This window comes from Amblyomma americanum, chromosome 3 (genome assembly GCF_052857255.1).
Source record: "Amblyomma americanum isolate KBUSLIRL-KWMA chromosome 3, ASM5285725v1, whole genome shotgun sequence".
NCBI classification, from domain to species: domain Eukaryota; kingdom Metazoa; phylum Arthropoda; class Arachnida; order Ixodida; family Ixodidae; genus Amblyomma; species Amblyomma americanum.
This window is the reverse complement of record NC_135499.1, coordinates 192,934,092-193,170,216: the sequence shown is the minus strand read 5'-3', so window position 1 is coordinate 193,170,216 and position 236,125 is coordinate 192,934,092. Positions and strand designations below refer to the sequence as shown.

The 236,125-nt window shown below is 44.0% G+C and overlaps 11 protein-coding genes across 19 annotated transcripts in view; 4 read left to right on the top strand and 7 right to left on the bottom strand.

Annotated features, from left to right (window-relative positions):
- LOC144124326 (BOS complex subunit ncln-like) overlaps nucleotides 1-1,444 on the bottom strand; it is a 13,513-nt gene extending 12,069 nt beyond the window's left edge. Inside the window, exon 1 of the mRNA XM_077656960.1 lies at nucleotides 1,422-1,444. Within this exon, the coding sequence (XP_077513086.1) occupies nucleotides 1,422-1,444 (23 nt within the window). The remainder of the gene's footprint in view (nucleotides 1-1,421) is intronic.
- Nucleotides 1,445-7,453: 6,009 nt separating this feature from the next.
- LOC144125748 (BOS complex subunit ncln-like) lies at nucleotides 7,454-30,302 on the bottom strand. Its single transcript, XM_077659417.1, has 14 exons — nucleotides 29,980-30,302; nucleotides 28,837-29,027; nucleotides 28,464-28,608; nucleotides 27,372-27,466; nucleotides 26,660-26,743; nucleotides 26,447-26,550; nucleotides 24,357-24,445; nucleotides 21,325-21,449; nucleotides 19,472-19,662; nucleotides 15,453-15,573; nucleotides 11,687-11,853; nucleotides 10,530-10,583; nucleotides 10,328-10,406; nucleotides 7,454-8,225 (listed from the first exon to the last, which is right to left on the bottom strand). The coding sequence occupies exons 1-14, from the start codon at nucleotides 30,152-30,154 to the stop codon at nucleotides 8,163-8,165; spliced, it is 1,683 nt and encodes a 560-aa protein (XP_077515543.1). The 5' UTR covers nucleotides 30,155-30,302; the 3' UTR covers nucleotides 7,454-8,162.
- A 1,225-nt stretch (nucleotides 30,303-31,527) lies between these two features.
- On the bottom strand, nucleotides 31,528-47,057 carry Edc3 (Enhancer of mRNA-decapping protein 3). The gene is made up of 6 exons (XM_077659415.1): nucleotides 46,333-47,057; nucleotides 45,519-45,616; nucleotides 43,805-44,176; nucleotides 43,198-43,351; nucleotides 38,615-38,847; nucleotides 31,528-35,552 (listed from the first exon to the last, which is right to left on the bottom strand). Exons 1-6 carry the CDS (start codon nucleotides 46,494-46,496, stop codon nucleotides 35,203-35,205), a joined length of 1,371 nt encoding a protein of 456 aa, XP_077515541.1. The 5' UTR covers nucleotides 46,497-47,057; the 3' UTR covers nucleotides 31,528-35,202.
- Nucleotides 47,058-47,129: 72 nt separating this feature from the next.
- Nucleotides 47,130-54,009, top strand: Cks30A (Cyclin-dependent kinase subunit 30A). The gene is made up of 3 exons (XM_077659416.1): nucleotides 47,130-47,312; nucleotides 47,570-47,697; nucleotides 53,432-54,009. Exons 1-3 carry the CDS (start codon nucleotides 47,254-47,256, stop codon nucleotides 53,512-53,514), a joined length of 270 nt encoding a protein of 89 aa, XP_077515542.1. The 5' UTR covers nucleotides 47,130-47,253; the 3' UTR covers nucleotides 53,515-54,009.
- A 679-nt stretch (nucleotides 54,010-54,688) lies between these two features.
- Nucleotides 54,689-61,020, top strand: LOC144124325 (sucrase-isomaltase, intestinal-like). Its single transcript, XM_077656959.1, has 4 exons — nucleotides 54,689-54,795; nucleotides 54,837-54,950; nucleotides 55,926-56,529; nucleotides 60,862-61,020. The coding sequence occupies exons 1-4, from the start codon at nucleotides 54,689-54,691 to the stop codon at nucleotides 61,018-61,020; spliced, it is 984 nt and encodes a 327-aa protein (XP_077513085.1).
- LOC144125740 (centrosomal protein of 120 kDa-like) lies at nucleotides 60,779-102,602 on the bottom strand. 4 transcript variants are annotated; one of them, XM_077659405.1, is made up of 20 exons: nucleotides 102,435-102,602; nucleotides 102,013-102,284; nucleotides 101,259-101,567; nucleotides 96,864-97,067; nucleotides 95,542-95,649; nucleotides 94,944-95,039; nucleotides 89,753-90,077; nucleotides 83,841-84,009; nucleotides 82,146-82,295; nucleotides 78,194-78,305; nucleotides 76,672-76,739; nucleotides 76,379-76,451; nucleotides 76,002-76,139; nucleotides 74,444-74,533; nucleotides 72,975-73,067; nucleotides 70,434-70,546; nucleotides 68,606-68,654; nucleotides 67,354-67,482; nucleotides 66,045-66,277; nucleotides 60,779-63,630 (listed from the first exon to the last, which is right to left on the bottom strand). In XM_077659405.1, the coding sequence occupies exons 1-20, from the start codon at nucleotides 102,472-102,474 to the stop codon at nucleotides 63,300-63,302; spliced, it is 3,102 nt and encodes a 1,033-aa protein (XP_077515531.1). In that variant the 5' UTR covers nucleotides 102,475-102,602; the 3' UTR covers nucleotides 60,779-63,299. The 4 variants fall into 4 exon arrangements, with proteins under 4 accessions (XP_077515531.1, XP_077515528.1, XP_077515530.1 ...); XM_077659402.1 differs by having other exon boundaries at nucleotides 60,783-63,630; nucleotides 76,002-76,142; nucleotides 89,753-90,080; XM_077659404.1 differs by having other exon boundaries at nucleotides 60,783-63,630; nucleotides 89,753-90,080.
- A 5-nt stretch (nucleotides 102,603-102,607) lies between these two features.
- Nucleotides 102,608-150,438, top strand: gish (casein kinase I gish). 5 transcript variants are annotated; one of them, XM_077659408.1, is made up of 11 exons: nucleotides 102,608-102,711; nucleotides 103,359-103,553; nucleotides 118,900-118,940; nucleotides 124,968-125,037; nucleotides 128,827-128,975; nucleotides 130,728-130,962; nucleotides 133,447-133,617; nucleotides 133,981-134,126; nucleotides 142,389-142,472; nucleotides 144,549-144,787; nucleotides 146,680-150,438. In XM_077659408.1, the coding sequence occupies exons 2-11, from the start codon at nucleotides 103,361-103,363 to the stop codon at nucleotides 146,726-146,728; spliced, it is 1,377 nt and encodes a 458-aa protein (XP_077515534.1). In that variant the 5' UTR covers nucleotides 102,608-102,711; nucleotides 103,359-103,360; the 3' UTR covers nucleotides 146,729-150,438. The 5 variants fall into 5 exon arrangements, with proteins under 5 accessions (XP_077515534.1, XP_077515537.1, XP_077515535.1 ...); XM_077659409.1 differs by lacking the exon at nucleotides 102,608-102,711 and adding an exon at nucleotides 102,839-103,060; XM_077659411.1 differs by lacking the exon at nucleotides 142,389-142,472.
- A 2-nt stretch (nucleotides 150,439-150,440) lies between these two features.
- Nucleotides 150,441-156,577, bottom strand: LOC144125745 (PCNA-associated factor-like). The gene is made up of 3 exons (XM_077659414.1): nucleotides 156,400-156,577; nucleotides 156,222-156,314; nucleotides 150,441-150,737 (listed from the first exon to the last, which is right to left on the bottom strand). The coding sequence occupies exons 1-3, from the start codon at nucleotides 156,431-156,433 to the stop codon at nucleotides 150,565-150,567; spliced, it is 300 nt and encodes a 99-aa protein (XP_077515540.1). The 5' UTR covers nucleotides 156,434-156,577; the 3' UTR covers nucleotides 150,441-150,564.
- Nucleotides 156,578-156,757: 180 nt separating this feature from the next.
- On the top strand, nucleotides 156,758-184,683 carry LOC144125741 (activating signal cointegrator 1). The gene is made up of 11 exons (XM_077659406.1): nucleotides 156,758-157,050; nucleotides 157,496-157,611; nucleotides 157,976-158,278; nucleotides 168,033-168,181; nucleotides 170,435-170,579; nucleotides 171,981-172,160; nucleotides 173,929-174,125; nucleotides 180,340-180,461; nucleotides 182,693-182,796; nucleotides 183,214-183,310; nucleotides 184,541-184,683. Exons 1-11 carry the CDS (start codon nucleotides 157,041-157,043, stop codon nucleotides 184,609-184,611), a joined length of 1,494 nt encoding a protein of 497 aa, XP_077515532.1. The 5' UTR covers nucleotides 156,758-157,040; the 3' UTR covers nucleotides 184,612-184,683.
- A 23-nt stretch (nucleotides 184,684-184,706) lies between these two features.
- Nucleotides 184,707-198,016, bottom strand: Use1 (Vesicle transport protein Use1). Of its 2 annotated transcripts, none has more exons than XM_077659413.1 (6): nucleotides 197,963-198,016; nucleotides 195,962-196,014; nucleotides 195,821-195,899; nucleotides 195,563-195,722; nucleotides 190,642-190,820; nucleotides 184,707-184,886 (listed from the first exon to the last, which is right to left on the bottom strand). In XM_077659413.1, the coding sequence occupies exons 2-6, from the start codon at nucleotides 195,991-195,993 to the stop codon at nucleotides 184,707-184,709; spliced, it is 630 nt and encodes a 209-aa protein (XP_077515539.1). In that variant the 5' UTR covers nucleotides 195,994-196,014; nucleotides 197,963-198,016. The 2 variants fall into 2 exon arrangements, with proteins under 2 accessions (XP_077515539.1, XP_077515538.1); XM_077659412.1 differs by lacking the exon at nucleotides 197,963-198,016 and adding an exon at nucleotides 197,081-197,222.
- A 2,903-nt stretch (nucleotides 198,017-200,919) lies between these two features.
- LOC144125739 (U3 small nucleolar ribonucleoprotein MPP10) lies at nucleotides 200,920-219,065 on the bottom strand. Its single transcript, XM_077659401.1, has 10 exons — nucleotides 218,898-219,065; nucleotides 218,139-218,754; nucleotides 215,846-215,940; nucleotides 212,573-212,657; nucleotides 212,012-212,153; nucleotides 210,900-211,072; nucleotides 207,054-207,206; nucleotides 202,514-202,621; nucleotides 202,040-202,264; nucleotides 200,920-201,096 (listed from the first exon to the last, which is right to left on the bottom strand). The coding sequence occupies exons 1-10, from the start codon at nucleotides 219,017-219,019 to the stop codon at nucleotides 200,944-200,946; spliced, it is 1,872 nt and encodes a 623-aa protein (XP_077515527.1). The 5' UTR covers nucleotides 219,020-219,065; the 3' UTR covers nucleotides 200,920-200,943.
- Nucleotides 219,066-236,125: the final 17,060 nt, after the last annotated feature.

Genomic DNA, 236,125 nt, shown 5'->3' with positions numbered 1-236,125 from the left:
TATCCCGATTAAGACCAATCGTCTATATATTGAGACCTCTTTAACAGGTCCCATTTACTTGCTTGCTCGCAACATTTTATCTTCATCAGCCTTGGATATATATATATATATATATATATATATATATATATATATATATATATATATATATATATATATATATATATATATATATATATATATATATATATATATATATATATCTATATATATATATCCTATATATACTATCTATATATATACTCTATATATCATCTATTTATCTCATCATCTTATATATATATATATATATATATATATATATATATATATATATATATATATATATATATATATATATATATATATATATATATATATATATATATATATATATATATATATATATATCAGCAGACAAGTTAAAGGAAATGAGGGGCCCGTTTGACAAATTTATGAAGGGAGCCAACAGTCACCGAAACCAAGGTGCATAGGGAAACGTTAGTTTTTTTTTTTTTTAATGTGTTATGCTTATCAGTAGGATAATAATTCTTAGAAATATATATATATATATATATATATATATATATATATATATATATATATATATATATATATATATATATATATATATATATATATATATATATTCATTCACAGAATATTTTTAGAAGCCTTGCTCAAAGTAAAGCTGTGGAATCGCTATTGGACATTACCAGTTCGATCTCGCTGGCCAGTTTAGGTACAAAATGCATGCACAATGCATTTTTGAACACTGCTCTCAACAAAAAGGCGGGCCTGAATGGGGTTTTTCGATAAGCAGTGTGCAGTCTTCCCCTTCCGCCTCTTAAATCTGCCTATTTTTGGCGCTCATTACAAGCAAGGGTATGACGCGAAAACGTAATGGGTTAATTCCCATTTTGCAGGTCATTGTTTACTTTTTTTTATTCTGGTACCTACAACGCTCGAAGCGTCCATTAATGTGTGCGTGCGTGCGTGCGTGCGTGCGTGCGTGCGAACCAGCGAATTTAAGGGCAGGCCTTTAGGGCGGGGGAAGGTACGTCACGTGATCAGATGATTTCATAACTGTCTCAACCAATCAGTGAATTTTATGACAGACCACCGGGTATTTCCCGTGATGAGGTTTCCGTTTGCTGCCGAGCAGGGGGAAATAGGGGGTGGGGAGAGGTGACATGTCACGTGACGTAACGTCGTAACTGTCTGAACTAGTCGACGAATTTTATGACTGAGAACAATGCTGTTTTTTTTTCCCCGCATTCTGTAACAGACCACAGCACCGGGTTTCTTCTGGCTGTTACGACTGGCCGGTGGTTTGGTTTATGGGGTTTGACGTTGCAAAGCGACTCGCGCTATGAAGGACGTCGTATTGCAGGGCTGCGCTAACATCGCGCAGTAAACGGGCCTAGCATTTCGCACCTCACAGACTGAATCCCTCATGGTCCATGTCTGCTCTCCGGTTAGGCATTCCTCCGCACTCGAGAAACGCGACTCCTTCCACGGTAACCACCCTCCGATTACGCGTTCCTCCGCTCGTCATACCTTCCTCCTTCTGCGGTAACCACCCTCCGAGGGGTTTCCATGGCTACGCACCCACCGGTTTCGCCGATTACTACTGTTACTAAAGCGAACGCAAAGCCCTAGTAAAATGACGCGGTTGGCAATGCGAAAGCATTGCTTGGCTAGGTTGGCGAGGTCGTGTCCGCAAAATGTGTCGGCAGCCGTTGTGTCATTCTCAGAACAGTTAGGATCAAACGAATGATTGCAATCCATAGAGTATGATGTGAGGGTGACGTGCGACAAAATTTGGTGTCAAAAGGATGATCAGTTAATTAGAACCAAAAAAGTCGAAAAACCGCCGAAATAGCGCAGACGTCGATAAAGCGAGCGGACGGGAAAACAACCATGGACGGCTGCAACGGATTGAAATGTGTTTCATGAGTGATAATTAATCGAACAAAAAGTTCGATTTACATACAGCAATTAGCCAATTAATTGGAAGCAAAAGTCGTTGGACGGCCGCAATGGGCGCCAAATTTAAAAAACAAAAAACAAAATGTGTGATTGAGCTGAAAGGGGGATTTATATACAGTAGCTATGCAAACCTACTTCTGAAATTCTCCTTGGAGGAAAAAAAGAGGAGAAAACTGAGGCGACGGGTTATCCTCAAAACACATGCTTTTGCATTCCTCCACGTAAGCAGACCTAAGTGCCCTCAGAATTTTTTAAAAGCGTGCCTACTTACCGTCAAGAGGGTACTTATGATTTATATAAACGTCGCAAATTCATGTTACGCAAGTGTTACATGGGCGGCGCCTCCAGAGCTCTTCGTGCGCTGTTCCGGAATCGAGCAGAGAAAGGCCTTTCCCTCTCCCTGTCCACTTATTCCCGCTAGCCGCAGCTCAGGTTTCGATGGCACATGCCGTGGCTAGCAACGTCTATTCGTTCTATTATTTTATTTATAAATAGCCACTAACAACAACAAAGGCCGGGTGTCAGTCAGCATATCAAGAACGAGTGGCTCCTTCAATATTTGCATTTGTGTTATTCTGGTATCTAGACGCCCCTCAACACTGCGATCACAAACACAGGCCTTATTAAAGCTAGCGACAAAGAACTCAAAGGCATCATTTGCCACTGTGAACAAATAAAGAATATATGTCGACGGTAACCAAGGAAGAGCCGTGTACCTACCGGTTTTCTAATGGGTGCAAGATTTCCCCTGCCCTGGTGGTCGGGATTTTCTGGGGTAAAATGCTTAGGAAAAGGGTCTTAGACCAAACCGTTGCGTTGACGAGCCCGTGATTCGTACTGCCGTGAAATAATTATAATCCGCCTCGCGCGCTAAAGGCCACTTGTGGCCCTTTTTTCGGCGAGCCTGTTTAAGCCCACAGTAACGGGATGGGATTTGAAGGCGCAGGCTTTTTTCCCAAGCCATGCGCCCTGAAAAGCCAAGCACTAGGCCGGGCGATGGCTTGTACCTGTATGAGCAAATTGGTTTTGAGGCAAGCCAATGGTGGAGTAACTGCCTCACTTCCTGGGGGACACCTCAACAATAGTGTTTAGAATATACCTCAACCGGGAAGGGATCGAGGAGGGAGTGAAGGAATTGGGAGAGAGGTGACCTAATAGAGGGCTCCGAATGATGTCGACCACCTGGGATCTTTAAAGTGCACTGACATCCCATAGCACACGGGCGCCTTTTGCGTGAGTGACAACTTTATACCAAAAGGGGGCAGCGGTGGAGAGAGAGAGGTAAATAAATGGCACCCAGACACCTACGATTCGTCCTGTCGCTTCTGTGGAGCAGTTGGCACACACTACTTTCACGCGGTTTGGGAATGTCAGGAAAACCCAGACTTGGACAGCAATCCCGATCCGACTTACGAGCGCTGGGAGGCAACCCTTCATAGCCACAGCCCCCTCGACCAGAAATCGCTGGTTGAGAGGGGCCGGATTATGATGGCGACCAATAAGTCCGCCTACTGAACCCACCCAGTTTTTATGCTCTGAATAAATGTTTTTCCTCCTCCTCCTAGGCTAGGCAGGCCTCCGCTCTCCTCCGAGCCCAATCCAAGATCTTGTCCTGGAGACCAGGCGCTGGGCTGCGCTGGGCTGCACAGGGCAGCCTTCCACTGCTCCTTTGAATTAACATTTTTGAGTTTCGCCTCCATCCATAGTGATCTGTAGATTTGATAGCACCGTCAGGTTATTAGATGTACCTGGGATTTTAACCCTTAGTCTGCTAAAAACAAATTTGAAGACTTTTGCTTTGATCTGGGCTCCACAAGACGAGAAACGCATGTTTAATAGAGCGTCGGTGATAGAATTACGAGCGCCGCGTCAGGTCTGGAAAAACGAACCACAAACCATTTTCGAAACGGCCGCGCGCGACGCGGGTTAGGCTTAACGTGACGTGCGGGTCCTCGCTGCGAAAATCGTTCTTCGCTCTTTCTAATACACGTTTTCTTTTCGCAAGTGCGCGGCTATGTGCAGACAGATGCCAGCCCTAACTTCCGGAACCGGTTGCGCATGGCAGCTTCCAGCGGGCTTCTAATCGGAGCATGTTCCGTGTTTCGCTTTTCCATCAAGATTGGGTCACCCTGATGCAGATTTGGTCACCCTGATGCAGATTTGGTCGCCCTGGCACGGATTCAGCAGTGGCAATCACCGGCTAGAAAAACAAGGCTCAAGCCATGGGATTTTGCTTTAATGCCCACATATATATACTTGTGACCAGTCAGTTTTTGTCCCCATCACCACGTTTGTTCATTGCCCTCGGATAGGTATTTGATAGCCTTATTGATGCTTCAGCTATGTATGTTTTCATCCTGAAAATGCTGTCAACGAACAAGGTGGACAAGGCAGTTGTCGGGGCCTTCCATGAACAGGAAGCGGTATGGATTCTCTAAACCCATATGACGGCACATTGCTGCTTCTATTTATTTACAGCACTTCCCAAGGTGGATGTCCACCGTTTGAAACCAAAGTGAGTGATTTTATGAGTCATGAGCCAAGTACGCCGCAAGATATCGACCAGCAGAAGAAATGCAAAACAGATGCTGCTTCGTCACGCAGTTAACCTCACAAAAAATTCTGTGGTTTAGCTCTGATTAACCTATGCAATTCGAATTGCGAAAGCTTCGTTTCCTCGGCACGTCGTCTACGCAGCGTCTCATTCCAACGCTCTCGGTCTCTTCCGCAGTTGAAGAGTCACTAAGGGAGGTGTCACTTCTAGCCGCATCTGCGTTACGACGCTTCTCGAGTCTTGCGGCGCGTTCTTCTGGCGTCTCTTGAGCGCGTTCTCTCTTGCTCGCTTCGTTCTGTCGTTGTTGCGTCTCTTTCGCGCTCTCCATAACGACTACAATATGCACGCCGTTTAGCTAAACGTTGTTCCCGCTCTTCATCCGTTTCTTCCGCACGCCGCCCCTTAGCTGCAGCTTCACCTTATACACATCATCCGACATACCGTGGAGGATTCGCTGGGACGACTGCGACGAGCCGAGTTGGGGGGCCGATTTTCCACAGCTGACATGACGTCACGTAGAGCGAGCGCCTCGCCCACGGCAGCGGCGCGTGGATTCGCTGGGACGATCGCGACGAGCCGAGTTGGAGGGGGGGGGGGGGGGTGGGGGGGGGGCTTTTTCACAGCTGGTATGACGTCACACATAGGTCACGCTAAAGGTCAATGGTGGATTCTCCGGGACGACGGCCAAGAGCGGAAACCTCGAGCAGTATTGCTTTCGCAATAAAACTAACTGATTCAGTTAGGCGTCCTGCCCAGACGCACAGGACGACCACCTCCACACGGAGATACCGGCGCTAGTGCAAAGTTTTGCTTCTTGAAGTCGGACTCGTGCAACGCGGGAAGAGTTGAAGCAGCGGCAGCCCTTGCTGTTCTATAAATGACCTCGGCCGAAAAGGCATAACTAAAGTGCCAGAAAAGCTGGGCAGTGCTCCTGGCTCGCACACAACCAGGAGCATGGAGGAAACCGGGAAGCCATGACCGTCCTGAGCACGAGCACTTGAGTGGTCACAAGCAGCCAAGAAACGGAAGCTTGACTCCACAGCTGCTGCTGCTGAACAGTGCCGCATGAACGAGGTAGGGCTTCTCTGAAGCCGTGCTAACAAACTGGGGCCTTTCAAAAACAATGTAGTTTACCCCCCCCCCCCTTTTTTTCTACAAAGATGCAGTCTTACGAAAACCACCGTTTTCATATCAAGCCATAAATGAACCTTCATTGGATCTCTAGTGGTGCGAAAATTTATGGCAGCTTCATTTTCTGGCAATTATAAATCTTCTAAATGAAGAATTCAAACTTTGAATGGAGCAAGGAAAGCATGGAACACATCATACAATGCTCTTTTCACAGAAAAAGCCGGAGTAGAAAAGCAACTGAATAGCCCCCTGCTGTAAGCATTTCTAACACCTTATAACACAAAAGAAATAGAGATTTGCCATTTATTAAGAAATGATAACTTTCCTATAGTAACCTCAAATCCACTTTTTTTGAAGGTGCATAACTTCGAACAGAATACAGTTACAAAATTTTGGCACGTGGTGCCTCGGAAATAAATTAACCACACACTCAGTTTTACTAAAATTGAGCAAGCAGCTCATAAGGTGGTTTTGTTTGGTTGTTTCTCCTTGAACAGTATCTGTGGCAATGCATACCACTGAACAGATGCACTGTGTTGCAGGTATTTTTTTTTTTTCCATTTGCCATTTTCGTTACAACTGCATTTCTTCCACCTTAAAAATGCTTCTGGAATGTGCCAAGGCATTGCAGAAGAACAATGAGATGCGAGATTACCCTTCTGAACAATTTTTTGCGATAGCAGGCTGTGTGCCACAAACATACGGCAAGATTTACATGACCGTGTAGTACATTAGCCACTGGCTTTTGTTTACTCACCTCACTCTGAAATGGTTTAAGAGCCACTTTTCGGTAGGAGGTCAAAATGCCACCTCATTAGCCAGCCCACAAGCTCAAACGTACTAGCTACCAACAGAATCGCATGCCACATTCAGCTTTCAGTGGGGCAAGTGAAACTCGGTAAAGCATGGGCCCAGGCTAGCTGGTAACTCAACATAAAGCATGCAAAAAGACAAAAACTCAAGACAAAACATGAAGTACATTTCTTCTGAAGCAAAGTCTGCGTCGTGTGTTGTCTTGATCACCAAAAAGGCCTCTCCCATATCCCTCCAGTTAACCGTGTCTTTTGCCAGCAGCAGCCACCCTATCCATGCAAACTTCTTAATCTCATCCGCCCACCTGACTCACTTTCCTTCTCATGGAATCCATTCCATTACCCTCAAGGACCATTGGTTGCCTTGCTTTCACATTACATGCTATGTCCATGCCCATTTCTTCTTAATTTTAAACTAGGATATCCTTAATTTGAGTCTGTTCCCCGACACATTCTGCTCTCTTCCTGTTACACCTACCATCTTCCTCTCCATAGCTAACTGAGCTGTCCTTAGTTTATGTTCATCCCTTTTCGTTAGCCTCCGTGTTTCTCCAAGGCAAGTGAAACTTCTGGTGGCCTGTGGCAGTATACACAGTCTTGATTTTGACTTCACAACTACATACAATTGAAAGCACTCGGCAAGACAGCAAAGGCAAGCATGCCAAAAGACTGCACAGTGGATGAGAGTGTAATCTGAGAGCAGCAACATTGCAAGAGGAGACCTTATACGACCTTATCTTGATGCACATCATGTGTAGTTTCACCATGGTTATAACAGTTGCACCACAAGCACCTATCAAATATGCAATGATAGGCTTATCCTAAATAAACTAATGACTGCAGACCATGCAGAGATGACTGTTTTGTGTCACTGTCAGGCCTAGGAGCCATTCGCTTCATGTTTTTGTAGCCTGTGGTCACAATAACATAAAAAAAGACTCAAATTCTATTTTGTTTGAGCTGGCAAGAAAAGACATGCACACAGTAACATTCAGACTAATTTAATAAATGGTATGTATAAGGGCCACACACAAAAAAGTCAACAATGCCAGTTGTTTTCAGAACTCTTCAGCCAACAAATGAGTAGGCCCAGCATCCAGTTAAGTCCAAAGTGCACAATATCTGTGAGTTGCTTCAATAACTTTGGGTCCCACTGTATCATTGGTTACTACTAGGTACCCCCTATATGTGCAAAAATGTGTATATTACAGTACTATATACAAATTGACAGCACTTACAGAACAGATAACAGCACAAACTACACCTATCACATTGAAAAAGGCATGATGGGTCGCAAGAAAGGCAATGCTGCACTGACACTCCCAAATCCACTCACAATCATCAATGCCCTCAAGTGTGGCACAATGCAAGCTGGCACATTTCAGTACTGCTGTCCAAGAAAGACAAAATTCTCACCCACTACTCCACCGGACCAAACAGCAGCTATAAAGACATATGCAAAGAGAATCGAAAGACAGTGAAAGGCAATGACCATGTGACAGTGCTAAAGACAGGCGCTTTAAACAGGTGCACTATGATGAACACTTAGACATGTTCTCAAGCATGAAAAGATTTCTGGTCCGACCGATGCTGCCTGTGCCGACACCGGCCCTCTTCAAAGCAGGTGATGTGATGATTGTGGCAGGCAACAATGGAAGAGCAACACTGACACAACGCAGGCTTGTGTTTGACGTTCAGTTCACCTTGGCCTTGGGCTGGGAGAACAGGCCCACCACCCTCTGCACATGGTGGAAGTTCTGTGGGGGTAATAAATCAATCAATCAACCTCTATTTACAGAAAATGCACGCACGCATGCACACATTATTATAGTACACAGGTCGGAGGTTCCCAGAACTCTGGTACGAGTTGTGAGAGAGGTCCTTAGAGTACACACGTCTACAGATGCCCAGCAAGTGGTGCTACCAGTCTGCAATCATCTGGCATGCTAGTGGGCAGCATGCTGCTTCAAGAAGTTTGCTGCTATCATGCGTGCTCCCCATTCTGGCTCTTGCACAGCAAGTAGGCACTGGGATAGCATTTGCATTGTCCTGTCTGGTGTAAACACCAGCATACACAGTCTGAGGCACTGCTGCATAGTGTTGGAGTGTGAGCAGAATGACTAATCACCAACATGATTGCACTGTCTCAAAATATCCTCAATGAATTGACATAGCATTTAATCTCTTTCAAGCATCAAATGATTTTGATGTATGTGTGCACCTTGTCAATGCTGAGATGGTAGCAGTGCGGTATTCACCAAACAACAGCATAATGAAGTGCATTTATTAGATAACGAGGAAAAGGAAATTACATATACTATGGCAGGCAAACTAGCAGGTGCAAGCAAAATGAGGTGTCAAACCATTCAGTTGCGTTCCAAAGCTTCTGACAGTTTATAAAGCACAGCACTGGAGAAACACTGGCAGCACGACCACCACCAGCACAATCTGTTTGCATAATGTAATAACAGACCACATTCTATCACATTCATACAGGATTGGACATGATGGCTCAACTGGCTGCCTGTCCATTAACTATGTAAACATGACCAAGTAAAAAACAAATCGAAGGGAAACTTAAGCCCCGCCTTTAAGGTATGACACAACAGGGGTTCTTCTTGCCCACACAGACACAAGCACTGTTTCCTTTTTCACAATCACAATCATTATGTGAAAGACTTCATAACATACACATAAAGCCCCACTTTAAACAAGCTGTACAAACGTGCCTGCCAGGCCCTGCAGTAGCGTGTCTGACTCGCAACCCAAGGGTCATGGGATATAGCAATGAGTCTGCTGTGTAGCAGCTTGAGAAGTTGCTAGTAAAGTGAGTTGTCATCAGCTGCATGTTTATATGAGGATGAGGAGGAAGACTGCTGCTGTAAAGACTGGCCACGTACTTCGTGCATTACTCGCGGTTGCTCCGATCGCTGAAGATTTGATGCCTTGCTGGTGTGGCTGGCGCCATTTATGGGAGCCTCTTGTAGCAGCCAGTTTTTCGACCAATCCAGATTTTTGGTAACAAGAATGTCGACACCGGCTTTACTGCAGAACAGGGGCCTTATGCTATCGCGTAAAACAGACTGTTTCCATTACAACAAGTACCATTAAAGCTTGCCCATCAATGTTTACACGTCACAGATAATGTCTTGAGGCATGTTCAAGCATACGCTATGCTAATGACCCCACTGAAAGCACTCTTGTGACAATATTTTCTGCACATTTAATGGTGCAGAAAAGGCGGTGAGGACAGTCTGGAAACCCTTATGTTATGAAAACAAGGACAATATATGAAATTATTCATTACTGAAAACACCGCAAAGGACGAGAGAAAAGATGACCAACATAAACACTGGCTATTTCATTTCAGAAGGCACAAAAATACACACTTCGAACGAATGGAAGTACACAACTAAGCATTACTGATAAAAGGGGTCACGTGCCCAGCCTTGGTGCTGACAACAGCAAAAGGTGAGTGAAGACAAAAATGTACTAAACATAAACAACAATAATAAAGAGATGTGCACTTGCATTAGCCTTTTTGTTTGAAGCCGTTCAAAGCCTATACTTTCATGCCTTCTGAAATAAAATCACCAGTTGAAAGTCAGCGCTCGGATTGTCTATATTCTATTTTCCTTGTGCTTCGCGTTGCTTTTAAGAATGGACCTACACCAACAAGACCAACTTCCTACGCTCATATACAATTGTCTTTCATGTCCCTTTAACATGACAATCAGCATTCACCATCCGTATGAAAATAGAATCCATTGGGGACTCAACCGCTATCCGGCCACCATACTATAGCATGTTTTCCTTTTGACACATTGTTAGAAATTTGTCTTAAGGCTGCAGAACTTACCACAATAATGAGGTACACAGTTCCCAGGTAGGCACCGATAAACGCTGCCAGGAACAAGTCAAACACAGCAGGCTTGACACTGCATAACAGTGAGAAAAAGAAAAAGCATCGCTCTTTACACCAGATGTATGTTACATGGCACTCATTGCTAGAGGGTAGCACAAACATGCACCACTGACTGATAAAGGAAAAGTGCACAAACCTGTAGGCATTCATGACGGCAACTGGAGTGTCATAGAAGACAATTTCTGGATCCCTAAAGGAAACCATAAAATAGATAAGTTTCAAGTGCAAGATGCCAGTTAACTGTACTTATACAGGAGAGAAGGAAAATGGCTCAATTTTAAAGTAATTGCTTGCAATCTAGCTATAGTTCAAAGAAAAAAAAACGATTGCCTTCACATTAAAGCCACTCTATGCTGCTTCACCCAAGAAAGCAACTGACAATTTAACATGCATGTGCCATCTCTCCTTTCATGTACACAAGGATATTGCCACAAATGCTTAGCGAAAGAAAGGAGCAGCACCCACTACTTCACTGGCCATCTTTTTCAATGGGAATGGTGCTCTGTCCGAATTTAAACCAGATTATTCTCAGGTATACAATGCAGCTTTGTGTGCTCAAGTTCAGATACAGTCACTCCCACTTATAACAGCTGCAGATATAATGAACGCTCGCTTATACGAACGAGGGTGGCGCCACTGTCAAACTGTGCATTAGGCAATGGCACTGCATCTCAGATACAACGTACAACTGCAGCTTTACTGCTCTGTTAGAGTGAATGAAGAGGTGCTGAAAACTCTGCACCACACTGGTGGTGCTCCCCGAAAGCACAAAAACCGAAAAGCAACTCCAAGCCTCTGTGAGAATGTGGCGACAAAAAATTAAAAAAAAAAAAGATGAGAAAGGTGTCACTGAAACTACAGATAAACTTTGGAAAGAATACTGGTGGCGTAGAAGGTCAATCAGTGAGTTAGAGAATGTGTGCGTGCGTGTGTGCATGTGCATGCGTGCACAGGAGGAGAGGGGGGGGGGGGGGGTGAAGAGCGCATGCCCGACTGCAGTGTTGGAAACAGATGCGCATAACGCCACTTTTTAATGAAATAAACACTTACAACGAACTTTGGATACAACGAATGAAATCTGCACGACCATCAGGTTCGTTATGAGCGGGCTCGACTATAGTAACACTGGCAGCCTAGAAGCATGCAGATGTGCTCTAGTGGGCTGTGCATTATGCACACACTGTTATCTCATGTCCAGCAAAATATTCATGGCTACATAGCAAGGGCAATGCCTTCCATTCTAACTGGCACATACAAGAAGAGCACAGAAACACAAAAGGAGACAAGGACCACCTCTTGTCTGGCCGGAAGGAAGACAACCGCACTTCCTTGAGGTGACGTGCAAGCACCTGCTCCAACATAGAGACCACCGGTGCTTTGCCCTTGGCCATCAGCTGAGCTCCTCGTGGCTGACTTGACAGCATGTCCAGCCAGGCCCCTAGGTAGTCCTCCTGAAGCCCCTGTTTGTGGTCAGAAGAGAGAGATAAAAATAAGAAGATGGTCGGCTATATGCACTTACAATTGGCACGTCTAAGGACCCTGACTTTCTGGGGCGGAAAATTTTAAAATTCCGCGGATTGAGAACAAAGAATCTGCGAAACTCCATGGGAGACATCAAATGCTAATGCTTCAAAACGCGCCTCACTTTACGTTCTGAACCAAGGTACAAATGTAGTGCCATTTTTTATTTTTGCAAACTTTTCAAGGCAGCTAAAGCAACCTTTGCCGCCAGGCTTTGAAAGCCGTTAGAGGAAGCCAGATTTTTTCAATACCTTGGGACAAAGCGCTCAGTGAGAAAGTGCAAAGGAGAAAGTGGCTATGGATATGGAAAGAAGTCTGTGTGGGTAGTTGAGAGAGAGAAGGCACAAGAAAACAAAAGCAATGAAGGGCAAACGGACGCAGGACTGGGCAGCTCGAAACACTGAGTAACGGGGGCACGGCGGTGATAGCGGCTGCTGTTGCGTGGAAAGCTGCTTGCATTAAAGTATTAGACTTTGGTTAGCTCTATTGCGGCACAAGCATCTGAAGCACTGCCTCATAAATAACATCACCATATCTGCCGCTTCTGTATATTAGTGTGCTGTCTGCATTTTTTTTGGAGGACCCTAAGTTAATGGTTGGCGTGAATAGTTTGAGGTTGCATTATAACTGTAATAATATTTATTTAAAAATTCTCTAGAGTTTACAAACTTCCATCTCGTGTTATATTCACATAAATAAGGTAAAATATTTCCATCATACTACCGTTCCTACTGATGTCCATAGCAGCAATGGCACAAAAAAATGAAGATGTGACTGCTAACACAAAAATTCCAAGAAAATTGCTTAAATCTGCTATTTTTTGCAGACTCACAGGAAACTTGGGCCTCAGTCATGTCTGATAGCCCCCACTTTTTACATGTTACAAACACTCCATGAGTATCTGAATAATGCTACAGACCTGGCTCTTCCATCACCACTAAGCACTGGGCCTGCATCACTTGCTACACCTCAGCGCTCAGAACTGCACATAGTGCACAAGAAGGGTTCTTAATTTACCAGAATATAGCTATGATTGCTTTCTGCCATTTGATACAAAAAATAAGGCGATAAGTAAATCAGCCACTTATATGTAGTTCCTGTATTAAACACTGAAGGAGAGAAAGAAGCGGCATTCAAAGCTGGCAACTCAACAAAACCAAGCCAGTAACAGATATTACTGTGAGAGGACGAGTGATGTAGTGTACTGGTAATAGCACCAGTCAGCTGGTCAGAAGATGTAGGTAAACGGTGCGCCGAAGTAAATAAAGTTCTGTCAAGAACTAGGCTAATCAGCTACTGGAAGGTCAAAGATCATTCCGCAGGTTCAATTTTGTGCCTTACATTGCATGAGCAGGTAGAGATTCTGCAAAAGGCAACTAGCATGCCGGCAGGCTTGCACGCATGCAGTACTTCGCCAGCTCACACAAAAGTAACCTGTCTGCTTGTCCTTACCTGCTGCAAGCAAACCAAGTACCCCATCCGACAACCAGACGAGTCCCAGTACTGATACATTTGACATTATACACAGCAGCTCTGCACTGTGGCCGCTTTTTAAACTTTTCTGCCCTGCAATAGTGTACGCAACCAAAATCTGGTTGCTCATGTACCATAAGCTACGAACATTAAGGAACTGAATTTCACCTAGTTAGCTGGTTTTACAGTACAAGCAAAGCACTAGTGATCATAATAGATGCAAATTATCCATTAGTTCAGTGATGTGTACACACGAGGGGTGTTCAATAAAGATCTTCCCTGACCCATTTCCTTTGGACTGAGAGCAACAAAACTTGGCACATTTATTAGTCTTTCCTCTAAATAGGTTCCGCCCAGGGACACACACATCTCCCATCTCTTTGTGCCACTGTAAACACCTCACTTGTAGAAGTTGACAGGTTGCTCCAAAAGCCAAATTGTGGCTTCGGAAATTAGTCTCATAATCTGGAAAATGCTTTGACCTCTTTGTAGGAAAGAGGTAGAAGTCTGATGGCATGAGATCCAATGAATAAGAGGGATGAGGTAGAATTTGAAACCGACAACAGGGCGCTTCCATCTCGGCAACATGTGAGTTGTGAAATGGGGCACTGTCTTGCAGAAGGCCTTTGGTAAACAAGCCTGTTGTTTACCTTTGGTAAACAAGCCGCCGCGATGGCGCAGTGGTTATGGTGCTTGGCTACTGACCCAGAAGATGCGAGTTCGATCCCGGCCGCGACGGACGAATTTCTATGGAGGCGAAATGCTAGAGGCCCGTGTACTCTGCGATGTCAGTGCACGTTCAAGAACCCCAAGTGGTTGAAACTTCCGGAGCCCTTCACTACGGCGTCCCTAATAGGCTGAGTCGCTTTGGGGCGTTAAACCCCCATAAAGCATAAAGCAACCTTTGGTAAATGTGACACATCTCTTGGTTTTGATGGCCGCTCCCAATTTCCACAGCAGTGACGCGTAGTATACCCCCGTAATTGTGGTAACCTTTGCTAAGAAATCCATCAAGACTACTTTGTCCTAGTCCCAAAAGACTGCGAGCATGACCTCGCCAGCGGATGGTTGAGCATGTGCCTTCTTTGGAGGCAGTTAGTCCAGAGGATTCCATTGCATCGACAGCATTTCAGTTCCTGGATTACAGTGATGGACCCAGCTTTCATCCTGTGTGATCAGTCTGCTGAAAAAATCCTACTGGCTTCCATGGCACATCATCAAAAGAGCCTGGAAAAATTCAGCTCGTTCCTGCTTCCGGAAAAGTGTGCGCAGCTGAGGAACCATGTGAGCTGATACCTTACAGATACGAAGATGGTCTTGAATGATATTTTACGCAGACCCCAAACTACTCGTGACATACTGGGCTAGGTCTCGTATGGTTATGTGGCGAAAGTCTAAAATGGCGGCCTCCATTTGCTGGATGTATGTTCATCGATAGTGGAGTGGGGTCGCTCTGACATCGGAGCAGTTTCCACAAAACTCAGACATCTGAATTGATGATGGCAATTCTTGACTGCATCATACGATGAGGAACCTTCCCCACAAACCTCTTTCATCTCATCGAACATCTGCCTTGAATGCGACCTGTCAAGTAAAGGAACTTGACGACTGCTCTGTACTCCACTGGGCCCATTATCCCACCTCGCCCTGCTTCAGCACCTCTAGAAAAAGACTGTAATTGGTTCATACCTGAAAATTGGCACCTAACCTACAGAGACATAAATCATTACATGTCAGCATTTCAGCATCCTGCAATAAATAGAAGTAGGTCAGGGGAGACCTTTAATGAACACCCTCGTATCAAAGCACAAAAACATTTGGTTACTTCTCTAGCAGTCATCAGAATTTGACACATCCCAATCGACCTATCTTTTTCACACTTCATTAGCATACTTGTAGTGTATCCTGGTTTCCTTCAGCACAGCTCATTATGAAGTTTCCCCAGCCAGCCCCATTGACTACAATATAATGAAAAGAATTTTGCCACTTAGTCCATGGAAAAGGACTCAACACTTGTGCACGCTTGCAAGGCTCTACGGCTACCAGATGATAGGGAAAAACACACCAGACTATCACGGAAGACTTCCAAGCTGGTTTCACTGTCTGTCATATTGTAGAGGATGCGAGCCACGGCTTCAGCCACCACCTTCACGTTCCGAGCTAACTTGGCTTTCTCAACCTTGTCACTGCAGAAAGTTGGAATCGTCAGTTACTGCAATTATCCACGCAAACAAGGATAAATGAAACCAAATAAGTCATTCTCACTGACAAATGCAAACAGGGGATAAATGCTGTATGCCAGACAGGAAGTGACTTCTGCTCTTAATTTACTTTTCATTATGGTAGTGGTATGATATAGTGGCATGGTATATGGGGTTTAATGTCCTGAAGAGACTCAGGCGATTAGGGAAGCCATAGTGGGGGGCTCTGAATTAATTTAGACTACTTGAGGATCTTTAACATGCACTGACATTGCACAGCGCACAAACGGAAAAGGTTTGGTTTTATAGAGTTTAACGTCCCAAAGCAACTCAGGCTATGAAGTACAGGAAAGGTGCGTACATGCTGTGCGATTTCAGTGCATGCTAATATAAATATCCCAAGGTGGTCTAAATTTAATCCGGAGCCCTCCACTTGGTGTCCCTCACAACCAGAGTCGCATAAGGACCTTAAACCCCATGCACCATGCCACTACAGCTATGAAAAGTAAATTAACACCAAAACTCACTGCCTGTCTCTCATACAGCAGACATACTAAGTATTCGCAACTAGAAAAGGAAGGTAGCATTTCTTTAAAAATGAAGTCACAGTTTTGAACACCATATCTACAGTTTCAAATATACATGCAGGCAGCACCATGTCTATGTCTACTTTGCTTTCATGACTAAAAACAGACATATAATGAAATGGCTCTGTTCTTTTCAGTGTTGAGTGATGTCAAAGCTAGTATGGTCTCAAAGTTCAAAACTCCAAACCCATAACGATGCAGTTTTCTTTTCCAACGGACAGATTCTGTTTTGCACCAGTCTCTCAATTACTAAACATAAAACTTTCAATCATCAATCTTCTGTTATGATGCAGGCTAACATTAATACATGATATGCAACAGAGATCTCTGGGGCAAAAAAAAAATCATTAAAAATTCATTATATTTTAGAAAAAGTATGTTCAAATCCACAGCCCATCTTCTACCGACTATATAAGAAGTTTTTCATTTGTTAACTGAAAAGCATTATATACAGCTCGCGAGGCGGAAAATCCAGTGTTGTATTTGTTCGCACCAGACAGTCCGAAAACCCCCTATGACCTCACGACGTCATCGGCAGTACCTCCCTACATCATCAGGAAAGAAAGAAAACTTTCTTAAATAAAATTTCACTTGAAGTGGGTTTTGAACCCAGGACGGCGTGAACAGATCAGCTTCACTGGCCACTGCATTAGAGTAGTACACCTTCGCAGCAGCCAAAAGACCCACATGCATGCTTTTGCATCCACAGCATGTAAATAGTCCTAAGTGCCCTCCATAACTTTTGGATCAAATTTTAGCTGTAATTCAAATTATAAGTCCAATCTATACCTCATCTCAGTTTGTTTTCTCTCATTTTCACAAAACAAATTTTTTCACTGTTAGCAAGTTTATGAGGAGGACATCTCGGCATCTAAGCAGATAGAGCAAAAATTTTTGTTGTAGCATGCTGCATGCGATGTTGGGAGCAGATTCCTCGATTTATGCTAACAAAGTATTTTATAATTTAGACAGGTGCTATGGGACACAAGCACACCCCACTCGTCCCCCAAGCCAGTGGAGAGTGCGCGCTCACCACGGGGAGTGGCGAGAGAAGGCATTCCTGCTTCTCACCCTGCTCCCATCAATGAAGTGATGTCATGACAGCTCACTGGCCACTTAGGGAAGGGTAAATTCCTAAGCTTGCAAGTAATTCCGGAGCCCTCCAGTACGGCACCTCTCTCTTCCTTTCTTCTTTCACTCCCTCCTTCCCTTAGGGCCCCTTTCAGGTGTCCAACGATATATGAGACAGATACTGCTCCATTTCCTTTCCCCAAAAACCAATTATCATTAACCGATTGTTCCTAATTAGGCAATACCCGAGGGATTAAAAAGAGGAGCTCGCGGCGGAAACAGCCTCTTGCTTGCCTGTGATCTCAACATAGTAGTGACATAATGAAAACGTACTTACATATTTCAGATCAGCATAAAAATCTGAACAAGACTGAACAGTTTCAATACGAATGACCCAAAACTTATGAGCTGTGCTGTATAAAAATTTCCTGCTGCCTAAGTGCACCTGCTTCCCCTAGATATAAGTGGAGTTGGCCGGAGTTACATTCCATTCAGCAATGCTCGTGGGAGCTAGTTATGGGCCATAACTAGTAAAAAACACTACGCCCAAGTACATAACATCAAAAGAAATGATGTATGAACAATAAGTGCTAGCAAATGTTTACTCTAACAGCTCAACTCATAGTAAGGAAAGAAGTAATTGGCAGCTACCTTAGCCCTTTTTGGAAAGGACCCAAGCAGCTTCACTTTGCCCTTTCCAACCTTACACTCTGTCGTGGCTGTGCAGTTCATGGGTTGCCATGCCATTGGAGCTTGCTACATTTTACTGCAGAAGCAGTCCTACTGAACCCCCCCTGGAAAACTGGTGTTTGTTGAAGTGAAGCCTCCAGACCACCCGCCAGCCACCCTCGATCTACTCCTCACCGCACCTGCGCCCACCTTCGCTGTCCAGAAGCGCCATTGACCACCCACCCATCCACCTTCCCCCCCCCCACCCCCTCCCACCCCTCCCCCCAAGGCATCCACCCACTGGAAGTCCACAAAGCAGCAAAAAATCGAATTCAAAGGCTCAGTTGGAAAGCCAGCTGCACTTGAGAAGTGCCAACCTCCAGCCACCTCATGACTGCACCCCATGCCACCCGTATAGCTAGGGGGCTGCCCGCCTACCCATTGCCACCCTCAACCACTTCCACCCAACATCACCCTCCAGAAAAAATCAGTGTAGGGCGCGTGTGAAGCTTTGGCTTAAGAGTGAAAACATTCAGTAGAGTAAAAGCAACAAAGTAATAATCAAGGTTAAATCCAACTGCTTTCACAGAATGTGCCTTTTCCACAAGATACGGTGCCCACTAAAGACGGCAAAAATTCGCCTGCTACTGGCTGAAAACAAACACCCGTGGGAGATGCAAGCGCATCTCCCACGGTGCTGGTGAATTGTGCTGAATTGCGGTGAATTGTGCTGGTGAAGTGGCAAGTGTGTGTTTGGCAGCAGCTGCCATCTGTCACATGCACCTGTCACTATCATGAACTGCGCAAGATGAGCAGTAGGAGCCGGTGCTTTGTTTACTACCAATGAAACTGAAGAAGGAGGCGTGTGCATGCCCAGAGTGGGCACGTAAAAAAGGCGGATTGTCACATCAGACGTCCGATCATCCCATAACTTTTTCCTCTGCTTTCCCCACCTCTCACAATCTTCCGCAGATGCTAGCAGAAGGTTTTGCGGTTGCATTCAGACATTAGTCAATATGAGTAAAAGAGGAATTACAACCAAGAAGTTCCCACACACAACAGGCAGCTGTACTGCAATACAATCAGCGCCTTCCTGGCTTTTGCGTGTAGTTCTCCTGTCAATATAGTATTGCTTTCGTTATCCTTACACCGTAGCCTTATCAAAAATTTCTTCCAAGCACAAAGTTAAGCCACTAAAATAAATGGTTGCTAGCAGTGTTCACTGTATGGGCGAATTGTTTCTTTTTCTGTTCAGCCTTCAGCACAGCACTTCTCACTACCAATGATTCCCATGCTTGCATCGTTCTTTCCATCCTGCAACACATCGCGAGAAGCATGAACGAATGGCTGCTGCTGTTGCTCTTGCAAGCACTGGCCAGCATCACTACTTGCTGATTGTAAATAAAGCACTAGCAATAAACTTTTTTTTTTTTTTAAGACAAACTGCTTGTGATCATCTGCAGCAGCAGCAGCAACAGCCTAACTGTGTCCATAGCAGGACAAGGTCCTCTCCCATATCGCTCTAAATAATCCAGCCCTGTGCCAACGGCTCTTACCGTGTGTCAAAAATAGAACTGCGGCTGGGTGATCGATGGCTAGGCAGGTGCGAGATGGTGAACGCTGGCAAGCGACGCATGCTGAAACGCTCATGCTCCCAAGCCAATGTCTCATCTGCCAAGTTGATTTTCTTGTGCACCATCGATACTCGCATTGCAGGTGCAAGAAGTGAGGCTACCTTCTGTAGCTCCTGCATAAAATCCCATCAACATCGAGATTGCACCTTCTGCACTGCTCAAATGTTGATTTACAGCAGGGTCAGGGTCAGCCTGCAGCTACGCATCCAGGCAACTAAGAGCTTAGGAGAAGAAATACACTGGCCCGGGCTAGCTAGTAGTGATGTGTTATGAAAGCAGTAGCACAAAGACCATGTGAAGAAAAGAAACAAGTGAGGGTGCACGAATAATACTTTGCAAAAACTGGATAAAATACAAATTGCGTAGCTTCACTCACCAATCAAATACAAATAGTCTAGCTAAAAGCCAAATCGAATAAAAATTGAATAGCAACAGAACCCAATCAAATATTTTTACGTATATTTGCCATTATTGCAAATATTTGTACAAAACAAATCATGCGAAACGGCAAAGCACTAGCGGCAGCGTTGTGTTATGCTGCTATAACATACGGAGTTATAACTATAGCTGTCAAATTACAACACTGGTCTCCGCTAGGGGTACGCAACATTAATAAACTCGATGACTTATATCATCGATAAATGACCATTTGCTAATGATGACGACAGAAAATGAACTTGTGCCACATCTCGGTAGATGAGATGGGCGAGAGCTACGTGTGAGTCATGGCCTTCAATACCATGCATCAAATATCTGCCTCAGCAGTTCTGTATCACCCAATCTCGAATGCCATGCATGAACGTTATCAGCGGAGCTAAACTCTGCATCCCATGCAAATGAATCGCTGTAGCATGCTGTGCGGCTTGGAATGGACCCAGTTTTTTAAACAGTCGTCAAAAAAAAAACTACGGTGTGCTTTACTCAATCTACCATGCTAATTATTCGAAAACGATTTGAGAACATCAGAGCAAATTAAATTCGTGCCAAATAATTTTGAACCTACACTATTTGATTCATTCACAGAATTAAGTATTTGCGCACCCCTACTAGTGCAAAAAGCATCAACTTGCAACTGATTATATTTATGCATTTTGAACAGAGGGGAAAAAAAAACAATGTAGTAAGGTCCTCTACAATGCTTGCATATGTCCCTTGCTGCTTCTTCATCTTTTTTTGAACTGTTCAAAACGCATAGCCTTCACTATTCTGATGACGATTGTATTTGCCTAACAAAATATGTTACAACTTAGCGCTTGTCCCATGTTTCTTCTCTCTTGTTGTTCGCAGCAGTGTGTTCACAAGCCTAACAGAAATACATTAAAACTATATTGATGCAATGTTTAATTCAGGCAGAATAATCAGAATAATAATTTCACTGTCACAGGGTCAAGACAGCAAAATAGCAGCACCTCAAAACAAAAAGTGAGCTTTGTTCTGATACACTTTTCATTGGACGGTACCAAATAAAAGCTGAAAGTTGGCGTGGGAAAGCACCATATTGATACCCCATACTACATGCTGTAATGACAGCGATGCTTAGTTTGAGCTTGCACACAAATGTTTGTGACAAGGGAGCAGGCAGCATAAAATGCACAGAATGTGACGCTTTCTTTCCTTTGTATATTAAAAAGCAATGGTCCACATATTTTTAGGATACCATAGAGCATATTCCAAAATAGATGGCCATACCATCATTTATGCCAATGTGCATCAAAAAGAAAGGCTAACATGGCACTAAATGCACATTCTAATGAAACAGCAAGTAGCATGCTCACATTGAATAACTTGGCTGTTGTGCTGCCTTCCTTTGGAGGCTTTGACACATGAACGTACAGGTCATCTCCACTTCCTATGGAGTCTATGCACATAGTGAAGAGCGAGTCAGCCAGCAGGCTTCCCTCTGTACAAAGAAAAGGTTAAACAAATTAAAATCCGATTCCTAGACGAAAGGACACATGCTTCTGAGATTAAAACAGTTTCATCAATTAAACTCATAGCAGTACAAGGCAAAATGACAATGAGTAATATGGCACACTGACTTCGCCCACATATAGTGGTCAAGCTAAATTACTTTTATTAACTTAAGATATTAGACTTTTGGACTGCTACAGCCCCACACAGATCTACTAACACTCATAAACAGCGCTTCTTCGATGCTGAGACTTTCAAAGCAAGGATACATTGGCACTTTCTGTACTTTGCATTTTCTTTTGGGGTAAGCTTGAAACTCAAGTGATATTGAGATCGCCAAGCTTCATTTTCAATAACTGCACTTAAGGGGAAAAGCACTAAACATTGAGCTCCTTCAATGATTATGAACTCATAAGTGCAATTCATCCTTTCACAATCCCCTGGTCAACCCACTCCAGACAATGCAACTCACCATGCTCCCATGCGGTGGAAACGCACCGCATGGCACGTGATCTTCATTGCGAATGTACATGAGCATCAAAAATTTTCGGCGCTCAACATGAAAATGATGGGTGCTACACGAGTATGAAAGAAAGCAGGAAAAAAAAATCCTCCACACGAGCCCAGATATTCCCAGTCCCACAAGCACTTAAAGTTTACTGCAACACTATTCGAGTTACGTGTGAATCTCGCGGGACTGATGCGGAGTGGAACGACACCAATGCACTGCCAATGCTTCTTGTCCTTCTCTATCCCCTCGGCCTCAAAGGGAAGCTGAAATGTTTTTTTTTTTTTTGAGAATTCGAGGTTACTCAAGAATTAGAATCTATGAAGCTTCTAGGTAAAGGATGCAATATATTTTTGCACTAGTATTTAAGTGGTGAAGTAATCGTCGATCAAAACCACGACAATGTTCAGACTTCTCCTCACTGCATTAGAGAAGTGCGGGGAAACTCTTAGTGATGTCATTATTGACAAAGTTACGGATGTCAGCTGCCTTCGCCTGCATGCTGCTATGCGTTGTCCAACGACGGCAAACAATGCTTCATGAGCATCACCTTCGATGGCAACGGTTTTCTTCCATGAAACAACCGTTTCTTCGCTGCAAACCTAGCACTGTCATTTGAGACGTCATTGTCGAGGCCTATGCCTGTCGCTGGGCACTGCAGAGAAGCTTGAATTTCGACGCCGCTTTATTCGGTAATTACGCCACCATTTCAAATGCTAGCACAAAATGATTTCACTGTCTTTACCTGCATGTTTCACACATTCAGCCCTTTCAAACTCATCAAATTCTTCAACTTCTTCAGTTGCCCTACAAAACACAAAAATATGCATTCTATTTCGTGGCAGGTAATAAAAAGATGTGATCGCTCCTCAATTGAACCACAGGAAGCAATGTTATCATTCTGCACATTCATCAGTACCACTAGATATTGCCCGAATTGCACGCACCAATCATGAATTTCTTCAAAAGCAGACGAGTTATATAGCTGAAATAGTCTGCCGCCAAACCTGCACAACTGCAAGGTTCCTAAATTGGACAGACAGATTGCGCCTAAGAGCCATTTTCACTAGTCGCCCGCGCTGCATGTGAGATTTTCACAAACTGACTTTACAACTGCACTAACTGCCATTTACTCCATCCAAAGATTTGACTGCTTAACACGGAACGCTGCCTACGTGTCGCCACCATACTCGCGCCAACCACGTGCAGCACCACAGCCACTGGTGGCGAATGCAGCCACCTGTGGGGCCTGGGACCCAGGCTGCTCTTCCTGGGCTCACGTAAGGCATATTTCTGCAGATAGTTCTTTGGGAGGCTATCTCTCAACCAATGAGCTAATGTGCAGTGCCACGGTGGGCAAGTGGCAGTTGCACTGAACTTATTTGAATGAATTTCACTGTCACCTGCCATGGTTCGCATTTCTTCTATGCTGGTCATCGCAGTAATCTCAAAGTTTTTAATGCGAGAGCACTAGTGGTCACATTTGTGAGAAAAATTGCCGTATGTCTGTCCACGTTGCAAAAACCTGGTGACTCATCTGGTGGGTTGTGGGCAACCTGCCATGGTCGCTGTGGCGACCTGCATTGGAGAAATGCGAAAGCATTGCGTTGCTTCTATGTATAGACATGCAGAGATGTCAGTGGATGTGACGTCATGGAACTTTCCAGAACGCAGGTTTTTTCCACGATGCCAGTACGCGTTCTATGACATCATCAGGTGACGTCCGGATGTTATGTCGACATCAGTGGCTATTGTGACGTCTAAGCATAATTTTCACGTTTCTAATTACAACTCATCAACCAAATTTTTCCCACAGCAAGATCTCATCACGAACTATCTAACACAATCAAACTTTTGCACATTTATCTTCAAAGAACAACATAATCGTGCGAACAAGTTTTTGCGGACACAAAACACGGGACATAGCCTAGTAATGCTATCGCATTAATAAAGATTGCAGACCAGGACTGCAATTCATTGAAGAAAGTGTCATCCACACAGCCCGGCTTGAGTAATTTTTTCTTTTTGCTGCTAGGTCCCCTGCCACAGAGGAGAGAATAGAAAGGGGACACACGACTCCATCTGCTTTGTTTATCAACATCGTTGCAAATTTTGGAGAGCCAATGACAGCCCCTTACTGTTGCCGGCACACGCGCCTTATGATCTTGAAAGGCAGGATTGATGCAAAAGACTGGCACAGGAAGTCACCGCAAGGCACAGGAATGGGAATTTAAAAAAGTTATTTGTAAATTATCGGATTCCTTTTAAGTACTTGTATGGGGCATGAACAAAAATGCATAATGCAAGCATTTTATAGCCACACCTTCAAAACAGTTTCACAGGACCTTTAAATCTCTGCTGTGTTCTGTGTGGCAATAGCATATTTACCTGTGCTGTCAATGTTGTCCTCAATCCATTTCTTTGTTCCATGATAGTTGAACTTGCCTCCAGCAGATATCAGGAAGACGAGATTAAATCTGAAAAATTACACCACAAAAAAATATACAAGAATGCTGCATTCCCAGCTTTCTGCGAGCACTGGCAAAAAGGGCATTAAACCAAATAAAAAAACATGTTTAAGATATAACACAAATATCCCACTGTATGCTCCAAGCGTACTAATTCTTGCTAAGGGAATGAATGTAATTTAGTTTTTTTCCTTCAGAAATCGTCACATTTGTTAGCAGTAAAAGTTGGCAAAGACAATTAAGATTGCTTGCTTATATATGAGAAGGCGAAAGCCTGCCTGTCACATTGTGAATGCAGTAGCCGTGCGGCGTATGTAACCTAATGCCACACAGCTGTCACTTCTACCTCTCCACCCACACTCCTCCACCTTAAGGGTATGGCACAATAGCTAATGGGTTAATGCCCACATATACAAAATTGGTTATTCTCTACTTAACATTCATAGATCCCTGGGAGTCCTCATACCACCCTTGGCGCAGTGGTGCAGCAGCTAAGTGGTGTGCCACTGCCCTGGGATGGCAGGTGCTGCCACCAATGGAACTTGTACGTGATACAGGTTGCTCTTTCCGAGCAACCTGGATGGACACCATCTTTTATGGGTACCATCAAGTGTTATCTCTCTGGCATGCTTCTCTTTCCTTTTCCTTGAACTAAAGACATTCTAACCCTCTTACTCCAGTGCCAACATTTCCACAAGTGACTAATTTTCAAAGACGAATGGTGATATGGACCTTTGCTTATATGCATCACAAACTATTTTGTAAACCTTGCACTGGCCTTCCTGCACAAAACCAGATATTTTGTCGTTTAACAAAGGTCTGTTATGTTGTTCATCAAAACCGTGCTTGTGTTTCACATATATCGTAAACAAAACACAAAAATCATAGGTGAGACTCTATAATCCAGCTTCCTCAATAATAATGAGAAACAGAACTTGTGTTAACAGCACTGACAGCCACCCTGAGCACTGAGACCCCATACTGCCACTAAGGAACTAAGAAAGGAAGGGTGGCAAAACCCTTCACACAGTCACCTTGCTTTGACTTGAAGCTTAATGTTGGCTGTCTGAAATGCATAACTTCTGATTTGTTAGCAAGCCCATCTGTGGAATCCCAAGTAAATTTTACTTCAAAGGAAATCACATTAAAGGGACCCTGAAATAACATTTAAAAATTACTGCTCGCAATGGATTAGGCTGACACCACACTGCAAACTCTTAGCCCCCTCTACCCCAATGACTTCCAGTGGGAAATCTGGGCCAGCCTTCCAACTGGGCGAGCCCAAGTGACACGGGTGGGATGGGAAGAGTTGGCATGCAGTCCCGACCTTTTTTTTTTCTTACCGGTGCGTCAGTGTGTATGAGTTGAGCGGGGACAGAAGGAGCATAATTTTTAATTGTCGATAACTTCAGTGCTAATGAAGCTAAATAAAAAATATTTTCGATGCGGTGATGAGTGATGGAGTACTAATCACCCATGCACTCTTACTAACCTCAGTAGATATCATTTCATGGTCCCTTTAATAACAGATGGAAGAAATGCTTGTATCATGCAGCAGCTTATTTATTTATTAATTTAAATAACTTATAACATACTGCAGGCTGCAAAGCCTAAGCAGGAATGGGATACAAAGACAAAATATTACAACGTTAACCTGCAAATCAAAAATGAAAGAGAAACAAAATGCGAGCAGCAGGAAATGACTGGTAACACAACACACAAAACTATGCATTGTCACTTATAAGGGCAAGAGATTGTGCGCAATAAGCTGGCTAACTGTTCCACTCAGGGACTGTGTGCAGAAAAAAAATAGCGCTGAAATAAACTGGTCTTAGCAAAGCACAGGGCAAGAGAAAGAGAGCAAGAATGTTGGGTTTGTCTGGTTCTTGATAATGTTAGGTATGGTGAAGAATTTATCCCATGTTTTCAAACATACTAAGTACTCATATGAACAGGAAACCAGCCTTGATAACCACAATTCTCCTTCATGAATATGCTTTCAGTACTTACTGGGGATGTGTCCTTGAGTTTGTGTACAGTTTTGAGAACAAGCGTGCCAGCTCCAACAGGGCAGCAACACCGCTACCATTGGAGTCAGCGCCAAAAGAGAGAGCCTGCAAAGCACAGGCACACAGGTGCTCAAGCCAAAAAAACTGGGCTACCACCACAAGGCAAATGCATCAGCAGGTTATCGCTGTTACAAGCTGTGCTCATGAAACTCACCGGGGTTACTCCGAAGGCATCATAGTGAGCAACAATCACACCTGTTGGCAGCTGCTCCTCAACGCCAAAACCAGAGAGCTTTCCCTGAGAGAAGAAAGAGACAATAAGCCCATGCATTGATCGTTCATCACCTAGAGGACTGCGACACTAATAGACAAAATCGTGCAAAGCTGCAAGGTATTTCGATTTGTTCCTTCAGACACCTTGCAGAAAATGACACACTCACTGTATGCAGCATAAATGAGGTACACTCAGTTTGAGCACAGGATGGCCTATACAGGGTAATTTGCAGAAAGATGTCTAATCCTAAAATTGGGAAGCTGGTCGAATGCTCTCATAACAGAATCAGATCACTTCACATCAAAACTAATGAAACCTCTCACTATTCTCTTCATAGCTCAAACTCCCTTAAATATTGCAACAGAGGGAAGCTGAAAATAGGTGAGTTACAAAACATCTTTCCTTAACCTGCGACGTTGTTCCATGGTATAGTGCAAGAATAGGGTCTGAATCACTGCATAAGTCAAGCGCAAGTATGATGATGCTAGTCTCTAAGCTGGTATCTAAGTCAGTACACTGGAGCCATTAACAAGATATATTAAAAAACGAAGGATGGAGGGGGGGGGGGGATGCAGAACTTAGCTGCAGAAAACCCTCAATGCCAAACGTTTTAAGCATGTGATCAAGCACCACTCATCTCCGACCCACTTACTTGAATGCTCGAAAGTTGAACATCAGGGATCATTTTAGCTTGACTTCCTGACAAGACCAGCTGAAATCCACTTGCTTTTAGCATGCCCCAGAGTTCTGCGTAGATTGACAGCAATGCAAAAGCAATGGCTTTTATTGACTGTTACATGTGCTAAAGCTGAAGTGCAACCCTGCACTTAGTCTTGAGCAAGCCTTAATTATGAATGATACATCCTATTGCAGGCTGGTATTGAAATGGCTCCTGAACTGCTTACTTGAATATTTATGAAGCTTTTTTCTAGGATCTCCACAGAGAGAGTAACACAACTTCAGAAACATAATGAATAAAAAAATATTGCTCTTTATTTTTCCATGGCAAAGAAAAAAGGTTACTGCTTACTTCGCTAGGCATTACAAATGTTGGCATGGTTTCCAGGCCATAACCTATTGCATTCTTTAACGACATGAAAAATGTGAGAATATTTGGGCCTTGTTACTCAGAAGGGGGTAACCAATATCAAATTCACCTTCAGGTGACATTATCCCTTTATACCCAGTGCACCAAATTTGAGCCCAGGCTAACACTGCAAGTGGCAGTTAAGAACAATAACGTAACAAAAAAATGAACAATTTCGCGTGGTTAGGCCAAATGCGAATTAAGTGCACTACTACTTCGGTTTCAGTTTCAGTTCGAGGATCCGTTTTCAAGGTCAGGCAGGCTTCAGGCAGAGATCAGAGAAAGCGGTCAGTGCAGGCTTTAGTGTTCAGGCACTAAAACTGGGGGCACACTTAAGCTCTGCCTTAAGGGTATGACACGATAGCGTTAGCGGGTTAATGCCCATTCATGCTGAGCTGGTCATTCTCTACTTTACATTCATACATCGCAGGGTGTCCCCACACCTTTCTTAGCACAGTAGTGTAGCAGTTCAGCGATGGGCGACTGCCTTGCAATGGTAGGCACTATATCACCAGTGGGGCTTGAGACCCACATTGCTCTTCAACAGTGGCGAAACAGAGTGTCGAAATCTTTGAGTGGGTGTCTTAATGCCAGTGCACTAAAAGGCGCCATGTTTAGCAGTAGTACTACAACAGTGAAATGCCACAATTTCTTCACCTTGTGCAACACTAGTTGTCCTGCCGTTGTCAGATGTCCTCTGAACACTTCTGTACATATCTTTCAGCTCCTCTGTCTCATAGGCAAAGTAGACTGGCACAGGCACGGCATCCTCTAGTAGTGCATGCTCTAACTCCATTAAAACCTGGAAAAGAAACAAGAACATAAGCTTCCAAATGCTTCCACTGGCAAACAACAGATAGTCAGCTTGATGGAATTCATTCATGTAGGTCTCAATGTGCTTTCAGCAAGACATGCATGCTTTCAGTGGCCTGCAGCCTCTGCCACCTTCAACCCCCTTAACCGTATTGCCATGCCCCATTCCTCCCAAATGAAACATAAAAACATGTGCATGTCACGAAAAGAATATTACCTTTAGCTTTTCAGGAGGTATAGCACTGATGTTTTGTGGCAGGAATATAAGAACTCCTGCTGCACCTTGCTGGATCACTTCATTGAACTGTCCATGAGTGAGGTCAGTGAACCGTGCTATGACAACCTTTCTATGGTATGATGATGAATGTAACGTTCTGGCTTCTGTGTTCACAACAGAACTCCTGGATCCTGTGTAAAAATAAAACATGCATAAACACTAAGATGATAGCAGAGAATGTATTCAAATGCTGCTTTGAAGCAAATGCTTGATTCCTTGCATACAGCTGTTAAACCAAGAGGAAGGATAGTGCTATGGCTAAAATGGAAGACTCGAGACACGAAACAAGAGCTTAAAGCCGTCAATTTAACGTTACTGCTCGCTATGACACGGGCACTTGTAGACTCAAAATACTTTTCAGGGCATACATCTGCAGAAAATTTTCTCTTCAAACAGCTATGAGGCAGTTGCACTGATTTAGATTTTAGGAAATTTTTCAGGCTTGTATATACACACACACTTTATTTCAATATTACATAATTTATCGATGCTTCCCAGGCCTTGCACTTCCTAAAAATGAGCAGAGTATTAGTACATGAGACATCTTCAAGTAGTTGTCCAGCCAACCTCTATCCAGAGCTTATCTTACACTACAGCAAAGATAAAAGCCAAACGCTTTTCGACAGCACGTTACCAGATTTGCCATCATAGCATATCTTACCTACCTTCGCCACGCCAAATCGAGTGCCAAGGCAAGATAACAGAACCCTGTTCAGCTTATATCCACAGCTTTTTCTGTCGCGTTGAAGCAACGCGTTTTGTGCGCTTAAAGCTATGCGTAGCGAGTTCACAGCTCACGAGTAATATCACGACCGTATACCATATCGGCACGTTACTCCCAATATTTACAGAAAATAACGGCAGTTAAATGCCAGAAGTGTCGAAGTCGACCGTAGCATGTGTATTAAGCCACGATTATGAGCTCACTGCATATCAGTGAAAAAAGGTAGTTACTCTCTGAACTCATGCGCCAACATTTCTGAGCACTGCGAACTTTCACACACCTCACAATCAGCTAGACTTTTGCCAAACGACACCACTCACAATGATCACCCAGCTGAGAGTCCGCAGCTTGCGCCTTACCATGCACAGACCCCTGCAGGTCGTAGTGCTGCATGCGGTAAACGGTGAACTCGTGGGAACCCAGCACGGGAGTGACCGGCGAAATGACGATGAGAAGCGGCACAAAAACAATCACATAAAAAGGCAGGTTGCCTCGCAAGAATTCGAAGACTCCCTCAGCTCCATCCAAAAACATCTCGGAGAAGTGCGATGGTACTTTCAAGATGAATAAGGAAATTGGAAACAGAAAACGCGCACGCTTCTCACGACAGGATAGGCACGCTAACTTGACCTCCCTCACAAGTCCAATAAATTTCAGCAGCCGCAGCGAGCACCGCAGCACTCCAAGCGGAGCATGGCGAAATTTTTTAGTTAGCTTAATTACTGCAGGTTGCGCAATAATAGAATGAAAGCCACATTTTTTGCGGAACGCCTTGCACAAGTAAGCTGTGCCTATCTTACTCGAATCTGATTAACGAAAATGACGAAAACGCCCTGATGGTCCGGCTGCTCTAGGCGCTTTAGGCCTTTGAGCTCTGTAGTAGCTCTGCGAGTAGCTCTATGCTTTGGGTAGAGAGGGGGGCGTGGAAGCAGTGAAAGCCACCACCGGCTTTATTAGTAATAAAGCCAATAAAGCCGGTCGTGGTGAAAGCTAGGGTGCCGCGATGATGTGCGCATCGAAGCCTGGAAGCCGCCCACTTTCAGGGCCGTTGAGGACCGCCACACACAATTCCTCTAAAACAACAACAAATAGTAGTCTGTTGTTAATGTGTTTCTTTTTACCTAAAAAGAATATCTACGGGACGAAATTATACCCAGGTGTAAATTTCGAACTGGGAATCTGCTGGTTGCAGCAGTGTTGGTTTCAACAGTGCTGAGTTATTAGCACATTCCCAAACAGCTGCTGGAACGTAGGTACATACGCTAAAATAAGTCACCTTGCAAGACCACGCAGACCACACGTACAGCTTCAAACCTCACTCGGCAAGCAGCAACAAGAGCAACAGCAAACTAATACATTTACGACTTACATGTAGATAATGAGCAGAGTTTTCTCATCAAATATAGGCACTCTTTATGCAATTTATAGCGGACTCAATCCAAAAGATTTAGCTTGAAATTTCTTTTAGCTAAAGAACTTCATTACCATCCAAACAATGGAAAAAGTTCTCCAAAGTGAACAGCAAAAAGTTCAGCTGGAACCAGCAAATCCCAGTTCAAAATCAGCAGGCTTTATAGTTAGGACTAGAGTCACTAAATATTTAGTGACTCTAGTTGGGACCAGCAGGTTTATGCTGTTGGTCCTGTTGAAAACCAGCAAGGTTCTTGCTGGGTGCAGTTTGACCAGTTTAAAACCAGCAAGCTCCATTGCTGGAACCAGTTGGCACAGTCAAAACCAGCAAGGTTCTTGTTTGGACCAACTGAAACCAACAAATATCAGCACAAACCAGCAGATTCCCAGTTGTAAATTTTCACCTTATAATATAAGCTCAAGAATTTCGAGGCTTCTGGCTTCCTTAATGCAGACAGACATTAAAAAACTGATTAAAGTTGCACTGCAACAGAAATTGATTGTGCGGGGTAAACACCCAATTTTCGTTTATTGACCAACCAATCTACAGTATGAAGTACCACAGTCGAGATTCATTTGAAGCTTCCATCACATGAAGTCAGCATGTTGGCCACTATATTTAAAGAAAAATAACCACTGAGTTTTATTCCACTGCCGAGCAAACAGCACACCAAACAAGCTCCAAGAGGTCAGCAGTGTAGACACCCTACACATCTTCTCGCCCTACCTGCATGTACCTTTAACTAAGAGACACGAAGGAAAAAAAAATTAAGTTAATTTTTTCTCTTCCTTTCAATGCCCGAAGGCACCCCAAGGGTATTACGAACCTTTGTGTCTATGCCACCAGCCACCATAATTGCAGCCGAGTACTATGCACTGGCTGCACAGACCATTTGATATCTCTCCTTTTTGAGCCAACTTCTGTACCAATGAAAATGGTGCTTCAAACAGTGAAGTGAAATTCAGTGTTGGCAACTAACACCTTGTTACACAAGTAAGATAGTAACTTCTGTCATAACTGCATACAAGGAACAAAAAAAAGCAAAAGATGTTTGTCCTGTCCTGAGCTGATAGAGCTAAAAATCTAGCATACCTGTTGAAAGTACAGGCATGCTCTCAAGGCAACAATATAACATGATATATCTATAATTTGTATCCTGTCATGCACAGTTCTTTCCCTACCAAGGTCCCGAAAGACAGCACAGCTACATTTATAGCTCTTACACAAATAAAAGTCAAGTTCTGCAGATAACCTGTTTATTTGCAACCAAATCATCATTGCTGCACCTTAATGCGAGCATCAGGTTGAAAGAAAAAAAAACCTGAAAAACAAGAGCGCAACCACAGCACCAGTTTTCCCAGACGCAATGAAGATGTCACGAAGTAGTGCATGTGAAGCAACAGTGAGTGATAATTTGAAACAAAAGCATGACTCGATATGCATTATGCATTTTAAACAAGACGTCGCAATGCAACCTAAGTGCTGCTTGAGCACATAAATTTAAACTTAGTGGCAACCGATTTGCTACTGATAGAAAACGAAGCATGATGACTCTGATCTCAGATTTCACCAGGAACTGGGGTGTTGCACTTCCTGTCCCCTCACCTCTTTCATTTTATTTCTCCATTCTGCCTGCTATCCTTTATTTCCTCTGCCCCAGCTCAGGTGCTTCTGTATCAATGGCAGATGCCAGGGCTAGCAAAAATCTTATCCTTCCTTTTTATTATTTTTTTTAATAAACCACTGCTGCTGCAAAGCATTACTTCATGCTCCTGCTGTCAACCACCACGCTTTCCATATTAGCACCAATAAATGCCGCAAAGTTGTTCAAAGTACTAGAAAAATGAACACACATGATCAAAGCTATACAAGAAATTACACAGAAACAAAGGTTAATGAGATCAATTACATGAAGTGGACGGTTAAACGTTTTTGGAAACAAAACTTCATATGGAAAAGGTAGACATAAGTAATGAATGACAATGTGGGGATGTATAGTAACAATTGAAAGATCCCAGTGTTTTTCACGGCATCCAAGAAGTGTGATTTAGAGTGGTACCTTCAATGAACAAAAGTATTTTTCTCCCTCAAATGTTTATTGAAAAGTCCAACAAATAATTAATGCCAATATGGATCCGCCATCAAGTGTGTGCTATGGTTGTGACATTTTATCAATCCTTACAGAAACACAAATAAAGACACATATACAGTTCAGATCTGCTGTAATAGAAGGCACATGAACAGCAATAACCACCACCCAAACCCGTGACACTCGCTGCATCAACCATGCATGATACGAGATGTCCACTTAGTATTATGATGCTTCACAGCAAGTGGCATGACACATGCCAGAGCACTTTGATAAATAATGATGATCTGGTAAGCGCAGGTGACTGTTTCTAGACTGCAGCCAGATGGCATGACTTATAACGGATTACATACTCCAATGGTCCAGGTATTAAATCTGTGTTCTGTACATAGGTCCCACTTGGGTTTCATCCACAAACTGCCTGCAAATTTGTAGTTCAATACATTCGAGTGCATACCCTGCTCTTTTACCTAGGCACCAATAAATAAAAATACAACGCACTTTTTTTTTGCTGCATCAAATGCCAACACACACACAATGCCAGCGACACGGCAACATCAACGCTGTATGGCCTGGTAATAGAATGAGCATAGCTGCTCAGAGAATGTATCACACACATAAGAAACTAAGTGCTGTCTTAGCCAGCAATACATACAGAACAGGAATAACTGAAAAACAAAGCACAGCACTGACTGCGAAATGACTCACATTGAAAATGGTCGAACGTTACACTTACAACTCTATTTAAGTGAGCAGAAAATGAACATACACAGTGGCATAACTTCCAATACACCGAGAACTCTGAGTTCACTAGTCTACAGGAACAAAGGACTTCACTGACAATGCAAGAAAGTAGCGAAAGAGCATGCACTGGACAAGAAAACAAATGGGGCTGCTGTGGAGTGACAGTAAGTTCTGGTGACACAGCACAGGCTTGTAATGCCCACAGCTGAAGCACCCCCATCACTCCGAGCATTAGGGATGCTGTCATAGGAGAGCGAGTAAAGCAGACTTCTCTTATTTGTGGACCCAACAGTAACCCATAATCTAACTCCAAAATGAGTCCAAACCATTGGGCAATGCAGATATGATTTCAGAGTTTTATACAAAAGTACCAGACTTAAGAACTTGCACAAGGCCAAAAAATGTGGAACAATGTGGCTAGGTCCTCCCGCACCGACAACTGTGTGACGTTGTCTTATGGTCAGTGTGCAAGGCCACAGCAAGTTTAGCTTTTAAAACCACTGCAGCACACCAACAAGAGCATGCACGCCAATGCAGATGGAGGTCCGCCACACCCCTGCACCTCAGCTATTGCACAATTAAATGTGCATTTTATTTGCTTTTTGCCTTCTAAGTGAAATGCTACCATGGTAGTTTAACCCCCAAACTCAAGATATGAGGCTAAGAAAAACGAAAGTTGGGACACAACGGAAACTGCACAGCATGTGGCCCATCAAAAACTGCACACCAGTGGCCATTCACGAGTGAAGTTAAAAAAACCTAAGGAGCTGTCTAGCGTGTGGAGGACTCAATGCTACGTTCCAAGCACAAGCTTAGTATAATTTTACACCACGAAAGTGTCCACAAGGAAGGAATTCACTTCAAGGCTTCCACATTTTTCACACAGGCTATTTACAAAGGCTGTCGTCTTCTTTCAAGTTATTCCATATGAGAATCTTCCAATTTTGTGTACATCTTTAAAACACTTCATTCTCCACGCACGATAGCTCCAGTTTTCCTACATGCAATGCATTCATATGAGCTGTACAAGAGCCTTGCAGTGACAGTGACAACAACATGCAGTGGCACTTTCAACATAGCCCACACTGAGCCTATGGGAGCACAACGGTTTGACAAAGGTTGAGATGCTTATATATATACACAAACAGCTTATCACATGGCTAAGAGGCCCTCCACATCCCACCAAATTTTATTGGCTTTCACTTCTTTAGTTCTTCCTACTTTGCCTGTCTTTCTTCAACATTAGCACTCGCTTCAAAAGAGACACATCAGCCAAGCAGTTCCTTTTGAGTACAGTGACATGTCAGAGCAGCATTCACCATGCACAACAGCGGACCATCATGGCTTTTTTGCATGAAGCACGACCACAAACTTCGACCCAAAGGGGGAGGTGTACTCAATACCCAAGTCGCGGAAGACACGACGTGGCACACCAATGTCGCACAAGTATAGTCCCGCTGAGGCAACGATGCTGGCATCCATAGCCAGGGGCAAGACAGGCATGAGCACCCATCGGGGAGGCGGAGCCACAGTGCTGCCTAAAGGCGGTGGGTCTACCCAGAGCACTGGAGCTTTGCTCTGCTGCACCCAGTTGGCCATGGTGGCAATGGCCATGGGGTCAGCTTGGCTCATGCCATCCAACGAGTCCAAACCTGCCAGCACCAGGTCCACTTTGCTGTTTGCAAGCTCTACACAGGGAGGGAGGGCAAGGTAAAAAAGAAAGGAGGCAGATTGCAGTGGCACAAAATTATCGGTTTATGGGACAGCATCCAACTTGACTTCACTTTTTTAAAGAGCACCTTACAGTGTCAGAGAATACATGTGTTTCCCAGTGCAGTTTTCTTTTGAGTCACAATTCAAAATTCACTGCAGTCACTGAGCATCAGCTCAATGGAGGTTTGTAAATGACCATTAGAATCTCAAAGCCCATTGCACTCACTATACACTAATACTATGGTGTGACTAATAAAAAAAGACTGAAAAATAAAAGTATTCACTACATATACATGAAATGACATATAAAAACTGTATAAAAATGTTTTTTCTCTCATATATTCTAAATTAGAGACCAGATGAACTTGTTTGTTGATTAATTTTTATTCTCTGGCTGAAATAACAGCTCCACATAACCACTACAACTCGACAATATCAGTTATTGGCAGGACACATATGTTCAGTCGTTTATGGCACATTACCCATAAAAACTCAAATACTTCAGAAACAACCTGCACAGCATTGCCCGTCATTGGCCCACCAGCGCAGCCTGCAGATTTTGCCAAACTAAAAAGTATCTGAACAAAAATACCTACCGATTACAAACTGCCCTTACTTGAATCTGTGCCCCTGGTTGATTTGCTGCCTCCTTCCAAGTGTTTTCACTAAATGTGACTCATCTAATTTGCTGCACCTAGCATACACATTTCTCAGTGGCCACTGAGTACTGCTCATACTACAGGGATATCATATTTAAATGACAAACAGTGGCATAACATGAAATCAAGACTTACAGTAGTACCTCATTCACATGTTTTCAGTCCAGATGATTTCCTAGTTCACAGCGTCGAAACTGTACCCTCTCCCTCCTCTCACCTAAATGTGGAGAGGGGGTTTCCAGACCTCTACTTCTCCACCTGCCAGCCAAGGCAGGTGGGGGACGAAGACATGGGTGATGCGGAACAGAGAAACGAGCCAGTAAGAGTGAACACTCTAAAATGAAAGTCAAAATGAGAGAGCTAAGCTCGTGACCCACATGCCCTGGTGAGCGGGTACATTGTAATTACCGCCATGGAACCAGGATTGTATCGATACCCTGCAATGGGTTTTGACGTTGGGTTCGGTGGATTTCAAACCACCCACTTCCCGCAGCCGATGCAGATACCCAAGCTAATAGGCCACCCGGCACCTCCCACCTTCTTTCCCTCTTCCCTCCTCTACCCTAAAAGCAGAGAGGGTTTTTTTTCCTAACCCCACTAGTCACCTGCCAGCCATGGCAGGTGGTGGCTGGCAAGTGGCGCTGCAGACACCGATGACAATGGCACATAACTGAGGGATGAGCAAATAAGAGCTAACGTTCTAAAACTGTCAATGTTTATGCCACATTACGCAGCTTGAGGCACGAGTGTCCTCACTCTGCCAAAGCAACAGAGGGCGCGTCAGGGTAGGGGTCGTAAGTAGTATAAGGAAAGGTGCAGCAGCTGTCTGTACCGTACCATGAATAGATTAAAGACGGAATGAAAGGGGCAGAGACATTAAAAAAAAACTGACATTTACACTAGTTCTAGCTGAATTTTGCAATCATGCGACAAGTGTAAATGCTGTAACTTTATTTAAAATCATGGTGGCTTGCATGATATATTTTCCCAGATAATACCCATTTTTCCCATGCATTTAAAGACGTATCAGAAAGGATCTGTTGCACTCTTCTTTTATTGGCTGTGGACAGGGATGAAAAAAGTGCTCATACTGCCCGTGGCAGCTGTTCCCAACCCTTCTTAAAAAGAGGATAATTAAGTCCTGCCCAATGCGTGCGTATGCAGCATCTGCAAGTACGATGTAGTGTGCAGCTCTCACATCTGCAGCGCCAAGTTCTAGAACTACCCACAATCAGTGTTCTAATGCGACAGCGTCAAGGCTCCAGATCAGCAGAAAACTCAGCGGCATCCCGGCAGCATCTGCACAATAAGTCCACATCACGCGTGGATCTTTGGAATGAAAATAATTGAAAAGAGGACTTCTAATGTGAATTAAACGTCTGCACTTAACTTTATAAAGTAATAGATTTCACATAAAGAAAAATTACCATAAATTTTATTAGGAATTTGAACCCATGACCTTTAGGTCGCCAGCCATGCACGCTACTGACTAGGCCACATAGGCATGTGCCCTTGGCTGAGGTACAAGGGGGTTGATGTGTGTGTGTGTGGTGTTAGCCTCATTTGAAGCTCAGTAATGTGGTAATTAGTGGAATGAATTACAGATGTACTAATGAGCAACATACTAATTAGAGTAACATTCTGTTCCTAAACTGAAGTGTGGAAGACTTAAAAGAGATAAGAATGTGGAAACTATGTTGTGATGACTGTGGTCAATGTGTGAATGTGAACAAAGAACACTGACTGTGTGTGAAAAGAAACTGCTGAAGGGAGCCAGTAATGCTATCATGTTATACCCTTAAGGGTGGAGCTGAAGTGTCCCCCTAATTTTTTGCTCGCACCTTCTGCTGTCAATGTGTTCCACATTATAGCAAGTTTCAGTGCACGCTAATATCTTTTCGTGTTCATGTACAAGTGTGTGAAGAGTGACAGCAGCAAAACATTCATCTGGCACACTTAATCATTTTCTACCAAACTTGCTGTTCATTGTCAGGTGAAAGTGGCAGGCAAGACATTGTCTTTGGGTAGTCAGCACACTAGTTCAGTTTCTTTGCAGTACAGAAGAACAGAACAAAGCAAGGAAGACAAGATGGTCCACTAATGCGTAGCGTTCTTGATATTCAGGCGTAGCATCGTAGGCGACACATCTGTTCAAAGCTCATTCACCAGAACCACAGGTTCAGTGCTGTATTGCCTTCTTTTTGTCCTGCAACACCACGCCCCGTTTATTATGTTTCATCTTGTCAGAGCTGCAAAAATTCTCAAACTAACGTTGGCTCAGGTGACCAGCAAGGCAGGCCTCTTGCGCTAAAGCACTGCACACGTTTCACCTGTTTGTCCCACATAAAGTGCAGGGAGGACATCAGGTAAGCACTCACCGGCAGCAGTGTGCCGCACTTTTCCTCCACTGCTGCGGAAGAGAGCCATCTCGGCTGGAAAGAGTGGGTCCGGTAGAGTTGAGCTGGAGGCCAGCAGGGGCAGCTGCCAGAGCAGCACCTCGACACCGTGGTTAGCCAGCTGCCGGCCGCAGCACACTGCCTGGCTCCCCTGTCGGTGGGCCCCGCAAACTACCGCCACTGTGGGCCGCTGGTGGCTGTTGCCAGGATTTAGCCTGCAACAGCAGGTGCCACACTCACAAAACCCTGCCAGCGACAGTGTACATGCAAGCATCACGCACTGCCACTCTAGAATAGCTACTGTGGCTGCTGCTGGTGCTAATACTATTAACGGGCGATCCAGCTTTCAAATCACGAAAATCTCGAAAAAATCGAATTTTAGAAAACACCAGATTTCATATCTATAAAGTCTTTAATCACATCCCGAAAAAATTTCCCCAAAAACAGCCCCGAACTGACTTTAAAAAAAATATTTTGTGACTGTATAGCAAAAAACTGATTGAAATCTCCATGAAAATCTCGGCTTTTCTCAAAAGTGTTCTCTGACCTGACTGCCCTGCTTGCAGAAAGCGCAGCACAGTAAGGGCTTCATGAATTTTCATGCAGTTTGTTGCACTGTATTTACTGAAATATTCTTTATGATGAGATTTCCTATGTTTTTAATTATGTTACATCTTTTCAATCTGTCACTAATTTCCTTAACAATAATGAGTGCAGTATGCAAGGGTGGATATACCATTTTGCACAGAAAAATGTAAGACTGCTAGATATATTTGGACAATGTCACAGCATCAAACATTTTTTTGGGTAAAGCTTAAGAGTGCAGACTTCTACCGTGTATTGTTGTCATACCAGGCTTTCTGCAATTTTGGTATAGCAATGAAGTATATAAAAATATATAATGTCAAAACTACTCAAGATATTTCAATTAAATTTTGTATTTCAGCATTCAGTGAACTTTCCATTAAGAACGCTAAATTTCATTTCATTACGGGAAAAAATAAAAAAATTTCACCCCTCATAGCCATGTCCCCTCTTAACTATAACTACTGCTGCTGCTGCTTGCATGACCGCTGCTATACTATACTACTTTTAAAGTTGACGTCAATCAATTAGACAAAAACAAGGTATGTAAAAATTTAGGGGTGATAAATTAATTAAATTGATGGGGAGGAAATGCCACAGCATTTTTCTTTCACTCGCTAATCTATTCCAACTCTGACTATATTCCAACTCTGGCGTCTCCCTTCTCTCCTCTACAAGTGGACAGGCTGTAAGAAGACTGTCGACAGGTGCCAAGTGTGGCAACCTGCCAGGTGTGATGCGGGTGGTCACCAGGTTATCGCTCCACCGAGGCTTCTAAGCTATCAATTAAAACCAGCTCAAACCTTTCAGATTAATGGATGCATTTCAAAACCAGTGTGATATAATCCTTAATTTTGTGAAATTATCTTGTTGATGACAGTCCATACTGGCCTTCAGTGGTTTAAAGGATCCTGTAATATTAAAAGGCGCTCTGAAAGGGGCTCTCAATAAAGTTGCAGTATGCCTGGGATGTCAGAGAACACTGCTTCACGAATATTCACCAGCAAGAATTTTTCTAATGCTTTGGTTCAAAGCTTAGTTATCTGTAGTCAAAATTTAGATTTCACCATTTTTGCGCTTTTTCCTCTCCGCTCGTCGATTTTCGTACACTGAAAGCACTCCTCCGCCAGCCCCATCCATTCGGCCCAACCACCAGGTCCCGACATGAGCGGGAATTCTCTGAAAGGGCAGAGCTTCCTCACCCGCCAGAGCAACGCAGTTGATTGACCGTGGTCATGGTGGCTGCGTAACGTCTGAAAAGAATCTAACTAACAGACATCTGTTAATCGACACACCTAGGAGCATAAAAACGGAGGAGGGCGTGAGTTTGAAAAAGTCGCCAGAAAGGGCTTGCCAAAAATTCTGCAGGCGACTGTGGGTACTCTGCTGCAGCTCAACATGTATTATTTGGCTCAGGTGTTCATGACAGCACACTGTAATGTCAACAAGGCAAGAGCGGGGGCTAGTTGGTGCTTCATACTGAGGAAATCGTGCTATGTGGTACAGAAAAACGTGAACATGGACAGACGATGCGCATACTTTTTACTAATTTATTTCAAATGGTGTGCCGCTTTTTACAGAACACGTCTTTCTGTACCATGTAGTGTGATTTCCTCAGTATGAACACTGTAATGATTGAGCAGGTTAATGCACTCTCCTCAGAAGGTTTTTCAGAGCCCCTTTAACATGCACTGTGAAGCCCGAGTAGCATTATATTTGCGAGCAAAGGTAAGTCTTGTGAGCTTAAGTCCAGCTTCCATTCCAACAGCACCAAGCCATGGCTGTGTCAATTAGTCAGGAGCTGAGTTTGCAAAGCTGCTTACATATAATGCCGGCACACACACTGTCACTGCAATGCAACAAGCATTAGAGCCAGGGGCCTACAGGCAAAGTAACAGCTGGCCCCAAACTGTTTGTATGAGTACACAGTTTTCTGGATTCAACTCTATTAGCTGATGCTAGGAGCAGCTTCCACATCACCACACAGATATGGTAATGCCAAAAATAGTACACCTGGCACATGCCACTTGGCATGGTTGTGTGTGTGTATGTGTGAATGTTCGTTAGTGCAGCATTCAGTGATGTGACTGGCCGAAGTCACTTTGGAGCAGCTTTTGGAGCAGCCAAAAGTGCCTTTGGCAGCAGAAAAGAGAGCGTTTGGTGCAAATATATACTATATTTCCGGTGTATAAGTCACCCTTTTTTTATTTTTGTCAGTGAGAATTATGCACAGCGAAAAATGACGCACAACCACGCATCGCCTTTTGCTGTTCCTATTAACTATATTTGTAATAACTCAATTCATGCTCTCTTTTATTCATCGATTTTTTTTTTCAGTTTTAGCGCAATGCAATCTGCTGCCATGATCTGCTTCCCTGGGGACCCAACTACGCCTGCACAGTGGCAGGTGTGCAGTCCTAAGGGTCACCAGCGAAATGCGTAGATTGCTCACTGTGGGTGCGGTTCACAGTAGTAAAACAAGGATCACGCTTTGCTAAAACTATATTTTTTTTTATTTTATACTACGGCTAGAATCTCATAATCTCGCAACAACCGGACTGAATGCGACGGCGGCACGAAGTGCATGCCACATCCAGTCGATTCATACCATTGAAAGTTTCGATTTCAGGAAAGCATGTGGCACCTGAGAATTTTGTTCGTAAGGAACTATGCTTTTGGCGCAGTTTGGCACAATAAGCACGGCAATCACATCACTGAGCCTTTGACATGCTTTTAAAATGCCTTTGAAATGCACCCAAAACAAGCTGCCCATTCTTGATGGTACAAGCCCCACAACGTAAAGAATAAATTCCTCTACAGGAAAATATGCACATTTAGATAGACATAAACTTCTCAGTTAAACAAAAGTATAAATTAACAAATCAATGAAGAGAGTAAAAGAGAGAAAGAGAAGAAAGCAAGGGCATCGAACTGAACTACAGTACTACTGCTGCTACTGCTACACCTGAAGTTTTGAACCTTCCTACCAGACCATTTAATGCAGCATTAGAAGTGCCATCACTGCCCACCATGACTTTCGAGGCCCGAGCGGAATGTGGAGAGGGGAAAAATGCAGTCCCAATGTAGTAGGAGAGGAGGTGGGTAGAGAGGAAGATAGGTGGAAAGGAGGAGTGAAGAGGTGGACAAGTGGAGAAGAGGACAGGGTGTCTCGGCTCCACGAAGCATGTGTGGCCTGCACATGTGCGCCTGCACCAGCAGCAATAGTGGTGGTGGCAGACTGCTTTAAGTTACTCCCCTCTCCTTTCCTCTCCAGCAGCTGAGTGCACACCGGGAACCTCTGCACCGTCTCGCATGATCGATCACCACCGCTTTCAAGGGTAAAGTGAAAGGCAGAGTCGCGAAATTCCGAGTCTCGGTCACAATGAGCCACAAGCCAACATATACTCTGCCCCACGAGTTGCGCTGATCACCAGTAAATTTTTTCTTCATTTGAGCTGCCCTGTATTCACCTCCAGTGAACAAGCGTCACTTTTAGTTCATTTTTTCTTTCACTTTTTATTTACTGTATGAAGCAGTTGAACCTCACAGCTGTTCCTGGGCACATCAAGCAGAGCTAGTTTACTTGGCTTCCAGCAGCAGTCTCATGGCATCTTACACACCTGCCACAAGTTAGGACAGTCACTGGCTGACTCCCTTAAAGCTGAATAACACATTCTTGCATATAAGTAGCCACAAAAAAAAAAAAAGCTGTGAGAAGAGCTATCATGCTGCTCAGCTGCCACTGCATACCATATAATATGTGAATGTCATGAACACAGCACCACAGGCGGCACATCACCTTTTTTCATACTTTCTTCCAATTTATCTGCAATCTATAAATTAACAAAAATCATTCCACAACCACATTTAATAAATGGATTTCCCCTGTGCTTCCTCAGTTTCAAAGAGTGTCAGCCACACTAGTATGTTTATTGCTTTGCTACTCGGGCTCCAGTGACCAAACCAAAACCACAACATACCGACGGCAACCTCCAAGCAGCTGCAACACCATCTCAGATGCAGCACGGCCAAGCATCTCCATCTGTCGCTCAGTACTGTATCCACACTGGACTGCTCCTTCCAGGATCCGCTGGCGCAACTGCAGGCTCACGCTTGGCACTAGCAGGCCTGCATCTGCATTATGAGACCAAGAAGACAGTGCCAGCGGTCAACATGCAATAAAATCAATCATGTAATGCAAAGAAGCAATTACGTTCACTGTGCATTTTGCATGGCAAGAAATACATCACTGCAATGATCTGTCATACTTAACTGCGACCTGTTTTGAAAAATGATTATGTACTATTCGATTCTGACTTAAGCACCAGTTTTAAAATGTCATTGCAAAAACCAAATCTGCAGTGCTGCTATAGGTTCAAGCTTAAAATAATTTGCAATTCAATGATAGTTTCCGCAGAAAATGTGACACTGTTATGTGCACCGTCAATGTTCCTACTATAACAAAAAATGGGGCTGATCCTGGCCACCAAGAAAAGACATAAAATGGTCTGGTTTTGTAACCTTGAGTTAAGCATGCACAAAAGTAAAGACAGCAAGCAGTGCAGCAAAGACCGTCTGCATTCTCACCAGTGACATAGTCCACTTCCTGCCTGCCAGGTACTCGTATGCGACACATAGACTCCAGTGCACTACCACCCAAGACATTTTCATCGCAACGATAACTGGGTGGCGCAACCATCATGTGACCCCCAGCCCTGCCAGGTTGCATGGGCTGGTCGCTGAATGGTGTGTGCCGTGACAGCGCAGCGTCGATCTCATCAAACACTGCCCGTTTATCAAACAGGGCCAAGTTCTTCTCAAAGTCAAATTCCTGCTCCAGCACAGTGGCGTCAACCGGGGCACTAAAACAGGCATCATCACGGTCTCGCATGGCAGCTGTCGTTGCCCGACGTGGTCCCTCTGCTTTCTTGGGAGTGACTGAGGCCTTCTTCTTGGCATCTGTGCATGGGTGATAACGCCATCTTATAATTGATGCTTCAGAGTACTGAAGTGAATGATTTTAACCGTGTTTATCAACGCAGTTTTAGGCCATAACTATGGCCCCACTGCCTCTCACAACTTGGCTGCCTCTTGTTACACTCAAGTAAATTTCAGAACAGTCAATGCAGATGATACCAAATGAAAGTGTTTTCACAGAGCTATGTTTTGAAGTAAAAGTTAACTATCCTCATCAGTAGATTCGACATAACAGCCACACAAGCAGGCTAGCGCTGCAGCACTTCACAGAGTTTTTAGAATAGGCCAGTTGTCTTTCTGTTCTACAATTCCTGAAATTTCAGCATTGCAATCACATAAACTCACAATAGCAATATATGAGTGAAAATATTACATATGTCTGCACTTGCTATGAACGAGAAGAGGTAACCCATAAGCAGCCTCATATTAGAACAGAAGCAATGGAGTTACTAATATGGTAAGCAAAGCTACCTTCTCTTTTTGGTTTTTTGTGTCTGAGACCAAAATGTGAAATGCTGATAAATAGAAATTCTTAGTAAATGCAGCAGGTGAATGAGTCTCTGTATTCTGTAAAAAACAGCCTCGATTTTTACAGCCATTACTTTGTATTGGAACGACACGTCGCTCCAGAGCCAAACTCGGAACTGAACCCGAAATGTGTGAACACGAACTCGAATTGAACTCGAAAAAATTCCGGTTCGATACCCTGGTTTGACGTGCAGAGTTATATGTGATAACTTTGCAATAAAATTTGCAATAAATGAAAACCATAGGTGCTTAAACCTGACTTAATTACCATAAAAACCTCCTGCACTAATTCCAAGTATTAGAAAATGACCATCAAAACAATCTTGGAGTTTTAAGAAGGTAATACAAGATAGGAAGCTAGTATCAGTCCTATTACTGTACATTTTCAGTAACTAAAAGACTTTTTTTCCGAGCTAGACCATTTTTCAAATTACGATGCTTGACGCTACAGCCTGCCTAAAGACGAAGCAACAGGAAAAAATCTCCCGCCGAGCATGACTCAGTTGCACAGTTCTTCCATTGTGTAGAATGTTGTGCCAGTTCAGTTCAACTCTTTTATTTTCCTTTACTGAGGGGAGGAGGCAGAGCTAAAAGCCATGACAATGGCATGATGCGGGTCCTACCTTACAAATTGGCAATCTAACAGATATGGCTATTCAAGGGATTCTTTTCCTTATTCCCACATCTTAAATTTTTCATGCTCTTTTACCTTTTTCTGATTCTTCATCACATTGCATGGCCCACATATAATGATGGTAACAAAGTGTTAAAGAGAGCATAATTACAACTCTTTTACCTTTGCGTGCACCATTGACTTCTTGCAACACAACTGGCGATTCAGCGCGTGTACCTTCAGATGCTTTGATGATGTTCAGATCCACAATGTCCTGAGCACTGCACATGAGAAAACGAAGTTAAGTGGCGTGATTATAAGCTTCAGAGAAATTAAAATCAACTGCAGCAGTACCAAAAATAAAGCTAGCTACACACTGTCTCTTGATTTCAGCAAGGTTGTGATGCCACATCGCAACCAATAATTATCAATAATGAAATAAAAGGTTTTATTAATATTGCTGCACTACCGCATCCATTAGCATTCAATGTGATGTGCACTTAAGTATGCATGTGAAAGATACAGCTACTAAGCATGTCCATCTAGCTAACATTTCCCCTCATCAGAACATTAGTGAGGGCAAGTTGGTTCATCGCGCAACATAACAAACATTTAACATGCAACGTCTTTTTTTTTTTAATTTCCACTGAATGAATTTGTACTAGGCGCACATGCAGACGGTACAGAGAGCAGTTTTATTAGCTGACAAGCAATTTAGCAATTCAACGGCAGCGAGGCAAAGCTGTTCACCCATAAAATCATATGTTAACAGGCGGCACGTTAAAAATGCACGTGACAAGCATGACGTCCGTAATGGGACTAGGATACACTGCTCGGGGCGCTTGTCAGTAACCCAAAAAAGCACCGATTCGCCGGGCTTTTCAGTTATTACGTACAGGCAAATCTGAAACAGGCTAAAGCACACACACACAAAAAATGAGTCTCGTGTGCTGGCGAAGGCATGAGATGAATAGACTCATGGCAAAAACTTGTTTACCAGATTGTGACTTGAGGAACGAGACACTTGGTGCCATTTCGAGACGCTTGTGACAGCACAATTTGCTGTTTGGCCGCGTCGACACTCTCGATTTTGCCTCGGTACGTACCGAGTATGTCCCCACAGTCTACAACAACGATGCAACCAACCCACTGGTCACTCATGGCTCATGCCGCGTCTTTGCACGATTACGTCTCGTTTCTAAAGCAGAGTTGAAGCGGCAAGTGCGACTAAAGGACCGAGATCCACTGTGCTTCGTTTTTGGTCTCCGTTATGAAAACTTGGATCACTGAGCAGCAGTGGTGACAATCCCAGCGTAGCACGCAAGAAGCACTGAGAAAAACCGCACCGCAACTTCTTCCAACGCTTCCGCACAGATCCGACACTGTTTCTGAACGTCGACAGCACTAGCACAAGTGGCTGTTTAACCTAGGGTGGTCTTTCTGTGCTCAGACAGCTCAGCACCTCAAACGTTGTGCGTTTTGCCCGTTCTACCGCTTTATTCACTCGTCTGCTCTGTCTTATGCATTTTTTGTCGTCTTTTTAAGCTCCCGTCCGGTCAATGGCTTGGTGCTGACTAGTTCATTTTCATGGCTTTATACCATGGCTTAAACCTCGCATTCACGAATAAACATGACCGGTATCGTAGTTAAGGCTCGGATTAAATAGAGTACATGCATATTACTGCTACTAAACACATAAAGGCATAAAAATAAAAGCGAAGAGGGTTGAAAAGAAAGAAAGTGTGACGTCACACATGTTATAACGCGCGAGGTCACGAGGGCCTCGCGGGCCAATCGAAGCGGCTGAGGGATATTCAAAAGCTCTGTTCGCTCGCTGCAGCTGTCCGCGCTCAGTTGTCGTTCTTGTTACCGTGCTTTGGTTTTGAGCGTTTTTGGCGTTACATCATTGCTCCTCACGATGTCACACAAGAACATCTACTACTCCGACAAGTATTATGATGATAAGTTCGAGTACAGGTGAGGAAATCCATTTCACTGCTTTCGAATGCCAGTGGCACGGTACTGACATGGCGTCCGTTTTCGCGCTCGCACGTTTCAATTTTTCGACTCACGTTAGTGCTTACCTTGTCTGTGTTTGTCTGTGTTAAGCATAAAATCAATTTTTTTGTTCATTTTTTTTCCTTGTGAGTAGCAAAAGGTCACCGACGTGGCTAGAGACGGTGTTGGGCTCGTGGTATGTGCCATGTCTCTGTAGCGATTGATTTCCGTTGCAGGCACGTCGTCTTGCCAAAAGAAATCGCCAAGCTTGTCCCCAAGACCCATCTGATGTCCGAAACCGAATGGAGGGGAATCGGAGTGCAGCAGAGTCAGGGATGGGTGCATTACATGATCCACGAGCCTGGTGAGTTGTGACGGGGTGTTCCACAATGACTCATGGGTCATTTCAGATTAGATCTTACACAGGTTGGATATTCACCATTTTTGATCATGTCCACGTATGGGTCATTAAGTCATGGCTGCGATGAACGGATCACTCGAGGAATACTTAATGTACGAAATTTTGTAGGTAGTGAACAGGCTAATCTGCATGACGTCGGCTGTTCTTGCCTTTGATGGCGAATATCCTGGATGGACACTGCTCATAGCTGTTTCTCTGTGGAGCGCAGCTGTGCGTGCAGTAGAGCATGATGAGTTATTTTCGGTGCTGCCAGGAGCTGTTCTTCAAAAAGTGTCGAACCGGACGCAAGTCACGTTTTCCTGCCAATTTTTAGAGCCCTAAGAAACTGCAAAAATGAAAAATCTGTACAGCCGTGAGCAGGCTTGTGTAGAGACGGCACACAAGTTTCTGCAGCATTGTGAATAAAATTGAGCACAGTGGATAAGGAGTTGTGAAAAGCTCTGAACAAGAAAACAAACTACCTAGGTAGGTTAGTTCCTCTTGAAACGATGTCTGCTTATTCCACCCTGCAGTGATGTTCAGCATTGGAAACATGTTTCATCAATTTCCTTCTGTAGTAGGTGCACACTAAGAAAGGGAACCTGAAGCCACAATGTCACCGTTGGAAATGCAATGTGTACAACATGTGGGAAATATGTATTACCTAAATTTTAAATATGTTAAGGTGTGTACAGCTAGATATGTAAATTTTTCAGCAGTACAAAATTAAATGCAGTGCTAGCTGTCACATAGTATCTGTCGCACCAGCTGATGGAACAACTTGTCTTGGTAACTCTGGCACACTGAAGAACCTTAAAGCCTAGTGCTATGACATAATAAATTTTTCTCGCAGCCTGTTTCAGCATTTGCTGGTCTAGGTTCATAATTGCAACAATTTTGCTGCTGGGACATTATCCTTATCCTGCTTGCGGGTGTAGTCCTCAATAAAACTTTTGTTCAGGACTGTACATTGCATGACCGTAAATTTTGCTATAGGAAGTATGTGCGGATACCAGAACAGCCCCTTTCCTAATGTTAGATAACAAAGGGTTCACATTTTGTCATCGACATGGGTACAGTACGCTTACAAAATGAGGCCTTTGTTTGTTTTGCTGGCAAACTAGCAGCTGCTTGCAGGGGCACTAAGCTTTACTGATGGCGCAGCCTGTCGCACAGTATTAAAGCATGCTTTTTTTACTGTGTCAGCATTGCTTTTACTGTCCAAGATGAGCAGCAGTTCTGGCAGTGTTAGCAAGAGAGCTAGACGGCCGCTCACCCCTGGCAGCACTTGCTGAGTATCACAAGTGTAGGATCTGCCGCGGTGGCTCAGCAGCCGAACCCTGGCCACTGTGGCTACATTTAGATGGAGGCAAAAGATTTTTAACAGATTTAGAATGGCTACTAGCCAACCCTTCTTTGGTGCTGGTTTAGCTGATCCTCATGAGCTCGCTCCCATTATCATAATTATGCTCTATAAATCTATAGCATTACTAATTGGTGTATGTGCTGCATATTGTTCTCGGTAATGCTGGATTAGAGGAAGTGCTTAGCTCTTTTGCTGCCACGGAAAAAGTAATTGTTTTTGGTCAGAAACATAATTTTTTCCTGCAAAATATGTGAGATCAAAAGAAGCAAAATTTGCATGAAAATGATGGCAATACAATGTGCTTTGTGAAAGCAGTTATTTCAACACAAATACTTTGTGTGAATATTGCAAAAAAAGATCTTCAAACTCACAAAAAGAGTTAAAAATTTAGAAAAAATTGTATTGAGAAGACAATAATATATCTTGGAGAGAAATATTAAAAACACTGGAACGTAGAAATTGCTTCTAATTTATTTATTATCTAGGCATCAAAAGTTTGAATCTATAACTCCAAAACATTTAGAGCTAGAAATTTTTTTCTGGCACTATATGAAAAAAGGATGTTTTCAAATTGTGTTTCATCAGTCCGAGCTAAAAATATTTTTAAAGAAACAAAAAATTGCAGAAACAACAAATATATCCGCCATACCATTTGTGTTGATCTACTGGCATGAAAATTACAAAAGGTAATACAGTGGTACCTCCTTATAGTGAATAGTTAAAAAAACTAAAATGGCTTGATACAGCCAAAATTTTAATTATAAAATTTTTCCTGAAACTCGCATTCGAGGAGCAAAATTTAATCGGCGAAAGAACAGCAACTGGGAGAGACCTTTTCCATAGTTATAGCAGCATCCCGAAGCCACTTGCGGCAATTGCAGAGGCCACAAAAAGAAGCAAATGTCAGCTAGGTTGGCTTCCTCGCTTTACAGTGGTGTCGTGTAAAAACTCGGGCACTAGGACGAAAGCTATAGCCATTATCACCACCTCTGCTTTCTAACAGTCAATGTGAGCAGAGGATGGCTGCTGGAAAGCAATAACTGACCATGTCTCTTGTTCTGAGGCGCTATCTGTGGGTGTGAGATGTGCAAACTGGTTCTGACCACCTGCCTAACAGCTGCTCTCACTGCTATATCTTTTGTGATGCTTTTGATGAAAGGGAGATAAAGCGTGAACCGTGGTGCTAACGATTTCCACACCACCACTAGTCATCCGTGTACCGAGACGAAGCCTCCCACCTGCTGCCATCCGAGTGGGCACAGCTTGGCGCTCGGAAGTTTGATTTATCAGTTTTAGGGAAACCGCGTTCGATATATATATATATATATATATAGTAAGAAATTTATGTGTTTGTGGAATATATTGTCCCTGACTACAAGACGACGAACTATGTAGTGACGTGGGCGGGAGCGCTCGCGCCAGGCCGTCCTCCATTAATTCATTCCCTCACGATGTCATGTCATTCTGATTTCATCGGCTTGCCATCATGTTTGATATAGCCAATAATTCATAATATCTGTGTTTGTTGTAAGGAGGTCTGACTGTAAATTGATTCAAAATGGTCTACAATGCTTTACAAGAAACTGATTTTACAAGAAACTGGTCCAGAAGAAGCTGATATGATGTCGAGACACTACAGAAACTAGTCATATCATTCATGACATCAGTGCAGTGGGAGAACTAAGCCTATGGGCGGACAGGTGCCCACGTTTCGTGCTGAGGTTCCACAGTTTCTTCATCACAATCAAATTCTTACAATTCAACTTCATCGTTGAAATCGCTGCTGCTTCAAGCACCCTAAAAAATCTGCTGCAGATGCAGCTGAATCACGCGAAGTAAGATTTCTCCGCGCGCGGTGTCTCATCGGCTGATGCCATGCCATGAGTGCATAGCGCCGGAACCTCAACTACAAGGACATTTAAACAATTGCAGCCTTGCGGGAAAAATTCAAGCTATGCAAGAAATGAAAGTAAAGTGTGTAAACAACAAACTAGCTACTGCAACAAATCCTCAGCGACCCTGGTAGCACTGAAATTCAATGCATAGTGGCGTGGTTAAATGTGTACTAAAGAAGATTCCGAGCTTGTCTTTTTACCGCAGGAGCTCTATCTACATGCTTCAAGCATTCTTTGTTTTCCTGTGCGACTGATATCCCTATTAAATCTGGCTAACGTCCCAGCTCCCGGAGAAGTCAACCAATGCGTGGAATGGAATGCCTTTCAGCCAGTCGCGTGGCGCCTTCGCTTTTACTTTCTTTTTTAGTTTTACGTGAACAAATAGTTCCAGTCGCAGACAACATAGCTGCAAATTAGGCACATGGAAATAAAAATACGCATGGACACTGCTTTTGCAGATCGTTCTGCGTGTTACTATGTATAACTCTGCCGATGGCAGAGCGCCAAGCCACCACCACGACTAGCTGAAAGGCGCTCCTCGCTTTGGTTGACTCCTACTACTCTCTGAGCTGTTGAAAAAGTATAAGTGGGAGCCGGGACATTTAATCCAATTTAATGGGGAAATCAGCCTCACAGAAGACAGGACTCACTGAAAAACACCTGTTTCGCAAAACGAAATGAACGGCGGAAATCATCTGCTGATTTTGTTCGTAATAAAAAAACGCTGGAAAGTACACACCTTGATATGACGAATGAAATCCGCGTGACCATCAGGTTCATTGTAAGTGGGCTCAACAGTATATGCCTAGACACCAATACATTTTGTAATGGTTTTACTGACCTTTGAAAATTTATTCCCATGCACTTTTTGTTTCATGCATTTTGTTTTGATGGCATCGTGAACAGGCACATTTTTATATTACTGCTTGGAATGTAACGTGTGACCACAAGCTTGCTCAATACTGGTGCAGCTTGGTAAAAGGTAGAGGTCACAGAGTCTGTGGAAAGAAAACACTGGGAAAATTTCCATCGTTGCCACACGCCGTTAGCAGATTTCAAGCAATTTTACCTGGAAAGGCCATGCTGAACTCGATTTTGCCAACAACAAAAAAAGGTAAAGAAGATGCATGGTTCAGATGGGTTCACCCCTCCAGGAGTGACACATAAATCCGCCCCTGACTTCTGATGAGTGCAAGCTCCATGCAACACTGGACGATATTGCTTATGCAGCAAGAAATGTATAAGTGGATGCCATCACATGCTTTACGTGGCATAAACATTCCATAAGTTGTGGGAGGTATGCCAAGAGATCTGTTTAAATTTAATAACGTGAGACTATGTTGACACATTGGCATTGGTTTGGTTTATCGGGGTTTAACGTCCCAAAGCGACTCAGACTATGAGAGATGCCGTAGTAAAGGGCTCTGGAAATTTTGACCACCTGGGGTTCTTTAACGTGCTCTGACATCGCACAGCACACGGGCCTCTAGAATTTCGCCTCCATCGAAATTTGACCGCCGCGGCCAGGATTGAACCCACGTTTTTCAGGCCAGCAGCCGAGCTCCATAACCACTCAGCCACCGCGGTGGCTACATTGGCAGAACAACACAAATAAGTGGTGCTGCAGGAGAATAGACAGTATTTATAGAATAATTGAACAAAAGGGCTATTAGGCTATCAAATTAGTAGCTTGAATTTACTTGAACACAGCAGCAGAAAAAGTCAAGAAACACTGCTTTAATTGAAGAATAAGTGGCGGGTCATGTACCCACCAGAAATGAAGAATGCAATCAGATTAAGGCATTGACATAATTGGTGGCAGAAGCAACTGTGTTTCTTGGAATACCTTGCTCATGGTTTACTCATCACAGGTCATCATAGCTCGAGGGCAGTTTCTCTTTTTATATACACTTGCAAAATGAAGTCATCCTGAATGTGCCTGACCGTGATGAAACTTACTCTTGAATGTTGGGCAGAAGGCGGGACTGTGCAGAGCATTCCTGAACTTGGGGCGTACTATTAGACCAAAATCACAGCACATTTTCTGTGTGCTGTCTGCAGCCGTGTGTTCATAAACTTCTGCACAAACAAACTGTATAATGCCAAGTGCATTGCATCTAGTACATGGAAACATAGTTGCGAACTTGCTAGGTTTGATTTTTCTTCTCACAGTACAAGTAAGTGGGGTTCCTTTGCTAACAAACAGCCATGAACTGACATAACCAGTTTCAGCTGCTGCTTTTCCTCCTGCAGCGGAATTCACTACGAGAGGTGAACCTACATTGAACCTTTCTGCTTGGCGCGCTGCTGCGTCTCTTCACTGTTTTAGATCTGGAAGAGTTTGTCTATGCAAGCTGTAAAAGATATTTAATGTACCCCAAAAGCATGGATCCTTTATGTAGCATAGTGGCACGGCATTCCTTCCTCCATTTTGCAGAGCCCCATATCCTGCTGTTTAGGCGGCCACTGCAAGATTCAAGTGCTCCGACCCAAGCAGAGCAGATCAAGAATGACATGTGATCATCGATGGTGTCAAGTCTGGTGTCCTGGTGCTATGCAGCGGCTGCCGCCTTTGTCCCCATCATTGTAAATACTGTACAAATCCAACGCGGATGATGAAATGAGGTCTGCTGCAGCTTGTGGTCAGATGGGAAGTGAGAGAAAGCACCCTTCAATCTGGAAAGCTGCATCCCCCCCCCCCCCCCCCCCCCCCCCTTCCTTCTTTTTTTTCCCACTCTGTTGCAGGATGCCACCACACTCTAGACCTTTTGTTGTCAGTGGGCATTAGCTGTATCTTTTGCTATCAGGTTGTCAGAGGTTTCGTGTTGCTCGTCTTTTTTTTTCTTGGCCCATTACCTCTTTCGTGTTCCTACATGTCACTTTTTGCTGCACCCTGCAACATAACATATTAAACATATTTCTTTCCCACATGTCTCCTCTCCATCCTTTTGTTACTTCTGCAGGCTACTGTGCTGTGTGAACGAGTGAATAAAATTATTTTATTGATTACGAAAATTGTCTGTGACATTGCTGTAGAGTTTTTTGCCCTACAACATTCGATGGGCTAGCTAAAACGCACTCCTTGCCAAGAGTGAGGCGGAAGTGCAGGGAAACAAGCCAGTTCACTCAAAGAAGCATATTCTTGCACTTATTAGGCACACAGAATTTCATGCTCACTTAATTCAGCATGTATGGTACAGGACATCTGAATTTGGCAGATGCCAGTTTTGTAGGTGCATGTGCAAAGATGTGTGCTGGTAACGTGACCTGTAGGATTCCAGATTTAACTATGCCTGCAGGTTTAGCTTCACCTAGATAATACACTGCAGAAAAGAGTGACATCCATTTTGATGCATGGCCGTTTAAAAATGCATATTCAATTTATCGATTGAATTCCCTTCTACGGAATACTGGATTTAAGACTGGTACGGTGCACTGTAATAGAGACAGCACATTTTAAGAGAGGTTGAGAGGCCGCTACTATGCTCTCTGCAAGGCCTTTAGAGTCCTTGGGGGTGTTATCTGAACAAGTCTTTTATTGCTCTGTCTCTGTGTACCAGAATGTGCAGCTAGGGGGCTATTATCTACCCTGGCTAAGTTTGCAGATCGCTATCGGAATGAACTGCAAATGCAGTCACAAACTTTCCAGCAGTTCGTGTTGTGCAGACATGCAGACAAGAAATAAGTGAATGCGATGGCAGGAAGTCTGAGTTCAGCAGCCTCCATCAAGTACTGGGAACGAAAGTTAGTGCACAGGGAACTCTACAAGACAACTGGCTCTATAGCTGGTGTTCTCATTCTGTGCGTGTTGTGTGCACTTGCACTGCCACTTTTGCTGGAAGTATACACATTCTGTGCGTGTTGTGTGCACTTGCACTGCCACTTTTGCTGGAAGTATACATACTCCCTCGTTGGGCTGGCCTTAAGGATCCATGCAACTTGGATATCGAGCTCAGGTAATTGCTGATAACCTGCGGCTGTCACGTTCATGGCTGCTATGTAGTTACAGAATTGCAATTCAGCCCTAAACTGTTGTGCGTGTGTAAAATGTGCTCAAAGATGTTTGGAGCAGTACTTTTCAGCTCATTACAGTCCATATCTTGCATTTGTTTGCAGTCGCAAGTAGAAAAGATACCGAAAGTGCCTACCGAAGTAGCCAATATGCAGTGTGCATTTCTGTTTCACTCAAATTGAAGCAGTACAAGACTGTCTCGCTGCTTTCAGGCACTTTTTTTTTTTTTTCACAGCTTTAGCGAATGCTTTTTCCCATACTAAGTTTGTCACCACCTTAGCAGCACTGCAGACTTGCTTGTTTGAGACTTAAATCATGGCAAGGAGTGCTGCTTAGTATGCTGCACAACTCTTGTCACATATCCTTTGGCTCCTTTTTACATACTATGCAGTTGTACCTGCTTTTCTCTACTAGCACAGTTGTACAGTCATGGACATACCAACTTGAAATAACAGTGATGATCAAAAATCATCAGTGACTTCTCGCAGCCATGAGAACACAAACCAAAAAATGAGGCAAACAAGACACTTGCCTGCTCTCTTGTGTCAGTTTATATCATTATTGGTTCATGTTCTTGCGGCTGCATGGTGCCACCTGTGGTTGTTAGATTTCACTACGTTATTTCAGGTTGGGTGTTGTCCAAGACTATATACTCGCACACAAACACCTAGGGTATAGAGGGGTCTACCAAGATGCATTTTGTGTTAACATGCAGGTATAAGCTTCCACAATGCGAGCAAGATAAACTTGGCAGGAAATGAGAATCGGATAATTTGAGATTGGTAGTAAAATGCAGCTAGTGTTACAAAAGCCAATAATTTTTCACTCCTTTGCATTGTAATCAATAATTTAAAGCAATGCGTAGCTTGATGTAAATGCAGGTTGGCATTTTAGTTGCATTTAAGAATTCTTCTTACAGGGTGAACTGTGAAAGTGTGATCAATGCTAAAGACATCACCGAAGAGGTCTGCAAAGCTGCTGGCTGCTGTTGGACAGAAGAGAACAAGGGATATTGCTACCACAGATTCCCGACATGTTTCCAGTACAAAATCCAAGACAGTAATAGCACCAGTCAGGTTAATCTCGGCCTCAACTTACATGAAGATGTCAACGATACACTGCTACGTTCAATCGCTAAAAACATTGTGTTCAGAAGAACGCAGTGGTCAAGGCATCATGTCCAGCTACAAATATTTGAGAGCTCGCTCAGTGACAAAACAGACGCGGAAGAGCCACTCTTTAAGGCACCGAAGTACCAGGCAGAAGACAACATCACGAATCCGGAGTATGATGTGAAATACACAGATACAGAAGATGAACATGAAAATAAGCAGGTTTTCCACCTGAATGTAAAGCGCCGCAGTTATAGCAGTCGGAGCGTACTGAACACCAAGCTAGGTACTCTTATCATCACCGAAGATGTGCTTGAGCTCACCGTTGTACTGCCATCGCATAACCTCTATGGTCTGGGACTCAGGTCCTCAACATCTCTTCACCATGACATGCCTTCTAAGTGGACACTTGTGAGTCGCGTCTCAACCAAACCTGATGATTTCAATTGGCCTGGTGTCCATCCCTTTTATGTATGCCTTGAAAATGATGGCTTAGCACACGGTGCCCTTCTGGCAACAAGAAGCATTATCCACATTAGCACCACTAAATACCCCGCAGCCACCTTTCAAGTATTGGATGCACGGCATCTTGATATCCATATTTTTATGGGACCATTGCCCTCTGATGTCATCAGACAGATGACAGCATTTTTGGGAAGGCCTAAGTTACCGCCACTATGGGCAATGGGTTTTCATACATGCAGGCATGACAACTATGCCTCATACAGAATAATAAAGCAGCTCAGAAGTCTTAATATTCCTCATGAATCTGACTGCATTAGTTCAGAATTTGTGTCAAAAGTACCATGGGGGCAAAAGAGCATCGGATATTTCACCGAGTGGAAACGTACAAGGTCTCTTCTAAGAAAGCAAAATCAAAAATTTGTTGCTGTTCGCCCACCTCATGTTTCAAAAACACGTAAAAAAAGCAGTATTTACTCCCCTTACCACAATGCCCTAGAGCTTGATGTATTGCTCAAGAACAGCACAAAAATTATTGACTGTTTGCCACTAGATCCTGCGCCAAATATTAGTTATGCCATGCTTGACGTCTTCAGCAAGAATTATTTCATCTGGGCCGAAAAGGATCTCCTTAGCTTGCAGAAGATGAGTCAGTTCTCTGGCATAGTTCTCGACCAAAATTCTCCTGTTGACATCAGTGAATCGGAAGCAGTCAAAGCATATCCATGTTTTTCTATGTTTAAGTGCAAAAACAACAGTGTAAATTTTCCACCCGTGAACATTGAATCAGAGCCAATCTTCACAAATACAATTTGCATGGATACAATGCATAGTGGTAATGTTCTTCACATCAAAGTGCACAATGCATATGGACTTAGGAATGCACATGTAATAGCCAATGTGTTAGAGTCGAATTACTCCAATCGCTCGAGCTTTCTGATGAGTGCATCAACACACCATGGGAGCGGGAGGTACGGTGGCCACTATGGGACAAGTTATGAGGCAACATGGCCCATGCTTCGATATGCACTGGTGCACATGCTGGAAATGTCCCTCTACGGAGTGCCCATGTATGGGTCCGCAATTTGCGGCTCCCATGGAGCTGCAAGCTACGAGCTCTGCTCGAGGTGGTACCAGCTGATGGCCTTCAGCACTTTCATGTTCACTACAAGACAAGCAGGCCAGGTGCTTGTCGACCCTTATTCTCTCATTCAGGTGCGAGAAGTAGCAAGGCTAGCAATCCAGCTGCACTTCAGCATGCTCGATTACCTGTACACACAACTGAAGCTGTGCAGCATTAGTGGGCAGCCCTTCCTCAGACCATTGTTTTTAGAGTTTCCAAGTGACAGGGCTACATGGAAAATCACAAATCAGTTTTTTTTCGGGCCAGCTCTGATGGTCGCACCCTCTGTGACACAAGGGACAAGTACAGTGGGTGTGTACTTCCCGAACGAAGAGTTCTATGACTTCTTCAGACTCACCTACATTCCAAAGAAAAGTGAGAGCAGATGGAAGGACGTTGTGGCGTCTGAATACCAAACACCAATATACCTAAGGGCAGGGCATATCATGGTCATCAGGAGACCAAATATCACAGTATCACTGACACAGGAAAGCCGTTTATCCCTGATAGTAGCAGCAAAGCAACACCTCTCATTCAATGAATCAGATGGCGATGGCTTCCTTTTAGCACAAGGTGAGATTATTTCTTGGTTGTGATTTTATTAATAGTTCAGTGAGATTAACTTTACACAGGAGTTAACAAACTGAATTTTTTATGGCACATACTGATGTCGCAAAGTTAAAAATGATCACCAACTAGTTAATTTCTTCGAAATTCTGAAACAGGCTCATGGCTCAAGTTATCCAATGGCAAAGCTACCACTGAACTAAGATGATTACACAGTCAAAAGAAGTCAAAACTGTATTTTTTTGCTGCTAAGATTAGCACAACTTCTGTTTGAAAGTGACCAATGTATATGTTTGTGCCAAGCATTGGCCAAGAATATCCAGCATCAAAGTTAATAATCGGTTTGCCTGATTGCACGAGGTAGGCCACATGCCACAGCACCATCATGACGGGAATTAGTTGCTATAGTTGGCATGAAATTTCATTCAGTAAAATGAGCTTTTGGGCAAGTTGGTAACATTCTTAGGACATTACTGCAATGCAAAAATCACAAACACAGAAGGAAGAAATACCCACAGATACGGACAATTGCTGCAGACATTGACATCTGCAGTGATTCTTCCTTTTGTGTTCGTGATTTTTGCGTTGCAGTTATGTCCCAAGCAATGTCATTTTAGTCCAGAATAATGGCGTATTTTTCTGCTGCAAAGATTAGCACATCCGAAAGTGTATCCTTGAAACCTTTATTATGCAATACACTGCACCAGCCAATTTCTATAGAGCTCTAGTAAATCAATACAACATAGGGTAAAAGTTCGTTAATTTTTACCCCAAGGGATCGGGAAAAATATTCGCATTATCCAAAAGTTGTAATTTTTGAATGACCCCGAAAAAAAATTTGGGCAGGAACTCCTTGCACGACGGTAAATTTATTTGGTGAAATACTGGGCAATGGCTACACGATTCCAAGATGAGAACAGCATGGAAATGACTATTTTTCAAGCTTCTATCAACGCTTTATTGCGTGCATATTGTTCGCAGCAATATTGTAAGGGCCTCCCGCATCCTTCACGGTGGGAGTGGAGCTCCACAGCTAGCACGTCGTACGAATCGCCCCGACAAGCGGCACCGTTGCGTGCGAGACGGCTTCACCACACAAACAGTGAACGGCAAGTGACGAGCACGCAGTTTTGGTGCACTGGTAGAACAGAAATATGCGGACGGAATGCGAAGAAAACAGCTCAGCGGTGCCGAAGCGGCAAGAAAAAAAAATGGTAAGGTTTTAATTTAGTTAAATCAAGTAGGACAAGCGAAAGCACTTCAAGCAACGCCACATCAAAGGCAACCGCATGCAAGACCTTATGGTCAGCCGCTATCGGCAGCCGTATGCGGTGTGCGTGCGTTCAGTCAAAGGTTGAGGCTTTGCATGTACCTAGGGTTTTTCAGCTTTGCTAGTGAAGCAGCGCTTTCGCACTAAAATGGGGAAAGAAAATGCCAGCAATGCAGCAATCGGCGTATGAACTGGGTTACGTTGGCTGGTAGAGGCTGGAAAATTGAGCTGCCGTCGCTGACTGGCACAAAGCTAAAAAAGGTGAAGCCGAAACTAAGCAGTCGGACTGTTCTGTTGCTGGGCTGTCCATTCGCAGCCATGCCTGCCGTTGCGCACACATAAGAAGTACATGGGTGACCCTGCAGCATGGAACTCGCGTTTTAAGTAGAGCTGTTTCGACCATTCCGTGCCACGCCGGTTATACCTGGATGCGGCCTCCTTCGGGAGCCGTTCAAATTAACCGATGCGGGACCCGCAGCGTGCAAATTAGCGAGTACGATGCTATACATTCATGAGCGTTGGCCCTGACTGAGCTGGCAGTTCGAATTATCCGGATTTCCGAATTAACGAGCTTTTACTAGTAAGTCTAGTGTGGGAGCACTCTCCAACAGGAAACGAGCTACTGCAATATATAGAGGCCACCAACTGGTCACCAGACCATGACAGAGAAATGTGGTGAAGGATCAGAATGGATTAGAGTGTATTTGCCAGATACCACGAGCGACAAACAGCAGATAAGTGGTACTTTACCAGTGCTTATAATCTACGAGGCTGAAGGCTAGAGGCTAGCTAGGAAATTATTTGACTGGTACCCCCAAGTGATGAACAGCAGCAGACAGCCCCCAAGACAAAGTGTATTACCTACATGTCCAGGCAGTGTTCATCTACGAAGCTGAAGCTCATGAGAATGCTCGAAATGAAAACATTAGCAGCTTAGAGAGCGATGGGAAGAACACTGATGGGCGTAACATTAGGAGGCAGAAAATAGCAGCATGAATTATCCAAAAAGTACTGTGTATTAGTGCGTGATATTCTGGCTAAAATTAAGGTGAAGAGAGAGACTGGCAATGATAGCAGTGACGGGAAAATGGCAGAACATATAGTGCGCAGAACAGGTCCTCAAAGAGTGAGCATTCACAAGGAAAGGAACACACAGTCAAGGATAGCAGAGAACAGCCTGCTAGTATAGGGTGGTGCAAGGCATGGATAACTTCAGGGTAACCGCAGTGAATTCAGTTGACCTCTTGTTGAAATCAGTGTTTATTAACGCAACACAATTGCATTCAGCAATAACTTTTCCTTTTATGCTTTCACTTTACAGGTGAGATTTACATCCCCGCCGACTCTCCAGCCCACAGACATACTGGCACCAAAGTCCACTTCAACTTTAGAAGAAAGCGAACGCAGTCAGGCTGCATGGACCAACACTATGTTTTCAAAACAACAGTCTCCACTGATGCACATACAAACCTTGCAATAAGTACTAACACTAAAGTGAATAACTTGATCTTTCTTGGACTGCCCAGAAAACCCATGCACATCATGGCAGACGGGGCCTGCAGTGTACACCACTTCGTTTTCACATCTAGGACAAATGCATTGGTCATTCCGGATATCAGCAAGCAGTGCACTTTCAATCTTCTGAACACACATGTACTGCAGATAAAAACTCCACTAAGTCACAAGTACACAACGCAGCAGTAAAACTGGAGATGCCACTTTCAGACAAGAGCAGCTATGGTATTATAAAAACATGCAAGGGTAAGAACAGTGCTTCACAAGGAAAAGCAGCTCATTATTTACAAATCAATAACACCATTATATTAAACAAAACTATCTGCAGTTCCCTTTTCAATGAGGGCTAGCTGCAAAGAAGAATTCTCCATAGTAAAATAAGGCAGCATGATCAAATGAAGACTCAAGGACAACATTTTTTTTATACAACTTTCAGCACTGGACACCGAAAAACTTTTAAGTACGCTATACACAGTATTACGAACGATCATAGTATGTACCATTTGCATGTAATATATGCCTCAAGGTGATAAATGTGATTCTATTGCAATGTATATGATGAACATTAGTACCTTAAAGTAGGTTTTGAGCACTGTGATAAATCATTACTGCTAGAGCATTATGCACAAACACAGCTCCTTCTGAGGTGTTCAGTACCATGTTTCTGGCACTGTTCTGGACTTATCAGCAAAAGAACAATAAATATCTTTTGCATCAAATAACTAAGTCCTTTTCCTTTAGCACAAAACTAACTTGATTGTAGATACTTTTTTGGAATTTTTAAGTCTTATTGATTGCTATAAGTATCTAATCTTGCACTGCGGAAAATACATTTAAAAATTTTACAAGATACAAGAAGCTTTTGAAATGATTTACAACATGAAATAAGTTTACAGAAACACAAAAATTTGAGTTCGTTTTATTCCAAGCATCCTTATTGACCCATGACCCAAAAGAGGCAGTTCATTTGGTAAACAGCATCTAAAATGTCACATAATATCACATTTCAAGTACGGCTTGGTGTTAGTTATAAGCTTGAATTATTGCATTTATATTTTCATCAATAGGTTATCGAGAATATGTACTAAAGGTGCATAATTACTGATGATGAAGCTTGACTAACATTCATTTATATATGCTGCTTACCTTAAACCCATAAAGCACGAAATGTGGTCTTTATACACCATTGGCACTGGTATGAGGTTGATCTACACTGTAGATGAGCCAAAAGTACACCAGCCTGTTTACACAATTAGTATCCACTAGAACTCTCGGGCTGACAAAAATAATTCTGTTCAACTAAGAATCCAAGCATTTGTGAAATGTGGCTGTAGGGCCGGATTTCAAGCAGCCCAAAATGATTTTAGAAGATTGCTACTGAACATGTGTACTGAGAACAACACATAGTTGTGACTGTAAAGCCTGTCAGACTCCACGGCTCACAATGGCCTAGAGAAACTCATCCAAAGTGTCTGATTTGATCACATGTGCAGCGACAGTGGTCGCTTCCGTTGCCTCACACCAAAAGGCAAGAGTGCAATGATGACAGCCTCAATAAATGTGTCTATGCATTTTACAAGCCTTCATGGTGTCAGCTGTTGCACAAAATGTCGCTAGAATTTAAGCTCTTCAGTAGTCTCTGTATTATCAACCAAGCGCAGTGCAGTAACATTAGGCCGAGATGATTGTGGCAATTAATAGTAATACATGGCTATGCTCACGATAAACATGATATTGCAGTGCCACTCCAGTGCCATTTTATAAACCATTTCAATATAACAAGTGGCAAGAAAAAATGAGCCTAACGAGTCATACTCACCACAGCAGTGGTGCCCACTGCACTGCATTGGTATTTTTTATGTGGCTTCATCAAAGGGCAGTACATGTTCTTTAAAGGCACTGAGTGAAGGCTTGATCAGTAGCCTGCAACAAACGTTATCCAGGAACAGGCGATAATAGTCAAACGTGTCAGAATCTGACCAGCATTACTAATTTACCTGTCCATAAATTTCCGCAAACCAACGAAGCAAATAGTCATTTCTAGCTTACATTGGCAGGACCATGTTTTAAGGCATAAGGTGTGCCTGTGAACACCTTGCTGGATACGGTTTGAATGTAATTTGAACATGCACCTGCCTCCTCCTGTACCCTTTTCCTCTCGAGAATAGGAAGAGGTAGCAATCAAAAGAGCCTTTGTGACCTCCCATTCTCCATACATCCACTGCTTCGTTCCCCCTTGGAAGTTCACACGTGTTTTCTAACAGTGTCAGCAATGTGCTGGTTCAATTTAACAATAATGACATCATCCTTCCTGTAAAGTCCCGAACTCAGTAGCATGTCCCGCTCCTCAATGAGTCTCCGCATGTGCTCCATCCATGAGGAACTGGAGGCAGATGCACCAGGTGGTGAATGCTCCTCAGCTACAGATAAACTCGGGCCCTGCTTCCCAGTCGCAGATGAGAGTGCTGGAAGTGGTGAGTGTCCTGTGCTCTCACTTGTGGTTTGCATGGTGGGTGCCGAATGCTGAGGCGAAGTCTTCTCTGGTGTCTCAAATGCTGTGCCGTCATCTGATGGGCTGTGTCAGATCAGTCAATTGAAAAGTATGAGGATGCATCAAGTTTCACTGCGAAATTGGTGAATGACAAGACCACCTGAGAAACCATACCTGTAAGCCACAGACAGTTTGCTTAGCACGTGGACTTGCCAAAGTAAAAGTAAAGCTTATACAAGCACAGCAACTAAAAATAAATTGTACCTTCACATTAAAACAACCAATGAGGCACAGTTTCGAAGCTTTCACACCAATTATAACAGCTCACGCCACATTTATCAGTATTTCAAGAGGATGCCAGAGTGTTAAAGCATGCTATGTCAGCACTGGTTCCTCATGTGCGCGTCTCCCTGATGCTTAACCAAACATTTATGACATGCCTATTGTGGCCTTACACAGCATATATGGGCTGCAAGAAAGTGAGCACTGAAAGTTCTGTGAAAATAACAAACCCAACCAGCAGGTCTACAAAACTACTATGAGAAAGTAAGTTCATTCTGTAGGGCAAATGAAAAGGCACAGCACTCAAACCACATTCCTCAGAAAATCCTGTTAATAGGTAGTAACATACCAGTGCCATACTATACATAACACTAGAGGGTGATCTGGTGGTGAAATCATTTAACTACCCTATGAATGATGAATTTTAAAAGAGCCAGCTCAGAATGTCCTTTTGGCTTTGTATTTACTTTGAATCAATTTCGCTGACCTCTTTGAATGCAGCATTCATGTGTATCAAGCTCTCCAACTGTCTTATTGCAGAATTTCACTCCCACACATAAATAGCAATAAACTGTTATTTCATACATGTCACTGCACTAAGGGCAATAATTTAACATTTCTAGCAAACAAGAGTGCTGTTTCTTTGGCTTTTGAACTGGAATGTCACCTTTCAAGCTTGCAAGGGAGAAAATAATAGTATGCAGATAATAAATAAACAAATCACTGATGAACATTTATGTTCATCAATGAAGACAACTCTCAAGACTCGCACACCGCTTGCAGTAAACGTTCTCAAGCTAAAGTACTCACGACCAGAGTGAGTATGGGGTTTGGCTGCCATTCACTTGTTCTCTATTTAAAGGGGCTATGTGATGTTTATTTCTTTAGGCATTCAGACATCACAATGTCCCATATTTTGCATGCAAAGAATGAAGACCTCATGCTTGATAATGAAAATCTTAGTATTTATATTTTAATCTTCTTCAGAAATGCTCGTTTCGAGGGCAGCGGAAATGACTTAGCAGCCAGATTGGGCACTGCTTTTCCGACTGGTAGAGCATCCAGTTTGAACCTGGTTCCTTTATACTTGGGAAATCAAACGAAAGTATGATGTCTCTGAGTGCAGCAAGGTTTTCACGTGCCACAAAAACTGAAACGAAGAAGTGAAAGCGAACAAACACTAACAAGAAAAATTCACAGACTATCTCATCGTCAAGAGTAGGTAAGCACCTACGCTGAGTTTTGCCTCAGCCGGATGCCATCGTTGTCGCCTCCGCTGACCGCCACTTTGAACAAATTAGAACTGTTGCTGGAAAGACTGTTGGATGGCGCCACAGGGCCTGTGCTTTAGGGTTTGCACGCATTACGCAATGACAGCAACTCACCCAGTGCTATCACCTCTCTTATCAAGTGCCACCAGGACTGGGAGTGTGGGGTGCGGGGTGTGTGACATCATGAGACCATTTGACATGACCGAGCACTGGACAACGGTGTGTGTGTGTGTCATGAGACCATGTCACATGGCCAAGCTGGCAGGTGCACAGGTCATAAGACATGGCCAAGCGCGGTGGTGGGCTTGACGTCAGATGGGAGGTGCGATTGGATGTGTGCAGACGTGTCTAGACAGCTCCACACATCAGGTTGGAATGAAGCCAAAATGAATGCCACGTGTGTCTACCATAGTGGAAAGTCTCCGCAAATGCAGAGGATGACCATGGAAGTATGTCATTGAAGATGAAGTATCGGTAGCTGCAGAGGCATGGCGCAGGCGGCGAGCAGCAATCTCGGAGGAGGGGAAACAGGCCGAGCAGACTTCATAATTTAATGCTATCGCATTTTAACATGTAATGTGATGTGTCCCATATTTATTTATTTTTTTATATAGATGAAGCAGCAGCCCAGCTACAGGTATAAGAAATAAAGCTCCTCCTCAGACAGTGCATTGCAGTTACATCTGTGATACTGCAGCTCCATGGGAGGGGCTTGGAAGCACAGCCGCAGAGTGCAGGCAGCCGTTCATTTTAATCTGTGAGCTCAATGCAATGTACAGAGTTTTGCACTACACTTGGCCCAGATGATCATGTGCGCACACCCCATGTGCTGCACTAGTTCCCTGAAAATTTCCAAGCCTAGATAGGAGCCCTTTAAAAAATTAAATAAAATTAGCAAAGCAAGTAAATAGATCAGTTCAATCACAATAGAAAGCAAGTTTTCACCTCTTGGGATGCGATCCTGCTGTGGTTGTGATGGGGGCAGGATCGTTTTCGAAACGTGCCTTGGCCTTCTGGTAGAGGCATTCCACCTCATCACGCCGAGCCTCAAAGTCACGCTGCTGTGCTTGCCTGAGATGCTCTTTGCAGGACAAGAGTTGGCTTTCAGCAAGATCGCACCTCTCCCTGTAGAGTTCTCTCTGGCGCAGTGCTTCATGCAGCTCTTTCAACAGTGCCGCCTAATGGGATAAAATGAAAACAGACTTCAAGGTTGCACGTCAGGCAACGGCATAGCAAGGGATTAGCTTCACTGTTCATACAGTACCCTGAATAAAATTTTTTGTACTTAGTTGGAAGAAAACTCCCTAGTTATGCAACATTTTATAAGCACTGCAATAAATGAGAATGTAAAAATTTTGAAGAACTCATTCAGTAAACAGATATCTGCAGTGTGAAAGTTATAAAGCATTTTGGAGGTGCCAAATATACTCTGCAATTACAAAATATTTTCAGCACGAGCACTCGCGTTCATAAAACATGAATTTCTGCATGTCATCATCAAAATACACTAAAATTGGCAGTGATGTTGGTGACAGAAGGTGCGAGCTCACTCACATATAACTAACTGCAAATTCTCCTGAAATGGCCCTCTCTTAAAATGGCAACACACTGTTGCTAATTGAACAGCAACTTCACGAGCACAACCTGTAGATGTGCACACTGCATCATATACTGTTAAGTCTTCACACAATTGGCCACAACCACTTCCATCTACTTTCTTTTTTGCTATTTTATATGTGCAATGAATGCTGGGAGAACCTCTTAATCCAGCTCACAAAAGGACACATTTGAATGCCAATTTCCACATGCTGCACTCTCATTCATACCCTGTGAATCGCATTGAATAAACTTGTGTACACGTGCACATGCATTTGTGCAGCTGTAGTGATGTGTTTGGCCCAAGTCACTTTGAGGCACCCTTTGGAGGAGCAAAAATTGCATTTTGAAGCAGCAAAAAAGAGCATCTGGAGCAGGAGTTTGCGTGCATGCACGTGCGCATGCACGCACACACAGGCAAAATATTCCAACAAAGACCAGAGCTTGGTTGAAACGCTAAAAATCATCTCATTTGTTTTTCCACTGTGTGTCAATCCACCTGCTTTATATCGGGTGTCTTTTTTTAGAAAATCGAAAATTAAAAAAAAAAATTGAGGTTTTGAGAAGCTTTTCGCAGCATAATAATACCAGCATTGGTGGACGACAAAAAATGAGCAAATCATGTTAACTAGTATGAAAGAAATAACAGTATGTTTACCTTTTCATCAAGAACCTTCTCAAAATCCATGTGGACTTTCATTTCTTGTGAGAAGGCATCTCTTTGGCTGGTCTGCAGTGCTTCTAACAACTTCTCACGATCTTTGAGTTTGGCTTCCAGCTCAGAAACCTGCCAGCAGAGCAACAAACTCGGTGACAAAAAAGTCGTATCAGGATTATATCTTTATTGTGAGAAAATGCTGAAATAAAAAGGAACATTTACGTGTGCTATTCATGACCAATAAACCTAAAATTCTTGAATAAATAATGGCTGCACAAAAAGACAGCAGCAGCCCAGCCACAGGTGTCATTCATTGGCTTGACATATACAATCATACCTCGTTAATATGAACACTTTGGTTCCTGAGGAAAACTGTTCGTAATAACGAATTGCACCAAAAACTGAAACAAAATTCGCAAAAAAACAAAGAAACCGTGACAAATAATGTCTGCTTCTCTGCATAGTGTGGGGCAGTGAGATAGAAATTCGACAAAATCTTCATGAGTTTGAAGTGTGTTATCCTGGTTTCCGTTACCTTCAAAACAATAATGAACCTCCTATGGCCCCTGTTCACATCCCATGAACTACGTAGTAGTGCATACCTGTACTCAGTCGGCAGATGGCTGTTGAATGCGCCTTTCAACAAAGCACCAGCTACAGTGTTTTCCTCACATTCATTCATGACACAGGGCAAATGGTAAGGCCCGTCAAATAGGCACCTTGGCACCATAAAGCGCGGAACCACACACACACAAAAAAATAGCCCATCATTAATACATTTACATGTTTGCACTGCCTTTCACTAGTGTCCTATTCTGAAGTTATAGAAAAGGAAACATCCATAGTTAGGGCAATAAAGATTTTGTTATCATCACTGTCCATTTTAATGCATTAAAAAATACACATGGGCTCCAATGGGCTCTGTGCATTTTCAGACTGTCTATCATGCAGACATCAAGTTACCATATTAAAAAGGCGTAAATACATTTAAAAAAGCTCATCCTCAGAAACGCTGCCCATAATTCGAGTACTCCATATTATCAAGACGTATTAACATGCACGCCTGTATTTTGATGAACTATGCTTAAGACACACAGATGTCAGGAGAAAGCTCTCTGCTGGCAGTTCAACATGCTTTCTGTTCAATGGTCACATCATTAATAGCTTTGAAAATGCGACACCTAGCAAATGGAGCACCAGAAATTTACAGTACATGGACATGTCTCCAAACAAAATCAGAAGCACATCTTACCTGTCTCCTCAACTTTTTCAGTTCAGTTTCAAGCTCCATCACCCTTTTCCTATGAAAAACAAAACAAATACAAAGGGCGATTGTCTTGAACAATATGCAGTACTGATACCAAGCTCTGCACTTTTTCACACGCTTCACTAAGCGCAGTAAACAACTGGATAAAAATAAGGGCAGCAGCATGCTCCTATGCCCCTTATAAATGAAAAAAAAAAATGTTTCACATCATCTATGTTGCTTAGCATAGTATGCACAATGCAATTACAGTTTTACTTGAAACATACAATGTTAGTCACCTAATTCATGAAACAAAGAACAGTACAGGTGTGAATAAGCTAAGCAAACTTCAAGAATTGCCATCTCAGTAGCGACTTGATTTTCAGAAAGAGGCTTACACATGCCAAACCATTGCCCCATAATTTTTAACACACCCTTCCAAATCATCTTAGCATTAGGTACAGCTTCAAAGGAGACAAATCAGTTTAAACTGAATAGTAGTGTCTGCACATACCAGAAGTCGTTTTTCTTTTATTTACCTAGTCACTTCTGTTTAAGACAAGCATGCTGTTTCATCATACATTACATGCGCGAAAATAAAAAAAAATTAATTAATATTTATGCTGAATAGTAAAGCTGAAAAACTAAGAAAGCTCAAAAATGTAATGAGCGGCCTTTTCCTTGGACAGGTGGTGCAGTGGACATGCTTGTCTCCCTTCCTCTGAAGGCTTTCGTCCACTTATTTCCATTTCATGAACCTGACATTGTGCACTGATAATGCAGAATGTTTAGAAAACAGTGTGACACACAAGGGGCAAAAGGAGCAGGAGTAGGCACCTTGTGTGCAACAGCCCCCCCCCCCCCCCCCCCCCCCCCCCCCCCCGCCTTGGGTACACCCCTGCAAAAAGTGATACCTGCGTCAGTGCACCGTCTCTGACTATTATAAAGAATTTAAGCTACTAAAAAACAGTGCATGCGTGTAGAAATGAAAGAAACAAAATAATTTGTTTACGCATTGGCTGCCTGAAGGTTGAGTGTGTTTGAGGTCATGTTTCATGTGCGGTTCTGGGTGGCCTGATACGCATGTACTGTTTGGTTTCCTGGGTCAGCTATCTTTCAGTATAACATCGGTTGTTAATACAGAGCTGTCCTCTGCACTTCCTCTTCTCATGTTCCTGTTTCTGTTGCTGGTTTCATCACATCTGTTTCAATTCTGGATAAGCAGCAGGTAGCACATGCCCCGTGCCGGTGCCCATTCCCAGCAGAATGATGGACCTCCATGCATTAAAAAAAAAAAAAAAAATTGTATGCAGGTCAGTTCCATTAAAAAAAAAATTCAAATTGCACGCTGTTTACCCGGCTCATTCGTGCTGTCAGTCACTTCCTCAGATGAGTGCTAGGTAGTGCAAGAGCAAGCCTCTGATAATCATCAGGGAACATGTTATGCCGTTGGTCATTAGGGCCGCATGCAAGTGTGGAAGGAAGGATGGAGCTCCATTTTTTTGCTTCTGACCTCCATTTGATTCCAACTGCTGGCTTTGTAATAAAATCGTTATGCATTTATTGCCTTTAGTTAAGCACGCCATGACGCCATCCCAAGGAAAACTACAAAACAAAGTGTGGCAGCACGGCAGGGGGTCGTGGGGGTATGCGTTGGCGTATATTTGGAGTCAACATTTTTTTCGTTTGGCCCAGTGAGGGCTACAAGTTGGGAGGTAGACTTATATTTGGAGAAGCCAAGACTTGTGCAGAAAGGGAGCAATAAAAGAGGAGTTCAACAAGATGGTGCTAAGCTTTTTGCAGTAAGAGAAAGTAAGAAAGAGTCAGTACTCACTTTTCTATGTTAAGCATGTGCTCATGCTCTTCAAGTGACCGCTTGATGGTTTCTTTGGCCTCTTTTTGAAGACGAGTCTTCTGGAGCTGGAAGTCTGATTTCTGCTGTTCAAACTGACAGAGTCACATCAAGCTCGATTACTGCAACATTCCTTCATTTCCACTGCCGCACATGACACTACATTGTACTACAGTGCGAGAAAGCATATATCTATAAGTACATAGCTTTGTTTACTGCCAGTACGGTTCAGCAAGAAATATTAATACTGCTCGCCACCCTTACACAGACAGATGTACTCAAGTTGTCTTTAGTGTTTTGCTCCTTGCTACAGACAAGCAGGACTGCACTTGATAACAAAACAAAAATGGCAACTGCCAGCCGTCCTTTCCTGGCACGTCGGTAACATCAGCAACTTCAGGGTAACATGCCAGTAGGGGCATTGACCACTAAAAAGAAAAAATATCTCATTGAAAATTTACACCCAAAGAAAGGTTTATTTTTAGACCATCAGCTTTCTTACACTAATACATGACCAAGGCAGTCACAAGAAATGCTAGCACAAAGGCTTTGGAGCATGAAAGAGGGAGGCCTTCTGCATACAATCAGATCTTGTAAGAAAAATCAAACAAAGTCAACCAGGTGCTCTAGTTTTCATTAGAGCATATACAGTAGACTCCCTTCGAGACCAAATTGAAGAGACCAGAAAATTTGCTCGTTTTATCAGAAGTTCATCTTAAAAAAGCGCCCCAAGAAAGATATGTATGCATACTATGCATGTCCAAATTATGTGTTACATGAATACAATGAATAAAATGACCTTGTAGTGAGAGGATAATTGCAAATGAAATATATATGGCACTATGCATGAAGTGAGTTGAACATCGAATATGCTACTTGAACACAGCATTAGTCTAGTTTTTATTCTTTTCATTCTCTCTTTTCAGCAAAAACTGCTATTTGTTTTTGTTTGTTTCCGACTTGACTTTTGAGGCTCCGAGTGCATTGAAGATTCCCAGCAGGGTAGCTTTGTACCTCTTATCTTGTTCCTTCTGCAGTGTAGCTGTTAATAACTCCACGAGTAGGTACATCATGTGCCTTTCCGTCCGCTGCAGGCAGTGCCCATGCGCCGCCGATATCTGGCCATGTCTAGTAACGCAATAACGCGCATTGTGATGCTGTGTCAGTTAATAGTTTAGCTCCCAACTGTTTAAGCACTAAGTCAAAGAGTAGGTCTACTCTGCGCCTACACGCCTTTTAGTCCGCCGGTGGAAATACATGGCACTTGACGCATGCATTATTCCGAAATAAGGCATCTCAGCACCGCACACAGGCAGGAGCAAAAGTGCCTTGCCTTTTCTGCATCGGCAAGAAAGCTTCCCCGCAAGGAAGTGCGGCACTGCAAGACAGCTTCTCTGGACAACAGCACAAAGTTGCGCAGAAGCTATCTTGTCGGGGTGAGTTTTCTTGCACAGAAGCATTTAATATAATTTTCCTTTGCTCGACAGTGCTGTGCAGATGCCCCACGAGTGCCATTGGGCGGGGTCACTGGGGTCTGCAGGCGCTAAGAAAGTTCTATGTCTGTAGAGATTGTGGGGCCGAATCTTGGTCACATAATTTAGACCTGATAAATAATGGCTACAGAACTAAGAATATCTCCAACATCTTGAACAGCAAAAAAAAAAAATTGGCGGACCGGCAGCAGGAAACAATGCTTTCTATTGGACAGCAGTTGATGTTTTGGGCTTGTTCCTTGAGGTCTTCATTGTCAAATACATCATCCTGCGGTTCACTGCTACTACCAGCATTCAAGATATTATCTGTGGGTTCAAAAAGACAGCAACACTGAGGTGTTTGCAGGAGCGTTTGGTTACCAGGGAGTTTGTGATGCTCACTAAGAAAAATTGAGCACTGATGATGCGCGCTCAGCGAGCACGGTAAGGAAAGAGTTAAGCAGATTTTTATTACATGCGATCCTTTGGGGAATCAACCAAATGGTCTCAATTGTTTATCTTATCTGATAATTCTTCTTAACCAAGTTTATCTTAATGGGAGTCTACTGTATGTATAAATAATGGTCTATGATAATTAAACTCACATGCATTATAGTACTTTGCTATTAGTGGATGTTACACAACGTTAGCAAACTTCAAACATCAAAACGAAAGGTTTATATCTCGCATATTACTACGTTTTAGTTTGCTCAATCATCTTGATATTTTTTTGTTAGTTGATCCTAAAGTACAAATAGCGATTCAATGCTGTTCATGGTAACGTGGCACAAGATATTATGATTGCTCAATAAAGCACTAGATAAGCTTTGGTCAGTGCCGTTGCCAAATTATTTCTTGGACAGCATAAATTAAGCACCTGCTGCCATCAAATGTGCCATCAAATGAAATACACTAACTTACTGGCAATACAAGTGTCAGTGTTCTAGGCAAGTACATAAAAACTCAAAATCATGCCAACACTATTTTAGCTTCTGTTTCACACACAAGCTGACATGTAGCAGGCTGCTAAAGGTGAGAAAAGTGACTGTACCTCCGCTTCTCTCCGCGCCTGGGCCTGTTCACGTGATTCGATGTCTTTCAAGCGTGACTTGAGCTTCTCCTCCAGCTCCTTGTTCTCTTTGAGCTGTCACGTATAGGAAGAAATCATGAAAGGCGCATGGGGTAAGCCATGCTTGTTAAATGCTCATTTATACAAAAATATTCAAGCCACAAGAAATGTATCCTAATTAAAAAGCACACAATGTGGCATCCTTAAGGTATAGTCATATGAAAGGCTAATCTGGATGCAAATAGTAAACAAAAAATGTAAATTGTAGGGCTTAATGTCTAGAAGCAACACATAGACTATGACGAATGCTGTAGTGGAGGGCCCCAGATTAATTTAGACCCCGCACAGCGCTTGGGCACTTATGTTTTTCATCTCCATTGAAATGTGGCCACCATGGTCGGCATTGAACTCACAACCTTGAAAACAAAAAGCTGGCACCAAAGCCATTGAGAGACTGCAGTGAGTTCAAAAGTCGGATTAACAAGGAGATACATCCGCAAGGACATCTGGCCATTGCAACAACCACACTGCACCAAATTGAAAACTGGTTTTGAAAATTGGTCAAAACCATGTCATACACATGAAACCCACATTGCTGGCATCCCCTTTTAAGTCTTCAGGGTTTACTTCCCCCCGAATTTGTTCCTTCGCATTTATGGCGACGCAGACGCAGCCACAATGCCGATGCTTGCTATGCATTTAAGGTGAAACTTTAATAATAATAATAATAATTGGTTTTTTGGGGAAAGGAAATGGCGCAGTATCTGTCTCATATATCTTTGGACACCTGAACCACGCGGTAAGGGAAGGGATAAAGGAGGGAGTGAAAGAAGAAAGGAAGAATAGGTGCCGTAGTGGAGGGCTCCGGAATAATTTCGACCACCTGGGGATCTTTAACGTGCACTGACATCGCACAGCACACGGGCGCCTTAGCGTTTTTCCTCCATAAAAGCGCAGCCGCCGCGGTCGGGTTCGAACCCGGGAACTCCGGATCAGTAGTCGAGCGCCCTAACCACTGAGCCACCGCGGCGGGGCAAACTTTAACAAGTCACCGATTGTGGTCTTTGTTATCGCCACTAATGTGTGTCATGCACTCTCCTCTTCACAGCAATTATTAACAAACTCACTTTTAAACAGGAGTGGGCCTGTAGCCTAAGCCAATTATTGTCAGAGATGTCACAATTTTCACGTCTGCCTCTAGCACCATCTAGACCATTTATGCCTCTTCTAACGAGCACTGCCACTGCGAGCCAGTTGTTTGCCCAGCCCACCTGATGTGCTTCGATGCCAATCATGCATGACATCACTCACTCACTCGGAAAATGCTGGTAGTCGGTGAAACTGCCAGCATAATGTGCAAGCACTGATTGTAGTACATTCCAGAGACTGACTGACACTAAACTGTCTCTTCAGCACATGCACAAAGTGGGGTAATACCATGGCGCTCACACCTTTCGCCTCAAAACAGCATCTCGTTCCATGTCTTGCCGCTTCCAATCTTCTGAAAGTGCGCGAAGGTGAGCATCTTCCTTTTCTTTTAACTGCAAACAACACGGGGCATGGAACCAAGCGGTTAGCTAATATTCAGAAAGCAAGCCATATTTGCTATGAGCTATACCAGAAAGCAAGTACAAAGCTGGAAAGCCTTCATCTGTAAGCCTTCAGCACCCTCTTCTACAGCTGCTGGTTCAACTTGTTTTTCCACTTGTGCACTGATGTCATTTTTCACCAGAAGTAAATTTAATGCTTCACTTGTGTCCTACTAACATGATAAAACTGGCTTCCTATGGAAAAGGTTACAGGGCAACAATATGCGATTGCCATAAACTGTTTTGTTTGTGACCTAGTGCCGCAGTTTAAGAAGATTTGAGCTTTGCTATCGTATAGAATGTTAACCGAGGCAATTGGTGTGTTACCGCCTGCTTTGTTGCAAAGTTTTTATAGTATGTATTCTGTGCAACCATCTGTAAATCACCTCGTTTTTGCAGACTTTAAAATTTCTTTACATACTTATCAAAAGCATATATCCTATGCACTGCATTCTCGACATTGTTTCATTATGAGGACCTCCCCCAAGATTCTGCTAGCAGTAGTAACATGGCCAAAATTAAAGTGATAACAGACTAAAAAGTCACAAGTAGAGACCGGTAGCCAACAAAACCTGGGCTTTAAAAGGCATTGTATGGTTTGGTTTATGGGGGTTTAACGTCCCAAAGCGGCTCATACTATGTAGGACGCTGTAGTGAAGGTCTCCGGAAATTTTGACCACCTGGGGTTCTTTAACGTGCACTGATATCGCACAGTACACGGGCCTCCAGAATTTCGCCTCCATCCAAATTCAACCACCGCGGCCGGGATCGAACCAGAGGCTTTCGGGAGAGCAGCCTAGCGCCATAACCACTCAGCCACCGCAGTGGCTAAAAGGTACTGTATGCAGTCCCCAAGTCAGCAGGCACCCTCATATATTTAGACTATGTGAAGTTCTTTTGATATGTGATGACATACATATTAGACAAATGTACAGGTGAGGCCAAAATATTAGAGAGCCTGCTTAGGAGTTGCCAGTTGCGAGCGCAGCTCACCTGCAGCCGGGCTGCAAATGGCCAAGCACGCCGAAGCTGCAAGTGCGTTAAATTTCTTGCGCATTCAGTGGAGAAAATATGATCATTTCTTGGGTTCAAGCACAAGCGCACGAGTGGCATGTGCTAACATATCTAGAACGTACTTCCTAATTTTCGTTAGGTAAGGCGTGACAAGAGTTCGAACGCCGAAGCATGCTCCGTAATACTATGGCCAAGACTTCACTCCCTCACACATAGTCACTGAAGAAATGCAGGTGCCAAAATAATAGAGTGAACAAGTGGACCTACAACAAGCTAAGCTCAGTTGCTGCCCAACCTTTGCTTTACAATAACAAATTTGAGAAAATGTGAATGAACAGACACGTCGTTTGCTCCTAGCACACAGAACAGTGAAGTCCTTTTCACAGATGAGCAGTGACAGACACACCCGAGTTCGGAACATGATCTCCTGCTGCTCTTTCCACAGTTCCAGTTCAGTCATTATTCTGAGGATTTCCTGCTCCTGAGCCTCTGCAGCTGCCTGCACGAGGCGAGGCCTGCTGGAAGCACCACCCAGGCTGCCGGGCTGCTGTAGAGCAAGCAGAACTCATGAATGCCAAGAAATCGCAGCACCAAAGAACACACAATTTTGCACACAGCTATTCAATTTCATGTAGCTAGTTTCATAACTGAACAGCAGGCTATGAAAACAAAACCAGTGTTTTATATCCAGTCACCTCTTACAGCAGCATTTTTGCTGGCGTAGTTGCACATGTTAGGTGTTGCGCTTCACACATGTCGCAGAACACTTATAAAGAAGTTTACCGGCTCTTTGGATGGCAGAGATGTAATTCCAAGGTCATCAAGGCACACGACTGCTTGAAGCTCTCCTACTATCCTAATAAAAAAAAAAGAAAACCAAGTAAAAGCAACTTAATGTTAGCCAGCGTACACACCTTACTGTAATAAATACAATTTCACCAGTGTCTGTAAACCACCAAATATATGTCCCAAGTATCTAGCTTAGAGATGTAGCACCTCATATATGTCACCAACATTGCACGCAACAAAATATTTGGCTTCCACTAATAAATCATCATGGCAAGACAGTCACTTACCCCTTCGTGTGCATTATAGAGACTTTGCTTGTCTGCATTCTTCTCTGCCCTGTAGCTCCACTGTCCTTCTGCAGATAAAAATATATTCAGTTGTCAGCATAGCAGCATCATAATGTCGCTCCTCTTTATCACCTGCGACGACTCCTTTTCTTGACTGGCATGACAGATACCACACAAATTCCATCTGTGAAGCTGAACACTCAAAATTACTTGTCCAGGTGAGTGCTAGAAGCAAAAGGCCATAGTGACCCCCACCAAAGACTAACCAACCTTTTTTTTTAATTCTGCAACAAGCATTCAACTATAAATTACGGTAGAACCTTGCTATAGTAAACTCGGTTATAGCAAAAACTTGAATATAGTAAAGTGAAGCTGCAGTACCGCATTTCTCCTTCCATAGATGACTGCAAATTTTTTTTTCAGTTGTAGCAACGATTTTTTTCGAAAAAATGGCTGTAGTAAAGAGTGTCTGGACATGGCAATGTACTGCCCGCGGAATGATGACATCGTGGCTCGCGCGAAATTTAGGATCGCAAGGCATATAGATACCGAATACGATAAAACGGTGCTCTTTGAGGTAGCTTCACCGCCAAACTTGAAACCCACGAGGAGAAGTCACTTCTCGAAGACCTTGAGGTCACGAGGCAAAATGCGCGGTGCACACGGAAAAAGTGAAGCTGGCTTTGAACGTAGAAAGAAGGCAGTGCAAGTCGCTGAGAAAGTAAAGCCAGTAAATGTGCAGTGAGATCTAGAAAAGAAAAAAAAAAGGGCATGCATTCGTAGCACGGCAGAACGAAGCACGGGGAAGCAGCGGCAAGAAGTGGATGCGCAGCGGCACTGCCGCACTTGACTGTCGGCGCATTTAACTACTGCCTCTTAAATGACACTGAGGTCACGGAAGACGATGCTGCGATCATGCAAAGCTTTGGTTTTCACACGGAATCAAACCGCATTATATTTGTAGCCACATTGTATTCATGCAAATGCAGTACTTCCACAAGACATAAATCAAATTGAAAATGTGATGACATGCGATAACTGAAAATAAATAATTATCTCATAAAGGGACAATAAAAGCAGGAGGTAAGGTATTTCTGAGTTTTTGTTTTATAAACCACTTCGTGCTTAGTAAGCACCCAGAGAGTCTAGTCAGAGCCATGCCATCACCAACAACTGATAAAGTAAAGACCCTGATATAGTAAATATTTTGCTGGTCCAAGCTACTTTACTATAGAGGGGCTCTACTGTATTTAGTGGTCATAGGAAAAATACTATGTGGTGAACCATGTATCCTAATGTCTAACGCGTCATTTGAAAGAAAGAAACACGTAACTAAAATTAGTTGTCTATGGTTCTTTAGCACTGTACTAAACACATGCAACACTCATGAACCTAGGAAATCTCAACAATTTCTTTTCATGCCAGTAAACTATTAAAACATAACCCATCATAGGCAAGCTTAATAAAACTGAATCATTGTTCTAATAAAAGATACAGAAGAAGAAGGTGACAAGCAACATACCACAAGAGTGGAGGCAGGGCATCTCAGTACACTTCCCAAGGAAACCTCAGCAGTCCCAAAGAGCCTATCAGTTCCTTCCCCTTGGCAGAAGATCTCCACCATAAGTGGAAGCCTATGCAAAAAAAGCCACAACATTTCAGGACCAAAATAAAATATGGCTGTACCTCAAGCCAAGAACATTAGTGCAGTAAAATACACCTATATAAAAAAGTAGGTGGCAAACAAGACAGCAAACAAGCAATATTCCTACAAAGAGGAATAAATGTGACGGTCTTAGAGTACTTGCCATGTGTTGTGCATATGTCAGTCATAGATATTGCAAAATCCGGAAAGACATGACGACTTCATTACAATGCTGCCATGGAATTATTAGGCAACACAAAACAAGAAGTGGGGGAGGCACAAAGACTATCATCTGAATGAACTTCAGAATTTTCCTGCTGCATATGTACCATCGCCAGCAAAAGTTTACGTGACGTGGGTGTGCGGAAAAAATTTATTCCTGCACAGTCACACAAGCCAATTGCTTAAAATGCATGAAGATACTAGGCGCCTACATGCTCCTTCCTCTGGTAACAATACCAGGAGACTAGGTGGCAAGGCGGAGCTACAATAAATTTTTTTCCAAGAAATCGCGTCCCGCAAACTTTCGCTGGTGATTGTAGAGTAGTGAACAAAAAGATATATTTTAGTTCTTCGAATTTAACTTTTCTTTACCGCATCAAAATTTGTCAATGAGGTTGGTGGGATGACAATGTCAGACTTTTTACACAGTAGCAACTGATGTTTGTCATCATTTTAAGCAAAAATTTGTTCTCACAGCAAATTTATTGGAAAAATAGCTACTGCGCTACGTGAAGGTATCAGTGATTACCTATGTATTTTTATTACAAAATGAAGCAACAATTTCAAGAATGCTTTTTCACAATAACCTAATGCATCAGTATTTCATTTGAAGGCCTTTTCCGGTGATCACTGCCTTACTCCGCTGAAGCATGGAGTCCAGGAAGCTGTCAATGAACGTCTATTCCATGTTTCTCCGCTTTTGCAGCAGCTTCTTGACTTTCTCTTCAGTGCTGCTGGCTTTTTTGTCCCTCGAACGATGTGCGATGCTAGTCCAATTATACTCAACTGAAATAATCTCAGTAGGCTGGCTTTCCACTCAGTAAGATCCACCGCCGTTTTCTCCACCTAATTTTTCACAAGCGTAGAACAGTGGTTCGAATCGCAATTCTTTTGAAACGCATATCCAAATCCCAGATTCCTGCGTGTCTATGGAAGCAAAACCTTATCGAGAATGCCCTGATCAACCTCATAGCTCATGATACCTTGAATTCAGTCAAGAAGGCAAACTCCAGGAGCACAGAATCAGCCCCATGCCATTACGTGTCTGCCTCTGTGGTTTAACATGGGAAGTTGATAACGAGGTCCATATAAACTGCTTTTGGGTGACGTATACAATGAATCTCATCATTTCCGCGTGATAAGAACTCCAATTCGTCTCACGAAATCAATTTTTCATCCGTGACTAATCCACACCAGGTGTTTCAGATGTGCGGGGTTTGAGCTGGGCTACTGATGTTTAGTTCAGCACATTGAACGTGACGTCTCGCAGTTCATGCAGTTACTGTAGAGCCTGATAAGAAGGTCAAATCTTTGGAAATGTCGATAACAGTCAGTAGAGAGTTTTTTAGGTTTGCGTCAACATTGTCTTTCTTGACAACTTGGATGGTTGTTGTGGCGTGTCTCCTGCGTAGGCTGAAAAACCAAACCTGCTCTTCAAAAATCGGGAAGGCGTAGACTGTGCTACTCTGAAACCCAGCGAAAGCTGATGGTGTTACATCCCATAGTTGTGGCCACGGATAACTGCCATTTTAGAAGTCTTGATGACATTATGCTAGCCTCACACTCCGCCCACTGCTTATATAAATATGCAGTAATACATGTAACCATAGAACATGTCACCTAAAAATGAAAACAAGTTAATAATAACTTGAATGAGACCAACAATGAACGCAGTGGGAAGTGCCCATGAAAGGTCAAAAAATGAAAAATGTACTGAAGGCAAACAGTTACCTGCCGAGCAACTCCTGACAAAAGACAAGGAAATTATTGCATCATAATACACTCAGATGTAGCAAATAGATCTTTAATATCCCTGATATTCCTGCACAGTCACGCAAGCCAATTGCTTAAAATGCATGAAGATACTAGGCGCCTACATGCTCCTTTCTCTGGTAACGATATCAGGTGACTAGGTGGCAAGGTGGGGCTACAATAAATGTTTTTCCAAGAAATCGCGTCCCGCAAACTTTTGCTGGTGATTGTAGAGTAGTGAACAAAAAGATATATTTTAGTTCTTCGAATTTAACTTTTTTTTACCGCACCAAAATTTGTGAATGAGGTTGGCGGGACGACAATGTCAGACTTTTTACACAGTAGCAACTGATGTTTGTCATCATTTTAAGCAAAAATTTGTTCACACCGCAAATTTATTGAAAAAATGCCTACTGCACTGCGTGAAGGTATCGGTGATTACCTATGTATTTTATTACAAAATGAAGCAACAATTTCAAGAATGCTTTTTCACAATAACCTAATGCGCCAGTATTTCACTTGAAGGCCTTTTCCGGTGATCACTGCCTTACTCCACTGAAGCATGGAGTCCAGGAAGCTGTCAATGAACGTCTAATCCATGTTTCTCCGCCTTTGCAGCAACTTCTCGACTTTCTGCTCAGTGCTGCTGGCTTTGTATACATTTTTATGCTGACAGTACTTATAGCACAACCCCAAGCAAAAAATTTTCAGCTACGTTGGGGGCCAAATCCACACTCCTTGAATCAGGAGTAAATGTTTTTGATGTCCAGAAAACTGATGCAAATAACTCAGTGATTTAAACTGTGCCTTGGGTAGCATAGCAGTAACTCTCTGCCTGTTTGGGCAGAGAAAGAGAGGGAGTGGAGTGCTTTTATTGTGACGAAGAAGACGATGAACTGTGCAGTGGCGCAGGCAGGAGTGCTCGCGCTAGGCCAGCGGCCATTAAATCACCTCATTGCCATCGATCATCGCGTCTCTTTCTTCGGCTGGTTGCCACGTAACATTTGGTGGAGGTGCGGGGTGTCATTGGCATCCTGCTCCTGGAGCTTCGGCGTCCTGCATCAGCCGTGGTCGTCGGCCGTGAGTTCTTGGCCTGCGTCGCTCGGCCGTGCCCCAGCCTTTCAGACCCGAACCGACCTCGCCATAGTTCCCCCACCCCATCCCCCGCCCAGAACACTCAACATGATGAACTGAACCCGACGCAAGGACCTGACCTACAGACCCCACCGACCCGAGACGCCGCTTACATCTGAAGACACCGTTCCCGTGCCCAGGCCGTTCGGCGCGTCCTGGGGCCTCGACCGTCGGGTCCTGGCGACCTGCGGCCCGAAAGCTTCGTGGACCAGGAATCATTCAGCCATCTCATTCATTGTGGCGGCCAGCACCTCACCACTTTCTCATTCCTGTCCAACCATCCTCTGAAGCCCGTAACCATTTTGCGCGTCTTTTTGTCACCGATCCGGACGATCGCTCGGTGGCCCCGGGTAGCGCGACGAAGAAGATGATGAACTGTGCAGTGGCGCAGGCAGGAGCGCTCGTGCTAGGCCAGCCATTATATCACCTCATTGCCATCGATCATCGCGTCTCTTTCTTCGGCTGGCCGCCACGTAACATTATGAAGCAGGTGGTTAGAGAGAATAAGCAGCAACTAGCATGTGCATATGGTACCTAAAAAGACACTTGTAGCAAGCCCGCTACTTAGAACAGAGAACCTTGCACAAAAGGACATTTTTCATTATCACTTCTCAGTGTAATACCCAACAGTGCCCTTGCAATCTCATTTACTATTCCTTATTCTAGGTGCAATTTACAAATGAAACCTCAACTTGAACATGAAAAAAAAAAGGCTACTCACTCCTGAAATGCCATCTTGACCATCTTGTATGTGGCTGCAAAGTTATATGTGTTGAAGCCACCAAGAACAGTAGCAAGCCTATTGGGCACCACAGTGGTCCACTTATGCGACTGAAAGGGAGTGTTTCCGCCGAAGAAAGGGTAGTGATACCTGAAAAAGAAAAGTATTGAACTTTTTTTTTTTACAGAACACAAAAATAAAATAAAACATAAATGGCAAGTACACAGCAATAGGTTGACAACAATAATCTTATTTTGAATGATTGAAAGAGCTATGCAGAACCCTTGAAGCATCGCAGCAGGTGCACGCAGTATATGGTCGCAAGTTTCTTGGAAAAAAGTTTAAACTGATCTGGCACACATTTAAAAAAAATATTGTTATGCATTCTCCCATTTAAGTGAGTATGAGAGGTAAAACTTGCAATTTCGGACAAATAAAATGCCTCTTTTCTTAATTTTCATTACAATAATTTGCAGAGTAGAAAACAAGAAATTCAACCTTTTCAAAGTGCAAGCGGTGCGTGTGCACGTAAAAAAACTGGGCATGCAATTTCTGAAGCGTGCTTAGAAGGGCTAGAAAGGAGCAAACTGAGAAGTGAATAGAGCCATTTTTGTGGTTTATAATGCATGTGAGTACTGCTGCTTTGATCCTGTTTTTTTAATGCGTTACAATGCTTTGAACATAAAAAACTAACTTGCACAGCAGCATGCTTTACTGAACTGCTGTAGAAATGCAGACTGTTTCATTTTATTCTCTACGTATTATTTATAACAATTTAATTACACATTTAATCAGAAAAGCCAATATAATCATCAATACTCAAACATAATTGAATGAGGTATCCCCCAGGCAGGTAATCTATAACTAAATACTATCTCTGATGACTGTAATGTATAATAAAGCATGCACAAAACCACATACTGAACATAAAAAGTTTTCAAGCCTTTGAAGCAAACATATGAAGGAGAATTGGGTTTCAATGGTTTCATTTCTTTGAAGAAATCAGTTCCCAAAATAGAATTGCACCCTCCTAAATTTTTTGTCAGTTTTTGTTTTTTCACTAAACCATCCATTTGGGAAAACAATCATGGCAATAAAAGACATTAAATATGTTACTTGAGTCCACTTTCTGCAGCAATTCTGTGTGAGGGATTTGACTGTGGTATTCTTTTCCGTAATTTTGATTGTTTTCCAGATAATACAACTGTTTTTGAAGTAAAGTCACAACTTGAATGCTATGTAAGCCCTTCACGAAAATAATTTTTTATTATACAAAAATGATGAAATGGCTGGTATATTCACATTAATGGTTTTCCTAGTTGAATACACTGCCCCCCTCCCCCCCCTTCCAGTATTTCTAATTTCCTCTGAAAATGTGCCAAAATGACAAATCTTTACAGAAGTGCATAAAGCACTAATATACATCAATGCTGAAAATTTTATTGAAATTGGACACGCAGTTCGAATTTTCACCTTACAGCTCTGTATCCCTGCTTAAGCCTATCCACACTACCTACATGGGTATGTTCACACAAATGCACAACACTGCACGTCTGCTTGCATTTACGATTAGTAATCCCCTTCCTGCATGCTTATGAAAGCTGTTGCTCAGACAGTAGCTTGAAAACACCAGGGCATAAAAAGAGGAAAAGTTTGACACTCAATCAGTGATAAAGGCTCAGAAGCTGCAATTACCGTATGTAGCATTGCATTTCTTTGCCACGAGTTGACAAGACCTCCAGACTTCTGATGTCCAGCATCAACGAGAAATGGTGAAACTGGTCTTCATCCTCATCATCAGTCAAATCAATTACTTTAGGCAGCTTTCCCTTGGCTGTGGTCTCAGGTGGTCCTATACCGGAACCTGAAAAGTGGAAACACGGTGCATGACAAAGCAGTAAAATGCCCAGATGAAGGCAAGTCCTCTTGCCAAAATGTTGGGCTTTCCTCATATTTCGTGTCCAAGTCCATGCTTTCAAGAGTTCCATCTTCTGTGCCATATATCTACTGAAGCAATAAAGTGACTGTGATAACATGACATTACAAGTAGAGCTGATGTAAGCTGGCAGAGATGTGGATGAGTGCTCATTTGTGGCCAGATTTGGCAAACAAAAAAGCAGCCTTGAAAAAGTTTCCACGAGAAATAAACAAAAAATACTGAAAATAAAACGGAATTCTCTGACAAATATTCAAACGGAAAACTGGCTGGGAGAGAAATCTGCATACGCAGACCCACTTCGACCAATGCTTAGAAAAAAAAAAAAGTGTGTGTGTGTGTGTGTGTGTGTGTGTGTGGGGCGGGGGGGGGGGGGGGGGGGGGGGGGCCTTGCGAATTTGAGGAGATTCAACAACTGGAAGAAGTTTCATGCCAGTATTTTAAATGGTGACGTAATCACCGATTAAAATAGCAACAATGTTCAGGCTTCTCTTCACTGCGTCCTGTCGTCATCGTCGCCGATACTTAAAATTTCTGCAGCTTTCACCCACATGCTGCCATGAGTGATCTGATGCCACCAAACAACATTTCGTGGGCTTTACCCTTTGGTGGTGTTCATTTTCTTCCTTCAAGCTAAAGTTTTCTTCACTGTAAACGTAGCACCGCCATGCATGATGCCACCACTGCAGCCCCCTGACCGGAGCTGTGCACTGTGAAGCCTGAACAGCTATGTGGCTTCACTCAGCGTTTACATCATCATTTCAAATGCTAGCACAAAAAGACTTCGCATTCTTTGCCTGAAAGTTTAACACATTCAACCTCTTTAACCTCGTCGAAATTTAAACCTCTTCAGTTGCTCTTTAAGCAGCCTTATCCTCTAAGCGCTGGGATGAAAACAAGGACATGATCTATGTCGATGCGGCTGGACCCGTTAACGGAGTCGCGGCAATTGCAGCAGTTTCACCCCGGGGGGACATCATTGCAAGTAGCCTTATCCAAGCGGTGGATACCACATCGGCTGAAGAAGCAGCTATCGCACTAGCGATATCAAAGAACAGCGAGGCAACGGTTATGTCTGACTCACAAGCAGCGGTACGCAATTACCTCAGAGGCCGCGTTGGCGCTCCGTGTTGGGGAATTTTAGAAAGGTCTAATCCTTCCAACATCCAGACCTTCTGGACGCCAGGGCACCTCTCAACGACGGGCAATGAGGCGGCCAACACAGCTGCTCGAGCTCTCCTCCTCTGAGCATCTGGCACGCAGCCTCTCTCTGACACAGCTGACAACCCCTCACCCTTACTAAGCTACGCAGAAATTACGGAGTACTATAAGATCACAAGAAGGAAATATCCTCTTCCTCACAAAACCCTAAGTAAATATGAAGAGCACATAATCAGGCGACTACAAACTAATACTCTGCCCAATCCTTACCTAATGAGTAAATGGTACCCAGACACCTACGATTCGTCCTGCCCCTTCTGTGGAGCAGCTGGCACACTCTTTCACGCGGTTTGGGAATGTCAAGAAAACCCAGACTTGGACAGCAATCCCGATCCGACTTATGAGCGCTGGGAGGCAACCCTTCATAGCCACAGCCCCCTTGGCCAGAAATCGCTGGTTGAGAGGGGCCGGATTATGATGGCGACCAACGGGTTCTCGTACTGAACCCACCCAGTTTTTATGCTCTGAATAAATGTTTTTCCTCCTCCTCCTCACAGGTGCAACGCAGTAGCTTTGGAGCAGCCTCACAAGTGGTGGTGTTCATGTAAGGAGGCTTTACCACAGAAATAACAAGCAGTTCATACAGGACCATGTGCAAGGAAGTGAGAGAAATGCACATTTGCACAGGGACAGTGAAGCGCTTTCTAAAAAGAAAAAAGGCCAGCGACGCACCAATCAGAGTCTGAAATGACGCATAGATTAGCTTAGCTCCCTAGTGCGCAGTTAATAGCAAAGCCCGGAAAACTAAATTATGTGTGCATTCGATCACTTGGAGTGCCGATTGGACGTCGACAAGAGCCTTCTTCGGAGTGTGTCCTAGTTGGAGGGGCCAAATTGTCAGTTCACATGGCGCCACAAAACGGATGTGTTCGACCTTAAGCGAATTTAAAAGAAACCACAGGACAAATAAAACGGCTTTAAAATGAACTGAAAATTGTGGGAACTCGTCCCACTTCGTCCCCTCAGGGTTTGTTTCTCAGCAGAGTCCTCCTTTGTGCATCTGAAAACAGGCAGCAGGCGTGGAGAAAGGGCCATACGGGTGAAAAATGTCACTCAGATTACATGCCTGAGGCTTGTTAGCCTTTTCCATGTGCAAACATACCAATATTTTTTTTCATCTCCATGAAATTCAGTTTTCTTAGTTTTTTGTCATTTCCTCAAGATGTGAATTTTGGGCTCCTGTCAAGTTAGCAAATCTAATGGCTCAACGTCTACTGAGGATAGAGCAATAATTTTTTTTCAGCATGAAGCCAGATATGTGCAGCACCCAATGTTGCAAGCAGATTTCTTAAATTTTCACTTTGAAATTTTTTAGAATGGCATTTTGTACAACCACTGTGTTGTTATGCTTTGACCACGGAAATTAAATCTGCAATAAAATAAAATAATCATCCAATCAAAAAACTGCTTGCAACATTGTGTTCCTCATTCTTTCTAGTATCTAGCAGTGTATAAATAGTAAGATTTTGTTGACCGGTTATTTTCCTATTGTTTTTGCAAACTTCAGTGCATTGTTTGTAATTATCTTAATAACAAATTGGTCCACACAAAAAATAACAGTATTTCTGAAATCTGGACAAAAAACTGCATTCGCATGCAATTTTTTATTAATATTGGTTTTGAAATTAAGGAAAATGGTCTTAAGATCATTGTCCCCCTTTAACTGAGAAGGATGCCCAAGGCGCTTTACCAAGGCCGAGGCCCGTGATTACCACCAAGCGACGGCTGACCCAGTGGTGGCGTGTGGTGCGAGGAAAGCTTGAGCCGCAAAAGTAACCTCCCCTTAAGCTGCCGAGCAGCAACTGTGAGCACGCTAGGACAAACACTTTCCTTAGCTGATCATGGATGGATGGATGGATAGATAGATGGATGGGCAGTGGCTCAATCGGGCGGCGACTCACACCACCTAGCCATGACTCGTAAAATTTCATTCTTGCCTTGATTTTAGCTACCAATCAGATAATGTTCCCCTGGTTACTTCTACCCATTTAAAATCTACTTTTTCTCCACTGTCCTTAAACCCTAATATTTTAAATTAAACAGCTCTGTTGCTTTCAGCTGTAAGGTACAGCTCTTTAGATAAAAGTATCAAGTGTTCAGATGTGTCCTCCTCCTCTCCTCGACTGTAATACTACCATCCTGGCCTCGAACAACAAAGAGCTCCTCTTGAATTATCACAGAAATTTTCTTTGGCAATTTCCTGCTTAAACATTCCATATGTTTCCAATGCCGATTTCATCTAGAACCCTGTTTTCCACAGAACCATCTGTTTCTTCAACCTTTTTCTTAGTCGATAATTCCTGATCTGCTCCTCACTGCTGCCCAAATATTTGCATGTCAGTCTTCTAGATCACTTTCTCCATTTTGTATTGACATTCCTCATATACAAGTAACTGAAAACTTTCCTAGCCCATTGCTTTTCCCTAATTTTTCTCAATCGCTCCTCAAGTTCTGTCTTGTTGCTAGCATCTAAGCTCTCGAATGATGCGCATTCTGATTTGGTGCATTGCCATGTGCTCGCAAAGCAAGCCTACCTACCCCACGCTGCTTGATTTCTAACCTTGCTTGAACCTTTGGTCTCGTGCAACCCTTTCTGGATCCCTCTAATCACTAGTGAAATTACAATAGGTAAGATTTTTCACGACAACTACATTCCTGATATCATAAGTCATATGTACTTTTCATTCTCTGTTAGATACTCAGCATCATTAATTATCAACACCCCAAGATACTTGTACTTATGCCATACTTCTAGCATAACCTCCTGTATCCTATGCTTGTCGCCCTCACCATTAAAAAATCCTCACCATTAAAAAATCCTGACTGCCGATTTTTCCTTACTAAACTTCAGACCTAATCACAGTGGAAGAACAAGCTTCTTCCACAGTGGACCTATAATCTATATCCCCCTGTACAGCACTTGTGTATATACCTGTGCAAATCTTCCTTGTTGTCAGCCATTAGCACTATATCATCCGCATACATCAGTCCAGGTAACGACTGTTCAATTCATTGTCCTTGCTTGAAAAAAGAAAGGTTGAAGCCAGGTCCAATCCTCTCTAGTTTGGGCTCTTTGTAGGTACAACATGAACAACAAAGGTGATAGAGAACAGCCTTGTCTAAGCCCTTGCTGCATCTTTATAGGTTATGATACATATTTTCCCCATTTTATAAGCACTCTGTTACTCTTATAGATATATTTACTGCATCTTACGCATCTAATGTGCCCATATGTCCCAAGAATTCTCTTGAATTACACTGTCATGGGCTCCCTTGATATCCACACATGCTAGCCATAGGGGCCTGTGTTCCTTTTCAGCAATCTCGATACACTACCACAGTCTCGATAAAAGGCACTACCTGGTGCCACTTCTTGCCGAGTGGTGGACTGCAGTGTGCGAACTGTAGGGACAGCCTCTACCTAATAACTCTCCCATGTGCAGTGTTTTCCTTTTCTTTTTGTTTTTTGGCAAGTGTGGCATGGAAGGGGTGTTTTCTGTGCTGTTTTTTTTTTTGTGGCCGGGACAGATTGTGCATGTCCACCCGTTACAAAGGGACTGGCCAATAAATCATCATAATCACTTCCACCAACAGACGGCATGATTGCTGTGGGCACGGGTAGACAGTTCTCCTGTCTTTTCAGCCTCGAGAACTCGGCACATGCAGACGTTTTGGCGCAGCGCTCCGCTCTCCACCAGCACGGTGAGGCCTCATGAGAACATTCTTGCGAGCTCGTCCTGTTCGGTCTTAGAGTTTCTCCCTTGCCCTAAAGTGGGCAAATGTTCATTTGTAACTTTGCTGGTGAGTCGGACAACCTCGATTCTTTAGCGTATTTTGTTGCTATCCGGTGCTATTGCTGCTGTAGCAATAAATGCCATTTGGTTTCAGCTTTGCCCACAGTAGTCGGCGTGCACTCGGTAGTGTGCACGATCATGAGGTGGGGTCGGCGGCTTGGACTGCGAGTCGTGGTTAAGCAGGGAGAACATATTTATCCCCATTTGAACACCACAAAATATACCTGACTAACCAAAATTCTGATACTTGCTTAAATTAACCAAAAATTTTAATTATCACAGTCTGAATTATCGTGAGTTTACTGAAGTTGGGGCTATGGGTAATGAAATAAACCCACCTGAAATAAACCCACAATGAAATAGACAAGCTCTAGCAGAACTGCGCACATTTCTGCATTTTTTTCAGCATGCAAATCTTACAGAACGACAGGGCAATATGAATTTTTAGGATGCATTTATGTTTTACCATGGATGATGATGCGGGCATAGATGTTATGTCAGACCTTGTAAAGTCTTAGGTTCTCTAACACAACCAAGATGTGAAATAGAGGTTCGACATGATTTTGTATGAGATGTACACGTTGTTCCGACAAATTGCCTGCACTTTGCTTAGATTGCCCACCCACACTTCAACCCCACACTGTGAAAGAACTCACAGCTTTGCAATGTCCTTGGGTGAGCAGCCAGGCTGGATGGAACAGCAGCAGCAGTGTTGGTGGCAGGTCGCTGGTTCTCAGCACGCCCAAGCTTTTGTGGGGGTGAAAAGTCGAGCTGTTTGCGAGGCTGCCGGGCGGGGCTCCTCTCTGGCGCAAGTCGCGTTGGTGTCCGAGGCCGTACTTCTCGGCTGCGCGACCGTGGAGCTGGACGAGGGCTCTCTTCCCGTATCGGAAAAGACTGAGGAGGTGGCGGCGGTGCTGGATGATGCTCAGGTACGGATTCATTTCGTCTGCTGTCAGTTTGATCTTCAGCACCTCCTACTGCCTGCTGGGGACAAAATGCAACTCCTCAACACCATCCTGGAGCGAAGTGCCTTTTATCTCACTGAGCAAATTCATGGTACTGCTCTCAGAAGGACTCATGTCATCTGAGAAAACGCTAGCATTGTAGAGGAAAGCTGGGCGAGTTGGCAAACATTTCTTTTATAGGCAAATAAATGCAGCTGTGGCAAACGACACACACAACTGTGCAGTAACAAAACTTATTGTTGATGGTGCACACTTGTGTGACTGTACAGCAGCTACAGTGCCAGCAAAAGATGAGCATAGGGGAAAAGAGAAATCCAGGCACGAGCAAGATCTGTTTGAAGCATTTTTAATCGCAAAAAAATGAGTGGTCCTGCTCAAGCGATCTGTCTGTCCTTATCGCAGAGAATGGCGTTTTTTATAGGGGATGCAGTGACGATCCGACTTGATTTTTTAAAATTTGCACATGTGTTTGTGTGATAAAATGGCTTTAAGTACGTGGATAAGCAAGAAATAAATCAGTTGTAAGGCCGGCGCGACAGTGTATGTGTGTGCCTTCTGGTCCTGTGTCTTGGTTTTCGCTGGTTTTTTGCTAGAGCATAAATAACCAACTCGTCCAGCATTCAAGCTTCTGAAGTAGAATCTCAATGATATGATTCCAGCTGATGCGAATTTCGGGATAATACGAATTTGTAATATGTCCTGGTGAGAGTGCATTGTGTGCAATGGGCAGAAATTCGTATGTTATGAACAACTCTCCGCCCCACTGTGGATGGTACGAACGCGTAAGCCATGACCATGCCATTGAGCACCACTAAGTACTTGCTGCCTGTACATACATCACTGACGTTGTGACCACCAGTCATGCAGTGCTCACTGCAAGCAGTGAGCAGCGGCATGAGACCGGTACATCGCTAACGGCGTGATAGCCAGTTAAGTGGTGCACGCCACAAGCTACGCCTCACAACCATCCACGTGCCGACGTAAGTACCTAAAGCCTGTCAGCTGAAAACAGATTTGTGTAAATTCTTCATACGAATTTTGTTTGTTTTGGGTCATACGAATTTCGGATGATAAGAATATTTTTCGTGACCCTGTAAAATCCGTATCATCGAGATTCTACTGTACTGCAAGCTTTATTTATGTGAATGTGACAGCAGCGCATCATATCAAAGTTTTTGGTGTATCGCATCAGGGAAACAGAGAAAATGTGCCAGTAGAGTGCATTATACTAATTGGTCAGGCAGCGGTAGATTGAGAAGGGCAAGTCAACTTCCGCGGTGAAAGGAAACAAATTTGGCGGCACCCTTCCTCCCCACTGCCCTGGCTACACAACACTCCCTCAGTCGGATAACAAAGCAGACTGCACTCGAGATGCGAACTGCTGGCCCTCTCCACCGCGTGCATTGGTCGTGGCGCACCCTCCTGCCTGAATCGATGTAGTACATGTAAACAGTGGCGCATCGGCTCCGTAAGGTACGGTAGGAATTATGATGATCCATTGTAGTATTCATGTAAATGTGGCTACCACTCCTGCCTCATTCTTGTGACGCTTTATGAATAGCATGCCATCTTTACATCTAAGTGTAATGTGTTGCAGTATACAAGTACTTTAAAGCACAATTCATAATGTATTGCCACAAAAGTATACCATGCATTAAGGAAACAAGCAATTAGTAAGCTGTTTTTAGAGGTCTCAAATGCTTACTTCATGAATTTGTCTGCCGGAAGAAATTGAGGAGTAACTTTCTTTCTTGCAATGTTGAAACTCTGGTCCCTTAATTTTTTACAAGAAATACTCATCCTGTGATGGGAGAGAAGAATTCAGAAAATGCTGGTTGTTCTGTCTCATTAACATTATAACACACATTCTGAGGGCATAACATACGAGATGGACTGACTGGTGCAGTACTTTTGGCACAAGAAGGGACTACAGAGGCCTCTGTAGGACATTTAGAGGCATGGAAACTGGATGGCAGATTAAAAATCATGCCGAAAGTATCTAGCTCGCCCTACAGTTAACACCAAATGAGTTTGTACATCAGGCAGCAGTCCTTTTCTTCCCAAATCATGCGCAGTCTTTCGCCCTACCACCAATAAAGGACACTGTAAACGAGGCAGGAATAACATCTTCACATTTAACACATTGGAACTGATGGCTGCTATAGAAGAAGTAAACAAAAGAACAATGCCGAGACATGACAACATTGTATTTGAAGTCTTTAACCACTTAGAAGGAGAAGCTATTGATGCCCTTTTGGATGCGATAAATGAGGTATGGAAACAAGGGGAAATTCTACAAGACTTTAAACACTCTGTCACTGTCCCGATACCAAAAGCTCGAAGACCTGCCATTAACATACAATCATTACGGCCTATACTATTAATGGTCAAAATTTGTAAAATTTATGAGAAGATGGGTGCCACCATCCACGACAAATTGGGTTCAGTTCAAATCTCAACATGAAAACAGGATTGGCTACAGTGGCTGAAGAGGCTGTACGTATGTTGCTTCATAGCCACCTTGTACGCACAGTGGTGGCTACGGATGTGGCACAAGTATATGATAACATGTCACATGCAAAGGTCCTTGAAAACACGGAAGATTTAGGTTTTCTCTGCAGATCACAAAAAGTGTAAACAACCTGCTTAAGGACAGGCCATTCTCTATCTGGCTGAATGGATAAAAAAATCAGTAACAGCAGCTCGAACAGTGGACCTCAAACATACTATTTAATATAGCTTTCATACCACTGGCTTGGAAATTGGGAGATATGCCACATATAGAGTTCATGATTTATTCAGAAGAAGCCCTAAACACACTGGAGGTGTATGTGCGTGAAGCGGGCCTCGAACTGTTACCGCAGAAGTCCAGCTGTATTCACGTGGCTAACAACAATGGAAGAAAGAAACTAGAAGCTAAAAACTTCACGCTCAAGATTGGTAACCAGACATATCAAGATGTGAACGAGCTAAAGGGCTCTTAGGCCAGACATACGTGAGTCAGGCAACGTAACACAGTGGCTCCACGGGCATACACGACAATATTCATAAGCAAGACAACTCAAGTCGGTCGTAAAGTAGAGTCAATAACTCAAACTATGGTTTATATAAGTTCAGGAACATGTATAGCTAACATAGACGCATCGGCCTCACGGTAAAGAGCTGAACAACGATGACTACTAGCCCGACACATTCTGAGCTAATCTCGCATCAAGAGTACGTCACAAGTCACCGAGACTTGCTTGTGGTCAAGCTTTACGCTATCAATAACGTGATGGAGTCTATAAATAACATAGCGTCTATAAGAGAAGCCCTTATCTACACGGGCTCCTTAGCAGCAATTAGGCAACCTGAAAAGCACACCGTAGCGCAAAAATAAAATAACAACAGAAATAACTGAAGCTGAAAAGCATGCACATGTGTAAGACTCCATCAAAATTCCTTTGTGAAAAAGAGCTCACATAACTAGGATATTAACCCTGTCTGCACTTGTGATAACATGTCATGTTCTGGCGCATAAATGTGGTTCTTGAGATGAATAAAATTTATCAGAAGTTAGCGCTTGTGTCAGACGTCTCTGTTCTGTGCCCCCATCTTCTGCTGTGCTACAATGTGTTTATTGACTATGCACCAACAAGCCCAAAAACCTGTGCTGCTCCTCGAAAGAGTTAGAGACACTAATCACCACTCGGGCTATACATTCTCTCAATAATAAAATAAAAAAACGCATTGGGCACAAGAAGGTGCTCAGAATGTTGCCACAGGAAAGCAGACACCTGTACACATCGAGCTCCAAACACAAATGCCTCCATTTAGATCTCCGCTCCCCTCTTTCCGTCTTGTCATCCTCTTCAAGGAGTACACGTGCTCCGATTCCCCCATGCACTTGCCCTCTCCCTCGTAACTTAACGAGACTGAAGGAGGTGTCCCTTAGAAGGATAAGGGATCGGGCAGACCTTACCCCATTGCTGATGTGCCGATGGGGCTTCCAAGGAGACTTGAGAGCACATGCCCTAAATTTTCCACGCCGAGCACCAAGGAGGATCTTTGCCACTTTTAAAGCGAAAGTTTCCTTTATAGGCTCATTACTCGCCAGTGAGGACGTTCGCAGAAAAGTGTCACACTATAGCTGTCAATCAAACTGGCGACATCATCAATATAAAACAAAAAACTATTAAAAATGAATGAAAATAAAAAGACAGAAATAAAAATATAAACTAGAAACAAAAACTAAAAAATTAAATTAGAAATAGAAAATAAAAAGCTTAAAGAAAGAAATGAAAAATAAAAGGAACAAATTTTTTTTTTTTCAAATACAACACATGTTGCCGTCGTGGGAGAACCCACATTCTAGAAAGTTCCGTGCTTTTGCATTCCTGCACGTAAGCAGACTTAAGTGCCCTCACAACAACTGTGTAGTCTTTAATCAACATCTTCACTACACTTCAGCAACATAAGCACACCGTGCTAAAGGCTTTCGCCTCACCGCACTTTAGGTCAACAAAGTGACCCCCTGAATTTTTTTGTTGATGTGTTCAGGCATTCAGGCTTCGATAACGAGACAATTACAGGAAGTCGGCCTTATGGCTACAAGAGAGAAAGATCTCTCCTTCTGGCTAATGGACAATGCTAAGAGCCAGAGCCTGCTCAGGTTTCTGGAAGAGAATAGCCTCCATGACCTACTCAAGCTTATTGACAGCCTCATCTTATGCCGCATGGCAAGTGCTCGAAATAAACAATTAAAAAGCTCCTCAAATATGCAAGGCCACTGAAGAAGCAACACAGTTTTTGCACTGCAGCAACCAACAGCGCACAGCAACAATCTCTTGTCAGGTTGTCTTCAATAACAAATGCATGGTGCAGCAGCAAGTAGTCAACTTACTGGTTTTTCTGCAATTTCAACGTGAACACCAACAATTGGCCTGTACTCTGCTGCAATGCTGCTCACAAGTGCTTCGTTGTGTGGTATAGGGTGCAGCTGTGTTCGAGAGACAAAAGAAAAAGTTATATGGCCATCAGACAAGAGTTCATGTGTAAAAATCTGTTGCACCACATCTCTATGTCAAGGGTTATAGCACATCATCACTTGACAGTGGTTGCACATAGCTATCATATCAGTAATACAGACACAACAGTCTGAGTACAGAAGTTTAGTAAGCACTTCCCGTGAAAACTTGCAGTTTCAACTTCGAAAAGGCTACATCAAGACACAGCAACTTTTTCAACCAATTTTAACCAATTAATCTTTTTGTCTACATTAAAACTGCAGTACTGCAGTCTGTAGATCCTGAAGTATAAGGAAGTAGAATAAGACATTAGTTTTAGTCAAAAGTGAACAATGAACAGAATTGTGTCTTTTCTCTTGTCTTATATATGACACAAGTGTAACCGCAGGTTTTAGAGCATAAGAGAAGATACATCTTTCTTAACCTTCATAGTTTGACAGGACTAAAAAGAGTAGTGTAGGTCAAAACACTTGCCTGGAACAAGCCCTGCACAGAGACAGAGAACTTGGGGGAGCTTGCTGAAAAGTCCCCAAGAGGGATTTCTGTCGCTCCAATCACATCATTGTCGGTCGAAAGCAAGACCTGGTGACAGTCATAAAGCAGGCAGTTGTCATGGCAAGTACCACATGTGGTCACTTAGGCATTTGGGCATTTTTTTCTAGTTAGTAAACACCGCCGTCACTGTGCAGATCTTTTGGAAACTTAACGGCACAGCAAGCACACTTAATGAATCCCTTCCATACCAAAGGACTACATAAAGAGAGGTGGTGCATTTGTATATGAGGCACGACCAAAAACTCTAGAGTAACAGCAACCACAAATCACCAGCTGACCAGAAAGTCCATGCACTGCCGCACTATACTGCCATGGGGCATGGGCGCATGACGTCTGCAGTGCCAGGGTACTCAGCTGAAGGTAAGCAAGTATGTCTGCAAATTCATCGAAGAGCTCACACACTGTCATCAGAATATTACACAGGGCAAAGCCTTTTTCCACTTGTACACAAAACAACAATGAAGAGAAAGCTAGTGTGAAGCAATTTCTATGTGGTGTGGTTCTTTCTACATGCACCAAGAGAATGTTAACTTCACATGCCCTTTCTTTGGAACACATCCTTTTCTTACCCAACACTGGACTTTACAGTATATCTATGACTAGAGCAACTGGCAAGACTGCTTGCCAGCCTGCCAAACTAGACCCGGTTGCTAGAACTGCAGTGGCTATCACCACTACCCCTTCTGTTAAGTAATGTTAAAGGAGAGAAAGTGAAAAAAAAAAACAAGAACAAAGATACATACATGCAAAGCAGCAAATGAAAAATAAAGAATAGAACAAGTATGAAATCAGTGCTAGCAACACAGCAGGCTTACGAACAGTAATCACAATGTAACAATGTACAAATGTAAACGACTGCTACTAGATCCCGCAAGAAACCAAGGTACAATTAACAAACACCGTACAAGATATCAATAATGAAAGCTTATCAAGCTCCATGAAAAGCATAAGCTTGCAGTGCCATAACTGTATTACACCCAAATAATCAGTAACAAGGAAAGACTCAAATTCTTGAATCAGTTATGGATCAAATAAAAAGCTTTATTGTTATCTGCAGTCAAAACCTGGAATACTTGCAAAACATTGATAGGCTGTCATTGTATAAAACATTTCTGCAAGAGAAAAGAAGGTACCAGTGCTTGGCATCACACCAACAAGCATATCATGTAACACTGAGAATTCGTGCACAAATAGCAAAAGAAAGTATGAAGATCTGCTTATCATACAACGAAACCACGTACCTGGAGGGTTGGGTGGGCAGCAAAAAATTGACGAAGAGCAGGGCCGCAGCTTCGAATATGTAGGGATGCCCTCTCGGCTGGGAACTGTGGGTTCTCCAAGCTGGAAAATGCCTCTGTAGTAACCTCGTGCCCAAGGAGGTGGTAGACGAAATGGTATCGCCCACCTCGTCCAGCTGATGGCTTTTCACACGAGCTCCCTTGAAGCTGCGCCAGCAACCAGAAGAGCACATGCAACATCAACGCAGCTGTGTTGTACAGTCCATTTCGAAAAGGAAAGTATTGTTCCCCAGGCTGTGCCTTTGGGAGATTGGCGAATACTGTTATTTGCACTGAAAAGCACTTTAAAAGTGCTTCGAAGCGAAACAAGATCCTGAAACTCCTTCCAAGTTTTTAATCCAGTATTTTCTTTTGGTGTGAGCATTAGGGGTTATGTGTATGCGTTGAATCTGGTTTTTGTGAGTATCTTCCCGACTTCATCATTACAACTGGCAGATTCCCTTGTTAACTGTAGTCATAACTGTTCAAAATTCTGTCACGCTTTTATTGTTCCCAAACATTTCTGTGATTTTGGCTGCTGTCTTCAGTTCTTCCCTTGTTTTAATTTAATCTTGTATCATAACTGCAGCTAAGAAATGCAATCACATAGAGAAGAAACACACAACATACCGACGAATGCTGCAATGCACTAATTTTCCTGTATGCATCATAATTTGACCTTTCCTCGGCAAAAAGATAAGATGTTTCTGGCTTCACTTTGGCATGTGGTTGTAGGTTTCTTTCTGTAGCGTGCAAGCATGAGAAACCTCATATGTATTCAGCATGCCGTGCTACCAATAAAACCAGTTGTAAGTGCAGCGTTCGTCCGTGTGTTATGCTATTCTCTATGTGACCTTGTTTCTTTGCTGCAGTTATGATACAAGTATGCAACCAACTAGCCCAAGAGCTCGTTTTACTCAAGTAATTTAATCTTGTCCTTACATGCAGAATTCTTCCCTTCATCTTTAAACCTCTGCCTGCAATCATCACCTTTGGCCACATCATTAAACCCTGGTCAATCCCCTCTTGTGGGTATGTGCCATATCAGAGGAGGCCAACAACAACAACATCCATAGCCAGTGCATGCTTTCTATTCAATACCAAGGCTCACTGGTATCTTCACTAGCACCATTGATCTCATACAAAGGCCAATATTCTTGGAGTGCAAATGGAACCACCAGAAGCTGGAATTTTGGCAAACTGGGCAGTTCTTATTGCTTACATTCACACTACATGCTTATGAATGGAAATTTCTGCATTGGTTTCACAGTGCTCATAACTGCTTACTTCAAGCCGTCGCCTGCTGTACCTGGAGCTAAACTTGGCAAGTCAGCCAAGCATACCAGAGTTTGTTTAAAAATTGGAGGGGACACTAAAGATCCGCCTTAAGGATATGACGTGACAGCGTTAATGAGCTAATGCCCATATATGTGGACTTGGGTCATTCTCAGCTTTACAGTCATAGGTCCCTGGGAGTCCTCACACCACTCCTTCCGCAATGGTGCAGCGGTTAAAGCGGTTAAAGGGGCATTCACACGGGCGATGTAATCCCTCTCTAAGTGACGGCGGCTGTGTACACGTGAAGCCTTTAAGACTGCTCGCGGCGATTCAGCTTCCGGTTTTGCTCCAGCGGCTGCCGCTGAGCGAGAAGGAGACCATTTGTTCGGCCGGTACATTCAGTCCCTGTCTCTCCAGGAGATGTGGCCTTCGGTGGCATGCGTGGGGCGCAGCCCACTGCCATCTTTCTTTTTTTTGGCTGTTGCCCCCTTGGGTTTCTTTTCTCTCTTATCTCCCTTCCTTTCACACATCTATTCTGTTTCCCCCCCTTTTTTTTTGCCTCCAGTGTCTGGACACCTACACAACTCCGCGGGGTGGGGGTATTGTTTTGGCCCCTTTCTTCCTTTTCGACACCTGCCCCTCTGCCTCCAAAGCCGGGCCGCTTCGCTCGTCCCTCTGGGTGTCTCCCTGCTGCCCATGTGAATTGTGAATCCAAGAGCAGGGGCGGACGTCGGTGGATTGGTGACGTCGCTCACCTCCTCTCCACATCCACCCGCGCCGATGTCCCCCGTGTGAATACCGCTTAAAAGGGCCGTGAAACACATTTTTAGTGCATTATTTTGCCTATTGGTTGCATAGAATGAGTTGTAGTGATTCTATCAGCATCGGTCATACCATGCATATTCCCACTTTTAATATTTTAATTAGCTCGTAAAAACAAATTCATGGCGTTGATGGTGTCATCACACAGCGGTGGTTTTTAGCAGTGGATATGGCATCATCAGGTGGGAGTTTGATGATTGGACAAACAGTGAATATAATGCAAATTGTGTTAATAAATGAAGATACGTTTTGTCACGTTTCTGGGTTTTATATTAGATCAACAAAACCATCACACTTGCCTTATGTAAAAGCATTGTAAAACAAGCAAAACAAAAAAATACCACCAGAAGCTCTGGCTATTGTTTTGCATCGAATGACTTTGTACCTCTCTATACACATCTATGACCTGGCACACATCACTTATGGCTACTCTCTATGTATCTGAGAACGGCTTGGCGGAATCAATCTGATTGAGCCGTTGCATTCTATAAGCGTTTGTTTCGGTCCCAATGAAGGACACAAAGAAAAGAGCCATGTTTCACATTAACCAGTGCACATCGTCAGCGTGTGGATCACCGAACGCCAGTGTCAAATGGCGCCCCATTCCTGTTAACAGCGCGCATGGCAGGGCACGGTACGTGGTGGCGGTAGTGGTACGTGCTATACTAAAAACTGTCTCGCGCAAGTCGTCACTCCATCGTAATATCTCGCGCTTGAGTTCGGATAAGTGAGAGACGGCGATTGATCAATGTTCCCTTCTGCGCCATAGACGTGACGATGAAGCATCGGTAAACCAGGTGGGCATCCACATGGTTGCTGTAACCGTGGAAACGACACTGACAGCCTTGTCAAGAATGAGTTACAGCGAACGAGCAACCATAGTGTGCAAATTTCCATGACGTGCTCAGATGGACTGTTTTGATTGGTTCCACCCAATGTCGTCATTGGGAAAGTGGAATGGGAATGGGAAGCACCATGAAAATCGAGTTGAGGGCAGCATTTTGCTTGCTTGTATATTGAAATTGGTTCTTGGAATAACTACCGCTCCTATGTACCGTTTCTTGTAATTCTTTTGTAGTCAGCGTCTGTGTAACACAAAAAATTCACCTGAAGTATAGCCGGCACCCTTTCAAGCAGTGTTTCACAGCCCCTTCAAGGGATGCACCACTGCCCTGCGATAGCAGGCGCTGCCACTGGTGGGGCTTGTGCAACCCAAGTAGCTCTTCCTGAGCAACCTCTCGCGCTCAATCATTGATTTAACAGCCACCTGCCACAGTGGTCAGGTAGCTCACAATCTGGTGGACAGGTTGTGATGATGCCACAAGGTCATGTGACCTAGGTGGCCCACCTAGGCCACCCTATCTTTCGCTCACAACGCTGACAATGCCGACGCCAGATTTTTTGGGTAACAGGGCCTTCAACACTACCCATGTTAAAGAGCAAGACCGCAGTTTCTTTACAGCATGGTGCCTCTGCATACACTTTTCTTTAAAACAGAGGAAAGGACCCAAAAGAAAAAAGTTGGCTTCCGAGACTTTTGATTACACAGCGTTGTGCCTGCAACTTACTGAGAAAAATCAGGTGCTTGAAATTGCACTTTCAGTCCTGATCAGGTCAGCATGCATCCCTCAATGACACCAATGTGTGGATGCACCACTCATCCCACAAATAAAAAAACATCCCTAGTCTTTTATTTTTCTGCCAATACTACACAAAAGCCTTTCTAGATGAAGAAAAAAAAAACAAAAAAAACCTCGGACCTTTCTGCCCTCCCCATGGGCACAAAATGCAAGATTGCAAATTCTTTATGAGGAAAGGAAAGGCACCAGAATAGCACCTGGAAGGAAAGGACAAAGGAGAGAGTGAAAGAAGGCTGAGAGAAAGAAGCCTTGCAATGGAGGGCTCCAGAGTTATTTCATCCACTTGGTTATTCCTTAACATGCGCTGACACCACGCAGTACATGGGAGTTTTTGCATTTCTCCTCCATCAAAATGCGGCCGCCACGGCCATGATTTGATCCCATGACCTCGTGCTCAGCAGCCGTGACCACTAAAGCCACCATAGCCGATCACAAAGAAGCAACAGTGATCGGTATCAGTTCTTCTTTGAAGAAGTGGATTATGCCTGCATGGCTTAAGCCTACCCGGCTCTCATTCTTAATGATGCACCGATGAATTCAAGAGCTGGTTTCCATTTACATTATGAACCTCAATGAAAGTCTCCTATGCAGACATTTCAGCAAAAGTGCAAACACTTACATGGCTTAGATTAGCAGCAAATGAAATGGTGACAGTGAACAGGTAGAGCACCGTGGTGTCCCTGCCGATCTCATAGCATCCATCTTTCAGGTTGAGCCGAGGTGTCAAATCTTCGAGGTCTGTTTCTGTTCCTCGGTCAGCTGGTTGCTGGGCAACCACACGATGGGCCTTGAATTCTGCTCGAGCTGGCTCGGAAGATGCGCCAGCAGGTGCGTCTGGGACAGTATCTTCTTCCAGGTGTAGCCCGACATGAATCTCCGGCTTGGACCCATGATATTTGCTGTTTAGCAAGGACAGCCATTTTGCACTCTGAAATATGAACATATAGTTCTCATGACAGCCACGCAACAGTTTTTGTAACTAAAGCTCTAAAAATGTGTGTGCATGCAAAGAAACCGGAATGAGAGGTGGAAATTCAAAATTGCAAGAGGTGTCTAATAAGAATAAGAGGAGGCGAAGAATGTAATGCCGCCTTTACCTAAACAAACCACTAAAGACTCTACGTCAAGTACAATTTATGTGCAGGAATTAGCGACATCAATATGAATAAAGTGGCTACGTATTCTCTTTCTTGTTTACGCACGTAGTAAAGAAAAAGCACCGCTCAGTCCAGAGGAGACAGCGAAGAAAACTAAAAATGAAAGATCAGATGTGGACAACTGAGGCTATGTAAAGGTTGTATTTCGCAAAGGTAATTTTGGAGATCTAACTGCAATGCCCACACAACAGTAGATGCAAAAGAGGTGTATCTCACCCTGACGCCGTCCTGGATGCCGCGTATCTCGAGCACAACGTATCCTACGCGCTCCTTCTTCCTTGACGAGCGCTCAACGGCAAAACACTGCAATTTTACAGGCGTCCTGTGAAGCCGATGAACGTGAAGACCTCGACGATCAACGCCCCATGCCAACTCAGTGTTGAAGTTGGGATGACAGGTGTGCGGGACAGGGTCCGTAGTCAGAACTTCGCCGTCAAAGCTGGCTTCTACCACAATGTCACAGCCCTGCCGACTTGGGAAATGCTTTCCTGTAAACATGAGCAGATACACCGACGATACAGTAGCTCTCAAGAAAATAATGCGAGGCGGAAATTCAGATGCGATGCTGTGATAGGAAGGACGGAAGGACCGCAGCTGGCCCCGCTACACTGCTCTTCAGCGTATAAGCAGTATCTCACCTTCCAGGATCGAAGTGACGATGAGATAATTTTTGTTCATGCTGGGTCATCAATGATGAGACGAGTAGGCGATATTTACAACTTACTAAACTAGTGAGCGTCGGCAAGTACATCTAAATACCACGAACATTCAAGCGAAGCGCTACTTTAAATGTTTACAGGAAACGCTTGCCGCCGCCTAGCGCAATGCGGCAGAAGTTGGCGCTCCTAGCTACCCTTGGAAGCAGCTGCTGCAGCTTCTCCAGTGGTGTGGTAATCACCCGTGTTTAGCAAAAATGTGAGTTTGTGTACTCTGTCGAAAGCTGTATCAGTTACCTGTAATATGGTGAGCCTGGCAACTTATTTGCTCGTAATGTCTAACGTTCAGCAAAAATCTCCCTCCGGTGTACACCGGAAGTTGGTTTGTTTATGAGGTGATTTCGCAGCGGAGGTCCGAAACATCCAAAGCTAATTTTTGGAATTCGTATCGATGCGATGAATTGAAAACGCACGGCCGCGGGTCCGTTTGGTGATGAACTGACGCCCCAAAGCGAAACCAAGAAGCTTTTGTTGGCTTAATTGGTCCTCACGCTGCTAAGTGGTTGCGGAAGGTCGTGGCCAAGAGTTCCTCTGGAAATGCATTCTGGGTAGGTTGGGCCCAGTTTCATGGAGTATTCTGGCTTTGTTGTGGATAGAGGCTCAGTGCGCCGTGGTGATTTAGGAAAGAAAAGCCTTCTTGAGCGGTGTCTGTGCGTAGCTCGGTACACGGGAACAGGAGCCAAGCCTTCGCGGGGTGCTGGGAAGTGATGGAAATACGATTGAACTCGCCACCATCGTTGAACGTCCACCCATGACATCGCCAGCTAGCGCCATAGCCAGTCGCTGCCAGAGCAGTGGGCTAAGCCTAGTGCCTAAGCCTAACTTTCTCGGCGTTCCCGGCCGCAGGGATGCAAAGACGTGATTCCCGGGAGCCCCGAGACGAGACTCCCAAGCGTGCATCCAAAACGACGGCCGCCGCAAGAGCTATGCATTCACAGACAAGGCCGACGGGATCGAGCAACTCCGGTGTTTTGATGGTGGGACCCAACTTCAAAGTGGGCAAAAAAATCGGCTGCGGCAACTTTGGAGAACTGCGGCTAGGTAAGTCACTGTGTCATTCTCTTCGGTTTGCGGTTAATTCGCATTATGCTTTGTCTACATTGAAGCAAGCCAGCGCGAACAGTGAGGCCAGCGGAGATTGGGGGTAGTGCAAAACCGCCTGCGCGCAGGTTCGATGCGAAACAACCTTGTCCGGCAGCGTCTATTCGGCGGTTTCAGTATTCCGTTCCTGAACTGATGCTCGTGAATTGTGAACTCAGCGTGTTCTGTTTTTATGTTCACCTGTAGCGTGCGAGCCGCCTTAGCACCGAACGTGCCAACGGCTTGAGAACTTGAAGCGGTCTGTTGTGTGGATGCGGTTTGTGTAGAGGGGTGCCGCGGTTTTTCATTTCGTGTAGGATCTTTGCTTGCGAACATTCGCTACATGCGGGCTCCCTGTAACGTCGTTCATCTCGCTGCGTGTGCTGCCGCGTTTAGCCGGTCAAGAAGTTAATCTGCTCAAACAGCAAGCAGTTGAAAACTGCAAAGAGATCGAAAAGTTTAGGACGCCTCGGATGATCGTGTTGCGACATGTCGACGAGGCCGCCTGCCCCCGCATGAGAACGCTAACCTTTAAACTCGGGGGACGTAAGTGAAAGGGACGCAACGAGCCCCTTTTGGATGGGCTCCAGCGCGACACGGACCTTTTGTTCCACGAAGGCTACGCCACGAGCGCGCGTGGGCCCTGTGCTGCGACGCCTGCCCCGCATCCTGCGCGCTGTGCAGTGATCGATTTGTGCGTCGCGCTGGTGCCGGTGGTGCCTTATCGGGCATCTTTTATTTGCTCTCTTCGGGACCTCCGAAAAGGGACCCTATTGAGCAGCGGCATCGCTAGCTGACGTCATTAAGTTCTGTGACTTGGACGATCGCCCGAGCATTTCGATCTGTCAGGCCACGGCAGCGGCCCGCCCGTATCGGCTGCAGCCTGCCTGGTGTCGAGTAAGCTCGCGCGAAATGTGCGTCGTTGCCTGTGCGGGTGGTCTTTCGTCTCTCGGTCGTCAGCACTTTTTCCTGTGCAAATCCCGTGGCGTACGGAAGCAGCAGCGCCCGGGCGATCGTGCCCGGGAGTAACGCCCTTCTCTCCATTCCCGGCGGGGGCGCCGCTGTGTAACCGCGAGGGATGTTATGCATCATTTGGCGCGACCCCGGTCGCTGGAAAACTGGCCTGCGTGACGCACTGTGTGTGTAGTGCCGGTGTCACCACTGCGTCGGGAGCCGCGTTTACGCGGCGACGCGCTTATAGATTGGCGCCAAGCGGCGGAGCTCGCCGCGTGCTATTTGCTGCGTTCGATACGTTTGCCAGGTAACGCGCTCGCCGTTCAGTTGCCATTGTCCGGAAGGGCCACCCCATGTTGCTTCGGAGCGCTGCCCAACATTAAGCGTGCTCTAATACACTAAATTTATGCCACCAGAATATTGCACGCGACATATTGAGCCTTACATTAGCTTCGGGTTTTAGGGATTGTGAAAGCAAAATTAACGCATCAGCTGTAGAGATAAGCAAGAGAAGACTGGGGTATCGGTGGTGTAAAAGCAGAGTCCAAAGATTGCCCGGAACTTCACAGAAATACAAGTGATATAGGTTTGAACGTGAATGGCAGGGAAAGAAAGATGAGCAGAACAGGATTCAGTTTCAAAAGAAATTGAGCAATTAACCACTTTATTAACTCGGCAAGGTGGTGCCTGCCACCGCCCCGGTACAAAGGGGATGCCAATATATATCGACCTACCTCCATGCAGACAGTTTGGTTTGTTTTCGGGTAGCAACCAAGTTTTCGTTGAAAGTGCTTGCTCCAGCAGCTTGAAGCAAGGCTGACATTTAGCCAAGGTTTGTTTTCACCAGAAGTACAGATAAACATTTGCAGACAATTCTGGCTACCCACTCACCGGAGCCTGGCTTAGGTTACTGCTATGTGCTGTCGTCATAGCAAAGCTGCTTTTGCCGGAAGAACATTATTAGATAGGAAACATACAAGTAACAGGCAGGGTAACTGTTTTGTTATCTTGTGTGTCATTTTTTTTTCTCACGTTGAAAACTGTTTGCGACAGACGTCAAACTGAGATGATGAAACTCCACAGCATAGTTACTGTAAGCCAGCTTCATTTAGTACTTAATTTGGGCAACCATACTTGTCTGCATCCATAGTTGCCACTTATTTATTGCTTGCAGTCGCCTCCTTATTGGCAGTGTCGACTGCCAACAGCTCTCTCGCATCAATCTTTTGTAAGGTCGTAAAGTTCCTTGCTTGTAGAATGTTGTCAGGCGGCACCTCTTCACGTTTTTTCTCGCTGTCTCTGCTGCTGTGACAGGTTGACAGCATCACCAGTGTTTTGCACTTTTTTTTATGACCTAGTTTTCAGTTTTTCCTCCCCATCAATGACTCCATTGTCACACTTCTCTCCCTCCCCCCTCCCCTTTTTTTAGCACGTGTGAGGCTTTGCTTCCTTCATTTTTCTGGCTCATATTTTATCTTTATGTAGGCATTGTTTTGTGAAGCCACAACTGAAAGTGAAGGAAAACGAAAGGTGTGCATACAAGGTGCTCCTTGTTGCTTTCCCAGGTTTCTGCAGGGAATGCTCGAAGATGGGTGTAAAGAAGAGTGTAACACCAAATATTGTTCGGATTGTTCTGCCTATAGCATAATGGCACTATAGCAGAACATGTTGCTGTGAAACTGAGTTGCACTGATTTCTGCTTGCAACCTGTAATGAAACAAAACAAAAATCTTTCATCCCCACGGAATGAAGGGATGGTCAGATGTTTAGGGGAAGCCCCCAAGGTGGAGTAAATTTGTAATGAGGAAGTAATTACACATTGGCATCCACTTAAGCGCAGCCATATGGTGACAGAGCCATGTGGCTGCCAATGAGTAATTACTCCCTCATTATGAATGAAGGGAGCAGCAAATGCCAAAATTCTGTGAAAATATGTAGGAATGACATTATGCAGTACTATTTCAAGTTATAGCTTGTGCACTGGGGAAATGTCAACAGAATATTTGTTAGTATTTTTCTTAAAGAACAATAAATACCTAGTTTCAATTACACGAGGCATGAAAAAAGGGCCAATATTTAGCGGTTGTAGGCGAATACCAAGTGGTAAGCCATGCATTGTAATTTCTAATGCATCATTTGAAAATAGTAAACATGCAACCTAAAATTACGTCTGTGGTCATTTAATATGCTTTTATGGGAATTCCTTATACTGTTATCACTCTGTAATTTGACTCTATGCTGTGGGATTTCTTATATTTTCCATGGCGCAGTAGCATGGCAGAATGAATTAGGAGCCACTTGATTGTTGTGTGCACCCTCGTGTTTGTATATTTGTGATCAGGATCATGTTGGTTTACTGTAACCCCTGGCAACCAAGCGGCCAAGTTGTCCTTTGTTGATAGTTAGTTGGTTTCAATGAGCAGTAAACTAACTGAATTTTTTGTTCTACAAATATTGCTTTGCGCTTGTTCCTTTCTTTCATTCCTTCAGATGAGGTGAATAGTGATTTTGTTTTTCCTTTCTCGCTGTCATGGAAATCAATTGCTGAAGGTACTGAGTTGATATGGTCTGCATTTGTGTCTGTGTGTGCTTAATGTATGTTCAAGCTCTGTGGGGATTTCCACCCTAGAGTTGGGCCATATTGCTGTTATGTTGCTTTGCTATGACTTTAGCATTTCTTGTTCTGCAGATATTGTCGTGTCAGTAGCTGTTTGTTATACTATGCTTCTTGTTGACAGCACAGCGAGTTTCTGAAGCATGTCTCTTGGTACATATTCAGTGCATACACAATATATGGCAGCAAGTCGGTGTAGGTGCACGCATACCGCAATTCCTGGCAAGCTCTCCTTCCTTATGTAGTTGCTGTCGCCATTGCCAATTTCACCTCGTTGATGGCCATGTTGACTGCACCCCTATTCATGGGGGGGCCCATCAAGACAAAGGACTCGACGTACATAGCTTGCAGCACCCTAGAGAAACAAAACGTGGTGGGGAAGAAAAATCGAGCCAAGAGCATTTGCAACAGTTGTCACTGATTGGTTTGCCCTCTAGGCTTTGAGGATTCACTCTAAATCCAATTATGTGACGTCCTGAAGCCTCGAGAGACCCTACGGCAGCAGTGTTGGCGCACACATGGCATGCATGCTTGTTTGTTTTTGCTGGAATTGAGTCAGAGCTTGGTTCTGTTTTCAAGTGCAAGATTCGTAGGCCTTAGCAAAGCATCCTGGGTATGTTCACTCATGTTCTTTCTCAGCTGAAGTTTGTCAGGGGATGCCCTCTTTCTCTCATCTTTTTTTTTTTCTTCAAAGCTGCAAACTTAGGGATATTGAAGGTTGTTCATGTTTTTAAAGTTTCAGAAACCTGCCATTTTCTTTTGTTTGCCATAATGATGCAGAACACTGCACAATGAGTAATATCCATTAAGAATAGAGAGCAGGCAGTTCATAAAGACAATCCGAAGGAACCATGAAAAGTTTGGTCTCTCTTGGTACTAGAGCTAGTGCAAACCACGGTAGCTTCAGGTGCACGGGATGACTTTTACTACCACAGCCAGATTACTAGTTTTTAGCATGAAGTGACCTGTTAATCATACTTTGCGCAGTTTTGCGATATTCAAAGACAGTGTTGCTGTTCATTGTATTCATCGTTACCCACTGCCAATAAATATAGCTACTTTCTTCAAAGAGTGTTCCCTAAGCCTGACAAAGTGCCTAGAAATTTATCAGAAAATTCCTGCATTATCACTGCATGAGTTAAGCTAAGCTCATTCTAGTTTTGAGTTTGGTACCTCTCCCGGAGTTTTATGGGAATACCACCTGTACATGTTGAAATAAGGCCTGTGCAACTCAGAATTTCAGCGTAGTGTGTTTAAAACAGACAGAAGAGAAAATGTGAAAACAAATCTTTAGAAATGAGTCTCAAAAGACTAGGTTTTCATTTTTTGCACTTAACTTGCAATGTGTGCAGCACAGGACATTTATTATTCTGATGGTATGCTCTTTACTGGTATGCAAGTTATGAGATTGACATGTTTAGTTGTTTGGACCTGCATTGCTGCATGCTGTGATGTGCATAGCAGTTTTCAAGGTAGCACTGAGAGTTAAGCTTGGTGGCATAGCACTTTGAATAAAAAACAGTGCTGACGAACAATGGGTGAAGGAAGAAAGATGCCACAAGGACTGACTTGCTGCAGCCCATGGTTTAATGAGATTACACACAACTTATACCCATTGCAAAGGTGCATGCAAAAAGAAAAAAAATTCCAGCGATGCTAACCAACACATGTACTTAGACACTGCATAAAGAGAAGATTGATGGGTTACGTTATTATGCATCAGTTTGTGGTGTTGGATTGCATGAGAAAAAAAAAACTGATAAATATGGAGTCTGAAGGCAGATGTGTGGATGGGTTCCCATGTTCGAACAAGCCCACTATAGTTTCTGGAAGAGCATCTTTTAATATTATTAGCTATCCGAGGGCTGCTTGATGATAAAAATGTTTTACGTTGTTTACTTCCTTTCCTTGTCGGCTAATTAGTTCATGCAGCCCTTGTTAATAAAGCTATGTGATCAAACTAACACCTCAGAATTCAACATGGTACATGAAAATTGCTGTCATGCATGAAGTGGGCCCTTATATAGTTGGTGTTCTTCACCAGTGCCCTTTCGGCAGCTGGCAAATGTCTGCTTTGCGATGCTTTTGGCTACCCTTTTTGCTGATGTTTCAGCCACCTCGATGTTCAGTTCCCAAGTTGCCATTAACTAAATCGGAGATAGTTTCGTACGGAGTCAGGGGGAAATGCCCGAAGTCTGAAAAAAAAGCTATTATTCTACCGTTTCTTTAACCCGGGAAGCCACTAACTAGCCTTTCCTAGCAGCTATAGACCCATACGCCTTACCAGTTGCATCTCCAAATCCTTTGAAAGTGTCCTGAATATAAGATTACTTTTCTCCTTCAATTCTGTGAATTTCTTGATATCCACCAGTGTGGTTTTATACCCCTGTCACACGGGCACTTTTGATCCTCAGTGAGTCAATGCTCATCGAACTCATTGCAGATCGACGATTGTCACAAGGCCACTTTCAAGCGCAATCGAGCTCGATCCTGCTTGACTCGATGCCGATTCCTCAAGAGTGCTTGAGGTTTCAAGCACAATCGAAAACACACTCGCTCTCATGAAGCTATAAAAATAAACACAAGTTAACAAAACAAAACCACAATTGCTGTTGTAATTTATCAAAATGTAATACGAACATTTTTCAGGTACTATGCCTGCTTATATGCAAACATGTTTGAAAATAATCTCTACACCACGCTCCAAGCTTCGCCGTCAGTGTAAACAAAGGTGGCGTCCTCCTGCTCGTCGGCGCGCAAACTGCAGCGAGCGCGAGACAGCCGCTCTCATCGACTGCTGGGAAGACCGCTTAAATGACTTGCGGCGCCAGAAGCGAAACGCCGCAGTCTATGCAGAAATCGCGGAGGCGTTGCGGACGCTCGGGTTCTATCGCACAGCAGCAGAGGTGCGCCACAACATTAGAAACTTGACGCAGATACGCAGATGTACCGATTTGACTACGGATTTGGCTGCCGCTGCCCCCAACTGCACAGTGTTGCCGGACATTGCCATGTTATGACTGTCAGCGGAACATTTGGCGCCACCTAACACACATGAGGGAAACTTCTCAATGAGCATTGAAAATGCCCGTGTAGCACCGGAGATTGTTCTGAGCGTTCTCGAAAATCTCGATGCAGATCAAGCTCAATGAGGATCGAAAGTACCCGTGTGACGGGTATTAAGGGACGCTGAGGAGAAATTGAAGTTGGCTTGTATCGATAGAATACCAGCTCCTGATCACAAAAACACTGCTCTTACTGAAAACAAAGCTCTCGTAAGGTAGAAAATAGCAAGAACCAAAATACAGGTATCGCCACCACAGGCCAATCTCGCAAGTACAAGCGTGGCGACGCCATAGGGCAAGAGACGCCACCTTGGAAGAATTTTCCATCCTACATTGTGGCGCAAATCTCTGAGGCCAACAAAGGAAGGTTGCACGGTTCATTATTGAAGTAAGTTTCGTTTTAAAGCCGATTGTGCACTTTTATCACTCGAGAAAGGCAGAAAAAAGACAACCTGTATGTTAGAAGCAAAGAAAACTGATGCAAAGAAAAATTGCTGATGACCTAGCTCTGTTAGGTCAGGATATACGTTCGAAAGCGCGGAGATTTCTGCATCGAAAGAGTGCATTCACTAGATGCGCCTTTATTGATGAATTCACCCTGAGACATCATGGTGGAGTGGTAGCGTCACCGCCTTAAACAACAAAGGCCCTGGTTCGATTCCGAACCTCGGCACAGCATTTTTTTTTCATTCATTTCATACATTGGTTAGCGGTTAAGCACACGCTCTGTTAAGGTGCGTTTATGCTCCGGCGTAACACGCGCGCGCGTGCTGCACGGCGACGTCACGTCGGCCAAAGCGACACCCTCTATACTGCAAATGCGCTTGACCACCGACGCGTTCGGCGTCTTCGGTGCACTCGGACCGCACTGGCGGAGACTTAGAGCATGCCTCTATTTCGCGCTGAGTGTGCCAGCCGCCGCCGGCCCGGCCAGACTGATTCGGCTCCGCGGCGAGGTGCGCGTTGTGACGTAATTCAATAGCTTCGGCAGTTGGGCGGAGCTGTTCTTTTGGAGCTCTTGGCTAATTTAGTCATTCACAGTGCACATCTGAAGGCACATGCAAGTCGGCGAGACAGTCCGATCCAGTGGACCCATTGGATCTAGCGGAAGCCGTTGAAGCATCGTGCGCCGGCTTTAGTTTCAAGCCGCCAACTTTAAACGCGACCGCCCTTGAGCGCCCACCCGTTTTTTGTGGCAAAAAAATAAATAACTTGGCCCTTCCGCGCCGTTCAAGGAATTGCAATCCGTTGGCCCCGAAGCCCCGGCCAGCCGATGGGTGCAACGTGCCGACCTTTTCCTGGCCCCTCGCGACCCCCTGCACTGGGGTTATGATATTTAGTTTGCAACGTCTTCTCACTGAGGAAGGGGGAAACGACCCGCCGGCACCTAACCTAACCGTGCTCCCTCAAAAGCATCGCACGCTCTTTGGGGCTGAGGTCGCTGAAATGCAGGCCGTAGTTTTTGCGAGAACTACGGCGTCGTGTTCGGGAACGGGATCCATCTTAACGATGGCAAGACGCCGGTGCAAACGTAAACGAAGCGACGGCAGTGACCCCCGATAGATGCATTCAACGTGCGGCGGTGGTAGCTTTCATTTCGGCAGCTGCTAGACCACACCGCTAGCCACCAGAAATCACGGAGTCTGCGTTTACGTCACATTTCACGTCACTCCGTCCTACAACGTCATAAGAGTTCTCTAGTTTGAATCGGAGCGGCGGGAAAAACTTTTCCAACTTCAAATCCGAATTTCTTTGAAATAAATACATCTATCGCTCCCGGACAAGCGGCAACAAAGCCATGAAATGTCGAACTATGAGATTTTGCTAACGAAAAAAAATCCGATAGAGTTCTCCCCAGTGTACCTTTAAAAAAGAGATGCTCCACACAGATCACCTAGTTCGTCTTGAAAATACTGTCTGAGAAGCTTTTGTAAACAACACTGGCTTGCTTTCTTTTTCCATTTAGAGAAGGCTAATGACACAACCTGGTGGTTCAGGATTCTTCAGGACTTATACCCCTGTCACACGGGCACTTTCAATCCTCATTGAACTCGATCTGCATCGAGATTTTCGAGCACGCTCGAAACATCCGGTGCTACACGGCCATTTCCAATGCTCATTGAAAAGTTTCCCTCGTTTTTTAGGTGGCGCCAAATGTTCCGCCGACAGCCATAACATGGTGATGTCCGGCAACACTGTGCAGTCGGGGGCAGTGGCAGCCAAATCGGTACATCTGCGTATCTGCATCAAGTTTCTAATCTTGTGGCGCACCTCTGCTGCTGTGCGATGGAACCCGAGGGTCCGCAACGCCTCCACGATTTCTGCATAGACTGCGGCGTTTCTCTTCTGGCGCTGTAAATCATCTAGGCGGTCTTGGCAGCAGTCGATGAGAGCGGCTGTCTCGCGCTCGCTAAAGTTTGCGCGCCGACGAGCAGGAGGACGCCATCTTTGTTTACACTGACGGCGAAGCTTGGAGCGTGGTGCAGAGATTATTTTTAAATATGTTTGCATATAAGCAGGCATAGTACCTGAAAATGTTGTCTTGCATTTTAATCAATTAAAACAACAGCTATTGTGGTTTTGTTTTGTTAACCGGTGTTTATTTTTATAGGTTCATAAGAGCGAGAGTGCTTTCGATTGTGCTTGGAATCTCAAGCACTCATGAGGAATCGGCATCGAGTCAAGCAGGATCGAGCTCGATTGCGCTTGGAAGTGGCCGTGTGACAACCGTCGACCTGCATTGAGTTCGGAGCATTGACTCAATGAGGATCGGAAGTGCCCGTGTGACGGGGTATTAGATGAGCTTGGCATCTATAGCTGAATCTTGAACTGCCTAAAAGACTTCTTGTCTAACCGTTCATTTAATGTCTGCCAAGGCTCAACCCTTTCGAAGAATTGTATTCAGGAAAATGGAGTACCTTAGGGGTGTACTTTAAGCACAACTCTGTTGTGCTGAATTTGTGCTAGTCAAGCTGAATTTTCAGCTTTTTTTCCCGCACTCCCTCACTTCATGAGTGAAATAAAGAATTTATTTATTTATTTATTTATTTATTTATTTATAACTCTCTCAGTAAAAATAATCCCAAGGTCCATTATGTACACAGTCTACGTAGACAATCTTCAGATAGCTTGCACATCCTCCAACATGTCAACATGCGAAAGACATGCAATTAACAGTAAACAAACTGGCAACATGCGCAGATAGAAATGGTTTCCGGTTTTCTTCACAGAAAATAGTGTCCATTTTTTTCTCATTCAAACGAGGCTTACAGGCAGATCCAACCCTACACCTGAATGACCGCAGCGGTGCCTGAGCATCCGCCTCGCATTCGGGAGGTGCGGGGTCCCCCAGTGCCGCCGGATACCCACCGGTGATAGTGGGTGCAAGCTTTCCCCGGGTCTCGTGCTCGGCTTATTTAGGGCGAAATGCTTGGGAAATGGGTCTTCGACCCCACCTTGAGAAGTCGAAAATGCCTTGCATCATGGCATTCTTTGGCCATAGATGCCCTTGCGCCTTAAAAATCCATAATCATCATCAATATCCTACACCTGAACGAAACCGAGTTACCCGTAAAGAGTGAACATAAATTTCTAGGCGTAACATTTGACAGAAAACTCACTTTCCTGCCTCATGCATTGAAAAAAAGAAAGCTTCCCGATCGGTTAACATACTCAGTCCTTTCACATAAACACTGTGGTATTGACAGGGCAAGCCTTGTAGAAATTTGTCGCTCTGAGGTACAATCCTGCTTCGAGTATGGTAGCATAGTATATGGTTCAGCAAGGCCATTTTACTTGAAACGAATAGACCCAGTACACAATTTGTTTTCGTCTTCCACCCTCTGTTAATGGGAGGTGTACTAGGCAGAATCATTTTAGGCTTGTCAGCAGGTTGTGTTCACTTCTGTTGTATAGTGTCTAGACAGTGGAAGCTAGCATGTGCTTTTGTTTTTGGTTATTGTTAATTTTTGTTGCATGAGTTAGCGTGACTGCAGGGAAAATGTCTGAGTAGCGGTGAAGACGCCGCACTTAAAAAATCAGCTCTTGCATGTGGGCCTAATGGCTTTTTCTCTGGCTGACTAAGATGCTTGCTACTCAATGTTTGACTTTCCACGTTGTGTTTGCAGTTGATAGCCTTACCCTCTGTGTCAGGGATTTTCGAGATGGGTGTTGCCGCGGCTCGCTCTTATTGATCATTAGGGCCGCGCCAGTTGCCATGGGGAGTGGGTGCAAACATTGTGTCGTGTCTTGTGATCGTTGGAAGTTCGCATGGGTTGGGAAGTGTGACCGCGTTTTTGACCCTCCTTGTCTTTGCAGCTCTCATAATGGTCGTTTCCCTTTTCCCCAGGGGGTGTGGTGCTGACCTTGAACAGCCGCGCATCGCATCCCATTGTTCGACTCATTTTGCTTTAGTTGCATCTTTGAGGCATGAAAGTTAGAGGGAGGCAGCTTTTCTGCCTTTTTTTTTCTCTTTCATTTTCATTTAGCAAGGGCCCTTGTGAGGACTGGCTATGTAACCCTTGTCCTTTTTCTTTTGTTGGGCTTTTATCGTTTGGTTCACATTTTTATTTCACCTCTTGGACCTCCTTTGCAAGAGGATCCTTCCAAGGCCAGCCTGCCCAAGATGTGCTCCAAGTTCTCTTACAGTGGCAGACATTTCGTTTTCACTTTTGCAACATTGCAGGAAAGCACTTTAGTTTCCTTGTGGATATTTAAAAGAGAAATGTTTGCAGAAATTACCATGTTAGTGTTTGCTGCCTTTTGTGTCAAGAATTAGTACTTCATGATTAATATGCCTGCTTAGTTCTTGGATTACAAAATGGTTGCAGGTGACTGCCGTGTAGGTATGGTGTAGCAAGCTATACAGTGCATGCATGCTGTGTTGTAAATATACATGGCTCAAATGCTGAGATGTGAGAATGGTAGTAAGATAGTTCTTGTGTGTTTACCTGATTGTTTGAGTCTTACCACTAGTTCTAAACTGGGGCATCTTTATAAACTTCAGTCAACCTGTATAGCCAAGGCCAAGTTAAATTATTTGGTACTATAGCACAAGTTTAGATTCAGCAAAAAGTTATCACTTGTTCACTGAGTGCAGAGATCATTTCAGGCTTCAAAAATTCACTCTAAAGCAACCAGTGTGTCCCCCTTCTCTTTTTTTTTTGACATTTTTCGACATTGCGAGGGGCGGATGACTACTGCATACTCCACTAAAAATGTCTACCATCACCAAAACACCCTTGATGCACCAGTCGTCTACGATAGGGGAAATATTGTGATGGAGGCACTGTTGATGCTCAACAATGTGCTTTCCCTGCTTGCTCTGCTGACAGTCAAAACCACTGTCCTCACCCTGAGATAGCGAGCTCCATGGAGTGGACACCGACCATAGTGGGCTATGCCCTTGGGAACAAAGGAATGCACAGTTTTATTGGTTGGCTTACCGATTTCATTAAAATGGGGAAGAAACGCGCTTTTTGTCCTTCTTTGGGACAAATGCGTGGCAGCAAGACCTGTACATGTCGTTGTCATGCCAGGTAAATATTTGTCAGCAACAGTATTTTTAAATTTATTTATTGTTATTATTAGCATTTGTTGTTATTGTCATTTATTGCATTTAAAATTTCCTTGGTTCATGTTTGAACAAACACTAGGGTCTTTCTGGCGTCTGAAGTAGACAGCCATGAAGTTCTTATCATAGGTTTACCAGACAGCAGCCTACTTTGCTGGTGTTGCGTTCATATCATGATGAGGAGCACTTTTGTCAGTAGGCTCATTTGATATCTAGTCATAGAATATTGCAAGTGGATAAGCTGGGCAGAGAGCTGAGGAGCAGGATTGTAGGCAATTGGTAAGGGTTGGACTTTTCAGTTTTTAGTTTTGAAAATTATGGCCGACTGTTTTTAGTGTTTTCTTTTCTTCTGCTTTTATTCTTATTTATTTAATTTATTCTTTTGTTATTATTTCAGTGAATGCTATTTCTTGCAGAATTGCCATTTCTTCTTTTTGTGTGTGCGCCATGTGGCAGCCCTGTGCGCTCAAAACTCACACATAGTTGTTTATCTTGGCTTGTTTTGTTAGCCGGAGTAATTTGTGTACCAGTAATTAATGCATTGTGTTTGCAATATGAGATACTGTCACCATAGAAAAAACAAAGGCAACATCATGGAAGTTACGTGATTGGGCTGCTAGACATAAACGTAAATAGAAGTCATAAACAAGAAAAATAAAAGTAACAAACACTGGAGCAACACACATACACACTCCCCTCTTAGGCAAGTGAAACAAGCATCTCTATCTAGTTATCTTCATGTCAGAATATCTATATCTGATTTGGATGTACCGCAAGTGGATTTGTTCCTTGGGACACACTGTGTACTCTTTCACTCACGGAATTAACTTTGAAAGCTCCAAACGCTTCACACGAAGAAGGTTGAGGATTGGAAAGAAAGAAGGAGACCACGGCCCAAACCGAAAATTAGCCAAGTGATGATGATGGTGGCCCACAGCTGTGGAAATGTTGCGGAACTGTTGCAAAAACCAGAGCATGACACGTTTTTGTGATGTTTGTGCATGATTTAGAGTTGGCTTGTTTCAGTTTCAAACGTTCTCAGCGTCCTGCTTATCCAGCGAAAACTCCTTAACCCTTTGCGGTCCCTAATCAGGACCCCTCCCGACAATGCAACATGGCCATTGCGGTTTGCTGTCTGGCACCTTCCGACAAGCTTTTCGATGTTTGAATTGCTTGTTTTCCTCGCTGCCCATAATGTCTATATTTTAAGGGGGATGCGGGTCTTAAAACTATCTGTTTTATTTATGGCATGATCCTTATAATTACCTTGAAAGTGTGCTTTTTTTTGTAGAGTCCTTATATGCGTGTAGACTGAATAGTTAAAATAGAATGATTTATAAGCAGTTTTATGGTTTTAATTGGGCTCTTCATTATAGGCCGTTATCCAAAAATTGTTTAAAGTATTTACAGAACTGTATCACCCAAGAAGGACTTTGTGTGGTGATGCTTTTTTACACTTTCCTCAATGAAAATTTAATATTAAAAAACTACGAATGAAACCTAACAAAATGGGTTGGCTGGTAATTTAGGAAAGCAAGTAATTAAAATGTAGCTATACCGCAAAAGCCAGTAAAAATAGTATCACCGCACAGGTCTATACTTTCCGAATAAATTGATGCCTGACTTATTTCAGTTGCCCAAAGCAAACCTGAGAAGAAGCCCTAAAGACAGAGGCTGTATTTGTGAAATCACGAGCAGAGATAGTGAGAATTAGTCTGTGTGCACTTATTGTGTCATGGGAAATTGTGTTGTGGGACAATGGCTGTAGTGTTGGCTGCAATAGTGTGATGCCATCTTAGAAGGTGCCTAATGAAGGATCTTGAAACATGCTTTCATATAGAAGAAAAATGGTGACGGTTGATGAGAGGTTTCGGAGTTACGTTGCACGAAGTGGAACGTCATTTCAAAACTTGTGCTTTATTTTCTGGCCACACATTTACCAAAATATTAATTTTTTAAATATTTTGTCATCGTTTCAAGCCTGGGTAAAACTTTTTTTTTTTTTCTAAAAATAGGCTTTTTCGTGATTTCTTGCGATCTCACAACCAGCGTCCACCATTAAGCCATACGCTGCCCAAATATTGTTGAAAGACCTGGACACGTAAAGAAGCACAAAAAAAAACATTCCATGAGTTGTTGGTCTTGCTCACTTGTTTTCTTTTGCGGTGCTGAAAACTGGCGAGATTGTTTCGGACTGGAATGACTGCAAAGTGGGTAAAAGTTTCAGACCACAAAGAGTTAACCGAAATGGTTCTAATGAAGCTATCGCAGTCTCTGTGCAGAAGGCCCTATGCTAAGACAACTTGACGAGATAGTGGAATCTCATGGTTTGCATCCGGTGTTTATCTAAAGTAGCAGAGCAATGCCTCTGAACCTACAACAACATACTTATTGTCTCATTGCGCTCCTGGCCTTGGCACTTAGCTCTGTTGTGACCATTTGCAGCTCACACTCAGTGCCCTGGAAGCTATGGTGTGCATCTGAAGATGTGACCTTTGTCAATTACAGCTGAATTTTAAAAAGTTAATTCAGCATACGTTTATAGACATATATTTTTTGTTCTGTTTAAATCGTCAACTCCAACCCCTAGCCATACGTGATAGCAATGAATTGAATGTAGTTTTTATAGAAAGCTTTCTTTTGAATGGTATTGAGATGGTGGTGGGGTCAAAATATCCGAAGCCTAACTTTGGTATGTTAAACCCCCCATAAACCAATCCTATTGAATGGTTTTGTGGGATAAAGGGAGATGGGTGTGGCTTAAATTAATGCTCTGTAAACATGGCTGAGGATGTGATTGCAAGAAAATTCAAAAAGAAAGGGGAACATTGAAAACGCTTTTTCTATGCTCATAACTTGCGTGTTGTGACAACCCTTTCAAGCATGTTTTCTGAATTGTGGCTTGGGTATATAGGTATGTGGGCTTTGGTTAGTGCTGTTGCTGTTAGGTGCTTTTGGGCTTCAGTACTTCACACAGTGTACTTTATCTCTGCCTTTGTAATAATTATGAACATTTTTGGAAAATAAGTATGTTATATTGTCATTGAATGAATGCTGGTGCCTGCATGTATTGCCATTACTCATCTCTTTCTTATTTTTCAGGAAAAAACCTCTACAATAATGAACATGTTGCAATTAAGTTGGTGAGTAAGGTTCTTTTTTATGTCATCTCTGGTGCACAAGGCTTCAGTGTTTGTTGGTCTGCATTAAAGCTAGCAGAACTGCTATTGTTAATGCTTAGGTACATTGTATCAAATCTGAAACAAAGAAAAGCAAAGCAAAGAAATTAAGAGGGTGTTTAAAATCTGAAGAGTAATCAAGAAATGAAGAGTAATCAAGAAATTAAAAAAAAAACTGATGAAGTTAAGGTGTGAAGCTGGGACTCTTCAAGGCGTGAGTTAATTTGTGCTGGGCAGCCGGTTAGCTGTCTCATGCATTGAAACAGAGCCAGGGTAGAGCCTAATGCATTTGCTAAAAAATACTGGTTATAGCAGGTTCCTATAAATGGGCACTTTAGGACAAATTTTATCTTGCGTTCCATTATGCGAAACCTTCTTGCACTTGTCAGTGTCTTTCAGGGAAACATATGTCAAGAAGGCAGGCCTTAAATCAATTACGAAGCATGCAATGTGGTACAAATGAATTGTGGTCAAGAGAGTCTTGCTCTTATTAGCTGTAGTGCTAAAGTTGAGAGCTTTGTTAAAAAATATTGCATTAGCAAAAATGGTATGAAACCTTTGCGACCTTTTGGTATCTTGTTCCTTGGTGCTGTGAAAATTGGTAGTCAACCTTAGTGGAACTTGCTGTTGTTTAGTAATTTGTTTATCTAGGAGGATTTAACTTGAAAGATAGCAGAGAAACTTGAATAGACTCCTGATAAGCTGGATTTACCAGCTTTTTCTTGCATATGATTCGTAAATTGAAACAAATGAAGAAACATCTCTGTTTATTTAGGTGCTTATTATGTCTGTTCTTATGCGTCGCTGCATTTATTTTGGGTAAGGTTTTATATTAACAAAATTGAGCTGTATAAAAGTCTAGGGATTAAAAACTTACCTTAGATAAATGCCAATGCATAATGAGTTTGGCAACTGTTATTTCTTATGCCATGTGCATTTTGTTTTGTCAGCTCTTGAATCTAGTACATAATATACTAGATGCCTTGAGTGGTCCGCAGTTTGATTGCAATTTTGACATTTTTAATCTTGTCTACATTGTCAAAACCAACATGGCACTTCTGTGCTGATTAAAATGAAATGGTGATGATTCACCTCAGTCAAGATGAATGAACTCCGACCAGAATGAGATGTGCTGTGGGGCATTGGTGTTTTTCGCAATAACTATCATCATGGTGCTGTTCATCCTTCCACAGCATCACATTTACTGCCGCAGCTTGTCATAATGAAAACTGAAACTGTTCGATGTAAAATATTCGTTTGTGTATTGTCTTGGTCACATTGGGGAATCCTGTGCAGGGATTCATGGTTTGCTCTGAAATTTTTATAATTCTTTGTAAAAGTGAAATTAAGGATGGAACACCGCATTATTTATACTGATTAAAAATGACTAAAGAGTAAAAAAACATTTTGTTATTAGTGACACCACTTTTGATTGTACAGCTTTTCATTGTGCACTTTTCATTGCTGTTGTACAAGTGAGAAAAAATAGTAAGGGTACCAAACTGTGCATTCATATTTACCGCCAGATTTTGTGGTGTCTGTGTAGCTGCAGGCAAAATAATAAATCGTATAATCGGAAACAACACTATCTGTACTGATTCCCCGAGCTTACTCACAACATTACATATCAGAAATGCGGCTGAACCCTTTGTTGCACCATTCGCCACATAGAAAAAGCCGCAACACAATAATGCACAATAAGATTCTGCTGGGTCCCAAGCCATGTCGGTGATAGATGGAAACGTTGCAAAAGCTCGGAAGGAAGAAGTAAGGAAAATACAGTTCCCGTACAAAGATTGCATCAAATTAATACAATGTAAGCTGAGAGATCATCTTTGCAATGGATACACGCACATGACACACTTATTACTGACAAAACAGGACAAACCTCCATATGAGAAATGTGGAGGAGAGCTCATAGTAAACCACATTTTATTCTTTTGCACAGAGCTCGACCAGCTAAGGAAACAGATATTTACTCTCATTCTACAATGAACACATCCCTTTCTACCCCACCTTGCTCCTAGAAGACAATTCACTTGTTGAAATTTTATGTTTTTAGCTTTGTAAATGAAGCAAGAATCCTAAATAAGCTATATCATCCTAAAAGCTTTTAAACAAACTCTTTAAACCTTGTGCTTGGCAAATGATGGCTTTAGTTGCCTGTGTGCCACAAAACTTAACACAACACAAGTTTCGTAGTGCTTGACACAAGTTTCGTAGTGCTTCAACATAATAGCTGAGGCTTTTAGTGCATATAGGAGCACCGCGCAGTTTCAAGAACCTTTCTATCCCCTTTTGGTCACTTCTGAAATATTGTAATATACCACAGTGAACATGGTCCTTGAAACGATATGCATGTAGTAGGCAGAATGCAGCAGAAGTGGCAAAACCATGGCTTGACATTCATTGCCATTTTCTTCCTGCCTTTTTCTTTTCCATCTCGCTGTCTCCAGCCACATTGCTAGCCACATTTTCTGTGTGTTTTGTGGCAGTGCACTTCCTGCACAGCAGGATTCGGTTCACTTGTTCCAAACACATGAACGAGGGAGCACACACCGTGACGGTTTGTGACATTAGGCGTGCATCCATGCTACTGTATGAAAGGTTCCATGCAAGTTGTGTAGTAACTTGCATTGGTTTGTTTCTCTGCTGAACTTTTGTTGATATTTCTTTTCTTTTTTTTCCACTTTTTCTGCCTGTCGGCTGACTTTTCTTGCAGTGCCAGATGTTGGAAATAGCGCAGTGGATTTGTCTCGGGAGTGAAATCTCTATAAGCCGTTTCATGCTAGCAAGCAGGAATTTCAAACGGTGTCTGCCAGCAGTAAAATAGCCAGCAAATTTTAACTGTACTCGCTATCGGCGAGCGAAATTTTGGCTATAAACATTGAATGAAAGTATGGCTTTTTGTACATTGTCCCCATGCTCTGGTTTGATGATTCAATCGCGCATACGGTGCGAAATGTTTGCTATAATGATTCATTGTCAACACAAGTCGGTTTGGTTTCAGGGGCTGCCAGAGTAGAAAATAGGTGCACATGGGGCATTGTTGGTGCATTGGGGCTTAGCATACAATATAATCAGCTCTAATTGTACGTTTTTTAAATGAATGAATTGCTTCTGACAAGGTGAATGCTTCATGTTTATACTGCACAGTAGGCATGTGTTGTGCTGTAGTCGAGGGCTCCTGATCAATTTTGACCACTTGGGGTCTTGATAAATGACTGTTTCTTCATTTTGTCTCTGTCGGAACATGGCCCACAGAGATCGGGTTTGTACTGGCAACACCACACTCAGTAGCAGGACAGGGTAGCGACAGAGCCATTCATCAGCCCTGTTTCTAATAATTTCACCCTGCAGAAGTAAGGTTTTCAATTCCTTGGGCTGGAACTGCACTCGTTTGGACTGCAAGACAAGCCATGCTTCACTCAGGATTGCAGTTGTGTTAGGCAGCAAACAACTGACAGTGACCACAACAGCTACCACTTCACTACTTGGGCTTTTAATGTACACTTCAGTAGTTCTTCAGGTTAATTTATACCTCTTGTCACAAGGCCAGTTTCAATGCCCATCGAGTCGAGGGCCTTCGAGATTCTCAATCACCGTCAAACTCGGGAGTTGTGTCGCTGCTACACGGCAAAATCTCAATGGCCATTGAAATGGTTCTCGTGTCTCACGCCAAGCTTCTGTGGAGCCACAATCGCTATTTTGGATTTTGCGCACAAATAAAAAAAATTTTTATAAATATATACTAAATGCTGAAATACGCGCATATCGTTTAAAACCCTTTCAGTTCTACGTACGCGACAGACTAATCGATGGATGGATGGAAGATACTAGCGTCTTCTTTAAAACGGGGTGATGGCAGCTGCCACCATGCTCAGCTTTTTTTTTCTCCGTTATTTTGGTTTAACTGTGTTGTAAGTTATTAAAATTTGCCATTTTCTTTAAATACATCTTCGTACACTTTTAACCTTCTGTCACCTCTGTTTTTGAGCCACCAATTTTCAGTCGCTTTTTGCTAATTTCCACCGCAGATTTATTTACATGGCTATTATTATCTCTAAACCCTAGGGCTTCAGGAAGAGTGACTGTGCCTGCATCGACATCGGGATGGGTACCATCACATTTTAGTATGAGGTGTTCTATTGGTTCTACAAATTTACCGCACACAGCACATGTGTCATCTTCTTCGTTAAATTTATTTTTGTAGCTGCGCGTTTTAAGACTCCCTGACCTAGCTTCAAAGAGGAGGGCACTGCCTTTTCCAGTATCGATATAGTTCTACACTATGCTTCTTTTCCATTGAATCTATCCAATTTTTACCTTCCGCGTTTTTAACCTGTTGTTTAATGCTCTTTCTCCTTCCTCGTGCCTGGAAAACTTACTGGTTAGCTTTGTAGTTCTTTTCCGCCACTGTGAGGCAGCGCTCTTTCTGTATAGGTATTTAAATAGCTTAGCTGCCCACCTTTTATCGTCCAATATCCTCAGGCGTTCTTCGTATAGTATTTTACTCTGAGCTTCCCGTGCTTCGAACGATGCCCAGCCCATATCCCCGTGTACTGCCTCGTTTGTGGTTTTCCCGGGGGCACCTAGTTGTTCTAGCGCAGTCTACTGACAGATATAGACACTGCTGTGGCCACTCTAATACAAGACCAGTCAAAACCAAGCCAGTCGAACTGCGTCGAAGCGCTGCTTCGTCAGGCTTAACACCTGGGAAATTGCCTTTGTGTCTGAAAAACGAAAGCTGTTTGTCTATTGAAATTTTATGTAAGAGTAAGAATGGGCAAATCGAAGGCGAATACAACTGTTTAGAACACGATCAGCGCCAAAGCTGTTATCGCTGTGAAGCGGGCAGGTAGGGCGCCGCCATGTTGTCAATGCTACGTACGTGTGCAAGCAATGCAAAGACCGCAACAAAAATTAATACGCTTAATTTGCTTAAAACCAGACTGATACAATTTTAAAATTATTGCACAGACTGCTTGCATTAAAGTTTAGGAGAATAATGTTTGTTCATGCTTTTGTACCGTGAATGTATCATGTACGAAAGTGTGCTTGGCGCCACTCAAAGCAACGCTAGCAACTTTGGGCAGCGCTCGAAGGCCCTTGATGGCTATTGAGATTTGCTGTGTAGCAGTGACACAACTCCTTTGAGTTCGATGGCAATTGAGAATTTTGAAGGCCCTCAACTCGAGGGCCATTGAAACTGGCCGTGTGATAGGGGCATAAGATTGGAGTGTTCCTGGAAAACCTAGCAAAATCGAGGAATTTCGGGACCGACATGCTATTTACACTCGATGCAGTGGAGTAAAAATGAAGTCTTTGAGTAATTATGAGGAGTTCAGAGGAGGAATATGTACTGCTTATGAATGACAAGTAAGTTCTGCAGTTTAATAGGGTACAGGTACACACATTGTCATGGCTACATCAGCTATTGCATATGCTTTGCGTACATTCAGGCAGGTATTGGTTCCACGGAATATACTTAAGAAACACTTGCTGTTGGTCTAGTTGGTTGTTTTCCACGCATGCAGGATAGCCAATGCACAGGGAGAGATGGAGCATATGAGAACAAGGAGGTGCTTCGTCCTGTCGTCCTCCTTGTTCTTGTGCTCTATTTCTTTGCATGCCGGCTCCTGAAGGCATGGTTCCAAGAAATCGTATTGATGCGAAGTAGCTAAAAGGAATTTAATTTTTTGATATTCTCATTTTCAAATTTTCGTGCCCGAAGGGGCTGATAGTCCTGATCCTGTCAAAATCTGCAGTGCCTTTGGAATGTTGTGCTTCACAAGGTTTTATGTAAGGTGGAAAGAGACAGCATACTGCCAGCTCTTTCCTTGATCACAATGGTGGCAATGAGTGAGAGTTTTCTTCTAGCACCCTGGTAGTTGTGTTGCTAGGTGCATGAAGGCACCAGAGAGATGTGTGAGTCTTCATTCTGTAATCAATGTTTTATTCTTTCCTACCCTCTTATCCCTTCTTCATCAGGAACCTATGAAGTCAAAGGCTCCACAGTTACATTTAGAATACAGGTTTTACAAGCTTTTAGGAAACAATGGTAAGATTCTTCATTTTATTCTCTCATCCACTGTACGGTAATAGATATGCTGATTTAGTTTATTCGTAATAATGAGAAACAGTGCATGTGGTAGCTTTCACTAGATGAACTGACTTTGTAATGCACCAAAGATCTTTGTGCTCATGCCTGAACAGTGTGCTATTGGGGACAAAAGTCTTCAGGGTGCACAGAAAGTAATTTTGCTTTATAGATGTCATGTTCTTGGGCTATCGCATCATTTCAGCGCGTGAGTCTGACTTGCACCTTCATTTTTGTCGTCTCAAGCCACCAGTAGCAGCTATAAGCTGCAGTTGTAACTTGCTCATCCTGGGAATTTCTGTCCATGATGGTATGTGGAGGTTTTATTGGAGGACACAGCACATTTGCAGTAATGTGCAGCAGAGGTGCTGCATTATCTGGACACCGCTACTCGGTGCATTTGCCTGTTTTACTGGTACTCGTTGCATTTGCCTATTCTGCTTGTTTTTAAGGGAAATTTTTTCAATCATTTAATGTGGTACAGTCAAACCTCGTTAATTTGGCCCCCGTTAATTCAGAAATTCGGATAACTTGGCCTTTCTGCTTCCTCCCATCAAGAATGTACTGAAGTCAATGGCATCATACACTCTTTAATTCGGAGCAAAATCGCGTGCGCACCGGTCAATTTGGTCTGAAGACATGCCAGGAACAGCACTGAAGTTAATTTTTAAGGCACTCGTCATCATACGGAAACCTTTGCCAGGCCAGAAACCGCCCTCCATTCCGAGAGCGAAAACATACGAGGTGTAGCACTGCTAAAGTAAAAGCTCGTTTATTCCGCCCCCTTTAATTCAGAAATTCAGACTGCTACCGGAGTCCCCACAAATGCCCATGCAAGTCTACGCGTTGAAAGCTCGTTTACTAGGATGTTGCAACGCTCGCATCGGTCAATTCAGACAAACCCCAGAAGGAGAGACATGTCCAGATCTGACGTGCTCGACAGGCGATCGTCCAGATAATCGTCCACAGGCCTGAGTTGCGTATTACTTTTTCACCCGCGCCCCCCTGATCTGTGCACAAAGGCAGGCGTGTTGATAGTTGGCAGGTTCCCGTCATCGGGCCAAGCGAGGGCCCGGCCGCATAGTTTCGTTTTCGGAGCTTCGTCACCAGCCAGCGGCGCCGGCTCCCATTGGCTGTGTATATCAGCCAGCCAGCCAAGCTGCACATCGTTTGCTACGACAAATGCTCTGTTGCTGATTTTTTTTTTTTTTTTTGGTTTTCGGAGGTGTCTTGCCACTCCGATGCCAGTGCACGCCTCCCTTGCTTCCACCCGCGTGGTATGTCCATCCTTACAGCGCGCTGAAACTCCACGCTCATCACATGCTGTTTGTTGTTTGTGTACTGAAGCCTCCTCACATGCGATGTCACACACGAAGAAGCTCTAGTGCCACCGTTTTGGACACTGAAAGAAGGTGCGGCGAGCCTTACCATTGTAGGGCAGTTTGCTTCCGCCACACGAATTAAAATTTTGATTGAACTGCGAGAAATTGCTTTTGTCGAGCAGCTTTCGTCTTTAAAGAGGACAATTTTCCAGGTTCCCACAAAATAAATTTAGCTTTCACGCGAATGGTTTTTGGCATTTCTGGGGGTCCATTCAAAAATTCAGCATTCAAGTAATTCGGATGTTTTGTTTTTTTTTGAAAAATTCTCTTTCCAAATTTTAAATTAACGAGGTTTTACTGTAGGACTTAAAAGGTGTAAGGCCACTTGATTGGAGCATTTTTCCAATAGCCTGTACAAACAGAAAATTAGTGGTCTTTCTTAGGGACCCTTTTTTTAGGTTCCTGTTTTTGAAATCATGTTTTATCTTAATCAAAGTGTTAGAGCAGATGAAAGAAAAGTTCAAAGTCATTTTAAATACAAGCTATATATACATCTGACACCAGCCGTCATAACTTGAATTTGTCATTGCGAAGTAAATTGCCTTTGCACTTATATACATAAAGGTATGAGCTGTGCAGTGAACCAAAGTAATTATGGTGCCGTGACTTATCATTGTATAATAGTGGAATGACCAGGCCTTTTTTGATGCCATGACTTATTGTATAATATCGGAATGACCAGGCCCTTTTGAGAAAATTGCAGTAATAACAAAAAATGCACGATTTTACTTATTGTGGTTCATTGCACAGCTGCATAAACAAGCACCAAGTTTCAGTAAAAATCTTATACAGAAATAACGTTAGGATTTCTTATGTCAGAAGGAATGGCAAAAAAGTGAGTTTGAAATTAATGACAAAGATGATTGGGAATTACTGCAAATGCCATAAAGCAGTTTTAGGAGGGTTGAAATTCACCATAGTTTTAGCATAGCTCCTTCTCACTCTTGCTTTTCCAAGTATCCGCTAGTGTGTAAGCTCACTTTTTTTTATTCCCCCATGTTTTTTTTGGCATGAGCAGACCGATGGAAGATTTCCAGATATGCTGGTAGTAGTCACGAGTCAGGCACGCTTTCAGGGTGTGCTGACCAGGTTTGACGGCAGAATTCTGCAAAATGTCTGGTGTCTTTCTCTTGCCATTGCATTCATGACTCACTGCATCATTCAAACCTAACTTCAGTGATGGTTGGCTGTCATAACCATCCAGTGTGTTCCAGGCACCTTGAGTCTCTTGTGAGTTTTTAATACCCCTGTCACACAGCCAGTTTCAATGGCCATCGAGTCGAGAGCATTCGAGATTCTCAATTGCTATCAAACTTGTTGTGCCTCTGCTACATGGCAAATCTCGATGGCCATTGAAATGGTTCTCGTTTTTTATGCCAAGCTTGTGTGGAGCCACAGTCGCTACTTTCAATTTTGCGCAAATAACAAAAATATTTTCATAAATCTAAACTAAATATTGAAATACACATTTTTGGATTCAAAGGAGGTCTTTAGTTATTATTAAATGCCAGTTACATTGTCTTGAAAGACACAATTTCAACAATTTTTGTACTGCATAATGTTTTACTGCTTTCATGAAAGTTTAGGAGATTAATGTTCGTTCGTGCTTTTGTGCCGTGAACGTATCGTGCACGATAATGCGTACTGGCACTACCTGAAGCAACGCTAGCAACCTTGGGCAACGCTCAAAGGCCCTCAAAATCTCGATAGAGTTACGCGCTGCCCCTTTGACTCGATAGACTGTTGACTTGGTGGCCATTGAAACTGTCCATGTAGCAGCGTTTATCGACCTTTGAGTGAATAGACTATCGGCTTGAAGGCCTTCGAAATGCCCGTTATTGAATACAAAGTTAATAAATACAAACGAAAACAGACAGATGGTTAGAAACAATATATTATTAGTCCAAGCTGAAAGAGAAGAAAAACAACTAATTTTGCAAAAATGAGGTAATTATTTAGATGCAAAACTTATAGTTTCAGCGTCGCGAGGTGTGCAGGAGGTACAAGCTTGGCAATATCTTTTGAACAGTGTTAATTAGAAGCATAATTTTTGTCGCAGGTCATTCAGAAATAAATGGGTATTTGATGAAACAAAATTTTTAAAAGTGACCTTTTTTATATTGTTTTCAAAGTGGCCTCATACCTTAATAGGACATTTTCATGTGTGAAACTTGGCAGTAAACTCAGTGTGCAACACTTTTCAAGGGACAGACGTGCTACCGTTTTGTAGCTCTCAGTTTGTAGAAGAGATGCCTTTTTCACATGGTGTATACTACTGGCATGCTTTGCCATCGTCTTCCTGAAAATCTCTGGCCTGACGTTTGTTTTGCTGCCTCTCTACCCCTTCCTACACTCGTTTATCTTGTAGAAGGCATCCCCAAGGTCTACTATTTTGGCCCCTGTGGCAAGTACAATGCTCTGGTCATGGAACTGATGGGCCCCAGCCTAGAGGACCTCTTCGACCTATGTGACCGCAAGTTCTCTCTGAAGACAGTCCTACTTACCGCCATTCAGCTAGTGAGTTGATATTGCGGTCCTGTTGGCTGTGCAGTTATTTGTGAAAAAACAAAAAGTTCCTTCCAAGCATTTGTTAGTATTTTTTTTACACATCAGTGTTTTATTTTTAATGCTGGAATTCATTTAGTGTATCTATTCTTATGATTTTCTATCCAAGCACAGAAAAAAAACGTAGGCCCAGGTTGCCTTAAGTAAACAACACCTATGCCTTTCTGAGCATACATTGTACGTATGGATACAAAGATGGAAAACTAGTAGACAAAGAAGGCGAGCACCCAGAATGAATATTGTGTACATTTTTTAACCCTCCGGTCTGTTCTGCATTGAACGTATAATTGATTTCTGCGAAGCCTTCGACAGTGATGAAGCGCGGGGAAAAGCAGGCCAGGTGGCCATGGGTCACGCGCATGGCGTGCCACACCGAACCGTCAGCCAGTCGAGTGCCAGAGCTTCGGAGGATCTTGATCATAACTTAGTCAGCCACTCCGAACCTTCAGTCAATCGAGTGCCAGAGCTTCGGAGGATCTTGATTATAACTTAGTCATGTGATGTCTGCCTACAACTGATCTAGAAACCTGTTTTACTATTTGTGGTTAATTCATACCAATCATCAAGCTTGCATCCTATCATCCATACTTTCAGTGCGTTATGTATTTGATGGATTTGCTGGGACTGTGCTAATTCGTCATAAAAATGTGTGTCGCAGCACTAAAAATGGGCGCATAATCGGGGCTCCACTGTAGTCGGAAAAATTTAGCGGAAAATTTTAGTCAGAAAAATGCCAGTCCCGTGTAAGGGCCGCGCACCATCAAAACCATGCAAAAAAAGTGCGGCCCTTACACAAGTACGTACGGCACCTTCCTTCAAGTGTACATCTATGAATTACCATCTTGGACACAGTGCTCATATTTAGTGACAACAGGGTAACTTGAGATTATGTCCTACGATATTCTCGAGGGCACCTGAGACATCACCTGGGTGCTACATCGTGATATGATAGACAAGCGAATAAGTCTCAAACTGAGCCTGGTACTTGTACTAAACAGAATTTTCAGTGCATGTTGTTTCTGCCAAAGAGTTGAAGGAAACATTTTTTCATCTTAGACCTTGAATATCTCGAAATGTCATTTTTTGTTACACTTGACCGTTAATAGAAAAAACAACTTTAAAACCTGGATTTTTTAGAGCTTTATCAGCATAGAGATGCAGAGCTACTGGAATGGTGGTCATCGATGCAGTAGATCTTTTATTATTTTTTATTAGTTTTATTTTATGCAGGCAGCAAAAAAAAAAATATTGGTTTTGTAAAAAAATTTTGAAACTGTAAATATTCGCTGTAAAGCCACTATTCCAGTTCAGATAAGAGGCACAAGAATGAGGAATAAAATAAAGCTCGATTGAGCTAGGTTGTGTTACTGAAAAAATGGGTCTTAAAAATGCCTCAAAATTCACAGGCCTACGCTGTGCCCTTAAGCACGGGACATTTAAACTGTCCCATTGAAGGCACTTTTCTCTTTAAAATGTGATCACTAGTGAGGAGCAGTGGATGAGGTCTTAAGACCTTGAACTCCACTCTTTAGGTGCAAATGGAAAGCATGAAAAATCATTTTTAGTGTTTGTTGGACGAGCCGTGGTGTGGGCATGGTTAGGGCTAACTCAAAACTGCAGCTGACAAATTCGATTATGTTTTGTGGGTGAAAGAAAAGCTGTCATCAAATGTATATATATTTTTTTTATCTTGACTTCTTTCAGCTTCATCGAATCGAGTATGTGCACACAAAGCACCTTATATACCGGGATGTGAAGCCCGAAAATTTTCTCATCGGGCGGCAGTCCACCAAGAAGCACAATATCATCCACATCATTGACTTCGGGTTGGCCAAGGAGTACATTGACCCGGAAACCAACAAGCACATTCCCTACCGGGAACACAAGAGCCTGACAGGCACAGCCCGTTATATGAGCATCAACACACATCTTGGCAAAGGTGAGGCGAATGCCCAATATCATCTAGCAAAAATGGAACAGTCGGAAGGAGGTGGCTTTCTCAGGCATCCACCTGCAGGTGTGCATGAGCCTACCAGTATAGCCAGGCCAATATAGCATGAGCCTAGACACAGCAGTGCCTTGCTTACATTCCATTTGCGCTGCCGAAGTAAGCATCGTGGAACTCTGCAAGCCAGGCACCCATTTTGAGCGCCGTTAATTTTGGGAATGACGAGATGTGTGGCTCTGTCACGCGGTTAGAAAGTGAAGGGAGGATAAAAGTACCTTTGGAGAGCCTGTTGTCCGAAAATACAGTCAGTTGCCATGGCGACCAGTGAATTGTGGAAACGAACAGTCTTTGGAGCGCTCATTTCCATTTCTGACTTGCCTTACATTAGGCTATAAGATAGCTCCAGAAACCGCTGAAGCGTAATTCAAGAAATCCAACCTTAAGCTCCATCTTAAGGGTATGACGCAATAGTGTAATGGGTAAATTCCGATATATGCAGACGATCATTCTGTACTTTACATTCACAGATCCCTGGGAGTCATAGCCCGCCTGGTGCAGCGGTTATGCGATGCACCACTGCCCTGCGATGGCAGGTGCTCCCAGCGGTGGGCCTTGTGCGGCCCAGGTTGCTCTTCCCGAGCGACCAATCATGATTAACTGCGGCCTGCCACGGTGGGCAGTTTGCTCATTGTTCGCTGGGCAGTTTGATATGACGCCGCAAAGTCACATGACCTAGGTAGCCTCCTAGGTTGCTCTCTGGGGATGACCTGCCAAATCCATGCTCGTGATTTTTCACTCACGATACCGACACCGGATTTTCTGGGTAACGAGGCCTTTAACGCTACCGCATTAAAACCTGTTGGTCAGGAGCCCACCACATGCCTTCAGAAAAAGCCTACCCCAGAAAATTTTTTTGGCCGAAGTCCACTGTGGCAGTCCCTGACCAAGCCTATTACGTAGGTAATATTGAGTCCTTGCAAAATGATAATGCGCGTTATTTTTTTCGTGCTACTCATATAATTCCAGTGTCACTGGGAGACTCGGGTACATTTTTATTATTAAAGGTACCATACCGAAATTAGGTATATATATGTGCTTATTCTTCTTGTTTTCAAAAATGTAGTTAGTTTAAGTATATCTCAATTAGTTCCCATATTATTAGAAAATAACAAGCCTAATTAAATGATTAATGTCGTTGAGACACTTTTGATTTCGATTGAAATGGGGCTGCAGCTAAACACCTGCCATCTGCAGCTATGCTAATTAAATTGTTGAAGTACATCATCATATAAAAGTGATAAGTTTTGTCCAAGCACCGTAATTATGAAGTATAGTTAGGTGGCATTATGGTTCACAAAACATTAATTGAAATTGCACCATAAAAACATAATAAGTCATGTTGGCAAGAAACACGAAGCTGAGAAAATGGCATTTGAATTATGCGTGCCAGTCATTTGGAGGTCGTTGTGGAGACCTCGAAAAAAGTGGAATGCGAACCTTCTAAAAATATTTCACAGTAGTGAGTTACATCGGGCAGTGGGGGAAGGGCCCAGCTTTCAAGCAAAACCAAGATGGCGGCCATAGGGGACGTGGTCGTGGGAAGCGACAGGCACCAAGTCCTGCTGCATTTCGCTCCAAAGTCACCGTTTCTGGGCTTCGTATGCGTGAAATATACATATATTTTTAGTAGTCGGAGGTTAAATTTAGACTTGAAACTTTTTAAGCAGGAACTTTAGTGTATTGATCCCGAAATATGCCATTTTTGCAAAATTGAAATTCTCGCATCTTTTGGTCATTTCAAGACCCTCATCTCCCCTTAAAAATTGTGTTGAATTACAACCTGTATCTTACTGCTGAAAACGACTAGCGTTTTTTTCATAAAATTTTATCATCATCGCTTCACCTTGATTTTTTACTCATTGTCAGCCTTCTTTCCGCGTCTCAACCATCCATTCAAAGTTAAACACATCACATGCCGTTCATCCGCATTTGCAAAGTCTTTCATACCATGCACTATAATCGAGTGGAATAACCTGCCAGCACACATAACCATTGAACCTAACGCATCTAAATTTCATGACCTAATGCGCAGTGACATTGGGATTTAAAAACAATTTCTTTAGTTACGTTCTGTTCCGATTTTTTTCTTGCTCCTTTGTGTCATTTGCTTTCTCACTGGTTGCCATGCCCTAATAATGTATCGCCTACCTAGGATTTGTATTGTAATTTCATTAATGTTTTTCTCTCTTGTTTTGTTTGTATTCCTGTTCATAGGTACTTAATCTTTACTACCGTGTCATCAGTAGCTTATCAGTTGTGCCTTCAGCTTAGTTTCTTTTTTTTATGTTGGGCAAATCATTGGTAAAATCATAGCATTGAATTGAAAATTTGTCCATAATGTTTGCACAAGTGTGATGGCTTTGATCTTTTTGCTGTGCTGCTCTATCATTGGCCAGTGCTGTTCTCTTTGTGCAGAGCAAAGCCGGAGGGATGACTTGGAGGCATTGGGACACATGTTCATGTACTTCCTGCGGGGTAGCCTTCCATGGCAGGGCCTCAAGGCGGACACCCTCAAGGAACGCTACCAGAAAATTGGTGACACAAAGCGGGCCACCCCCATTGAGGTGCTTTGTGATGGCTATCCCGGTGAGTTCACATCTCCACCTTCGGTTCCCATTGTGCTATGGAGGCCTTAAATGTGATTGCGAATCTAAATTGACTAAAAGTGTTGTGGCTGCTCACTTTATATGTATGCCAAGTGCATTTTTCTAAAATTTGTGTAAGGATTGTTGTGAACTTGTATTCGAAGACATTCCAGGGCAGGTGCGCAGTGTCATGGCAAAAGGCATGAACTTTATTTCCTAGGTCATCTCAAAAGGCATGGCAGATGTGTGTGTGTGTGCATATGTGCTTGTCTGCTTGCAAGTTTTTGCCACTATTTTTTTTTTTCAGTCTCTTTGAAACTTGTTGATGCCTGTTAACTCACAAATTGGTTAAATTCATTTTCAGAAATGGCCACTTACTTGAGGTACGTCAGGCGGCTAGATTTTTTTGAGACACCTGACTACGACTACCTGAGAAAAATGTTCCACGACTTGTTTGAGCGCAAGGGCTATGTGGATGACGGAGAATTTGACTGGACGGGCAAACAGATGGTGAGGCGATTTCTTTTGTGAATCTTGTTGCTGACGAATTGAGCAGTGGAGTGCTATTTTTGCCCATTTAAAACTAGACGCACTTCTCTTGTGGTTCACAATCTGTTCATCACTCGCCGCTGATTGCTTTGGGCAGCTTGTGATAAGAAAAATTGTTAAGAGGGGATACTACCCTATAGAGTTAACTTTTGAACTGCTCGCTCGATTTCATTGAAACTTGGGGGAGGGTTGTTTATATCACTGCAGGGACCATCTCTGCCAAATTTTATTATTCTATTGGGGGCTTTTCTTGAACATTGTAGCGCAGCAAACAAAGTGGGGTGATTTTCAATCTTGAGTCCATTTTTCTTATCTCCTCTGTTTTCAGTAAACTGCCAACTTAGAAAACTGTCGTTTCGATGTTACTTGATGGTAGTAGTATTGTAGCAGGCTTTTTGTAGCGAAATATTGTGGGGAACTGTGCACTCAGTTTGTCTATTTTTCTCTTTTTTTTTTTCATACTGAAAAAATGGCGTAAAACAATGGTGCAAAATGAGAAACAATGTCATTCTTTATATGCTAGCATTCTTTCAAAATGTAACAAAACTAAACAAAATAATTCAAAAGTTCTGTGCTCCGGACATTCCTAAGGCCGCATAACACAAAAATTGAGAAAATTACCCTTATTTTCCTAATTATAGTTTTCCTAAGCAAGCATAGTCATCCTTGTCATAAAGGTTGCAAAATCTACTTCATACTTATCCTAGAATAATGAAATTTGGCAGGAATGGTCCCAGCAGTGCTATAAAATAGCCCCGCAAGTTTCAACAAAACCGAGCAAGCAGTTCAGAAGTTCTCTCTTTTAGGGTATTGTCCCCCCTTAACACGTGTCACTGTTGACCAACTGCATTCATACAGGCTCCATCATACCAAGGCAAGATTTCCTTATGACAAATGCCACATTTCTTTTTTTTTATTTGGAAAGAAATCTCAAATTGATTTGAAGTTTATGTTCATATGTTCAAACCCGGAAAATGGTTCGAATAATTGAGTAGTGTGAAAAATTTGTGAGGTGAACTTTTTTGCGAAAAACGTACTTTAAAAATACAGTAGCCGACGGGTAATTTGGACTCCAATAATTCGGACTTGAAGGATATTTCGGACTTCGATGAGGCACCGTCAGTCACCCCATACAAGCGCATGCATATTCAGTCACCCCATAGAAGCGCATGCATATTCGCGATGGATATTTCGGACTTCAAAGTCTGAAAGTTCGATTTTTCTGACCAATTTCAGTCGCCTGCAGGCCAAAATTGGCCATCTTATCGGCTTTTCCTCGGCACAAAAGGCACCATCTATGATTGAAGTGGATTTACTCTGCTGTTGGATTGGCTTGACATACTTTCGGTACCTCATTTTTGCCAGTAGAGGTCCCTGTGATCTCTGCCACTTCGAGGTGGCATTCAGATTGTCATCGCCATCAACTTGCTTTTGTCTCCAACGTTGTCGCGGGCAGTTATCGCTTGTCTCATACATTGAAAATTGGTAAGTCGGTCTTTGGGGGAAAAGAAATGGCGTAGTATTTGACTCGCATCTCGGCTGACACCTGAATCGTGCCGTAAAGGAAGAGATAAAGGAGGGTGTGAAGGAAGAAAGAGGTGCCGTAGTGGAGGGCTCCGTAGTAATTTAGACCACCTGATATCGCACAGCACACGGGCAGCGAAACGCAGCCGCCGCGGTCGGGTTCGAACCCGGGTACTTCGGATCAGTAGCCGAGCGCCCTAACCACTGAGCCACCGTGGGGGGTAAAGTTCGCCATTTGCCGTTTCGTCACTTGGGTTTCTCAGACCGCGTCAACCGAGTGGCGTTCCGTCTTCACAAAGTTACATCCGTTCGCCGTTTTGTCATTCCGTCTGGCGGTTCCACCGCTTCAAATGAAAAGTGCTTTGGCCTTGCGTGTATTTGAAGAGTGGTGTGGTGCACATTGTGGGCAACATGGCCCCGCCGGTGCCACCGGGTCCGTCATAGAAGCGTGGGAAGTATTCAACTGAACGCTATGACCTTGCTGTATAGAGTGTACAGTGAACACACAACTTTGGCCCAAATACAGGCGCAGATCGTCACCAGCAAGAGAAATTTTTCCGCAAGGTAAAATTAGTGCCGTTTTTAAGCCGATTTGATCTCATTAAAGTGACTTTTTTTTGTATTTCACGGATTTTTCGGACTGTTCGACTATTCGGACCATTTTTCGGGTCTCTTCGAGTCCGAAAAATCGGGCGGTGACTGTAGCGAAATTTTCCGCTCCCCATATTTCACTTGCAAGTGATATTAGGCTGAATCTGAGCTTTACTCATGATTTTGTCATGTCCGCACCACCTCGCGTCACGATTTAAATCCAAGATGGCGCTTTTCACGGCGGTGGAGAATGGATTGATTGTGATAGCGATGCCCGCTTGTGTCTATATTAGGCCGAAAAAAACAAGTTACCACTTTAATTTCCATAGGCTGCAGGTACGTTTAACAGATTATAGGACATTTCATGCATTGTTAAAACTAGTATACGTTTTTTCTCATATAGGGAGCTGATTCTGTTAGAGGGTTTGTTGGTTTAATTGAACTGCAAATTGGTGCATGTAACACTCATCAAATAAGAGAGCATTGTGGGCTGACATCATGGTTTGCTTTGTGGTGAAAAGAATGGATAAGTACTGCTGTGTCTGTACTTGGTCACTGATTGCAACTTAGCTTGAAGAACAATGTTGAAAATTATAAATGAGACTGGTGCTTTTGAGACTCGCTGCCTTATGCCTGCCAAGGTACGTCACCCGAGTGAATTGCACATCTCATGTCGGCTCTGCGTTATGCGAGAAAGCTGACTGCCACCATTGCGTGGCTGTCTCTTCCTTCTTGTTCTTTATGCCGCGATGCATGACTCAGCCGGAAAACTTTGAACAGCTGAGGGCACTGAGGAATGCTCTTCCTTCCGACGAGGAAAACTCCAGCCAGGTTTGTCACTTAGGGCTTCTGCTGGGTTAGTTCAGCTAAGCGGCTAGAGCTTGATGCAGCAGCAGAGCAGTGAATTGCTGCTGCTATTTTAGTGGCCACACATCAGACAGACCTCTGGTAGTCTTGCTGGCATATAGTATTTATGGTTGATTTTACTCGCCTCGTTTTCTTGCACAGCTCACAGGGAGTCAGTTTTAGCTGCTTTCTAGTCTCGAATCTTCATATAGCGCAAGACTAACTGGTTTCACAAAGCGTCTAACCAAATGCATTGATTGTCAATTAAATTAATCATTGCCCTCACCATTGTAAAAGTACGGGTAAAAGAGCATCCTTAGATACCGGAATCATTTGCTGTATAATGTGTTTATGTCATACAGTTGAACCTGGATGTAATGAACCTCCATATAGCGAATTCCTCGATATTACGGAGTTTCTGAATTCCCCAGCGCCACCCCCATTGAGGCACATGTATTTCAGACCTCCATGTAACGAAGGTGTTGTGGCGGTTGACCTTGATGTAGCGAACTGGCTGCGCCATCTGTCTGTTAGCTAGTGCTGAGCCACTCAAAATTTGGCAGAACTACACAAAAGTTTCATGACGATAAAGCACGAACTGACATGAGAGGAATGCTGATTGTAACGAGCGACTTTCGTTGACATAACGCGCCATGCTCCAGCGCTGTCGGTGCATCTCCGGCGCGCTCTCTTTTGGAACGTCGTACTAGGTGGCATTACAACAGTTCATGTTCAAAAGCTGCAAAAAATAAAAGGGCATAGCAAAAAACGACACGAGCTGCGCATGGCCATCGCTGCCACGGGTTGCTCGCGTGATTGCAGCGCCAATAGCTCTTGCCTGTCGGGAGTGGGACGACGGAGAGTGCCGGTCACACAAGGCAAGGAGTCCTTTCCTGGGGCAGCAGCGAGGGGAAGACCGACAGAGGGAACATGCCGGTAGAAGCACATGCCTCCGCAATCGGTCTACAGCGGCGGTGCGGCCGCACACGTTCTCCTCTAGCTCGGTCGCTGTTCTCCCGCCTCCCTCACCCTTCCTACCCACTCGTAGAGGCGTTGTAAGAGCCATGGCGGAGATGGCGCGACTGCGGCAGCACAATCGCGAAACGTTTCTCCGTGTTTGTTACTTCGAGTAACGCTTTTATTCTGTAAACATTTTCAAGGTGATTTCACCTGCATTTATTTCTTACTTTGGTTTTTGTTCTGCGGTGTCCTTTCGACTTTTCTTACGGAAACCTAGATGTGACGAAAAATCTAGACCTTTTTCAATTTCGTTATAACCAGGTTTAACTGTACATGTGTAATGAAAGAACATGCTGGTAATGGCGAGGAAACATGTCAGAGAATGCCAGTTTATAGTGGGGTCAAAATTGCCATCTCTAACTGTTGGGCGAGCATTAGTCTGATAATCTGCGTTGAGGATTCCTAGTTGTGTTTAGAGCCAAGAAGTATGTGCCACTGTGTGATTGAAGTAATCTGTATTATTTTTTTTTTTCCAAGTTTATATCAGAATAGTTTGGCCAGGTGCCTGTACTTTTTTCTTCGGGTGTAATCAGTGTCAAATGGAAGTTGCTTGCCAGGATTTTGTGAAATCATGCACTGTTTTACTGTGGAGGCAGGGCAGAGTAGCACGATTACAGCAGTTGCACACAGCTGATAGCAGCAGTTAACATCCTTGATCCCAGCACATCCATGGTCCAGATGGGCACTTGCTTGCGTGCATCATTTCTGCCCCAATAGCCAAACATGCAAGCGCTATTGGGGCAGAAATGACTTTGTTCACTGCTTAACAGCACTTTTGTCACTTTTAAGCCATCATGCTAGCGTGTCTTCAGTGTCATATATTTTGCTGGTGTGCGGTCCTTGGCCGCTCGGCCAGTGCTGGTGACATCATGTTCATGCTTTGAGTATTATAAGGATTTGGTCGCTTTATTCTTCAATTCAACTTAAGTGTGCGTAATCTTCAAGCTATTGGTGCAAATCTTTCTGGCAGAGAAGCTGGCTGAATGAACACCTCCTTAAGTTGGTTATGGTCACCTCTGCCGCTTCTTATGCATTGGTCTAGGGTGCTTTCTGTGCTTCTTTTGATCCACCGTATGCACAGACAGCAAGTGTAGCCTTACTGCCTCATTTCTGAGCTGTGAAGCAAACATTGAAAATGTGTGCTGGGCAAACTTTTGGCAGCGTCTTCCTCTTGAAAACCACATATGGTGGCAGCTTTCTGCCATCAGCAGTGATGCACAGCATCACTTGCCGTTATGCATCGATTGTATGCACAGAGATGCTTTTTGCACCTTTAAAATCAACTGTGCTATTTTCTAGTGTATCGAATGAGACAGGCGTCGGATCCGCGTTCCCTGTCTGAGGCAGATCATAGCCATGATCCCATCGAGGGCTGTTAATGAAGGTGGAACTTCAACAGTTCATCCTCATACTCATTTGGCAGCTTTTGGCACAGTGTCGTTCTGCGCCGCAATGGCCGGACTCTCCTTCTCGTCACCCATGCTAAACAACTGTGATACGGCCGCCGTGTCACCTCCACATTTTATACACGCACCTGTGCATGCGCAGTTATGCGCATAGCTAGCACGTGGCATCCACATGGACATGCGCTACGGAGATAGAAGGCTTTTAGGAGGCGCAACTCCATGCCCGCGCGGGCGACCAGAAAACCGGGCGACCAGCTATGCTGGATCATTTGTCTCTTTTTTTTTTTTGTCCAAAATATTTCATGCTTCCTTATCTTCTTCCTCCTTGCTGCCTGACTGGCTCACAGGGAAGGTTGGCCCTGTTTATAAGAATGATGATCGACTCTGTGCAAACAACTACCATCTGATATCTCTAACGACATCCTGTTGTAAGCTTATCGAACATATTATTGCCAATCATATACTTCCAGTATTAAACAGTAATAATGCCTTAAACCCTGCTCAGCACGGCTTTAGGAAGAGATTCTCTACCACTACCCAACTGATTACAGCCATTCATGATTTCCGTGCAGCTTTAGACAAGTCAAGCCAAATTGATGTTTTATTTCTAGATTTTGCCAAAGCCTTTGACAAGGTGCCGCATAACAAGCTTCTTTTAAAACTGACGATTACTTATTGGTGTACCACCTCCGCTAATTGCTTGGATTGCAGCTTATCTACAACACAGAACGTAGTTTGTGAGTAGTTTCAGCAGATTTTTTCAAAATGGTCGAAATTTCATATCTCCGTCCGTCTTTCCGTCATCAGCAAACGCGCACGGTCAGACTCATTCATTCCGCAGGTGTTTAGTATCATTCACTTTAACGCGATCCAACAGTTTGGTGGTAGCCGGCGGCGCCGGCCAATCGCGGCGATGTAATGCGAAACAGGCTGAACATTGGCCCTGAAAGCCAGGTGCTTGTTTATGTGAGGTTAGAAAAACATGCAGGATCGCTACGAATGTTTAAGCCTTGGCTTAGAGCACACAACCATGAAACCCGGCGTCGGTGTTGAACCACCAGCAGTGGTCCCAAAAATTCCAGATTACTATTCGTTTCCTACAAGCTTTTTTGTACAAAGCTAATCGCTAATAGAATTGGGGACAACCTTAGACGACTTCAGTCAGCCAAAGGACCTGTCAGGCTTTCATTAAGTACGCTCGACAATAGGCCATGTTCACACTATCAATCAAGTGATAAAGAAATGTGCAGAGTATAGCAAACGTCTTTACAGTAAAATCACAATCATGCAAATCATGGGGTGAAGAAAAATATTCGCGTCACCCGAAATATTTTTCTTCACCCCATGATTTGCATGATTGTGCCCATTGCACACAGAGCAGTCTGGCCCGGGTATTTTACGAATTTGTATCGTCCCGAAGTCTGTATAAACTGGGATCGTATCATAGAGATTCTATTGCATATAGCCTTCATAGATTACGCGAAAGCATTTGACTCAGTGAAAACCTCAGCAGCATGCTGGCATTGCGGAACCAGGGTGTAGAAGAGAGAGTCGTATGTAAAAATGCTGGAAGATATTTGTTGTGACTGCATAGCTACCATAGTCCTCCATAAAGAAAATAATAAAATTCCAATAAGGAAAGGACAAGGAGGTTAACCATGCAGGCTAGTTGGAGTAGATCAACTTCTTCTTGTGTTGCTGGTTACATTATGTTTATATAAGGAGGTATTAGAGTCCTCTATTGTGAACAGTTGGAGATAAAAGTTTGTTCACATGCAAGCGACTGAGTGATTGAGCAGCGTGGCGCAGTGACGACTCAAAAGAGGTTTTTCCGCCGCCGCGGCAGGATTCGCTAGCATTTTCGCTTCACGTTGAATACCTTAGTAATCTGAGGTTCGCTTAGAACAGTGCCTTGCTAAGCAACTTGGGGAACGAATTGAAAAGCATGATCAACGAACTAGTGAATATAAAATTAATAGGGAGAAAACTGAAGTAGGTGGGTATAAAGGTTCATAGGGAGAAAACTGAAGTAATGGTGAAAATTCTCGGAGGAGGACAACAGTTTACTATTGGTTGCGAGGAGCTGGAAGTGGTAACTTAGTCCAGGTAGTGACTGCAGATACAGACCACAAGGGTGAAATAACTAGAATAAGAATGGGGTGGAGCGCATTTGTTAGTTACTCTCAAATCATGAATGGCAGTTTATCAGTATACCTCAAGAGAAAATTATCTTACAGCTGTATCTTACCAGTTCTCACCTATGCGGCAGAAATGTGGATGTTAACAGATAGGGTCCAACTGAAATTGAGGACAACGCAGCGAGCTGTGGAATGAAAAATAACTGGTGTAACGTTAAGAGACAGGAAGAGAACAGGTTGGGTCAGGGAACAAATGCGAGGTAATAACATTCTAGTTGAAATCAACAATAAATGGGCATGGGCAGGGCATCTAATGTGAAAGCAAGATAGGCAAGACTATAGAACCTATGCTTGCCTTGTCTCCTCTTCATACCTTCTCTCCAAGAGCATGTCATCTCAGGTTGACATTTCTGTGCTGCCTGCAATTTCTGGCTTGGAAGAAAATGAGCAGGTGACTGGCTGTGGCTTCTGTTTTAGTGGGGCATTGGTATTATTGGAGAGAACTTGTTATAGTTGTTTAGGTGGCTGGCATATGTGTCTGTTATAGCAGCAGCATTTACTCTGTGGCCTGGTGCTTTTAGTGTAGTGAATATGTTGCTGCATCCTGTGTGCGGAGCAAGATTAAGACATTCCCCTCCCTTTTCCTTCCCTGTTCTTTGCCCTTCTTCTTTTTCCTGCCTCTATTGCCCCCATTTCAGTCAACCCCCGTCGGGTCCCTGCAGACGGGACAGGAGGTCATCGTTTCCCCAAACAGGGAAAGGCACATTACAACCAATGCCCGGGTAAGACAGTCGGAGAGCAAAGGAAGAACCCCTTAATCCCCCTGTGCCATCTTGTCTTCAGCCTGGCCCTGACTGCTTGCAGCTGACCAGACTCTCTAAGAATACTGCATGGCGCTACTATATTCCCTCAGCAGCACGTGCGTTTTGTTTTCTGTCCGACATTCGAGCAAGAACACTGTTAAATTTACAAACTCCTCATGCAAGCCAAATGTGCACGGTCTGGCGATCTCCACTGGTGAGGTTGTGGCAGTCATGGTGTGTGTCTCTCCTTGCTTGCTGTCTCTCGCTGTGTGGGAAACTTTTGTTTTGCTAATTAATGCTGCTGGTTTATTCAAACTCCCTGGTGTGTATTGCATGTTCTATTTTTATTTCTGGTTGAAGGACTTGAGCTGCTTTGCGATCTGTCACAGCAAATTCTTCTGACACTGTCGGTGCGCCTGGGTCGTTTTAGTAATGCTTATTTCAGTAATTTTATGTTCACTGTTTTCGTAATAGTCACACCTGTTCTGGCTGAATTGGTTCTTGTGACTTTTTCCCAGCCCTAGCTAAGTTCCCTGGCCTTCTTTCTTTCTGCTGTTTTTCACATAACATGATATAACTATAATGCTGATCTCCACAATGTGGGTCACTTCGGTCATGTTTCTTATAACAGTAGTGCATTGTGCTAGTTTGTCACTGCTGATATATACGCAGTAAAAGGCATGGTCCTCTGCTGTGTGCCTTGTGGAAGTAAGTGTGGGAGTGTAATTATGTATTACCCTATCATCATTGTATTTCACTTGCATGCTGTCTTTGAAAAAGGTACAGAAGGTCATAGATCATAACGGTAGTCATCCGAATTTACAAAGTTCACAGCAAACTTTAACTCTTTCCCTACCGTGCCCATTGAGCATGACTTCAAGTGCAATTTCGGAACTTTTTGCATTGCTTACCGGCACGCTGCGCACCTGGCTTGTAGTTCAATTCAGTTTTTTTTTTTCTACACGCAAGACGGCATTTTTTTTAATGCACTCCAAAGATGCAGTACCACGCTGATTGCCTGTTAACGACTACTTCGCCACTTATGGGCACGAGTGCCATCTGGCTTTTAGTTAGACGACTGAATTTTGTTTCAATGTGCCCAGCAACTCTGAAAACGCTGCCTTTAAGTCTAATTTCAGTTCTGACAGAGACAATGGAGGGAAACCAGCCTGGAACACAGGCGGCTGCACTCCGGTGCTCAAGTATAGGGTTTCCAGTTATTGTTCTGTAGTAAAAATACTATTCGAGATAATACTAGTTTTTTTAACGTTTCAGAAAATTTTTAGCCTATTTTTAGATACAAGCATACCTTTACAAGTTTTGTTCAATTTTTTTCAACAGTCCAGTTTTGGCAAGTAAGACTGTGTCACTGTGTGTTTCAACACAGTGCTTAAAAAGCGCACTTATTTGGCTTTGTTTTCGTATATTGCATAAAATTTTCAAGTGTAGCAGTTTTTTGCAGGAAAAAAAGCTCGCAGGACGGTTACGACTGTGTAATGCGATGTTCAGCAACTGCTGTTTTGGCGTTCAGTTGCGAGGATACATTCCTGCTAGACTAGTGTAGTGGTCAAGTGAATAACCCCTGCACTGCCAGGCGGCTGTTCCATACAGAGCTACCCCTAGGCTTATGCAACCCAGGTTGACAGTGACATATAAGGTCACTGTGGGTGCGTTAATGTCACATGACCGCGGCATTAACACACCCACCGGTTATGGCGACGGGAAAGCTAGGGACGGCACCTAACAGCTATCGCTGTAAAAAACTGAAACCTACATTCCCCATGCTAGGGAAAGAGTTAATGGATTGTCATAACTATGTTTTATGGGTGGTGTTTTTCACCATTTTTTGTTACACGTTGTCACATTGCTTCTGGAGATATTGCCCTTGCTTGAATTTTTCCTGTCTTCTCACTTGGAGGGGCAGTATCCTAGTTGGTGATTCACGTGTACCTTTATAAAACTCTGCTTTCACCACTGTAGAAGTAGCCTAATCTCCCCTAATATTGCAGTCTTGGATAAACGGTGATTCTTGGTACCTGTGCGTTGTGCCTGCAGTCAAACCCGCAGAAGAATGCCTGGTTGGACCAGGGCGGTGGCAACACGAGGCAGGCGGGCAACACGCTGCTGGCAGAGAAGCTGGTACACCAAGGGGGTGGAGCTGGCGGCGTGCCTCAGGGCTCGGTACAGGTGGTCTCATCCACCAACGGGGACTTGGCCAATGATGACCCTACCACGGGTCACTCCAACACACCCATCGCCTTGCCGGTCGAAGTAGAGGTCGTCTCAGACACCAAGTGAGAGACCCCTTAATATGCATGAAACGACACCCAGGGTCCGCCAAGCATCGATGTTGGCGAAGTGTGGCAAACCTAAATACAACATAGAAACTGGCTTGGCATACGCTACCTCCAACCCGTAAGAGTAGTGTTAGTCATGCACATGCACTGGACCAAAAGCACATTTTGGGTTTACACTCAGCCTAAACTAAATCTGGCTACTTTCAAGCTAATTGAGTTCAACGATATGGTGGAGCCTGTGGAAGCAGGAGCCGCTTACTTCACCACAAATTTATTGCTAATCATGCATTGCGCATTACATTCATGGCAAAAGAATGATGCATGTTCCAAAGCGACTCGGGCTATGCGGGACACCGTAGTGAAGGGCTCCGAAAATTTCGACCACTTGGGGTTCTTTAACATGCACTGAAATCGCACAGTACACGGGCCTCTAGAACTTTGCTTTCATCGAAATTTGACCGCCGCGGCCGCTGACCACAGCTTAATTAGGTTACATAATATGTTGCTGGGTTGTCCTGCTTTCTTTAGATTTTAGTACAATGCAGTTCAGGTATGAATACTTGAGAATTTTGCGGGCTGTGTTTGTGGAATGTTTTATTGTCCACCCTATGGTGATTGCCAGCACAGTGGAAATGCAGCAATTTCTGGAGGTCAGAAAGCTGGGCGAGTTTATTAGAATTCATACTGCTACTGTGAGAAAGACTTCAGATAAAGAACAAGGCAAGACAAACATGGCGGCTTCATTGAGCCTGCATAAAAATGAGATTGTGTTCCTGCAATCTGTGCTCTCCAGAAATGAATGACTGCGATTGTGCACTATACCATCTTCACCTTGTGTTATTGTTTGAAGGCCTGGGCAGCGTGCAAAATTGTCGCCCTGGTATCTGTTGAAATCTTTTATCATCATCTTTTTAACTTCCGTGGATGTTCATTGATTATTCGTTTTTCTGTACTGAGCCGTTTGCCTTTCCTCTTTCTTTGTCTTTCACGCTGTTGCAGTATGAAGCCATTTCTGGCCGTTTTCTATTTAAAAAAAAAATTTCTGCTAGCTTTGTGTGCATGAACATAGACCAACTGGCCTACTTGCCACTTGGGGCTGCATAGTTTTGGTCCCCCTGCACGTGCTTTAATGAGAGAAGGAAAAGGTCCAGGTCGTTCAGAAGGCCACCTAACTTTAGGTGCCTTCCTGTGAAGCAGCATAATTAAGTAAGTCTTGTTCTCTGTGTGTTTACTTTGCTTTTTACCCGGTGTAATATTGTGGCTTCAGCTTTGATAACAATGTAGAATGGGGGGGCCAGTCAGTCAGACATTAAATGGAACAAAGTATGTAGCTTTAAACACCGCGTAGAAAAAAAACGAAAGGACAAACGGTATGCTTGCAACTGAATGAAATTGGAAAACATCCAGTCGATGGGCAGAAAATTTAATGTTGACGCATGCGCGATTTTTTTGTTCGTTGATAGGTCGTTTTCTGATTTCGTTCAGGCGTAAGGGTCGTGTCCGTGCCTCTTCTATGTGCACAATACCCAACAAAGGCATGCCCGGCCTGCGGAGAGATTTCAGACATCCTCTACATGGTTTGGAACTGCCCCGAGCAACGTATAAAGCGCACAGTTTACAGGAACTCAGCCATGAGCAGTGGGAGGCGAAGCTGGCTCACACAGAGCTCCCCCTTCAGCGTCAACTGATTGATCAGGCCTGGAGGGCCTTATTCGGCAATGGTTTCCCGGACCTGGGTGAACCACCTGCGTAATTACTCTGTTAATAAAGTTCATTCTCTCTCTCGTCTATGTGGTGTTAAATTTTAAAGCTACATTCCTTGTTTCATTATATTATTTCGGCTATGCAGTACGTAAATGTGTGAAGGTAAGCCTTCCTCTTCCTTCCAGGTGCTGCTGCTTCTTCAAGAAGAAAAAGAAGATAGGACGACAGAAGTGACTGGCCCTGGCGGCTTCGGCCACCCCAGACCAGGAGGCCACCCTGCTCTGGACGTCCCCTTCGGATTCCAAGGAGAGTGTGCCCTGCGCTGCCCCACACGCCACAGCAGCCACTGCGCCGCACATCTCATCCTCGGCCTTCTGATGGGGACACTATTTATACGAGACACTACTCCACCTCCTCCTCTCAGACCACCTGAACTGCCGGAAGGGGTTCCCCTTCCTTCGAAACTCGGTCGGTCCAAAGGGGCGCACACTGCAGCTGTGTCAGACATCGTGCAATGCATCCAAGGGTGGCTGCTCCTCACTCCCCTGTGGCTTCATGTTGAGGGCGTGGTTGGAAAGCAACGAGAGGCAGGTTTCTTTTCTCTGGAGGTGATCGCGGTGGCCCAACTGTGTAAGGTCTGTAGTGCAGTGCCTGTGCTGGAAGGTGGGCATTCCCCAAGCTCTTTTCCTACATTGAGCGTTTTTTTTTTTTTTCCAGACCCTGTTATCCGAGTTATATGTCTTGTCAATTTGAATACCATGAATGAGTACTACTATTGTGAGCTGCCAGGTGTCTTGTGCATGTGTGCGTACCACCGCTCGGCGGTGTGCTCATAGGCCTCGGCACTGTTTTTGCAGCATAGCTGTTGCCACTAGGGAGAGCCCGTGGTCAAAACGCATGGTACAATGGTGGCAACTCTTAATACTTGTGTGGATGCACCTGAGGCAACCCTCTGTAAGTAGGCCTTTGCACACACAGCCTAGGTTGGGCGACAGTTTCCTGGTGAACTGTCCACCCGCCTCCTACTGATGTGGGTTTATTACAAGAAGTGCAGGCCTACACTGTGTTTTTTTTTTTTCTGACCCTTTGTTGCATTCTGTAGTTTTGACGGAAACTTTGGCTCGCTGGCGAGTTAGGTTTTTGTTGCAACACTGCTGCCCCTTCTTTCGCCACAGGTGTCACCTCACGCTAGGCCTCACATTCTCTAGTGTCACCGACAAATGCCCGATAGTGCATGCTACGCACAGCCCCTGTTGTATGGTGCCAAAGGCAGGGGTGTAGAAGTTGCTGTTTCAACCAAGTAAAACTGAGCATTGTCTCGACCTTCAGTTGTTGGCATGTGGCACCTCGGCCTTTGTGTCAAGTGAGCACGTGACTGTGGTGCAATGTGGAGAGTGTCAGACAGTCATGTGCAGACAGCTGGAAAGAGAGAGATAGAAAGAGACTGTGCTTTGGACACAAACATGGGTCGTGATGGAAAGGCAGACAAGCTGTGCATGTCTGATTGAGCTTGCTGGTCGTGCTCGCAGTGGAAGTAGGGGGTCAGTGGAGACTTGCTGACATCCCATACTTTTGTGTGTGTGTGTGTGTGGTTTCCCACAAACAGTGTACAAATTGTAAAGAATAGTTTGTTCTTTCTTCTCTGATGAAATGTCTTTCTATATATATATAAATATATATATGTATACCAGTCTTTTTTTTTCACTTTTATTGCTTTGTTTTACATAGGTTTTTTTTTTTTTTCCTGACTTGTAGCTATCGGGTAGAAGGCAAGATGATTTGGAAAATTGTTGGAGCCAATAGTGAGGTCTTAGTGACAGGAGTGATGACCTGATTATTACATTACAGCCAGCAGGGTGACCCCTGTTGTTTGGTTTTGTTTTCCCCCTTTGCTGATGCCATGCATGTGACCACTGTAATTGAGCGCGCCTTTTTCTTCCCTGTGTATAATACATTTATCTGTGCTGCCTTGTACATAAAAAACATAATAGGTGGAACAAGAGATGCTGCTGCTGCTGCTTTTTTTTTTTTTTCCCTTTACTCCTCTTGTACTTTTTCTGGGCATGTTAAGAGCACAGTTGTTAGCATCTGCTCTCTCACAGCACTCTTGGCAAAGAGACGGCGCGAGTCGTCTGCGTGCGGACCATTTGTTGCCTCTGCAGTAATGCAGAGGAAAAACATTGTTACACCCGATGGCGAGGCTAAAAAAGAACAGCAGTTTTCAAGATTGTTTCTCTCCCCTACCTTTTTTGGCATGGTGACACTGTCATTTCTGCCGTGGTACTTAGTCATTTTATCGACGCGCTGCTTACTATCGCTGGATTACTGCACGTCATTTCTGAGTTAGCCTTCCTGCTTTACTTCGCCCCCTCTTACCCCCCCCCCCCCCCTTTTTTTTTTGCTGGAATGAATGGTTTTTGATCTCATGCACACAGCTTTCTCATATGTATATTACTTGTTTACCTCTGTGAATGTGTATGTATTTTTCTCGCCTCCCTTCATTTCGCTTGAGTCTCCACCATTTCAAACTGCGCACAATCCACTCCAACAGGCGATGAGCAGTGTGTGTGTCGAGCTTGTCGTTTCTTCTGGAATGCTGCATCTAGTTGGGGCGACACAATGTCTGTTGTGCTTTTGTGTTTGTTTCCAAGACCCTTTTTTTTTCTTCCCAATTTCCTTTCTGCCCTTGGTTGCATGATATGTTTCTGAATTATCTGTCTAGCTTGGTACAATGCAATACCGGTGGATTTTGTTTTTGTCCCTTTGTGTCTGGTGTCTGCACACACACATTTCTGCTGTGCTCTTGTAGGTGCGGACTAGGTAGCACTACTAGCTGCTTGGAACACGTTTGTATGAACTCACTCTTTTTTTCTTGTTAGTTTTGGGGGGGGGGGGGGGGGGGGGGGCACAGCGCTGCCCTGTCATTACATTGTTTCATTTCCCCGTGGACATTATTAAATGGAGATGAATTGACTATTATAGGTGGATGTGATATCTCAAGCTCAGATAGCCACAATAGCCCCTCCAAAGAGAGACGGAGAGCATTCAGCAGGTCCTGGCAGAACTGGCTGTGTAGAACCTGTGTTGACAGCCACTGCAGTACGAACTACAGGTAGTGCTGATGTGGCTGTTCCAACATGTTTCATGGTGTTCATTTCAGCATTACTTGCAACAGCTGTTGGAGCTTGAAGTGCTGACCAGCCAGCAGGTTTGTTCAGAATCCATTTGCTGGGTGTTCTCTTGAGAAAGGATTGCACAAGAAAAAAAAGTGCCTGGCTTTGGTAGAATGCTTCGTGCTACCTTTAACACCCAGTTCTTTTAATCCCTCACTGTGTTAAAGGGGTTGAAAGAAGGTGTTTATTTGCCAAGGCTTCTGTGGCGCACATTTAAACCCCTCTCCTGCTGGAGTAGTGTGGTGGTTTCAATGCATTTTTCTCTTTGAAGAAGGCTGCTTTGGGTGATGTTGCTGCTGTCGTTTCCTCGCTGTAGTGCTCGTTATATAGTCTGTGTGGCAAGCCAAAGATGTATGGGAAGGGGAGTGTTAGGGGCATGAGAAGTGGTTGGGAGATGGAACCCTGATCAAAAGTTCTGGGGGGCTCATTTCCTTCCATGGTCTGAATCACTTCATGCTACATGGTTATCCTTGTACTGGAACATCTTGCTAAACTGTACACACACACACACTACATGCGCAAGCTGTTGTGATAATCAGTCTGTAGGGTGAAATTGTAGGCAGAAAGTTGGCTTTTTTCTTTCTCACTTCCCCATGCATTTTTTTTTTTTTCATGCTGAACAATATTTCTAATGCTTGAAAGTTAGGTAGAACCATCTTTCCTTCCACCTTTCCCTTGCAAGGGCAAGTTTGGTTGACTTCAGTCACTCCAGGCCGTTTCTGCTTTGTGTGAGTGGTGAGAGAATAAACTGAAAGCATGCAGAACGTTGCACATGTGTGATGCGATTGCTTTTATTCACGGCGATTCACTGGCATAAGCAAATATACAGCACCTGTCTTGATACAGCCCTAAATGTGGGCAGAGTATAATAAAAAGCACATCATGATAAAAAGCACACTATGAAGATGAACTGCCACTTGCACTACTGTCGCAAGCGTCTGAACTGGATGCTCCTTCCGAAGACTCCTGCTCGTCGTTGGAAACCTTTGGCTTTGCCAGGAAATTGGCAATTTCCTTCTGCCATGATGGGGTTGGCCTTGGACAGTATGAGTTCCCACCACTAGACTTGCCTGGAATTGGAATACAACCATAAGTGTCACCCCATGCATGTCCACCTTGCAGACATTACACAGTGCTTATTCAAAATTACTCAAAACCAGTCTAATAGAGTGTTATGTTATTGACTGATATCATGAAGTTTGAATTGGGCATGCTGTGGATTTCTTTGACAGTTTAAAAAATGACCCACACATTGTTGCACAGCACGATACTGAAATACCGTATTTACTCGCGTAATGAACCCGCCCCCCACTTTTGTTGGCCAGAATTTACTTTGTTTTCCAGCCGAGCGAGTTCCTGTTTTTGCTGCCGTCCAAGCGCAGACCTTAGCAGCGCACTGAGATGCTGCCTGCCGCTGATAACATGTTTTTTATATTTTGAAGAGAGCTCCTGCCAAAGGGGAACTTGCTGACGAAATCGGCACTGGGAACATAAAGGATGTTTAAAGGGGTTGGGACATCAAACTTTGAGGCTATAGTAAGCTTGTTATGGGCTTCCTCTGTATGTAAGGCCACCCACAGCGAAGTAGTAAACGTAACAAGCGCTTAAAATATATTTTAATTGAGCTCCGAAGAGTCCCTTAGTGCTCTTTCTCACGATGGAGGCCCATCGCTAGCGCTATAGGTGGTGACGTTGAGCCCTGGGAACTTTATCAGTGAATAGCAGTGACATCACAACACAGTAACGTGACTTAGTATTAACGGCGACACGCTGCTTTGGCGACTCTGCGGTCGGTGTGCCGATCGGCGTATATGCCATTGCTGACGCACCAGCCGACACCTTATATCGGCGGCCGAGAACCCTTCAGGTCTATGAGACGATGACCCTCTTGTTTGCACCTTCTCCGTAATGCGAATAAGCGAAACGAGCGACTGCATTTCATATGTTCACCCTTCGGCTCACCTGCGATACGAATAGTCTTAGCCAGTCCGCCGGGTTCATATGTGCTATGTCGGCGATTGTGGAGAGCGAGTTCACAAGTTTTAGCGGATACATATGGTCATCGAGCGTAGTTTCGACAACAGTGACCTTAAATCGAGGATTGTTTGCATCTTAGGACGCAAATACATCAAGCGGGAAGCGCTGCTGCTAGGCGGTGTGACCCAGTGTGTCAGCCAATGCTGTAGGCGCCCGCGGTGGCAGCTAGCAGTTGTCGGCGTGGCTTGAGGGCAACAAATTAAGCCATTTTATTTATCGCGAATGGACACCGAACATACATCTAGATAATTCAATTTAAATTCAAGTATTGCACTCATCGGAAAAAACAGTTACGAGTCGGAAACCCCGGTACTACGCGTTGTCAACAGCCTGGCTATGAAGCATTCCGCAGGCTGGCGCTCGCATTCTTCGGCGATTCTTGCGAAGTTATCGCACTGCGCAAACAAGTAAACCCGCAACCGGCGCAAAAGAGATGAGCTTGCTTAACCCAAGTAGACTGCAGCTTGCAATTCCTGCTAAACTGCATACAGATGCAGATATGTAAACAAAAGTAGCGCCGAGATGCAGTCGTCATGGGCACATTACTGGAGGAGTTACGTACCCGTGCGGTAAATGCTGAAACCTGCACAATTGTCTTGAAGCATTCATTTAGCGAATGCATGGACCGTCTGCTAAACGAGCAGCAGATATCGTAATCAGCAGCCACGGGACCCTGACCAGTCTCGCAGCGCGGCTGCGCGAAGTGAAGACAGACGGATATTGGTCGGTAGGAGAAGTGAGGCATTGTGTCGCTGTAATGTGACCAGGATCAGCTACGGGCCACCGAAACAGACGTCCGCCGAGCATCGGCGTCGACGTGGCAAAGCGAAATAGAACGCTGAAACCACGTTAGCATACGCGGTATGGCGATTGAGATTGGCCGAAGCGAGCCGCTTAGTGGCTAAAATCAAGACGAGTAAAATTTCACAAGTCATGGCTAAGTGGCTTGAACCACCGCCCGATTTAAAGGGTTCAGCCTTATCCATCCATCTAGAGCGCCAAGACGTGCGCTCTAAACCGAAGTTTAAAACATTCGCGTTAGACACTCGTGACTGTCCTGTTTTTGCCTAGCAGTAAAAAAAAGCATGCCCGACTTTCCTGGCCGGTGTTAGCACGTTCACGTTATCTCGCCGCTATTGGCCGCCACGCCCGGCTAGCACATAATTGCCGGATCGCGTCAAACTGAAGGATGCTAAACACTAGCGGCACGAACGACGAACGCGTCTGACCGCGTGCATTTGTTGATGACGGAAGAACTCTGTTGGAAACTTTTCCCCGCGTAATGAACCCTCCCCCGAAACAAGTATTAAATAATCGTACAAATATTCGATTCGGTTTCGAGAAGTACTCGGACACCCCTACCTCTGGGCCCATTTTCCCAGCTTGAGTGAAATGTCCCATTACACATCGCTGTGATGTGGTCTCGCCTACACTAAAGCCTGTTTACTCTTAATGGGGCGACACTGCTTTGAAGTAGAATTTTATGCCTTATTTTATGCTGTACGAAGTTCCGCAGCTGCAATCTACTGGTAGGTACCCTGAAAAATTTTTGTCAACCGCGGTGGCTGTGCATTGCGGAGACACTCGATGTGCATTTCTCTGGTATGGTTGCCAAGATTCTATCCTTGCTGAGCATATTTCTTCGCAACTGTTACAACTACTACCCGCGTTTGTTTTATTGCGCCAGTATGACAGTAGGCACTCTAATGTAGAACCATCCTTCTGCCACTGCAGCCTCCTCACAAGATTCAGAGAAAACTATAATTATAAAACAATTTTCTAGGAATGTAACTGAAATTTTGCAAGAGTAGTCAGTACTACTTCTAATATACTCAAAACATTTGATACCAATACATCAAGAGACTGATTTGTACATATCGGAACTGATGTTCTCTCGAGCTGTAGCACATGCAAGGCAGCTAAATAACTTCGGCATGCCATCTGCTGCCCTTTGCACCCTACATGCAGTAGGCATTTTTTACGAGATTCTTTTACACCTGTTAGCATGCAACGTGCTGTGATGATGCAGTTGCTTTGGCATTCGGCTACTGAGCCAGTGCCTCCTAAAGTCGTGGGATTGCATCCCAGCTGTGGTGGTTCGTTGGAGGTTAAATGCCCGAGGAAATTAGATGTACCAAATTACGGTCATAACGCATATCTACAAGGCATTTCACAGTTTGTGCAATAACACCTATGCAAAGTACAGTCACAACAATATGAGGGGGAACAAAGTTCAAGCACTAATTGATTACTCCATAATTACGTGCGGCAAGGAGTTTGTTTTTTAATGTTTTCCCTCGATGTACGTTATCCACACGTCATTCTTGAATCCTGCAGTGAAGTAACCAAAAAATTCGAAGTTTTCTCTACAAAATTTGTTCCATTAATATTGGTCAAGATTTTACATGTTGATATTGGCACACAGCTGCTACTTTAGAAAGTCTGCATTGGTCTGGCACATTCTTGCATTGACTATGTAGAGTAGTTCTGCACCAGCGCGAATATTGGTCCACTAACACACAGCGGCTAGGGAGTCTGCTGCTGACCACGAGTCCGCGGGCTCGATCCTGGCTAATTGGGCCGCATTTCGATAGAGGCAAAAGGCAGGAACGCACATGCATAACGATTTCGGTACGTGTTAAGAACCTGAGGACTTAACTGGCAGCCCTCCACTGTGGCGTCTCTCAGCACATTGTTTCACCACGCAAAACCTCTTGGTATTGTGAATTGATACTCTCTTATAGGAAGCCACGGACCGCTAGACAACGTTTCAACAGGAGAACTGCTCCCATGGTCTACACGAACATTATACTATAATCTTATCGAAACGCTGGCTAGTGGACTGAGGCGGGTCATTTCGTGCTGTCGAAGATTCGATCTTCCCAGCTACCTCTGCTGCGGAGAAGTGATGACGGCCGCAGGCTTAATGGCACATACGCACATGCACTGGTGTTTCAACACTAAAAAAGAAAATTTTTTAAGCATACTGAATATCCAGATAGCAGAAATGCTGGCTGAGCATGCTCGGTTTCGACGCAATCGAGCACGAAGGTGGCAATTACGATGTGACAGAGCCACGGCAAATGTACAAGTCACTGAAGAAAGCCCCGGTGTAACGGCTACCAAACAGCGACTTGACAGTGGTGGAACACAGTTAACTGTGTGCAAGGCTTGACATTAGATGACATGAAATTTTACTCTTCTCTTGATTTTAGCCACCAATCAGATAACCTTTGCTTGGTTACTTCTACCCGCTTAAAATCTACTTTCCCTTCACTCTCCTTAAACCCCAATGCCTTGGATAAATATCAGCCCCGCTGCTGTTTTCCACTGTAGGGTGAAGCCCTTTACAGAAAAGTATCAAGTGTTCAGCCGTTTCCTCCTCCTTTCTGCACGCAACGCACAACGTGTCTATCTCCTGGTACCTTGCTCTATATATGTCTTAGTCCGCAAAACTCCCGTCCTGGCCTCAAACAACAAAGAGCTTCCCCTACAATTATCATAGATGTTTTCTTTGGCAATTTCCTGCTTAAAAATCCTGTATGTTCCCAGTGCTGATTTGGTCAGCATCCTTTTTCCACAGAGCTCTCTGTTTCTTTAACCTTTTTCTTAACTGATAATTGCCGATTTTCCCCCTGCTGCTGTCCAGATATCTGCTTGTCAATTTTCTAGTTCGCTTTCTCCATTTCGTATAAACATTCCTTATATACAGGTATCCGAAAACTTTCCTAGCCCACTGCTTTCCTAGCCATCCCAAAACACAAGCAGCGCCATTTACCCCATGCGCTTTGCACTACTATTACGATTTACAACCACCATCGCTATATACTGTATATTTCCTCGTTATATCAGTTAATAAATTTATAAACGTGAGCACCACAACACGACGAATCGTTTGACACCACCCGGAACCAACCTGCGACAAACGGTTCGGCCGTAATGGCCGTCTGAAGGTCCTCGGAATGCACGGTTTGGGGGCGGAAAGGTCGTCGCTGCGAATTCCACACCTATTTTGGGCTTCATCTCAATTAGTAATTTTACCCTCAGGTACATGCCAAGTCATTTGACACCACTTCGAACATTCTGTGTCAAACGGGTGGCCCCCAATTTTCATGCAAATGGTGGTCCCGGGGGAGGGGGGGGGTCACACTTCAAAACGCGCCCACTTTTGCTATGTGAAATAGTGCGGTTACGTGGTTACTGCTTTGACTTTCATTGCAGACGCGTCCTTGACAAACGTAATAAAAAGCTAACGCTCTTTAAAAAACTACGTTTGACCGCGCCACCGCGCTCCTACGCCAACGAAAAACACTCGTTACAGTCAAATTGCCCTGCTGTCGAAAAACCGCGATACAGGCAGCACGCACTGTTTTAGACCCATAGCATAGTACGCGACCTTCAACAATTACTAAGGGGCATGCTTTGCGGATTACTCCAACGGCATTAACTTACGAGCTGCACACTGCCACAGCCGAGAACAATGCATTATGGTATTTTTTAACTTTCGATTGCCATACCTCCTTTGGTAGTCTTTCTAGAAGCCGGTGAGCTGGAACTGGAGGCACTTCGCGGTGTGCTCATTGTCTTCCTGAAGGACTTTGCACCAACAGCTGCGAGAAAAATATGCCTCAAGCTTTGTCAAGTTTTCCCCCCTTCTTTCACAGACACCACTTGTCTTAAGCAGAACAAACTTACCTCGGCTGGCGCCGTCAGCCTTTGTTCGGGCCATCGCTGTCGTGTTGCCTAGGCTTTCGAGAATGGCTGTCAACGCCCGGGAATGGCAGGACGCTTTTCTCAAACTAATTAGCGCGTGGAACCGCCTCTGGTAACACCTGACCACGCTGACTCCCGCGCTCGGGCAAAACTGGCGCGAAAGTTCGCGCGCGCTTCAGTCGTACAACTATTCTGCATAAACAAAAAGTTAACGTCATAACAAATATTTTTGACACTTAAAATAAATGCACTATCTTTTAATATTATCGCATTTGTTAGCATTATTTAATTTTATGCACAGGGTAATTTAAGTTTGCTGCAGAGCTGATAAATTATGTCTGCTACCCTTGCTATCTCGCTGGCTGTACCCATGGCTGCACCGGTTGCGTTTGTTCTCGTTCTGCAGCGTTCACGTTTTCGCATGTTTTGATGAATAGATTTTCACGCTTATCTACTTGCATGCACTGCTCTACATTCCTCGTCTACATTACCGTCCCCAGATACATCTGAACAATTCGAGTCCTGTTAGCATTGCTGCGGGTACTAGCTCCACGCAGCCGCGAACGGCGTTTGACGGTTGGATCTGGAGGCCGAAACCACCAAGCGTAGCGAGCCGTCCTGCCATGAATTACAGTAAGGAACACTACTGAGATTTGTGGAGATCAGTGTTCTGATCAGTGCATGTGTCTTTTCGCTGTTGCAAGTGTTAAGGCTTGCTACGATCCGTCTGAGCTGTGTCATGACCCGTTGGAAACAGGTGTTTATTGGTTCATGATGAAAAAAATGGCGCAAACTGGAAGGGACACACAAGAAAGGGAAGTCATTACACACGTTGTGGTGTCATGTCCTCTGCTCCTGACAAGTGTCTTTTTGTGCGCAATGGTTTTATGCCACGCGGGTGAACTTGTCTCCACGCGGTTGTGTGCACGCAGTTTCCGGCGGTTTTCTGTGAGTCGGCGCGTGTGGCGTCGTCCTTCTCTTGTGCGTCCCTTTCAGTTTGCGCTTTTTTTTTCACCATGTTTATTCATCAAAAGACCCAAAATTCTGCTCTGCTACAGTTCATTGGTTCTGTTCGCAGATGCTGACAGTGCTCCCATGAAAGTGTACAAGAAGGGAGATGAGAAAGATTATGTCCAGGCAAAGCCTCAGAAGTCCAAGTCGTCCAAAAAGAAGAACCCGAACGCAAAACATGAGGCAAGCGAGTTTTCATTAATGGGAGCCAGCTTGCTATGCTACATGTTCTAAGCTTTGAGGCACATAAGGCTTGTAGTGAGCGTGTTCATTCAACGCAACTACCCAATAGTAAATCTCATCTTTGCTGATGTGCAGTGTTTGTCAAAAGTCAGACGTATAGTAGGAATGATCAAGGCTGGTGACGGGTCATCCATTTGTTTTCTTTAACACTCACGGCACCTCAAAGATCTGGAGATCACATGGGCCACTTTTGAGAGCATTGAAGCAGTACAGCCCAGTGTCGGCCCCGGTCAGGAGCGCAGTGGGCTCTTTGATTTTTGACACACTGTATACTAGGAAGCTCACGTGGGCACGTACATTACAGCCACTTCAGGACCAGCAGGAGCAGCTGGAATCAAGTTTGGACAGCGGCCAAGGATTGGAACAGGCAGTGCCCGAGGCGGACCGGTCACACATCGCCATGACACAAAATGCATCGCGGCGAAAGCAGCGCTTCGTGAATCTCTACAGCCAGGAGGGACGCGCACGCGATGTGGTGTTGCTGCCTGGCCGGCACCCGTGCGAGTGCCAAGCCCATCGGCATGCACTTGTCAACAACTGTCTCCGGTGCGGCCGCATCGTCTGCCGTCAAGAGGGGTCGGGTCCATGCCTTACCTGTGGCAGTTTGGTGAGGGCTTCAGAAATTCACTTTTCCATAGTGCAGGCTGGATTCAGTCGTCGGTTGCTGTTCGCAATGGGTGCGTTTCAATTCTGTAGACGTCCGACAAGACGTCTAGTGTGACAACTAGGAAGCCGTCTACTTGTTCACATATTGGAACTTGTCTACTGCTCATGCTGCCTCGCGGCATAAAAATGTAACTAAAACTTATGGACAGTTATACTGCAATTTTCTTTAAACTTCGCAATGACGATCATTAAAAACGCATTTTCAAGAGATTGTGCATTTCTTGCTGCAATAATTTTACGCATAAATCAGACTGGTGGCAGCACCTATCGGTCAGTCTACTTGTAGCAGACGGTAGTGTCCGCTATCCGAAGACGACGCTGAAGACATATTCCATTATTATTTTATTATTAACGCTATTGTTGTCGTTGTCCTCAAGATGATTATGCTCCTCAAACGCACTCGTCCAGGTGACCCTGTAAACATAAAAAAGTCTACAATAGACTGTAAACACGAAATAATATACGCTAAAGGTGGTACTGCAACAGAAAAGCATTCATGCCATTAAGCCTGCTGTCTGCTGTACGTGGTGCTTGGCGGCGGCAAAAAACCTTAATACAGCAGCGAGCTTTTATCCTGCACAGACTAAAATCAATTCGCAACATGCCGGTTTGTTTGTTCTGAGACTGTAGAGATAAAAAGAAATGTGCACGAAAGAGTCGATGCAGCTAATATAGCAACAGAAAAACACATTTGTAAACGGTTACGCCAGCCGTATTAATGCCAGTGAAGAACCGAATGACAGTGACGAGTTTTAATTCATAAAATCAAGGCGCTAAGAGCCGGCATCGTCAGATTATAAACAGACCTACAACGTCCGCTGCTGTTGCAAATCTCTCAACCGCACGATTCTCTCCTGCGTTAATCACTGCTAGGAATCGCACATCCACGAAGACTGCTTAATTAGCCACTAGTTTGCGTACCAATTAACTTAAAGGAATGACTCACGCTTGAAGGACGATGCCTATCCATACTCTGGCTGCATTCAGGCACTTGCGAAGAGCACGACTCGCTCCCCGTACGTCAGCTCCACCATCTTTAGACAGGAAGTTAGCCTGCATCGTTGTTGACTTCGGCGAAGCAGTCATCTTGGACGTCTAAGTAGCAGTCTACTTGGAGGTATTGGAATGCACCCAACATACGACAAGCTGTACGCTACGCGCTGAGCAGTATCTGCAATGGAAGCACCAGCACACAATGCGGGCAGTGTGCAACTCATGTTGGCAGGCTGAGAGTATCACCACAGGCATGTGCAGAGGGAGGCATCTGGGGTGCAAATATTTGTCATACTGTTCCCTGCTATTGAGAAGACATGGTCGCTGCCATGAACTATGGCATCCCCTTCTGGAGAGACCTCTGCACACCTGTGAGTATCACAGTGCGCTGTTAATTTATGCAGTTTTCAACTGATACATTTAATGAAAGGTAACACACAGATTTTGGCACAGGTGAAGTAAATGTGGCTTTCCAGTTACTGCCAAAGTGAGCAAAAGATTGGGGATTGTCACCTATCAGCCAAACCATCCGTAACGCTCAGAATTTAGGGGCACAAAACCTCATGCTGTAGTGCTCGGTGTGCATCGCAGCAACTCCCTCAGAAGCTCTCTCAACACAACACTGCAGCTGCGTTTCTTGGCTCAGGCATGTGGCAAAACCAGCTTCCACTAACTGACATCGGATATTGCAAGCACCATTGGACTGGCAGCTACCTCTGCTTGTGTTGGCTATCTTTACCTGCTAACTTCAACAGCACCCTGAGCTCGGAGCAAAATAATTGTGCTTTCAGGCAGCAGTGCCAGCTGGGAGCCACCACAGACCTACCGGAGAGAATAGTATGTTTACAGATACGTGTCATGCTGGCATAAGCTTGGTAGCTAGTGTGAGAGGCTAGCTTTCTTGTCAACTTTCTGGCTTGTTCTGTGCTTCCTTTCCATTGCTTGTTTTCTTGTCCAAAATCTTGTTGTATAACTCTTAAACCATATATATGAGCAATTCATGTGGCTTCGTCACCTCCACCACTTTGCTACACGGTTATAAAATTGTTGTGCGAGATTGTGCCAAAAGCTGATCTCTGTGATATCTTACACCAAAATGTCATTTTGGCAAAAAACTGTGCCAAACCTACTCTGAAATAAGCATAAGAAGAATACATGGCAGTGTCAGCACAAGAAGCAGTTCTTTCCTATACCTTGCAAGGCACAAAGAAAAGATGCCACAGTCATTTACGATAGATATGCACAGCCACAATGCCTAGAGGAATGTGGTAGTAGGCTATGGGACACATTGAAGACACTGAGTGCAGCTGCTTCCATTTTTTTTTTGGGGGGGGGGGTTAAAATCTAATTCCATGCTTCTTTCTATTATGTTGATGTTTGTCCCGCAGCAAAAGGTGCATGTATTTCATGTATTGCTGAGAAAATTGCATTCAGAAATTTTCTTGCTACCCAATTCAAACTTATGACGTCTACATCGAAAAGGACTCTGTGATGTTTTGAAGTGAATGACAGTGTAATGGAGCCTGTGGTACCCACGGCCAAAAAACACTGTTGACGTTCCGCAATTTATTTATGAAATCGGCTGGTGATGGCAACACCTGTATTTAATTGATTGATTGGTTTTGGAGGAAAAGGAATGGTGCAGTATCTGTATTACATATCTCAGTGGACACCTGTATTGTGCCGCAAGGGAAGAGATATATGAGTCTGTGAAAGAAGAAAGTGCCGTATTGGAGGGCTCCGGGATAATTTCGATCACTAGGGGATCTTTAACGTGCACTGACATCGCACAGCACACTGGCGCCTTTGCGTTTCGCCTTCATCAAAACGTGGCCGCCGCAGCTGGGTTCGAATCCGGGAATTCCGGCTTAGTAGCCGAGTGCTCTAACCACTGAGCCATCGCAGCGGGTCTGTATTTAATTGTTTAGCCTTTTGTGGCTTACAAAAGAACCTTTTTTTAGTGAAAGTAACTTCTTATTCATTGGAACAGAGTAGTTATGGATACAGGGCAACTTCAGTCTGTCCTTGGTGCCCCTCTAACAAAGTGTTACAATGAGGACACAATGTATGCACGAACAAGCAGTTTGAAAATGAGTGAAGGTATGCATGTGACTGGCTTGCGCTTGTTGATTCGCTGAAAGCTTCTGGTCACTGCTCCTGTGCTTCTCATGCTTACTTTACCAGAGGATACTTATGGTATATTGCCCAGGGTGTCGAACCGGATTTTTTTCGAGTTCAGTTCCTGTTTTGGCTCCAGAGCGATATTCCGTTCCGGTTTGAACCAGTTGGGACAGGATCGAATCAGTTCAGACGGGTTCAGGAGCAAATGAAATTCTGAACGTAGATGGGTTTTAACCAACCTTGTTATGCGGTTTACTTTCCTGTGTGTCTTTGGTTTATAAAATAAAAAATTTGTTAGTGCTAATGTCCACAGCATAAAAGATGGGAATTTACAGCAAGAGCCGCAAAATCAGTTGAACTGGAAATTAATGTAGATCTGCTATGTATACGCTAGAATCCATCTGATGAGGTGTGTAACGCGAAAATCTGGTGGAATTTGCATCTACGAAATCCTCCAGCTGCAGAAATTTCAGACGCCTCATCGCGAGAGTAATAGGTCTCCCCTGAAGCTCGTGTCAGTCTGAAATTTCTATGCACAGTACACACATGGGCACCATCAGGACCACCACATACGCCCTCTATGTTACCGCGCACTGTTCAAAGAGGAAGCTGTCCTGTATCGAGAGCTATATATAGATAGACACCAGACACTTTTTCATCACCCCAAAACTGACTTGCCAGTCAACCGCACCCCCCCCCCCCCTTCCTCCCCAACCCTTTACCACATGGTATTAGAATATGCGAGAGCCCCTCAACCACCCATCCCACACCCAGCAGAACCTCGTGTGAACACTGGCTCTCCCTAACATCCAAAAGTTTACCAAACGTATTTTATTTAACTCACCCGTTCGGCATTGCCTTTGTAACCCACGTTTTATATCTCAAGCCCCTATAGCTCAGTACCTTCAAAAACACAGCTAATCATGGCCTCTTGCTAGTACAGTGTAAAATTTAGATTTTGGCCTATGCTGGAGACATCGCCCTCTTTTGTTCTGATAAAAGAGCATGCTAAATACAGCCGGCTTGGATGTGTTGGGAGCACTTCGTTTCTGCTCAGACACAAATTTTCAACATCGTTGTGACATTGCGCTGAGGCACTGCTACAAGTGCTGCATTGTGCTACTAACAAGGTACATGCACTACATAGAATATTTTTGGCGTTTCTGGGGTGCTATCAAAGTGAGCCTAGGTGCCGACACAACTTTTTGCTCCCTTGATAGAGTCTAGTAAATCTGTCGTGCACTTTTGTCCACCAACTTGTTTGAGAACTTTTAAACTTCAAAACCACTAACCTCCCCTTTCTGCCAGCTGTGCGTAATAGACGACTAAGCGCTCGTATATCTTTTCTGAACGTGGACGTGGAGAATTTTGTGCTGATAGATTCAGCTTCCTTACTCTTCGCTTTTTAAAGCGAAAGCTTTACTACGCCAGCCAGCGAGCCATTTCGGCTCGTCGCGCCGTATGCCGTATGTCTGCTGCAGCGTTGGCTAGCAACGCCGCAGCCGCGCTCCAACAGATGACGCCGCTGCCGTCACCGCTCGCTCCATCAGATGTGCTCCGCTGGGGTAGAGGGAGAGGAGGTGTTGTCTCGCGGGGGGTATATATATATATACGCTTCGTCTCAGTGTATTGTAGTCATTATGGAGAGCGCGAAAGAGACGCAACAACGACAGAACGAAGCGAGGAAGAGACAACACGCTCAAGAGACGCCAGAAGAATGCGCCGCACGACTCGAGAAGCGTAGTAACGAAGATGCGGATAGAAGTCGCGCCACGTTTCGGAGTGACTCTCCAACTGCAGAAGAGACTGGTTTGAGTTCTCGAGAGCGTCGGAATGAGACGCTGCATAGACGGCGTGCAGAGGAAACGAAGCTTTCGCAATTCAATTAGGGTTATCCAGAGCTAAACCACAGCCAAATTTTTCTTTGACTACCTGTACTACCTCTCCACAAGGCAGATGACATTGGTTCTGATCAGTCATTACTACCTTTACCCATATACCTGCAGCCCTGCATAGCCTTTCTTGACACTAGTTTATTAAAATGAGGTCAGTGGATGTAGATTCAAAACGCAGCAAAAGCTTTTTAGATTTCACACGTGAGCATTACACTTTAGGGCGCGCCTTCACGCCACGGGGATGTTTGCACCATGCTTAGTAAATTGCCTGTGTGAGCAACAAGAAGCTATTCAACAGTGCTTTGTGTTGTGTCATGATACTGCATTCTTTCGAGACATACTTCATTACACTCTTAAAAAGAACATTGAGATCACGCCTTTGATTATAAGATTTTTGCCTGTGATCAAAGCCTCCAGAATTCCACATGAACTTTTCGTGTTAACAGGGCTGTTCAGCATGTGGAAAAGCTGCACGATGGATAAACATGCAGAACCGCTGCGTTCAACACGCTCACTGTTCAGGGATGAGTGCATTTTAGTGCAGGGAGTGTGCTGCGCAAGTTCAACTCCTTGACTAGTTGCCCTTCCTTGATGTGCGCGCCTTCTGGAATTTTGATGTGGGGCCGGGGTAAGGGAGCAATAGTGGCATGAGGCCGTATGCTGAGATCTCTGAATTGGACCCAGTCAAGTAAGGCATGAGGAGGGTAAGAGAGGTTCCTGATATTTCATGCAACAACTATAAAAAGCAGCTTCAGAGATGGCTGAGTAGCTTCAGGAATCAGTGAATGAAGCTTCTCTGTTGTGTCGCCACTGAGTCGAATCCCACTCCAGGTAGAGTGGGTTATAGTGTGCTTCGATGCACACTCCGGTGGGTGCACATCTGGGCACTCACTGGTAAAAATGCGTCTTCACCTTCGTTCACCCTTACCCACGTGCAGCTGATGTAGGTGAGGCCGATTGTGGAGAATGATCTACCTATGCCATCGTATACGAAAGAACGCCAACAAGCATAAGCCTCTCAACTCGGACATCAATAACCCCAAGTGCTACAGTGAGAGGCAGATATAAGCCGCCCGACAGTGTATTCAAGATCCATCAGTCTGGAAATAGCGTGACGAAGCCGCCATCTAGTGATTGCCATCTTTTTTCTTTTCTTTTTTATAAGCAGAACAATTTCAGCCCAGTGGCTTAACACAAGATCATTTCATTGCATTTACATTACATTGCAGCAACATCTTCCTGGGTGTAATCATTAACGTGTGGTGCCAGCAGTCGCATGCATTTCAGCATTGCCCCTTTGTGTAATCACTATTAATTCTTTTTTTCTCTCAAGTATCTCTACCACTGCCAGTAGCCAGCCTTTCCTTTCTTATTTTCATTGTGTGCAACAAAGAATGTTGTTCGGATTCTGAAAAAAAAAAACTGTGCCTATGTTATATATCTTTATTTTGCAGCAGTCGAAATATCTGGTAGAAATAATAGTAGTAATATCTGGGGTTTAACGTACAGAAGCGAAGCGGAATCTATTAGGGACGCTGTAGTGGAGGACTCCAGATTAACATAGACCAGCTGGGGTTCTTCAACATGTGTTGACATCGCACAGCACAGGAACGTTTTTGCATTTCGCCACTATCGAAATGCGATCCCTGCAGCCGGGATCGAAGCCACGAAATTGGGATCAACAGCCAAGCACCATAGCTGCTTAGCCATCATGGTGGGCCCTGTTTTGTACCTGCTGTCTGAGAACAGTGAATACCTCAGAAAGTAAATGTTGCATAACGTGGTTGGGTAATTGCACCTGTGTTTCTCATATTTATGGTACATGGTGCAAAGAAAACGAAGCTATACTCACTCGGTGCTTTATGAGTTAAAGCAGTGCTGACAATTCGATTGAAACTATCTGGACATATGGAAGTGGGATACGCTAATAAAGTCAATATTTTATATCACTCTCTGGCACACATTGCTTTAGAATTGCCAAAAGCACATTACAGGCGCCAATTAGGTTTCTTTCCAGACACCATATTCCATAACCTGTCCATATTCCATTTTGTCTTCTGTCACTGGTCACTGAGATATACTGAGGTTTTCAAGCATCTGTAGGAAATGACCCGACCATTGGGTAGTTGACAATCGGACCTCACCATTGGCTGCATACTGCAGCCAACGGCAGCCAGTAGTGAGGTGCAGTCGCCTGCTGTGGAGAGAGCTCTGCGATCCACCTCACCAGTGGCTGCCATTGGCCGCGATATGCAGCCAATGGCAGCCACTCGTGAGTTGCTCCCAATGGTGGCGTCCGTTCGTCAACCACCCATTGGTCGGGTCGCTTCCCACAGACGCTTGAAAGCCACTCGTGATGTCATTATTGATTATACTAATTAGTCTTGGTGTTAGCTAATTTGCATTAATAAGATATGTTAATTAATGTTGATCACTGGTGTGACATCATCATCTTCATCACCTGGCTCATCGGCTCGTGACGTCACATGGTGCCGTTTCTTGCGGACACTTTTTTGCGGATATGACCTTGAGATTGAGCCATCTAACACTTTCGCATTAGTAAATAATGCTGGAATACTCACTTTACAAAACTATACCAGGCTTGCACTACAGAAACTACTTTATCAACTAATTCATGACTTGATAAACCTAGATAGGTCAAAGTATATTTCAAAATCAGAAACAAGAGTAACACGGCATAAACATTCACAATCACTGGAAGAATATTGATTCAGCACAGGCTGTTTTAGACATTCATTTTTTTTTTCTGTTATTCATTAGAGAATGGAATAGCCTACTACCATTATGGGCAACTAGCTCATCTTTAGAAAATTTCTCAGACATATGAAGCACACCTACTAGCTGTACAGTGTGAATTTTAAACACTATTTCAACTGCTCTAGTGCTGTATCATAACTAATTAAAATTATGCTTTCTAGTGTATAATGCATCAGGTTGTGTTTTTTTTTAACACTTTTTCTAGTTACTTCCATTTTATTCATAGCTGGTTATTATTAATTCCGTTAACTAAACGACATCCGTTCTCATACTGCTGCACTGCTGCGTAGTATGTACTTTCTTTGTTGTATTTTTATATTATCCCCTTTCTGCAGTGATCCCGATTGAGATTGGCAGTATTTGTAAATAAATAAATATATTATTGTAACAGGGGCTTAGGTTAACGCTCAGACGGCGGCGAAACCATGGCGGCGACCGAGTCTCTCGTCTGTTCAGGTCAGCAGGTGCTCGGTCTGAGCGATGGCAGTGCGGCTACTTCTCCTTCTTCTTCTTCTTTGCCTCAGTAAACATAGGATTATGCCCTTCTTCTTCACATTATATTGTATTATGTTATATTATATTATATATGCAGGCAAAGGCCACACTTGTGTAGGCACCAAGTATAGCGTCAAACTGTATGGGTCAATAAAGCAGTTTCTTCATACTTCACACTTGAAAAATGAACTGTAAAATTCCGCTTTTGAGTAAGAGCCGAAAACCACCAAAATTGCAAAAAAGTGCAGCCCTTACTCACATATATGTGGTAATCATTGCACAGAAATACATTGAAAAAAAAAAAAAAGAAAGGAAAAGCTCAGGAAAACTATTGTTTAAAGTGAAGTGTTTATTGCACTTTACTGTGTCGAATTTGGTGCATGTGTCAACATCGACGGAGCTTCAGCGGTGCTTGCGAACTAGCACTTCCATGCTTATATCGATGAACATTAAATTTGAGCCTATAGTGCAGCCAAAGTCAAGCATATAGGCTCTTATTAATATATGATAATGTCTTATGCTGCTTGTCTTGTCTAATTGCTAAATCTCCCTTGAAAGGCGCCACAACATCAAGAAGCCGTTTGCATCTAAAGACGCATGCTTTAGCAGCTGCACTGTCATCGTCTCATCTACCATGTCGTGCTGCCGCCATGCCACCTATAGGAGCTGGAATGACTGAATACAATAAGCATAAATTTCGTGAGGCTGCACAGAGAAAACTAATTAGGGCACCCTTAACTGTCGCAAGGGTATGTGGCTGTGCTTGAAATGTAGCGTAGCATAATGGCCTCATGTTAACATAACCTACATCTGCTTCCATGAAGTTTTGGATATAACGGTAATTGCATGCGACTATCACAGTAGGCATTAAATCAGAACCATGGATGGGGGAAGCCACTAGAGTTCTCAGAGAATGTGTGGGAATATTTTCGATTTTGAAATATTTAACTCGTCAAGTTAATAATGTGGCTCCACTAACTCAACTGTCAGCGTAGTTTCTCTTCAAACCATTGGTTACACGTCAACAAAATTTTACTTGCACCAAAAGCACTTACTTCTGCACTTGATTAACCTTTTGAACACCATACTTCTTATTCTGTACCCAATTTGAGCTTAAATAAAGCATGATCAACAGAGTCATGCTTTTCTACATGCAAATATCGGATGAATTTGGCAGTTTGACGCCCACTGTATTAAACTGTAACCTTGTTTCTCTGTTGTTTGCTTTGTTAGAGGTGAAATAAAAGTTTAAAAAGAAGAGACCTTCTTGAGGCATGTAAACATTCTCATTGTGGTTCTCGCAGCCTCATCGGCCTACTTCAGTTCGAACAGTAGTTTTGCACATTTTAGCTGATGACATCCAGTCGTGCTGATGAGCTCCATATCTTCTCGCCCTATCTCCCCTCTTGACAGGTGTGCACTAATGAGGAGAAAGAAATTCTCTCTCATGACTCCAAGAAGAGCCACCAGCTCCGGAATAAGCTCATGAACCAGCCTGTTGATGAGAACCTCGCCAAAGCCATTGAGCATAAAAACCGGCTCCTCGAATATGACCGCACTTCGTAAGTTAATTCTAATTGTAACTTTTTTTTGGGTTTGACATTCTGTTTCAGGTGTTCTATGTTGCCCAACCGAAGCATCACAGAGCACCTGCTGCTGCAACGTGGTGCACCAAGTGGAAAACAGTTGATATTGTGTTGTGACCTTAGCTTTCTGGTAACTTTTAGTGAGTGTTACTTAGAAAACATGCGAGTATCTCAAGTGGAGTTTATCATCCTAACACAGTACGCTCAGCCTCATTCTGTTCACCCTCTGGAACAAACAACAAAATAATCAGCATAAAGCAAGCAGAAGCCCATTATAGTTCTTGCTTATGATACAGATACTGTGCATGCTGTTTAAAAAGTAAAAATGTACTCGTGCCACTGCATTTTACAAATGCAACAGAAAACATATTCTGTAAAATGAAAAATCATTACCTTTTAATGCCAATTTTTATGAACTGCACTCATGAACTTAAAGCACTTCTGATACACAATGTGGGCATTGTAAATGCGTATGCAGGCTTAAGACTTTACTTGGAACATTACAAAACGTTATTGCCTTGTGCAATTTGTAAAGTCACAAGGTGACTGATTTCAGATTCCATAGGCAGATTCGGAGCACTTTTGCAGAAAGTTTTCCCACTTGCTTTGAAGCAATGCTACTCCATTGGTGGTCCGGAAGCATTATTCCTATGCTTTAATGGCTGGTTGTGAGTTGTCACCAAGCCAAAGTCACTCCACTCAGCAGTCTAGACTGCCCCACTTATATTGGTCGTATCAAATTGCAGCCTCTATGACACATTTTGTCCAATTGCAGCTTGAAGTCTTCATTCTCACCTGCAGCTCATAGGAACCACTCCATCACAAAATGCTTTCTGCTTTTGCTGCACCAACATCAGTGTGCAGTTGAGCTCAGCCAGTGATACAGAAGTATGCATTTGTACAAGCCTTCATCGATTTCTCTAATTTCTTAGATATAAAAACCAGAACGATGGGATTCATCGAGATGATTCACTTAGAACCCTTGTCAGCTTCATTTGGAGGAAGTGAAGATTTGGAGTGAGGACTGTTTGCTAAAACCATACGCTTTGTTGTAGAGCACGCTGGGCATGCCATTGGAATTAACTATGAACTTTTGTACTTTTTTTTTCTATACCTGCATTATAACTTCTTGCCATGTTTCAAAGCACTTTCCAACATCAGGGAAACTTTTGCTCACTTTTGCTTGTTCCTGTCATATTGCTCGAGGACAGTAGGCCACTCTAAGAGGTCTGAGAGATTGTTATGGCTAAGCAAGTGGCACATATTGCCAATGCTAATTGCCATAGTGATGGCTTTGTCGACTGCTAGGCCCATGGTTGCAAGATTAAATCCCGGCCACTGTGGCTGCTTATTGATAGAAGAAAAATGCAAAAAAATACCCATGCCTATGCAGGTTAAGGAAACCCATATGGTCAAAATTAATCCGGAGCCCTCTGCTACAGCATCATCTCATAAACCATGTGCAACTTTGGGATGTTAAGCACATACCATATCTTATTGAGCCGTACCATACCATGCCCTTTCTGTCCGTGAAAAGGAAGGCAGTGCAAAGAAAACAAGGAAGCAATAACAGTTACAAGTTCATGGCACATATTACATCATCATGCCTGCATTCAGACACTAATTGGGAAAAGCAAGGAAGGTACCATGCAAATTTTTATTAGTTATCTGTTGCTGGAATTTTCAAGCAATCCTCCCTTAAGCACTGCTGTTCGATCTTGTGGTGTTTTTGTTGCATTTAATAAATTGTGCAAAAGCATTCTTCACGGCCCATTTATATCAGCCGAGTGGTTCTTGTTTTAAGTATGCACATTTTAAAAGTGCACTAAAAACTAACTTTGCTTCTTAATATATTTTGTTGCCCACCCCATTCCTCCTGTCTAAACTGTGTGAACACCTTGCTGTAGCTGCTTTCTATCCTTTGTGTACAGTGCTCGTCTTTAGCGTTTCTGAATGAAGGGTGAAAGCCATGAGCAATAGACTTGTATGAGGGAATTCAGTGCATTGCTTGTCGTGGGTCTGCATAGCACACAATTTCGTTCATTCTGGTTTGTGTTGCTCTGGTAGTTGCATTCAAAATGATTCCATCAATGAAAGATAAACCGAGAGGGATCTTGCAATAAATTTCTGTGTTCCCAGCTTTTAGAGGTAGAAAAAAGCCTTTGCTTCAGCGACCGCTTCTTGCACCTTTTCCTCAGTATGTCACTATAGTGGTGGCTCTCTCTGCAGGGAGCGTCGCACACGTGTCATAGACGACAATGCTGACTACTACTCCACAGACAACAAATGGCTGACACCCCAGCAGAGGGAGATGATCCGCAAGAAGGAGCAGGAGCTTCGTGCTGAGCAGCATGATTCTCGAAGACTGCAGAAGGTACACATCTGATTTTCTCCTCCTCCTCCTAGCAAAGATCTGTGTCGATTTGGAATGAATCACTGTACTCATTGAGCATAGCAGTAGACTCTCGATGATTTAAACTCGGAGGTGACCAAAAATTTGTTAAAACTATGCAGTGTTTCAATTAAGGGTGCCTCTCATCAGTTTTCACTTTGCGCATAGTGGTGTCGTGGCAATGCGTCGCACGAACGATAGCGGATATGATGGCGGCTGCTGCTGCACTCGTGTGGTCAGCACAATTGTGAAATCTCTCTCTGTGGTTACAACTTCTAGTAATGGAAGGACTGTGAACGTTTGCAAGGCCTTTTCATCTGCATTTATTTTTCATTTTGGCTTCGATTCTGCATAGTCCTTTCGAGTTTTCATGCAAAATCTGGATATAACGAAAATTGCAGACTTTTCTCGATTTCGTTATGTCTAAGTTTAATTGTACTGTCAAAACTTTCTCACTCCTGATTATTGCATTTTTTATTGTCTTGATAGCTGTCAAATGCTGTTTTCTTGACCTCAAGCCTTTGATTTTATCATTTAGGCATTAGTGATGCTCGAAACAAGTCTTCAGTGCACGTGAACAAGGTGTATTAAACGGACATTGAGGACAAATTGAATTTGGCCTGTATCAACTGATTACCGCATTTTAGTGAAAAAACACAAGTTTTATGGAAAAGGTAGCTTTATAAGCTAGAAAAGGTTAAAAAATTAAATTCAGGTGTCTCAAGCAAACCGTGGTGCGTGTAAAACAGACTTTTGTGCATGGATCCCCAAGGGTAGGCAGCACCATCATTCACTTCCAAATGATGGTCATGGCACCCTTTTTTGTTATGGATGTTAGCAGTTTGAATCTACTGACAGGAAGCTGTTTGCAGTGAATGCTTCATTTACTGTCCTCAATCTCTCCTGCACTGTCTGAACACTAGCAATCACAGTATGCAGCCCACATAAACATAAGCAAAGATAGTTGGTATAATAATAGTACCAACATTCCTATTTTTTCTTCAGCCTTTATCATAAAGGTTGCTTTGTGGGGAGGATCACTTCAAGGCTTTGGCTATTCCTGATTGATATGGGGCATGCTAACATGCCAGCAAAGCCTGCGGTTAGCTTTAAATTATTGTACATCTTGTGTAGCTCTGAAGCTTGTGTAGGCTGTTTTGAGCAAGTGTGGTACAGAAGTTCTGAGGCTTGATGATGAGGCATATAGTGATTTGCCTGACATGTCACAGTTTTTATGAAGTATGCAGTGTGTCGGGCGGTGGCATGCACCAATCCTCCTTTCCTTCTTTCTGTTTGGTGAAATGGTCTTTGTAGCGATGCTGGTCAAAATGCTCTTTCTGCCCATGTTAGTTGAGTGGCTGAGTGAACTTTTTTTTGTGATAGGTGACGCTAGATTTTGCCGGGCGTCAAGTGGTGAAGGAGGATGCACAGCATGCCAGTATCCAGAGCATGCTGCAGTCACTCATGGCACCCATAGTAGAAGTGAATGTCAATGACGAAGCCTGTAAGGAAGTGGAGGCCACACACTTCATGGACCCGGCCCTGGACATGCCACCTCCAGAGGTGAGCCTGTAGAAGTGGGAGGCAAGATGGGCGAAACTTTCAAAACCTAGGCACACGCTTGTTCACCAGCAGTCGTAACCAGGGAAGTTCGTAAATGCTGTGGAGGGGGAAGAAAACTTGCTGCCATGTAGACCTCCCTTGCCACGTATTATTAGAATACTGTAGCTTTGAGTCTCTTCACCTAAACAGAAATACGAGCATGAACTTTTGGTTCAGACTGCAAAAATCTGTCAAATCACTATAGCAAATCACGCTAACATTCTACAGTTGATGTGGGTTCAATCCTACATTCACATTTGTGGAATTCACTACTTGGGTAGTATAGAAGCGTAACTTGTGGCATCAGCTCCTGTGTGATCCAATCAGGTGAAGTGGAAAGCTTTGGGAGCCTTTCACTATGATTTGTTCTGCCACCATTGCATGCAGCCAGAATTATATGTCATTAAAATTAAAGCACGTTTGCATGTTATGGTGGGGGCGTTCAGCTTATTGAGTTTTTCCTGGTGTTATAAAAAAATAAAACATTGACTGCTTTACATGGAATAGAAAAGCAGTAAAATAACCAGCCCACTGATACATGGAACCAAAGGAGAACATGGTCCATATGTGAACGAGAGCTTCATTGAAAGAAAGCAAAGTTGTCTAAAGCAACTTTTTTCTGACTTGCGTTGGGAGTTTTTCCTGGTGATATAAAAAAGAAAACATTGACTGCTTTATGTGGAATAGAAAAGCAGAAAAATAACCAGCCCACTGATACATGGATCCAAGGGGGATGATGGTCCATATGTGAACGAGAGCTTCATTGAAAGAAAGCAAAGTTGTCTAAAGCAACTTTTTTCTAAAAAAGAAAACATTGACTGCTTTATGTGGAATAGAAAAGCAGTAAAATAACCAGCCCACTGATACATGGATCCAAGGGGGATGATGGTCCATATATGAACGAGAGCTTCATTGAAAGAAAGCAAAGTTGTCTAAAGCAACTTTTTTCCAAAAAAGAAAACATTGACTGCTTTATGTGGAATAGAAAAGCAGTAAAATAACCAGCCCACTGATACATGGATCCAAGGGGGATGATGGTCCATATGTGAACGAGAGCTTCATTGAAAGAAAGCAAAGTTGTCTAAAGCAACTTTTTTCTGACTTGCGTTGGGAGTTTTTCCTTGTGATATAAAAAAGAAAAAATTGACTGCTTTATGTGGAATAGAAAAGCAGTAAAATAACCAGCCCACTGATACATGGATCCTAGGGGGATGATGGTCCATATGTGAACGAGAGCTTCATTGAAAGAAAGCAAAGTTGTCTAAAGCAGCTTTTTTCTGACGCGTTGGGAGAGGGAAGTTTGGAATGTGTTCAGGAAAGAGGGAGAATGTCACAGAAATATTTTCATAAGCGTTGTGCAGAACTTGTGGAATATATATTGGTTACCTGGGCTAATTTATTAATCCTGATTGATTCTTCAGGTAGCTCTCCAATGTATGTTGTGAGATGGTGTAATGTCGACTCGGCTGCAGACATGTTATTGCGTCTGACTTGACGCATGTAAACTGTCGGGGCATGGGCACATTATGGTGGGTGCCACTTTTGTTGTGATCCCTCACAGTAGGCCTGTTAGATTAACATTTTCACAAGCTACACAGTTTGTCAGTGCATTTGACTCAATTGGTATTTGAATCCTGCACGTTTACAGGATTCTCATCTGCATACATCTTAAATTAAAACAGTTCATAAAGGGCATTACAAATTTTTTTTCTCCTGTGGCGGGGCGCAGTATGTGGCAACTGAGACACTCCGTGTACCAAAGCGCTGCCGGCCTGTAGGCGATGGCAGCTTGGTGTGCACCACGAGCAATGGCCAAGTCCTTGGCTCACGTATCCAGGACCGAGCACTCATGGAGATGTCAGATGATGGATTTGCTCTTTCAGTGCACCAACCATATGCTGGTCTGCTTGTGGCTGGCATCAAGAAGTAAGAGACCCTGCTCTTTCTCTAGTTGTTCGTGTTTGTGTGCGGATGCACTCTCTAACTCTTGTTACCATGCTACATGCATCAATCACCGGTGATCGACAGGTTCGAAGCACGATTTCAGTGCTACCTGTGCCGCCAAAGACTTGTTGAGGTGTTTAGTGGGTTGTTTAGACACTTTACTTTCATTTCTTACTTAGTTTGTATTTTTCCCACAAGGCAGTAAGTTTTTAAACAACTTTGAAGTTGAGGTTCAGGCGTAGTATGCTCGTGGGACGGCGTCCGCTCGGAAGAATTGCTTTCTGTGATTCTGCTCATCTGCAGCAGATTTTTTTTATGTATCAAACAGCAGTGACTGTGACGATGATATTTCATTGTCAGATTTTGATTCCGACAAAAAAAAACTGCTTAACCTTAGTACAAAACGTGGGCACCTGTCCGCTTGCAGGTTTCACTTTTCGCTTCTTGTCTGTTTGTTCATTCCTGGAGCCGGTTTTCATATCGCACTGATGTAATGAATGACATTTCTGGTTTCTGTAGTCTCTCGGCATCATATGGGCAAGATTTACTTCCGTCTGCCTAAAAAACAGTCAACTTCTGGCCCAGTAGAAATCGGGACACCAATCGGGGATCGACGCTCTAAAATAGCCAAGAGCTGTTTGCGAAAGCTGTAAATGCCTTCTGACTGGTCCCAGATCATCTGAAACATCTTCTGAAACAGTTTATATTAAACCCAAAGCATTACCAGAGCATTTTCAAGCAATTTACTGTCAAACCTCGTTGTAACATTCATGGATATTATGAATTATTGTCTATATCGAACTGCTCCTAAATATTTTCATCAAACACATGTACTTCTTGCTTTGTATATTGAACGTGGTTTGGCATAAAACAGATACATCAAACTGCTAAGCACCAAGCTGCACCGACTCATATGGCAGGCGGCTGGCTTTGCCTCACTACTTGGGTGTCTAGTCATGGTGCAGTAAGCGCTAGCATCATGGTTCACTCTTTATCTCGCATTTGTCAACAGCAGCACAGAAGATATAACAGGGAGGATAGCTGATAGCCATGCTGTAGGTACCTGTTGCACCTCTCACACCCTTAGATAGTATGTTGGAACCAGCAACATGGTCGGTTGTTGTAGTTGTCCAGCAGCCATCCTCTGCTCACATCAACTGACATGGATCAAGGCAGTGACAAAGGCAATAGTTTTCGTCCTGGTGTCTGACATTTTACGCGACACCGCTGTAATGCAAGGAAGGCAACCTAACATGTTTGTAGCTCGTTTTTATTTTTTATTTTTTTTACGGCCTCTGCAATTGCCTCTGCTAAAACTGCAGAAAAGGTTTCTTCCAGTTGCCATCCTTTCACTGATTAAATTTTGCTTCTCCAGCATGAGTTTCTGGAGAAATTTTATTATGTGAATTTTGGCTATATTGAACTTTGCTATGACAAGGTTTCACTGTATTACTACCTTTTTTAATCTTCATGTGACTACATCATCACAGAAGGTGACGATGATGATATCATCACAATGGTATGATGGATACACTTGTGTTTCTGCAATTTTTTCGGCTTCAAAGGTATTCTGAATATCACATTCCTTAACTCAAACTGATCAGTTGAAAATTACATTTATCAAGCTATATTTTGATATATCACAAGTTACTTTGAAAATTTTAAAGACCACCTTTTTTCATGTAGTGTCAGGAAAAAATTTCTAGCTCAAAAAGCTTTTGAGTTATAATAGTTATAATTTCAAACATTTAATGGCTAGTTTAAAAACAAATTTTAAACATCTTTTATGTTCTTTTAATATCTTTTTTACCCAACTAATATCTTGTTAATACCATTTTTTATCAATTTTTAATTTTTTGCGCATTTCCTGATTTTTTCGTAATAGTCACACCAAGTTTTTGTGTTGAAATAAATATGTTCAAAAGATACATTCAATTGCCATCATTTTCGTGCATATAGCATTTTTGTATACCTTGCGTATTTTGCAGGAAAAATTATGTTTGAAACCTATGAAAAACGGTCATTTTTCCCATGGTAAGAAGCTAGTGAAGTTGTTGGTGTAGCATCCAGAGAAAATATTGGCCTGTTATGAAAAGCTGTCAAGCTCTGATACGTTATATGGGATGATTGCTGGCTATCCGAAAAGCTTGTGTTCCTTGAGAAATGCTGCGAAGAAGGTTCCTGAATTTTTCCAGGTGCAATCACTGTTCAACGCTTGTAGTTACGCAGTGGCATATCTGATATCGATGCAAATTACTCTACGACTTTGTGGGTGCAACATTTTTGCTTAAATTTGCTCTTTGGCATAAATCAAAGAAAAAGGTACAAGCTTTTTGCCTTAAAGGAATACTGAATAAAAATCTGAAAACATTGAGAAAGCACCACATTTTCATTTTGTAAGGTACGATTACCCAACTGAACAGTCATCATTCCGGTTATTTTTGAGCGAATGGCTATAATTTGTATGTTTCATGAGCGGCTGCTGGACCGCACCCAGCACACTCCTGGCAACAAGTTGGTGGATATGACGTCAAGCCTACCGTCAGCAGAGCGCTAGGCAAGCTGGCTGGCAGTGCGCATTTGAGGATTCCCCACCTCTTGCCGTGTTTACACGAGTATTTATGCTAAACCTTGCATAAACACACAGTGACTCCGAGTGATCAGACATTGCTTTAGGTTTGGTATCATACGTGAAAGCCAGACATAAGTGTGGCTTCTGGGGGTCAGGAAAAGGTCGCATGTTCGCTCCTACCCAGATAGAAACAGTACTCATTCCTCTGGCAGGCACGAGGTGGCACTGCTGGTATCATCTCTGCAAAATGCTGCTTTTTTGGTTCACCGTCACTGCGGGCGGTGGGGTTTCTGATTAATTCTGACCGAATCAGGCAAGTAGTCGCCCAAAGTGTACAGCCACAAGATGCAGGCAGAGAATCTCGAAGCGTGGGCACAAGGAAGCCGAACGAAATGGACTGTACAATGAAGCAAAAGCACGTCAAACGCATCCACTTCCATGCGGTCCATGCTGGTGGTAGGTTGTGACAGGTAGGATTGAGGTCACATCCCATTATGTTAGAGCTTTCAAAAGCAGCCGCAAGGTGTGGTGGTTGAAGAAATATTCTTTAAAATAATTACTTTCCACTCGTTTCTGTTTCAAAATAATGTTGTTTTGGTCACTCTCAGTGCTACAGCTATCATTTAAAATCAAAAACCAGGAAACTGAAACTGAATTTAAACCAAATGATGACGTCACGGATACTGTAATAAAACTTATCATGTGCACATTGATTGGCTGAAATAATGAAAATCCAGCTCCATCAGCAAACACAACGAATATCGGTGGCCGTGCGTACAGTGACGTCGCACACACAATGTTACCCGTAGAAATCTCCCCGATTGAGCCCACGGAATGGGAAATTTTAAAATTAATTTATGTTGCAACAAAACACCGCCCTGCTGCAAATCTTAGCACAAATAACCAGAAAACTGCGGAGAATGTAGTGAAAACTTTAGTAAAATCAGAAGAGGTAGAAAAAATGCCGGAGTTGCCCTTTAATGAATTCTATTACATAAGGCTTGACATTGAGACCTGTGTGTCCCAATGCTCATGTAATGTGTGCGGCCTGGTGGGGGAAGGCCAGAGTTCATGCTGGTGCCTGCTCATGTCTTCTGGGTAGCAGGTAACAGTATTGGCCAAAATTTGTGCCCCCATGCCTATTAGAGGAGCCACTGCGCCCCTTCGTCCCCCCTCCGTGCAGCTGTATGGTTTAAAGTAGAGGTGTGCGAATATTTGACACTTCAAATAGTGTTGAATGGTATTTGCTATTCAGTTCGATTTGCACTGCGTTTCCACTGCTTGAACCTCCTAAACATTCAGAAATGACGAATTGCTTGGTCTAAACTCGAGGCGAAACCTCATGGCATTCCCAAACAGCAGTCCTAACAAAATAGCTGAAGAAAGCACCGAGCTAATGGCGTCCAGGTGTTGGCTGCTTTTTGACCCTTTGCACAACAACCCCGGCAGGTTGAATGCTAGAGCTTCCCAGTTTCTTGCAGAGGCATGTAAAGCAGCGAAGTAATAATAATAGCGAAGTTGCAAAGTCCAACGCCTAGGTATAATGCTTCTACAGTCTAAAGTTTATTACTGGTACTATACTACATGATTCCTGCTCCCTTATTAATGCTTGGTAGGCCTTACAGTTATAACAAATTATGCTGATGATGGGTGGAATTTGTTTGCAGCTCTGTTTCTTTGCATAGCTGTTTTTTTTTTTGTGTGGAAAAGCGTTTCTCTTTATTTTAAACTGCCTGTACTGGTAGTCGAAATTATTCGATTTGATTTGCGACCAATTTTTATAATTCACATTTGCTTTTTACCCAAAAATTTGATATTCGCTAACTTATAATGCTGTATTTACTTGCATAATTTGCGCACCCCCAACTTTGTACACAGATTTTTGTAAAAAATCTTTTACTCAGCATGTACACGGGTGCACGCAAGGCAGACTTGGGAAGATTGGCACGGCTACGTTGCCATGTGCGGTTGTGAAAGGTGCGAGCGGTCAGATTACGAATTGTGCACTGTTTACCCGGCTTGCTTGCGCTGGAGGTCGCTTTCCCGGATGAACAGTTGCGTGCGTGCCCGAATCCAAAACTACCGAATCGGTTTGCCTCTTATCAGCTGGGCCACACACGAGGGCACTGTTTTATCGCTCGTTATCTCCTTTTGACTCCCACTGCTGGCTTCGCAATTGTATCATTGCGCATTTATTGTTTTGCGTTGCACATGCGCCGCTATGCCATCCCGCGGGGAGCTGCATAACATGGGGCAGGGCGGAAGGGGGTATGCATCTTATATTTGAAGTCAACTTTTTTTTTTTGGTCACCGAGGGGTGCGAGACACGGGGGGTCTACATATAGGTGGAAATATACAGTATATATTGCACGTTACAACTTTTGTAGAGTTCTTTAGTTCAGAAATTCTTGCATAATTTGCTCTCCCCCTTTTTGAAGCCATAATTTAAATTAAAAAAGTGTGCAAATTACACAAATAAATACGGCAAATGTTTTTTTTTTTCTGGCCATGTTTCGCAGAACATTTAATCTGTAATTTAACTTTGCAGTATTCGAAAAATATTTGCTTTGATTTGCACTCAAACTTTTACTATTCGTGTAGCTCTAGTTTAACATAATCAACAAATTTATGTGATGCGCTACTACAAATAAAACTGTTCGTTGCTAGTCAGTGCTGATGTCACTTTTTTTGAAGCAGTGAGCCAATCTACGTATAGTGGGCTCTCACTGATTTAGACTTCTGGTTTCCTCGAACTGATACTCTGTTTACAAACAGCATCAACGGTATTAAGACTCGCTTTAATTCAAACTATGCACGGGTAAGACAAATGTTTGATCCCCTTTTATTTTGAATTATCAAGAGGACCATAATGTATCTGTGCACATACCGTATACTCAGCAGTATGGTGTTGTTGAACAGGGGTAGCTTTTTCCATTTGAGCTTTCAGACCAAGTGTACAAAACTAATTTGTGTGTGTCATGCAGAATGACTTACCTGGCTGGGGGTCTTTTTGTTTGTAACTGTGGTGTGAAATCATTGCTTTCGCTTTTACCACTGCTCAGGCTGGGCTTGTTGGCATCTCTGTGGATGCAATAGTCCTTAGTGGTGTCAGTGGTGTTTGAAATTCTTGTTACTTAAAGTTCTTGCCAACAATATTTAGGAACTTGGGGTACAGTTCTTGTTTGTTTTCAAACTAAGCTTGCTATGTTAAAGCACACTATCAATAAGATGTGCAGGGACGTGAAATGCAGTTGTCTGTGAGCCCGATAGTCCTTTCTTTCCTCCCCAATTGAGCTGCTGAATTAGAGGGGAGTGTCCCTTGTGTGACTGTGACTCGTAGTCAGGTGCATATGTGAAACCTCTAGATGCCAGTCAGTGCTTGTGTTGTCTTTTTATTGTTCTTGTGTGCCGTTGCAAGACCCGAGGTTGAACATGGCAGTCGCACTGTAACTCTCCAGCTTCATCAGATGCATCTTGGAATGTTAGTTTTCATTCTGAGAAAAGCAAGTTGCAGTTTCATTGCGTGGTCTGTTTTTTGGCCATTGAATTGATCCTTGTTGCCATACGTTCGCATCAAACCCCCTTGCTTGTCAGCCTAAAGTTTGTCTGCCACCTTGTGTACAGGCATGAAGGGCGTGCTTGGTTCACAACCTACCGGGGCCGACTGTGGATCCATGCAGCTGGCAAACAGCCCACAGAAGAGGACATCAATGAAGTGGTCGACATCTATCGCAAGATTGTTGAAGGCAGGGTTCTCTTTCCTGACAACTTATGCGTGCCCCCTGCACTTAACCCACATATGCCGACACTTAAGAAGTTTGAAAAAGTTTAAATATTTATCAATATAAATGTTATTTCACTTCATAATTCAGAATCATCCTTTTATTGTGGAAAGATTTTTCTCAACACCGACTTTTGAGTGTGGGGTGCAACAAAACAATTACTATTTATTTGTTTTTTGCAGCACCTTTAATGCACTAGCACTTATTAGGCACCTTAAACGTTGTGTTTGTCTGTCTGTCTGTCTGTCTGTCTGGGAGGGCAACCTGTGCCCAGGCATGCGTGCATGCGTGCGTCAATTAACCATGAGAGGCTGCTCGCGAACAGCAACCTGCATCGCAACCCAATCCAAGTTCCACCAGTGCTGCTGCCATAGAAGGGCAGTGGCGCATCACTTGACAGCTGCACTACTGCGCCAGGAGTATAATGTAGAGAATTAGCAGTTCGCGTATATGGACATTAACCCTTTATTGCCATCCAAACGACTGCCATGCGTGAGCACTAGATCTGAACACCAGAACCGAAGTGAAAACTGAACTGCTAGCGCACCTAATTCGCTTCTGGCCTAGCTACGCAAACTGACCTTTTTTTTTTTTTGCCTATAGTGTCAGTTTGTGCAGGCTACAATTTCAGAAGAGGTTACACCATGCTACTACAAGTTAACTTGCTTTAATAGAACTGTAAAACATTTGATGCTCAATCGCCTGCTACAAGCACTCACGTAACCTTGCATTTGGCGCATGAGAGCGTTAGTCTTGTGTGCCATAAGACACAGCACAACAGCAGCACTTGGCTTTATGCAATTTCCGTAGCTTTCATGAGACGATGATGCAGTGAACACATCACCATTCTGCAAGTACACGTGTGTAGCACGTTACTTTGTGCTCATTCATAATTTTATACAACGGACTGTACAGTTGCCCAACCGATTTTCAGACTTGACAAATTGTCCGTATAATCGAACAGTCCGAAAAATATGTGAACTTATAAAGAAATCACTTCGCTGTGGATAAACGGTTTGAAAAATGGTGAACTCCACTATTTCTTTTGTTCTGCTTGCAAGTGATAATAACTTGTATTTGATCTGGAGTGACTCTTTCATCATGTCTACTAGCACTTGCCTGCACCATACCTCATGTAACCAATTCCAAAAGTACAAAAGTTTGAAGCCACCGCTCGTCAAGCTGCAAACCACAAGCTGGTTCTGCGCTAGCACGCCGCAGTGCACACCCCTCACTTCCCAACATGCACTTGCGAGACGAGGACAGCATCCATTTCCCTAGGCAATGAGAGTCATGAAAGGAGCCCGCGGGAAGGCGCATGCTCCTCAGACTTCCCCCATCCCTCCCGCTTCATGGGTAGTGGTGCTGTCTGATCCACTGTCCTGTTATCATCGCGATCGCGCACTCTTTGCAAGTCACCTCAATGGCAACGAAGGGTGTACCATTAATTCGAGTGGCAACTGCAAACACTGCCAAGCCTAGCCAAGTCAATCCATCCAGTCGAATCAGTTTGAATTCATGAAGCCACCTTTCACGGCAGTGAATAGTTGGCTGGTTGTGGCAGTGATGCTTGCTGGCATTGAAGAAGATGAAAAATCTAACTTGCGCACTTTACAGACCCTTGCTGGCATCCATTTTAGTCTCAATGATCAAACTTTTGGACTCCACTGAGTCCGAAATATTGTTCGCAAATATGTACACATTCCTATGAGAAGCGTGAGAGCGCCTCAATAAAGACCAGAATTTCATGCAAGTCCAAAGTAGTGGAGTCTGAAAAATTGGTCAGCTGCTGTAGTTCTGTTCTGGATTTTGTGGAAGGAAGCAGTGTGTAGCTAAATGAAATGATCAGGACATCACTTAACACCCAGAGGAGCCCGGTTAAACAGCACCTCATGCTTTTAATTGTGTTTCAAAGATATACGATATAGTTTGTCATTGCAGTAAAGGTGATTACAAGGATTGCATATTGGAGGAGGCCTCACTGCAGCCACCTGAAAACCTCTTACAGTACCATTCACAATCTTATCTCGACATCATTATTGGCATTGCCAGGCTTCCTGGAAGCTAGGTCTGGACCTAGTTGTTCAAGTTGTCTAAGCAATTTTTTTTCTTTTTAAGAATTCTTTATATGGTGCAAATATATACTGGTGGACTAGGATAAGGTTTGAACTTGTGTTATTGTTTCTGTACCGCAGATACTGGTGCCAGTGTGAGGTTTCCTGCTCAGTTCCCCACAGGCTGTCTTCTGGGCTGTGTCAACCTAGTTGACTGCCTGCCTCAAGATATCTACCGCGAACAGGTGAAGCTTGTTTCTCATAGTTTTGATGACCTCCTGATGTACTAGCGAGGCATGTGACTTACTAGATCATGCAAGTGAAAAGATGCTCTGCACAGATGACAGCATGTGTACGGTATCTGAAGTCACGCAGCACTGGAAATACCATGCTCACATGAGCCTGGTGTAAGCATGCCAGTTGTAATCTTTGATATTGACCTTTTCCACGCTTACCTCCTAACCTCCTGCCGTGCTTTTGGCAAGGCAATGGCCTAGACCTGTCCATAAAGCTTCCTTCTGGCTTCATGCCTGTGCAGTAACTTCAGTGCATGGTAAAGGTTAGCAAGCATGCTGGTGGTGTTGAACGACTGGACAGAAGAAAGCCCGCAGACAGGACAAGTGTTCACTAGACTGCCCTGCTCTTTCTCTTGACCATTCCAGTATCCGTACGGCGAATGTTTCTCTCCTTTTGTCTTCATATGCGAAGAACCCCAAGAGCTGAAAGTGAATTTCCCAATGAAAGGGCAGCATAAAATCTGTAAGTACAAAAGTTGCCAAAGTACATTCATTGCTGTTATAAACGTAGGCATGAAAAGCTATATCTTACAGTGCATTCAGACTGTACACTGCTCTGCTCATTATTCACAGTGAAACTACCGTATTTACTCGTGTAATTTGTGCACCCCCTTTTTGAAGCTTTAATTTAAGGGGGGACACTGGTCTTTGGGACCAAAAAATGACCCAAAAATCAGTTTTTTAAAATGACATTTTTGGAGCCTATAGCTATTATTCTTCAACTCTACCCGTTTTCTCCTCCAGGAAATTGGTATTTTTACCATAAAATTAAATTTAGATCACTGTGTGGGCTCAATTTGTGCAGGAGCAGGCGATTTAACACCATGAAAATTTTGGACACCTGGATGTCTTAGTACGTCAATATCTCAACGTCTAGGACAGAAATGTCATACTGTTTGCTAAGGGAAACTGGAGGCACAATGTATGCAATAATTGAAGCACAATTGTTCAATCATGCTTCAAAAATTTATAATTTTGCAAAGTTTATCGATGCATGATAGTCACAATTTGAATGCGGCTATTCGAAGTGCTGTAAAGTTACTAATGAGGGCAAAATGGAGAAACTGCTTTGATTATTGCACTCTTTACTCACCATACTATGTAGCCATGGGTTAAAAATTATTTTTTATTGAGCCATTTTCTTGTACTGAGGTGCTAATAAATGACAAATTAAAATTAATTATCTTAGGAACTAATGAATTAAGAAAGCAATTCCATGTGTGAAGTCTGTATAAAAAACTGAGCAAGGTGACACAGTTTCATTAGGATTGGACTAAAAATAAGGAAAATAGGTCTAAGACCAGTGTCCCCACTTAAAGAAAAAATGCGCAAATGAATACACCATGCACAAAAGCTGCCAAGCGGCTTTTGTAATCTACACTTCCAATTCGCTGTTGCATTTTTGATAGCTAAATCTATATATTGGGCTTACATGAGAAGTGCTGAATTAGATGCACCGTAGTTGATGTGCAGCTGGCACATTGAAAGCAGTAATAGCCATCACTGGAAATTTTTTGTGCACACTTCTATATCCAAATGTTTCACAATATTGCAGTGCCTTGTCACATTCAATCCTTCTTGTTATAGCACATCAAAAGCAAGACAATTAAGCCAAAATGCTACACTCTTTAATCATACTTATGCTGATGTAAAAGGACAGACTTTGTTATTCACAAAACACTTTCTATTGCAGTCAAAATGGAGCCCAGACTTCATCAGGCATGTAAGAAGACACTGCTCTGCCCCCAGATTTTGTCAAGATGACCTATTTGTCTTATTGCAAGAAGCATTTTTCTTTCTTTTTACTAAGAATAAATTCTTTATTATAATACACCATGTCAACAATTAGCACTATGTCTTCATCGCTTTGGAAAGATGCGCATGAAGACAACCATGTTGAGGAACACAAAGAACACAACAGCAAGCATAAGCCAGATCCAACAGTTGCACGAGCGCCGAAGGTGTTCCTCCAGCCGACTCTGCTCGCTCTGCAGCCGTAGGTAGTTGTGCTCCGTGGACGTGACATTCTTCTGAACAGACTGGAATTGGAATGTGATCAGAATTCAGCTAAATCCCATCAGGTGAATATCAAAGTGATATGCAGTAAAAGAAAGCTTGTCATTTCAGACTACAAGGAGAAAAAATAAATGTGAAATAAGTTTACGGTACAGCAGATTTACTTGGCGTGAAACTAGGAAACGGTCACCTGCTTTTGATGTGGAAACTGCGTGGCAGCAACAATTTTCCACAGTTCTTTGAGACGCTTCATTTTATGCACACTGTCGGTAACGTCCAAACAGGACTGTTCCAAATGATAAAAGCCTCCACTGCCTCAATCACAGTATGGCACAGTACCAGTTGTGTCGCATGTGAGGAGGCTCCATCACACAAACTGCAAACAGCATGTCACAAGCACACAGTTTTGGCGCGCTAGGAGAACTACGCAGGCAAAAGCAAGATCCTAAACAGAAAGAGTGGCCATGATGCACCTATCAGTGCCCGAAACTAGGGGTGTGTGAATATCCCTAGTCAATTGGCTGAACAAACGAAATAGTACTTACTCAAAATTATTCGAAGCGAATTGAGTATGAGCTCAATTTTCGAAAATAATAGACATGGAGTTCAAATGGGGCGCGCCGTAATTTAACAGTTGTTTCGAAAAAAGGGCCCTCTCTGACGCCACAGAAAACGCTACTGCAATTGGTCTGCACATGCAACGTTGCGACTCGGTCCATTTGTATGGCTTCACATATGATGCTCATGCATATGGCCTCGAAGGCAGCAGAATTGAGGCACGCTGAGCACACACTGCCTTCATGCCCGGTATCGGAGCGTTTATAGCTCTCATCCCTCTCATCAACAAATATGTCGATATTGGCGATAGCACACCTTTCTACAAGCATAGCAGGCAACACTGCAGAGGCTGCAGAAGTAGTGCGTCCGCGAAACCATATTACTCTTCCACATACCATTCGCTTTGTGAGTGTTTAGACGAAAAATAGGAACGTTATTATTAAAACGAAGTGGTAGCACTGAAAGTCGGAGTCGAAGCTGGGAGGCACGCCCTCTGGCTATAATTTTCACTGAGTGTGAACTACCTTTTAGGCATGGATGGAGTAAGAGCTATTACCCTACCAGCAGTGTATTATACTGCCATATGTAATTCGTTTCTCGAAGCCTCGATCAGTCGCACGGCAAAATTGTTGCAATACAGTCAAACCTGGATATAACGAAATTGAAAAAAGTTCGCAATTTTTCGTTATATCCAGGTTTTCGTTAGATGCAGTTTTGGGTTAAGATTGGTAAGGATCATGCCAAAACTAAATAAAAATTCGACAGATATCAATTCAAGTGAACTCGCCATTCAAAGAATTTATTTAATAGAGAAAAACTGCGTAATTTTCGCTTGCTGTTTTTGCCCAATTGAAGCCACTACTCGGCGCTTCAAGGAAACTAAGGCATCCAGGGCTGCTTCATCGTCCTGCGAGCCGACGAAATGGCGCAGAACGTCCACCACGTCCATCAGTTCCCTCGCGGTGGGCACAGCACAAAACGTATCAGGCTCTGACGAACCGCCACCTTCAAGGCTATCCTTAAAGGTTTCCACAAGTGCCGCATCAGTCATCTCTTCCATAGCCACGGCGCCGTTGTCCACGAACAAAAAGTTGCACAGCTCGACACCGTCGGGCACCCCACCGTTCATGCGTAGTTCATCCCACGCTTCTGCGACCTCGGGTGGGCTTGAAAGTTCGTCTTCAGTGACTGTAGCTTGAATGGCCTTATTTACCTGAGCCTTGGCGAAGCAATTGGCGATCACTTGTGATTCGACCTCTTGCCACGACGCAGCAAGCATTCCGATTGCTTGGTAGATATCCACTTTTGTTGGCCGTTCAAGGCGGATGTCCAGGAGCATCTTTTGTATCAATCGACGGCGGTAACAGCATTTAAAGCTGTTAATAACCCCTTTGTCTAAGGGTTGTACCAGAGAAATGCAGTTAGGTGGCAAATACTGCAGCTCGACGTTCGAAAGCTGTAGGCCTTCCACATGGTGCGCGGAGCAGTTGTCAAGCAGCAAAAAAATGCTGCGAACTTGTCGCTTGACATCTTGGTTGAGCTCCTTCAGCCAGTCGGAAAAAATTGCCCACGACATCCAAGCTTTGGAGTTTGCCACATATTTTACTGGCATCCGCCTTGTTCCTTTAAAACATCCGGATCAGGCATTGCGGCCAATAACCAATAGGATTCGCTTGTCGCTGCCATCAGTGTTGGCGCAAAGCAAAACCGTCACACGGAGTTTACTTTGCTTTCCACCGCGGCAGTCTTCTCCTTTTAGTGAGAACGGGCGGCTCGGTAGCATTTAATAAACCAGGGCCGTCTCATCAGCATTATAAATGTCGGCAGCTTCATAGTGGCTGAAAATGCCGGGAAGCTTCTCAGCCACCCACGAGGCAGCAGCATCGCTGTCTGCGGAGGCAGACTCGCCAGATACCACTTTTCCGACGACATCGTGCCGGCTTTTAAATCCTTGTAGCCAGCCGTTACTCGCTTTGAAGTCGTCGTGGCCCAGGATGCAAGCAAGATCTATGGCTTTCTGCTGCAAAATCACGCCACTTATGGGCACGTTTTGTGCTCGTCTGTCCAAAAACCATGCAAAAACGGCGTTGTACACATCAGCATACGTCGACGTCTTCAGTCTTTTCTTTTGGGCACTTGTGCCCGACTCCATCGCACTGCGGATGCTTTGTTCTGCAGCAAGAATGGTTGACAGGGCGCTGGCTGGTATATTGAAGCGGGCAGCGACAGCCTTCTTTTTTTCGCCGGCGGTAACCGCATTCAAAATCGAGAGCTTATCTTCAAGCGACAAAACTTTGCATTTCCTCACAGCGGAACTCATCGTAACGAACCGACACCGTAAACACACACCAGCACACGCACGTCAACATGCTGACGAAGAAGAAGAAGGCTTACCATAACTGCGCCGCACACCACGAAGAATTTGTCATAGTAGTGCCACCTAGTGTCAAGCTACAAAATGAAAGCTTAAAAGTTGCTACGCTTGCCACGGAGCGGCGCTCAACATCATCATCATCACCGAGGTCTGCTTGTTTGCTGCGATTGCAAGCGTTCTGCTCGCGGTCTACTTTACCTTTTAATATAAAAACTTACTTAAACAATATTCATTAAAGTTGCGCACTGCCCGGTCAAATTTCGGGCAAAACATTACAAGATACAGCTCGATGATCAGAGCCACGGATTCGTTACATCAAGGTCGACTGCCGCAACGAGTTCGTTACATGGAGGTCGCCTATACATGGGCTTCAATGGGGGATGTGCTGGGGAATTGAAAAATTTCGTAAAATCCAGGAATTCGTTACATAGAGGTTCGTTACATAGAGGTTCAACTGTAGGTAAAACAAAGTACAGGAGGGCTGCCAGTCATGGCACTAAAGATATGTCGCAGTGAAATATGCCTGTGATCACTTTGCTTGTATGGCGAACTACTTTTTGGGTGCAGACTTAGCCTACACGAACTGATACGCTAGCTTTGGCAGCATTGAATGCTATGTATGAATTGGAGTATAAATACTACCATTTGTGCGTTATTGGAAAATCAACTGCTCGTGCTGACAAAAAGGACATGATAAAGTTTCAGTGACTTTGGCAACAGAGCGATATAACGTTATAACGTCGAAAAAAGGCAGTAATTCATCCAGAAAAAGAAAACTGCATTCTGAAATACAGAAAAAAGTCTGCTGAATTTTCAAAAAATAAAAACAGATCTCCAACCCCTACACATATACCGCCGAAAACAAAAAACTAATTCTTCCACAGGCGATAATATTCATAAAAATGAACATTGCAGTCTAATAAGCACCGAAGAAAAGCTGAATTTTCAAAAACTAAAAACCGAGAAGTCCAGCCCCTAACTGCAATGCTGCAAGAGGGGATGGACATCACGCTGGCAGTGAGAACTGAAAAGGCATATCTACAATCGTATACTACAACTTCCAGTGCACATGCCCACTTTTTGGCACATGAAAGATGACAGCAGCTCATAGTGTGGGAAATACAAAAACAGTAAACTCTGTTAATAAGAATTCCGGAGTAAGAGCAACAATGCGGGACCATTAAGTTGGCTTTCCACAAGACTCATCGTAAAAAAAGAAATGCGCTTAGGATGAACCGTTTCACTTGTGCTTTGGTTAAGACGAACTTTCGCAGCGACCGATAACCACGGCGACCTCGCGCAACGGTACTCACGGGGCACACGCACAGTTCTGACAAGGAAAGAAAAACCATATAAAACACGCCCCCCACAGGACAGCAAGTAGAATAATGTGAGCATGTTTCATGCCCTCTCTTTTCAGCTCACTTCATGCATTCTGCAATAAATACTCTGTACAAAATTATTCTCTTGCTGTCAGACGATGAACCTCTGACAAGACGAACACACTTTCATAATCCCTTAAAGTATGCCTTAAAGAGAGTCTGCTATAATGAAAGTGCGGGCTGTCATCTTAGCCATGCCTATTCAGTCCAAAACTTCCTCACAATTGCCTAGTACTTGCACTTAGAGCCATAGACACCTAATTTTAGTTGCATGTTTTCTTCATTCAAACTGCGAGTTACACATTAGAATACATGGTTCAGCCTACGAATGCTAAATTTTTTATAATTGGTTTGGTTTGGTTTCTGGGGATTTAACATCCCAAAGCGACTTGGGCTATGAGGGACGCCGCAATGAAGGGCTCCGGAAATTTCAACCACCTGGGGTTCTTTAACGTGCACTGACATTGCACTGTACACGGACCTCTAGAATTTCGCCTCCATCGAAATTCGACCGCCAGAGCCAGGATCGAACCCGGGTCTTTCGGGTCAGCAGCCAAGTGCCATAACCACTGAGCCACAACGCAGGCTATATTTATTTATAACTGAATTTCTTCATGATGCTATTTTGGTTTTGGTTTCATCAACCACACTATGGCTGTGACTCATTGGGAGTGTATAGGTCACGTGAGGCAGGAAAAAGCTGCAGTATAACCACTGATACGTCAATCGTCATTCCAGGTCTTGAAGAAGGCTGGCTTAAGCATTGTAGTGAATCAAACTATGTATCAGCAATTATATTGCAGTTTCATGCATCAGGCGACATCAACACTCCCAATGCATCACAGCCATCGTTCGGTTGATGAAGCCAAAACTGAAACAGCATGAGAGAAGATATTTAATTATTAAATATTTAGAGGCCATAAGCAAACACCACATAGTGAACCATGTATTCTAATGCCATTATTTGAAACACATTGTTTGAAAGAAGAAAACATGCAATTAAAACTGCAGCCAACGAGGGACAGCACACAGTAAAGAGATACGACACGAGGCTGCAACTAAAATCAGGTGTCTGTTATCCTTGAATGCACACACAACTTCTGCTTGCCAAACAAATCCTGGGTGGATTTATGGAAAACTCTTGAAGGGAGAATGGAGATGGCATGTCCCATTTGCACAGTGCATTTCTGGAACATTCTTTTTCAAAGAAAACTATTTTCTACCCTCACCTCGAATCCAGTCATGCACAAATCATAAGAGCCAGTCTTGCTTTACAAGTTCTAGCATGTTGATTCCTTGGTGTGCAATGACTACTGCTGGTTTTGCCACTCGCTTTAGGCTGCAACACCCACTTGTGCGACTCATGCAAATGTTGTAGCAACGCACATTTGTGCATGTCTTAAGCATTCAGCACACTTCAGACATAAATGTATCTGCCACGTCTGTAGAGCACATTTTCATTACCTCTGTATCTTTCTTGACAATATGCCCCGCAAGCAGTGCATTTTGCTTGAGATTCTGCGCCAGAGACACCATTTCCTCGGCAATTTTCTCCTGCATGGAGTTGTGGTACCGTAGAACCGCATCAAAATCTTCACCAGCCCCCTGCCCAGGATTTCGCTGACGCAAGCCCTTGCTGTCCCCTGTGAATGAAGCAGGGAAAAATGGCAGCAAGAACAACATCAGAATTAAGTACAGCCATGAACCAGCAGTTGTTCTCTTCATAAGCTGACTGTCTAGAAAACAAACAGCTTGGCAAAAGCCACTGCAGCTGGTTTACCCTTAAAGGGGTCATGACACCATTTTCAGACTCGAGCTGTTCATTGCATGTTGTTCACTGCACATCTCGGAGCAACTGGACAAAATGTGAGCTCATTTGGTGCAATGAGTAATTTGTAATTGAATTTTTTAAAAATATCCTGAACCGTGACGCTGTCAGGCAACACTGGCATGCTCCCGATTCGTTCCGACTAGAGTCCCTGTGTCAGCTACGACCTAAACCGACAGTCACATGCTAGCTCGTGACTGAACGACTGAACTGCACGTAGCGAGCATAGGGGAGTGAGTTGCTCGTCATTCAGGCTTGCGACGCAGAGGGGTGAAGGGGGGAAGCTGCAGGGGGACAAAGGCAACAAAGGCCTGTGTCCTTCCCTTTTCTGTCTCGCTTCTGCCCGGCCTCGGCGACTTCATCATAGTGCGCCAGTGATGCACTCAAGCAGGCACACGCTCTGCTCCACGCCGACCGCGCGCACAACAGTTCTGCAGCAGACGACGGCGCTGTCGGTTTACGACTTCGCTCAGGCTGCTTCAGTATGGCTGTAGCAGCCAGGGGGAAGGGCTTAGAGCCGATAACTTCAAATTACAAATTTTTATTAAGTATACATAAGAACGTCGTGGCTAGTACAGTCCAGCCTCGTTATAACGAAATAATGGATATAATGAAGGAATGACGATTCCTCTTGGAAGTTGTCATCGCGGGCTATAACGAAGTAATCGCCGGGCCCCTTCAACATCATTATAACGACGGTCAACTGTAACTGCAACATAAAAGCACGATTTGTTGGTAGACCACGTCATGACCCCTTTAAGCATAAACATTCTTAACATTTATCCTAAAGTAGGACGTGGTTTAAAAATTGTGATGTGCACAAACTGAAATGAATTGAATTTGAAGTAAAAAATATTGCAGTTGCTCACTTCAGCTAAAGTTCATGTGGCAGAGCCGAACACAGGTTACAACAATTTCCGAATCTAACACAGCCACAAACACCGTTGAAAATGAAACGATCTTCAAGATACCCATGTCACTGAAGCTACTAAACTGGAAAATCATTGCCCAGGTGACCTAGGAGGCCACCATGTCAAAGAGCCAGGTTCAATTGCCAGGAGGAAATGGAATTTAGGTAAAGACAGAAAACTGCAAGGAATAATAACCATACTTTGCTGCCATGTTCACAAAATCAAGCAGCAGGCCTGGAACAGGCTTATGTGGTTACATGGCGCTACACATACTCGAGGCGAGTCTAAAAAGGGAACACCGAGCAAAAACCCAGGCCGCAAAGCTTGCACAAAGCCGTGTATGCCGCCCCCTTCCTGCCTCCTGCAGTCACAAACACACAGTCTCAGTGTAGGTGAGGGCGTTTCGGATTGCTGTGGCAGGTGCTAGGGCTTCAGGTGCGAGATGTGACATGTTCAAAATGCTAATCGGTGCATGATGTTGCATCCGACATGGCTGGAGAGCAATCTCGTAGCTCACCACGGTAATCTGACACAGCACTCGCATGGGCCAGCATAACAAAACAAATGTTTTCCAGAGAGCCCCACATGGCAAGATGGTGACCAGAACAAAAAATCAACCCAGGTGAGAAGGTGGCCATGCAGTGCCAGCGGTCATATTAGTTCTCCTGTGAGGCCTCTGATGCTAGGAGTTTGGAGCAGTTTAAATGGTGGCCATCGTTGGCATGGGCAGTAGCCTAATGACAGCATTCAGCAGTTTATGCATTCAGCAATTTTATGCGTATTGATTAGGGCATATATCAAATATTAGCCAATCGCAATCTTTTGTTTTCATTGGAACACTGGTGGCAGGAAGCAGCAGTGTTTTTGTTTTTTTTCGAGCAAACACTGATGCTAAAGATGTCTTGTACATTTTCTTTAGCAGTCATCCTCAAACTGTTTCCTTTTGTTACCCATGTCAGGACATCGGTTACTTCTACTTTCTCAGCATAAAAATCTGCTGAAGCCCTCATCCTGGCAGCAGCTGCTTCCAACTTCTTTTTTGTTTTCTCCTCAAACCTTCAGCTTCGCCGTGGCAATACACTTTATTCAGCTGAGCCATTCTCACGAAAAAAAATAAAAATTGTGGATGCTAGTGTTCCTTTGCAGCTGCCCCCTTTAGTACTCCAGAATTTCACTTCAAGAACCCACAGAATTTTTAGGACTGTCAAGGCCCTTGAAAACTCCTTTTCTATATTCAAGGGCTTCCAAGGACTCGCACAGACCCTGTGACTACAGTACCATCTTTGCCAAAAGTAACCTAGCAGCCGCGACGGCAGCAGGGGCGGGCTCTCAGCCAAGTGGCGGCACTGTGGCCCCCAGCGCTAGCCCAGCTGCCAGTGTAAACTGGGTTACGTAAGCCCGTGCTCTCGCTGTCCTTCCTTGGATGATAATAAGTAAACAGGTAGCATGTGTGGCCAGCAATTTCACGCCTTTTGAGTGCTGTCGTACTGAGTGAGGGCGCAGGCTTACATCAGCCAGTTTACACTCGCAGCCGGGGAGCAGCGGCCAGTGCTAAAGATATCAGCGCCATCGTTCGGCTGCAAGCCTGCTCTGGCTGCTCGGTTACTTTCGGCAAAGACTGTACTACAGTCAAACTTGTAGCAACGAACACGGATATTACGAATTATTGGCTGTATCAAACTGTTCCTAACTATTTTTAACAAACACATGCATTTCTAACTTTAATCGAAAGCAGTTTGCCATAAAATGGCTATATCGAACTGCCGAGCGCCAAGCTGTGCCCACTCAGATAGCAGACGGCAGGCTTTGACTCACTACACGGGTGACTAGTGGTGGTGCGGCAAGCATTCTCGTCACGGTTCACGCTTTATCTCGCATTTGCTAACAGCACCACAGAAGATATAGAGGCGAGAACAGCTGGTAGCCAGGCGGTCGGCATCCATTTGCGCCTCTCGCACCCGTTGATAGTGCCCTGGAACCATCGATACAGTCAGTTGTTGCAGCTTTACAGCAGCCATCCTCTGCTTACGTCGACTGTCACGGAGCGGAGGTTGTGAAAAACAGCAATAGCTTTCATCCTGGCATTTGACTTTTCACGCGACACCACCATAATGCATGGAGGGAAGCTTAACTGGCATTTGCCGCTCGGTGTTTTGCAGCCTCTGCAATTGCCGTGAGCGGCTTCAAAACAGTGCTAAAACTATGAAATGGTTTCTCCCAGTTGCCAATCTTTCATTGTCTAAATTTCGTTTCTCCAGCTCAAGTTTTTGGCGAATTTTATATTACGAATTTTGGCTATATCGAACTATTTTACAATTTTTTACCAGTTCTCTATAACAAGGCTTCACTGTATGGTCAAGAGGTGCTCGACGCTATGTGCTACAGTGGGCTTTGCGGAGAGGGCTTTCACACTTTCTTCCATGGCTTCTGCATGACATACTAGTATCAATAACTGCCTAAAGGCTGATTCACATGCAAGCGCCTGAGCAACGTGCTGCAGTGAAAAATTTCCAGCTTGCTGGAACCTCGCTGCTTTGGCCACTAGAGCCGCTGCAACAACATGAAACAGGTTTTCACACCATGGCGGCAGGAATCGCTAGCATTTTCGCTTGCATGTGAAACAGGCTGAAGAGAACAAACTATGATTGTGGAATGGAACGGGTTCACATTTGCTGCATCAAGAAGGACTGTGGTAAAGAAAAAAAAAATGTACAGGAAGGTTCTTGGAAATAAATAACTTGTGCAAGACATGACAGCTTGTGAACTAGTACAGGCCTATCATATCAGAAAAAGTGGGAGTGCGTGTGATAGCACTGCATCCTTGACTTTGCATAAAAATGAAAATGCCTTCTGTTTAGGAATTGCTGATCTGCATATATGACTTCCCTTGCATGTCGCGTTCGTTGCATGCATGTCCATGTCCTTGCCTTCCCCTTCATGGCTATATAATCATCCACATCTATTATGCATGAACAGTTGCAAGTAGCACATGTCCCATCAATCTACATGCAATTTTTCTTTGTGCTTTGTCTTGTGCTACTCCGTTGTGGTGTTATGAGCATGCATTTCTGCGAAGCAAAAGCTGCATCTTTAACTTGCCCCTCTTCTTTCAATTCTTTTACTGGGTTACAATGCAGGATTTGCCAGCATATATAAAAAATATGTCCAGTTTTCCGAACAAACTTACTTAACAATTACAATCTTGTTGAGCATCTGCACACTCAGAATTCCAGTATGCGACAAACAGTCAAGGAGAAAAAAGATGTTGCAAAGCCAAAGCGTACAAATGGGGTGAATGACAAAGAGAGAAATGACATAGCACCACTAAGTGGGCACACACAAGCTTTATGCTGACAACATAGCAACTGTAGATGCATGGTCTACGCAGAACAACCTGCGATCTCGCCATGCATGCAGTCTCTGAGTGGACCACAAGATAACCAGCAGGCTCCGGGGAGTGCTGCATCATTTTTTTTCATTTTGTTGCTTCCTTCCCAACATACATTATACAGCTAAGTGCTCTAGTCCCTTCTGTTTGTGGCTGCCCAGCTTATTATTTTTGTCTGTACCACTGTGTTGCAAGCAGCCCCAAAAACTTTACCGAATGATGTGCAAGAAGGAACTAAGCATGCCTTTTAACACTCACCGCTTATTCCAGCTGCTGATCGGGATTCCAACAATTCCTCACGGACGTCATGAATAGCCTTGGTCTGACGTTTCAGGAGGATCTCCTTAGCTTTCTCATCTGGTAAAGGCTTCAGAGTCAGCTGCTCGTGGCTAAGAGCCTTTTCCGGGCTGTTATGCGGCTACAGCATTCAGAAACAAGAGCTCAGTGAAAGAACTTCCATATTTAGCAGCTCATTCAAATGTTCCAGTAAAATTTGAACAAAAAACATGCACTTGCCTGTGTGTCTGCATCAATTAGGCGTTTGAGGAAATCCACTTTACTAGCATATTGCGCCAGTGTGTCCTTGCTAGGCTGGCTGCAAAATGTTCCCCCTTAACATTGTATTTCGAAGAAAAGTAGGGAAATAGGGGTACTTACCATGTGTTTATGTTCCTCAAATCCAGCAACATATCTTCAAGGCACTGAACATACTGAAAATCAAGGAGCAAGTTTTCAAGCACCTTTTAAAGCCCACAGCAGTGTAGTTTCTCAAAAGTTAACACCAGCAAAAAAAAAAGGGATAACCGACCACTGGAATATAAGAAAGGGAAGTTGGCTGGACAACAGTCAACCTGCACAATGCACTATGGGCATTTTTACCTCAGTGCTGTTGCAGTCTTTATTTCAAATGGCACTCCTTTTCCACTACCCCGTTTTCCTTCTAGAACCTTCAATATGCGAGGATTTGCCAGGGCTCAAGGTAGAGCCCTTAAAACATAAAGTGCAGAAGAATTTTGAAATCGGAAAGAATTTTTGTTGTCCTGTTAACTTTCCTGTCAGCTTTCCATTTTTTGTTTTTTCGCTTGTGGCAAATTTCATGTTACCATGATCAGTTACGCTCAGCGTTGTTATGTCCTATTGTTTTCTCGAGTTTATTTCGGAGGTACTTCTTTGCAACTGCGCGCCCATTTGGCCACTTTTCAAGCTTAGCGTGGTAACTATCTAAAACAAACTTATTAGAGGACAACCAACATGCTCTTTGTCACCACTTCGCGCGAGTTTTTAAGCGCGTATCTAAAATTAAATTTAAGTATACGTGGCCGCACCCGCAGCATCGGCGAGTTCCATAAGACCTTCCAGTTTACTACCCTTTTTAGACACCCGGGGGAAGAAACGGCGTATTGCAAGTGTTGACAATGACAGCTAAAATACCTAAAAATCATCGGTACGTAGCTTAAAATATCGGCTGATTTTGAACACATCTCTCTAATCTGATAGATGTCGTCGCCCTGAACTCCTGCCCAACTCCTCCTAAAGTGCATAACTTTTCAGTCATCGGCATTCCTAAGCAGGCAAGCAAAAAAATATACTTGTAAATATGGGTCTTTAAACTGCAGCGTTTTGCAAAACATCGCGACATGTTACGTAAACAGATCCGGGAGCCAAACCACTTCATTCAATGGCACGAAGCAAACTTGCTTCAAACAACCCAACCGTGACGAACTAGTGTCTGCGTCTATTCTGCACACTCGCTTAGCTTATTTGTACTGTTTGTACCTTCTTAAATCGCCAGTTGGACGGGTTTCGGTCATCAGCGAGAGCTTCGCACCGCTCCAAAAGCCTACAGAAGTTGATCTCCAGACGTGACACAGGCGCCATGCTGGAAGCCGACGACATGGCATGACGTAGTTATCATCATCGTCTCAGCTTGGAAGTGTACGGAGTCGTGAAGGTTAGTTTCGTTATTGAAAAGCACCACGGCATTTTTTGGGGGGAGGTGCATCGTGTGGCCCATGTAAATGCTAAAAGCACTGTGGATGTTACAGTAATCTTCAATGTATTGACCTTCTCTTTGAGTCTTTGACTCAAGTGTGAAACGGAGCATCCAACGAGTATGGCTCTACCTGGTTCGCTGTCGAGCTCAGATTGCGGGATCGAATCTTCGCTGAGGCGGCTTATGTCGATGTAGGCGAAATACAAAAACGCCCCTGTGCTATTACCCGCCGCAATGGAGCCCTCCGCAGTGGCTCAGTAGTTCAGGCGCTCGCCATGGCGCCATGGGTCGGCTTAACCGCAGTTCTCGGGTTCGAACCCGGCCGCGGCACACAGCGCACGTTAACGATGGGCAGGTGGTCGAAATTGTTGTTGTTGTTGTTGACCTCACACAAAATTATTCCGGAGCCCTTCACTATGGGACCTCTTTCTCTTTTTCTTCCTTCACTCCCACCTTCCTCCCTTACCCTACGGCGCGGTCTGGGTGTCTATCGAGATGCGAGACAATTACTGCGCCATTTCATTAAAAATCAATTTTCTGTTTGCTATGCGATGTCATGGCACTTTGAGGTAAAACCTGCAACTCTGGAGAACCTCTAGGAAGATGCATTAATGTGAATCCTTGCATTATGCTGCGTGTGGTTTTAAGGTGAATGCCTTACTTGCCTCATCAGTGTCCGTTCGCAGAAAGTGTCCGCCTCACCTGTCAATCAAATGACTTCATCAAAACTAAAATAAATAAAATTTTAAAATAAATGAAAACAAAAACAAAATAAATTAAAATTAAAAATAATTAGAATGCGGACTGGCGTCGTGGAAAACAAACGCGTTAGAAAGTTCCATGCTTTCACATTCATCCACATAAGCCATGGAGTAGAGTGTGTCAAACGCCTATGCCGCCTGTGTATCAAAATTGAGGCAAAAAAAAAGGGTAATTTCCGCTAGGATCGCTGCAAACGTTATCCTTCTCTAGGTGCCTTTTTAAGGACGGCAGAATACGCACGCTGCGTAGCGTAGTGGACTCGCCTCACACGCGGAAGACTAGGGTTCGATTCCCGCTGAAACGAGCAATTTGTTTTTTATCTTATTTTAAACCGCAGTTTGTTTTCGTTGCAAACAAGCCGTGGTAGCAAAAAAAAAAAAAAGCCAACAGAAACCGAAACTGAAGTTTGTGCAGCGCTGTCTTGCTGCTGCCATGGACTTCAGGGCTGGAATTTCCGTGCCACGCAGCGCCAATTTTGAATGTGCGTTTAGAGCACACCCGACGTTACTCTCCAAGCTCCGATCTGTGCTTTTAGCAGATGAGTAAGACAAACACGCCCTTCAAACAGTGCTGGGAATTGTTTCATTCAGCTTGACGTATGCGAGCTGCACAGAGTGCGTCACACAGACGTGCGCTGTCACTTTAGAATGACGGCCTGTGGGGCGAGTTGGTACATGACTGAGAAAAACTGCGTCGCAATGAAGACAACATAGGGAAGAAAAAGACAACACATGCTCACAATACTAACACTGTTGGGACTCGTGCACCTGAACTAGCTCCCACTGCTGCGCTGAAGCGGTCAAGGGAACAGTTACATAGTTCGCACACGGGGCGAGACCATAACGGGCTAGAAAGGATCGCGGCGATGCCCCGGGAGGACGTCTCTCGCTTGCTGTCGCCCTCTGACCTCCCGCTCAGCGCGGCTCGATTTTCATACCCTCTGGAACCGTTAGTAGCCAGCAGTTCGATTCCTCCAATCAGGACACGCCGCTGGTTCCTGTGTGAATTGGACGAATAGACGAGAGGGCTCACCCTTTCAGAGTTTATGCCGGCGAAATGTTGCAGCAGCCAGTAGTTCGAAGCAGCACGCCTGCCGGCGAAGCGTCGGTTGAGCCCCGAGTAGCGCTAGCAAGAGGTGGGGAGGGGGGGAGGGGGTGAGTGAGCCACGCTGCAAGCAGCGTTTTGTCCAGAGCCGTTAGACGACCATGGGCTTGCTTTGTGCAATATGCCAAGCGCACGGCGCTGGTTTTCACGAGATGCCACCGGAATGGGTGCTCGGGCAGAATAGTGGCTTACGATTGAACCAACCGTAACGAGCGGTGAAGAGACGTCCTTCTTTCCCGGTCCGTTATCGTGGCGAAACGGACACAAGAAGACATGAACATTCTGCCTATGGCAGGCAGGACGTATAAGCATTAACACGAAACAAAAAAGCTATTCCGCTTTAATTTTCCTGTTTCACAAGCTCTAAGAAAACACACTACAATCACCTCGCCAGCGACGGTGCATGCCAAAGGTAGACGAGGGGTGGCGGCCGCCACACCACGAATTTGCTTGACCGCATTGCAAATTTGCCTACTGTTTCAGGAGGAATGTAATTGCATGGAAAAAAAGGGCACATGTACAAACCTCACTTACCATGTGACACCACTTTTATGATTATGGTGTGGCCTTTATGATTAAAAACAAGAGGATCTCATGCATTAGTGATAGCTGTACAGCTCTGCGACATAATGGATTTGCATATCTTGCAACGTTTTTATGAAGACCTGTGCCGCCAAGAATTCTCTCTTCCTTTCCGGCGTCTGACTCCCAAACCTGGGTGGGGATGTTGTGGCTTTTATTATTATGTTTTTATTACTTTATTTTGATTTGCTTTTACGTTTAAGGTTTTCACTGCTTTTGCGTCGAATGCATGGCACTGCTTTTGCTACGACTGAGTGACACTGCTATAGCTAAGATTTTGTTTGGTTTATCTTTCTATTATAACCTAGTGCTTTGTGCAATCTTTACATAAGCTAGGGCTTTAAGCGCATTGTAGATAAGCCTTTTGCATTTTGTTTTTAATCTTGTTAATTTGAATATTACTTATGAAAATATTAAAAATGGGAATATGCATGGTATGATCGATGCTGGTAGAATCACTACAACTCATTCTATGCAACCAGTAGGCAGAACAATGCACTAAAAATGTGTTTCACGGCCCCTTTAAGCGGTATTCACACGGGGGACATCGGCGCGGGTGGATGTGGAGAGGAGGTGAGCGACGTCACCGATCCGCCGAAGTCCGCCCCTGCTCTTGGATTCACAATTCACATGGGCAGCAGGGAGACACCGAGAGGGACAAGCGAAGCGGCCCGGCTTTGGAGGCAGAGAGGCAGGTGCCGAAAAGGAAGTAAGGGGCCAAAACAATACCCCCACCCCGCGGGGTTGTGTGGGTGTCCAGACACTGGAGGCGAAAAAAAAAGGGGGGAAACAGAATAGATGTGTGAAAGGAAGGGAGAAACCCGAGAGGCAAGAGCCAAAAAAAGAAAGATGGCAGTGGGCTGCACCCCACGCATGCCACCGAAGGCCACATCTACTGGAGAGACAGGGACTGAACGGAGCGGCCAAACAAACGGTCCACTCCTCGCTCAGCGGCAGCCGCCGGAGCAAAACCGGAAGCTGCATCGCTGCGAGCACTCTTGAAGGCATGACATGTACGCAGCCGCCGTCACTTAGAGAGGGATTACATCGCCCTTGTGAATACCCCTTACGCGGCAGCACATACAGTGCCTCAAATATGTGCCTACCAGATCTTTCATAGTCATTAAGTTCTGTTGTGCACACCAGGATAACTGGTGTCAGGTAACAGAAACAGTAACAATGAACAATGTACATGTATTTACAGCTTAAAATTTGCAGCAACAGTGCCATTTTTCTTTCTTGTCTTTTTCTTTGCTGGTGCAACAGCTGCAGAGGTGACTTGATCTTGAAGTCGTTCGAAGAATTTCTTGGATGACGAAAGGCTCTTCTCAGCCCACTTGTCGCCCTTGCTCTGAAAATTAAGTCACAATCAGTAAACGACACCATCACCATGGAGTTGAAATGCATAAAAAAGGAAATGCAAGTTTCATGTCATAAGAAGCAATGTCCTACTACAGACACGGTGCATCTGTCATCCTGTCGTGGAAAACTGAAATGAAGTCCTGAACTATACTAGGAACTCTCTAGGAAGAAGCAACGCAGGCAGCAATACAGAGGGTAAGCACAATGTTATCTCTTTTCTAACGACTTTCGCATTTTTAGAAGTCTTGTGAAGCCCTGCACCAGTGATCATGCCACTGTGTGCTTCCAATATAAACATGCAAACTTTGTCTCCAGTTGGTCAAAAAGCATGTGAAGTGCATCAAGTCCACTGCAACAAATTTGCATATAAGTGTAGATAGCATGGATTGCTACTGCATTTGACATTCAAACTCAGGTCAATTTCTTTTCAGGAAGTGTCTGAAACTACAACTGACCTACAATTGTTCTCAAAGGGGGTTCACTTACGGCAGTGACTGAACGCAACCTGGCGAACCAACTCATGCCCCAAATCTTGATACCAGCCACTTCAAGGTTACTACTAAGTTCTTTATCATGTCTACCTCATTACAGTGGAGACTCAATGAGGTTAAAGCAAGGCTACATTTGATCTGCCACCTGAAATATGCCATTCTCTTGTAATTATTTCCTGCCCCCCTGATAGAATAGCTTTTTTTTTAATTTTATGTGACTTAAATTTAAGGGGTCTACTAACATTTGTGGCCCACATATACTGGAGTAAATGTGCTACATTTCATGCAAACAGCAAACACTTGAAATTTCTTGGCTATACAAATTTGGTACTGTTGATAGCTCCAATAGTACTCTACTTTCTTGGATTACCAAAAAAAAAAGAAAAAAATGAAGCATAGACAACTCAAGAGTATCCAAACATCAGTTTTAAGCGGTCATACCTTGGCGGCTTTCTTGCCTTTAGCCGACTTTGCACCCTGGGCAGGCTTGGCAAGTTCTGTGTTGGTGGCTTTAATCACTTTCCTTTTGTCCTCCGTGAGTTGATTAGGTTTGCTAGCCATCTTGGCTGCTCGGCGCTTCTGGAATGCCTTTTTGAGTCTCCGTTCTCGTAGCTTCTGAGTACGAGACCTCTCCCCCTTGGCAACCAGCTCTCCCTTTGGCTTGGCCTGAAATCATTTTTTCCTTCTTTTTAATACAAAGCAAAACAGAGTACTGTGCAAACTAAACAGTAATGTAACTGGAAGAAATATTAAATCAGAACAGGCATGACCACAACACAGCTGCAATAAATGTGGCAAGAGAGGAGTGAAATTCCAAAATGCGAGCTTCAACTAATAGCAAATTTGTTTAGATTGATTCAAGATCCCGCATGCAGAACGCTGATCTGAGGATGAAAGTTTCACCACGTTCCTCACCTTAACCTCCTGAGGTGCCAGAAGTGAAGCATCGCTCATGCCTACTGGTGTCACCTCTTCAACATTCAGTGATGGGAGGTTGCTCACCACCTTCATCTCGGCTGAGACCTATGCAAAAGGAGTGCAAAGAGAAAACACAACATAGCAGATGCACAAGATATGGAAGCGACCACGAACTGTGACACTGTAAAAATTAATTAAAACATAAAAACACCGAAAACATAGTATAAAACACTAAAGTAGAAACCAGCTATAGTAAACTCGGCTCGAATATAGTAAAAACTGGGACATAGTGAAGTGAAACTGCGGTCTCATTTCGCCTTCCATAGAAAACATTTTTTTTTTCAAGTAATAGTAAAGATTTTTTTTCAAAAAAACTGCTATAGTAAAGAGTGTCTGGCTGTTGCGATGTTCTTCCTGCGGAATGATGACGACATCGCGGCATGCGTGCAGGTCAAAATTGTGAGGCTAGAATTCGGAGGCAAATGGATACCAAAGACAATAAAAGTGGCTCTCTTTGAGATGGCTTCACCACTCGCTTGAGAGCTGCAAGAAGAAGCCAACTTTTCGAATGCCTTGGGGCCGTGTGGCAAAGCGGCACAGCAAGCAAAAAAAATGTAAAGCTGGCTACAACGCAGAAAGAAGGTGCCGCGGGTCACTGAGAAAGGAAATCCAGTAAAAGTGTAGTGAGCAGCAGGGAAGAGAAGAAAAGGGTGAACGTTCACAGTATGGCAACACAAAGCACGAGGAAGCGGAGGCGAGGCGGCACTGTGTAGGAAGTTATGCAGCATATCCGCACGTCTAGTAGCTATTCTCTTAAATGATGCTAAGGCTTCAAAGACGACACCGTGTTCACGCAAAGCTTTGGTTTTCACATGGAATCAAACTCGCGTTATATTTGTGCAAATGCAGTACTTCCACAAAACCTAAATGAAATAAGCATAAAAGGACGCCAAAAAAACATAAAAGGATGCCAAAAGCAGCAGGATGGAATGGTATTTCTGTGTGTTTCTTTTATAAACCAACATTTTGTGTTTAGTAAGTAGCCAATTAATTACCAGAGAGCATCCTCGGAGCCATGCCATCACCAACAACAGATATAGTAATGGCCCTGATATAGTAAAGACCTTTGCTGGCTTGAGTCACTTTATTAGGCAGGAGTTCTAGTGTATCAGCTCAACACAAAAGCATTTTGTCAGCTAACATCATGCTAAGAAGTCCACTGTCATGAGGCTATATCTCAATGAGTTTCAGAAAGAGTAGCATCAGCTGCGATAATGTTAATGACAAAGCTACCGTATTTACACGATTGTAAGTCGACCTATTTTTCAAAATTTGAAAATCCGAAGTGGGAGGGGTTCGACTTACAATCTAAACGAAAACAAACATGGCACTATAAGTAAAGGCGAGACAAATGAGATATCGGGCATGCTACAGCGTGGATGCATTTTTGCTGTGCGGCTCCATCGCTCTTGGTGCTGGCCTTAAGCAGCTGCTACGTCAACACGCAGAACTGGCATCCCCTCCACCCGCGGGCGGTGGCCGATGGCGGCTATCGATAAGCAGCAGATTGGCACCCCACACGTGGCTGCAGACTGCGCCTGCTGATAAGCTGCGGCGGCCAGGGAGCGTTGACAGTTGATAGAAGGGCTGATGTTCCAATTGAGGCGGCGCCCCCACTTGGAACGGCAGCGGCGCCAGGGAATGTCGATAGCCGACGGAAGAGCCGATGCCATTCAGGCGTAGTTTCTCTTTGGCTCTGACGCATTTGACTGCTGCCGGCCCAATAACGCAACCGCATTCTACGGGAAGCTCAAGTGTCCAACACGTTTTTTTTTTTACTTTCTGCGCCCTCGGCGCTCAAGGAAGCGTTGATAGTTGATGGAAGGACAGCTGTTCCAATCAAGCGGCACCCCCACTCGAAACGGCAGCAGCGCCGGGGAGTGTCGATAGCCGATGGAAGAGCCGACGCCATTCACACCTAGTTTCTCTTTGGCTCTGATGCATTTGACTACTGCCGGCCGCGTTTCACAAGTTTTTAATGTAGTGCTTCGCCGGTCGTCATTTGTGCTCCATGTCCGGCAAGCGACCGGTGCCCGTTCACGGCTACATTCAAGATGCCTGTCATTCTTTATGCCGAAGAAACAAACAACTGCGCGCCGGGCCACAAGTTCGACGGTCGCAACAGGTGATACAGGTGTGGCAGCCGCAGCTGCGGCGAGGAAAATTTTCAGCTGTTCCACGCGATGCCGTGATGTAACTGTTTGCGAAGTGCGGGATTTCGCTGGACAATGACGTTAGAACGACATGCTGTGGGACCGCAGCAGCGATCACAATGGCAGCGCTAGTGAGGACGATGGCACAAGTGTGGACGAGTAGTCCAGTGACTAATACATTTTCGTTTTGGAACGTGCCCACGGGCACTCCCGTGCGCAACAGCTGATAGCGGCTGGCGATAAACGGCGGCCGCTGGATAATGCTATCGCGTTGAACTATTCAAGGCCAAGCTTAAACAACCTCAGAAGTTTTTTTTATTTTTCGGAAATTTGATTTGGGGGTGTCGACTTACATTCGAATAGACTTACAATCGTGCAAATACGGTATATCAGCGTGAATAACATTAAATATGGCATGCTAGCTTGCAAGTCAGTTTATTGCATAATACTACTCTTAGTACTACAAGAAAGGTGTCACGCAAATGTCTGCTTTTGTTGTAAACATGCTAGCTCCAAGAGCACCGCATTAAGAATACTGAACAAATGTTGGTGGCACACTGCTTTTTTAGCAAACTGCGCCTTGTGACCCTGCCTCTCGGCCCGCTGCTTCATTGATTACTTGCGCAAGTCTTCATTGCCGGTGCTTCCCACTTCCCAACAAACCACCTTTCACTGCTATCGAACAAATATACCGTATTTACACGCATAATTTGCACCCTCGCATAATTTGTGCACCCTTAACTTATCACCAGGGTTTACAAAAAAAACATGTTTTACTCGCATATTTTACGCACTGCACTAGACCATCATCATGCACGTGGGCTCTGCCCTATGGCTTTACCCAGTAGCATTCGGCTATTCCGCGTGTTTGTTCGGAAGGCTTTTTGAATCTTTTGTGCAGTGGGCGTTCATGGCGGTGTCAGAGGCAGCTGTTACAATCACGGCGGCACCAGCGGCATCCCCACTCGGAATGGCCAGCAGCGCTTCCGGGGAGGATCGGCAGCTGATAGAAGAGCCAACACCGCTGTTTGTTTGGCTGATGCATGTGACTCGACTGCCGGCTACGCTTTTCTTGGTGGCTCTGACGGCTTGTGCTTGGCTGTTCAGTCGTGTCTTGCGATGGGACATCACAACTATACAGCAAGTTTCAAGCTGCTTGTCAGCGCCTTATCAGGGGGCGGAGTGGCGAAGGCAGTGAGAAAAACCGCGTGCGCACAATTTTGCCCATAGACGACAATCATTGTGTCGGCAAACTTGTGCGCACGTAGCTATTCTCGCTGGCTTCGCAGCTCAGCGCCGTGATAAGGCGCCGACAAGCAGTTTGGTCGACGCTCGCGCGGTACTGTTAAATAATTGTGTGGTGTGATAATTAATTGATCCGTGCTTACTATCCCGGACGAAGTTGCGAAAGCAAACTTACGGAATCCGGAACTACCGAACAATTGGCTGGGCCGCAAACGATGACGCTGTTTTAGCGTCTTATTCAGCTTCATGCATGCACCTCCATGCCATCCCGCAAGGGGGTGGGGTGCGCGAATTTTCATTTAGAGTGAACTTTTTTTCGGGGGGTGGCCAGCGTGGGGTGCGGTCCGGGTGCTGACGTATACGCAGCAACATACACTATACCTATGTTGCGCGTTATGATCTTTGCGGAGTTTTTTAAGTCGCGCTCGTGAAATCCCCGTGTAATTTGTGCACCCCCTTCTTTGTGCCCTAATTTCTGAATAAAAAGTGCGCAAATTATGCACGTAAATACGGTAGTTGCCAGATGTGCCGACGACCAAGCAAATCAAAACCATGAGCCAACCAGGCTAAACACACGCTTTCGCACGTCTACTCAGTTTATCTCCGTTAAAACCTTACCAAATTTTTTTTTTATGATGTACAGTTTTCAGCAGCAGCAGTCTTAAATGCACCAGGTAAATGCAAAAACTAAGGAATTTCGTTCATAAATTAATGCAACTGATAACACAGTGTTAATAAAACGGGACACATGACTAACATAAATCAGTTGCTACTTTTTTTTTCATTGCACCCTGTTACACTGCTTTCAAAATGCAAAACAGTTTGTAACTGCATTTCTTGAAGCACAAGGCCCAGGAGGAGAGCATTTGTACTATTTTACAGTTGGCCGCCGTTTCTCATAATTCACAAATGAATCAGCCACACCATAAATATGTGTGGACAAAACTATTTCCCCAAAAATATGCAGCAAATTGTACAAGATGAAATGAACCAATACTGCTTTCCATTCTAAAAGGCACTACACCACACAGACATTATCAAAGCAGAAAAAGCAGCAATGAAAGATCATTGAAGCTTACAGGCTTTGGCATCATATGGAAGTTGGACAACGCATCCAGTTTGGTGAACAAGTCACGCATGGCTGTGCGAATCTCGGTATGGGCTGGGTTCTCCTTAGGAGGTTCGTCTTCATCAGCAGCCTTCTGTTTGTCAAGAAACTGTTGCTCGTACACCTACAAGGAAGCATTGCGGAATCAGTGTATGGTGGTAATGCAGCACACAGCAATAAGAGCTCATTTGCAAAATCTAAAACATGAGGGGTACTTCCTTCAGCTGATGCAATGTTTCCTTAATAAAAACAACACGAGTATCAAACTCATTGCAGCTGGCAATTTTGACGACCTCATATTCTGCAAAGCCAGCAAAGTGGATTTACATGCCCGGGTGGCATTCATGCATGCACCGCACTACTTCAGCCATTGTACACCCTTGCAAAAACACCTACAGCAGAACCGCATTATAGACGGTTTTATCAAGGATGCCCCCATCATGAGAAGGTGGCGCCATCAAGTGTTTAGGCTGATAACAACTGCTATGAAGGTATGTGCAGTCACATTTGTGCAAAATGATGCAGGTGGGGAAAATCGGCACTTCAATGCATCTGCATTCATTTTTTTGCGTTCCGAAAGTTCCTAACTGAGAGAAACTAGTTTTTCAAGCAGTACTAAGACGTTCGGTGACAAAATGACCGAAACTTCGGCAGATGACGGGGGCTTCCACCGCCATGCTGACGACCGATGCAAGGAAGTAAATTGTGACTACAAGTTGTGTGTAACCACAAAGCAGTGGTGGTGTTCTGTTAGCCACGATGGTGGTCAAGAGAATGATGTAAGGCACCTGTCAATAGTGGTTGAGTGAGTTCTAGAGATAGACAATGATAACATTCCGGATAGTTGGAAGCTAGTGAAGGTAGTGATTTCTTTAAGTCTGTTTCAAGTGCAATGCTAGTCGCACTACATTTGTTGAGTACATCGATTATGCACACACTCAGTTTACTATTTTAATCACTACAGTGCGGAGTTCTCGCAATATGACATCTTCAGTCAATCATGACCTGAGCGAAAGTTGCCTTCATGAACGATTATTTTCTAGCATATCTGATATGGATAAATTTGCATATTTCTAGGAATGGCTGTTGTTCTCAAAGCCACATTCACAAGTACTATTGGCAGAAAAGGTTTACGAGATGTGTGTTCTCACAAAAAATATGACTGTAGCGCAGCCTCGCAACCAATTAAGTTGACAATCAATTAATTAAGTACTGTTACCAGAGGATGGAGCATATGTGTTCTGTCCTATTCTCTCGTGCGTGTGTGTGGTTTTGGTGCCTTTAAAGTACAATGATCAGACGGCCTTGCATCTCGAAAGAAGACACTTTGCAGCTGCAGCAGACTCGCTATAATTCAAACTCTGATAATTCGTATTTTGCTTAATCCAAACATATTTCAATATTTTGGTTGGCTGACTAATCTTCAATGCACTTTAAAGCCACTTAATTCGTACCGCAATTTATCTTAAATTCGGTTAATTCAAACTTTGTTGTTTTGCTCCGACGCTCCTGACGTGCGAAAGAGCGACGACCAAGGTTGGACGAGTCACGTTTCCAGCGCTGCATGAAGTGAAAATCCGGCCCTTCCAACCGGATAGCTCCGACACGGCTGAGGGGGGGACACGCCGTGGCATAGAGGTTCGCTACCAGCCCGCGAAGATTGCGGCTGCCGGACGCACGGCTGCCAACTAAGTACAACTGCGCGCCGGTTCAGATGGTAATTGGCGCATCGCTGGCCTTTTTAACACGAGAGCATTAAGGAGATTGTGAGGTGGAAAAGCTGTCGTCATCGTCGCCACAGTCTAAGGCTGCCCAGCCACTACAGGCCCGTCACATCGCTCTTCGCGCTGACCTTGAGCAGCTGCTCACCACTGCTCATCGCTGCTCTGTCAACGCGCAGAACCGGCACCCCCAACCTCCCCCTCCCCGTGCGTGGTGGCCGACGGTGGCTGCTGATAAGCAATGAACACCCTCCCCCATCCCCGTGCACGGTGCTTATAGGTGGCGGTGGCCCATAAAGCTATCGCGCTCTGCTCTTAAAGGCAAAGTTTCAACATCCTCCTAGTTTTCTTTTTTTTTTCTTTTATAAAGCATCTCGCCGTTCCACGTTTGCACTACAAAATGACAGAATGGCGAAAAACCGTCAATATCCTGTATTTGTACATAGTGTATACAGCCGCCCTACCCCTATCCTTTATTACTATCGCATCCCTCTTTCCTTCCCTCTCCGTCCTCTCCCTGTCCTTTTATTCCGCTAGCCGCAGCTCAGGTGCTTCAGGTTTCTATGGCAGATGTAGCGGCTAGCAACATCTTTTCCTTCCATTGTTACTTTTATTAATAAATAGCCACTAACAACAACAACCATCACTCCCGAGCAGTTTTTCTCTTTAAAGCTGTACTGCCTACTATTTCATCCATTAAACTTAATGCAGTGCAAAACAGTTCCAGGAAGAGTTTTTGTAGCTATTCAACTTTTCGACCTTCGGATGAATCAGATCTTTTTTTCGTCCCTTTTTGTTTTTACTTTACTGCAAAACCAGCACATTATTGATAATTTTTTTCGAACAAACTTATCACTGCCTTTCACCCATATTTTATGTTGTATTTAGCTACATCTGCATAGAGAAATAGACCCAAAATACTATTTGTATACATAGACATCGATGTAGCAAATTGCATTCACTCTTGGGTCATGTTAAGGTGCACTTCTGACAACAAACAAGGATCTCTGGTCCCTTGAAGTTTGGATTAATGACAGTCTACTGTACTTCGTCGTGCACAAGACCGCATTCACAAGCGCATTCTGTGTGCTTTCTTGACGCGCCTCCTCTGTCCGTGCATAGTTCGAGGCCATTTTCCTCCTTCCCGCAAAAATGGTGTACAGTCAACTCTCATATAGTAATAAAACGACTACAGTAAAATAAATCTGTGTCTCATTTCGCCTTCCAGAGACAACTATATATTTTTTTTGTTTATAGTAAAGATATCTTTAATAAAGAAACGGTTACAGTAAAGAGCGTTTGGCCGTAGCGACGTACTTTACACCGAATGATGACATGCTGTGATAGAGCATTTCAGAGCAAAAACATGTAACGGTGTCACTGCAAGGCCAGCAGTCTGAGGCGAATGGATATCACAAAAGATAAAACAGCGCTTTTTGAGATCGTTCAACCACTAGGCTTGTGAGCTGCGAGAAGCCAGCTTTTCGAAGGCCTACGAGCCGTGAGGCAAAGCGCGCGGCACGGCAGAGCTTCTGAGCACAAGTTTGTATGCTTGCACCTGCCATCTCTCATCGCATGGAAAGAAGATGGCGCGAGCCGCTGAGAAAGGGAAGGTAGTAAAAAAGCAGTGAGGAGTAGGGAAGAGAAAAAAAGGGCAAAGAGTCACATCACTAGGCAGCATCAAGCATGAAGCAATGACGGCAAGTGGAGGCGCGGGCACTGAGTGCGGAGTTTTACTCCGCTGGTGTCATGCTGTTTCCACAAAGCTTTAATTTTCATGTAGACTTAAACCACTCCCTTGAGTTATATTCATGGCCACATTTTGTTCACGCAAATACTTCCACAAGACAGATGAAATCGAAAACATGATAACATAAAATGTGATAACTGAAAATAATTAGCACATATGATGATAAGAGTAGGATGGAAGGTATTTCTATGTTTCTTTTCTCAATCAACACTATGTGTTTAGTAAGTCGCCAAATTACCAGACAGCATCCTGAGAGCCATGTCATCACCTACAACTGATATAGTAAAGACATTGATGCAGTAAAAGTCTTTCTGGTCCAGGCGACTCTACTACACAGCAGTTTTACCTCGGCCAGGCTGAGCTTGCTTTTCTCCTGGTCAAGTGTAACTCGACGGCGCAACTCAAAAGGTTCCTCTGCTTGTCTTATTTTTCGTTCCACGTCATCCCAAGCTTTATCTCGTATCCTCTGGAGAATCACGTCTTCCAGGCACTTTGTCGTTTCGTCAGTGATGGCAGTGGCTGCAAAAAATATTGCCAGCAATTCAGGTCAGTCAGGTACCCACGAACAGCATGCTGGTCGCACTGCAACTCAGAAAAAAAAGGCAAATCCGTGTTTCTGATCTACCTAAAGAACTGACAGCCAATGACAGCACCAGGGGCAAGGGGAGGCACATGCCACACCAAATATTTTCCAGGCATTTCTTTCCATCCCTGAAGAAGAATTGATACTATTTGAAATGATCTTCCCGACAGTATCGCATCCATCTGCTACCACCAACCATTCCAAGACCAGCTGCACAAACATTTTCTTTAACGACATGGTGTCTTGTTATAGGTTGTTGTGTCCCATATGTTTTTCTCCTCGTTGCTAATGTATTATGTTTAAGTTTCTTGTGCTGCTTCAATAATTCACATTTTTATTATGGCTACTGCTTTTTCTTTAAATGTGTATTGGGCACACGCGATGCATTCTTGCTACCTTTTATGTACTTTTTTGTTGCTTGCGATGATGAATGTCTTGTCGTTACGATTTGCCCTGTATAATTATAATTGTTTTTACTTTTTTTGCCTTGTACTGCGCATTTTATTTAAAACATTGTTCCTATCGTACTTAGTTATTTTGGCCCCCTTACTCATTGCCCTTCTGGGCAAATTTAATTCAGTTAGTGGGCAAAAACATGAAAGTCTTGTTGCAACATTTCATTTTGTTTGTTTCATTATTTAATCTTTATGAGGGGAAATGCCACAGAAGCATCCTGCTGATCAAAAATATGATCAGCTCCCTCCCCACCCCCGTGCTCTTCTTCCATGCCACCCCTCTATCAATACACTGGTGCCGTCCCAGCTGACAGCTACAGTTTGAGCAAGGACACAAACCTCTAAACAAAGAGGCCAACAATTCTCTGATAGCTTAATTAAAGCAAGCACAATAGGATAAGCAGGTCAGTGCGCACTCACGCTGTCTCGTGGCATGCTCAAAGTGGAAGTGTTCCTGCAAAAGGCTGTTCTCAGGCCTCTCCGTGGCTTCTACCTCTCCCTGCAGCCTCCAGGGTCGGGGCTCCAGATTCCGCTCCTCAAGCTGCCTGATCTTCTTCTTTAGCTGCATGGTAAAAACAAAAAAAAATGTGCAGAGGCTGACTCAGTTACTGAATCATATGGGGAGAACAGCGAACAACACTGCTTCTATGGTTGTATGCAAACAAAAATAAAAAGATGCCAGACTGAAAAAGAAAATGAAATGCCACACTACATAGATTAGCTCAGTGCCACTGCATCACATCTCCTGATGAAGGACACAAAACAAATTATGGGCACAAATTTTGACAGCTGACCAAATAGTGCGATCAGAACAAAGAATAATTTTGTAAATGTCACTTCAAAGCATGACACAACTGACCACAAAAAAATAAAAAGAAAGGCACAGTCCTAATGTGGACCAGAAAGCAACTATGCACATAATAAAAAAAGTAACACTTTATATCATGCAATAGTTTGTGTGCGTGTAGAGATCTCACTTACAAATTCCTGGCTCTGCTCAAAAGATGACTTCTGGAGAGCCTCTTTTGCGGTAGTGATTTGCTGAACTTCTTTATCTGGCACCGCCCTGCACAATTCCACACCAATCACTCTTACTTCAAGCTTGCACTAACCAAACGAGTAGGTGCAGGTGTACCGCACACATAATATTACATGAACTGAAAAGCTACATAGCAGGATGTCTTCAAAGCACTTCACTGTCCACACAAAAGCAAGGGTTGCTAACAGACTGTTGACTACAGAAAGAAGAGCTATTCTTTTCAAGCTGGGCTTTGGAGTATGTTGCATTCTTTAAACGGTAGCAATGGTAGTAGTAGTAGTAGTAATAGTAGTAGTAGTAGTAGTAGTAGTAGTAGTAGTAGTGTGGCAGCAATCCATGCCATAATGCACCGAACACGAGGCGATATAGGATTCAAGTAGAACTTTTTGCTGGGCTAGTTGGTGCATGTTACTAAGAAAAGAAGCGCCAACAGAGACAACACCATGAATGATATTCTAGAAGTATTTAGACAGCAAAGCCATGGATTGGAATTTACCTGTGAACATCCCGAAGGCAAAAAGTTGCAGTAAGCGCTTGTCCGTGTCACTTCTTACGTCTTGTCTCTGTTGGCGCTTCTTTTCTTAGTGATATAGGATAGTTATGGCACCCAATTCTTAGCCTTAGCAAGGCACTGCTTCATAGGAACGGTCTCTGCATTTACAGTTCTTCCATTGCTTCAATACTGATTTTATAATGTGTAGTTTGTTATTTTCTTTAGCGTCCCAGTCCTCACATAAAAGTCAGCAGCTATTTGCATCTTCATGCCTTTGCTTCCTTCAATATTTGATATACTGCCCTGTCAAGGGTTTGCATGGCCCTGGTATAAACTGTGATAGCAATAATGTCTGTTTCGCATTTTGGTGCTAGACCACTTCACTTGGACAAACCAGTAACTGCAACAATAATATCAAAAACGAAGCACAGTGCACCAGCCAGTTTGTCCTTTTAGAATTTCAACCACACTGCTTTACTGGACAAGGTCGTGGGTTCAATCTCAGCAGCAGCAGCAGCAGCAGCCATATTTAAATGTAGGCAAAATTTAAAAGAAACGTGCCATGCACATTGGTGCATGCTGAAGAACCCAGATGGTCTAAATTAACTCAAAGCCCTCCTTTACAGCGTCCCTCATAACCCATGTGTCACTCCAAGACGTTAAACCCCACAATTTGCAATTTACTTTCCATAAATTATAACTGAAACATGAAGTGTTCAGTGAGTACTGCCTCTAGGGCTGAGACTCCTTTATTAAGAGATGAATTAAGATTTGTTACATTGACATGGAAGTTTGCCATGTGCCCTTTCACAGTAGCACATTTCTTTTCAATACACAGTTCTTATCAGCAACAATAAACTTCTGTTATGGGTGCACTCCTCTCTGCATGCCATTGCGGAAGCAAGAGGGACAACAACAATAGCCCACCCCACCTTAAAGCCAGGACTTTGCACCATCAGACTTGTGGTTGCTTCCCAAGGTGGAGGAACATTTGCAAATACTTGCTTTGCATCAGATGAAGAGGTCATGAATGTGAAAAGATGAAATGCGATTTCATCTTTTTATTTTCAGTTTTACAGACCAATACCGTGTTTACAAGTATGAAGCGTGTTTGTGGACACCGCAGCCGGCCAGGGTATTGTCTGTGCCATAGTCTGTTACAGGGTGCAGTTTATTTTTGTTCATTTATCATGCAGTTTCAGAAAATTTCATGTAGAGCCCTCTAGATTGTAGAGTTTTAACAACTGTATTAGTGACCAAATGTAGCACACAAGCTGGCATGTCGATTCACAGAAACACTCAGCTGACTGGCCACCTGTTGGGGTATGTCTAGCTTCACAACGTACATTTATCTTCACGTTTTAAAAAGATAACTTCGAAATGATGTTGAATGCTTTGTCACATTATTCTTCAAAGCGCTCACCAAATGTTAATGAATGGCCGCCTTTATGAATGCATTGTAAAACAAGAAAATTTTTTCGGAAAGCCTTGCTTACATATGGTTATGTTGTGCTTTATGGCACATCAGCACCCAAAGCTATCATACCTGAACCGCATGAGAAATCCTTTAAACCAACAATAACTGGCATTGAAAAAAATGTCACAGTGCCCCTCTAAATAATCAGTACTATTATTCAATGGAAGTATGCAAGGCCCCTTGCTACTGGACAAAATGAATACAAACATAGAATCCACATATAGACAATTGCTAAGGCACACATTTGCTTTGGGTGATGTTCCAAGCAGCATTAGAAGCTTTAGTTAAAGGTGCACTAAAGTGGAATCTGAACTCGTCATTTTACCGCGGGAACTTGATCTACACGTTCCGAGCATCCTTAGAAACTTCGAATTATTGTCCTGAGCGGCCAATTTCCCTCATTTAAATCGGATTAAACGTCCTGGCTCCCGGCTTCTTTTGAACTCAATGCTGTACGTAGGAGGAGTCAACCAACGCATGGAGTGCCTTTCAGTCAGTCCCGTGGCGGCTTCACTTTCGCTTTTATTTTGATTTTAGGTTTCCGTGAATAAATAGTTTCATTCGCAGACAACATAGCCGTAAATTAGGCCCATGCAAATAAAAATACTCGTGGACTCTGATTTACGTGTCACTCCACCGATGACAGAGCGGCAAGCCGCCACGGGACTGGCTGAAAGGCACTACACGTGTTGATTGACTCCACCTACCTACAGCATTCGAGTTCATAAAAAGGTGGGAGCCGGGACGTTTAATCCAATTTAAATTAAGGAAAGCGGCCGCACAGGAAAATAATTCGAAGTTTCTAAGAATGCTGGGAACGTGTAGATCAAGTTCCTACGGTAAAAAGACGAGTTAAGATTCCTCTTTAGTGCACCTTTAAGGTTACAAAAATTATAAAGGCATAGTTTCTGCAGCAGTACGAATAGCCAATGGTCAGTCAGGGATCAATAAGTAGACCACCTCTGAATTCAATGCGCATAAGATGATTCAGAATCACACTAAATATATACAGTGCATGCTGTAACTGCGTGCAGTCATGTTTCAATTCACAAATTGTTATGGTTCGAGCTAATCCCACCAAGTCAAGAGAAAATTAGTTTTAGCACACAACATATTATGCTTTTTTTTTTGCTTTTGGGCACAAGTTTACTTGCATCCAACATTTTGTTTTCTGGCAGGAGTTAGTGGTATGCGCATTACTTAACCCTCATATGCAGAGCAAAAAATGATGCTGATTCTGCTCACCAAGCTGCAGCCTTGCTTCCTTTTTCAGCATTCTTGTTGTCAAGCAAGGACGTAGGAGGGTCGAAAAAGTCTGCATATGTAGCAGTGCGCCCACCCTGCACACAAACAAAATGACAGTTACAACTGCAGCACATTCTTTTGACAAGAAGTTTGTATCGTAATGCTACCGTGCTGTGGCACAACGAAGTGATATGCATGGCACTTTTATAAAAGTTCAATATTCAGTTTTCTTTTTTAAATTTGGAGTACTTTTTTCAGTTTTATTTCAGAACATTGTTTTGATGAATCATCAGTTATTTTCAATGAAGTATGTGACGTCCTCGTGGGGTCAAAAGTGATGTAGAGTTAATATTGGTAATTTTTTTAGCAAGAGCAGTTGATGTACCAGTAATTAACGCAAAAATGACCGTATTTAGTGCTATCCTCACAGAAGAAAATGCTATCGCCATAAGAAAAAGCACCAGCACAGAAGTAATCAGGCCATGAGACAAAAACGCAAGAGTAGCTTTCTTTGATTCTCATGTTCTGGTTACACTATGGGTTCAGCCAGGGAACCGTGAATCATGTGGACCGCATGCTGAGGGCAGCAATGGACTGCCGCTGCACTGTCGAAGAAGCCAGAACACAGCATTTTTTCATGTAGCTCATGCATGGTTTTGCGTTTATGGTGGTTTGTTATGCTTACAAATGTTGCCAGTGCCCTTGCATGGTAAGGAAAACCTTATTTAACCGAACAATGGCCCCAAGTGAGTGATGATAGTCTGCGGGTAAACAGAGGTATACTAGCTCCGGGGCTCTACTGGAGGACAACGCTTGGTGAGGAGGTGGAAGCTGTGGGCTTCACCAGCGTACCTGAAGTCATGGAGCAATCCCTCAAAATGCACAACAGCAGCATGTAATCCAATGAAATGAAACCATTGTCTTACTGTACAATTCTCTTCTACACTTCCATTTTCTCCTGTGACAGCATGTAACTCCCATTGAGCAGCCAGCAGACTGTGATGTGCATGTCAAGGATAATGACCTTTTCCAGTTAAAATGGAATTTCAAAAAATCAGTTTGGATGCCTTTGACGTGTCCTGCCTCTACATATTTCGCATCAGATCAGGCTATACAATAATGAACCAATGAGAAAAAAACAGTAGTAACACTATAAGGATGCTCCCTAATTGCCACTTTCTGCTCTTGTGCTTTGTGTGCCACTAGTGCTCGTCAAGTATGAAGCCAGTTCATACATGTGCTTCTTACACTGCTGTCAAACATGCAAGTTAAGTGCTATTATGGGGAGCGTGTTCTGGCGCCTCAGGTGACGCTACGCGCTGCTAAACGGAAAACCAGCATTTGTAGTAACAAAAATGACGCCAGACAACGAGCGGGCTTTCTGAAAAAGTAGATGAGGTAGCAAGAATTTTCAAAAACTGATTGTTATTAAGATATTGCAAGCAAAGTCCGGCCAAGATGAGTTCCTAGCCTATCCAGAATTCTGACAACAAACAGCAGCATGCGGAGGAGCTCCATCTAATTGCCTCTTTTTTTTTTGCTGGTGCGTTGTTTCCATTCACTTACGCCGTTTAGCTCTGGCAGAGTGCACTTATAGCAAGCGACACTCCTCATAAGCGCACTTAACTTGCGTGCTTGGCAGGGGTATTAGTGTAAAAAAGTGTTCAAAATGCAACAGTAATGATTGATTCCATGGCAAAGTGTAACATTGAGAAAATGTATTACCGTTATACAGAATCCAGTAAATTGATCTTCGATTTTCAACAGAATTCTCTCACTTACACAGCCTAGCTTAGAAGGTCAGCAGGGCGAATCAGTTTGCATACATGGTGGGTAGACTGCAAAAAGTTAGAAGTTGACAAAAAAATAACAAGACATGGCGCAGTGCTTGTCCTAACAAGACGCAGGAGCAGTTTACTTAACGTCAGGACAAAGTGCAGATGAGTGCACTAGTCACTACATTTTTTGTCATCCTTTGTCATTTTAGCACGGCTAATTCGCCTAGCCTTAGATGTCATCAGAAAATTATACCTGAAATCTGCCCGTCTGTTAATGAGCAGACTGGTTAAATCCTAAGGTTTCCTTTAGGGTTAGTTGTTAAAGCATGACCGAAACGTGATTGTGTGGCTATTTTTACAGGGGCAACTTAGACAATACAGACATAATGCGCACCATGTCTATGTAGTCATTGTATATGCTCCTCGTTCAAATAACAACGGAACCCCGTTTCAGTCATAAATCGTAATGCCCTGGATAAAAAGCACAGGAAAACGTGAGTTTTTGAAGCACTTGCCTTATCTTCCGGATCATCTTCGTCCGAAGGCAGCTCTCCAAAGTAGTCGATATCGTCCTCCTCTGAATCGCTTCCACGAGCCTCAGACCTTTCCTCCCTGTCTACGAAAGCTTCCATGTCGGCGAGCCGGAAGAACCCGTCATCGACAACAGACGACGGTTTCGCGCATTCGTTTTCACCGGGTGCACCGTCGCCACGCATGAAGTCGTCCACATCTTCGAAATCTTCGCCATCTTCATCAACAGCCTCGTCCGACAAGTCCAAGTTTTCATCGTCGCTACCTTCACCAGAAGCAGCGTCTGAAAGGTCGGATACCTCATCTTCTCCAGGAACGTCCACTTCTGGCAATTGCGTGTTTTTTTCTTTCCCAAAGTCTATGCCGAAGCTAATAGTGGTCTTGGTTGCCACACGGGACACCGATGAAATGAGCTCCTTTACCAGGCGACTGTTTCGCAGCTCCAATTGCTGCCAGATCTGTTCGTCGTCGAAATTGTCGACAACCAAAGTGGGAAGTTCTGTCTTCGACAACGCAGTCGTCTTCCCCTTCCATTTGTCCAGGGCATCGTACAAGTCTTTCGTCAAGCTTTTCATCGCTTCTGCCACATTTGGCTGGACTCTATCACGCAAAGAGAAAACAAAATCAGCTTAACTGCAGTGACATAAACAGCCCGACAAGAGAAGCATGTGGCAACAGCCTTCTCACACTGTTAGGTCAGCTACACCAATTTATGTAGACCAAAATTACGTTCCAAAACTTACTCAAGAAACGTCTCTGGCTTCTTTGTCCATGATTCAAATTCCTCGATGCATTTGCCCACATGCGCTTGGTTAGAATCCATATTGCGTGAGCTCATGCCGTCTTCTTCAGTGGACGCCGCCATTTTGCCTCTACAGTGATGGTACCGATGGCAATGCAGCGAACCAAGTGCTCCTCGTGCCTGGAAAATTAATCTGTTCAGATATTACTAAAGAGCTTCAATAAGCTTTTCTCAACATAAGCGGAACATTTGTTGATTAACAGGGTCGAGATCGCCCCAGAAATTCATTAGGCTGGTCGCTCACATTTCGCTACTGAACACTGAAATGTCTGGCTCTTTCAGTTCGTTTTTTTTTTTTTAATGTCTGAGCGATGGACCTTTATCAGCATTATTAGATTTTGTTACAGCAGCGTTGGCCTTTATGCTATGGACACTGAACTCCACTTTTACCGTACTCGTAGATTTTCTTTCTATTAATAGTAAGAAACTCTATGACCGGACTATGGTGACCATAACCGGACGGATGGATGGAAGTTAGGAGAGTACTCTTTGTAACGGGGTTTCCATTGCATTTTCTAATTCACTATAATAAAGACAGAAGGACTTTACAATATAATGGTGATAAAGTATAAAGTTACGGCGGCGCTGCAGTCGACCGCACTTGAAAGCGCGCCAGCCTTCGGGCCGCTGTTCTGCTAGGATAAGCGCTTCGTGTGGCGTTTGATGCGGCTTCAGCTAGTTTACTACCACGGGGTGTTAGTTGCAAGAGTAGCCAGGGCCAGAAGCTCTTGCATTTGCTTTTTGTTTCTTGCAACTTCGTTTTACTCATGTCAAGGCTCCGATACATGTCGTGGGAACAAGTTGTAGTTGCACTACATGTCACGCCGGAAACCGGCACTATACATCGCACATCGCAGTTTTCCCGCACGTGGTTGAGCTGGATACTTGCGCGTCGTACGTATGGCGAACTTATATCTGTGACTGATGGCGCACTCCGCATAAAATACGTGCCAAACTGCGCCTGTGCCCTCACTTTTGAGTGTCTTTAATGACAAAATAAAATTTAAAAAAACGCCTACAGTCTATAGGTTCAGCAATATATAATCAATGGCCCCAAAACGAAAACTCATGAAAAGGGAAGCTTGTCGCAGGTGAAAGCGCAGGTGAAAGGCAATGGTGGTATACTTCTTTCCTTAACAGGGAAAACTTCCATATTCACTGCGTTATTTGCGACGAGACGGCTTTTTACGAACGTGACGCGCTCGAATGCCGTATATTGGATGCATGCACTCCTGGTTTAATTGCTGGTGTAATTTTTTCCTTAATTCTTTTTTACATCTTTGCTATCGGTATGCACAAGTTATTGGAAGAATCATATCTACAACAATAAACAACACAATTGCCATATCCTCCAATTAATGCACTTCTATTTACGCCGTATCGGAATTATTCTTTACAGTTAGGTACCTTGACGGATGCACTATAAATGACGAATTGCATTAAAATTTCACTGAATCTGTTAAAGTCATGTCACAAACTCAGTTTAGCGGCGCTAATTTGACGGCCAGTTAATTCTCTCATGTTTGAGGGTGGAAAATCTTTAGCGAAATACAGAACACAGTGCCTTCTGTAGACTAGGTCGAGACAAGCGCTGTGTTGCGTTAAAGATAATTTTTCTCCCTCAAACTAAACTTTAGCACAACACCTGTGTTCAGCTTGTGCTCACCTTCTTTTGGTGCTTTAATTCCCAATGCAGTTCACGCTGAAGTAGATGCCTCCATTAGTTTCCGTTTGTGCCAACAGACCTTTCGTAAATTAATCGAACGATACCGACGACAGATCTGCTGCTATGCAACAAATCGGAATGCTAGCTGCCCTCCTTAGAACATCTTCGGCTTGTTGAAATGATACTTTCTTCAACTAGCTTGCCCAAAAGATGCACCTTACACGGCCTCAGTGTCGAAAAACGCTGCTCTCGCGACTGTAATTTCATTCGTCGCAGTATTTAATATCTAGCACACGTAGCACACTCCGGTAAATCCAGGGAACTCATGCAGCGCCCAAGATTTCGAAGGAGGTGTGAGTCCACGCAGGTGGGCGACACTAACAACTTTGTCCGTTGCGGCAACACCTTCGTTGCCCACTGCAGCGTCCGCACCATATGATCTCTCTCTTGATCGCGGTCCGTGCGGCGAACTCTACATCACATGGCTCCTCCTGCTGCAGTCTTTTTCTTTGGAGCCTTGGAGTCGGAGTGGTCTTGCTCAAATAGGCAGGCAAGTTCGGGAGAATGGTTAATTGGAACTGCATTAGGGGCGAGCTTTGCGGTCCCCCTCGGGTATCTGACTTCCTTTCCATCTATAACGTGGACATAATCCCTCAAAATGAGGTGCGGTTCAAAGTGGAGTTCGCAAACTGCACAGCTGGTGCCAAGCGGCCTGTCAAGCCTGCGCGGATTTTCCTGCAAATCATTGCCTTTTGGTTTTTGATCTTCGGGAGCCTTGAAAAGAGAACTTCCGCTCTTGGGGCTGTTCTTGCGTACCCGGTTGTGCAGCCTGACGCGTAGCAGTGGCTTAACCGCCGCTTGGGTGGCATCATCAAGGCACTGACGCAGAATAAGGCACGAAAGAGGCGAAGTGTTGCGACGAAAGCAATGTGAAGCGATGCGTAGTAGCAGATAACGAGCGCGCTCGCTTCAAGTGCGGGCGACGACAGCGCCGCCGCTACTTTCTCCCGAAGGAGGCACGCGGCATAGAGTTTCTTACTATTGTTAAATACAAGGGGAAGGGGGGGGGGGGGTACTGCGCACAAAAAGACAAGGACAAGAAGAGAACACAACAGGCGCAGACTCGCGACTAACTTTATTGACAACACGACACTCCTTTAATAGTTTCAAACTGTCACATCACACACATGTGGAAAGCAAAAACTTGTCTTCATTCTGATACAGTTTGATAGAAGGGTCACTTACGCAATCTTTATCCTTCTGTTTGATACAAAACGCCTCCGCCAACTCACGCGCCACCTGGTCACGGCTCCTCCTCAAAACTTTTGTATCTGTCAGCAAAGGCAGGCAAGGGTTATTGCGCGTAGCATCCGGGCATGCGCCACAATGCAGGGGTAAATTCGACCCTGTCCCTGATTTCATGGAACGCTGGTGTTCCCTTAAGCGCTCATTCAGACATCGGCCTGTCTGACCGATGTATACCCTGCCACAGCTAGTGAGGGGAATCTGGTAAACGACACCCGTCTGGCACCTGACAAAACGGGTGGCATGACGCTTCTCGCAGTCCGCTTTCCTCTTCCCTCCGGACATGACCTGAGGGCACAATGAGGCCAACTTGCATGGGGCGGTAAAAACTACCGGCACGCCGTAGCGTTTCGCCACGTTCTTCAAGTTGTGGGAAATTCTGTGAATATACGGTAGAACCACTGGCCTCATTTCCTTAGAACGGCCACTATCCCGGCACGTCCTATCTTTCAGTTTGCGCAGAAGCTTCTCTGCCACTGCAACAATGATTGAAGCAGGAAAACCAGCCTTCGTCATCCTAATTACCTGATTATTGAGGCTCTCGTGCACCAGGTGAGCGAAAGACTTAGACAAGGCGCCCTGCAAGCAATACAGTCTTGGAATGAGCTGACCTGAAAGGCAACAGGTCTTTCCGTGCACGTGGTAAGTACATCCAGCAAACGTGATCTGGTGTTAAAGTCAGGCTAATATCTAAAAACTGTAGCTTGTCATGTTCCGGTAACTCGTGAGTAAAGGTCAGACCCTTCCCATGTCGTCTGAAAATCGACAAAAATTCTGCGCCTGTTCTCTTCTTGTCCTTGTCTTTTTGTGCGCAGTACCCCCCCCCCCCCCCCCCCCCTTGTATTTACCATGATTTACCGACTAGCCCAACAACGTACGCTCTTTCTTACTATTAACTAGAAACTCTATGCCGCGTGCCTCCTTCGGGAGAAAGTAGCGGCGGCGCTGTCGTCACCCGCACTTGAAGCACAGAGTTTCTTACTATTAACTAGATACTGATCCGGAGTTCCCGGGTTCGAACCCGACCGCGGCGGCTGCGTTTTCATGGAGGCAAAACGCTAAGGCGCCCGTGTGCTGTGCGATGTCAGTGCACGTTAAAGATCCCCAGGTGGTCGAAATTATGCCGGAGCCCTCCACTACGGCACCTCTATCTTCCTTTCTTCTTTCACTCCCTCCCTTATCCCTTCCCATACGGCGCGGTCCAGGTGTCCAACGATATATGAGACAGATACTGCGCCTTTTCCTTTCTCCAAAAACCAATTTAAAAAAATTAACTAGAGGGAAAGCTAGCGCCCCTCCTATGGGAGTTTTCATGGAGCTTCCTCGAGACAAACCAAGTAGCTCATCGCCCCATGATCCTTTGCGCGCCCACGGAGGTACAGGTGCAGCGCCGCCAGCTTTCCCTCTAGTTAATAGTAAGAAACTCAATGGCACGCGGCGAACGATGAGTCGGGCCTCCGCTCGAGCCACTGTAAAGGTTCTAGTTCACTGTATCCTAGAACACTAATGATAATGATGATGAATTTGTGACTCTGTCCTTTGAATCGGGTAGGCACGTTCACCGCACGCCTCTCTAGCGGTCGCCTGACGCACTTACAGATTTGCCCTGAAACGGCGCTACCTGAAAAACAACGCCGGCCTGAAAAGATCGCCAGGCGGTCAGGGTCGAGGCTGGCAGTGGCCGCTTCAGTGACCGCTTCTATGACCGCTTGGGTGTCTCTTGGGCTTATTTCAGCTTCACTGTGACTCGTGGATGTTTTGAGAAACAGACCGCATCTTGTCGCTTGCGGCCGGTTCGTGCGGGGAGCACGTGTCACTGCAGCAAATTATTTTCCCGCAGTCCGTTGTATCGTTGGTCGAGAAAACGCCGTTTCTGAAAAAACTTGCGCGCAGCGAACTGGTCATGCATTTTGCAGGGCATGCTCTGCGAAAACGGTTGCGAGGAGGGTATCCGCATATGCGCATTGATTTGAGCTTCCTCCGTAAACTATTTTTTTCTTAGACACTCTTTGAAATCTACTAAACCAACCGTTCGATCTCTCGCTTACATCATAATCCATCCAGCACTTGAATATGCCCTAATAATTTGGGTCCCGTTCACCGCATTATAATTTTATGATGTCAGCAGACTAGAACGTATTCAATGAAAAGGAGCATGATTTGTCTTCAAAAACTATCAGCAATGTGGTTTCCCGTCAGTAAGCCAAAGAAATCGCATACGTAAATTAAAGTTCTTTCTTTTTAGTTAATAATTAAAACAGGGCATTGCATTATTAACACGTCTGGTATTTTCGACACTTTCTCTTCTGGCCACAAAACAGCACAACGACATGGCAAAGCAATAATGCCGCTAACTTCAAGAAATAATTGCTTTAAGTACCCATATTTCTCCAGAACTGGGCCGCCGCGGTGGCTCAGTGGATATATGGTGCTCGGCTACTGACCCGATGGACGCGGGTTTGATCACGGCCGCGGCGGTCGCATTTCGGTGGAGGCGAAATGCTAGAGGCCCGTGCACTGTGCGTTGACAGTGCACGTTTAAGAACTCCAGGTGATCGAAATCTCCGGAGCCCTCCATTACGGCGTGCCTAAAGCCTGACTCGCTTTGGCACGTTAAACTCAATAAACCAACCATCAAGAACTATATCATCTTTTGAACAGCGCCCAAAATAATTTATTTTACTCTTACTATTGTTTGTATTTTTGTATATGCTGTTATATACGGACGTATTTCGCTCTCGTGATTCGGATAAGGGGTCACTACCTGCCCTGAGTAGACGTATTTTCTTACCTCTTCCAGCACCTCGCTACCAATTGTGAACTGCTGTCCCATTGCGAGACTATTGAATACTACTTTGGTTTTCTGCATGTTAATTATTAGAACCACCGTTCTACTCTGCCTAATTCATTGATCATATGCTTTGCAGTTCATCTCCTGAGTGACTTAACTAGCAATGCAATGTCATCAGCGAATCGCAAATTACTTCGGTATTTCCATCAGTAGCCTGAATCCTTGCAAATTTCAGGGGGGTACAAGGCTCTCCAGCTTGTCGGCAGGCTTGCATTGTTTTACTATTAACTTTTTTGCTATTGTCAAAAACGTTTCCCATGGGTTTTCTACGGCAGACTTAACTGCTCGATGCGAGCAATGGAAAAACTTTCACAGAAAGATTTTGCTACTCATCGAAAGAATGGACCATTTCCTTCAATATTTCCATAACAGTACCTTGCAATTTTTCAATACTGAACATTTTTGTCCAAGAATGCAGGACATGCACACGTGGTTAGAACGCGCGGGGCGGACGGCCGCCACAACCAGCCACATGCAGGCGTTGCTCACACTAGTGTCCTTATGTATTCTCCGGCCCTGGGGGAGCATACATATAGGAACACTAATGAACACGTGGCCCCAACTCAACAAGTTGCAGCGATGGCCAGTTCTGGAGAACAGGTCACACAGATCTAAAGCGCGTTCGTTGTTCTTACGTACGAACAATCGCACAATGGAGCATGAATGTTCCCTTCGTAAAGAGAAATGGGAGGGTGTTACCACCGTGTCGTCGGTAGTCCCGCGACCATACGTGGGGCTGGCCGCATGAGGGAGTAATCCGTGTTGGTGGTCGAAGAAATCCGATACGGAAGGGATGGAGGGGGGTGGGGGGGGGGGGGCGATAATTAATAGATGCGCGGCATGTCGCGCTGCTCTTGTTCGTTCGGAAGCAATCGTCTCTGTCCTCGAAAGAAGTGACTTTTCCCTCCTTTCCCCACGCTGTAGAAGAGGGCAGGAGTGCGTTTTCCCTCGCAGAAGAAAGGTTCGTTGGGCGTGTACCCCGCAAGACAAACGCAACAATTCCCTTAATAATAGAGCCATTAAGGACAGGCCTCCGTAGATAAGAAATTTAAACTGATGGTCTGTGGAAAATGCACATAAACCACACACGCATACCTCTGACACGTAGCAAGTCCTAATTCGTAATATGTAGCTTTAACTTACACAACAATTTTCGTCGAGGTAAGTTCTTGGGTGAGTTGGTGACGATATTCCATGGCGCGGCGAACAGGACAAAATGAAAGGAACAGGCAGGGACACAACACAGCGCTCTTTAGTTTAACAATTTTATAGCAGTGTTATAACATTATAAACTGTTAACATTAACAAATCTTGTTATAACGGTATAACGATTATGTTGCAAAATAATCGGTGCTAAAGCACCGATTCTTGTTATGTTCGTCGCGCTGCAGTCATGGAATACCGTCAGCAACTCACCCAACAACTTACCTTGACGAAAATTGCTGTGTAAGTTAAAGCTACATATTACGAATTGGGACTTGCGACGTGTCGGAGGTATATACATGGGCTTATGGCGTATGGCTCAGGAGAATCGGCGGCTCGGCAGGACAGTAGTGGGTCCACAATTAGGTTGTCATCGGTAAGTCAGAATAGTCTTTCGACTCTGGTACAGCCTATAACAGTCTTGCAGCCTTGAGCCATAGAGTTTTGGAGTATACGTACGGAAAAACATTTAAACCCCCTGGGGACGTCCCACGGATGTCCTAAACGTACACAGGACGTCCGAGGCAGTTTCAGTGCCCATTGGGTAGGCACAGGCCGTATAATTTCGACCAGCATAAAAGCGCACGCATTTTACAGTGGTGTACCCAAATATATACACTTACCTGTCTTGTCTGCGCGGTCACCTTAAAGGGCTGTTCTATTCTGGGCATGTACGTGTTCAACTTGTATAGGGGAGGGCGGTAGGTGTTTCTTAATTTTTCCTCATCTCTCTTGAACCTATTCTTTCTTAATTCCGCTACTATGGCCAATAAAGACTAATCGGAACTTGCAGAAACAAAGCTGCAAAACAACTGGAATTGAATTAGTCCCAGTTAAATGGTTTTCAGCTGGCTACAAACGTGTTTTGGAAGTTCCGATTGGTCATTCTTTATTTGAACGGTCCGGATAACTGATCCGGAGTTCCCGGGTTCGAACCCGACCGCGGCGGCTGCGTTTTTATGGAGGAAAAACGCTAAGGCGCCCGTGTGCTGTGCGATGTCAGTGCACGTTAAAGATCCCCAGGTGGTCGAAATTATTCCGGAGCCCTCCACTAAGGCACCTATTTCTCTCTTTCTTCTTTCACTCCCTCCTTTATCCCTTCCCTTACGGCGCGGTTCAGGTGTCCAACGATATATGAGACAGATACTGCGCCATTTCCTTTCCACCAAAAACCAATTATTATTATTATTATTATTATTATTATTATTATTATTATTATTATTATTATTTGAACGGTCCCAGCGTAACGATTTCGCAATCATCATCATCAAAACGTTTATTTCCACCGAAATGAAACTCCTTTTTGGACCCCCCGGCACGCAGGCCTAAGGGAGCCCTACTTAGGAGCCTCGCAAACTAAGGTCTGGTGAAGACACAATATTGGTTGCTCATGACGTCACGGTATCATAATAGTGTAGCACGCGTATATCTTTCACAAAAAGCTTCCAAATATTCCATGGTGCAGGCGGCACTTTTAACGGGTCAGACAAGCGCACATATTTCAACAGCCATTCTTGTTCGCCAAATACGTGGCCGCTGTGACGTCGGTGCTAGCAGTCTGTGCCCTCTTCCTCTCATCCATACACGGCGGTGCGCTGTCGGATGCTTCGCTCAGTCATATATTGCTCAACAGCAGCTGGGGTGCTCAAGCCTCAGACCGTTCGACATGGCTCGTGGATGTCAAGAGGACGGCACCGGTACCTCATGTCCACGCACGGAGACTTATGGGCTCGTGTTCAGCGGTGCGTCAAGATATAACAAGGAGTCCAGATTGCTCACACTCGAAGGACTTTCTGTAACAGAGGATATATGCTTTATTTTCACAATATCGCTGTTCAATTTTTTTTTTCGTATGCGTGCTTCTCTCTCATCCGCTGCCTGCGGTTGTCTTTCGCCGCCTACTCATTGTCTAGACTGGGCACTCTATAAAATACAAAGCAAAAAGAGGAGGAGGAGAAATGCGGCGAAAGAGACCAGAAGCAGTGCGAGCGCCGAGGGGGAGGGTGAGATAAAAAGAGGCCGCGCGCGCGTCCTTGACGTGACAAAAGAAAACGTGCCGCGCGGCAGCCAAGGTTTCCGCGTGCAGTGCCGTAACCGCGGCACCATTTCCGATTAGGGAGGCCGCCGACTCGCGTAATCGGATTCCGCGGCATATTGCTGGCGGCAAAATAGCGCTCGCACATTGCAAAGTGGCCAGCAGAGCGATGAAAACATGGCTTGCCATTATTTGTATACGAGTGAATGTGCACTTCCGATTCCTTTACTTTGGCTGTCTCCTTTGCAGTGATAGCTGTAATGGGCACTGAGTAGTCTCCCACAACCTAATGCCTGTAAGCGGTCTCGAGAATGTACAGCCTTTGCTAAAAATCCCCAGGTCACAGGGTTGGCCTGCTCTTGAGACGCGTGTACTGGAGCGCTTGAAGCGTCTAGGAGGCTGCCAACGTTCTGTGAAGGGGGTGATGATGGTGATGAGAAACTTTATTGAGGCTTAGAGGTTCGTAACGCCTGGTCTGGTGGCTGCCCTTAGTCCAGGGCACCGGTGGCTTCCCCGATTGCTCGCGCCCGTTGGATCAGCCAAAGATGTATATACTTTCGGGTCCGAGCTGGTCAGGGCGGCCTCGCTTTTGGTATTGATTGGGTTGGATGAGGGTAGTTGCGCACCCGGGGGCTGCGGGCACTCCCAGTAAGCGCAATATATGCTGTTGGTTTAGGATTTTTACAGCGCGGTGTTTGTGGTGTAAATTGGGGAATGCATGGAGTAGAAGCTGTCGCCGACTGGTGGCATGTATATTGCGTGATCTCGGTGCTCTCCCTAGGTGCCTCAGCTGTGGTTATTTTATGGTGGCGGGTGTTCTTCCCTTGTACTCGTGACCTGCGGGACTGTATACTCTCCCTCCAGGCCCTGAAGGTGCGTGACTGCTCGGGCGAGAGCGTGAACACGCTTGTTACCCGTTGCGATGGTACTATATACAAGACTTGAGATGACAGCAAGGGCGCTCAGTCGCTGGAAGTGACTGGTTCTTATCGCCAATGCGTGCTCGATGTTGGTAGCTTCAGCGACGAATTCGGCCACTGTGGTAGGAGGGTTGCGGATGAGGCCTCCAAGGATGCCATTCCGGACACCCCTCATCAAGGCCCGCACCTTCTTCTCTTCAGTAACCCGAGGGTCAGCGCGGGCACTCAGACGCAGTACATCTTCGATGAAACTTCTCACGCTCTCGGTGGGAACCTGGATACGAGCGTGGAGCAAATCTTCAGCATGCTGTCGCCGGTGCTGGTTTGCGAATGTGCGTACCAGTTCGCTCTTGCACGTCTCCCATGATGTTAGCGAAGCCTCGGGGTTCTCGAACCAGTATTTCGCTGTGGCATCTAAGGAGAAGCACAGGTTCTGCAGACTTTGGTCGGGTGTCTATCCATTATGTCGAGCTACCCGTTCATAGTGCTGGACCCAGTCTTCAACATCATCAAGTCCATCGCCACGGAACGGGGCGACAGATCTTGGGGTGACAGGCACATAGACGATCCTCGGCGCAATCGCGGGGTCGGCTTGTTGTGACTGGGACGGCATGGTGGCGTTGGTCCTAGGTGTCCTCGATCCCTAGGGCAAGAGTCCGAATTCCGGCGCTTGGCCTTGCTGACGTCGGCTAGCGCGAGCCTCTGTTTCTCCCGAGGGCTCCAGGAAAACCCGACGGCCAGGACTTAGTACCGGGCTCGAATTGCGAGGCGGGTGCGTTGCATGAGATGCGTTACCCAGCACCTCCACCAAATATCACGGCTTGCTTGACGTAGACGCCGGCGGCGTGCACAGGTGGTGATAGCAGGAAGGTCCGCCAGCGGCAGCGTCGTCGTCGCCACGCGGCAATCGCGCTTCATCTTTCTCTTCGCTGCAATATATATATAAAGCCAGTGAGCCTCTATTTGTGTTAGTTTTCGTGGGCAATTTGTTTCTTTTGTACCAGCACGCATTAACCAACGCTAAATTAAAATTCTTTCGCGGAGCTTAACCGGGATTCTTTACTCCACTCTCGAACACACGTGCGAACGACCCGGGGTTCCAATTTTAACCGCTGTGAAGACCCATGGGCCCTGCACAAGAATATTGTACTACACAACATAACATTCGTGCTACATGTGAGCCAAACAAACAAAAATAAAGCTCTCAAATTTCCGCCTCTCCTCCGAGCTGGAGAAGAGACAGCTACAGGCCTGCATTACATCACTCCCTGCCCCCATGCACATGGACTCGCCACTTCTGGTCCAACCTAAATGAATGCCCACAATCGAATGTTCACAAAAACTTCGACAATTTTTTTCTGCTGATTTATAAGTAATTTACTTTAAACCAATTGATTGGCACTACAAATTAAAAAATATATATAGAAATATTCTCCTATGCACCTTGCTTTCTGTGACTGTTGGCTTCCTTTATATATATATATATATATATATATATATATATATATATATATATATATATATATATATATATATATATATATATATATATATATATATATATACATCTTTTTCAACTTACAGCCGCCGCTGTGGCTCAGTTATGGCGCTCGGCTGCTGTCCCGAATGACGCGGGTTCGATCCTGGCCGTGGCGGTTGAATTTCGATGGAGGCGAAATTTTAGAGGCCCGTGTACTGTGCGGCAGTGCGATATCAGTGCACGTTAAAGAACCCCAGGTGGTCGAAATTTCCAGAGCCCTTCACTACGGCGTCTCTCATAGCCAGAGTCGCTTTAATTGGGACGTTAAACCCTCTTAAACCAAACCTTTTTCAACCTTCTCTCTCTCTCTCTCTCTCTCTCTCTCTCTCTCTCTATATATATATATATATATATATATATATATATATATATATATATATATATATATATATATATATATATATAAGGAGAGAAAGAAAGAGGGGGAGAACGGAACACAGCAGAGAGGCCCACGCCATGTGTCCCGCTCTCCCCCTCTTTCTTTCTTTTTTTCTCTTCTTTTCTAAGCCCCCTGTGTGCAAAGTACCATGCTATAATATATATATATATATATATATATATATATATATATATATATATATATATATATATATATATATATATATATATATATATATATATATATATATATATATATATATATATATATATATATATATATATATAGTGAGTTGGGGCAGTTACATTGAAAAACTGAACGGATTTATCCAACGTTTCTACCCTGGACTGGTCTATGTCAAGAATGGCCATACAGTGCATGGACACACACAGAGTGTTTGAAAAATAAAATAAAAAAGAAAGCGAAAGAGAAGAGGGGAGAGAGGAACACAGCAGAGACACCTCTGCGCGTACTCACGGACTGACTATACACACACACATGAGGTGAAAGAGGGAGGACGGGCTGGGCGGGCACGCGGCTACTTCGAGAAAAAAAAAAGCCTGGTGGGGTATTAACAAAAGAAAGAAAGTTTCCGCCAATTGTGAGCGTCTGTAGCGCTTCTGGCCGCGTCTGTGTGGCCCCGTGCGACTCCGAAGGATAGCCCAACGAGGAGCCACAGGTTGCGACTGCCCAAAGTGGCTCCACACGGTGACACGTGAGCCGCTAAAACCAGATGAGGTTCCCATACGAGGACCACATGGAAAGGTTCGTTTAGAGGAATGGAAAAAAAATAATGAAGAGAGAAAATTGCACTGCAATGGTCGAGAGAAGAACAGGAGACACGAAAACTCAGGATACACGCACAAATATGTCACTGTTGTAGCATCTTTGAGCAGAAGATATGCGGGAAAAGCGCAGAAGCCCACAAATTAAGGTAAAGACAGCGCCAGAGTGTTAGAGAGTGTCCCAAAAAAGGGAATTTCATGGTAACAAGAAAATTCAAACAGCGCAGACAACTGGACCAGAAAGAGGAGGAGACAAACACGGCGCTGAAATTACAACCTTGTAAGATGTAAGTTCAGCGCCGTGTTTGTCGCCTCCTCTTTCTGGTCCTGTTGTCTAGCGTTGTTTGAATTTTCTTGTTACCATGGAACACCAACTCGCCCAATCTGCCGTCCTTCTGAATTAATTTCATCCCAGGGAACAGCGCTTAGCAACAACACAACAACAATAATATGATACATACGAATGAAAATCGAAGCCATAGAAGGGCGCTAATAAATCGAAATACAGCACAAGAGTGTGAAAAAAGTGTCCTATAGAAGAAGTTTTACCCAAAATGCAGCGATCAGCAACAACACAACAATGATAATAGGATGAATGCACATGAGAGACGAGCGTCACAGAATAAGACAGTGTTTAATGTGCACAACAAGAAACATTTTTAATACCTCGACTAGAGATGAAAATGTTAAGCATTGAAAAATACGTCATAAAACAGTCACCATAGTAGATTTAAGGAACAACCGTTTGGGTGCAAAATAGTTCCCAAGAAAAAAAACATTGAAGGAAGATTTAGCCGGGAAGGCCGCAGAGTTTGCCAGCGCTCTCATTTATGCAGCAGACAAAGTATCAAATTTAAATATTAGTTATAATTCAAACTTTTCACAGGCTTCCCTGTCTTAATGTGTCTGGAAGCCAGACTGCAATATAGTAAGCTTCCAAATGGATGGCCTTTTGTGGTTATGTGTATTGAAAGAGTCAGATCTGGCATTGATCGTATGTGCGCTCCGTGGTTATATATTCTCAATCGGAAAGGAGTTTCAACTTGCCCAATATACTGCGCACGGCATACACCGCTCTCGAGAAAGTAGACAACGTTGCTGATGTCACAGATGAAGTCTCCTCGAATTTTGAATGAGAAAGACAACGCTGTGCTACGAACTTCTGTGACCGTATTGATAATCGGACAGAGCTTACAGCACGGTTTATTGCAAGGGGTGCACCCTGAGACTTCACCGTTGTCTAGTTCCGAAGAGGTTAAGGCGTCTTTTTATATTTCTTGCCCTCCAATATAAGACACGGGGTGGTTCGGGAACCAGGCGCTTCATTTTGTCACTCTGAAGGAGAACGTTATGATGCTTTTTGAGAATAGTATTAGCATTCGGTGCTGATAGCGAGTAGGTTATTATCAGATTAGTTGGCAAATTTGTCTGCGCAGGCTTGGTGTTGTGATTGCACGGTGGTCTTGGCGGCTGCAGCTTTTTTCAAAGCATAGTCGATGATGGGCTTCGGGTAGCGCTGTCGGAGTGTCGCACCGTTAGAAGCGAAGTCCTCTTGACGGCAGCAGATGCGTTTAAATATTAGAGCCCGGCTGTATGGTATTCCTTTCTTGCAATGTTTTACGTTGCCACTTTCAAAATGCAGTTATTGGTGCTTGTCTGTGGGCTTCCTAAACACTGAGGTGACAAGCTGGTTTTGCGAGATCTGAAGTTTGACCTCTAGAAGCTGAAACTGATCGTAGAGGTTGAGAGGTGTGGGAACAAGAGATGCTCATGTGAGAATTATTGATGTTGTGATGCATTTGAGTAGCTCTTCTTCATCATGGCCCACCATATATATATATATATATATATATATATATATATATATATGTGTGTGTGTGTGTGTGTGTGTGTGTGTGTGTGTGTGTGTGTGTGTGTGTGTGTGTGTGTGTGTGTGTGTGTGTGTGTGTGTGTGTGTGTGTGCGTGCGCGTGCGTGCGTGCGTGCGTGCGTGCGTGTGTGTGTGTGATAATGCTTCAAGGTGAGCCAGCAATTGCACATCGTCACCTACACCCAGTGCACCAAATCCACCCCAGTTATAAACTTGTTATCGCGAGAGAAATTAAGAATAATTATTGATTTTTACATGCCAAAACCACAGGAGTGGCTGTGAGATACGCCATAATGGGAAACTTCGCATTAATTTCACCAGCCTTTCCGCACTTATCACCTCCACCGACATGCAACCGTCGCCAGGAATATAACCCACGATTCTGCGGTAAGCAGCAGAACGGCTATTGATCCATCGCGGCAGGTAATGAACCAGAACACGTTAAACAATGAACCTCTTGAAAATGTACGTATGGCCACATATAACGAGTAACGAAGTTTACACCCTTTTTCAGAAGTCGCTGGAGCTACCCCCATTGGAGTGGCTGTAAAGGGTGTGAAAAGGGTGTTCCTGCAAAAAGAAGCACAGCACTGTGGTGCTTGCTCGTTTCCCATGCGTGCATGTATGACCATGCACCCGAGCAGAAATGAAATATGTGAAGATTTTCTGCACGTTTTAGTATAATGTGGGCGCTGTTTGAAGCTCCCGATTCCTCCCTTGGCTGTTTCTTTTCCTTTCATTTCCCAAGTGCAGAGCCATGCGGTCTCTGCCTTTCTTGTAAAAAAATTATTTCTCTGCCAAAAGATTGCGTTTCCAACGTGTGCCACGCCCCCCCCCCCCCCCCCCCACCAAAAAAAAATAGAAAAGAGCGGAAGATGTTACTTTTTAGCGAATGTTTTCTGTTTGAAATGTGTAATGCGCAAGCGCATATGTTTCCTCTAATCGAGACAAGGGCTTGGACAGTGTGCAAAAGTAAAATAAAAAATAAACACGCGGACCGTTATCGTTTTAACGTGAGCAATAAACGAAGCGCCGTTAATGAAGCGAAATCTCCTGGACGCGATACCATATCTCTCAACCAAGTGGCGCCTTTATACAGACACGGGTTCATGAAGGGAGATAAGAAATGTATAGCGTATGCCTGCAGCAATTGGTCGTAATGAAAGCGCATCGCGCCAAAATATCTCTTTCAGCCGCCCGCTCCTGTGTAGAAAAAAAAGCAAATAACGAGCAGCGCAAGTTATTCGCCACCAGAAATGGCGAGCGTAGCAACAAGGCTCGATCCAGCAGCTGCAAAGTAAAGTTAGAGAGAGAGGGAGAGAGAGAAAGGCAGCTTTCCATTTTCATCGTTACTTCACAATGTAAAGAACAACGTACAGCTGATATGGTTTGCTAATAAGCTGTAAATTGCATCTGACACGCGCTAGCGGACGTGTTCTCATTTCAACGTCGTCAGTTTTCCTTATGATTAATGGCCTTTTGAGTGCTGAATCATGCCTTAGAGACTCAAATTAGTTTCAACCAGCTGAGGCTCCTCAACGTTTCCTGCAATGCTACTAAACGGGCGTTCTTCTTTAGCGTCGACTTCAATAAGAGACACGTGGCCATCGTGACAGGAACCGAACCCAAGTCGTGCTCAGTTGCAGAAGGACACTGCATCGTAGCCCGCCGTTTCTTTTTGCTGTCGACGTTACTACATTTGTATGAACATTTGACCCGCGTGGGTACGTAAGTATCCTGTCATCAATTCCAAGTCTAAATCAGCTAAAGCACGCATAGCGGTGAGTGAGTGAGGGAGGGGCAGCCAGAGAACACCTTTTAATTTTTTATCCAAATATTACATTTAAAAAGCAAACAAATAGAAAGAAGAGACACCGAGGCACGAAGTTGCGGGGAGCTGGGGCGGCGAGGCGCGGTTGTGCCCAAAACAGCGTCCAGACGCCCCGCAGCTGTCACTCGGGAAAGAAAACAGCACGCCGCGAGCACGCAACGGCGCGCACACATCCTGCGGCTCCTTGGTGTTGCTTCGTCGCCAAACCCCCAGCGCCAGCCGGCCTCTCCGAAAACTGCGATACTGGAGCACTGGAGGATCCGCGCGTGGTCTGCGACCCCTCGCCCCTGCGTACGCGATATGTGTAGTTCGGTATCGTCGACCCTTTTTATTTGTGCGCGCTTATCCACGCGTTGACAGCTCTGTTTCCGGACGAGGCTCCTTTCACAGCGGATAACGAAGGAAGAAAAGTACACAGATAAAACGCTGGCTGCGTTTATGTGAAGCTCGGAAGGGAATGAAACCGGAGGTCTCAGCGCCCTGACGTACATTTTGTATTCGTGCTCTCGACCTGAACTCCGTACTTTTTTTTTTTTTTTTACAGCTGAACCAACCCCCGCCGCCGACGCGCAGTTTGGGGCCATATGTGGGTACATGTCAAGCCAACCAAGAATGTGCCGCGTGTATTTGGTCGTGGCATATTCCTGTGCAATCGAGTTCCTTTCGAAGGCTTTTAATCCGGAACACTGGTACTCATATGTCGCTTTCTTCTGATTCGCTTGAAGTCCCAAATTTGAAAGCGCTTGGGTCTATCAGTCGACGTTATACTGTCTGTTAAACTGCCG

Bases quoted from the DNA above. Each gene is read 5' to 3' on its own strand.
- LOC144125748 (XM_077659417.1), bottom strand. From the start codon at position 30,154: ATGTTTTTGGATGGAGCTGAGGGAGTCTTCGAATTCTTGCGAGGCAAC. The intron at 27,467-28,463 runs GTGAAGAAATTG...CAATCTACGCAG, and splicing joins GACAACTAGTGTTGCACAAG to AACTCTGGGGCATGCTAAAA. The intron at 10,584-11,686 runs GTGGTCCTTGTC...GGTTTCCTTTAG, and splicing joins TCCTTCCGGCCAGACAAGAG to GGATCCAGAAATTGTCTTCT.
- Edc3 (XM_077659415.1), bottom strand. From the start codon at position 46,496: ATGAGTGACCAGTGGGTTGGTTGCATCGTTGTTGTAGACTGTGGGGAC. The intron at 44,177-45,518 runs GTAAAAGAGTTG...ACCCATGCACAG, and splicing joins AGTCAATGGTGCACGCAAAG to ATGCCAAGAAGAAGGCCTCA. The intron at 35,553-38,614 runs GTGAGTGCTTAC...CTCCCTGTGTAG, and splicing joins AGTGCGGCACACTGCTGCCG to AGCTTGCAAACAGCAAAGTG.
- Cks30A (XM_077659416.1), top strand. From the start codon at position 47,254: ATGTCACACAAGAACATCTACTACTCCGACAAGTATTATGATGATAAG. The intron at 47,313-47,569 runs GTGAGGAAATCC...TTTCCGTTGCAG, and splicing joins GATGATAAGTTCGAGTACAG to GCACGTCGTCTTGCCAAAAG. The intron at 47,698-53,431 runs GTGAGTTGTGAC...TCCATTTTGCAG, and splicing joins TTACATGATCCACGAGCCTG to AGCCCCATATCCTGCTGTTT.
- LOC144124325 (XM_077656959.1), top strand. From the start codon at position 54,689: ATGGCAGGAAGTCTGAGTTCAGCAGCCTCCATCAAGTACTGGGAACGA. The intron at 54,796-54,836 runs GTGCGTGTTGTG...TTTTGCTGGAAG, and splicing joins ATAGCTGGTGTTCTCATTCT to TATACACATTCTGTGCGTGT. The intron at 54,951-55,925 runs GTAATTGCTGAT...TTCTTCTTACAG, and splicing joins AACTTGGATATCGAGCTCAG to GGTGAACTGTGAAAGTGTGA.
- LOC144125740 (XM_077659402.1), bottom strand. From the start codon at position 102,474: ATGAACAAAAATTATCTCATCGTCACTTCGATCCTGGAAG. The intron at 101,568-102,012 runs GTGAGATACACC...TTCATATTTCAG, and splicing joins GCATCCAGGACGGCGTCAGG to AGTGCAAAATGGCTGTCCTT. The intron at 95,650-96,863 runs GTACGTGGTTTC...GACTGTCACCAG, and splicing joins CTGCCCACCCAACCCTCCAG to GTCTTGCTTTCGACCGACAA.
- gish (XM_077659408.1), top strand. From the start codon at position 103,361: ATGCAAAGACGTGATTCCCGGGAGCCCCGAGACGAGACTCCCAAGCGT. The intron at 103,554-118,899 runs GTAAGTCACTGT...CTTATTTTTCAG, and splicing joins CTTTGGAGAACTGCGGCTAG to GAAAAAACCTCTACAATAAT. The intron at 134,127-142,388 runs GTGAGGCGATTT...CCCCCATTTCAG, and splicing joins ACTGGACGGGCAAACAGATG to TCAACCCCCGTCGGGTCCCT.
- LOC144125745 (XM_077659414.1), bottom strand. From the start codon at position 156,433: ATGGCCCGAACAAAGGCTGACGGCGCCAGCCGAG. The intron at 156,315-156,399 runs GTAAGTTTGTTC...TTTTTCTCGCAG, and splicing joins GGCTGACGGCGCCAGCCGAG to CTGTTGGTGCAAAGTCCTTC. The intron at 150,738-156,221 runs GTATGGCAATCG...TTCCAATTCCAG, and splicing joins TAGAAAGACTACCAAAGGAG to GCAAGTCTAGTGGTGGGAAC.
- LOC144125741 (XM_077659406.1), top strand. The intron at 170,580-171,980 runs GTACACATCTGA...TTTTTGTGATAG, and splicing joins ATTCTCGAAGACTGCAGAAG to GTGACGCTAGATTTTGCCGG. The intron at 174,126-180,339 runs GTAAGAGACCCT...CCTTGTGTACAG, and splicing joins CTTGTGGCTGGCATCAAGAA to GCATGAAGGGCGTGCTTGGT.
- Use1 (XM_077659412.1), bottom strand. From the start codon at position 197,200: ATGTCGTCGGCTTCCAGCATGGCGCCTGTGTCACGTCTGGAGATCAAC. The intron at 195,900-195,961 runs GTAAGTACCCCT...AACATTTTGCAG, and splicing joins TTGAGGAACATAAACACATG to CCAGCCTAGCAAGGACACAC. The intron at 195,723-195,820 runs GCAAGTGCATGT...TGAATGCTGTAG, and splicing joins TAATTGATGCAGACACACAG to CCGCATAACAGCCCGGAAAA.
- LOC144125739 (XM_077659401.1), bottom strand. From the start codon at position 219,019: ATGGCGGCGTCCACTGAAGAAGACGGCATGAGCTCACGCAATATGGAT. The intron at 215,941-218,138 runs GCAAGTGCTTCA...GTTTGTGTGCAG, and splicing joins AAGATGATCCGGAAGATAAG to GGTGGGCGCACTGCTACATA. The intron at 202,265-202,513 runs GTGAGGAACGTG...AAATGATTTCAG, and splicing joins TGGCACCTCAGGAGGTTAAG to GCCAAGCCAAAGGGAGAGCT.